At 48.0% G+C, this 286,423-nt stretch overlaps 6 protein-coding genes across 15 annotated transcripts; 3 read left to right on the top strand and 3 right to left on the bottom strand.

Annotated features, from left to right (window-relative positions):
• Positions 1-45,794: 45,794 nt before the first annotated feature.
• On the top strand, positions 45,795-80,230 carry SHISA8 (shisa family member 8). 2 transcript variants are annotated; one of them, XM_073327221.1, is made up of 4 exons: positions 45,795-47,241; positions 72,802-72,929; positions 75,949-76,119; positions 76,665-80,230. In XM_073327221.1, exons 1-4 carry the CDS (start codon positions 46,679-46,681, stop codon positions 77,045-77,047), a joined length of 1,245 nt encoding a protein of 414 aa, XP_073183322.1. In that variant the 5' UTR covers positions 45,795-46,678; the 3' UTR covers positions 77,048-80,230. The 2 variants fall into 2 exon arrangements, with proteins under 2 accessions (XP_073183322.1, XP_073183323.1); XM_073327222.1 differs by having other exon boundaries at positions 45,796-47,241; positions 75,970-76,119.
• A 14,307-nt stretch (positions 80,231-94,537) lies between these two features.
• SREBF2 (sterol regulatory element binding transcription factor 2) lies at positions 94,538-134,306 on the bottom strand. 2 transcript variants are annotated; one of them, XM_073327219.1, is made up of 19 exons: positions 134,075-134,306; positions 126,172-126,555; positions 124,864-125,045; positions 119,533-119,679; positions 118,369-118,590; positions 116,893-117,007; positions 116,513-116,694; positions 115,423-115,615; positions 114,110-114,291; positions 110,596-110,869; positions 108,887-109,056; positions 107,201-107,369; positions 106,460-106,586; positions 104,423-104,532; positions 103,248-103,380; positions 102,015-102,183; positions 99,994-100,179; positions 98,601-98,712; positions 94,538-97,729 (listed from the first exon to the last, which is right to left on the bottom strand). In XM_073327219.1, exons 1-19 carry the CDS (start codon positions 134,154-134,156, stop codon positions 97,509-97,511), a joined length of 3,360 nt encoding a protein of 1,119 aa, XP_073183320.1. In that variant the 5' UTR covers positions 134,157-134,306; the 3' UTR covers positions 94,538-97,508. The 2 variants fall into 2 exon arrangements, with proteins under 2 accessions (XP_073183320.1, XP_073183321.1); XM_073327220.1 differs by having other exon boundaries at positions 119,539-119,679; positions 134,075-134,304.
• Positions 134,307-141,397: 7,091 nt separating this feature from the next.
• On the bottom strand, positions 141,398-230,855 carry LOC140904886 (coiled-coil domain-containing protein 134-like). 4 transcript variants are annotated; one of them, XM_073327215.1, is made up of 30 exons: positions 230,695-230,855; positions 230,057-230,180; positions 224,098-224,148; positions 221,032-221,105; positions 220,272-220,377; positions 215,331-215,534; positions 213,089-213,219; positions 212,436-212,550; positions 208,722-208,838; positions 207,776-207,875; positions 204,613-204,747; positions 204,151-204,265; positions 202,291-202,382; positions 200,955-201,096; positions 199,417-199,528; positions 198,691-198,751; positions 196,572-196,669; positions 195,583-195,757; positions 195,338-195,485; positions 194,549-194,833; positions 190,696-190,861; positions 188,725-188,829; positions 185,748-185,858; positions 184,947-185,128; positions 178,480-178,561; positions 177,240-177,430; positions 176,708-176,789; positions 167,734-167,840; positions 166,854-166,985; positions 164,560-166,424 (listed from the first exon to the last, which is right to left on the bottom strand). In XM_073327215.1, the coding sequence occupies exons 1-30, from the start codon at positions 230,830-230,832 to the stop codon at positions 166,077-166,079; spliced, it is 4,029 nt and encodes a 1,342-aa protein (XP_073183316.1). In that variant the 5' UTR covers positions 230,833-230,855; the 3' UTR covers positions 164,560-166,076. The 4 variants fall into 4 exon arrangements, with proteins under 4 accessions (XP_073183318.1, XP_073183319.1, XP_073183317.1 ...); XM_073327216.1 differs by lacking the exons at positions 199,417-199,528; positions 200,955-201,096; positions 204,151-204,265 and adding exons at positions 147,536-147,621; positions 149,745-149,857 and having other exon boundaries at positions 166,287-166,424; XM_073327217.1 differs by lacking the exons at positions 164,560-166,424; positions 166,854-166,985; positions 167,734-167,840; ... (25 more) ...; positions 230,057-230,180; positions 230,695-230,855 and adding exons at positions 141,398-143,799; positions 144,845-144,916; positions 145,159-145,340; ... (2 more) ...; positions 149,745-149,857; positions 161,230-161,341.
• Positions 230,856-236,001: 5,146 nt separating this feature from the next.
• Positions 236,002-240,957, top strand: SNU13 (small nuclear ribonucleoprotein 13). The gene is made up of 3 exons (XM_073327214.1): positions 236,002-236,141; positions 238,594-238,714; positions 239,942-240,957. The coding sequence occupies exons 1-3, from the start codon at positions 236,139-236,141 to the stop codon at positions 240,202-240,204; spliced, it is 387 nt and encodes a 128-aa protein (XP_073183315.1). The 5' UTR covers positions 236,002-236,138; the 3' UTR covers positions 240,205-240,957.
• Positions 240,958-248,788: 7,831 nt separating this feature from the next.
• On the bottom strand, positions 248,789-269,140 carry XRCC6 (X-ray repair cross complementing 6). Of its 5 annotated transcripts, none has more exons than XM_073327209.1 (13): positions 269,072-269,140; positions 267,074-267,167; positions 265,852-265,967; positions 265,013-265,151; positions 262,786-263,040; positions 260,681-260,864; positions 258,595-258,781; positions 256,888-257,056; positions 254,453-254,614; positions 253,052-253,181; positions 251,575-251,675; positions 250,705-250,818; positions 248,789-249,318 (listed from the first exon to the last, which is right to left on the bottom strand). In XM_073327209.1, the coding sequence occupies exons 2-13, from the start codon at positions 267,150-267,152 to the stop codon at positions 249,119-249,121; spliced, it is 1,836 nt and encodes a 611-aa protein (XP_073183310.1). In that variant the 5' UTR covers positions 267,153-267,167; positions 269,072-269,140; the 3' UTR covers positions 248,789-249,118. The 5 variants fall into 5 exon arrangements, with proteins under 5 accessions (XP_073183310.1, XP_073183314.1, XP_073183312.1 ...); XM_073327213.1 differs by lacking the exon at positions 269,072-269,140 and adding an exon at positions 268,763-268,905; XM_073327211.1 differs by lacking the exon at positions 269,072-269,140 and adding an exon at positions 267,884-268,739.
• Positions 269,141-269,463: 323 nt separating this feature from the next.
• Positions 269,464-285,075, top strand: DESI1 (desumoylating isopeptidase 1). Its single transcript, XM_073327207.1, has 6 exons — positions 269,464-269,838; positions 276,740-276,761; positions 277,770-277,839; positions 279,296-279,405; positions 280,278-280,400; positions 281,908-285,075. Exons 1-6 carry the CDS (start codon positions 269,748-269,750, stop codon positions 281,999-282,001), a joined length of 510 nt encoding a protein of 169 aa, XP_073183308.1. The 5' UTR covers positions 269,464-269,747; the 3' UTR covers positions 282,002-285,075.
• Positions 285,076-286,423: the final 1,348 nt, after the last annotated feature.

The following is a 286,423-nucleotide window of genomic DNA, read 5'->3' as shown; positions in this document are numbered from 1 at the left end:
GAACAGAGAGGCCTGGAGAACAGTCGCAGGGGTAGGGGAGGCACTGTCTGGCCTGCTGGTTGGTGTGGGAGGAGTCACGCTGTCACCCCACAGCCATAATTAATGGGCTCCAGTATTTGACTCTGCTGGAACAAAGGGCTGTCTCTTACCTAGTTATTACCCGGGAAGTGGCTGTCGGGAGCGACGGCATATCGTGTAACTGAACCTGCCACATTGCTGCTGCTCTACAGGGCCCGAGAGGACAATGCACTGGAGAGGTGGTCGGGAGCAGGGTAAGCTGCAGACTGTGTGTGGGAAGAGCAGATCATTCAATACTCTGGCCACTCAGCCTTATGGACTTTGATCTATATTATAAACCCTGTAATTTAGGACCTCTTGGTTACTCTTGGCCATTTGTTTCGTGCTAGGAAGTGAGTTTGGGGAGTATCACTTTCTGGATCGCACAAGAGCACCAGGGGTAGCGGGGAGGCCTCTGGGATGTGTCCAGGCCTCTACCACGGAAAGGAGACCTCATGGTCACCTTTGTGCTCCCTGCCAGTGCCAACACAGCCCATCCTCTTGTGCCCAGTTTGCAGTTCATGGCATTGCAGCTAGGGCACTGCAATAACTCTCTTCCTTTCACCCGCATCTGTTCTCCATGCCTGTCTGCTCATCTCTCCTAGAACTCCCTCCACCACAGAGCCCTCTCCCGTTTTCCAAGACCATGCACCATCGTGGCACCCTCTCAGCCCCCTCCCACAAACCGAGGACCCCCTATCCTCAAGCTGCATCCTGCCCCATCCTGAGGAGGAACTAAACCACAACCAAGGACTGTGGTGAGCCCAGGTTGAGTTGAGTGGTTCTGCCTGGCCAGGGGGTTCCATGTTCCAGGAGGGAACGGGACAGCCCCATCACTTCCCCTGGCAGAGGTGGAAGTGTGTGTGTGTGTGGGGGGGGTGCCATTGTGAGTGAAAGCAGGAGTCCTAGCAGAACAGTCCTGGCTGCAGTTACTCCAGAACAAGAGAAATAATGAAACTATTTGCAAAGAAGCAGTAAGAGCTAGTTATTGGTCCTGGTGTGGTGGCTGGGGAGGAAACATGACAAGAACAGAGTGCTGGTGAGTGTGTAGCTGTGCCCAGGTGACATGATAACCAGGAGAGGCCACTGCCACTGCCTGTGAGTGTCTAACAGGGATGAACACTAAGGAGCGAGAGGAACTGTTCTGGGTGGCCCAAAGGGCTCTGGCTGGCAGTAACGGGCTGAAATTGAGCAAAGGGGAAGCGGGATGTCAGGAAAGATTTGCTGAGCAAGAGGACTATTGGACACTGGAATAGTCTCCCAAGAGAATTGGTGGAAGCTCCATCTGGCTTCTTGTTGAGACACAGGTGAAGGTATGAGGCTCTCTGCCTGCTGGGATGATGGGACTCTTCTGCTTCTCAAGGTATGAGGAGACTATATCCTAACTAGGCTAAATAAAGGTAAAAGGCTAGTCTGCTGTTCTTAGTCTAGACATACCCTCACCGAGTAGAGGAAGGATTCGGGAGATGGGTGGGTTACTGAGTGGGAGAGACAGAAGAGGCCTGGCAGAGCTCCTCCCTCAAATCAGAACCACAGCAGAAAGGCTGGTTTGAAGGCTCTACGCTGGGACCTGGCAGATCTGCACTCCGTTCCCTATACAGCCGCACAACTCCAGTGTGATACTTCGCCTTCCTGTACTCCGCTCCCCCTCTGTTGGTGGGTATGATACTTCACTGGGGTGTTGTGAGAGTGACTTCAGTCATGTCTGTGAGGTGCTCCAACGCTACCATGGCAGGGGCCTCAGAAGTCAGATAAAAGGCCAACTCTACTTGTCCTTTGAGTTTGAAGGATTAATTTAAAAAAACCCAACATGGGTCATTGTTTTCTGCTTGCTATGTCATCAGCCCACTTGGTAACTCTTCCTTTCCCCCCTCCACTCCCTGCGGAAGACTCATGGGCTGGTGTAGGAATGCAACAGGATGTGGGGTCCCTGTTGCAAGGGTTGGTGAGGGGAAGGCGTCCTGGAGTGACACAAATCCTTCCTGACTCCTGAAGTGAGCGAAGGCGACAGGCAGATTGTAAAGGGAGTGTGCCTGGCCTGGTGTCAGTGCGTTGTGTTGACAAGGGACTGACCCTTTCCCGCCTGGGGCATCTTGGATTGTCGCCCAGGAGCAATGCGCTTGGCTCCTGCTGTCCACTGTGGCTGGCAGTGAGCTAATTCTCCTTTCTCTTCTCATTAAGGGCAGAAGGGATTGATCTAGTTGTTGATGAATGACACATTCAGATTCAAATGGCTATGGGCATCTGGAATTGACCACTGCTGGAGACAGGATACTGGACTAGATGGACCAGAAGGCTTAATACTGGACTGTCCAGGCCATTGGTCTCTCACAGCATCGCAGTTTGTATGCTTATACAGCAAAGCAGAGTCTGGGGAGGTGGAAGAGGATATCAGGTATATTCGTGAGGTCACTGATAAACTCTCTTCTCTGTGCAGGCTGGGGCTGATCCTCAGAGAAGACCCAGGAATCCAGTTCAGGGTCCTCTCCTGCTAGGAGCTGACCCCAGGGCTTAGTCCATCTGGACCCAGGAATCCAGTTGAGGTTCTCCTCTTCGCAAATAATGCACCAGAGGCTTATTCTGAGGCAGCAGAGTTATGGCTCCAGTTCTCCTCAGCAGGGCTGCATGCAGAGTCCACTGCAGTTCAGTTAAAAAATACACTGCCGGGTCTTCTTTTTGGTCCAGGTTATGTACAGCCTGCTCTTCCCTCATGGCAAAATCCTATAGAGTTTAACTCTACCCTTTCTGGACCGCTTTGTGAAAACCATCCTGTAGAATTGAATTGAGAATCCTCTTCTTCTTATAGGATGGCTGAGAAAAAACATAGAAAGGATAGAACTGCCTGTGAAATACTGCAGGCCAGATCCTCAGCTGGCATAAATCCGCAGAGCTCCAAGAACATCAGTGGAGCAATGCCAATGTACACTAGCTAGAAATCTGGCTGGGTATGTTTTCTATGGTGTTTTCCATAGAACCCTATTGAATTCGGTAGTACTTTTCCATAAGGATCTGTACTTTATCTCAGTCCCAGCCTGCATCACCCCTTGCTGTTCAGTTCCTGGGACTCTTCACACAATTCTGCCAAGGTACTTCACTCTCAGCCTGCAGTACGCCCTGCTGAGCTACACAGAGAGCTCCACGAATGCCCCTCATTTCTGACCTGCAGATGTGTCGTATAACACAGCAAGGGAGCCTGCTGTAAACTGCAGTCAGTCACAGCTTGTTTCCCCCGTTGCCATTCAGAATCCACCTCCTAAGACAGAGGACAAACTTTGGTCTCTGCAGCCCCAGCTCAGATCTTCCCTCATGACAGCAGCTGCTCTATACACCCTCTTCCACTGCACTGCCAAGGTACATCAATTCTGACCTGCAAAGCCCCTGCAGGTCAAGCTGAGGCACAGGTCTGCCCATCCCCCAGATAAGTACACTCTTAAAACTGGTGCAATTTTGCGTTTAAAACACGGGCACTGCTCCGTTTAAGAGTGGTACGCTGCCGCCTCTCCTCATGCTTCTAGTTGAGTTTTGTTGCAGTCTTTTCTAGAACCTATATCGGTATACAGTACCTGCACAGGGGTTATCAAATTATACAGTGCTTAAATGTGTAGGGAACAGCATGCTGAGTCCCCAAGACTTGGCCTTTATTTGTATCCTGGGGTGTGAGGCAATGCAAGGGTGCAATGTGCCTGGGGGTTGACAGTAAAGGGAAGTGTGTGGGGGAGAAAGTGTGGCAAGGAATTTTGGGTCGACGGCAATAAGAGTTAGCTCTAAAGCATGAGATAATACTTTGTTCCCAAAAGATGAGTGACCACAAGTCTTACAGTGGACTCCTGAGCAATGGCATTGAGCAAGAGATGGACATCCTTGGTGGTGCGGAAGGTAGAGGACAGTTGGATAATGGCAGCTGGGAGAGGACAGCTAGCTAATGACAGGGGCCACGCTCTTGCCAGCCACATGTGCCAGGAGTGGTGAAGGATGGTAGCGCACCGAAGTCCTGTAGTGGGGCTATGAAAAATAGCTGGCCAGGAGAGCACTGGAGAGGCCTTTGCCCTGGAGTGGGACTGAGAGCAAACAGTGAGGCATACATGCATACGCATGCTTGTAAAAAAAATAAAAAGTCCTTTCTGCCAAGTGCCCATGAAAGCAGTGCATCCTGGGAAGTGGCAGACTGTGCCCTTCATGCTGGCAGTAGGCATGTCTTGCTGCTGTCGGCTCCAGTGTCTGACTGCAGCAGCTTGCTAGATATTCTCAAATCCTGGAGGCTATTTTAAGCACAGATCAATGGCCTAGTGCAGGGCCCGTTTTTCAGTAATGGGGGGGTCGGGGGCGGGAATAGGAAGCAGCAGGGACGCTCGGCTGTGTGAATTTGGAGAGAGGAATGAGAGCAGGAAGCTTGATCTGGTATTGGTCTTATAAAAACTATAACATGATCAAAGCAAGAGTGGAGCAAGGGAGAAGGAGATGAGGGCAGGGGAAGGCTAGGACAGCATTTTGATTCCATACTCCCTTGGGTTGTGATCTCATTAGATCCCCTGAGCCAAGCTGGGTCAGCCCTGGTCTGTACAGCGTTTGGATGCGAAACCCTAGGGAAAACCCAGAAGCCGCAGGAAGTAGTGTTGGTGTTTTAGCCTCATTCTTCTCAACACAGATCTGACACCTCAGTGTGGTGCAGATGGTACTGTGTTGCTGGAGGTACTGTCTTTCAGATGAGACCTAAAACCAAGATCCTGCCCACTCATGGTAATTAGCTGTCCCATGGGACTTTTCAGAAGGCAGAATGTTATAATCAAAGTGTCCTAGCCTAGTTCCAACGTGGATAAATGCATTGTGCCAACCTAAATTCTTGCATGAAGTGTCAATCACATGGATGTCTTCTTCACTTCCTTCCCTAAACTGTGGTGTTGTGTGGCTGTGTACTCTTAAACAGCTGCTGCTGTCGACACCATAGAAGTAACTTCTTTTCAGTGACAGGGAATCTAGAAAGGGCATTGGGACAAAAGGTGCTACAGCAAACTAAAGGGATATGATGGAGGGGCCAATTGTAGCTCCACAGGTAAGGTTGAGTTGCGTTTTGCACTTTATGCAGGGATTCAACCTGTCTGTTATGTATGAAGAATACCATGCCTCTGCCCCAAAGTTAGAGCACTTACTCTTCAAGAACAGAATGATTTTTTCTCTTTTGTTGGTGAGGACTGACAAGTAAATAAGCTAATTCATTTATTAATTAACATTAATTTTGAAATGCGTCTTTTAAGAAATTTACCATTGGATATCACCCATTTTTTTTTTCCTGAGTGATCCCAATAAAGGAATAACACAGACTCTTCAAACTTCTCATATAGTTAAAACTCACCAAAATCTTATATATAGGCTACACTTGAAGCCTTTTTTTTGTTAGGATTAAAGTTTATTTTTTGCTGCTATTCTTCATGACTGAAAGTTTCTCCTTCACCAGCTGATGTAGGTTAATGTTCTTCAGAGGATTCCACCACTAACTGCCCTCTTTCAAAATGGCTGCCATCTCCCATTGTTCTCAGCAGGACAAACTATCCATAGCAAAGATGGCCATCATCATTCACCTGCTCCTCACAGTGCTCCTCTTTGCCTTCTGACAACACAGAGGTCCCCAGTCTTCCCTGAGGGCATCTTGTGGTCTCAGTCCTACTGAAAAGAATGGGAGATGGTGGCCATTTTGAAAGAGGGCATGTTAACTGACGATAAACTGTGGCCCAGAACAGAGTTATCAGCTATTCCAAAAGCGGGAAATTGTTGGTAAGTTTTTCTGAAGGACAAGATGTTATTCATCAGCCTCTGCTAACAGAAAAATTTTCAGGTATGAAAAATAATGGCAAAAATTACCATTAGTACTAAGTATTTCGTTACAAAAACTACCTATTTACAGCAGATATACACACCAAAGAGGACAAGAGACGATAGTTGGTGCGGGGCGGGGGGACGGACTGGAAATTGTGTGTGTGTACATGTATCTGTGCATGCATGCATGTGTGAGGAGCACACAGGGGAATATGCGGAACAGAAAGGAGTGAGGAAGGCAAAACAACTGTAAAGTCAATGTAATTGGCCAGTATACTTTAGCTACTTTGTATTGCTCCAGAGTGGGATAAAACAACCAAAGCACATGAGTGAATCTGACCCTAAAAGTTAAAATTAAAAAAAGGGGAGAGCGATTTCAGATTGATACTACGTATCTTTAAATCGTTAGAAATATTCCATGGTAACATTCTCTTTGGGTTTCTTATTTACTGTTCATATATTAAGTGGTTAATAATTAATTTAAAAAACCCAAGGAAACAACCTGAACTCTGCCCTGTAGCGATACTATAAGGAGGAAAAAAATGGGGGGGAATCAATTTAATCTAATCTGAGACTTTATTATGCATTAATCACAATCAGATGGTTATTGCATGGTGTCACTAGAGAGCAGAGTTAAGGATATTTGGGAGCCCAAACTGTGTGTTTCTCATGTTAATGTGATTAGCTCGCTTTTAAGTGTACCCTTAACTCTGAATTTCCTGGGTTTATAACTTGGTTTGGGGATGATTACAAGACCCCGGTAAATGTGTTTTACCCTAAATCATGCATACATTCTCTCAACGTTCACCCCTCTTACTGCAGCATCTGCCTGGGAATAGCATTAAATGACAGGCACTGAAATGCTGACGATGGCGAGCACTGGGGGCTCCGGCCCTGACAGTAGGCAGGGCAGGAATGGTCATAGATGGTCATAGTTGTGTTTTGCTTTTTGAATCTCTGCTGTCAGGTGGATCCTACACTCCAGCTCTTCCAGAGCAGGAGGGGACTGATCTTGTCCATGCTGAGGGGCTGGAGCTTGTGCCTCTTTCCCCTGGGGTTCTGCTGGCTCCCTTGTGTGTGCTGCGAGACCTGCAGGATGCATAGTTAGTTTCTCAGCGGTGCCTGGTTGTTGTTTCTGGCTGGTTGGCTCGGACTGTGTGGCACTTTGCGTGCTCAGCATATGGGGGGGACGTGTTTATATATGTGCGGTTGTGTGTGTTCCTTTTGCCACAGGCGACATCAGAAACTGGCTCCAATGACTTGGAAAGAAGCATGACATTCTCCGGGAGGATTTGTTGAGCGCCAGGGGAAGGGAGCCCCTCTTCTGCCACCACCCCACGTCTCGAGCCCCTCCTCCCTGCTCTCCCCTGCCAGCCCAAGTTCCCATCCAAACACTAAGCAGGCTCCACACAAGATCCAAAATGGCAACTGGAACAACAGCAAAGAGAAGCCCCCCTCTCCAAAGCAGCAGGTCTCCGTGTGTGCATAACGGGTTCTGACAGCTCGCCAAGGAGAGAGATCCCGTTGCCTGGTAACGGCAACAGGGCTACAGCAGCCAGTGGGCCGACAGGAGCCATCGGCCTTCCCCCGTTGCTCTGTAGCGTCTCCCCCAGGGCGTGGGTGGCTTTACGTGGGGGTGCAGGAGGATTCCACTGTGGACAAGGCTCATCTCTGTGGTACACCCTCTCTTCCCCATCACAAGCACTCGGCGCCACACCTAGAACCTTCCACAATCCCCTCTGCACAACGGACCCAACTTCTCTGTGCCAGCTGGGGTCTGCTCACAACCTCTGCGGGGCACAGACCGCGCTTCCTGCGTTTGTGCAGCACCGAGCACATGGTGGCTGCTGCTGGAATACAAACAATAGCCCCCCCCTCCCCCAAGTATCTTGGCTTTCCAAGAACCCTTCTCACTTTATGACTCTATCTGCTACTGCCCCACCAGCGCCCATGCCTGACCCCTTCCTCGCTGTCTGAAACCTCCCAGAAATTCCCTCCAGCCAATGTCCCTGCTACAGCATCACTCACCACGTTCCCAACCACCCCTTTCAACTGCTGACCTGTCCTGCTACCCTCTGCCCCCCAGCCTCAGGCACCCAGTCACAACCCTGCCCTCCGTCCAGCTGTGGAATCTATGACGCCACTAACTTCGGAGTGCCAGACCTGGCTTTATAATGCACCGGTCTCCAGCTAAGAACTAGAGAGTATCCTAATGGTTCACTCCCCCTTCCAGATTCACCATCTGCTGATGCTCTCCCTGAGCTACTAGGGTAAGGGGAACACTTTGAATGGGTCGGGCACCATTTCCCTGTCAGAAGCAAAAGGTACCCTCCTTTGGAATGGCAGCAAATACCCCCTCTAGATCCTGGAATCAGGTGTCCAGACTCTTCTGGGCTGGGATAGGATGACAGTTTAATTTAGTTGAGCAGCTTCAATCTATACTGACAAAAAGCCTGGTCTACACGGGGACCCTAGGGCTGAGCACCAGGGACTCCAGAGATCTAACCCTGCAGCTGCCACTGATTCCATGTGACCCTGGGCAAGTCACTTAAATTCTCCGTGCCTCAGTTTCCTTATCTGCAGAATGGAGGTAACACGGCTGACCTCTGGGTGAATGTCTGTGACATGCTATTGAAATAGTGAGTATTATTGCTGCACCAGGGATGCTCTATTGACGAGAAACCACTGTCTAGCTGAGGTTTCTACACAGGGCCTAACCCCATGGTCCTTCAGCCCAAATCTCTAACCATGTGATCAGCTCCAGAGCAGCTATACACACATGCTACAAGAGGATACATTTCTGCCCGTGTAACAAGGTGCTGCTCTTCTGCTTTAACTTGGGGATTGGGGTGAGAGCACTGCTTTTGGAGAGTTCTCAGCTCCTCCAGTCCCAGCAGGAAGTGGTGGAAGGAAGGGAAGGTGGGGGGGGGAGGAGAGCACGGACGGACAGGTGCTGGCTGTTAGGGAGAGCTCCCTGCAAGAGGCACTGTCAGGAATGGCACAGGAGCACTAGATGCGGGAGCCGGGGGAGGGAGGGCCGGGGGGCAGGAGGTGAAGCTCATTGTAGGAGGCATTGGAAATAGGGCATGCGCACCAGAAGTGGGAGCTACCAGCCCCCTCCAGCCCCAGCTGGGCAAGTGATAGCACCCGCATTGCTCCCTGTGGCTTAGTTGGGAACAGGCTGTGGGAGGCATTTTCACACTACTGCTATCTCCCTCTGTCACTGATCCCTGCGTTAAATGGGTCAAGAGACAATAGAGAAGCTGCAGCTCTTGCTGTCTCTTGGAGCGCATTTACCCCGAGTGCTGACTTTCGCTCCTTCTCTCCTTTGTCACTGCTGATTTGCTCTAGCGTTGCCAGGGACCCAGACCGTTAGAGACACCAGAGCCATCTCCCCTGGATGGGCAGTGTCAGCAGCAATTAACTTCTAATTAAAAGGCCAGTCTCTGAGCAGCCACTGCAGAGCAGCCTGTCCCCTGCGAGCCCTGGCAAGGAACGTGGCATCCACTATGCAGAGAGCAGCTGCCAGCTGAGCTGGGCCCAGTGCCCCCTTCCCCCCAGCTTGGGCAGGTGGAGACACAGGTTCCGCTCCCCTGCTAAAGCCTCTGTCTGTGAACTTTGCATGAGCCCTAGGTTCAAATCTCAGGCATAGTAATGGGTGAGACACACCACACGGGCAGTGCCTGACTGGGAGGTGGGGGGAGAAAGGAGCCCACTAATAAACTGGTTATGTCTGCTATTCCGATGCATGGATTGGTGCACAAAGGAAAGACAGCACAATGAGTGTCCGCTTAAGGCGCTCGTGGGGATGGGTAAGAATGTGGCTACCCATCCACTTCGCAGCCTCCGTGAGCTGTGCCTGGATCCCATTAGAAATACATGCACCGTCTTAACTAGATGGCAGAGCACAGCAGAACCTATGTAAAACAATACAGCAGCATTTTACATTAACCAAAAGGTAATGATCTTACCGAATAGAATAGTTTCACTGATCAACAGGGATCCCCAAGCACTTTGCTCACTGACTGTGCCAACTCACTGGATCTATAAGGTTCACCTCACTCACTACTGAAAGGGGGAGGGATAGCTCAGTGGTTTGAGCATTGGCCTGCTAAACCCAGGGTTGTGAGTTCAATCCTTGAGGGGGCCATTTAGGGATCGGGGCAAAAAATGGGGATTGGTCCTGCTTTGAGCAGGGGGTTGGACTAGATGACCTCCTGAGGTCCCTTCCAACCCTGATATTCTATGATTGAAATGTAGCTTCTTCGAGGATGAAACACATGGGAACTGTTTCAACAGTGCACAACTCCACCCAGCTGTTTAGGACAGGAAGTGAAGAAGAATCCTAATGGCCCTACAGGGTGAATTTAAGAAGGCAGAAAATAATTACCCATGTGGGACTTGAATTTATCTAGAATGCCATGTGTTACGGCCCTACTCCTGCAAAGATTCCTGTGGGATTTTAATGCCCATGAGTGATCAAGTCTTCATTTTCACATCTTATCTTAGAAACAGCAACTCAGCTCCCCACCTCACATCACATGGGGGCATTGGTCCAATAATGCGTCAGAGGGAAAAGAGAACCACCTACTGAGTCATCAGCATTACCTTCTACAGCACCTGGTCTCCTATCTAAGTACTAAAGCTCTGCTAAGAAAAGGATGATTTGAGGACAGATGGACATGTGGCTCTCAACCTGTGGTCCACAGAGTTCTCCCAGGTGGTGCGCAGACCTGCTTTGGTGAAATAGGGGAGGAAGCACCTGTCAGTCTCTGAGCAGTGACAATAAGGGTGATCCACACCAGGACTTTTTGGCTTTGCCAGCTCAAAATAACAAACCTCTCTCTGCCCACTGAGTGAGAGCATCATCTCTCTCATGGTCTAGTGTTTCTTTGGTGTAAATTCAGTTGTGGTCACATTTGCAGATGACACCCAATTTGGAGGGGACAGAACCAAAGTGCAAAGCGACCTTAAGAGATTAGCACAATGGGAGCTGCAAGCATCAAGGGGAGATTTGGTCCTAATAAACGTGACATCTTATACCCAGGGAGAGGAAACAAACAGCACAGAGACAAACTGAGGGGGGAACATATCTAGGCAGCCGCTGCCCCCCTCACATTAAAAGGAGTTCATTTTCATCTTGTCTCCTTAAATCTGTCCTAATGCTACGTTTCCATGTAAGCAAGCAGTACAGTTGCCCCAGGGAAGATGTGAGGTTAGGATCGGATTGGCTGGTTGGAAGAGGTCCATAAGAGGAGCTCTAGCTTGAGAACCACGGTGCTGCGCACACACAAGCTGTATTTTGGAGATACAAACCTGTAAGCTGGTTCCCAGCCCTCTTGGAAACGCCATCGCTTAAAGCCTCTTTCCAATCACCCCAACAGGCCTGAAAGGGGAAGTATCCCGCAGCCACGAGCAAAGCAAGCAGCTGCTGGGGGCCCTACTGTTCTGGGGACCCTGCAGCAAATGAAAGCTCCGTAGCTAATGCACTGGGCAGATCTCCCTCTCTGGCAGCAGGAGCATCGGTTGGAGAAGAAACAATCAACTGGCAGCAGACCCTCCTCCAGCAGCAAAACAGTGGGGGTGGGGAGGAACTGGCTCATGGCCTCATCATCCTCTGGCAGTTTGCGGCCCCACAAATTGCGAGGCTGGGCTGCCTCTGGGCAGACGCTCAGGGCCCATTGCCCTGAGGGACAGTGGGGGAAAGGGATGGATTTGGGGATTTTAGCGAGCAGCCCAGGATGTCCCTTTTACCTCATGTGGCAGCACTTCCTTCACCCCGCCAATGCCCTTGTTAAAACCAAACCCAAGGGACCAGGCAGCGAGGGGAAGGAAGGTGAGTCTGGCATCTGCTGAGCAGCAACCCACATTCCCACTGTATTGTCTGTTTTCCTTTTTCCTGGCAGCAGGTGTCACGTGTTCGTCTCCCCAGTCACAGGTGGAGGATAACAAGCCCTGATGGCGCAGACAACCTGCCAAATCCCTCCAAGGAGGCATCTCTCTCTCTCTCTCACTCTTCTTGTTTGTGATGTGTGGGCTCAGGAATGCGAGCGTGAGCGTGAGGGGGGCAGGCAGAAGCTCACAACCGTCCCTGCTCCTCCTTTGCCCTTCACAGCTCTGACAGTGCACCTCGATCCTAAACTGCTCCCCTGCTATTCCAACGCTAGGCTTGCCACACCGTCCTGCATCTCCACTCTGCCCTACGGCAGCCTCCTGTTATCCTAGTCCTCCCCCGCAGCTCTGCCAATGCCCCTCATTTCTGGCCTGCAGCATCCCCCCTGCACTCCCCCCACTCAGTGCACAACCATCCTAAACCATCCCCTGTAACACCCCCTGCTCTTTTATTCCCGTCTTTCCCTACCCCCCTCGCAGCTCTGCCAATGCAGTTCAGTCCTGACCCCCCTGGCACCTTCTGCTACTGCAGGCCTGGGCTCCCCACACACAGCTCTACCAATGTGCCTCATTCCTGCTATTCTAGTCAGGAGGCCCCACCCGTTTCTAGGACAAAAATCTGCTCTCATTTCCACTGAGCTACTCAAGGGGGTCGCTGTCATGTAATTAAGATCAGAATCTGGTTCCCACTGTACTGCCAGGGACAGGGAGTTGTCAGGAGGTTGACACAGTGTAGCCCCCAGGACCATGTCTCTTTCCCCCTTAGTGTCTGCCTGTCCTCTGTACAGTGGGGAATAGCTTTGGGGAGGCGTGTTAATGTTAAAACCTGTGAAACACCCGGTGAAAAAACAACACATAAATCCCAAATCAGTTAAAGCACCACATCTTTGTCAGTTCATTTGCAGGTTTACACTCCTCTCCTCCCCTCCAACCCCGAGCTAAGGCTGCTGCTAAGTTCCAGTGCGGAAAAGGAGAGGCAAAGTGATTTTAAAGACCTCACAACTAATCAGAACATCCTCTCCTGCTGGGAGGGGCTGAGACAGGAGCAAGCTGTGAACTTCCTCCTGCACCACCTGCCCCAAGCATTCAAAAATCATGAGCCAGGCCCACAAAAATCAAGAGATTGGCTTAAAATCATGAGGTACTTTTAATATAAGAGGCTTGGGGCTCTTTTTATTTATCTTCTTGTTTCTGAGTTGGGGTACACTTGGGTCCCATTTTCAAGCTTTTCTCTGCAACTGTGAGGGCTAGAAACCTGCTTCCTTTGAATGAAAATGGAGATTCTCCTGCAATCTCTTGCTTCCAGCAGCTGGGGCTTTACGAAAAAACATCAAACACCATGATGAAATTGTGAGAGCTGGCAACTGCCCCTCACAGCTCTTGCACCTTTCCTTACAGGAACTTTTTCTAGGCCTGGTGCCGACTGGGCAGAACTCAAACCTGGTGGTGCACGCTAGATGGTTTCTTACATTGCCTCCTGTTGGGCGAGGCCTGGACTGCAGTACTGAGCTGTGAACTGCCCTGCACTGGCCTTGCTGGGAGAGGTACCCCTACAGCTAATGTCCCTGAAGCATTCCCTACAGCAGCGGGTACTGGAACTGGCAGAGCTGTGAAGTGCTCATAGCCAGTGCTGCCAGTGATTCTTGCTGAACACCCCGCATCCTTGTGCCATTCGCCCCCGCTCCATTTCCTGGTGGGAGCGGCTGGGATTGCAGTAGCTGGGAGCTCCCCTCAAGCCCAGCACTCCTGCACCATCCCCCATTTCGACTTTAAGTGCGTGTCACTTGTGCCATCTCAACATACTGGGAAACTCACGGTGGGTTTTTCTGCCTCAGCCAGTAACAAATTCCGCTCCCTCTCAGTGGAGTCTTTTTGTTTTCTCCTTTCAAAGGAGGGACCAAAAAACAAAAAAGTGTCTCAAAAGCCTCCAAACAGCTTCAGCCCATTAAGCCTCCCATTCAAAAGCCACTGAGGCTGTATTGTGTGTGTGGGGGGGGGGGGGGAACAGGCGGGAGGGGAAGCTGCATTAGACAGGGAGTGAGCTCACTGCAGCCTGCTGTGCCGTCTTGTCTCCCGGAGGTAAAAGAATCAGAAGAAAAACGCAATGAGAAAACGTCTCTTGCAATGATGTGGAAGACAGCGGAGGGGCCGGTCAGGTGTCGCTAATTTTTGTCTTTACCAAGGCAGCAAAGAAATGAATTTACCTTGTTCACCAAAGCGTGAGCCCTCCTCCCAGCCCCAGCCCAGCTCTCCTCACCTACCAAGCCCTGCCACGGGCTGACTGGGGGAACCTAAGCAGGCGTTTCCATAGGCAGGTGAGCTGGAAGGCTCCTGAGTTGTCTAGAAAAGAAATATGGAAAGACAGACTAGTTAAGAAAATACCCCACCAGTGCTACCTGTCAGAGGTAACCCCCAGGCACTCCTCACTTGGGTATCTCAGCATCACGGGGTAACAGCACTTTCCACTATTGTTGCCCCTTCCATCTCAGGATCGCAAATGATTGTACACAGATTAATTAAAGCCTGACAGCCCACACTGTGCAGTATTGTTATCACCATCTTACTGGGGAAACTGAAGCAAAACAAAGGCGAAGGCCCACATTTTCAAACGTATCTCCTTAATATAGGGTTCCTCCATTATTGGGTGCCCAATTTAAGGTATTCAGGGGCTTGACTTTTTGAGAGGTGCTGAGCTGTTGTATGTGTGCTCAGCACCTCTGAAAATTAGGTGTTAGGGAGCCTCAGGCTGGACACCCAAAAGCTAAGGCAATAGGCTTTTTTGGAAGTGTTGCCCTAAGTGATTTGCCTAAGTTGCCCCAGGAAGCCTGAGGCCAGACTAGAACGCTCATCTTCTTACAGTCAGCCCTGTGCTTTAGCCACTAAACATCACTCCCTTCCATGCACTAATATGTTCATGATTTGTGTCAGGGCGGGAGAGGGGGTGAGATCTAGTTTAGGCCCAACATTTGAGTTTTCTTTAAAAAAATGTTTTATGCACCTGTGAGGAATAAAAATATTTTCATTATGTTCTTGTTAGTAACAAATGTTTTCTTTCTGGTTTGGGTTTAAATGTTGCCCTCCAGTGTCAGACAGAAAAACACAACAGCATAGTTTGTGAAAATCAGAAAGGAAGCCATCCAGAAACTGAAACAAAGCTGTTTGCTTCCAGCATCCAAGCTGAGGCCTTGAGCCTACAATGAACTCAATGCAGATCCATCTCTGCACCCATGCCGAGCCGCACTGATGCCAATGAGCCCTACGCTGAACTCACTGCAGGATCAGTGTCTGCATGAAGCAGTGTAGCCAATTCTTGCTATTTTATCATGAAGGTCATAGTTATTGGGTGTTTTTCTTAAAGCCCCAGCGCCTGGAGTCAGGAGAATCTGAACTTTCATTTCACACTTCCTGCTGCTTGCCCTCTACCCTAAATTTCTAGACTTCATGCTTGCAAAGAAAAACTGGAAAATATCACCCAAGTGTAACCTAAAGGCTCAAAAACCCAAGGCAAAGAAAAAGAGTCAAAAATTAAAATTTTTAAAACAGCTTATGGTTTTAAGCCAGTCTCATGAGTTTTGAGCGTTTAGGGCTGAGGGCACTGATGAGGTACAATAAAAGAAACAAAAACCATCATTACTGAAAAGTAAATACATTTTTTAATTATTTCATTTTAAGAAGCTCTCTTTATAGTAAAACAAATCAGTGCATTTTAAAAGCGGGTAGCTACAGACCAGCAGCCATGCCCATGGGCTGCCACCGGCCTTAAGGCACCTGTATTCCAGCCCTCTGGCTCTGCCACTGATCAGGAAGGTGACCTTAGACAAATCGCTTCCCCTGTTTCCCAGTCCATTTTTGGTCTTGTAGACTTTAAATTCTTTGGGGCTGGGCCCATCTCTTACTATGTGTTTGGGCAGTGCCTTGCTCGATAGGATCAGACACAGCGGCAGCCTTTAGGCACTTCTGTAATGCCATTTTTTTTTAAAACTCAACAGCGTCACTGCAGCACGCTATACGACTGTGACAAAGTGGCAAGACCAAGCCAATGCACTTCATACTGTGCATCATGACGTTGGTTTGTGGGGCGAGGACGTGACAGTCTCTTTCCAAGTAGCACTGCTGAGACCCTCCCCAAACATATTGTACTCAACTCTGAGAAGCTCAGTACCGTTCTTTTTGTGGGGGGGGGAGCGGTGGTAGGGGAGAGGGAAATTCAGAGGAGAGTGAGGGTGAAGAGCAAAGGGGAAATTTGAGAGGACAACCAGGGAAATCTGAATACTGAGACTAGGACCCAGTGGAAGCCATATCAATTTAAATGAAACATCAGTGGAGAGTATGGGAATTGACCCTGCATTGGGTGGGGGATGGACCAGGTGATCTAACTGATCATTTCTGGCACTAACTATGACTGGCTGATCGCCACAGACTGTTTGCAACAGACTGCAATGTTGTTTTGGACTTTTTTTTTTTATTATAGTTTTGACGCTAATGGGGCAGATGCTCAACTGGTGTAAAGTGTCATCGCTCCATTGTGGTGTGGTGATAATTTATACCAGCTGAGTCTTTGCACTGGTGAAAGGTCTGGAGAGGGAAGTCTCCTGTTTATCTCCAGACCAGATGCAGCACAGGTCATTAAACAATTAACCACTGGAACAATTTACCAAGACTGGTTGTGGATCCTCCATCACGGGCAATTTTTAAGTCAAGATTGTATTTTGTTTTTAAGTTGTGCTCTGGTTCAAAAGGAACTATGGTGGGGAAGTTCTCTGGCCTGTGTTACACAGGAGGTCAGACTGGATCATCACAGTGACCCCTTCCGTACCACTGCTGTGCCCTGGAGAGGGCAGAATAGCATTCACCCTCCTGGGTCTATTCAATCCTCAGCTTCTTCATTGAGCTCGCCAATCAGGGGGCTAATTGGTGCCAGCTGGAGGGGGAACAGGGTGTTTGTTGGGTGCTGCAGATCAGACATTCCAGCTGCCTCTAAAATCTGCCTGCAGCTTTAGTTGGGAAGAGGCTCCTCACTTCCCCTCCCACACGCGGTTATGCCGAGTGGCTGGCGTGGAATGGCGGTTGTGCTCCTGCCACCCTGCAAGTGGCTCTTTGGCAGTGGTGAGTGAAGTGGTGAGTGACGCATATTTATGAGGCGTCTTGGGATGAAAGATGCCATGGAAATGGAAGTCAGCACTAGGAAGGCAGGAAGGATAGTGGGGTGAACGTGAAGGGGGAGAAGATTTATCCAGAATCTCACAGGCTCCCGTCTTTCCCCTCCTACAGTTCTATGGAGCTGGCAATGGTTCCCCGTGGCCATTTTGGAAGAAACAGAGTGGAGCTGCCTTTACTACGTTAACCAAAGTGTTTCTCAAACTACACTTCCATTAGTTCTATCCTCACCCAAATGATTTCTCCCTGCTCTGCATTCCCTCTCCTGGGGCCTGTTCCACAGAGCCTGAGTTTAAGGCAGCTGTGATGACTTGGGGACACTGTACAATTTATGAATTCTGTGTGAGATTATGAACTCTGTGTCAGACTACAGCCTCCATTTTGATTGTAAGATTGGTCTTTACCTTCCTATTGTCCTTTGACCCCCATCTTGAACTAAAATGCTAGAGGGGTGCTGGCACTGGGAGGGACAACTATTGAAATGGAGTAGCTCTAAACAATAGGGGCCCCTGCCCAAGAGAACTGGTTTAGCAGTGGGGAGAAGCTGCCTAGCAATGGAGTCACCTGGTAGAGGCGTCAGATCACTGAGGAGGCTGAGCACATCACCTGACAAAGTGGGCTAAAAGTTATAAAAGGACAGGCATCTCTTTATTGGGGGGAGGGGAGATTTTCCTCCAGCTCAAGAGGAGAAAGAAGCGACCCCTGATGAGGCAGGGGACCCTGCCTACCTTCCTGAACACAGATGGCTCCCAAGGGAAGGGTGAGCTAGTAAGGGGCATTGCATGTAGGATGCCTGTTGTTTTCTAAATGATCTGTACTCGCTTGTGCTTTCTCTGCTAAGTAAAAGAGCAATGCTGTTAGATCCCGTACAAGTATGTGTGTGTAACACTTCCCACGGGTCTCCTGAGAGAGTTAAACCGTAACCCAGGAGGCTCACTCCTTGGGGGTTGGAGGGGCTTCCTCGGAGAGGGAGTGTTTAAGTACAGGGGAGTCTTGAATGGTCAACACTGAGTCTAGGGGCAACTGGACAGCAGGTTCCCACCCTCATGAGGGGGTGTTAGCCAGAGATCCATGCTCCAAGATTGTGCCTCGGTACCCCAGACTGGGGCAGTGGCTGAGCTCCATTCAGGCTCCAGAGGGTCAAATCACCCAAGGACCCAGCATCGGGGTTCCGTCACAGCAGTCTATTGAGTGGCCAGGAGGGGGGCTCAGTTGGGATCTGTGACAGCAAGTTATTCCTTTTATACATCTCAAAAGCCAGTTCTGTAGCCAGCCTGCAGCTTCTCCACTAGCAGCTGACGTGTTCACCTTTGGAACAATAGCCAAGGATGTCATGGCGGGGGGGGGGGGGGAGGGGGAGGGGGAGGAAGAGGAATTGTTCAGGGTGGTCCAAGGGGGTACAATTATGAGATGAAACTTAGGCTGAATATCGGGGGACACTTCCTGCAAGGTCTATTAGATTGTGAAGTAATCTCCCATGACAAGTGATGGAAGGACATTTAAAGACTGTACTAAAAAAGGCCTTGGAGAATGTACTGGAGAGACCAATCCAGCTTTGGCTGGCGTGGCTGTCTTTCTCATCTCCAATTCCTGTGCTTCTAGTTCATTTTTAATAATCCTTTTATTAACACTAACATTATCCAGCATTATATAAGAGCATGCAGAGTAGGTTTAACATTCACATCCACATTCATCACATCAGTCCCACAGTGCGTAGGAGTTCCCAGAGCAGGGCATGTGCAGAAATGCACTACACTGGCACACATGAACAGCTGATCACAGGAGCTAGAGAGAGACCAGCCCTATCGCATCTTCCAATCCATGCCAGCCAAAGCAGGATTGTTCCCTATGGCACATTTCTATAGTGTTTTGCTCATTCTAGTTTGAGACTATTCCACAGCCAGACACATCTCACCATCAGGAAATGTTTACTGCCTTTCATCCTAACTTTTCCCTTTCATAATTTCATCCTCCTATTCCTAATTATATTTGTGTATCACATTAAATAATTCTTCCCCTCCTTCACGGTTACATCCGTCAGAGATTTGCAGACTGTTATCATAGCCCTTCTTAGTTCTCATGCTTAGCCCAGCTTTACACATTTAGCTCTTTTAATCACTTCTTGGAAGTCAAACCCTTCATCCTGGCTGACAATTTACGCTGCGCTTCTTTGAATTCCCTCCAGTTTGTCAATATCTTTCTGGTAACAAGATGCCCAAAATGGAATGAGACATTCCCCCAGACACACATTCCACCTTCCATGAAGTGGCACCTCTGCGTATGCAGTGAAGAACAGCATCTGCCTTAGTGGCTATAGGCTATTGAAAGCTTCCATCTAATTTGCTGTCCACACTGAAATGCCCTAGATTTCTCTGAGCATCCCCAGGTTTCTCCATTCCTCAGTCAATATGACCATTGGGCTATTTTTCCCCAGTGATATTAGCTTAATTTTTTTCTCGATGAATATTATTTTATTTTCTCCTTAGGTTCCTAAATTTCTCTGTTATTTATTTGAATTACAGTCGCACCAAGAGGCCCTAAGGAACTAAGGAACCCCACTACGTTGGGCCCTTTGTACTAGAGCTGAGTGAATAATTGGTTTTTCAGTTCAGTGGCGGAACTGAAAAATCTGAAGAAAAATTTGGTTAATTTTGAACCAAAACAGAAATGTTTCCATTTTTCTTGATAAAGCAAAAACAAAAGAGATTTGCTTGAGTCCAGCAAAACATTTCACATGTCACCGAAAGGGACATTTGCAAAACAAAACACTGACATTTTAAAAATGAAATATTTCGACATTTCCAATTATTTTTCCAGACAAAAGTATTCGTGGAATCTGATGTGAATTGATAAATAGTTTGGAGCCTTGAAAAATGCACTTTTTGGCAAAATTTCTATTCATGGAACCAATTTTGGAAGCTCTATTTTATACATACACAGTGAGACACAGCCTCTGCTCCAGAGCGCTTACAATCTGAAGAGACGAGAGAGAGGGGAAATAAGGAAGTGAAGGGGAAGATAGGGCAACAAATCACAGCCAGACACTGATTGAGCCAGGAATAGAACCTAGCTCTACTGATTCCACCTTTGTTTCCCTGCCCGCTAGACTACACTACCTTTTTAGCTCCGAGTTTTCTATTCTATATAGGTTTTTATACCATGCTCATCTCCGTAGTATCCAGTGGTGCATTAAGCACAGGGACTGCACATCTGTCATGTATTGTTTGTTCTCTCATCCTCTTCCCCAGCAGGAGACGTGCATGCAGAAGAGTGTTTTGTTTTGGTAGTGTGTGGGTTTTTTTAAATTGATTTATGTAAATATACCTGTGGCTGTGTGATGTTGGAGAAGGCGAAGTTAAAGCAACGTGCCCAGTATTTGGAGTGGAGGGAAGTGAGGTTTGTGATGGTCTTTAGTTTCTGAGGGAGTTCATTCCACAGTCTTGGATTAGCCCTGGAGAAAGTTCTTTCTTTCTCTCGCACAGAAGAGCGTTACTCCTATTGCTGAGAGTGCTCTTGTGCCAGAGGAGCAAAACTGTCAACCACGGTCTTTGTCCCGGAGCTTTAGACGATCTTCTAGACATCCTGGGCCCAGGCCATGGAGCACTTTGAACATAAGGACCAAGAACTTGAACTTGATTTGCTATTCTGTGGGAAGCCAGCGTAGAGAGCAGAGGACAGGTGTGATGTTCTCACAATAGCCTGTGTTGCTGAGGAGATGCGCTGCAGTGTTCAGTACTAGATGGAGTTTCCTAATTGCCCAAGGCTTCATATATTGCGTTGCTGTAATCCAGTCGGGAGGTGACAAAGGCATGAATAGCTGAGGCCAGGTCTTCATCCACCAACATGGGACAGAGTTTCCTAGCCAAGCAGAGGTGGTAGAAAGCGTTACTTGCAAATGCTGCTGTGTGACTGCTCAGTGTAGGCGAGGAATCCAAGAGCAGTCCTGGACTAGGGACTCTGTAGGCTCCAGTGTCTTATTTCTCTGAGGTGACTGGCATTTGAAACTCCTCTCAGTTCAGTGTCATCTATAAATGTAACTAATGTGCTCTTTAGCGCTGTGTTCCAGACAATTAACGAAGGTGTCAAGTGAGACCTGTGCTAAACCTGAGGCCTGCAGTACCCCGCTAGACACCATCCCCAGCTCAATACTGGCCATGAGTGGCCAGGAACTTGGTTTTACATCTTCTATGAAAGGCAGCACCTCCACAGCACAGCAAGCTGGGCCTGGCTAGACTAGCAGTAACTCAAAGGAGAGTCCTCTTACTGAATCACCACTTTGGTTTCCCTAATAGCTCTCCCAATCAAAGGCTGACCAGGCCTCAACTTGCTTAGCTTGAGAGCTGACACAGCCCAGTGGGAGGGTCTGTCTGTACCCAGCCCTCCTGTACTGAAGCTCTCTCCCTCCCCTGTGATTCATAAAGCCAAAGGAAAATAAGACACAAAACAGCAAATGCCTCCCCAGCTGGGAGTGGCCCTCCATGAGCCAAGGGCAAACAGAGCCTGGGCTGGGTAACAAAACAAAGGAGGAGGCAGCTCTGGGTGTGCCTGGCGCAGAGTGGGAGAGGCAAAGCATTGTGGGCCATATGCACGGCCGATTTAAACTGGGGCTAGTGGCAGGTTAAGGCACCAATGGAGGCATCTGTCACATTCCACCGTGCAGCCAGGCAGAAAAGTAACACATAACAGGCATCCAGGCCACTCAAGCTTTGTAAGAATCATTAAAAGAAAAGGAGTACAAGTGGCACCTTAGAGACTACCCAATTTATTTGAACATAAGCTTTCGTGAGCTACAGCTCACTTCATCGGATGCATTCAGTGGAAAATACAGTGAGGAGATTTATATACACACAGAACATGAAAAAATGGGTGTTATCATACACACTGTAAGGAGAGTGATCACTTAAGATGAGCTATTAACAGCAGGAAAGCCGGGGGGGGGGCATATTTTGTAGTGATAATCAAGGTGGGCCATTTCCAGCAGTTAACAGGAACGTCCAAGGAGCAGTGGGGGGTGGGGGAAATAAACATGAGGAAATAGTTTTACTTTGTGTAATGACACATCCACTCCCAGTCTCTATTCAAGCCTAAGTTAATTGTATCCAGTTTGCAAATTAATTCCAATTCAGCAGTCTCTCGTTGGAGTCTGTTGGGCCTGTCCTGTAGTAGGTGACTTCTGGGTACTCTTCTGGCTCTGTGTTCACCTGCACATCTACCAATGTGATATATGCCGTCATGTGCCAGCAATGCCCCTCTGCCATGTACATTGGTTAAACTGGACAGTCTCTACGTAAAAGAATAAATGGACACAAATCATGTCAAGAATTAGAACATTCAGAAACCAATCGGAGAACACTTCAATCTCTCTGGTCACTCGATTTCAGACGTAAAGATCGCAATATTAGAACAAAAAGACTTCAGAAACAGACTCCAACAAGCGACTGCTGAATTGGAATTAATTTACAAACTGGATACAATTAACTTAGGCTTGAATAGAGACTGGGAGTGGATGTGTCATTACACAAAGTAAATCTATTTCCCCATGTTTATTTCCCCCACCCCCCACAGCTCCTTGGACGTTCCTGTTAACTGCTGGAAATGGCCCACCTTGATTATCACTACAAAAGGTTTTCTCCCCCCGCCCCCCCAGTGCTCTCCTGCTGGTAATAACTCATCTTAAGTGATCACTCTCCTTACAATGTGTATGTCACACCCATTTTTTCATGTTCTGTGTGTATATAAATCTCCTCACTGTATTTTCCACTGAATGCATCCGATGAAGTGAGCTGTAGCTCACGAAAGCTTATGTTCAAATAAATTGGTTAGTCTCTAAGGTGCCACTAGTACTCCTTTTCTTTTTGCAAAAACAGACTAACACGGCTGCTACTCTGAAACCTGTAAGAACCATTGGGGCTGCAGAACAAAGGATTCCCCACCCAGAGCCCTTCACTGCCCCCGGCGGGCTCTTGCTCTCCTACAACACGGCAGGGGCAGCCAGTGTCACCCCATGTGCCATAGACACCTCTACCTGGTGTGCCACAGAGCTGGGGGCTCATCACACTCACTGGTTATGCTTCCTGGGAATCATATTTCCTCTGCAAAGAGGGGGTTTTTTTTTCAAAATCCTCAGGAAGTCAAGGGTTCCATCAGGATAATCTCTGGTCCCATGCAGCTCCTCTGTCTTCTGCCTCTGGTCCTTCTCCCCCATCGTGACTGGCATTGCGCAGCCCCTAGTTGGCACTGCCAGCAGAGAGGCCAAACACTGACTGGTCCATGGAGACTGAACACACCTCTCATCCCGGGCCCCTATTAGAACATCTACACCTTCCTCATCACCGCACGGAGGAGAGACGAGGCCGTACTGACCCCCAAACCGTTCCTAGCCCCTCCTACCATTCTGGAGTGAGCGCACACCCTCCCTGCACTGTCAGCTGCCCTCTAACCTCTTTCATCCTTCAACAGGGCCTGGGAAATGTCACACTGGAGCAGACCAATGGTCCCCTAACCTAGTATCCAAAGTCTCCCAGTAACTAAGGACAGACCAGTCAAAAGAGTGCAGGAACCCCATGCTGTGCTCCAGTTTATCAGATTTTGTTGTACAGTACCCTAGCGGTGAGATTTCTTTTTGAGCCCACCAGGGGATCAGCTTCTCTCCTGTAGTGGGAGGACTGCCCATCCTTTCCATTGTTCTCCTAAAAGCAGATGCTGTTTGTATTCCTAGAAGCGCATGGTTCTTTTTAGACTCTCCAGCAGCAGTGAGTTCCACGGCTTGATTATCTGCTGAGTACAACAGGATTTCCTGGTATCTGTGTTGTGGTGGGTTTTGTTTCCCAGCTGGGCGCTCGGTCCCCATGCTCTGCCATGTGAAAGAGGAAAAGGGAGGGACCGACTGGCCTTTTCTTCAAAATTCATGATTTTAGGAACCTCTGTTGTTTTACCTCTAATTCCTTCCCCTTCCAAACTCAGCAATTATCCCAGTTTTTAATCGCTCACTGCTCTGAGGGCCTCCAATTGCTTAGCTATTCACAGAGAGCAGCCTTTGTCTGCTTCACCCTTCTAAACTTCACCAGGAGAGGGAAACAGGCAGAGAGATGAGTGGGTGGGAAGGCTGGGTGCCTGTGGGGGAAGGCAGTGGACAGAAAATTGGGAGGGGGGGGGCAGCATCCCCGTATGCCTGCTGGGACAGCCAGACTCCTGGAATGAATAGCCTGTGAGAAGAGATGCCGCCACCTCATTGTCATGGCCCAGCTGAGTCACAGCCTTAAGAACCGGGGGAAAGGGAGGTTTGGGTTTGTCAGTCACAGACCAGGCCCCCATGAGTCACGGTCCCTGCCCCAAAGAGCTTACAATCTACATGTAAGACAAGAGACAACAGCTGGATACAGACAGACTGGGGAGCACAAGCAAACAATGCGCCAACACTGGTCAGCGTGACAGGCTGTGGTCTCAGCAAACACGCAGATCTTTCTATTTATACTGCACTCATTGCGGATACCCGAGTGCCTTATTGAGCTCCTAAGCACACATGGTTGCAAACATACTCACGCTCTGGCTCCAAATGAGCTTGGCACAGCCTCTCTTCCTGAAGAGAGGCTCTGCCTCCTGCTGCCGGTCTGCCACAGCGAAGGCACGCCACACACTGTTCCGGCCCATATGCTCTCATCCGAGCAACTCTGCCCCAGCCAGACACAAGCGCTCAGAAAATCATCACCCAGCAAATGCAAAATGTCTCTCCACTGCAGCTGTTTCCCCAGTCCCCAAGCCTGGCAAATCTCAGCATGGGGACCAGTCGTTTCTGTACCAGCGGGAACGCTGCTGGTTAACTGCCGTGACTCTCACGCACGTGAACAGGGTGTGATGTAGAGTCAGAAAAGAGTGCTCTTCTTCTTGTGGCAGTTCACCCCTCTTGTCAGGATCAGGTGAGCATAGCCCACATTGGCAATTCCCAGTGAGTGCAGGGGACATCAGACATTTGAGGGGCTCCGACCTTCCTGTCTTTGTATCTAATGACTTTCCTGACTGGTTTTATACTTATTTTTTATAGTCTCACTACTGCTGAGTGCCCTAAGATCAGGGCCCTGTTGTGCGAAGCACTGTAGAAACCTAGAGTAAGAGTTTCTGCCCCAAGAAAGCTTGCAGTCTAAATAGACAAGACAAAGGATGGGAGGGAAATCAAAGACCTTGCCCATAGCCGTAGCCAGGATCAGAACCCAGTGTCTGAAGTGCCTGGCCGGCACCCGCTCTGGGAACAAAGCCCTGCTATGCACTCTGGGGCAAATTCCTCTCTGTGCAAGCTGTTTCCTTCACTGGGTCTGTGTGCACTCAGTCAGGGCGAAACGCAGAGCTAGCTTTTGCCTTCTGGGTGTCCTTCAGCAGCCCCAGCTCACCTTGTTTTCATCCCACCAGCATCAGCTGTAGACTCTGGGGGAGAATGAGGCAGTCGGTTGTCACGAGGATTGCTATGCGCCCCCCTCCCCCCCTTGGTCTGAGGCCCCTGTACTAGAACACTTCAATCAGATCCAGCAGCTGTCTCTATGCTGGGCCCCTTGTGTCACTGCCAGCTCCCTCTCCATTGCATCCAGCTATGTAGCTGCAGCATCTTGCAGTACCACATGGCAGCCTTGGAGGTGGCCTGGCATCGGGTCCAGCACAGAGGCAGCTGCTGGGCCAGAGGGCAGCTCAAAAGAGGATGAGTAGAGGGGATATCCATCAGCTGGTTCTAGAGAAACTGGAGCAAATCCCTGTCTTCATGAGAACCAGCCAGACCATGGAGACTGTCCTGTTCTAAAAACAAAAACATACAGGCCGGTTCCACTAACCTGGTTCAACTCGTCTGGATATCCTGACACCACAGTGCTGTACTGAGGGGGTATACAAAGCACAGCCACCCCCATTCTGCACCACCAGTCCCACACAGTTCTCTGAGGGAAGGAGAGTGAAGAGTAACTTCTCCAAGTGAAAAGGCCTGGGGAATTGCATGTCTGCAGAACGTAGTGAAACAAGTGCTATTAATCCTCCCGCTTCAGGGCATAAACTAATCACCAGCTGGAGGCAGGAGGAAATGTCCCCCTGTGGTACCGTAGTGCACAATGAGGTGCAGAAGGAAGGGTTTTTGCCTCCCATCAAAGCTTCAAGAACGGACCGCTGAGAGATACAGAATACCAGAATAAATGGACCATTGGTCTCTTCTGCTGTTGCAGTCTCTGTTTCAATTACCTAACTGGAATTGGCCAGGACTCAAGGCACAGCAGTTGCATCCCTACACTGGCAGAACACACCCCGGGGTCTTTAATGGCCACAAGTGGTCAAGACCTTGGTTATAGGGCTCCTCTGAAAGATGTCCCTTCTAGCAGCACAGCGCTGGGGGACTGACTCACTATTGATGCAGAGAGGAGAACATCCCCTACCAGATCATCCTGCACTGTCCCGGGGGTCCTTGGGCCTAGCCTGGCCTGCTTCACCTGAGAGATGCACTGAGTGGCCACAGAGCCAGGGTCGGAAGGCAGGGAAATGGAAGGACTGCAGGAAACACAGGAGGCCTCCTTGGCTCTGTCTGAGAGCTTTCCCACCTGGGCAAGTACCAGATTCCACCATCCTGACTAGGCGTTGCACAGGTGCCCTGAGGGAGAGGCGAGGCTGGCCTGGCCTCTGCCTGACCCTCTCCAGTGTACCTGCAGCAGCCTTCCCCCAGTCCCCTGAGACTCGAGGTGGAGCACTGTTATTCTCTTCCTCCTTGTGCTCTCTCCTTTTGGAGGTCTCTTGCCCTGAATTATTCAGCATTTCTTAACTGCTCCAGCTGCCGACATTCACAGGAGTGTTTTAGCACTTTGGTCTTTTTCAGGAGCTCCGGTGCTTGGAGCTAGGATTTTTGTGTTGGGAGGGGAATGGGGAACAGACTCCTCCCCCCACCCCACCCCCAGCAAAGGTATCTTATTGGCGGAGCTCCAGCAACTGGCTTCCCACTGCCCAACAGCTCACGTGCCGCTGACAGATGCGGCCCGCAGTGGTGGGGGGACAGCAGCCCCTTGCACACCCAAATGCACGTGAGTCTTGCAGTGTCATTCTTGGGGCCCCAGGCTGTGGGTCAGGTGGGCAGCTGAGCAATGTCAACTCCTCTGCAGAAATGAGGGGGGCAGCGGTTTGACCGCCTGAGGTGTTCCGCCTACACGAGGAATGAGGACGCAATCCTATGAGGGGCTGAGTGGTCTCAGGTCCCATTGAAGGCCCCAGTTCTGCTCCCATTGACTTCAGTCCAGCCCTTCACCCCTGATGCTCAGCACCTCACCGGCTCAGTAAGAACCTCAGCATTTGGCCCTTTTACGCTCCTGGGGGATGTGAGAACATTGCACCACTCAGGAATGGGCCCAAAGTCTGTGGTGCATTGCTGTACAGGGCATCAGATGATGCAGGGACTAGCTGGGGACCTGGGTTCAGTGCCCTTCTCTGACACAGGCTTCCTGTGTGACCTCACCTTGGGCAAGTCATGCTGTACAGTGAGGTTTCTAGCACCCCATACCTCACAGGGGTGTTGTGAGGGGCTCGTATACCCCGATCAGTGCCTTCGATTAAGGCGGGTTGGATATTTGTGCAGGCAGTGTTGGGACATTACAGCAGCTGGAGGTGAGGTGATGGTCAGTCTAAGCCCCCTCCCGTCTCCACATTTTCTGAAAGCTAGTTCCATTGCGTGGGGACTGCAAAACCACTTGGCAATGTGCCCAGTGTGACATTTCCAGACCCTTTGACGTTAGGTGCTATCTCCTGACCAAAGGAATCACGTAAACGGGGCTAAACCCTGCTGTCAGCTACGCTGCTGTCTACTCCAGTCACTCCCCTGGCTTCTGTCAGGTCACTTGGGATCTACCTGTGTGACTGAGAGCACAGTTACCCCAGCAGTGCCTGGGTGAGCTGCGCAGGTGTGGCTTTGTGCTGCTATTGCACCATGGAGCCCACAATGGTGCTGCGGAAATAACTCCATATATTCCTGCCACACAAGTAGCCACACACACTCCCACCTCTCCCTGCTAGGTGCTCATATAGCACAGAACAAAAGGGGGCTTTTGTTGCTGTTTGTCGTTATAATTTGATCCAGAGTCTTCTTGGACTCTTCAACATAAGGGGATAAGTTTGGGACGCTGTTTCCTCCAGAAAAAGAATGATACCATCAAGACCTTCCCAGGACCTCTGCGGGGCACGGACTCCCTCAGCCAGGAGCACTCGTAAGGAATGCATGAGACCAGGAACCTGTCTGCTTGTGTCTGAGCACTGGGATACTTGCATGGTAAATGTGGGGGAGCAGCATAACTTAGCCATGCTGCGAGTCACCCCGAGGCGTTGTTATGCCACCGTCTGAGCATAAAGGTCAGTACCCAAGATCATGCACCTATTTGCATTTATCTCACTCCCATGTTCCGACTAGGCCACCCCTGCTTTCCCTCTAGTGACCAGAGGTGCGTCTGCCACACTTGCATTACCAGTGGCTTGTGACTGCATGCGAGGTATGCTCTCCCAGCACTCTCACCTGGCACGCTTAACATATGCTAGTGTAATCCTGGACACCACCAATGAAAATGGAGCCTTTGGAATATTTGGGATTATAAATAATACTGTGAAATGTAAACTTAATATGCCACAAGCCCAGTTGTGCCTCTGGTGATCTCACACAGCTCCGAATGACTTCAGCAGGAGCTGCACAGATGTATCTGCGGGCAAGACTGGGTTCCTGCATTTGCAGTGTGGATTTAAGGTTACTGGGCTAGATTCTGATCTCAGATCCAGCAGTGTAAACCAAAATAACTCCACTGGTTTGAGGGGATTTCTGTGGCTGTAACTAAGAGATCAGAATCTGGCCTCCTCTGGGAACCTTAAATCTTGCATTTCCTGACTTTGGGGTATTTAAAATTGTAATCTGACTGTTAAATGAACCTCAGTTTCTGTATTTCATCTCATTAATGTCTGGGTTTATAAATCCTACATCAGGGCACCTCGACAGCCAGAACACCAAACCCGGCCAGAGGAATAATGGCCTTGCAGGTAAGGCAATGGAGTGAGCCTTGGGAGACCTAGGCTTGATTCCTGCTTCTGCTGCAGACTTCCTGTGCGACCTTGGACAAGTCTGCTCTGCTCCTTGAGGTCTTCAAACTACAATTTGAGGACTTCAATAGCACAGATATAGGTGTGAGGTCTTTTTTAGGAGTGGTGGGTGAAATTCTGTGGCCTGCATTGTGCAGGAGGTCAGACTAGATGATCATAATGGTCCCTTCTGACCTAAATATCTATGAATCTATGAAAGTCACCTAACTTCTCTGGGCTGCAGCTGTCCAGTGGGACTGCTAATACTTCCTTCCTTTGTCTTGTCGACCTAGTTCATAAGTTCTTTACGACAAGGGCTCTCTCTTACCGCATGTTTGTACAGCACCTAGCACAGGGTGGCCAACCTGTGGCTCTGGAGCCACATGCGGCTCTTCAGAAGTTAATATGCGGCTCCTTATATAGGCACTGACTCCGGGGCTGTAGCGCCAACTTTCCAATGTGCTGCGGGGGGAAGGGGAGGGTGTACTCACTGCTCAACCCTTGGCTCTGCCACAGGCCTTGACCCTGGGCACTCCACCCCTTCCCAGCCCCTCCCCTCAGCCTGCGGTGCCCTTGCTCCCCGGCCCGAGCCTCCTGCATGCTACAAAACAGCTGATTGGGAGGTGCTGATCGGTGGGGCTACTGGTAGGTGGGAGACGCTGGGAGCAGGGTGGGAGAGCTGATGGGGGGGCTGCTGACGTATTACTGTGGCTCTTTGGCAATGTACATTACTAAATTCTGGCTCCTTCTCATGCTCAGTTTGGCCACCCCTGACCTAGCATAACGGGGCCCCTGATCTTGGCCTCAATGCACCACTGTGATACAAATAACAAGAATGGATCCTGGGTAACTAGGAAAAAGCTACATTTTTAAGTCTGACTTGGAAAATCATCACTAGTACAAAAGTCATTCCTCTGGTATGGAGCCAAAAGCAGGAAACACCTCTCCTTCTTTACACCAGTCTTACTCTGGTGCAACTCTGACTTGCACTTACATCACTGTAAGGAACATCAGGCATTCTGTGTGTATATAGAAACAGCACATGGCACAGATGTTCTCTTTGGCATGACCAGGAACGTAGACGTGGAGCGCAAATTGGAGAGGAAAAAAAATCCCGGTGCATCAGTTTCTAAAAAGAAGAGAGGGATGGGGGCAGCCTGCTTTTATGGACACCCAGCCATCCAGTTAGCTATAAATTCCTCTCAGTAGCTGTTCTCTACTTGCTTTACCTGTAAAGGGTTAAAAAGTATCACACTGATGCATAGGTAAAAGGAAGTGAGTGGGCACCTGGCCAAAAGAGCCAATGGGAAGGCTAGAACTCTTTAAAACTGAAACAAGACTCCCCTTTTGTCTGTCTGTATTGCTCTCCCAGAGAGCAGAGACAGGGCTGGACTAGGCTGTAAGAGCTAGCGCCAGGTATGAAAAATCATCAAATCATACCTAGAAACTACTCATTTGAAACCCCAGATATGTAAGTAGATCAGGAAATGTCTAGGAAGACGCATTTAGGTTTATCCCTTTTATTTCTTTATGGCTTGTGGACTCCTCTGTGCCAACCCCAGATGCTTTTGTTTTGCTTGTAACCTTTAAGCTGGACCTCGAGAGTGATCTTGATGCTTAATCCTTGTAATTGTTTGGGGGTTTTTTTATATAGAAAAAAGCCTAAGTTCCAGATGTATTTTTTCTTTTTGTTTTTAATAAAATTTACCTTTTTTTAAGAACCGAATTGGATTTTTGTGTCCTAAGAGGCTTGTGCACATGTTGTTTAATTAGCTGGTGGAAACAGCTGATTTCCTTTGTTTTCTTTCTGAGCTCTTCCCCGGCGGGGGGGGGGGGGGTGAGTGAAAGGGCTTGAGGGTACCACACAGGAAGGAATTCCCAACTGCGCCTTCCTGGGTTCTCAAAGGGTTTTTGCACTTGGGTGGTGGCAGCATCTACCCATCCAAGGTCAGAGAGAAGCTGTAACCTTGGAAGTTTAATAAAAGCCTGGAGTGATCAGTATTAATTTTTAGAATCCTTGCGGGTCCCCACCTTCTGCGCTCAAAGTGCCAGAGTGGGGAATCAGCCTTGACACTGTGCCATCATTAAATTGATCTTGTAAGACTGTAATAGTACCGTCTGATGACTCCTAATGCTACACACCCTTTTGAGAGAAGAAAAAGAAAATTTATCAAGTTTGCTATTATCATAGACTTCACCTTTGCTGAACATCACTTTTTAATATTTAAAAAAACATTGTACCCAAGTATAACTTCAGAACACTATTTGACTTCAAATTGTAATATTCAGAGGTTAACTCTGTTCCAAATGTTGATAGAGTTGGATGCTATACGACCATCACAGGTAAAATGATTGTCCAAACCTCAGGCACAGTCAGAGGTAGTGTGAAGTCGTCCTGGCGAACAAATCTGCCTTGTGGGCTGGACAGAGACCTTCTGGAATAAAAATTATAGCCAACTGGGTTAAAGTTTAAATTCCTCCATTGTCTGTTGTTACCAGATGGGCTTGCTATTTGTATAACTTGGCTTTGACAGTGCCGGCTGCCACTGACTATCAGGGTTCTGCACGTCCACCCCCTCTCTCCTTCCTGGAGAAGAGGTTTGGCTCTGAAGTTCCTAGTGTCATATCTGTCCAGCAGGCTTCTCTAGCCTTCAACATTTCCTGAGCTTTACCTGGGCTGATGACTTCTTGTTGTCACTGACAAAGCAGATTAGGAATTTGGCAGAGGATCCCATGCCATGAGCCGGTGTGCTCCGCGACTCCAGCGGAGCAAAGCATTGGGCTCCTCGGCTCTGTTTTATCTGTCCCAGTAAGCAGTTTGCAGTCTGTGCTGTTTCTGTTTGCCCATTGGATTGTGACTAATGGGAGTTTGCTATGATACTTATGTGATACTAATGGGGTAAGAGGGAAGATCCTTTCACTGATTGAGAACTGGTTAAAAGATAGGGAACAAAGGGTAGGAATAAATGGTAAATTTTCAGAATGGAGAGGGGTAACTAGTGGTGTTCCCCAAGAGTCAGTCCTAGGACCAATCCTATTCAACTTATTCATAAATGATCTGGAGAAAGGGGTAAATAGTGAGACGGCAAAGTCTGCAGATGATACTAAAATGCTCAAAATAGTTAAGACCAAAGCAGACTGTGAAGAACTTCAAAAAGATCTCACAAAACTAAGTGATTGGGCAACAAAATGGCAAATAAAATTTAATGCGGATAAATGTAAAGTAATGCACATTGGAAAAAATAACCCCAACTATACATACAATATGATGGGGGCTAATTTAGCTACAACTAATCAGGAGAAAGATCTTGGAGTCATTGTGGATAGTTCTCTGAAGACATCCATGCAGTGTGCAGTCAAAAAAGCAAACAGGATGTTAGGAATCATTAAAAAAGGATAGAGACTAAGACAGAGAATATCTTATTGCCCTTATATAAATCCATGGTACATCCACATCTTGAATACAGAGTACAGATGTGGTCCCCTCATCTCAAAAAAGATATACTGGCATTAGAAAAGGTTCAGAGAAGGGCAACTAAAATGATTAGGGATTTGGAACGGATCGCATATGAGGAGGCTAGGACTTTTCAGCTTGGAAAAGAGGAGACTCAGGGGGGATATGATAGAGGTACATAAAATCATGAGAAAGTGAATAAGGAAAAGTGATTCACTTGTTCCCATAATATAAGAACTAGGGGCCACCAAATGAAATTAATGGGTAGCAGGTTTAAAACAAATAAAAAGAAGTTCTTCTTCATGCAGCGCACAGTCAACCTGTGGAACTCCTTGCCTGAGGAGGTTGTGAAGGCTAGGAATATAACAAGGTTTAAAAGAGAACTGGATAAATTCATGGAGGTTAAGTCCATTAATGGCTATTAGCCAGGATGGGTAAGGAATGGTGTCCCTAGCCTCTGTTTGTCAGAGGGTGGAGATGGATGGCAGGAGACAGATCACTTCATCATTACCTGTTAGGTTCACTCCCTCTGGGGCACCTGGCATTGGCCACCATTGGTAGACAGGATACTGGGCTGGATGGACCTTTGGTCAGACCCAGTATGGCCTTTCTTATGTTGTTATGCTCTTATATTCTTTGACAAAAATCACAACTATGGGCAAGCTGTTGGAATTCTCATGAGTGGGGCAAGGCAGGGCTCATCTGATAGCAACTCCTCAGATATTCCTTGTCACACAAAGGGGCTTCTGTGCTTGGCAATCATTGGGGAGGGTTTTGTTTCTCGGTCGCTCTAGTTCAAAGTTAGAACTTCAATAGTTCATTACCACTACCTAGTTTTCACTATCCAGTGGGGAAAGGGATGCTGCCCCCTTTTGTCATGGTCAGGATGGTATGTCCTGGATTAGGAGCTCCTTCAATTTTGAAGTGTGATGCAGGAGGCAAACTGGCCAGCTTGAAAGCACTGTCTGATTTGTGCATTCATGCCACAATACATGTGGCTATGCACTTCTCCGCTCTCACGTGTCCCTATTGGATGGCCCAACTCCTGACACCACAAGTCTTTCACCTTTAGAGAGCCGCTCATCCTCAACCATTACCTTCCCATGCAATGTTTTAAATGCATTACCATTATTTGTAGTATCTTGCGGCCCCAACTGAGATCAGGGCCCCATTGTGCTAGGCACTGTACAAAGACAGTCCACAGCCTGAAGAACTTCCAGTCGCAAAAGACAAGATAAACAGAAACAGACGAAAGGTGGTAGAAAGACAAACAGAAGGCAACAGACAAACAACAAATCAGTGAACTTGGCGGAAGAAGTTCAGAGCGAGTTAGCTGCAATTTCTCCTTGCTTTACTCGCTCCCTCCCCCTCCACTGTAACGATGTCCCACTTTCCCATTTGCCCCGATGCCACAGCCGGTCTGACATGGCTCCCCACAGCACTGGCCTTCCTTCCAACCCAGCCCACAGGAACTGATGCAGCTTCAGTTGGGAAGAGCAGGGGAAGAAAGAAATGGAAATAAAAACCTCACAACCTGGCCCACAGTATCTGAAGGCTGCCTCCTACCAGTGTCTCCCTGCCAGGGGAGTGAGGAGGCGACACTGTGCTTATTCCTTGGAGAAGGGGGCGGATGGCCCCTGTGGCAGGTCCCTGCCCTCTCATGTGTCTGTTGACAGTGGTGGTTCCCAGCTGCTTTGCTTCATAATCTTATGCTGGTGCTGGCAACACACAGTTCTCTTTTGGCTGGTCAATGACAATTGTTTCCAGCAACGCAGATCACGGAGGCTCTTGCTTAGCTGCAGCCCTCAGTTCAGTTGATTTTTCTCGTCTGAGTCAGTTTAACCAGCTGTGACTAAAAGGACTAAGGCCTCGAATGATTCCTCCATATTGTCATGCCTGCCACAAAGGATCTGCTTACAATGTCAGTGATTGGTATATCTTCCTCTAGTCTGCATTTAACCACAGCATCGTATTTCCGCAGGTACAACATCACTCTTTTGTGGCCCTGGTGGTACAGCCACATATTGATTACGTTGTTTAGCAAGTTAGTTGACTATACTTGTGGTTTGTTATGAAAAATATTCAAGACCAAATAACTAATGTTAGTCAACTTCTTGTCTAAGACAAACTAGCGCAATATAAAAAGGAGACCTATATACCCCTCCTTTTGGGCAGCAATTCTCATCTCCCAGCATGTTCATCTTTACACAGTAGGTGTGCTTCGGAGATACGCCCCCAAAAACACGTGTATTTATAAGGCGATTGCTTATAGATGATGATGTATAAAGTGCTTTCTAAGATCCAACCCCTTAGTTTGGACCAGTTCCTTAACTTGTTCTGTACCATTCTTATTGTTTTCGATACTAGTGTTCTAGCTACTGGTCTCTGAAGGTACCTCCCCAGCTTGTACTGGGGCAGAATATTAATTTGATCTTTGACCGTTTTCCTATCCACTTATGCCAAATGCTGAGTTGTCCTGTTCCAAGGCATTGTGGGATATACTAGTGAACAAGAGTGAACATCATTGTGGGAAAAACAACACAATTCAGTCGGCAGAACTGCCCAATACCTACAATATTCACATCATATGCTTCACTTGTGATGCAAGTTATATGTATAATATATGCACTGGCTAACACACATGAGGAATTATTAGCATGCTGGCCTCTAAGGCTTACGGCCAGAGTCCACTGTAATGCCTCTCCTGTGCACCTATTCATGAAAGGACTCAAACAAGACAACTGCACACACTGCTTTTTCAGTCTGTGCACACTTTATTTCCCTGCACGTGAGAGTCTTGAATGCATGAACCACAGGCTTTCCTTCATGCGGTAGCACAGCCCCTCCAAGTTGGATGTATCAGCTAGAATGGATGCGTTTTGACTTATATCACAGTATGCCTGAACTGACAATTAGTTGCCTCATTCTGGTAAACACAGAACCTTGCTGGGCATCTCATTAGGGCACAGGCCAGATTCTGGTTGTGGTTCCCTGACTTTGGAGCTGGTTCTGTGCCGACACCAGCCTCAACCTACTTTAGAGTAGGGTTTCCAAACAGCGGCAATTCGGGAGCTTGTTGCAAGTGGGATGCCAAAAATGTAAACATCTTTCAATCTCAAACAAGAAATTGTCGCATGCACTGTGGCAGGGCAGAAAATGCCCCAGAATCAAAATGCATGTTCCTGGTTGCTTTCAGCCATAACAGTGGCTAACACTCACCAACTCTACTGGCATAAAGCGGTGTGCCGTGCATTGTGGCTGTGCAGATGAGCACTGTACTCTTCTCCAGCTTTCTGCTAGGTCTACCTTGAGCTTGCCAGAAGTCGTGCAGTTTGGGCAACTGAGGCGAACATGTACAATTCTGTGTAATGCTCCCAGAGGCCCCCCCACACACACACACACCTGAAAAAAACACACTGGTGCACTGATAAAAACCTGCAGTGTTTAAAAAGGACATTATAATCCAATGTTTTAGGGTTCCTCGGGCACTTACGTTGCTATAGAGTCCAGAAATACTTAAAATAAATGTACACAAGTAGAAGGTATTTTCATGTGGTATTTCAAACATCCATTTTTTTTTAAGAAGGTGGAATGTGAAGCAATAAGATTTAGCAACCACTGCTTCAGAGCATCCATGTCAGTGACTGCACAGTCTCCAGATAGCAACATTCATTCTGTGACACGCTCTTCTATGTGTCTACTTGGACCTTGTATTTGTATAACGTGCCAACAATTGGGTTAGCTTAGGCGAGACATATGAATCAAATATAGTGTGCTGTGCCCACAGGTCATTTTTCTCCTCTTCAGACTTCAGAGGGTTCTTGAAGACAAGTGCTTCCTGCTGCGTGAACTTCATCCAGCCCTCAGGAAGGTCCTTTCTTTCCCAGTTCCTCATGGGCAACGAGACTCCAGTAAGCTCCCTAACTTTGGTCACTTCCTTTCTTAGGCTGCTTCTGCACTCACAGGCCTTCTGAGCCCTGGATGGTTTTCTCTGCATGCATGACAGTGAGCAGCATCTCTGCACCTAAGAGATTATTCCAGTTGGCACTCAGGTAGGGAACAAACTTTACTGGTGACTAACTTCTAGAAAGTATTGTATCACAACTGCCCACAAGCTTGTCTCCACGGTCTAACTGCCTCTACATTCAGTTAAACAGAACTTGTAAGGCTATACACAATAGCGCCATCTGGTAACTGCTAATAATATTACATGTTTCAGAGTAGCAGCCGTGTTAGTCTGAATTCGCAAAAAGAAAAGGAGTACTTGTGGCACCTTAGAGACTAACCAATTTATTTGAGCCTAAGCTTTTGAAGTGAGCTGTAGCTCATGAAAGCTCATGCTCAAATAAATTTGTTAGTCTCTAAGGTGCCACAAGTACTCCTGTTCTTTTTGATAATATTACATGTAATTTTTTTGTCATTTTGTGACGGCGGAGGGAGTAGAGTTAATTTGCAAAACAGATCTCAGGCAGGGCTTCAGAGTGAGCTGGGTGATCTGACTGGTTAAAGGGTTTGACTGCTGCTGAGATTTGTAGTAACTTGGGCTGTAATCCTCTCAGTTCTAATAAGCAACGTTGGCCCTTGTCAGTACTTGGATGGGAGAACTAAGGGTGCTGCAGGAAGTGATGTGGGTGACTCAGTAAGGGGCACAATTCCTGCAGGGTCAGTCAGCCATGAACCAGTGCTCCTGTATAGCACTTGCAGGGGCTGCTAGAGGTGCCATCTTTTTCAGGAGTAAACAAAATTAGCCCCTGACCTCTTGTGATCTGGTTTCCCCCTCTCGCTAGACATTGCAGTGTCTTTCTCTAAAGCCCAATTGGACAGTAGGTAATCAGTTACAGGTGTGCTGGATCCTGCTCCCTCTTAAAGGGGCCACTCATCCTGTAACAAGGAGCCACCTTTAGGAGGGAGTTGAATCTCTATGACCCATTTAATCATTTGTTTCTCTGTTGTTGTTGGTTGTTGTTGTTGATATTATTATGTATATTACAGTAGTGCCTGGGGGCTCCATTGTGCTGGGCACCCTACAAACTTAGTAAGGACAATCCCTGCCCTGAGTAACTAATGCCATGTCTATACTACAAACTCTTGCCAATGCAAATTATGTCAGCATAAAGCCACCACAGTTAGTATTTCGCTTGTGAGCATGCATATTTGGCTCCTGGCATCAGTGCTGCGGGTACTCACCAGGAGTGCTTGTGTCAATGCATGGTGCACTGCATCATGGGTAGGGAGCCCAGTGTGCAACCCGCTACCGTCCAGCGCAGTGTCTTTTGGGAAGTTTTGGGAAGACCAAGTCAGCAGGGAACGTGGTGGTTTCAGGGAGAACAGGTGGCTGTGGGACATAGTGAGAACCAGTTCACGGTGGTTGGTGGTGTTCACGGAGCAGCTGCAGAGGGCGGAGCGCCACTTCTGGGCCTGAGAAATGAGCACCGACTGGTGGGATCACAGCATAATGCTGGCTTGGGATGATGAGCAGTGGTTACAGAACTCTGAATGTGCAAGGCCACATTCCTGGATCTATGTTCTGAGCTCGCCCGAGCCCTCCAGTGCAGGGACACCAAGCTGAGAGCTGCCCTGACAGTGGAGAAGCGAGTGTCGACTGCACTGTGGAAACTTGGGAAATCATTTTAGCGTGGGGAAAATCCACTGTGGGGATCATTGTCATGCAAGTGTCTAGGGCTATTAATTGTCTCCTGCTATGCAGGACTGCGACTCTCATCAATATGCAGGACACAGTGGCTGGATCTGAGGCAATGGAATTGCCAAACTGCGGTGGTACAACAGGCAGCATGCATATCCCTATTTTGGCACGAGACCACCTTGCCATAGGGTACGTCAACAGAAAGGTCTGCTTTTCTATGGTTATGCAAGCGTTGGTGGATCACCAGGGATGCTTCACTGACATCAGTGTTGGCTCATCAAGAAAGGTGCATAACACTCACATCTTTAAGAATGCAGGACTGTTCAGAATGCTACAAGCAGGGATCTTTCTCAACCAATGGATTACCATTGGCGATGCTGAAATGCCAGTAATGATCCTGAGGGACCCAGCCTACCCCTTGCTCCTTGGCTCATGAAGCCACCTCAACAGCACCAAACAAAAGTTCACCTACGAGCTCATCAGGTGTAGAATGACGGTTGAATGTGCTTTTGGTAGTCTAAAGGGATGCTGGCACTGTTTACTCACAAGATTGTATCTCAGTGGAAAAAAACATCCCAATGGCTATAGCTGCCTGCTGTGTCCTGCATCATATCTGTGAAGCAAAGTTGCCACCGGGGTGCAGATGGAGCGGCTGTCTGTTGTATTTGAACACAGGGCTATTAGAAGAGCTCAATGGCTCAAGGAGGCTTTGAAAGAGCACTTTAACAGTGGGCCACAGTGATGCATTGTGATGTACTGTGCTCTACTTGGCCCTGCTGTTTCAGGGCCTGTTAGAAATTGTGCAGTGCTTGGTGTACGTCTCTGAATATAACACTGTCAATGCACCTAGTAACTGTGCGGTGCTTGCTGTACGTTTATGATTATTACCCTGTTCGTCACTGATCCTACAAGTCATCACACTATACAATAACAAGTAAGCGGGTGCTTTCAGAACTGCTAGGCACTCTGCAGCATATGTTGTGAACTAATAAAGAGGAATTTATTTTCCAAATAATAGAATTTTATTGAGCAACAAAAACAGTGCAAATTAAAATCTGTGCAATTTAAAAGCAAATACACTAAAAACTTAGTAAAGGAATGGAAAAGAACTTAACTAGGGGAAAGAACGTGCCTGTCCATTTTAGCTACACAGACAGCAACCGTGGCTTTCACAGGTCAGTGCATGTAAAGCTGTGGTTGTCCTTTAATGTCCCCCCCGGGGTGGAGTGGGAGGGCTAAGGATGCAGCCCCTGATGCCATGTGGAATGTTGAGGGGGGCTCAGGAGGTGCTGTAATTAGGGTTGCCAAAATTGTATTTCAAAAATACACAGAACTGTTTTCTTACCACCCCTACGGGGGAGGAGTACCCTGTACCCAGTGGGGCTCCCGATATCACAAGGGTGGGGAGCACTAATCATGGGGCTGTTGAGGAAACTTTCCATTCCCTGCAGCAGTCTTGGCTGCCGGGACCCAGCTCTGGACGTGAACAGGGCAGCACTGCAGGGCCAGGGTCGGGAGGGGACTGGAAAGATGCACCCCTGAGTACTGGCCTTCTGCTGGACAGGGCCCCCTGCTGACTCCAGCTCTTGAGCAAGGCTCCATCTGCTTTCCCTGCACAGGCGCCATCTAGCAGGGCAAGTGGACGGGGCCGTGTGCCCTGGAACTGCACTGAAGGACCAGGGCCAGGAAGGGGCTCTGTCTGGCATGGGGGTCAGCACTCCTGAGATATAGCCTTCCATTCCCTGCTCACAGAGTCTCTGCCAACATCCCTAGCAGAGGAGCATAACTGTTGGTTTAGTGGCTGCTGCAGCAGTGGGGAAGTGAGGTGGGCAGGGAGCCAGGTGCTGGCAGCCGAGCCTACCTGCACAGAGCCCTGTGCACTTTCCCTGCCCGCTTTCCCTGCTGGACAGAGTCCCCCCTCCTGACTCCAGCCTTTCAGCGTGGCCTCATCAGGTCTTCATGCCCCCCTGATAACTATATTGTGCCTCCCCCCCTCGTGGGGCTGTGCCCCACAGTTTGGGAACCTTTTGCGCTAGAGGTACATTGGTTCAGCAAATCATGGGGCCAATTCTAAATTGTCTAATTTTACAAACTTTATTTAATTGGAAAGTGAGGTAATACTAAAACTGGCTTTGAATAATGAGAATATGTTTAACACGTTGAAATACGGGCTAAAAGGCATCCCGTATGACAGGCAATTTTCTATTTAAATAAGTGTAAGCAGGGTTTGAGTGAGCGCTCCCCTGATATCTAGTGGAAGACTTCAGGAGCCAACCTTGTTTGCATGGACACACCCACCCTGCCTAGGTGCTAAGCATGATGGGGAGGTTGGATCACAAGTCACTTTCTTATTGGGTGCAGGGGTAATAAAGGGTCATTATCCTTGTTGTGTGAATCAAGGGGTGGGCAGAACTGTGCTCAGCATGCCCTGACTGAGGAGTTCACCCTCAACTGAACTGCTCTCGCTAGTTAGGGGACAGGGGTACCACACGCCAGTGGAGTTGAGGAAGGGTGGGGATGAGTATGTGGATGATGGAGCAAGTAACCCTCACCCCTACCAGGGTGGGAGGTGAACTTGCACAGATGCACCTCTGAACTCTGGGTCTTCACTGACCAAGGACAACCACTTTAAGTGGGGCATGTGAAAGGAATTTTTGTTTGTTGGACTTAAGAACCTGAGGCAAAAGGACACTGTCCAACATGCTCTCCGGTGCAGGTTTTATTCATGGTTTTATGCTTATGAATCCTGCATGCAGCGTTTTCCCAAGTTAATATTGGGTTACTCTCCCCCTTTTTATTATGTGTCTTTTCTAAACTCAGACTCTGTGCTTGTGAGAGGGGAAGTGTTGCCTCTAGAGGCGCCCAAGGGGTGATGTGTGATTGTCCCAGGTTACGGGGGTGGGGCTTCCAGACAGTTCTGTGTTGCACTGTTGAAAATGAATTCCTAGATATTGAGCCCAGTCCTTGTTGCTGCTGACTTCAACTGGCGGAAGGGTTACATAAGGGACACCCCTTGTAATAGAGGACTGTTGGCAACCCTAGCTGTAATGGAGTTTTCCATGGACTGCAAAGGGAGGTGAGCCTATGCTGTTGAACCTGAAGGTCTACAAGAGTCTGCAGCATCTGCTGCTGAAGAAGCTCCATTACGTCCTGGTGCATCTCCCTCTCCTCTTCCTGCTGGAACTCCTGGGCCTTTCTCCAATGTGCTCTTTCTTTCTCCAAGCTGTCTTCAGTGTTCGCCCTCCAGGCCCTTTGCTCATGGCCTGACGCAGCACTAGCTTGCAGGATCTCAGTGAACACATCATCCTGAGTCCTCTTCTTTCTCCGCCTCTTCTTTCTCCGCCTCAGGCGTTCCATGGAGGGAGAACCCCTCAAGGCCGCAACAGTAGCAGTTGCAGATCCCACACCCAGAGGTACCATTGTCAGGACAGTCACAATGGAAAGTGAAAGTTAAGATTGAGAACTCCCTTTCCTCAGCCCCCTGATGTTTTAAAGAAGACGTGCTTATTGTTGTTCTGCTTCTGAGTGCTTGTGCATGGTGCCACTCACAACACCAGCCGTGGTGAGTATGGCCTGTCAGGGGTGAGGAAAATGAGGGAACTGCTCCGTTGCATGAAACTATATGAATATAGGGCCCTGGCACTGAATACGGGCACCATTTCCCGCAGGTGGTCATGGTTTTCGCTGGTATCTCACTCCTGAGGGTGACAAAAGCACAGAGAGCACAGCTGCTGCAGGCGTCCCAAAGCCTCCCGGGCCTGTATGCTGCTAGTCTGTGCTCTGCAATGGTGCCTGCCGAAGTGATCACTGACTGGTGTGGGAACATGTCCCACCGCAGAGGAAGAAATAAGGCCGCCATCCCTAGAAACCTTCGGGAAGGATTGCAGAGTAGCTCCACGGAAGTTTCATCGAGATCTCTCAGGAGGGTTCAAGGGACACCCCTGTGTGCATAAACTGCTCCGCATGCCCCCACCTCACTGTATAGGGGAATGACCAGCAGCTAATGCCACCTCTCTCAGTTGTTCCGCTTCCTCTCCTAGTACGAGTAAAGGCCTGAAAAGCCGATCGCTGTGTCCTATTAAGTCGGGGGCACCATCAGAACATCACTGCAATGGAAAATACATTTACACACTTACACGGGGCTCCTTCTCCTGCATCGGGCTCATCTATGCTCGACTACTGGGACTGACTGGCCCGCAGTGCAGTCTTAAAGAGGGCCTGGCAAGCAACGTAGCTGGATCACCACCCGCCGGTTGCGTGGCCCCCATTGTCCTCTTCCACCTCCTCCTCGTCTTTGCTGTTCACGCTGGGGTGTGTGACTTGGGCTCCTTGGAGGTATCCACGGTGGTGTGTGGGGTGGTTGTGGGGTGTCCACCAAGTCTGGCATGCGGCTCTTTGTAAAAGCAGCAGCTCTGCTGATACGCTTCCCTAGCCGTCTGGTGTGCCTGCCGCAGTTCCTTCACCCTCACGTGGCGCTGCTGCTGGTCCCTGTCAGACCCCTTCTCCCGCATGCCCCATGCAAGCTGCTCGGAGATGTCCCTGTTTCTACAGCTGCTCCAGCCTCTTCTCCCCACAGGCCCAGGAGATCCAATATCTCCTGCCTACTGCAAGCCGGAGCATGTCTGTGATGTGTTGCCAGCATGGTCACCTGGGCAGGGACACCCAGCAGTGGAGAGCGGCTAGCTGTGCACACCAAGCTGGACAATCAGGACAAGGCGTTTCAAAAATTCACAGGGCTTCAAAGCAGGTGGGAGGGAGGGGCTTCCAGTCTCTGTGACCCCAGGCAGTGGAGTTCACAGTTGTGACCAGAGCAGTCACTGTCGGGCATTGTGGGACAGCTGCTGGAGGACTGTTAGGTTCAGCATAGGTAACGCAGCGTCTACACCAGGGGTGGGCAAACTTTTTGGTCCTAGGGCCACATCGCGTACGGAAATTGTATGGAGGGCCGGGTAGGGAAGGCTGGGGGAGGCTATGCCTCCCCAAACAGCGAGGCGTGGCCTGGCCCCGGCCCCTATCCAGCCCCCCGGAACCTCCACCCCCATCCAACCCCCCTTGCTCCCCACCCCTGACTGCCCCCCAAGACTCCCACATCCTATCCAAACACCCCTCCTCTCTGCTCCCTGACCATCCCCCCGGGACCCCCGCCCCCTATCCAACCCTCCCTGCTCTCCCCGCCCCACGTTACCTGTGGTTTGGGGGAAAGGGGGCTCAGTCCTTTCCCTGTGCATTTCCCCTGCTTGTTTGTCAGCTCTTCCGGCAGTCGGGCAGGGCTCGTTCCCTGGCTGGGCTTGACTGCTGGGGACAGGGACCAAGCATACTGGGGTGGAGAGGGGCCCTGGCTTGCTCTGCCCCTGTCCCCGGCAGCAGGGCCCAGGCCCCTTGACTGCACCCCTGCAATCCTCCCTGCTCCTCGCCCCCCCCAGAACTCCCTCTACTCTTTGACCGTGCAGCCCTGGAGCACCAGGTCTGGCGGCGCTATAGCTGTGCCCCCCAGCCAGATCTGCAGCCACACTGCCCAGGCGCTGGGGGAACTGTGACTGCAAGGGAGGGAGGGGAGCAGAATGGGAGCGAGCCTCCGCCCCGCTCACCGTGCTGCCCCGCAGGGAGCTGGGCTGGCTCTTCAGCAAGCCTGTCCTGACCCCGCTCCCCGGCAGGAGCTCGGCGGCCAGAGGGAAGGGTTCTGCGGGCCGGATGTGGCCCGCGGGCCATACTTTGCCCCCCCTCTGGTCTACACTCACGCTGCATTAACCTCAGTACATCAACCATGGCTCAACGCTGCTCAGGGAGGTGGTGTCATAGCATCGCTGTAATGGGGCGTTTACATCGGTGGGAGGCAAATCTAAGTGTAGACACATACACAGCTAGCTCGACGCAAGGGGGCCTATGTCACCCTAACCTTATAGCACAGACTTGTCTCACTATGTAAACAGACAACACCCACAGGGGGAAAAGGAAGAGAGTGCTAACCTCACTTTGCAGATGGGGGATTTAGGCACAGAGAAGTGAAGTGATTTGCCCAGGGAGGGCTGTCACAGAGCGAGGAGTCAAATCCAGCTTTCCTGAGATGCAGTCCAGGGTGCTAAGACAACCACTACAAAAAGGATTGGATGGGGATGGATTGGATGGGGATGCCCATGGATTGGATGGGGCACGTCTCCCAGGGCAATAATAAACAAAGGAGCAAAACTGCCCAGTCAGAAGAGAGAGGCGATGGCTACCCAGCTGACTCTCCATAATACATCACCATCGCCATGCTGATTTATTTGTGCATTTCACTGTGGCCCATGGGTGCTCTGGTCACACGGATGCTGAGTCCCGCGCATTCTTGGGTATGCATGAAGCTATGCCGCTGCATTCTCAGCACTCTGTGGGGAAGAGAGGGGCACAAAGGCCTTTATTTTCTGGCTGGGAGAGGCTGCTCTGGGCTGAGACCTTTGCCACGTGTGGTGCAGATACCATGACTTGCCCATTGAGAACAGCACTCAGAGGCCTGGCCTTACCTTGGCGCACCCAGGGAACGGCACTGGGGGGAAGCCCATTTGTGCAGGACATTTCGCACTGGACCTCACATCTCGCTCCCGCAGAAACCAAGAGCTGCCCCTTCCTTCTGCCGGAGGAGGTACACGTCCAGCCCTGGCCTTCGCTAGAAAAAGATTTGTCTGAGAAAACTGAGCCCCACCCATCATCTGTCCTTCTGGGGAGAGGCCTGTGGAGAATCCACATTGCGCCAGAGGCTAATATCTTTGCTTTATGTGTTGCTGGAAGGCATTGGGCCCAGAGCGGTGGGCACCGTATAAGAGCTGGCAGAGTGCCCAATAAAGGGCATTTGGTCATCAGCCTCCTGAGTCTGGACTGGACCCACTTAGAGGTGGATGGCTCCATGTCATGTGCTTAACCTCTGGAGCCAGCGCAGCCCCCTTGGCCCATTAACTAGAGCCAAGATTTTCAGAAACAAGGGCCTCTACTCCAGTGACTCAGTGCGGACATAGATTCCGAAAGAAGGGACCTGGCTTTTGAAAGTGTTAAATGCCCAGCAACTCCTGCTGAACTCAGCACTTCACTGGGTGCGCAGAACTCCTGGCAAGCAGCCCATTTATCTGGGTGCCTACATCTGGACTTGGGAGTCTAATGTCACACACCCCTGTTTGATGGCTGGGTGTATGGGCAAGGCTGGGGGGATGTGTTGATCCTGCAATCCTCCCTCTGGCAAAACTCCACACTGAAGTCAATAGGGAGCTTTGCCTGAATTGGAGCTGCAAAAGCTTGCGCCAGAGGGTTATGCTTATAAACGGTGACATGTATAAGCCTTCAAAGCTCCTCAGAGGAGTGCCCTCCCCCCACACCCGCCCGTCTGGGTGGAAGGTTTAACTTCAGGTGGGTGGGGATAAGGGTGATGGTGACAACACTGTATGGGCGCTTTCTGACCCTTAGGAAATGCACTCCAGTAATGGTCCCAGACATGATGGCCTGAAACCGGGGTACTGCCCGGCTGGGGCTCTAACTGCAGTGGGCCCTTAAGGGGTGGTAGAGCTTTGCCAGAGGAGGGAGTGTCTGTGTCTGTGTGTGTGTAGGGGCGTAGCCCTGCAGTGGGGGGGGGTGGGGGGGTAGCCCTGCAGAGGTCCAGGCTTTTTCAATCCCTCCCTTGACCGGTGTGTTTTTGTGGATGTCTCTCTCATTCAAGCCACTTGTGCACCAGTGCCTGTGGCTACAGTCAATAAGGAGCCGCTGGTGTCCTCTTGTATCCCCTCTGGCCTGGTGACAGCCTGGCTCTGGCTGCCATCCAAGGCTCTGCACGGAGGACAGTGGATGTGCTAGAGGACTTGGCTAAGGTTCTTCCCTGGTTTCCTTTGGTAACTGTCAGACAATTGTGGCGCAGGAGCCCACTCGGTTTAGGAAGGAATAAGGACTATTTCTCCCTCTTTCCCTTTCCTTGGTCTCCCTCCCGCTCTCTCAGTTGCTCCCTCCCTCGCTCCCTCCCTCTCTGGTGTGAAGGTTGTGTGTGTGTGTTGTTTTTTTTTTTCAGAAAGCTCAGTGTCTCCGAGGAAGGGGGAGAGAGACAGAGCCACGCTGGCTGCCTCCAGGATCCTCTCCCAGCCTTGAGCAGCCGAAATGGGAACAGCCCTCGCTGTTTCCAGGGCAGCCTTTCGACTGACACTACAAAGATCCAAAATTCACTCCTAAAGGACGAGGAGCAGAGGGCGATCTGCATCTCCTGCCTCCTTGCACTTGGGCTCTTGCTAGGAATTTCAGGGGTTGCCCTGATGCAAGGCTGACACCCCCCATATTGTTGTTTTTATCTTTAGGATTTTCCTCTTCTCCTTTTTTCCTTCCCCTGCCCCCCAACCCACCCTGAGCCCTTGGCTGAGCGGGTGGCTTATTCTAGTTGTGGGGTTTGCTCGGGGGGAGCTGTTTAGTGAGGAGGGGGTGACTCGTCTTTTCCCACGGGCAGACGGAGTGATATAGCTTGTGTCCTAGCATCTGGCTGGAAATTTTTGAACACCCTTCTTGCTGCGTCTCCAGAGGAGAGGGGCTTTTCTCCCCTAAGGAGGCGGGCGAGGAGCTAACCAGTCTCCGTCCCCATTGACGAGGAGAGCGTGATGGCAAGCGGGAGTGGCGCATGGATGGAGCGAGGTTACGTCTTCGGATTCTGTTGCCTGGTTCTGTTGGACCCAGGGCGGGTTTGGACCAGGGCTCCGAGCACCCAGGATCCTGAGCTGGAGGGGCAGGTGGAGAGCCATGGTAACACCAGCTGGGCTCCCACCTTGGAGGACACTGTGGTGGCCCCCACTGAGGCTGTGCCAGGCAGCGACCGGTGCCGTGGTTACTACGATGTCATGGGGCAATGGGACCCTCCATTCAATTGCAACTCAGGGATCTACCAGTACTGCTGTGGGACCTGTGGGTACCGCTTCTGCTGCCAGTTCAAGCACGGGCGGCTGGACCAAAGTGGATGCTCCAATTATGACACCCCCAACTGGGTCAACACAGGCCAGCCACCAGCCCGGGTGGATGAGACCCCCGAGGATCCTACCCGAGACAAGACCAACCTGATTGTATATATCATCTGTGGTGTGGTGGCCATCATGGTGCTGGTGGGCATCTTCACCAAGCTGGGCCTGGAGAAATCACGGAGCCCCCCGACGGAGATGACCATGTCCAGGTAAAAGGGACCTCACTTCTTCCCTTCCGCTCTGTCTCTGTCCCTGCTCCCTCTGTCTCGCTCCACAACAGATAGACAATACTTCCAGACTTTCCCTCTCGGCTGCATTGTCATGTTCCCTTCCAGAGGGCAAGACCCAGTCCAACCCCAGATCCCCACAGTGACCTGCCACCCCTCAAACCCTCCTTAATTTTGGCTCTGGACCCTGATAAAACAATCTATGGGGGAGCTAGGTGTCTGAAACACTGAGGAGGGAGAGGAATGAGTCAAGGGGGTAGAAATCAGAGCTGTCGGGTTGAAGCTGAGCAACGGAAATTTAGGCTGGAGAGCAGGAACCCTTTCCTACCAGTGAGGCCTGCTGGGCTATGGAATAGTCCCCCAAAGGGAGGGGGGGATGGAAGCCGCATCACTTGGGTCATTTAACAATGTACTGGTCAGATCCTGAGAGGATATACCAAGGGGAACAGTCGTCAGAGAATGGACAAGGTGTGTCTACTCTAACCGGTCTTCTCCAGCCCTGATTTCTGTGATTCTGAGTGTAAGGCTCATAGTTTTGCCATCTGTTTGGGGGCATTTCAAAGTTCGATTCTATACAGGACAATTACTTACAATGAATGTCTTGGCTTTCCTGCAGCATCCTGCTTTGGGGAAGAGCTTGCTGAGCGGCTTCATTAGTTTCTGTCCTGTCAAAGTGTGGGTGTGTGTTTGCGTGCACATGGATGTCTGTATGTTTACCACATGACCCTCACACCCCCTTGCCAGCAGGTTGCCAGAGGACGGCAGCTGGGCTATGAGCATTGTCCGGGCTGGTTTTGATTGTGCTCTGGGCAGCAAGTTCAGCCAGGGCACCTCCTCTCTCCGGCAGGGTGGCTTTCCGTGTGGGTGCCAAGAGGGAGTAGGCAGCCAGCTGAAGGGATGGGTGGGAGTGAGGGATCAGGATGGCAGGTGGGACTGCAGCTGCAGCACCCGGACACTGCTGGGACTCTTCTCAACCTCTGTGTCTCCTCTCTTTTGTCCAGCAAGTCCGAGGGGCTGAACTTCCCAGCAGTGAGAGAGTAACAGGGATGGGGAGGGGTACAGAATTCCCCCCCCCGCACCACCCTCTTTCTCCCCTTTCCTTCTCTCTCACTCCCCTCATCTCTGTATTGCTGTCTGTCCCTCCCTCCCTGTGTTCCGCCTTCTCTCTCTTTTCTTCTCTGGCGTGCGCTCTCTTAATATGTCAGTTCTTGACTTCAGATAAATGTTCTTCTTGTCGTGTTCCCAGAAGCAGACTAAGCAATTGCTCAGGGCCCCAAGCAGCTCTGGGGAGGGAGGGATTCACTTTTTATTATGTGTGTTGTGGGCTCCTCCAAATATTCCTGCTTAGGGCCCCCAATGGGCTAGCATCACCTCTGCCTGCTCCCTCCACCCGTCCCCGCTACACACACACACACAGACACACACACACAGAGACACACACACACGTTCCCCCTCAGGGAACATCTCCCCCCCCCCCCCCAGGACTCTGGGCAGGTTCAGTCCCAGCTCGGGGCAGAGGTATGTCACCCCCAGCCACGCCATTCTGCTCCAGCGATGGCCCCCAGAGGCCCTACATCCTTTGATGCATGTTCAGTTGTTATCAGTTTTCTGTTGGGGTGGGGTGGGGGGTGATTCAGGGGCTTGTCCATGATGAAAGGCAGCGTGTGTGTGCGTAGGCAGGTGGTGAGGAGACGGGGGAAGGCAGTGGCACCTGAGATGCCAGCTCCTTAAAATGCCCATGCCTCCCCTTCCCGTTGCTTCCTTCTGTGGCAGGACGGGAGAACATGAGACCTCGCCTGACTCATGACACTAGTGGACCTGGGGGGGCGGGGGACAGTCAGCGAGGTGCCACGGTCCTTTGGTGGGGGACATATTTAAGGCGAGACTGTGTCGCTCACTGACAGACTCACTGGGGCTGCCAGAGAGTCCAGCTCGCATGGCCTGGGGGAACTCGCTCAGCCTTGTGCCTGCAACCAGCTGCTCCACTGACCCCTGTTGAGTGGCAGGCGGGGAGAGAGCCACTAACGAGCTGCAGCCAGGGAGAGCGACTCCAGAGCCAAACTCCTTAGGAAAGTCCTGACTTCCGTGCACCAGATCTCTTGGGCCGGCTGGCAGGTTGTGATGTCATAGACCAGGGCTATGCCAAGTGCCCCGCGCTGGGCACGGGGCGCCTGACACAAAGCGGGTGCGTTGTGCCATCCGGAGCGATCCCCTGACGCCGCACTCTGAACGGTCCCGCGCTCAGATCATGGAATCAGTGCCGTCTCTTGGAGGAAGCCTGCAAATGCTGCCTTGACCGCTCGTGGGGATTCTCCACTGGAGTCAATGTACACCATCCCGAGGGGCAGGCATGCGGTCTTTAAAAGCCCCACTGCACTTTTTGCAAGAGTATGGGGGTTAAAACTGGCATCTCAGTCAAATCCACCCTAGGTAACTGCACTGCACCTCCCAAATTCCTTCTCAGATTTCAGTGGAGGGGATTATCCTAATTTACCCAGCCTATGGCATGGCTGGATCGTTCTGCTGGGTGAGCATGGCTGTGGCATTCCACCGCAGAGATGGTTGCATTTCCTGGCAGTGTGAGTGATCCCCCAACATTCATTCTGTACAGCACTTTGCTATGAAAAGGAAATCAGGAATGTAGCCTCTTGCTATTCATAAGTCTCGGCTCTGGGTTTGGTCACCAGTGTGGTGAGTTTGGTTGGGTTTTCATCCTAGGTCCTAGTAGACAACGCCCTATGTGGTGACATTGTCTCCTAGAGGCTGGCACACAGCTGATGGGGACTGTCGCTTCAAGGGCAGCAGAGGATCCCCCAACTGGAACATCATGGGGTGGTGCAAGACAGAGCTGAGGCACACTGGCAAAGGGCCTGGAATAGCAGAGGTGCTGGGGGTCAGGATGGCGGGGCATTGGCAGTGCAGGGGGAGGGGAGGCTAGGACTGGAGTAGCCGGAGTGCCAGGGGTCAGGATGGCGGGGCATTGGCAGTGCTGTGGGTGGGGGAGGAAGGGCAGCAGCAGCAGCACAATTGACACCGGTTTGTCGGTTTTACTTTTTTGCAGCTTCTCTCTTCAGCTTGATTTTTTTTTTATAGCGAGTTTTATGCTCTTCACAGCGAGGTGCTAATAAGAGCAGCTGGCGCCAGGCAGGGTGCAAGGTTCCCAGGCAGAGCTCTGCCGCTGCGTCTCAGTCCTGACCCAGAGCTGCCCCTCCTCAGCCAGTCATGGAGGCTCCACATGTGGCCCGGCCAGTGCCCGTGGCTCCTGATTGCCAGCACCTCCTGTTAGCCCGGCCTTCCCCTACCCGGACCCGCACCAGCCACAGCTCTGCCTGGGCATCTCCCTCCCGATCAGCAGCGCCACTTCTGGTGGAACGCAAGGTCGCTTGTTCGCCGAGAACAGCTGTTGTGCAGAAGTAAGGAAGTTGTGTGCTATGAAACGAAGGGGGAGCGGATGATAGGGGCCCGAGGGATGGGGAAAGGCATAGACAGAAGGGAGCGGGAGAGGAAAGGGGGCAAAGAGGGTGGAACATGGACATGGATCCATCAAGCAACTGGGTGAGTTTCTAATCATGTTCTACTTTGCAGATTGTCGGCCAGGGGGTTAGCTCTGGTGACGAATCCATTGTATGGAGCCGGGTTAGGGGATCTAGTAAAAAGGCAGCGCCCGAGGAGATGACTGACCAGGACAGACAATGATCAGGAGAGCATCTCAAAATATCTCCATCCCCTGAAATGTCGGGGGCCTTAACACCCGTCCCCCTTGCTTTGTTATACAATTTTGTAGCCGCTAAATGCCCTGCGTTCGGTCTCCAAACCAGTAGCAGCCTCTGCTCCCCCATCACTGGCAGCCACTGAGTCAGCACAGACAGAAGCCCCACCTCCTGCCAGTCACTGACATGAAAGCTCCACCCCCCCAAGGGGGTGACTCAGCCGAGCAGCTGGGCGTGATGGGTGTAGAGGAGAAGGCTGGGGTGGGTGGCAGGGTGATTACAGAATCCCTTGAAAGGCAGCTGCCGCTCAGGGCTGGGAGGAGGAATAAGAGTGCTGAGGAGGCGATGACAGGGACAGATGAAGGCAAGATTCAGCCCCATGCTCAGAGGGGACACACTCATCCTCGAGAGTAACAAACAGCGGTGCCATGCACCAGTGATCGCTAGTAGCCAGCTGCCTGATGAGCTGGGGTCTGCCTGACTTTGGCCAAGTGTCCATCTGGGAGCATGCAGGATTAGGAGGCCCAACATTTTGGTGAATCCAGGTTCAATTAAGCCTCAGTCCATCTCTGAGATGAAGCCTCGTCCTCTATGTCTCTTTTTGTCTGCCCTCATCCCAGCCACCTCCTCCCTGTTCCTCGTTTGCCTGACAAAATGCTGGCAGGTCTACCGAATTGATACAAACTCCCCCCGCCTCCCTCCGCTCCAACTACTCTGCCCTTTGCCCACTGCCACTAGCCTGCTCCTGGGAAGGAGCTCTCTGCATTCTTGGGGTGTGCACGTGTCTGAGAGCGCGTGTGCGTGTTTGCGTGTGCTCATTTTCCTGGCTGGGATAACTGGAGGAAGAACACTCCATCCCCAGGGATGCTGCGATGACTTCTGTCATAACACATCTGTCTCTGCTCCGCTGGGGCGTGCCGAGAAGGTCTGTTGCCTTTTCTGCGATGGGAGGGTTTGGGGGGGCTGGAGTGGGGTATGAAGAATGTGTGCCTGAGCAAGGGGGGTATTCTAACCCTGCCCTCTCCAAGGGTAACCAAAGTGAGAAGAGGGGAGGGAAAGTACTGTCTGGTGGCCATTAGCTATAGTTGCGCTCTGGCCAGCCATGTGAACTCCCTCACAGCAGTGCCTACCTACACACTTGAACTAGAACTCAATCGGTGCCCTACCAGCTTCATCAGCGCGATCCCCAGGAGCTGTCCGTTGCCAGATCCAGCTGCTGGAATCTCAGAGACATGTGCTTTTCCGTCGCCTGGCCCTGTCCATGCCTGGGGCTGCATTTAGTCATACGATGTCGGGGGGGGAGGGGTAATTTCCCATTTCATGTGTGTGGATAACAGAAAGAAAGAGACTTTCCATGAAACTGGTAGCACCTAGCAGTGCTACGCAGATACACCAGTACCCTAAAAGCTTAGCCCACTGTTGGGAATCACATCTTCTTAGTCCAATAATGAGAACCATCAGATCTTTCTTCAGGACACGTGTGGTTGGGTTCCATTTATTCTCCTGCATTTCTTGCCATCAGCGGGTTAACGTGTGAGCTGTCCTCTTGGCAGATTGTGTTAACCAAAGGAAACTTGTTTTTTACTTGTAGTCTGGTTCCTGTGGTACCAGTGCTGAGCATTTGTTTTTTTTCCCTTCGCTAGCAGTCCCTGTTTGACTGAGCCGGTAATGTATTCTGATCCCCCTCAGGGTCTAGCTCCCCATAAACACACGTTCCAATCACATGGGATGGTACTTTGAAATATGTGGGTCATCACTGAACAGATCTCTTCCCCAGAAGCTGCGTATTTTTGGACAGGAGCATATGGAGTGGGAAAAGGCAGGTTTTTCTTGCATGTCTTTGCACTTCTTCCATGTGACAAAAGTAGGACCCCACACCAGCCCATCCTGCATATGCAGTATGGGAGCTAGTCTCTGGCCACCTACCAGAGCACCATAATGGCTGTTGCTGAGCTGAACACCATGGTCTTTCTGAACTTCACAGCAAAGCAGACGTAGAACTCGCATCCTCTGGCTTCTACCACATGAGCTAAAAGAATATCTCTGTTAGCAGCATAGGCTCTATGACACACACTTGAGGAGTTCTGACTCCCTCCAGCAGAGGGCAGTAGCACGGGTACACTCTAGCCAGTTTATTATGAAATATATTGTCTATGACCCTGATAGTTCCCTTTGACACAAAATGTCATGGAAAGGGGAGAGCTGCACCTATACTGTGCTGATAGCAGGGAGTAGATGTTATGCGCTGGCATTCTCCACTGAAATGCACTGGAGACTTACGTGCAGAGGCAGGAGTGGGGCATGTCTCACAACATATGCAAGCACACAGAAGCAGTAATGCAACCGTGACGAATCCAGGTGGCCTGATGATGCAGGCCAGCAACCCCAGCAGCAAGAGGTGTTGAAGCTGGTAACCTGTCCCCGGACAGATGGCCTCTAACAAGACCGCACTGGAGGGAGAAGATAACAGCGGCTGGGTAAGCTGCCTGGAGAGGATGCAGGAAGTAGCACAGGGTCTGCGCTGGTTTCAGAGATCCCTTGATGTGGAGGGAGCAGGCTTGCAATGGCCTCAGTGTCAGAGTCCTGACTCTGGTACAACGGGGTCTGCACCGCACAAGGAAAGCAGAGGACAGCCCCTGGGTCTGAAGAGATTCGAGAAGACACGGCGCCACTGACTGCGACAGCCATCACATGGCTCATGCTTGGCAGAGGCTGTGGGTAGCCTCTTCTGGAGTGGATGTTAGCCACAGCCACTGTAAAAACAGGCAGCATGCAATCGGCAACACACTCAGTATATCTGTGCACCGCGTTGTCTCCTGGCTCCCTCACCACAGCCCCTGCAGGCTATTGGTGGAGGCTCCCCATGGCTCCCTCTTTAACCCCACTCCATGGACACAGTGACCCTTTGCAGAAGGGAGCCCAATCTGCCTCCTACTCTTGTTTTACGGGGGTGCAGCTTCAGTGGAGTTCCACGTGATCGACACTCAGGTGCAAGGAGAATCAGGCGCCTGGCTGAAGAGCTGCAGCAGAAGTCTTGAAATCCCACATGCCGAAGAGGGAGCAGGCAGCGCAGACAGGCTTCCTGTTGGCCCTGTCTCAATTTGCATGCAGCAGGCCCAGGTTACAGTGGGCTGGGTCCATTGCTCGTGCTCACCACAAACACACAGGGTCACGGAATATCACTGCCTTCTTTGTGTAGCTGGTGCAAAGGTGGCTGGTAGCACCTTGTAGCCTTTACTGTACATGCTGTCCGTGTACCATGGCAGCCAGTCAGGCTGTCTTCATATTGACGCAATGGTTCCTGGAGCACTTCCAAGGTGGCCCTGTCACAATGGCAGAAATTCCACCTGTCATTAAGTGAATTGTGGCCTAGTCCCGATGTCTTAAGCTTCTAGAAGCTTTTTAGATCAACTGATGTTATAAAAGTCAGCCCCGCTCAGCGATCTGTGGGGCTGCTTTACGTCTGTCTGGGGCGGGTGTTTCTTTGGTGTGGATTCAGCTGCGATTGCACTTGCGGCTGAAAGCATGGTCAGAGGGGTGACAAAGCCCCAGGAGGCAGAACCAAACTGCAGAGAGAGCTGGAGAGATTAGAGCAGGGCAGGGGAGGTTTCAGGCAAGGAAGAAAGAGTTGGTCCTAGGATATGTGAAGTCCTAGATCTGGGGGGAGAGAACAAACTGACAGATAAGTACGGGGCGGGGGGGAGATGTATTATTTCCTTACTTGCATTATGGTAGTGCCCAGGGACCCCACTCAAGATCAGGATGGGCTTGGTGCTGTACAGAAACAGAGGGCCCGATTGTACTGCCTTTATTTGCCCTTGTACCTTCCTGAACTGTGGTGGCCTCCTGAAGCCAATGGAGCAAGATACTTGCTGGTGTGAGGAAGGGCATCACACCTGCCCTAGAAGTAAATACAGCCCTGGCCCCAAACAGCTTCCGATCTATATCCCCAAGCCTGCCACCCTGCCTCCTGTGGGCTAGTACCCTGTTCTGCTAGGAGCTATTAACGGCGGTGGTGTTACTCACTGAGAGTAAGGACAGCAGCATTGTAGCCTCCCACAAGCGCAGAAACCTAAGCAGCAGCCGCCCCACCACATTAAAGGGAGTTCATTTTCATCTTGCCTTCTTAAAACCGTCCTAATGTAACCAAGCAGTAGACGAGAAGGGTGGAAGTTGCGGGGAAGGGAGCCTGAATGGCTATTGGAGGATGTACATGACGAGATTGGAGTGAAGTATCAGAGGGGCAGCCGTGTTAGTCTGGATCTGTAAAAGCGGCAGAGTCCTGTGACACCTTATAGACAAACAGACGTATTGGAGCATAAGCTTTCGTGGGTGAATACCCGCTTCGTCGGATGCATGAGATTGGAGTGGTCACACCACAGACTAAAGTGCTGTATTAGAAGATCCTGTCCCTCTTGCATGTACCAGGCTGATGCTGCTGTGAACTCCACTGACCTCAATGGAGGAGTTTACTCCTGGGGAAATTTATGTCCCCCGCAGATTTCTTTGCTTCCCTACAGAAAAATGACTTTCTGACGGGGAAGCAAAGGGAAGCCACAAGAACTGTCATGCAACCCTCCACAGCAATATGTTTTGGGGGCCCAGGGCAGCTGGAAGAGAGGTAAATCACTGTAAAGCAGGAGGTGGCGCTGGGGAAGACCCAGCTGGTGGCTTCTACCCTGTGCCAGGCTCCTCTGCTAGTCCCAGCTGGGCTGGGGAGGACGGGACTCCCTCTTACCTTGCACAGCATCTGGGGCCAGGTCAGACCCACCCCGAGATTTCTCCCCCAGCTGAAGGAAACTCTGCAAACTCCCCTCCCATCGCTCCTCAGCTGCAGAGGGAGGGATCCCTGTACAGGAAGCTGCTCCCCCATCCACCCAAGCCCTGTGCATCCAGATCCCCTCATACCCAGACCTTCTTGCCGAGCCTCACCCCCGCTGCACTCACACCCCCCCCACCATGATCCCTACTCCCCCTGCACCTGGACCACCCCGATGAGCCACCCACACCCTGATCCCCACCCCACTGAGCCCCAACCAGCTGCAGCTGAACCCTCTGCTGAGCTCTATCTCCCCCACACCCAGAACCCCCTCACTGAGCCCCAAACCACCTTCACCTGGACCCCCCGTAGAGTCCCATTACCATTACACCCAGAACCCCCCAACAAGCCCCTGTGCATCCAGATTCCTCCCCACGCCCAGATCCTCCACTGAGCTGCCCACATCCACGATGCCCCAGACAGAACCCTCTCAACCCACACCTGGATCCCCCCACACTAAGCCCCTCCACACTTGGATCCTGCCTTGCTGAGCCTGTCTGCCCACACCTGGTGCACCTGGCACAGAGGGGCAGGGCCCTGGAGTGTTTCTGGGGCAGGCCTGGTCCTTGTGCTGTGTCAGGTTTGGGCGCAGCCTCACCGTGTCCTTGAGGGGCTGGGGGAGCTGCACTATGATCTCCCACCTCTGTGAACCCAATGGCCTGTGCTCCCCAATGCCATGCTGGAGCTTCCACATTTATTTGACAAAATTTCCAGAATTCTAAAATATAGTGCGCAGAATTTTTATATTTTTGGCACAGAATGCCCTCAGGAGTAGGAATTGTTCCTCACTGGCCCTGGTGTGAGAGCACGATCGGGCCCTTTCTCTTTATCTCTCTCCATCTCCCACTTCTGTCTATCCATCGCTTTCCATAAGTGTGGGTTGGGCGTGCTAAATGCTGCCCCTTTGCTCCTTTACAAAGGCCAAAAGGGGCAGCCTGCTATTTCCAGGTGTGAATTTAGCCCCTGGCATTTGCAGTGATAACATACCCATGGCAGCGGGGAGCTGGGTGAAGGGGGTAGAATTCTGCTCATTTGTTTGATTTGCCAAGCAAGGTCCCGGTGAGGAGGGACAAAAGTGAGCATTTGATCCTTTCTGGCTAAGTTGAACCCTGACCTGAATGAGCCGGTAGAGGAGTCAGGCCTCTGATACATTTTGACGCTGAGGCCGTGGCAACTTGCTGCCTCTGGATCAAGGGATCTCTGAAACCTGCCCAGAGTGTGAGCAGCCCCTACAGCCAGTGAAAAGAACAGAACTAGTGTTCTTTTGGGGCTAATGCATTCTGGTGTAACTGAAAGTCTTAGCAGGAATCCTAGTCACGCTGTTTCACAGCGGTTGCTGATCCATTGCCCCCATATGGGACAGCTTGAGAATGCTAGACAAAGTTATGGCTCTGTGGCATCCATCATGTCTCCTTAGATCTGCCCTAATAGCATGTTTCCTACCGTGCAGCAGTACCGTTGCCTCAGGGAAGGGACCTGTCTGATTGGCAGGGAGACGTTCACGTGAATTGGGAGGCAGTGAGTATGCGACTCAGGAGACCTGGGCCTGGCTCAGCCACTGATCAGGAATGTGGCCTGGGGTGAATCTGCTTCCCTTGCCAGTCCTTCAATTATAAACTCTTTGGAGCAGGGGCTCTCTCCGAGGGTACCTCCGCACTGTGGGCTGGAGGTGATATTTCCAGTCCGGTTAGACACGTGCACTAGCTTTGATCAAACTAGTACGCTGAAAATAGAAGTGTGGCCACGGGCGGCAGGACAGCACAGCTGCCTTAGGAAGTACCTAGGGTCCCAGGTGGGACTGTACTTGGGGCAGACAGCCCATGCCACTGCAGCTACATTTCTATTTTTAGCTTGCAAGCTCAATTGGACCTAGTGTGCTGTGTCTACACTGGGCTAGGCAAACTATGGCCCACGGCCCGCCAGCTGATTTAATCTGGTCCTTGAGCTCCCGCTGGGTAGTGGGGTCTGGGACTTGTCCCACTCCCACGCTCCAACCAGGGAGCAGGGTCAGCAGCCACTCCACACGCACGTGCCACAGCTCCGCGCAGCTCCCGGAAGCAGCGCCATGTCCCCCCATCCAGCTCCTATGTTTAGGGGCAGCCAGGGGGCTCCGCGTGCTACCCTCACCCCAAGCGCCACCCCCACAGCTCCCATTGGCTGGGAACTGCAGCCAATGGGAGCTGCAGGGGCAGGGCCTGTGGATGGGGCAGTGCGGAGAACCGCCTGGCAGCGCCTCCACATAGGAGCTGGAGAGGGGGACATGGCCACTGCTTTCGGGAGCTGCCTGAGGTAAGCACTGCCCACAGCCTGCACCCCGAGTCTCTCCTGTGCTCCAGCCCCCTGCCCCAGCCCTGATCTCCCTCCACGCTCCGAACCCCTCAGTCCTAGCGTGGAGCACCCTCCTGCACCCCCAACCCCTCATCCCCAGCACCACCCCAGAGCCCACACCTCCAGCCGGAGCCCTCACACACTCCCACGCTCCAACCCCCTGCCCCAGCCTGGAGCCCCCTCCTGCACCCTTAACTCCTCATTTCTGGCCCCACCCCAGATCCCCTACCCCTAGCCAGAGCCCTCAACCCCCCCTCATGCCCCAACTCCCTGCCCCAGCCCTGATCCCCTTCCCGCCCTCCAAACCCCTTGGTCCCAGCCTGGAGCACCCCCCTGCACCCCAAATCCCTCATTCCCAGCCCCACCCCAGAGCCCACACCTCCATCAAGAGCCCTCACCTCCCCGCACCCCAACCCCCTGCCCCAGCCCAGAGCCCCCTCCTGCACCCTGAACTCCTCATTTCTGTCCCCACCCCAGAACCTGCACCCCCAGACAGAGCCTTCACTCCCTCCTGGACCCCAACCCCCAATTTTGTGAGCATTCATGGCCCACCGTACAATTTCCATACGCAGATGTGGCTCTCAGTCCAAAAAATTTGCCCACCCCTGCTCTACACAATGGGGCCCTGATCAATCGGGACAAAAGCAGTGAAAGCACCTGAGATGTAAAGCATTAAGTGAGGCTTTCATTTTAACAGCATCCCTTGTTCCCTTTCTCTTCAGCTAGAGCAAGTTTTTAGAAGGAAACCCCCTCCCTTGTTTGACACTCTCTGAGGTGGTGTCAAAGACGGTAATAACTGTCCTTTTGGGGGAAAGAGAAGAAGTTAGCCGAGATGGGCTGGACCTGTCATTGTTGCTGGTGTCCGATCCCTTTTTATCCAGGTGGCATCTGGGATTCAGCTGGAGCAAGTAGAGGTGGTGATTGTCATCTGGGCCCCTCTCACTGGCCTGCTCCGGTCAGGACCATCTCTCAGGGTTCGGACGAAGAGGATCAAGGGTCTTACAGGACGATGGGGGTGGCAGCCATCATGGGGGCACTCACTCCAATAGCCTCAGTCTGTTTCTTTTTCTGTGTTTCCTGGCACAAAATCTTTCTTTAAGGACCCAAACAGGGAGTGATGGGTGGAATAGCCCATCCCCCTCTTACTTTGTTCACCATTTAGGCTGAATGTTTTACCCACCAGTTTTGGTTAACTGATTTCTGGACCCACACTTTCTTGCTTGCCAAGCATGATCATAACACAGTCCTCGAGTTATATCAGTAGGGCTTTTTGGTTGGACTAATTCCATAGCACTATTGTGTCTGCGTACACCCATCATTCTGTCTGCATTTCATCCCTTCCCCCCATCAGCATGTGTGGGGACAGGTTACTGTGACAACTTAGGGACTTGCACACATTTTTACCGTTGAGCTTACAATTAGGGTAAATTTGTAGGCCCAATTATCACAATAGGCCTCTATTTGCTGCCAGAATACAAATAATAGTGTAGAGGCAACAACGCATTCATAACGCTCCAATGTCATGATCCTGACCTACCCCATCCCCTATTCCAGTCCAAGGGCCCCATCCCATCCCCCGCTGCCCCACTGCTTTGCCAGGTCTCCTCAATCCTGACCATCAGCACCCCCTGCTATTCTAGGCCCAGTCTAGCCAATCCTTGATCTTGACCTAAAACCTCTCCTGCCACACCAGGAGTGGGCCTCTCTTCAGTGATTGATTGCCATTCTTGATTAATTTTGTGGTCCATATGTGGTGGTTGCTGCTTTATTATTTGTATTGGGACAGTGCCTAGGAGTCCCAGTTATGGACCACAATCCCAGTGTGCCAGGCCTTGTACAAACAGAGTAAGACAGTCCCTGCCCCAAAGAGCTTACAATCTAAGTAATGCTGACACAGTTCCACTGGAGACTAAGCTGAGACTCCCAAGCTTATCTCACGTGTTGCTTTAGCTAATGATTTGAACTTCAGTGGGGGAGGCCAGTGCAGTGACCCAACTCGGCTATGAGGTAGGTACCCTGCAGCACCCCCACTGAGCTGCCACATTTCTACTCACTCAATGATTCACTGGTTTCCCTCCCACACCTTCTTTCCCAGTCACCAGCCTGCGACCTTCAGCTTCTCTCTGAGTGTGGAGGTGAAGAATTCATCCTGGCTTTGGGCAATGTCACCCGTGACTGTCACTAATTTGCTGCTCCGCTCCTTGGATAGCCACACTGTCTCCTTCGCCCTCCTCTGGCTCCTCTTGCTGATGGGTTGGAAAAGAATTGCCAACGGTTCCTTCCAGAGATGGGCCTCAACTGCAGTCGGGGGTTGGATTCAAAGTATCCAAAAACTGGGGGTTAGTCAGACCTGAGGGCTTGGTTTGGATCTTCAGGCTCTGGCTCCCCAGCTTGACATCTCCATCTTTACTAACATGTTTCCGTCATTGCACATGCATGGCGATCATCTTAGGTTTGCTCAAGAACACTGGACAGTGTATGTTTTGTTGTCAGAGGGCTGGTTCTGAGTAATAGGCTGTGACACTTTTGTTACTGTAGGGTTTTTTCTGAGCACTGGTTTGTGCATATGGGTTTCTGATGGCTGGCTTGCTAACAACCACTGGGATACTCCCACCAGTCTGTCATTGGAGGGATTCTCATGAATGTTTGCATACGCTCATTGGTCGGTTGTTTGGTCTGTTCACAATGGCCTATTGTAGGGGTTTCTGCTAGTGTAAGACATGCCCACTCAGTGGTGGTTAGGCCACATAAAGGTTGATAGCCCCCTCCCCCCCCCCATAGCAAGCTTAACAGCCCTGGGTCTTAGCTCAAGCAGTAGAGGCTTGTGCATTAAGCTCCAGAGGTTCCAAACTCAAGCCCTGCTGCTAATGACCGCCTCAGTGTTACACTAGCCATGCGTGGCTGTCATAAATATAAAGGGAAGGGTAAACACCTTTAAATCCCTCCTGGCCAGAGGAAAAACCCTTTCACCTGTAAAGGGTTAAGAAGCTAATATAACCTCGCTGGCACCTGACCAAAATGACCACTGAGGAGACAAGATACTTTCAAAGCTGGGTGGGGGGAGAAACAAAGGGTCCGCTCTGTCTGTGTAATGGTTTTGCCGGGGCCAGAGCAGGAATGCAGGTCAGAACTCCTGTAAAGAGTTAGCCCTGGTCTACACTAGGACTTTAGGTCGAATTTAGCAGCGTTAAATCGATGTAAACCTGCACCCGTCCACACGATGAAGCCCTTTAGTTCGACTTAAAGAGCTCTTAAAATCGATTTCCTTACTCCACCCCTGACAAGTGGATTAGCGCTTAAATCGGCCTTGCCAGGTCAAATTTGGGGTACTGTGAACACAATTCGACGGTATTGGCCTCCGGGAGCTATCCCAGAGTGCTCCATTGTGACCGCTCTGGACAGCACTCTCAACTCAGATGCACTGGCCAGGTAGACAGGAAAAGAACTGCGAACTTTTGAATCTCATTTCCTGTTTGGCCAGCGTGGCAAGCTGCAGGTGACCATGCAGAGCTCATCAGCAGAGGTGACCATGATGGAGTCCCAGAATCGCAAAAGAGCTCCAGCATGGACTGAACGGGAGGTACGGGATCTGATCGCTGTATGGGGAGAGGAATCCGTGCTATCCGTGCTGGAACTCCGTTCCAGTTTTTGAAATGCCAAAACCTTTGTCAAAATCTCCCAGGGCATGAAGGACAGAGGCCCCTAACAGGGTCCCGAAGCAGTGCCGCGTGAAACTTAAGGAGCTGAGGCAAGCCTACCAGAAAACCAGAGAGGCGAATGGCCGCTCCAGGTCAGAGCCCCAAACATGCCGCTTCTATGATGAGCTGCATGCCATTTTAGGGGGTTCAGCCACCACTACCCCAGCCATGTTGTTTGACTCCTTCAATGGAGATGGAGGCAACACGGAAGCAGGTTTTGGGGACGAAGAAGATGAGGAGGAGGAGGAGGAGGAGGAGGAGGAGGAGGTTGTAGATAGCTCACAGCAAGCAAGCGGAGAAACCGCTTTTCCCGACAGCCAGGAACTGTTTCTCACCCTGGACCTGGAGCCAGTACCCCCCAAACCCACCCAAGGCTGCCTCCTGGACCCGGCAGGCGGAGAAGGGACCTCCGGTGAGTGTACCTTTTAAAATACTATACATGGTTTAAAAGCAAGCATGTGAAAGGATTAATTTGCCCTGGCATTCGCGGCTCTCCTGGATGTACTCCCAAAGCCTTTGCAAAAGGTTTCTGGGGAGGGCAGCCTTATTGCGTCCTTCATGGTAGGACACTTTACCACTCCAGGCCAGTAACACTGTACTCGGGAATCATTGTACAACAAAGCATGGCAGTGTATGTTTGCTGGTGTTCAAACAACATCCGTTCTTTATCTCTCTGTGTTATCCTCAGGAGAGTGAGATATCATTCATGGTCACCTGGTTGAAATAGGGTGCTTTTCTTCAGGGGACACTCAGAGGAGCTCGTTCCTGCTGGGCTGTTTGCCTGTGGCTGAACAGAAATGTTCCCCGCTGTTAGCCATGGGGAGGGAGGAGGGTTGAGGGGGTAGCCACGCTGTGGGGGGAGGCAAAATGCAACCTTGTAATGAAAGCACATGTGCTATGTATGTAATGTTAACAGCAAGGTTTACCCTGAAAGAGTGTAGCCACTATTTTATAAAATGTGTCTTTTTAAATACCGCTGTCCCTTTTTTTTTCTCCACCAGCTGCATGTGTTTCAATGATCACAGGATCTTCTCCTTCCCAGAGGCTAGTGAAGATCAGAAAGAAAAAAAAATGCACTCGTGATGAAATGTTCTCTGAGCTCATGCTATCCTCCCACACTGACAGAGCACAGACAAATGTGTGGAGGCAAATAATGTCAGAGTGCAGGAAAGCACAAAATGACTGGGAGGAGAGGTGGCAGGCTGAAGAAAGTAAGTGGCGGGCTGAAGAGAGTAAGTGGCGGGCTGAAGACAGGGCTGAAGCTCAAATGTGGCGGCAGCGTGATGAGAGGAGGCAGGATTCAATGCTGAGGCTGCTGGAGGATCAAACCAGTATGCTCCAGTGTATGGTTGAGCTGCAGCAAAGGCAGCTGGAGCACAGACTGCCACTACAGCCCCTGTGTAACCAACCGCCCTCCTCCCCAAGTTCCATAGCCTCCACACCCAGATGCTCAAGAACGCGGTGGGGGGGCCACCGGCCAACCAGCCACTCCGCCACAGAGGATTGCCCAAAAACCAGAAGGCTGTCATTCAATAAATTTTAAAGTTGTAAACTTTTGAAGTGCTGTGTGGCATTTTCCTTCCCTCCTCCACCACCCCTCCTGGGCTACCTTGGTAGTCATCCCCCTATTTGTGTGATGAATGAATAAAGAATGCATGAATGTGAAGCAGCAATGACTTTATTGCCTCTGCAAGTGGTGATCGAAGGGAAGAGGGGAGGGTGGTTAGCTTACAGGGAAGTAGAGTGAACCAAGGGGTGGGGGGTTTCATCAAGGAGAAACAAAGAGAACTTTCACACCGTAGCCTGGCCAGTCATGAAACTGGTTTTCAAAGCTTCTCTGATGCGTACCGCGCCCTCCTGTGCTCTTCTAACCGCCCTGGTGTCTGGCTGCGCGTAACCAGCAGCCAGGCAATTTGCCTCAACCTCTCACCCCACCATAAATGTCTCCCCCTTACTCTCACAGATATTGTGGAGCACACAGCAAGCAGTGATAACAGTGGGAATATTGGTTTTGCTGAGGTCTAAGTGAGTCAGTAAACTGCGCCAGCGCGCCTGTAAACGTCCAAATGCACATTCTACCACCATTCTGCACTTGCTCAGCCTGTAGTTGAACAGCTCCTGACTACTGTCCAGGCTGCCTGTGTACGGCTTCATGAGCCATGGCATTAAGGGGTAGGCTGGGTCCCCAAGGATAACTATAGGCATTTCAACATCCCCAACAGTTATTTTCTGGTCTGGGAATAAAGTCCCTTCCTGCAGCTTTTGAAACAGACCAGAGTTCCTGAAGATGCGAGCGTCATGTACCTTTCCCGGCCATCCCACATTGATGTTGGTGAAACGTCCCTTGTGATCCACCAGAGCTTGCAGCACTATTGAAAAGTACCCCTTGTGGTTTATGTACTCGCAGGCTTGGTGCTCTGGTGCCAAGATAGGGATATGGGTTCCGTCTATGGCCCCACCACAGTTAGGGAATCCCATTGCAGCAAAGCCATCCACTATGACCTGCACATTTCCCAGGGTCACTACCCTTGATATCAGCAGATATTTGATTGCGTGGGCTACTTGCATCACAGCAGCCCCCACAGTAGATTTGCCCACTCCAAATTGATTCCCAACTGATCGGTAGCTGTCTGGCGTTGCAAGCTTCCTCAGGGCTATCACCACTCGCTTCTCAACTGTGAGGGCTGCTCTCATCTTGGTATTCATGTGCTTCAGGGCAGGGGAAAACAAGTCACAAAGTTCCATGAAAGTGCCCTTACGCATGCGAAAGTTTCGCAGCCACTGGGAATTGTCCCAGACCTGCAACACTATGCAGTCCCACCAGTCTGTGCTTGTTTCCCGAGCCCAGAATCGGCGTTCCACAGCATGAACCTGCCCCATTAGCACCATGATGCATGCATTGCCAGGGCCCATGCTTTCAGAGAAATCTGTGTCCATGTCCTGATCACTCATGCGACCATGCTGACGTCGCCTATTCGCCCGGTATCGCTCTGCCAGGTTCTGGTGCTGCATATACTGCTGGATAATGCGTGTAGTGTTTAATGTGCTCCTAATTGCCAAAGTGAGCTGAGCGGCCTCCATGCTTGCCTTGGTATGGCGTCCGCACAGAAAAAAGGCGTGGAACAATTGTCTGCCATTGCTCTGACGGAGGGAGGGGCGACTGACGACACGGCTTACAGGGTTGGCTTCAGGGAGCTAAAAATCAACAAAGGGGGTGGCTTTACATCAAGGAGTATTTCAGGCAGGACTTCACGGAGGGTTCCAATAAGAAATGGTGCACCTAAGTTATTGTTCTTATTGGAACAAGGAGGTTAGTCTGGCCTCTGATTGATACATGGCTAGATTTACCTCGCTGCACCTTCTCTGTGAGTGACTGCAGTGTGACCTAGAGGAATGAGTCCCCTAGACGGGAGAGGGGGGGAAGGAAATGAGTACAAAACAAATCTGGTCTATTTCTTGTTTTGATCAACTCCATCTATCTTTTACATCTTTGGCTGGCAGCAGACGGTGCAGAAGGACTGCATGCCATCCACATCTCATGGCTGCCCGGCAGAAGATAATGCAATAGGACTGCTAGCAATCTGTATCGCCTGCCTGCTCACCATAAGATGGTTCAATAGGACTGACTGCAGGACTAAAGAGAATGACCTGGTCAAGTCACTCCAAATTTAGTCCCTGCGCCTATGTCTGCCCAGGCGCTCCTGGCCGACGTGGCCAGGAGCACCTCGGACATGACGATGACGGCTACCAGTCATATTGTACCGTCTGCTGCCACAAGGCAGTTGGTTGCTGCTACTGTGTAGCAATGCAGTACCATGTCTGCCAGCACCCAGGAGACATACGGTGACGGTTACCTGAGTGGACTCCATGCTTGCCGTGGTATGGTGTCTGCACAGGTAACTCAGGAAAAAAGGCGCGAAACGATTGTCTGCTTTCACGGACGGAGGGAGGGAACGGGGGCCTGACGATATGTACCCAGAACCACCCGCGACAATGTTTTAGCTCCATCAGGCATTGGGATCTCAACCCAGAATTCCAATGGGCAGCGGAGACTGTGGGAACTGTGGGATAGCTACCCTCAGTGCAACGCTCCGGAAGTCGACGCTTGCCTCAGTACTGTGGAAGCACTCTGCCAAGTTAATGCACTTAATGCACTTAGAGCATTTTCTGTGGGGACACACACACTCAAATATATAAAACCGATTTCTAAAAAACTGACTTCTATAAATTCAACCTAATTTCGTCGTGTAGACATACCCTTAGAAAGCAATCTAGTTAGATATGCGTTAGATTCTGTTTTGTTTAAATGGCTGATAAAATAAGTCGTGCTGAATGGAATGTATATTCCTGTTTTTGTGTCTTTTTGTAACTCAAGGTTTTGCCTAGAGGGATTCTCTATGTTTTGAATCTGATTACCCTGTAAGGTATTTACCATCCTGATTTTACAGAGGAGATTCTTTTACTTTTTCTTTAATTAAAAATCTCTTTTAAGAACCTGATTGCTTTTTCATTGTTCTTAAGATCCAAGGGTTTGGGTCTGTGTTCACCAATGCAAATTGGTAAGGATTTTTATCAAGCCTTCCCCAGGAAAGGGGGTGTAGTGCTTGGGGGGATATTTTTTTGAGGAGGAGACGTTTCCAAGTGGGCACTTCCCCTGTTCTTTGTATAACACTTTGGTGGTAGCAGCTTTTAAACTAAGCTGATAAGAATAAGCTTAGGGGGGGTCTTTCATGCAGGTCCCTATATCTGTACCCTAGAGTTCAGAGTGGGGAAGGAACCTTGACAGTGGCACACATAGGTTTGTTGTGGGGTTGCTCTAGTGCAGTGCTTCTCAACCTTTCCAGTCTACTGTGCCCCTTGCAGGAGTCTGATTTGTCTTGTGTACCCCAAGTTTCACCTCACTTAAAAACGACTTGCTTGCAAAATCAGATATAAGAATACAAAAGTCACAGCCACACTGTTACTGACAAATTGTTGACTTTCTCATTTTTACCATATAACTATAAAGTAAATCGACTGGAATATAAATATTGTACTTCCATTTCCATGTATAGTATATAGAGCAGTATAAACAAGTCATTGTCTGTATGAAATTTTAGTTTGTACTGACTTCGCTAGTGTTTCTTATGTAGCCTGTTGTAAAACTAGGCAAATATCTAGATAAGTTGAGGTACCTCCTGGAAGACCTCTGCGTACCCCCAGGGGCACATGTGCCCCTGGTTGAGAACCATTGCTCTAGACAGTGACAGTGGAGGTTGGTGAAATCTAATATTTTTGGATACTTTAACGTGCTTGTGACACCCTCCCTATTTAAGAACACTCTTGGCTATTGTAACAGTTCCTGGTATATTATTTGTGTTGGTTGGGAGTGGGGGAGGAGTTTGCTTGAGGCTGTGAGCTTTGTTTGTTGTTGTAGGGTTGCTTATGCGCATAGAGCTTTGCAAACTGTTTCATTGTGTTTAGAGGGTTGCTGCTTACTGTTGGGCTTCGCACTCTCTTTTTATTATAGCATAGACTCTTATTGACAGCTGTCTACACTGTTTTGATATTGTAAGGTTGCTTTGGGTTGCTGGGATTGATGTTCTTTTTATTTCAAGAGGAAAAGTCACAAAAAAAGAATGACCATAAAGAAGCCCAAGAAAATGTAGGTCAAATAACATTGAACTTGCTGATGCAACAGGCCCATTTGAGTGCTGATAAAAGAAGAACAAGCCAGTTGCCTCAGGTAGCATGGTCTTCAGTGACAGAGATGTCCTACCACTGCCAGAGACAAAAGATAAAAGCCTAGCCCACCAGTTTCCAGCCTGCTGGAACTGACTCATAGCTATGGTTATAAAAAGGTGGAAAAAATAGTATTTTTACTGGGGGACACAGAGTGGGGAGGAATGTGAATCAATTCCTATAAAAGAAAACCCAGTTCAAATCCTCACCCCAAAATACAAATCAAACCAAATCTCTGTGCCTTCAACATCCCTCTTGGGTTGGGTGGGGGGGGGAGGGTGAGTGGGGAGACCCAATGGCTAAGCTACTTCCTTTTGGGATTGCCTCAGCACCTGAGCTGTACTAATATGTCCTGTCCTAGATCTTCGAGGATCTGGATGGGGTGGAAATAATTACTGGTGATGGTCTGCTGATTTGGAACAAAAACAATCCACACCTCAATGACAGACTGCAGACTGCTCAGCAGCATGCCAGAGATCAAACAGGCACAAATGCCAGGTCAGGCTGAGTGAGGGCAGGTATGTAGGACACGGACTCAGTGACAAAGACTGGACCCAAGAAAAGTGGAGTCAATTGTGCAAATGGAAAGACCCAAAATCAAGGAGCACCTATGGAGATTCGTGGCCATGTTAGTCTACCTAAGCAAATTGTCCCTCATTTGTCACAGGCAGAGTGCTCTTGGAGACTAATACAGAATGATACAGCAATGGCTAGCAAAAGAAAAATGTTGAGGAATTAAACAAAGGTTGCCATCGAAAGACCAGCACTGAAATATTCTGAGATTAACAAAAAGCCCAAGATCTCAGTTGGTGCAAATTCTCAGAGACTGATGCAAGATGATCAACCAATGGCATGTGCTTTCTAAGCACTGTCTCCACTGGCTACTGTTAGAGTTAGCTTATGATGTTCACCAGTCGCTGACAGGAGCTGGAGTGAAGCATAACAGTCCTAGGAACAGCCCTTCCCCATTCCAGACTGGGATCTGGAACAACTGGCAAAGGGACTGTCCTCAGAGAATCCATCTCTAGTTTTACATTCAGCACTGGGAATGCTAGTCCAGGACTTTAGAAGTTTGGTGAAAGCTGTGGCAATTCCCTTGTAGTGCGGGAAAAACTAGTGTAAAGTTCATGGTTATGTACTTCAGTACTGAGTCTCAGTTCATTGTCCAGATGCCAAGACACAATTAAATGTGATACAGGAATGACCCATTTATAGAAGCTGTGACAAAGTAGGCTATGTCTGTATCAAAGTGCAAACTCCGTTTTGGATGGTAACCTTCATTTTGGATTAGGATATCCTTTTGTTTAGGAGCTGAACCCAGGACTCACCTTGTCCAGGGCCAGGTTAGTATGCTGCATCCCACATGCTGCCCTTCCCAGGAGCGGTGCGGAGGGCCTTGCTGAAAGACTGAATGAGAAGCCATCACAAAACAAACTAGAGTCATCAGCTCTGTCTCTCAACTATTGGCCATCCACATGGAACACAAGCTCTCTACACAGAAGGGGAAAGGGCTGGCTTTTCTTAGCCTGGGCACATGGGCACAAGGGGTCAGAGACTGTATTTAAGGGGGATGATCTCTGTGACGGGGGGCTGGCCACTGCCACATGCCAGGAGACCAGGCTGGAGAGAGAGAGAAGGCAGAAGGCACTCTGCCTGGCCTGAGATGCAGGCCTCACAGAAAGGATGAGAACAGACTTTGGAGGGGGATGTCTCAGAACTCTTATTTTGCAAAGCTCTGTAATGCTTTAGTGCTTTGCTTGCTTGCCTGCCTGCCATGTTGTCCCTGAAAGGGTTGATCAAGAAGCTCAGAGCACTCACAGCAAGGTGGAATGTTGGAAGAGTGTCTCTGAGCAATTGGGGCTCAGGAGGGTGGGGCCACTGGTTCTGGGGTCTAAGATGGCTGGGCCGCAGAGTCCACTTCACAAGGTAGGGTAGCAGTGTGACGCTGTGTGGAATTTGGGGGCGGGCACTTTAGGGTATTATAAATCCCAATATTGTAAAATGGCACTGAGTCGTGCCAGATATGCCGAGTGAGGTATCTGTGAAAATGTTGTAATTTGCCAAGTATGATCGTCCTGTTTATATGTTTGTCTCATCTTTGTATTATGAGGTATAGATATGTAGGGGATATATATATTTCCAAACTTGTGCTGTGCATCTGGATGACATCCCCAGACAGATTGGCATCAACACTGCCTAACATGCTTGATGGCCCATCAAGGGACATCAACTGTACAATGAACCCATTGAAAGGGTCAGGGATCCACCTTATGACTCAACAAGGCATGCAGGGACATGCCTATGGACAGAACTGTAATGCTTCCAGGCCATGTGCTGGGCAGCTTGCATTTGGAACAAAGGAAATACAAGCTGCATGGCAAAAGACTATAAAAGGCAGCTGCAGCTTCTCCATTTTGTCTTCATTCCTGCTTCTTACCTCTGGAATAACCTTCCTACAAACGAAGCTCTGAACAAAGGACTGAATGACCCATCCAAGCTGTGGATGCGTTCCAGAGGGACTTTCAAGCCAGCAAACTCACCAATACTGCTAAGCATAGGCACCAACTTCCCCTCTTTCCCCTGGATGCTCGACCCCACCTCTGTCCCCGGCCCCGCCCCCACTCCACCCCTTCCATGAGGCCCCTCCCCAACCAGTCTCTTCCCACCCCTTCCCCGCCCCCATTCCAGCCCCTTCCCCAAAGTCCCCACCCCAACTCCGCCCCTTCCCTGCCCCTATTTGAACCCCTTCCCCAAATCCCTGCCCCAGCCCCTCCTCTTCCCCGCCTCCCGCCCCCAGCACGCGGCTTCCCGCTCCTCTCCCTCCCTCCTGGAGCATGCAAACAGCTGTTTGGCGGTGGCCAGGCGGGAAACACTGGGAGGTAGGCGGAGGAGCGGGCACTCGGGGTGGGGGAGGAAAAGGAGGGGGAGAGGGGAGCTTGGCTGCCAGTGGGTGCAGAGCACCCACTAATTTTCCCCGTGGAAGCTCCAGCCCCAGAGCACCCACGGAGTCAGTACCTATGCTGCTAAGAACCTGATATATGGACTTTGAAGTTTTTGTATGTATGTGACTGTTTTCTCTCTTCTTGTTCTTTCTTTTTTCTTTATAATAAACTTTTAGTTTTAGATGCTTAAGGAATGGCTGGCAGCATGGTATTTTGTGTAAGATCCAAACTCATATTGACCTGGTAACGTGACTGACCCTTTGGGGTCAGAAGAACATTTTGTATATGTGAGCCAAGTTTAAAATAACTGCTCACTGTACTGGACCTAGGTGCTGACTGGGAGCCAGAGAACTGGAATGAACTAAAAGGGGGCTGTGTGGTTTCCTTTTATGCTTCTTGATAACCAGTGTGGGGGATCAGGAGCACAGTTTGTGACTGTTTGGGGAGCTTAACTTCAGTGTTACCCACCAGTCTCTCCCTTTTACAGCCTGCCCTGACCTTGGCATTTCCAGGGAAGGCTGCCCTAGGCACACAGGGTCACAAACGGATACCTGGGAGGAAGTCTGAGAAAGCCAGAGCTAGAACCAATGACCAGGCTCTGCCCAGACCTGACTGACTTAGGAGCATGTGGGATCCAGTGGTTGAGTCCACTCACAACAGACTGGTGTCTGTCCAGAGGCAGGGGACAGGGACAGGCTGTGACAGAAGCATCTGCAGTGGAATATGCAAGAAATACAGAGTAAAAGCAGCAAATCTGTGTTCAGAAGGAAAGTGGAGGCGAATGATCATACAGATTGGAGGCAGAAAAAACTATCTAGACACCCCTTGCGTGGTCTTTCCTTGCAGAACAGGCTTGTTTTTATGCTAATTTTCATGCAATAGCACCATGGGGATCTGATCCTGGAACTTGCTGTCCATGGCTGTTCTGGTTTCTGAGTGTATATGTTGCTCTGGGAGCTTCCATGCACCATGGAATTTCTGGGATGTCTTCACACATGAATGTTAAACAAATTACGCTTATGTAATGTTCTTTAATGTCATTATTCAGAAAGGGATGATTAAAAATGGATAGAATAGCCAAGAAAGGTCACATCTGGCTCATCCACATCCCTGCTGATGCCGGATCTTTCCCTACAGTCTCTTCTCCAGGGCTTTCTCCACTTCAGTTTGAAATGACTCAAGCGCTGGGGTTTCCATTGCTTCCCTTAGCAAACAATTCACATTCTGGTAGCTCTGTCCCTTGGGAAACCTCCCCTGTTATTCAGCCTGAGTTTTCCTCCTCTGTTTCATCCCATTACTCCTAGTTATACATCTTTGGTGCACTCGGAACAATTCCTCTCCCTCACTGCTTTTACACCCTTCAGGTATTGTGTCCCCAAGCCCGTAACCTTTGCCAAGCCTCATGTCTTTCTTTATTTTAATCTAGTCATGCAAATGGGTCTCTCCAGCTTCTGGGTGTGCAGGAAGGGAAAGAGGGCAGTGTGATGAACACAAAGGTTTCACTCTTTAATTCCCCTGCCCCCCACCCCACCCCTTTAACAGTAGCAACAACTGACCATTTACTAGGTGGCAAGGGCCTCCCTTGTAACATTGACAAAGTGCCCCACAGTGGTCGTGCTTTTCAAGAGGAAGTGGATCATGCTACAAGGCTGAGCGTGCTGGGAGGGTGTGGCTACGTGGGGCTTGGCCTTTCCTTCTATCCTTGGCTAGCACAGAGTTCAGATCCCACCTTGGTTGGCAGGTGAGTTTGGTGGTTGGCCACCATGACGTTTGGTTTGTTGGGTCATCGCTGCACAGGGCTGGAAAGCGGCTGTGTGAGAGGCACTGGGAGACCCATGTAGTGGCCCGGCACTGGAATAGCTGTGGGTTCTACAGGCCGGAGTGGAGGTGCATTGGCAGTGCTGTATTGAGCCCTAGGCTGGAATAACCAGGGTTTCTGTGGGGAGGTCTACACTACAGAATTACTTCAATATAACTATGTCCCTCGGGGATGTGACTCATCCACCCCCTGGGCGACGTAGTTACACGGACCTAAGTGCTGATGCAGACAGTGCTATCATGGCAGGAGAGCTTCTCCCGCCAACACCGCTCCTGCCTCTCAGGGAGGAGGATTCACTACGCTGCGGGGAGAGCATCTTCACTAAAGCGCTGCAGCAGTGCCGCATATGAAGCGTAGGCCTGCCCTGTGGGTCTAAACTGAGGTGCATTGGCTGAGTGGTCTTATGTCTGCACCAAGTGTCTGTATCGCACGCCCGTGAGGCGGAGAGTGTGGAGACTCCCCTCACGTGACGCTGGTTTGCTACTTTCCTTTCCGCCTTCTCCAGAACGCTCACAGACTTGCTGAAGCAGCCGGGCCACGGCCCCTCTGACCACATGACTGACAGCCACTTGGGCAGCATCCAGGTCCAGATGGGTGACGGGCTTGCCCGGAGCTCCCCCAGAAATGGCACAGGTAAGAGCATCACCTCCCGCCCTCCCCACGGTCCCATCTGTGCTGGGCAGGGACCGGTTTGTGGGCAGCAGAGGGCCTCCCGGTCTCCTTCCATTTCTGTGAATGGGACTCGAGGGGGGCAGGAGGGAAGCTGGGGGGGGTGGAGCAAACCAAGCAGGGCGGTTTGCACAGAGGCAGTAGAAGAACATGCATGGGAGGAAGTCTGTTCCCTTGTTTCTGTTGTTTTCTATTTAAAGTAGAGCTTTAAAGGCAGCCCTCCCGCAGTGGACTTCAGGGTGAGAGAGCGGCCCCCCACCAAAATGCTGGTCATGGGGAGGATTGCAGGCATTGAGCTCCTCTCCTAATGTCAACCCAGCGTAAGGGGGCGCTGGTCATGGGGAGTGCTGGGGGCACCATGCTGGCATCAGGGGTTCCCAGGGAGGAGGGGATACAGCCCCTGGAAATTCTTTCACCAGAACCCTACTCTCAAACGAGGAATTCCTTCCTCTTCAAGGGGCCTCTTTCTTCCCACTTGGGGCCCCGTCACTGCTCTTTGTCGACACTCCCCTGGGAAGCTGGGAGTGCCTCTCTCCACCCTCCCAGTATTTGCTGCTCTCATGGATGTTGCAGAGGCTGTGGGTGCGAGATATGTTGAGGCTCAGGAAGTTTGGGCTCCCTGTTGGTTCTGCTCCTGGTTCTGGGACAGTCATCACCAAGAACAGCTGGCACAGGTGAAACACAACACTGATTTGGATGCGTGGCGGCTGTGTCTGCCCCTGCTGTAGGGGGGCAGCTTTCGAGGCTTGCATAAGTTGCATTTGTGCCTTCTGCCCCTTCTCCAGTGCGCTCCCTGCTGCCTACCCATTCAGCCTCTGGGAGGAGGCTCCCCCTCCAGGCTGACAGTCCCCTGCTTGCTTCTCTGAAAGATTGGAAGTGACATTTGCCCTGGCAGCAGCCAGTGTGTGTTTGCAGCTCACAGGTCAAAGCGCAGTGCAGTCATCCGGCTAGGACAAGCTGCAGGAGCCCCCGAGGCTGGCGGGTTACTAGCTGCACCCGGGCTAGCAGGTGGGAGCATGGAGGAGGGAGGAAAACTGTCCTAGCCGTGAGGTGTGTTAGGAGGTGGAGCAGTCCCGTGGTGGGGCAGTGCTGGGGAAAGTCCCATCGCTTGGGTTCTTTAAAGCTAGGCTGAGCAAAGCACGCCAGAATACGCTTCAGGGCAGCGTCCGGCACTGGCCAGAGTGCACCTGGGGTGGGTGGGATCCATGCTGTATATCATCCTTCTAGAGCACAGGTGGCTGGGATTTCCCCCTCAGAGCTGGAGCTAGTCCCAGTGCTGGTGAATGGTAACCGGTGAGGTCATCCAGCATGTGGCCGGGGGATGTCCCCGCAGGGGATCTGCTTCCGAGGTGGGTGGGGGGGGGAATGTTTCTCCTCTGCTGAAGGATGGGCTGATCGCTATCCCATGCTGTCCCCTTGGGACTCCCCTGGGTGGTGACAATGGGAGGATTGGTGGAGCCAGGAGTCACTGGTACCACCATGGTCCCCAGCTGTGTAACACGGGGAAATCAGCTGCTAATCCAGTGGCCTCTTAGTTTAGTTCAACTCTGCTCGGGGAAGATGGGGAAGGCTCTGTTTTCTCTTTCATTTGCCAGTGATGCTTGTCCCGGGTTAAAGGGGGCAAGGGGAATTTGCATTGAAATGCTTTGATCTGAAGTTACCGCTGGTGAATGTCACCCGACTGAGAGCCCTGGAGCCTGAAGTCTGAACAGATACACGGGCACCCACTCTCCTAGCTTTGCACCCACATGGCCCACACCAAGCCTGGCACCAAGGGACTGCTGCTAGGAGTGACAGGAGGTCAGGTCCTTTGGCCCATTCAGCGTTGGTCTCTCTGCAGAGGAGGCCAGTTAGTGCTGACGGGAATGGCGGTGTCAGGGCTGTGGGTGTCCCATTGGAATGGGAATGCGCCCTTCATGCCAGTCACCAAACAGCTGTCGGTCACAAAGGGCTTTTGGCCTCTTCTGATCTGGGGACAGACTATCACCAGAGCCACAGCCATAGAAGGTTCCCTGATCAGTCCTCCAAGGTGTCCAGTCCCACTAGGCAGGTGGTGATGTTTGCTCTCAGCAAAGATGTCTGACTGCTCAGGGCAAAGCCAGGGGAGACTGTGGGGACGCATGGGGGGAGGGAGTATCCAAACCTGAGGCCAGGGTGGGGGAAGGGTGAGCTTGTTAACATTAAAATGCATTTTTATGCAGCTAAATACAAATATATATAATTAGGACCAAGGAAGGCAGGCCAGACACTCTAGCCTGGAAATCAGTGACTCGGAAAAAGAGCGAGGAGCCCTAGGGGACCAGCAACTCCACCTGAGCTCCCGGTGCGGTGCCGTGGCAAAAAGGGCTGTTAACTCTCCTTGAGTGTATAAACGGGAGGGTGGGGGGGGGTGATTTTACCTCTGTGTATGTCCCTGGTGAGACTGACCCTGGCATACCCATCCAGTTCTGGGGTCGGCAGTTTTAAAAGAATGTTTAAAAATTGGAGAAGGTGCAGAAAAGAGCAACAAACAAGGATTGGCAGGCGGGAGGAGATGCCTTGCAGGGAGCCACTTAACACGTGCCATCTGCGTAGCCTCTCAAAAAGAAGATGGAGAGGTAACTTGATTAATGCACAAGCACCTTCATGGAGAGAACACACGGGCTCTTTAATGTGGTGGCAAGAGGTGTAACAAGAACCAATGGCTGGACGCTGAAGCCAGATTAAAATTAAGGCACAGATTTTTATCAGTGCGGGAGGTGAAACCATTGGGACAAACTACCAAGGGAAGTGGTCGATTTTCAGGCTCTTGCTGCTGTCAGATCAAGGCTGGAGGCCTCTCTGGAAGATGTGCTGTAGCCACGCACAAATTCCTGGGCTCAGTACTGGGGTAAGCAGCCGAAATGGAATGACCTGTGGTGGACAGGGGGACAGGCTAGATGATCTAATGGTTCTTTCTGGCCTTAAATTCTGACTCTCTGACCCCTTAAACCTTCCCTCCCAGAATCTTTCTTTGCATTTCCAGACAATATGCACTTGAATAACGCTGTGGTCAGCCCCCCTATCGCCCCCCAGATGGGGCTGCCACATGCCCACAGCAACCGGCTGCAGATGATGAGCACCATGCCCCACCAAGCTCCGGACTACGCCAAGTACGCCACGCTCAAGGCCGTAGGTATGTGCTACCGCAGCCCAGGGACCGGACAGGGCTGCGTCACCAGCCTGTGCTTCCTCTGGCTTTGCTTCAGCTCTTCTCTCCCAGCATCCCGTGGTAGCAGTGACTGTGATTTCCCCAAGGCCAGAGGGAAGGAAACGGGACACCCTTGGTGCTGTCAGGGAGAGCAGTGCGGCCCCCCAGCTCTAGCGGTTCCGCAGGCCTGGAGAGAGAGGCAGGGACTGCAAGTGTCATGTGTGCTGAGTTCGAGCAAAGTTTAGCTCAGGGGTGGGGGCTCAGCACAGGCATCAGTGAAGGAAAGGGGCCTGGGACAAGGCTGCGCAAGGGAAGCTGCTGCATTCATGGAGCGGGGGCCAGAGTGTGAAATGGCTAAGGTTCTGTCCCTCGCAGCAGAATTGAAGCCCAGGTCCGGGGGAGGCGGGGACAGGCATGGAGGAGAGCCATCCTGGCAGGCAGAGAGGCGAAAGGCTCTTGTGCAGCCCAGGAAGGCGGGTGTGTTCCCTGGCTGTCTGACTTCCTGCCCTTTGCTTTGTTTTCCCCTGCAGAGAGTGCGCCCGAAGAATTCTACAAGCGGTTTCCCATGGTGGACATGCCTCCGCCTGGTCCTCTGTCCTTCCCACCCATGGGGCTGCATCAGAAAGACATGCCTTCCCTGCACGACAGCTGTGCCTTGGTTGGTTTGGCTACACCTGGGCAGAAGGCCAAAGTGGTGAAAACCAACGCCCACCCACTGGTGGCCAGTCCGGCCTTCAAGGGAAGCTGGGACCCCAACCATCACCACCCCCCTGATGTCCGCCGACAGATCTATGCCAACAAGCGCCAGTTCAGCGTCGAGAAGCTGCCGGAGGTCTTCAGCCAGACGCCCACCCACTATGTCCAGCCCCCGCGGCCCTTCTCCACTAATAGCAAGACTGAGGTCACTGTCTAAAAAGAACCTTCATCTTTTCGTTTTATGTCCCAGCAGCCTCTGGGGCTAACGGTCTTGTCAGCCCAGACCACCTGCTAGCGAAGTACCAGAGGTGCTTCCCCATTATAGCTGGTGGCACTAGGCTGGGTGTCAGGAGGGGCGAGGAAGGTGGGGGAATCCCCACCAGAACAGGTGCCCACAGCTCCTGAGAGTACGCGGATAACGTGCATGGTGAAACAGGCATGCATGTGCCCTGTGATTGATGCACGGCTGTTGTTTCCAGTTTACCTGTCCATCACATCACACTTGTACCAGAACGGTCAATGTTGACGGGAGCCGGGGGACTCCACTGCTCTGGCCAGGGGAGTCACGTCCAAGCCCAGCTGGCAATGGGGAAAGCACCACCCCCCACCCCCTCGAGGGGAAGGACAACTGGTGGGAGATGTGAGACAAGCAATTGCAATAGCCATTAAAGCCCATTGGGTTAGCACGTGCAGCCCGTCCCCTCCCTCTGCCCCTCCACGTGGGTTGTAAACAAGGGCACACAATCACCAGTATAAACGAACTGTACAAAAGGGCAGCTGGTAAGGGCTCACAAGGAGTTTTACTTTTCCCTTCTCTGCCAGCTCAGCTCGCTCCCCTTCACACGCTAGGCACCAGTGCCGAGTAGGGTTGGGGATTTGTCTTACACCGTTTTTGAATGTTTCGAATGATGGCCTAGCTGACCCTGCAGTTCTTGTTGCATTTAGCGCCCGCGGGCCAGGGCTGTGGGTCAGTAGGTGAACACAGGGCTGTCCCTTGCTAGCTGCAGAGTAGCAAAACATAGGTCCTACGTAAACAGTGACTGCTGGCTGAGGTTGGGGGCTGGTCATTATTTTTAGTTTCTGTGGGACATTTCTGCCAGCCGGGGCAAGGCTGAGCGCTGGCTTTGGCAGCTCAGGTGGGGGCTGATGGGGGCATGGTGGTTTAAAGGGGATGCAAAGCTGTCTCAGTGGGTAGGCTCTATGGCCTGGCTTCACCATGGAGCCTTTCTGGCTGCAGCTACTGCCCAGCAGCTGGCCCTGATGGTCGCTCCTGCCAGGTTACCGCCCAGCAGGGCGTGTGGGGCTTGGAGTGGCTCCAGACCAGGGCCTGAGCGCTCCCAGCGCGCTGGGTGTGTTGGCCATACGTGTCGTGCGCGTCACTGCTTCCCCCTCAACCTTGTATTGTTCTCTCACACACACCCCTGCCCCAGGCCCAGCCATGTTCCCCTCTCCACTCGTACAGGTTCCAGAGCAGGCAGCAGTGCCAAGCTGGCCGCTGGGCTTGCTGCTAGTGCTGGGCCTGCAGGGTGTCAGTCACTCCCCTACCACCGGTTATTGCATGCACCGGCTACCTATGGCACAGCCCCGCCCAGCAGTTGCGGCCCCACGGAACTGTAGCCACAGGCTCTCAGGCTGGGTCAGCCTGCGTCTCCCTGACCATGTTCAGCCACTCACCGTGGTCCACCATGGAGGTGGTCAAGCTCCTTTGTGCCCAAGCTGTTTCGACCCCCCGGCATGAGTTTGAAAAGCCACTGCTACTGTCAGCCTGGGGAAACGGCTCTCTTCCCTTCGTAGGGGCCGGGCTTTGCTAGTCACGTGCGTGTTTCACTCAGTTGCGGCCCTTGTCAATTTTTTGTTTCCTTAATTCTGCTTCAGTCCTTTTCAAAAGGGCTTTGTACTGCTGGCGCGTGTGTCTGTGGGTGGCTAATGGCTGCCAGGCGGAGTGCTAGCCCTGTAAGGGTGCCACGCCCCTGAGCAGTCCCTCTCTAGAGCTGTATTTCTACTGCGAGGGCAAGAAGCACATGCTTAGCTACTGGAAGGGCCAAGCCACAGATACAGCTTGCAGGGTTGGTACAGGTGATGCTGCTGAGGTCAGATTTGAACTGGGGACCTTCAGTCCCAGAATAATAAGCCATTAATGCTTGAGCTAGAGGACAGCTCCTCTAATGAGCAGCAACAGCCGCATAAACCTCTTAGCTGGACCAGCTACTAAAGGTAAACATGCCACACTGCGTTACCTTTTAATCCCCATCACTCCCCCACCCCCCCATTCATCTGTCCGCAGGGCAACAGTGAGCAGCAGAGAGACGTGCGGGGAGAAAAGTGGAACAAAAATGCTCCTTTAGGCCCGGCTTGCTTTTCCCCCCCTGCTGATCTGAAGTTCACACACAAACTTTAGGGCTCTGCAGGAGCTGACAAACAGCTGCCAGTTTTCCTTCCTACTGCGCTCTGGTTGCTGCATGGCGGCAAAGGCGTCGGTGGGGAGGACTCGGTGCATGCCCTTTGCATAATGCACTGAACAGCAGGCTTGGGCCTCTGCTCCATAGTGAGGGCAGGTTAGCACCATGGGATGCCTCCTCTGGCACAAGCCCATGCGGCGTGTCCGTCTTGTCCGCTCCTGGCTGAGGCGTGCACGCCCAGTGACAGCCAGTGCAGACCACCACCAAGGGCTCCCTACCCACTTCATGCTGAGGCCAGGCAGGGTGCCTACCTTCCTCCCCTTGTTGAACTAGGGCTTCCATCTGGTTTCTGATGCCTGGATATTAAGTGACTTTAGGCCTTGTACCAGCCCAAGCCCTGCAGTGGGAGAGGCTGGGCTTAGCCCTGCAGGGCAGGCTACCACACCCCCCCCCCGCCCCCGCCAGCCCAAACGGGCCTTTTTTGTAAACCAAGGGGCTTTGACTCAGCAAGGCCCATTTGGCTCTTGGCCTCTGCTGAGGCTGCGAACAAGGAGGCCAATCAGTGCCAATTGCCAGGTGTGTGAGACAGAGAGCGCTGGCCACCTGGCCCCTCCGGCGGATGCTGGAATAAAGCCATTAACGTGTTTCACATGGGCCACCAAGCAGCAATCAGCTGGCAAAGCCTCCCAGTGGGGGATGGGGGTTGGACTGGTGACCCAAAGGGGAAAGGTTCCTCTCCCTCCATTCACGTCATTCCAGCCCCTGGTCCTTTGAGCCGCTGCACCTCTTAGCAATAAATATCACCCCCACCCCCACCCCCAGGAGCCTGAGTGGTGCAACTGGCTGTGACAGGGGAACGTGAGCGGGCTGGGCACTAAAGCCTGGCCCATGGACAGACAAAGCAGAACCAGGGCTCAACCCTTGTGTCCTGCCGGCCTTGGGTCATTTTTATTGGTAAGTCCCCCCCGTCTCCTACAGAAATAAAAGTGCCCCTGTTGCCAGACTGAGTGTGTGTCCAGTGGCTGTTGTGCATGTGCAGACCCGGGCTCCCAGCTTGCCGGGGGGGGGTGTTCGCAGCATTTCGGAGGGTCCCTCTTTCAGAAATACACATCCAGCAGCCCCTTTGCTTCTGGCAGCTTTAGGCCCAAGGGTGTGGCCTTAGGCCCAGGAAGAGCTACACTGGCATTGAAGCCTTGTGGTCTTTAGTAAGGGGCAGAGCAGGACTTCTCTGCCCCACAAGGGCTTGTGCCACAGGGCCACACGGCCTCCCCTCGCCCCTACTGGCTCTGGGGGGGAAGCACATAAATTACAGCAGCCGTTCAGCCCAGCTGCGCTTCATTCAGTGCCCCTCAGCACGAGCCACCAGCCCCGTCCCAGCTACACATGAGCAGCCTGGGGCTGAGGCGTATTGGAGCTGAAGCAGGGGGTGGGGTTGGGACACTTCCCAGGTGCTGACTGCTGTGGGCCCCTCCCCATGACTAAGGGTAGAGCTGTCCCTGTTAAGAGCCTGTGGCCCCCCCCGGCCTCTCCCATTCTGTACAGGGGGGGGTGATGCATGCCCAGCCTATTAGGAAGGTCACAGCACGGGTCAAGGCGGAAACTTGCCCTCTGGTCTCTCCTGGGACCGCCACAGGGCAAGGGAGGTGTAGGCCTTTCCCAACAGCAGAAAGGTTGAAGAAGAAAGGGCTCATTTGGCCTTGATCTCAGTCCTGGGAAGGAAGAAGGCAAGTGGGCCAGCAAGCCCCCATCCCCAAGAGCCACGGCAATCAACGCCTGACTTCCCCAGCGCCGGCTGCTTTACACGCCCCAAAACTCTGCTCCCCCCGTGCAGCGCATGCTTGGCTGAGAGAGCTCCCACCCACTTGGGGCACCCAGGATTAATCATGGCCCCCAGGGGGTGGGTCTGTTCTTTCTCTGCTGGTGACAAATGGAGCAACACCCGCAGGGAAAGCATTCTGAATTTTAAACACACTCCTGCCAGCACCAACAGGCCTTGAACAGATGCCTTCAAAGTCCCCACCCCCACACCAGAGCCAGCCACGGCCCCATCATCCCTCTTCGGAAGGAGCTCTGGCCATGGGCAGGAGCCAGCGCTTGGTCAAGCTGCAGAGCTTTAAGCTCCAGCCATAGAGAAGGGCAAACACAGGTTTGCTGCTAATGGAAAAAGACGGATCAGTGCAGAGTTTGTATGTCCTGGTCTAGCCTTGGTGGTCAACATGGGTGCAACCACACTGATCACATAGCCCCACTTCACCCACTCGCGGAACTAGTCCGCCACGGCCCTGGGCCATGCCTGGCCCCTGGAGACTGTCAATCTGAGCAAGGGCTTTCCAGCTGATCATCTGGGGTCAGGTTCCACCTCCGAGGACCGGGCAGCAAGCAGGGATCAGGGGCCAGCTGGCTGCAAATAGTGTGATCAGCTACTCCGGTGCTGTATAAAACCCCGGGCGCTTTTCCTTGTCCATCTTCCGCTCCCAGTGGGGACGGCTGGCGGGAGCAGAGCGAGGTGGAGCGAGAGCAGCAACAGATTGGCTGGACTCAGGAGCCATCCGTAGCTCTGGGGTAGGATGCAGCCTCTGCTCGGGGCCATATGTAAAGCTACATTGGGAACAGCAACACGGGGGGCAGGTGGGAATGTTTATGTCAGGCCCAGCTCGCCCCCTCAGCCAGCACCAGCTTGGGGCCCACCCCCTGGCCATAATATCAGCTCCCACCCTGCCCCATTGCTGGCCCAGCACCTGCTTGTGCCCTGCCCTGCCACCCTGCAGGCCCCTTATCTGGGCCCCTTTAGATCACAGGCATTTAAGTCCCAGCCTCCTGCCTCTGCCAGGGCCAGCCTGAGCCCAACAGTGCTCCAAGCCTGGGTTAGGCCAGTGTCACCCCAGCCTGGTCCCATGATAGCTGGGGTACCTCACTCCTCACCCTCAGGTATTAACACACTGGTTCTCTGCGGAGGAGACAGCCACAGGGGCCCTTTGCATCACCACAGCTTCCTCATAAACCACTGCAGGTACAAAGCGCCAGAAGTGTGGGGGGCGGGGCGCCTGGGAGCTCTTCACCCACCCTGGCTGAGCCCTTCGCTGTGCTCTGCCCGGGACAGTCAGGCCCACGCCACGGAGGAGGAAATTGTGGCAGGCAAGAAGCGACGTGCTACGGTCACGCCTAGGCCAGGAATCGAACCCCTGCTCCTCCCACGAGGCTGGGGAGCCTTTGATGGAGAAAAAGGCGGCGGGGGGGGGGGATTCTTCAACCCCCCCCACCGCCAAGGTTTGTGAAAGGCGGCAGTATTGCACTACGCCATACAAAGCATGTCCCAGGAGCAAGGAGACATGGGGAAGGCACGTCATGCTCTAATCAGCCATTTCTCCCTCCTGCCTCATCCCCCTCCTATCTGTCCCCTGCCAATTAGTAGTGGCAGAAATCAAAAGCTGGCATTGGCACCGAGCCAGCACAGTCTTCAGGCCTCCCAGGAGCAGCTCAGTGCCCCTCACCCACACGTACCAGCTGCCAGGCAGCTGCTGCCGGCCCCGAGGGTGACAGCAGGACCCTGTCCTATCATCTCTATCAGGGCAGCTGCACCTTGCTGGTGGTTTCCTGCACAGCTGGGACTACAATGAATCACCCCCCGCCAAAAAAAATCCCAGCAAGAGAACCGAAGTCAGAGCGCTGCAAGGGCCCAGAGCAGCCTGTCCTCATTCTACCATCTTACGCCAGGGAAGCCCCCAGGAGTAGTAATCTTTAATAGCAGAACAGGTGCAGACCCTACGCATCAAGAGCGACACTCCGCCAACCTGCTTTCGCTTCCTGAGCGGGCGGGAGGGGAGGCTCTGGGTGGAATCCCACACAAAGGCCCCCGGCACTTTTAATGAGAACGGCTTACAGTTCAAAGGTGCTTTTCGTCCCACCGTGCAGAGTAGGCTGGTGTCCCGAGACGCAGCGACCTCTGGGGGAAGCAGGCTGCGGCCCTGCCCCGTGCTTGGACGCTGCACAGAGGTTTGGAGCAGGGCGTGAGGGCTCCAAGAGAGGCTAGCTGAGGGGCTTTAGGCAGACAATGGAATGCCCAGAGCGGGATGCCGGTGGCCAGTTCTGCAGGGCTAACACGCCAGCCTGGTGAAAGTGCCACAAAGTCTTTAATGGCAAGCCAAGGTCAGAGGCTGGGTCCCCTGACACAGCACCGCTGGTAGCAGTGCCCCTGAATGAGCAAGCTGCCTCAGTGCACCTGGCCATGGATTGCCACCACCTCTTAGGAAGCACTTGGGTTGCAGCACAGCTCTCCCAGCCAAGATCTAACCAGGCACCACCCTGCTTAACTTGACAGTCCACAATCAGAGCCCAGAGGGTAGGCCCTGGGCAGTCACTACTGTTTATTCTAACAGCTTCACACAGAAATCTGGTGACTGGGGCTCTCCTACCCTAATGATGAGCCCAACATCAAACTCAACCCGCACAGCTGAAGAGTTATTCTGCACCCAACAACAGAAGCCCCAGTTACAGCAGCCTCTTTGGAGACCACCTCCACTCCGTCCCAGGCCTTTGCTAGCGTCCTGATCGTTACTGCTACAAAAGCCCAAGGGAGACCGGACTTCCGGGCTGGGGCAGCTCCAACCCCAGCTGCGTGGATCATCACTGATCCATTGCAAATAAGTTGGCCACTGCTGCAGGGCATTCAGACATGCCTGTTACAACATACAGTGCTGCAGTAATCAGAAACAGTGAGATGGGCAGGGGCAAAAGCTCAGATTCTCTCAACTCATCAGCACACCGCTACCCAGGCAAAACTGCATTCTTATGTCCCTCAAAACCATCCCCAGAAAAACACATCAGATGTGGCACAAGCTCTTCCTTTCATGGTAGGAGCATTGGAAGTCTTTAGTGGACCTGGGTAGGAAGCTTTTCCCATTCCATCAAAAGCTGGGATATTTTTTGGGGGGAGGGAACTTTTCCACACTGAACCAGGACTAAAAAGTCAAGAGCTCAACCATTTTCCTGAACCAAAAAATAAAAATTGGTTTGGGTCAAAGTGTTTCGGTTTGATCTAATCACTTTTGTTTAGTGGTACTATAATTAGCTTAAATAGATACACAAAGAGGGGCGTGCATAGGGGGTGTGCCCACGCCCACCCTAATGTCGCCAAAAAAAAAAGTGGCTTTGCGCTTTAATTTAATCGCAGGATACACTCTTTTAGTTTTAAAGTATGGATTGTTGGCTTATGCAATAAGCGCTGAATTGCGTAATATGGATGTTGTGGAAATGTATAGAAAGCCCGCGTTCGCTCGCAGCATGCGTCCCCACTACTGCGGCGCCACATTACCGTTGGTCCTCCCCTCCCCCGCCGACTACTATTCTAGAAAATTCTTTGACCTATATAAGTGGCCGGGTCAGGCATGCCCAGTGCAGGGTCTACAGTGTTTGTAATCTTTGTCACGTGTCCTCCACTCAAATAGCATAAGAAGCCCGTGGCTTTATGTTTTAATTCAATCATATGATACCCCCTTTTAATTTTAAAATATGGATCGGTTCGTTGTTGATATAAGAAAAGGAGCAGACAAACTGAATTATAATGAATGTGCTGATGGTAGTGCAAATACCTCGGACTCCTCGGTTAAGAACTTACATGAAGATAATGCCACCACCAGTTCCAATGTGTGCAATAAACTGAGTAATGACCAACAGAAACAGACTTTGTCTCTTAGTTCAGGTCAGTGTAGTTCCTATTCAAAGCCATCAAATATTCCATCTGATGACTTGGTCTGTGATATTCCAAAAAATAGATTAGAACGCCAGTCTCGATTATCTAGAGGTCCTTATCAGCCTAGATTGAGTATGTTTCCTAGAAGTAAAATAGGGAACAAACAAAAGTTTTCAGTCCGATTGGCATGAAGAGTATAGGTGCTTAGAATATAGCCCATCAAAGGACGCAGTATTTTGCTTTTACGGCCGTTTCGTCTCCTTTAATGATGCAGCAAACAAAGGTCACACTGATCCAACATTTACTGATAAGGGATTCAGAAACTGGAAGAGGGCTAACAAATGTTTTAAAAACCACCAACTGTCAAAATCTCATGTGTCAAGCTGTTCTTCATGGTCAAGTTTTAATGAAGGGAAACCTATTGATGTATTGGTGGATGAGGGCAAGCAGGCTTATCTGTCTAAACAAGAAGAACAGTGCCATATCCGAAGTGTAATGGAACGACTGATTGACATTGCTCTGTGTTTGGCGAAAGGTGGGAAAGCATTCAGGGGTTACCATGAAAAAGCTGACCGTTTTGAGAAAGGCTTATTTCTAAATCTTGTCAATATGCTCCAAAAATATGATCCTGTAACGGCAAAGCACGTGCAACAATCTCCTCAAAACGCTACCTACCTGACAGGTTTCAGAGCAGCAGCCGTGTTAGTCTGTATTCGCAAAAAGAAAAGGAGGATTTGTGGCACCTTAGAGACTAACACATTTATTTGAGCGAAACTTTCGTAAGCTACAGCTCACGTCATCGGAAGCAAAGCTCATGCTCAAATAAATGTGTTAGTCTCTAAGGTGCCACAAGTCCTCCTGTTCTTTTTACCTATCTGAGTAATCGCATCCAAAATGATTTAATTGTGGCCTTGCACAACATTGTGCAACAAAAGATTGTGTCTTCACTAAATGGAAAAATGGTCTCAATTGCCAACGACACTACTGACTGTGGACACCATGAACAGATGTCCGTGGTGGTGCGGTATTTTGACAATGAAAAGCATATTCCAGCTGAACATTTTGTGTCTGTTCAGAGACTATTAACAGTTGATGTTCAGTCTATTTTTGACCTGTTAAATGACGTCCTTGGCATTCTTAAAATTGACTGGTCATCAGTGATGTCTGTCTGTCTTTTGATGGCGCATCTACTCAGGGGCGACAGGTTTGTAGAAATTTTGGTGGTGCCCAGAACACTCAGAAACTCCCCACACACACCTGCCTAAGGTTTGGGAGGGAGTTTGGGTCGGGGAGGGGGTCTGGGATTCAAGCGATTGGGGTGCACAAGGGGGTGGGGATGCAGGCTCTGGGCGGGAGTTTGGGTGCAGGGGATGTGAGGGGTCGGGCTCTGGGCTGGAGTTTGGCTGTAGGCTCTGGGCTGGGGCAGGGGTGCAGGCTCTGGAAGGGAATTTGAGTGCAGAAGGGGTGAGAGGTTGGACTCTGGGAGGGAGTTTGGGTGGGGGAGGGGGTCTGGAGTGCAGGCTCGGGGAACAAGTTTGGGTGCTGGGTGCAGGCTGTGGGCAGGGGGTGCAGGAGGCAATGGGTGTGTAGGCTCTGGGATGGAGTTTGGGGACAAAAGTAGGTGCAGGGGAGGGGTGGGAGTGCAAGAGGGAGTTAGGGGGTGGGGGTGTGGGCTTCAGGCTCTGGGAGGGAGTTTGGGGGCGAGAGGGGGTGCAGGAGGAAATTTGGAGGCTGAAGGGTGTGTTTGCAGAGAGGGTATGGGTGCAGGTTCTGGAAGTGGATGGTGGGGGTTCGATGCTTACCTGGGGCATGCACTCCGGCAGCGGCTCCTAGGCGAGGCAGGTTGTGGGGGGTCCTCCTCACGCTGCTGTCTCCAGGCACCGCCCCTGCAGCTTCCCATTGGCCACAGGGGCGTTTGGGGCGGGGGCAACGTGCAGCAGAACAACCCCCTCACACGGGCTGCAAGGACCTGCTGGCAGCCACATGGAACGAGCGTGCAGGAAGCCGCTCAGCCCCGCTGCGCTGCCGGGTGGTGGCAGGAGCCCCTGGGCTGTTTTAAATCACCCAGGGGCGGCAGGTGGGGCCAGGGGAAGTGGGAAACTTTGCTGGAGCCGGGCCCCTGGGACAGGAATATTCCTGGTGCCCGGGCCCCACAGGCCCATAGAACTCGCCGCCCCTACATCTACTATGTCCGGATGTCCTGCGGGAGTTCAAATGAACTGTAAAGAAAGAAACAGTGAAATACTCTATGTACACTGCTATGTGCATTGTTTGAACCTCGTCCTAGAAGCTGCATGCACTGCAAGTAAACAAAACAGAACTGTCTGAATAACACCAAAAAAAATCAGACTCTTTATGCCTTCATGGAGGGGAGTCCTGTGCGACATGCAGTAATGGAGAAGATTTCACAAGAAGTCGGATCCCAGTTGAAGACTTTGAAGTCCCTGTCAAACACAAGATGGGCATGCAGAGGAGAAGCTGTGGCTGCTGTAAAACAAAACTACTCCATCATTTTACAAGCTTTACAAGAGATTATCGAAACTCGCCTTGCTGACACTAAAATAAAAGCCAAGGGTCTTATCCATGAACTAAATTCATTCGAGTTCATCTTTGCACTTCACATGATGCACCCTATTCTCCAGATGGTGGTAAAAGTGAGTAAGGCTCTTCAAGCTCCAGATCTCAACTCATTTACTGCAATGACGGGGGTGAAAAACTTGCGTAACTCTTTGGCTGCGATGAGAAGTGGCCCAGAATATTTTCCAATCTATTTTCAATGACAGTGTGAAAATGTGTGTAGAGAATGATATATCGATTCCTCCAGTTAAGAAGAGAAAAATGTCCACTAGTATTGATGATGCATTTGAGTCCCAGCATCACTTTGATACAAAAGAGGAGCAGGAGAGAATAACTTCATTTTACCCACTCCTAGACTCAGTGATTACCGGCATTGACCAGCGATTTGAACAGGAGACTTGTAAAATTGTGACTGCAATGAGAAAACTGCAGAGCTTAGACATTGGCAGGGACAATAGGAGAATCATTGCCAACAAATTTATGTATCCGATGAAGTGAGCTGTAGCTCACGAAAGCTTATGCTCAAATAAATTGGTTAGTCTCTAAGGTGCCACTAGACTTCCTTTTCTTTTTGCGGATACAGACTAACACGGCTGCTACTCTGAAACCTGCTCCTAAAGGTAGCACTACGAACACCACCAGAGTGGCTTGATTGGCTAAAGGAATCGGATCAGTCTTCCATGTTCCAGGCCTTTTACAAATCTATTCAATGCTTTGCAGTCTTACCTGCTACAAGCTGTTCATGTGAAAGAGTCTTTTCGAAACTAGCACATGTAAAAAACAAAACTAAGAAGTACAATGTCCCAACAGCGCCTCGACTCACTCATGATTTTGTACATTGAACAAGAGTTGGCTTCATCAGTTAATTACAATGATGTGATTGAGGAATTTAAGTCCATAACACCCTGGTGAGCGACGTCTTATTCTCTAGGACAGGAAGATGAAGAAACCTTAATCTGTTTTGGTCAATTTGGGTTCACTCATTATCTGGTTAAAGACAAAGATCATGAAAATTGACTGTATCTTTGTATACGCCTGGTTATCACTACAGCAAAAATTTGCCATTTTGTGTCTCATTTTTTAAGTTTGTATTTTTTTAAGTAAAGTTTAGTTGTTAATTTAAAAAAAATTAAGTTCAGTTCCAGTTTCTTTAGTTTGTTTGATGAATAAAACTAATGTCCTTTATGATTGAGTATTCAATGAATGTTCGCCTTTAAAAAAAATAAATAAAATTCCCTGGGTGCACACCCTCAGGAAATGCACACAAAAAGTAGTTTTTAAAATAGAAAACTGGAACTTTTCATTTCAAAAGAGGTCAAAACTAAACAGGCAGTTCCAAAATGTTTTCCAGTGGAGAAATTCATCAAAACCAGCCCGGTCTAAGAAAGTTGCGATTTCAACAAATCAGGGTCACCTGACCAAAAAAAAAAAAATTGTTGAAAAAAATCCCCTGCTAGCTGTAGTCCTTCCTTTGCAGCGTTCACATGCTATTTCTTTCCTAGACCTCTACTGCCCTCTGGTGGATGCATCCAATGAAGTGAGCTGTACCTCCCAAAAGCTTATGCTCAAATAAATTTGCTAGTCTCTAAGGTGCCACAAGTCCTCCTTTTCTTTTTGTAATTAACTTTGATACTTCCCCCTTGCTGCGTTGGTCTTGTAAGGCGAGCGAGGCTCTTTCAGAGTGGCCCCTTTACCAGTACTCTGTGTTAGGGATGGTCTCTGCTGAACTAATGCCTGGTGGATTATATACTACAGCAGAGAGAAGTACTCTGTGTTGACCAATATATCCAGGGAGATTACTAATGGACCCAGGGAGCTAAGTAGCAAATACCATCATCTCAGCTGCCCTGGAAGCTGCACGGCAGGGCACATGAAAAGCTTCTTCTGACGAGAGTGAGAGGCAACCACATGTGAGGAGGGACAGGGCTTTTCCCAGGGCTGTTGCTGCAGCCAAAGGCTTTAGGAAGAAGAGAGCAAGGGGTGTCCTTGCCTGGTGGAGGCCATGGTGCGGTGTAAGCTGGCTGTAACTGCTCTGTAAGAGATCTGTGCAGCACAAAACCCCACTCTATCCCTTGTTAGTATAGTGGTGAGTATCCCTGCCTACCATGCAAGAGACACGGGTTCAATTCCCAACAGGGAGGATGTCACCTTTTGAATGGTTTCAGAGTGGTAGCCGCGTTAGTCTGTAACAGCAAAAACAATGAGGAGTCCTTGCGGCACCTTTGAGGCTAAAAAATTTATTTGGGCATAAGCTTTTGTGGGCTAAAACCCACTTCATCAGATGCATGGAGTGGAAAATACAGTAGGAAGAGATAGCAGTATATGAAAAGATAGGAGTTGCCTTACCCAGTGTAGGGGTCGAGACAAATCAATTAAAGGCTACCTGCACATCTACCAATGTGATATATGCCATCATGTGCCAGCAATGCTCCTCTGCCATGTACATTGGCCAAACCGGACAGCCTCTATGCAAAAGAATAAATGGACACAAATCAGACGTCAAGAATTGTAACATTCAAAAGTGTTCAGAGAACACTTCAACCTCCCTGGACACTCACTAACAGATTTTAAAATGGCAATTCCTCAACAAAAAAACTTCAAAAACAGACTTCAATGAGAAACTGAAGAACTGGAATTAATTTGCAAACTGGACACTGTCAAATTAGGCCTGAATAAAGACTGCAAGTGGATGAGCCACTACAAGAACTAAAAACCTAATTTCCCCATGCTAATTTGCCCCTACTGTTACTCACACCTTCTTAACTGTTTGAAATGAGCCACCCTGATTACAACTACAAAAGTGATATTTCATCCTGTTGATTATAGCCCACTTTAACTGATTTGTCTCCCCCCCACTGGGTAAGGCAACTCCCATCTTTTCATATATCACCCTACTATATTTTCCACTCCATACATCTGATGAAATGGGTTTTAGCCCATGAAAGCTTATGCCCAAATAAATTTGTTAGTCTATAAGGTGCCACAAGTACGCCTTGTTTTTACCTTTTGAATGGGGAGAATGAAATACCTGGCCAGGCCAACACATTCCTCACCACCTAGTTCTATGGCAACTTCTGTTCACACCTTCCAGTGTTGATTGTCACCTTGGGAGAGACAATTAGCCCACAAGGCCACCGCTGCCTCCTTGCCCTAGCAAAGGCCTCTATAGCGAAAGCCTCTACATTGCCTTCTGCCACTAGGCCCAGCTTCAAGACCTGCACATTGGGGCACGCTTCAGAGTCGCAAAGGGAAGTACTCTGGCCAAGGGCATGAGGACAATCGCCCAGCCTAAGGTGGTGGCAGCTGGTCAAGGGGCGAGGAAGAGAGTAAAGCGGACAGGCAGCAGGCTGGCCTCCTGTCTTTTTTCCTTTTGTTACAATTTTAACTGTGACAGTAATGGGGAGACTTGAGAAATAGCTGTGGTCATAGGTGAGGTCGGCAGCCACCCTGAGAGCAGAGAAAGGAGCAGTTCCCCATCAGCTGCTGTGTCACCTGGCGGCTGCCCAAGATCGTGTAGCGGTCAGTAGTCTGCATTGTGGCCACAGCAACCTGCCTTTGAATGCAAGTTGCAACTTTGCTTTTTCGTGGGGGATCTCCTGACGCACTCCCAGTGGCTCAGCCTGATTGCGTCCATTTGCAAAGAGAGCCAGCAGCTGGTGCCTAGTTTCCGCTTGGTAGAGGAACGTCACTGAAGTAAGTCCATCAGAAAAAGAGTAACGGGGATGAGTAACAGGAAGTTTCGCTGGGTGCTAACATCCGGAAGCAGCGTATTCCATCCTGGAAAGGGCTGAGTTTGGAAAGTCCAGCAACTGTATGTTGAAGGGAAGATTGTTTGGGCCTGAGAAGCTGCGGCCCTCAAGAGGGGCTTCTAAAGCCAAAGGGGACTTGGGTAAGTTTGTGAGTGTGAGTATGAGGAGCATCTGAAGTGTGGAACAGGGAGGGTAGAAAGAAAGGGTTGTCAGAGGAGAAGGTGCTGAGCAGCCTGTGGATGAGAGAGAGGTCCCAGGCAGGTGTGGTGAGAGGAGCTGCCTAGCCCCCACTGGCAGCCTACTGAGAGGCTTTTCCCTGCAGTGGCTTGGGGTCTGGGGAGGGGAGGCACAGCAAGGCCGCTGCTGGCCCAGGACTCCTCTGGCCCTCGGGGGGGCGGAGGGGGGGGAACACGACTCAGGCCTCCGGCCAGCGCTGACCTCCTCTGACCGAGGAGGGAAGTTGCTCGCGACTCGTGGCCCCAGCTGCAGGAGAGGGGCAGGGGTCTTGGGGCTGCAGCTACAAGGGTGGGCAGAAGCGGAAGAGCCAGCTGCTAGCCTCCCCTAAGGGAAGTGCCACTTGCTCCCACATGGCCTTCCTTCCTGTAGCATACCATTATTTACTTTTAGCAAGAAACCTGACTTAGATTGATTTGGTCTCTTGAATATATTTCATAGCAAACCAAAGCGAAGTCCGGCAACTAACTATACAATTTATCAGCATCTGTGTAGGTGAGGGAAGGCTTTGCCTGGGGCTTAAGTTACTAGCAAACGCTTTTGGGATGATTACTCATAGCTAAGTGTAAGTAGCAAAATATTTGTCAAAGCAATCCAGATTACTGGTGTTAGGAAAGAGATGAGCAGCCCTGGTCCTGCCTTGCAGCTGTGAGATTTCAGAGAGGAAGTCCTGAGTTACAAAGCAAGGCCTAGGCTGGAGATCATGTCACCAGAGAAGAGCCTGTGGAGAGCAAACGCTAATTGTTTCTGGGCCTGGCTGCAATTCAGAAACACACCTTTAGTGTGGAGCCTGTCCCACCACCCACACACCACCAGGGCAACTGACGTCAGGCCCAACTCAGGTAAACTCCTGACTGAGCAAGAGCTGGTTTCTGAAGGACAGAGGCACATGGACAGGCTGCACCTGAGGTATGTACACATCGAATCAGTCACCAGCTGCTGTAAAGCTGCAGAGCTAGCAAAGGACTCTAAAGATCCAACCCAAGCTTTCATCCAAAACCGAGACGAGCGCCTTCTTTGATGTTTGAACAACAAAGTGTGAGCTACTGTCCTAACGGCCCTCCCTCACTGACCCCCCACCACCTCATTTCCATTTGCACAGATCCTGAGAGGCCCCACCGCTTGGTGAAATAAGGTTCATGAGGGAGAGGAAACACTGTAGTATCTGCATGTACCAGGGTACAACTATACTATGAGGGTTATGCCACTACCTACTCAGGGAAAGGGCAGCAGGTGCACCATGTTAAGATTGATTGACAAGGGAACTCAGTCAAACATCACATAATGGGCAACTCCAGTCAGCTGCTCATAACTGGTCGAATCTCCCAGCCAGACAAGGGTTAGAGAAGCAATTTCCCAGCAGGTTCTGGAACAGCTAGTTCTAAAGCACCCAAGAGCAGAGGTTACTCTTGAGTGAATTGGTTTACACACAATAGCAGACCCATGGAGGAATAGTCACCACAAAGGCCCACACCCTCAAAAACATTCAGGCTCCTAGCTTTCATTGATTTCACTGGAAGTTAGGAAACTAAATTCCTTTGTGAATCTGGGCCTATTTAATTAAGTGCAACACTCTTAGGGAAGGAATTAGACAAACCATAGCACAGATACAGCTTTAGAAGTTTTTGGTTTTTTTTAAATGTGGAAGCTAGTCAAAAACAAAAAAAGGAAATTAAGACGCCTAGGGTCTGAATAGAGGCTAGGTCAGCAACTCTAACCAAGTCACAGAAGTTAGGCATACCCCTAAACAAACAAGGAAGTAGGAAGGCAAGGAGAATAAAACCAGTATGGCTAAATGGCAAGCTTCAAGAGGTTATTTGAGTCAAACAAGCATCTTTCAGAAAATGGAAATCCATCCCAAGTGAAGCCAATAACGAAACAATGGCAGGTAAAATGGGAATCAGGTGGGTTACAAGAGAATTTTGAAGAATAACCAAGGACATTAAAATGAGAAAAAAGTGTGTGACACATGTGTGTCTGAAGCAGGAAGCCTGGGGATCAATCTGCTTGACTCCCAAAACAAAGGGAGAAATGGAGAGTAAAGCATTCCGTTGCATCAGTCCTCATCACTTACAGGAGATGGGGGAGATGTCTATCCAAAACTGCTCTTCACGTGGTTAAGATGAAGCACTGTCAGAACAAGATATCCAAGGAGAAGCTGGAACAATGGCTAGATTCAAGACCACCAATTCATAAGCTCCAGAGGATACACACTGTATTTAAAGGTTTTTAAGACTGAAGTAGCTGAGTGCAAACAAAAATATCCACTTGTTAAGATCAGCTACTATAGCAAATGCTGTGCCTATCTTAAGCACTGAGCTGATCCTAGGAGTTTCAGACCACCAAGACAACTGGTTGAAAGCTATAATTACAAGTAAAATGAAGACAGATTTACGTGATGGGACAAGCCAGTAGGGCTTTCGAAAATGAAAGTCCAGCCCTCATCAACTAGGATTCTTTGAGCATGTGGACAAAATAGTGGATAAAGGAGAAGGCATTGTTCTAATTTGGATTTTTAAAAGCTTTTAGTCAGAAGCCCTTCACAAGGGTTATAAAAGAAACTAAGAGATCAAATAAAGAGCAGAAATAACAGGGGCTAAGCAAAAGTTTCCCCTATGAGCATGTTAATTCATAATTGTCCATTACAGGGTTTTACACCTATCCCTGAAGCATTTGATGATGACCACTGGCAGAGACAGGATCCTGGACTAGACAGACCACTAGTGCAATCTGGTGCACTGTACTGGCAGGTTCCACAAGAAACAGGAACCCCAAACTATCAAGAAATGCTGCTCTTGCTTTCATTCCTGGTGTGGTGAGCAGTAGGAAGTCCTTCCTGGCAAGACTACCAGCCTAGTTTAGCAGACAAGATGTCTAGAGAAGTACTGGGGCTTGTAGATACTTCTATGAAGTGACTCCCCTTTAAGAACTTTGGTGGTTTGGCCATTTCTAGTCCAGCCCCTTTCACTGCTGAGTTTAAAAGCTATTCAGTCTTACCACTGCCCAAAGGCAGTATGGATTGTGGCAGAGGCTATTAATAAATACACCATACACAGGGGCCAGGTGGTACCACCGGTCTTTATTAGGCAACAGTCGCTCTCTAGCACTGGGACAGGGTACATAACTGGGCACCTCTCAAAGAGAGCAGAAATGGTTCCCTAGAGCCATCACCAGCCATATCTTTTACAGTGAAGTGTCCCACTCCTAATATCAGTTGGATAAATAGACAGTTTTTCACATCATCCATAAACTCCCCCCCCCCCAATAAAAAATATTACAGTATACACGGAAAAAGATGAGGGGATACAGACAGCCAGTCCATAAATAACAGCACACAAACAGGCACAGAGAGGAACCTGACACCCGAAGAAGTGCCACAGGTGTAAAGAATGAACATCATACACGGACCATTTGCACAAGGGCGGCCTGCACTGAGCCTTAAGCTATCAGTACTGCCCTCAACATCTTCTCCGGGTCCATCCCAACTACCCTAGCTAATGCTCCAGCACTGTGTTCTGTTCACCTTCAGATGAAGTGACCAGGGGAGGAGGAGGTTCATCACTTCCCATGAGTGCTCAGTCTCTCTGACTGACTCTACTGGACAAACAGGGATGGGTGTGGAACTCCTCCCCTCCCTAGTACACTACTGTTGCCATTGCAGACCGGTCAGTGGAGGTTTGAATGACATGGAGGATGCCATGGGCAGATACATTCCGAAAAGATTAAAAAGCTTGGGGCTTTAGATCAGGAAGCCTTTATGGGAGTTGTTTGTTTGGAAACCAGAGTCTTAGTTTCATCCTGCCTTGGAGGGGTGGGTGGGCATTAGCCTCTCCACAAACAAGCAGTATCTCTGTCCCATCTGACAAGCCAAGAAGCTGTGGTGCTGAGCCATAAAAAACAGCATCTGTTCTTGGGCCAAACTACCAGGGTACGTGTATCACCACGTGATTGTACTCATGTGGGTTTAACGCAGAAGCAGCCAACACAATCTGCATTAGGACATCTCTCGTACACAGAGATATCAGGAGCCAGAAACCAGAGGTAAGAAAACCACTCCTGAGTGTCCCACTTAGCATGGGCTGCTGACGCCAATGTGAAGCAGGAGTTCTAAGTGAAGCCTTTGAATGCATCCACCCACACGCCGGGAAGAAACAAAGGACATTTTCATTTGAGAAAATTATGACTCTTCCATTAAATGCCCCCCAAAAGGGGTGAGAGAGATGCGGAGGCAGGGGGGAGGCATTTCACTGCAGCCTCCAGAATGCCCTGCAGTTCAATAATGGTGAGTATGGAACCACTGTGAACATGTGGTTTGATGGCAGGCAGAATTACGTCAGTAAGATTTACATCTTAGCAAAGCTGTGGTGGACAATATTCCCACGGGTGTTTACTTCTGTGGCATTTGAAAAACCTTCGCCAGGAACATGCTGCAAAACAGAGGCAGAAGGTCCCACGTGTATTGTAAAAGCCTTTTCTTTGCAGTAACTGAAGCTCCAACAGCAGTTGCTGCAGAAAACCGAATAAATCTAGACAAAAATCTAACAAAAATGTGAGTTCTGCTTCTACAGTGAGACACCATTCTGGGTAACAAAGAGCAACAGGCACCTGCTCGGGATAGGATTGTACCCAGTACCAGTGTCGTTCTAGCTATCCACATACACACAGCACACGCCATGGAGAGAAGCAGCAATGCGTTCCTGCCGAGCGCTAGCTTCCATATCGCAGGTGTGAACAGGAATGATTTCACACAGTCTTTGGATAGAGGTAATGTGAGCGGCGGAGCAAAAGGGAAAACTGGGTCACTCCCCAACCCTACCCCACCCTCTCTCAAAGTCACAGGACTGGGCATTAGTACACCGAGGATCCAGCCAGCTCCAGGATCCTCCAAACCATGGCAGACACCAGGTTTATGTAAGCTCCCTCCCCGGGGGCACATCCTGCCATTCAGACTCGGACTGAGGGGTGTGCAGGTGAAGACACACAAAGGGGCCTGGAGCGGGGGGGAACCACCGGATCTAGGATTTTGAGTAATGAAGTATCAAACCTTCTCTTTTTTAAAACCCATTTTAATCTGTGCCAACAAAGAGGGCCCAGCAGGGACCGTTCTCTCCCTTCGCCTCAGCCCAGGTCTCTGCACATCCTAGGTCACTCACCACATGAGCAGCCCAGAAAAAGGCACCCTTGTGCCCTCAATATGGATGCTGCTGATTTACACTAGAACTTCGCCACCAACAGAAGCAGCTCTGTGACCAGAGAGGGGAGAGGCACACGGGGCGGGGAGTGTGGAGAAGAGAAATCTACTGAAACCGTTCCCTACATTTTGTAAAGACACAGACAGCGCTATAAAAAACTGTATAAAAACCACAGGGAGATTCCTGGGTGGGGTGGGCTGGCCCCAAGCACCACCCCTCCTGAAGAGCTCCCCACAAACACCGAGTCTATAGAAAAAGGCTCCCATAAAAACAGCTTAGTGAGTCCCGCCTTGAAGAGAGTGCTAGTACTCTCCCCTCCCCATTTCCAGCCAGCCTGGAGCAGCCAGCCTGCAGGTAGAGAGTTGCCGGAGATGCTGGTTTTGCCTTGTGTGGGGCGGGGAGGAGGGGTGGCTCCCCTACCCACCCCCGGGGGGTCTGGCAGAGGAGGGAGGGGAGAGCAGCCCCCCGAACACAGGCCCACCCAGCACCAGGAAATGGCACTTTTCTGTCCTCAGGGCTTGCTGACACCCCTCCTCCTGAACCGGCATTGCCTCTCTTACCCCAGTGAGGGGCAAGGGAGTGGGGAAGCTGCTAGCAGCCGCTGGCCTGGTTACACAGACTAGAACAGCACCAGCCAGATTCCAGTCCTGCCAGCAGGCCTAAACACAGCCAATGGCTAGGAAAGCTAACCCTGGGCTAGTCCAGAGCCCTCTCTGGCCCAAGTGATTCCACTTGCATGGCCCTAATCTAGAACGGTCTGCTCTAAAGAGGGAGGATAATGGGGGGAGAGTCCAGTCTGACGGCTCACAAGGCTAGCTTTGGCCACACGTCCCCTGGGCTAGGAGGCAGCGATAGCGGTGCCCCCACTCAGTTTGACAATCATTTGCTGGCAGTCGTTGCAGGAGCGCTTGTCCCCCACTTTCTCCAAAGTGCGGGCTGCTTCTGCCAGCAGGACCGCTCGCTGGCCCGGGGACGAGAGGAAGGAGAGGGGAAGGTGGCGGCAGGCCAGGAGAATCGCCGTGGCTCGCTCTCTCTGTCCTGGCAGAATGTCCAGCTCACCTGTGCAGGAGAAGAAAAACCACTGCAACCAAGCCTTGCATAGCTCTAGCCCACCATAAAACACAGCCTTCTCCGGGCTGGCTGAACAGCCGTGGAGGTCAATACACCACGCCCGAGTATGACAGGATGAAACCTTCGGGGAGTTATTTTAAGGCAGCAAGGTGAGGTGGCCCAAGCTGCAGTTTGGCCAGGATTGCAGCGGTAACACCCTAATCCCAGGGAAAACACTGACTGGATCTATAACCAGGGGCCAGGCCCTCTGTTCCAAATTTAACTTGTGCCAGTATTAGTGACCTCGGCTGTTCACTGTAACCTGAGCAGACATTTGCTTATTAAAAGGATTTTTTTTTTAAGCGGATGGCTTTTCTTTAGGAGATCAGCACTTTAAACTTTACCCTGATCTGTGAATTCTCTGCTTCCTAAGGGCAGCTCATTAGGGTAGTTCACTCCCCTTAAATTCAGCTTAATGATGGTTTTTAAAAAACGTTTTAAGGTTTACCCTGTAACCCGAAGTCCCCAGGACTGGTTTCTGTTGCTAGAATATAGGAGTCTCCAGTGAGATGCCATCTTCTGCTGCAGGTCTGTGTAGGGATCCCAGGCTCTGCTGGGATCTATTTTCCTGAACCAGAGCGCCAAAGCCCCACAAAACCCCAGCAGCTCAGCTATGGACTTCAGGAAGATCTAACATATCCTGCACCCTGCCTCCAACTCCTGCATCGTTCAGCAAGGTCACTGCCAACACACACCATGCTGGGCAGCTCAGTTCCAGACACTAAGCCTTGCCAAATAACCCCCTGCTTGCCGAAGAGCCCACAGCACAAACGAATGCTACAGATCCCCCTCCCAACAGGGAGCCTGTGCCCACGCTGACCTTGTTTGCCGCTCTGGGCGGTGCATCGCCTCAAGCTGTGCTCCAGCAGCTGGTGGGTGCGGGTGGGGCTGGCGCCTGCCATCAAACGCACAGTAGCCTCATGCAGGAACACCTGGGGGGAATAGAGCAGAAGGCAACGACGGGCAGCCTCACGCTGGGACGATCCTACATCCATACTGCCACAACATGGGAGACCGCTCCCAGCTCACAAGCAGGGATACTGTTTCCCCTCCCGCCTCGCCTCTGGAGCTCCCTACTGAGTGGTCCCAAAACGGGGGCAAGAACGGAGTGAGAAGCAAAGCTGTTACATTGCCAGGGTACAGGAGGACAAGGAAGCGGCTGGGTGGAAGAGGGTGGCAGGAGCACATCAGCAACACAGGAACCAGGGCAGAAAATGGAAGAGGTGTGGCCCCAGCCCTAGATTTCCTTATCCCAGAAAATAGGTCTGATGCCCCAGGAACAGAGTTGGCCATGAGAACCAGGATAGTGGGGTTAGCTGTTTAACACACGCTGTTTACACACATTTAGAACTTGAGTGGGTAAAGCTCTGCAGGTTAGACCATAAGGAGTAACCCTGCACAGACAGGGACATGGAGTGGAAAGAGAGGGAGGACCCTGGATGAGACACGAGGGTTTGCCCCATACTTCTCAGCCACTGTTTAGGGCATGGTGAACGGAGTCCCACACTGCACAGAGACTTTTCCCCCACCTGACTCCCCAGTGCCCCAGCCTAAGCAGGAAGATCACAGGGATTAGGTATGAAAGAAACCCCAGGCCTTCACCTCCATCCCTTCCACAAGGCACACGCATCTCCTCAGGACATTACAGGACTGTGTTCACAGGATGCTCCCTGGTGCTTTGGCCAATCAGTGAAAAGCATCCAAATGACGGAACCCAAGTCCTCCATTTATCCACAGAGCAGGTGCAGCATGGACAGACAGGGCAAGGTTCCCTGCCCTACCCCCGGCCAACGGGCCTCAATCCTAACCTGCAGTCACCTCTAGGGATAGGAGGGGCAGTCTTTCATTGGCAATCGCAGCAGTCTATATCACAAAGGAGGCCAATTAACTAATACAGACACCCGCCCATTGGGAACAGGACTGATACTGCCAGCTCCCCACCCAGATGTCGGAGGGAGTGGCTCTCACTCACTAAGTGCCTGGGGAGAGACTGAATGCTGTTGGAGATTGTAAGAACTCCATGCACCGTCTCCAGCCCCTGGGCCATTCTGTCCTATTCTGCACTTCAGATTTACAAACTCAAGTGACGAAGCTTCTTTGGGGCGACTATTTGAAAGTGTACTGCTGTGCAGAGCAGGCTGAAAATGAACAGTGCTTGCTCTATGGGACTGAGGGGAAGGCAAATGGGAATCAGAAAAGAGGCAGGACTTTACCTTGCGATAAGCGGGCCTGAAGCCATGGGCCAGTTTGCGCAAGCTGCTGAGGTCTCGCTGGAAACCCGTCAGCTCAGAGGCCGAGGCATGGTAGGTCTCACCCAGGGCCTGGCTGGAGTTCGCCTGCTTCTGCCACAGCATGGTGCGGAGCGAGAGCAGTAAGTCACAAGTCAGCAGCTGGATCATCTGCAAGGAGCCCCCCCCAAGAGAGGACAGAGAAGGTAAGAAACCCAACAGCGGCCCACTGCAGAGTGGCCAGCATTATCCATAGCTGGGAGCAGCAGTGCCCTCTAGCTGCAGGCAGGCAGAGTGACCAGCCCACCTGAGCAGAACCACTTTGCTGTGCCTAGAGTTATTTTGAAGGGGAATTTAGTGCTGCAGGTGCGCCCAATCAATGGCTCTGGGGACCAAAGTCTGCTCCCTTCATCTCAGAACAGGGACGGTGGGGCAGGCCCTGCCAAGAAGGGACCATTTCTAAAGGGTGAGTGCTGCTGACGTGGGGTTATGGCTCTGAGATGTGGTGCCGGCTCAGCAGGAAGTGGCCGGAGAGCTCCAAACACACTGGAGACCAGCCACCAAAAATCCAAAACAACCTTCAGTCAATACCAAGCTGAGCTGGATTCAAACCACCAGCCTCAAGGCAAAAGGCTGCACATTTGACCAGTCACCTGGAGCCATCCTGCCCCAGAGAGCTAGTGACCCCCAAGGCAGGCTTGGGTAACCAGAGACCCTTAAAGCTAAAGGCTGCAGGACAGTATGCCTAAAGCAAGCAAACACTTGGTGCACCCTCCTTCAGCACACCACAGCCTGCTCCGTATTGTTACATTAAACCACAGAAAGGAAAAGTTGATGAGCACATTTGGCTTGAGCCATTAACCAAATGAAAACGAAGTGCCTTCCACAGCCGCACAGTGACAGGCAGACCCACCTGGAGATGGCTATGGCAGAGCCACCAACCCCACCTCAGAGCTCCATGGTGTCACCCAGGGCGACCCCACCCTTAAACACACACTCTAGGTACACACCAAGAGGGAGTTCCAAATGGAATCAGCAGCACCACAGTCTTCCTTGGCGGTCTTCCCATCCAAGTACTGACCAGGCCCCAGCTTACTGAGATCTACCAAGATCCTCACCGGAGGTACAAAGCTACAGGCCACAGAGAGCTGTACCACATGCAGAAAAGGGAGGCCTTGTCCCCACTCAAGCTCCCCGAATCCCACCCGTTGCTGCTCCCAGGCAGGGGGGATGGGGTGTTAGCCTAGCCATCCTTCGGAGAGCCTACCTGGGCTGCAGAAATGGAGAGTGCCTCTGTACTGCACTGCAGAAACATTGCACAAGTACTGCCCGAACATGCAATGCAACTACAATGCACTACAGCTGCCCCCCAGGAAAACAGAGCGGGCCAGAGCTCAGCATCCCACATGTCCTGCAGGGAAGCTCGAGCTTTGTGGTGCTCTGAAAAGTAAAGATACGAGAGATGCACCGATGCAGAGAAATGGCTTAGTACAGTCTTACTCCTGTTGAGGAGAGGAGCTGACAGTTCAAATGATGTCAAGTGCCCCAAGCCAGACCAGAGTGGATGTAAGCAGTCCCTACTTTACACAGTTATCAGTGACCTCCCCCACAGCAGACCAGAGATGGGGGCTGCTATGGGAACAACTTAATACGGAGAAGTGACTAAGGGAACAAGGAAGGGGTGGCAACAGGCAAGATGACACAGCCAAGCACCAAGCTGTGACCACATGCCCCCAGTACAACAGAGAGCCACCTCCACACCAAGCAGGAGGGGAGGGAAGCTGGATGAGGAGTCCATCTCTCCCCTCTTCTTCAGCCATAAGCATGGGGTACTGGGTGGAGGGAAATCTGCCCCCTTCTGCTCTGCTCCAGGCGGGAGAGGAAGTGTGACGCACCTTGAACTCCTCCACAAGGGGAGACCAGAGCAACGTTCCAGCCTTAGTGAACACTACAGGAATCAGAAAGGAAACACAAGCTAGCAGAGGGCACCCTCCCTGGACCCTTACATTGTTGAGGCCAGTGTTAGACACACCACTGCTCATGTTAAGGCTGTTCCACAGGTGGCTGCTGGCCCTCTCGCAGTGACCAAAGGAGCTCTGCTGCCCATCTGCCTTCCCCGACAGAGAGGCCTGCATGGCTTTGCATACATGGAAGATCGCTTTCACCAGGGCGTTCCTGAAAGACAGAGACAGGGCAACACTTTCAAACAGTGCTGTGTCCAGGCCTTTCCAGCAGCTGTTCTAAAGCACCTTCCAGTTCTAATCAAACAAGACTTTGGCCTCCAGGGACCTTTACTGAACTGACCTTAAGTCCTAAGGGAAAGGAGTTCAGTGGTCTCAGTCTTCTCCCCACCCCAATGGGTTCAGATCACAAAAGACACCACATAGTCCGACATCAGAGGGCTGCCAACCCGGAGAAGCGGCAGGCTGGTATAGAAACACATGCAGCACTGGCATGGGGGGCAGCCCTCACAAAGCCTGTGTCTGTACATGTGACAGTAGCTCTAGGACCACTAAGGGCTTGTCTACACTTACAGCAGAGCAGCTGGGCTGCTGTAGCCTTAGCGAAGACACTATTGACACTGACAGGACAGCTTCTCCCATCGGCGTAGGTGATCCACCTCCCTGCGATGCGGTACCTATCTCGACGGGAGAAGCTCTCCATAGCACTGTCTACACCTGAGCAACGTAGTTATACCAACATACATTTGTAGTGTAGACCAAGCCTGAGTTTCCATATATAGGAGCCTACATGCAGCTGGACGAAGGAGCTTTCATCAGTGATGGGCACTGCTGCTGCTTTCAGTGTTATTAGGAAAGGTTTACATGCTTTCCCCTCACACAGGGCATCAGCCTAGGGAACTTCGAGAGAAAGGCCCCAGATGAGGATAACGTTCACCCACAATTTTGTTTAGATAGCAAGTACAGGGGCGTTACATTGCCACGGGACTTTCCCCAACCCACTGCCCGGAGATCTGTAACACAGGCGCTGATCAACATGACAACGCACACTCCTACATGCTGGATGTTTCCACATCATGCCATTACATCAGCAGGTACTGAAGCAATCTCACAGCATGACACTGCAACCACCTTTGGTTGCAAGCACTAATAGGGTTAGCCCACAGGACAAGCGTCAACATGTGCCTGCCCCACAGAACATCTGCTTTCAATCGGGCCATTGATATATTCATTTCTGGAAAGATTTGGTGGTTTGAAGAAGGTAAAAGGCCCACGCACTCTGACATCTCCAGAGATTTGGGCATGCGCTCCACTTCTGTGAAACGTGACCTCACGCCTGCATCGTCCCCTCTGAGCCAACTGATTGCCATGCCGATTGCCGCTGACCACCATCTGCACACCAAATCAGGGCCTGTGGAAACAGTAAGACAACACTGCAGGCAGGGAAAGCACAAAAAGCGGTGCCAAGATCAGACAAGCAAAAGGATAATGCTTAATATTTCCAGTGCCTTCCACCTTGATGAATCCAGAAGAGCTTTAGGAAATGCATGGACAGAAATTCTTTCACCCAGCACTGAAATGCAGCTGTCTCTAGAACGAAATACTGCAACTTCGACGGCACACAGCAATGCTACACATCAGGCTAGGACAAGAAGTGAAGAACACTGTACTCACTCAAAACTGCAAGGGGAATTTTAGGCCTTCAGAACATAGTCAGCCTAGCCAGACTCTCTCCCTTACTCGAATGAAGGGGCCATGGGCTCTTCAGATGATAAGCTGTCAAGATCTCGGTTTTCCTCTCTCATCCAAAGAGCAGCTTCTCCAGCAGCACATAGAATGCTCATGCACTGGTTCCCGCTGACTGAGAGGAGTTTATTGAGTCACCTAACCTTGCCTTGAAGGTCTCCCATCCAAGTACAGACCAGACCCAACTTTGTTAGGGTAAGGGTGTTTGCTTCCACTAGCCTGACCTATTTCCAGCTTCAGTAACTATCGTTAGCCAATCCTATTCCTGGGGGGCAAGAGGCCTTCCCCTTGTGAGATCAGAGAGTCCTGCCCACTGCACTTCTGTCTGTGTGTTGCACCCCCTTGCCCAGTGTCCGCCTGCTCTTTGACAGCTGGAAGCTCTCTAGGGCAGAAGTGCTCCAACCGGTGTTTGGAAAGTGCCTAACACATTTTGGGCATTGCTGCAACATAAACAGCCACCACAATCCACTCCGTCCACCTGAAGTTACCAGTGGTGTTTCTATTCCATGGAGCTTTCTTCACGTCCTGTCCTGAACTGCCGTACGTGGTATGCTGCTGAATAGCTCTGTCCCACCTCAGAAGGGGCTGCACATCAGCAGAGGCTGATTCCCCTGTAGTTAGTAAACCCCCAAGATGAAGCGTGCTTCAGAAACTGGGCTATCATTCAGAGTCCCAGAGATGGAGAGGCTTTGAACCACAACACTCACCCAGGGCCAACTTCAGGACCGAACTGCTATTGAAAGGTGGAGTCCCGCTTCCCATGGAGTCCACAAAGGAGTTGACTAATTTCAGGTACTCCAAAGCACTAGAGAATTCGCTGGAAGCAGAGGCAAGACAAAGACATTCACTAGGCAGCAAGGCATGAGATGCCACATTTACAGCGTGTCACAATATAATCTGTATGAGTCGCATTTATAAGCGCCACCGACCCACTAGGTTAGTGAGTTAGGGGACAGGTACAAGAGTTCAAGCTCTGAGTAGCGCTGCTTTACTACAAGCAACCTTCCCAGGCCTGGAAGAATATGACTGGGTCAAGAGGAAGCCCTGCTGGGTATGTCTACACTGCAACTGGGCGAGTGCCTCCCCACACGGGTAAACAGACTCATGCTACCTCGAGCAGTGTGGACATCGCAGCTCCAGGGGAGATTGAGGCTAGCCACCCGAGCTCAGACCCAAGGGTTGCACGGGCTTGGATTCAGGTGGCTAACCTGAGTGTTCACCGGCTCTGCATCCGCCACACTTCTTTTTAGTGCACTAGCTCAAGTGAAGCTACCTTGTGTCTGTCTACCCATGCTGAGATGCACCCTCCCAGCCGCAGTGTAGATGGATCCTCAGTCCCCAGGGGGCAGCGTTAGCTAGTGCTTCACTGTCAGCATAATCAGGGCTAGGAGTACACTCCGTACCAGCCCCAAGGTCACAACACACATGTGCTACTTGCTCTTTTAGTCCGTTGATAGGTGGGAAAACACAAACTGTAAAACAGGCTATTTATTATGGGAAGGACTAGTTGGAACGAACAGAGGAGAATTAGTGTGTGTAACAAGTGACGTTTATGGGAAAGCGAACATTCGCTCTAACATTTTAATTAGCACTTTAAATTTTACAGATGCTGTCTGGAAGCTGCCACCCTTCTCTCCAGTATCTGACACCTGCTGACATTAGGTGTGACAGTATCACGAGTCCTTTATAGGCTCCTTTCCATGCGTAGCTTCCAAGGCAATCTGAACTACATTTCAGCAAGTCACAAAAGCTATCAAATGTTCTCGACCTTGGCCAAAGACAACAGCACATGTTGTACTTATCCAGTTCCTTTGGGTCTGTCAGAGGATTTTGGGATGCTGTCCATGGAAAATTTATTAGTGTTAAAGATATCCCTGCCAATTAGAGACCTAGGGCTACCTTCTCACAGCAGGCCACGCACAGTGTAGAACACCTTGCAACCTTTCCACCACATTAACAATAGCAGTGGCTTGTCATACATCGATTTCAATGAGCTGGATCAAGTTGTTTGTCACCCACTGGGACTATACCAGTACTTAGATGTACAAACAAAAATGTAACTAAACCTGCACTATAATAAAAACTATACTTTTTCCTAACTGATCGGGGGGTGGGGAGGGGAGAAGTGCAGTGTCCTCTTGGCTCTCACTCCTCTTTTGTGGGGGGCAGATCACTACACAACTTCAGAGATTTATGAGAGACAATTAGGACTGGTCTAGGACAAGGCATGACCATAGTTCAGTCCCAAACTAGACATGGCTTGGAGTATAAAAAGCAGTTCTTTCCTTTCCCTCCATTTCACTCAGATATGGAGACAGAGACCAACAACAAAGACCGCAGCCGAAGCCTGCTCTGCCCCTCACACATCTATATATCTTGGTTTGGTTTACACTGCTGGTAAATGCAAGCTAACATTTTGTATTTAGCTATCAAGATACTGACAAGCAAATGTTAGGCATGGAGCCAGTGTATGTCACCAGGTCTCCCCCACCACCAAGTGCCTGGGCCCAAAATGGTTACACTTGAATTTGAAGGAGAAATCTTAGCTGTGGTGGGGGAAAGCTTGGCAGGTCCTGAGTTCAAACCCCGCTGATGATCACAGTGGCCCCTATCAGTTTGATTGAAAAGATGTAAGTTAGTCATTGGCCTCAGAGCTCCTAGTAAATTATGAATGCAGCCCTTGATGCCTCAGAGTATTGGGTTCCACTCATCTAGACAGTAATAATCTACGCATTGAAACTTACCAGGGCTCCGGCTCCTCCTCCTCCTGTCCCACAGCCCCTTTCCTGGCCTGAGGCTTCACAAGGGAATCCACAGCTCTCTCCAACAGATTCTCACAGAATGCCTGGTGAACCTGGGCTATGGGATCAGCTGGAAAGAAGAGAACAAGAGTCTTGCTCTTCTCTTATTCACAAACCCAAGCATCTCCAGACACAATAAGACCAGCTGGAGGAAGGAAGCAGACTCCAAGACAGAAACAGCAGGAGCCAGCAAGAGGGATGTTCTTGAGGGACTGGTGCAGGGAACTAAAAGATACCAAAAACTTTTGACATATTCAAAGTAACCCTCCATACCTCCGTTGATTTGTTCATTATTAGTGATCTAGCTCTGCACAGCCAGCCCACAGATCCCAATCAGAAATGCCACTTCACCCGTGCAAAAGAATGGGTAGGATACTGTTCTAAAGAGAAAAGACCATGGTTTTACCCCTCTTAGTCACTCAGCCCCACACCTTGAGGGAATGCTGCTCTGTTATGTGATTGGAGGATAGAGGCAGGACTATGTGTAGAAACAGCACACAACAGGAAACGAAGGGATTAAACTTCGTGTGTGTGTGTGGGGGGGGGGGTGATTTTGCAGGAATTAGAGAATCTTCTGGGATCGGGTACTGCAAGCTGTCCCAGATATTGGAGTGTAGAAAAGAATCCCTGTGCAAGAGGTTGGAAGGTCATGCATTCGAGGGTGTCAGACACAGTGGTGCTTACCTGGGTTCCTCGGGGCACAGTATAGACTCTCCTTTGTAGCAGATTTCACAGTCCAGCTCCGTTCCACAAAAAACCTCTGTCCCAGTGGGTGACACAGCCAGCGCAGGGAGTCGGGAATGGCGCTCCGCTCTGAGCTACACAGGCTCTGGGCCTTATTTAAGAAATAACCCTGGGAAGAAAGGAGAATGGTGCCAAGAAGAAGGAGACACACATGCAAACATCATGCATATGACTCAGTGACAGTAAGCAGGGGCAAGGTTCATTACAGGCCAGCTCAAAGTAATTCCAATTAAGTGGAATTGTTGGGCACCACTGTGAGAATCAAGGTCAGACATACCATGGGGAAAATAGAAGGGTCTAAACTCCAACGAACAAGCAATTGAATCAGCTGACTGTATACAGTATTACTGTACTATAAAAGCATACAGTAACATTTTATGAAAGCAGGTCACACTGGTGATTAATATCATTATGCAATGTGTATATTAACACTATGAAGAATTATGGATACTCGCTGATATTATGCTTTGAAGTCCATGACCAAACAGAGAAATAGGTTAAATACCTGTCTCCAGTGTAATTTAAGTAGTGTGGAATCAAAACAATGGAAGCCCCATTGACATACAAATCAGCAGGGGGATGGGAAGTGCGCAGGAAGGAAGCACAGCAGGAAGCCTTACCGGCTTTTGATAACAGAGACCATGAACATTGGGGGGGTGGGGGGTGGGGCCGCAAAAAGGCATTTGAGTTATCCATCCCTTGGGAATCAAAGGTCTTGAAAACACAGAACATTGGATCCTTCAAGCAAAGGGGTTGAAGTCTTTGGGAATTGAGTTTAGGTGAGAAACCTGCTTAGGTAAGGATCGTAACTTGCTGCAGTTAAGTTTTAGTCTTAGAAGCGTATTTTTACTTTTGTTTGCTTGTAACCCTCTCTCTCTTTGTGCTGTATACTCGGTAACACTTAAACATGTGTCCTTTTGGTAAATAAACTTCAATTTACTTTCACTCTAACCCTTTCCAGTGCACTGACTGAAATAAGAGTGTTTGTCAAACCTCAGTTAAACTCATGAGCTGCAGTGTATTGTCTCGCTAAAGGAGCAACGAACTGAACTTCTGAGTGTGTTCAGTAAAGGGAGAGATGCCTCTGGGGAACTCAGGAGTTGGGGTTCACGGTTATCTGCAAGGCAAGGTTTGGACTGGCAGAGTCCTGAAGAGTCTGCTGGCAAGGCAGACAAGCTGGTGCATCAGGGAGCTGTCTCACAGCTTAGCTGTAGCAAAGCTCTCACTTGCTGAGGCTGAGAGGGGAACATAGTAACTCTCAGTTCTGGGAACCCTAGTAGATTGTCACAGGGAGACGGTTTTGGGGAAATTCGGGACTGGGAGAGTGTTGGGGTCACTCTGCAAAAAGTAACCGGGTGGTAGAAGACAGGGTGTGACCTGCATGCTTGTAGGCTGGCTGTTGTTTCAGGGCTGTGAGCCATGGCAGCATAGCATTGAAGGCACCCAGAGCAGCAAGGCAGGTGGTGACAACCCCTCACTGGTCTGGGTTGAACCCAAAGCATCACAACCACCAACACCTAACTATGCCCCCTTTGGCTAAACAGCAACTGACTGGAGATACGCAGGCCTCCTCTGCTCAGAGCTCTGCTGGGAGGCTCTGTGGGGAGAACAGCGGGACTCACTCACCGCCAAGAAGCCCAGCTTGCCTCCGCAGCGGGTTTTCAGGCCGACAGCAGCAGTCAGGTGGATTTCTGCCATCATGCTGGGTGGGATCTTCTCCTCTGCACACTCAGCCAGATTCACAGCGCACAGGGCCATGTGCAAACCTGAGTAGGCCGAGCTGGATGGAAGCTTACCTGTGCCGGCAAGAGAGACGAATTCACCTCTCCTATACAGTCACCATGCAAAACCGATCCGAGTGCAACTAATACAATTACCATGCATCTCAAAGCCTGCACCGTACATGAACTGGACCATCTTGGCGGAAAAAGTCTATAGTGCCATAGGCATCATGACCCAGAGCTCTGTGTATCCTGCACACGTCATCACTGGACTAGCCAGCTTCCTTCGGGGCCCAGAACTGTACAGCTATTTGAACAGCATGATCAAGAAGGGTGGAGAATTGCTCAGGGTGGTCCAAGGTGGCCTAACTAGCATTAAGGGGATAAAATTGGCAAAGGGCAGCTTAGGCTACACATCAGGATGCGTCAGTGGTTTGTTAGACCGTGAACTATTCTACCAAATGAAGTGGTGAAAGCTCCACTCATCACATAACGATCCCCAAAAGCTCATCAGTGCGTACATACATGTAAACAGAGCTTCAGAAGCGAACCACACCTATTGGCTGATGCAAGCCTGAGAGTGTTGGTGGTGGTCTCTGCTAATCTACTCCTCCCCCCCAATCTCTGATTTTAGGTGGTTCTTCCAGTGATTAGCCTGGTACCAGCTTCCACTTCCCCTGCTTAAACGACATGAGTGAATTTGACCCTCACGGTCCCCGCTAGCAGCAGTGAACACTGACAAGACTCAGGTCCATTCTCAATCTGCTGCTGCATGGGAAAGCTCCGAGCAGCAGCAAAATGGCTCCAAGCCGTCTTTCAGCAGACGCCACGGCATCCGTCCCTGCTGTTCATGTCTGGAAGATTATCTCCACAGCCGTAAGGGCTAGAAACAATGTTTATAATTTCAATGAAAGCTTGGATTCTATAGCAGTTAATGGCAGCCACCTGGGAAAGCCTCTTGCTCCCCAGGGACAAGCTGATTTTTCAAGCCCAATGTACATGGATCACTTACCACGGAAACCTGCCAGGTGGACTACATCAGCTGTGTGACAGCATCCAGTAATGCCACCCGGCAGTTCAGTGGAGGAGAGTCAGAGAAACCCAAGGTTTTATTGAAAAAAACATTAATTTTAGGCTGGCATAACCAATCTGGAATATGCCCAGGGCACCTGCTAAGAGCTTACCCTTGCAAAATGTGCCACGGGGCATTCTGGAGCCCATCCATGGTACAATTACAACTGAGTAGGGCTATCGGGTTACTACGTGGTTAACCCCCCACCCAGTTCGACACACTTCCATTTTGTGGTGTAGACAGGCCCTTATAAGAGTGTTCCATCATGCCAACTAAAGCCCTGGAGGTGCCTTACAGATCACAGCACCCCAGAGGTGACACTATTGCCCCAGGAAAGGTGACGCTTACTGAGCTGTTCTTCTGAATGGCATTGTTCCCTTGTGACATTTCAAGTCAGTCTGTGTGTAACTTGTCCTTTGAGCTAGTAGCAGATTTGGGAAGAGCAGGACAAGGAGCCCTTCCAAGGACCCCATGAGAAGGGTAGCTACGAGCACCCTCACTCTGTCAGGGGAAGACAGTCCCACTTCAACCTCTGCCCTTACCTGTGATGTGGAGCTGATGGAGCTTGTGATATGCCAGAGCTGCATCCCGAGCACTGGTCTTGGCCTCATCCTCAAAGCCAGCAGCAGCCTCTCTTGCTCGCTGTCGCCGTGACGTCCTCTTCAGTAGCCAGCGAACCAGCCCCAGCTTCTGCAGACTGTAGCGGATCACGTTCCAGGACAAGCTGCAGGCCAAGTCCAAGCGGGACGCAGGCAGCGCTCGGCCCAGAACTGACAGGCAGATCTGCAGATTTGATGCAGCTGCTGCAAAATCCCCCTGCAAACGCAATGGTGAATGGTTAAACAGAGATCATTTAAGCTGGTGAATGGGGCTGCACTGACAGTCCTTGAGACCAGAGGGCTCTATTTGCCCCCAGAACACGTACAATCTAAGCAGAGGCAGTGCAAGCTTCTTCCATGCACCTCCACACCCATTTTCACCCCCTTCCCCTCCCAAGCCCTGAAGCTCCACCTCCAGGAACCAGGAGAGTTAAGTCTCCATGGCCCATGTAATCTGACAACTCTCAGCTGAGTGCCAGTGAAAACTCATGGCGATCGGGGGAAGTCCCGGACAACTGGAAAAAGGCTAATGTAGTGCCCATCTTTAAAAAAGGGAAGGAGGAGGATCCTGGGAACTACAGGCCAGTCAGCCTCACCTCAGTCCCTGGAAAAATCATGGAGCAGGTCCTCAAGGAATCAATTCTGAAGCACTTAGAGGAGAGGAAAGTGATCAGGAACAGTCAGCGTGGATTCACCAAGGCCAAGTCATGCTGACTAATCTAATTGCCTTCTAAGACGAGATAACTGGCTGTGGATGAGGGGAAAGCGGTGAACGTGTTGTTCCCTGACTTTACCAAAGCTTTTGACACAGTCTCCCACAGTATTCTTGCCAGCAAGTTAAAGTAGTATGGGCTGAATCTGATGATGAAATCTGATGAGGTTCAACAAGGACAAGTTCAGAGTCCTGCACTTAGGACGGAAAAATCCCATGCACCGCTACAGACTAGGGACCGAATGGCTCGGCAGCAGTTCTGCAGAAAAGGACCTAGGGGTTACAGCGGACGAGAAGCTGGATATGAGTCAACAGTGTGCCCTTGTTGCCAAGAAGGGCAGTGGTATTTTTGGCTGTATAAGTAGGGGCATTGCCAGCAGATCGAGGGATGTGAACGTTCCCCTCTATTCGACATTGGTGAGGCCACTTCTGGAGTACAGTGTCCAGTTTTGGGCCCCACACTACAAAAAGGATGTGGAAAAATTGGAAAGAGTCCAGCAGAGGACAACAAAAATTATTAGGGGACTGGAACACATGAGTTATGAGGAGAGGCTGAGGGAACTGGGATTGTTTAGTCTGCAGAAGAGAAGAATGAGGGGGGATTTGATAGCTGCTTTCAACTACCTGAAAGCGGGTTCCAAAGAGGATGGATGTAGATTGTTCTCAGTGGTAGCAGATGACAGAATAAGGAGTAATGGTCTCAAGTTGCAGTGGGGGAGGTTTAGGTTGGATATTAGGAAAACCTTTTTCACTAGGAGGGTGGTGAAGCACTGGAATGGGTTCCCTAGGGAGGTGGTGGAATCTCCTTCCTTAGAGGTTTTTAAGGTCAGGCTTGACAAAGCCCTGGCTGGGATGATTTAGTTGGGGATTGATCCTGCTTTGAGCAGGGGGTTGGACTAGATGACCATCTGAGGTCCCTTCCAACCCTGATATTCTATGATTCAGTGTAGGGACTTGTCTACACCAAATTTTGTCAGCAAAAGTTATGCCACTTTAATTAAAATTGCTGCTGCATGTCCACACTAGCTCCTTATGTCAGCAGAGTGCATCCACACTAGCAGTTCTAGCATCGAAACAGAGCAGTGCACTGTGGGTAGCTATCCCACTGTGCAACTGGCGACAGCATGCTTTGGGAAGGGTTTGCAATGCCTCATGGGGCAGGTACAGCCTCACATGATGCAGGTTTCTCAATCCCATGGTTCAGGGAGATCCTAGTAGATTGTCAGCTGCTTTTCCAGCTGAGGTATTTGGGGGGGGAGGGAGAGGAGAGTGGTGTGTCTGGGGCAGGGGAGAGAGCAGGCTGACCGACCTATCCTGAGGAAGGGGGAGGGGGACACCCTCACCCGCCGCCGCCCCCCCCCCCCCCCCACATCAGCCCCCAGCTCTACTCTACTCGGCACAGCAGTTTCTCCTGAAGCAGTCCGTTCTGCTTGCCTGCTTATGGTTCTGTGATCCCCGCAGGGAGCGGCATCCTGAGCAGCTCTGGGAGCTCTCTGTGCTGAGGAATGTCAAAGCAGCACAAGCAGGCCACTGTGTTCCTGCTGCACATCAGAAAAGCAGCATTCCACGTTAATGATTTGATCTTTGACAGCTGAGCATGACAGATACTTCCCAGAGCTTTGACAGGGGCGGGGCGCAAGCCTGCAGGGCAGCAGAGATCAAAACAGTGAGCAGCGCGGTCACGGTTGCATTGTGAGATACTGGTGGACGTCGACAAAACAAACAGCAGTGTCTACACTGATGCTTTGTCACTTTAACTTTGCGGCAATAGGCTTTGTGCCTCTCGTCGAGGTGGTTTTATTTTGTCGGCAAAACAGAATAGTTTTGCTGCCAAAAGTAGCTTTGTAGTATGTACCCCTCCCGTTTTGTCGGCAAAAGGCAGCTTTTGCTGACAAAACTTTGTAGTGTAGCCAAGGCCTAGGCTTTTTGAGGACTCCTGTCCATTACGAATTGAACAGACTAAGTACTCAATGTTAGCACCAGCTGGGATCAATCAGCATATCTCCACCAACTTCAATGCTGATTGACAACAGCTGACGATCTGAGCCCACAGATCTGAACCCACAGATCGAATACCTGGACATGCTGAAGGCTGAAAAAGCAACTGTGAGAAACAGAGAAGCTTGGGGGAGAGGCAGGGTTCAGTTGTGGCAAAAGAGGTGGAAGCACTGAGCCCCCACTATCAAAGACAGCACATTGCTTCAGTGCCAGAGAGCAGTACAGAAAGCTCTCCTGGGGGGCTGGAGGGCAGGGGAACTGTGATGGTCATAAAATAGGGGGCCTTTCGCAACGAGGGTGCAACCACAGGAAAGCTGTTCAGTGGCCTGTGGGCAGCAAGTTGGTGGATTCAGTCTAGTTCTTAATGAGACAAGCGCCTACGCTAAAAATCCCCAAGCAGTGCAGCTGACCCTTTGCTGGCCAAGTACGAGCAGGAATGAAGACTGAACTCCCCTCACTCCCCCAGAGGCTGCCCTGCAAGGCAGGAGTGAGGCAGAGATGCAGGGGCTGTAGATCGGAGGCTTACAGCGCTGCTGTCTGTGCTATACACATTTAGTAGTTTGATGTTTCGCGCAGACTGGTGTCCTTTATCTGGCACCAATTCTCTCCATGTTTTCCACTTCAAACTGCACAGGAAGGTTAACCCTAGAAGTGCTGGCATTCTCCCAAGTGCCAGCCATCGGCACCTCCAAAGGGTTTACTGGGGGAAGGGCAGGATTTGCTCTGTATAGTGAGGGGTTGCTTTACCCTTGCCAAATCCAGGTCAGCCTGCTTGCGATGCCGCCAGAACATTACAGACGAGCGGGAGTGCAGCCGCGTCACCGGCTCCCCATGCACAAGGAGCTTTATAAACACACTCAGGACAATTACACCATTCACCAGCCACAACAGCAAAGTGGGCATCATCCAGCCAAACCAGCCGCCAGCACCTGGCAGAAAAAGAGAAATACAGAGAAGTCAGCCTGGATAGCACAAGTTCAGCAGGCAACAGGTGACAAATCTGTCCAGCCCTATCAACATACCACTGTGACTTCGTTTCACATGTCCTGAATCTTGGGAAGATTTGATTTTCTTCAACTGACTGTAGTTATTGATTTCTCTCCATCTGAACACTGACTCAGATGCTTGCAACATTAAAAAAAATCTCATTTCACAAAGTTAATTTAAAAAAAACTAAACTTCCTCTTGAGGGGAGGACTGCGCAAGTGGCTCTAGTGAAGCACTGGGCATCCCAGGATGCTTGATGCCTGAAAGGGACACAGTATGATATTAATTAAATGCACAAAGGTAAGCTAGTGCAACAAGAAGGCTGCATAGTCAGGGAACTGCAGACGTCCCTACAGGGTTCCTGGTCCTTGTTAAAAGTGTAATTTAACACATCTGTGTAGGCTGTTAAACACACCATAAACCAAACAGTCTGGGAAGCACAGCCAAGTTAATATTGTGCCAGGAGCCATGATTTCTGCATTGATTTTCACAAATGACTTGATTTGTAAATTATGAAAAATGACTAGAGATATAGAAAGTTCACCCTTATGGAAATAGAAAAAAGTGACCTAGTTCAAAACTCCACGACATCTGTCCAACCAGGGTAGCTTGTGGTGATGGACTACAGATAGGTACTTTCTGGTAGCTCACTGGACTGTTTGATTTTACCACTCCTAGTTTTTTTCTAGTAAGTACTAATCATGCCAAAGCACTCACTAGTCTATTCAGGTTTCTGACCTCCCACTTTGCCAGGGTTCTAGCTCACTGCTACAATACTTGGTAAACAAAGGAGGCTTGATGCTCTCTGAAAGTCTGTTTTCAAATGACAGGTTTCAGAGTCGCAGCCGTGTTAGTCTGTATCTGCAAAAAGAACAGGAGGACTTGTGGCACCTTAGAGACTAACAAATTTATTTGAGCATAAGCTTTCGTGAGCTACAGCTAACTTCATCGGATGCATTCAGTGGAAAATGCATCCAATGAAGTGAGCTGTAGCTCACGAAAGCTCATGCTCAAATAAATCTATTAGTCTCTAAGGTGCCACAAGTCCTCCTGTTCTGTTTTCAAATGGTTACCTGACTCGAAGGCCAGCACATTCCTTCCAGAGCCATGGTGTATAGGGCTGTCTGATTCGGGCATCCCTCGGCCCTCCAGGAGGGATGTCAGAGGGTTGAAGGAGAGGCAGAGGAATGTGAGGGCACAGAGAAGTATTCGAGAGCGATCCACCATGCCAAGAGCCACAGGGGGAGAGTCGGGTTCGTCTTTAACCTTTACAAAGGGCAGGGATGGAGAGAAAGAGCAAGAAGAGAAATAACTTTAAACACACTGTAAAACAGCAAGTGTGTGTGTGTGTGTGCGTACACATGTGCATGTGGGGGAGAACATGAGTTTCAACATATTTGACTAATGTCACCAAGAACTCTGGGGCAGCCTTTCCTGGCTCAGTAAGAGGGGCCCCCATCATTTCAGTTTCTTTGATTCCTTATTTTAGGCCAGCACTAAGCTTCCATCAAAGTCACATGCAGCCACCTTGCCCTCCTGCAGATCCTGCATAAGACTCATCTTGGTTGTGATGCCTACAAAATCCTTTTATCGGATAATACCTAGGCAGGTGGTGAGTTAATATTGCAACTACTCATGGGCTTATTGCCTGTAGAAGTTAGGCACATAGCTAGTTTGTGTAAATACATGCTGTTACTATTAACCCATCCTCCCTTCCTTCATCTCCTATTTCATCTATGTCATGTGTCTTGTCTTCAAGACTAAAAGCTCTTTGAGGCAGGGTTTTTTACTACATATATATCTGCACAGAGCTTAGCATGATGCAGCCTGGCTTGGTTGGAACCTGTATGTGCCATTGTAATACAAACAAACAAGAGCGAACATATGGCTCTCCCCCTGAAGTAGAGTCCTTTTAGACGAGAGTCATGTCTTGTCCAGAGAGAGTATCTTGCACCCTTTACAACAATCTGCTTTTCCTCCCACACCATCTCTTGCCCTACAGATCCTCTCCATTCCCTGCAGCCTTATCCTTCAGAGCTCTGTCAGCGCTGCTCCTGAATGACAAGCAGCTCGCACTGTTGAGACTCTCAAGGATCTAAAGTCCTGGCCATGACGTACCCTTGGAGAGGCTAGCTGCCTTGCTCTCCTGTTAACTACCATTACCTTTGCATCATCCAGGAGCGGGCTTCCCGGCTCAGAGTCAATGGAATAGGGGGAGAAGCCCTCCTGAGACCCCGAGTCAGAGGCCGGGGGAGACATCAAGAGAACATTTTGGTTGAAGTCATCCATCTTCAGGTCCACATCGTTGTCCACGAGACTGCTCAGGTCAATGCCCTTCAGCAGCTCTGCAAAGATCAGAGATTCCACTTACTACACACCTCTCGACCACGCCTTGTGCCATGCCCACTCTGCTCAGCTGGCCACAGAGATAGGGGCCAACACTGATCTGATTTCACATGCAATCTTTCATCATTGGTGCAAATGGGCAGGAGGAAGCACATGCTCCTGCTTCCTGGCCCGCTCCTGCCTGACTGACAACTTACTGTTTTTCTGGTTAGCCAGCTTCAGAACCATGTTCTCCTGTCTCAGCTTATGGTTGACCTGCTGTAGGTATTTAATGTAATCAATGGCCTTCCTCAGTACTCCAGATTTGTGCATCTGCATGGAAGCAACACGTACAGAAAGCAGTTTATAAGAGCCCTAAGCAGTGCCACCCTCTTCGCCATGTGATATACAGAGAGAGTCGAAAAATGACCATCCAGTAACACCAACACAGTCACTGAAAATGTCAGCGCTGAGGTCAGGAAAGATTACACTTCGAAAGATGCAGAATGGCTTGCTAACTAGAGCAGGAGTTACTGTGTCTGGGAACCATATGGGTGAACTAACATTTATTGGAAACAAACATTAAAAACAGTTTAAGAACCCCAGAGTAACAGAATTCAAGTCCAGCCTTAACCACAAAAGATACAAGTGCATAGCTAGAAAGTAAAGGGGCTCTTTTTAGGAGGAGCATGCTCTTATGGGTTAACGCTAGGACCATTTCTCACTCTTCCATTGGCTCACTAGGAGATCCTGAGCCAGTCCCATAACTTCTACATGCCTCAGACTTCCTAACCCACCTTCATCTGCAGAGTGAAAATATCTTACCCCTTAGGGGACACTGCTAGGTTTAGCTTGTAAAGCACATGGAGCTGCTCAGACACAAACAGCTATGGAAGCACAGTGTATCACCTGGATTTTCAAAACTCAAGTTTCCCATTTCCCCAGGCAATAGCTGATGACCTCACTAACACCAGAAGCAATGTTAAGAATTGCAGCTCCCTGATCTGCAAGAGTGATGTCAGCAAATAGTGCGAATGAAAGGGCACGACCATGAACTCAGGTCTTGAATGGTGGCAAAGCCTTTCACAGTGCACATTTTGCATTTGAACCAATAGTAGTTCTCACAAACCAAAGCAACAAGGAATCAAATTGCCCAGTTCCATGTAAAAAAATTGTTTTATATTGCTACAAATTTCAGTCCAAAGCTCTTTTGAGACAGTTTATAGGATTCATCTACCCATCAGGGAAACGCAGCCACTTCCAGGAAGCTACTTAATAGCACAGTACATTAAGAAAGGAAGCAAAGAATAACCTATTGAAACTACTGGGGAAAGGTGTAACAATGTAGTTAGCCAGGTTGGAATTTGGCCAGAGAGTTATTTAACACAGCTAACTCTTACAAAGGGCCCAGGGGATCCTTAACCTCCAAGACAGGTTAGGTTATGTGTTTTGTTACCTCAGTTTCCAGCAACATCATGGAACACTGAGCCAGTAGTATTCTTATTCATGGGTTTTCCTTGACAGTCTACTATCCCAATAAAATTATTATTATTAAAACCAACTATTACTAATAGCTTGCACCAGCTAAGGTCTCACCAGCGAAGCAGTCAAGCAGGATTCTTCTTATCTAACATCTGGAGGTGAGGGGGCTGCAGACCACACAAGCTTAATGACAGCAGCTTTCATCTCTTTACCTTGGCATCTGTTCCCATGACCAGGTCCTTCAGCTCAATGATCTTGTCATTTATAGATGACCGGTAGCGCTTCTCAATTATGTTATGGGTCGTCCTCCTCTCTCCTTCTTTGGGCGGTTCCAGCTGCTTGACCCCACCAGGCACCTGTTTGATGGGCATCTTTTCCTGTCCCATCATCATGGGCATCGTGGTCAAAATGGTCCCATTGCTGCCAACCAAGGTCTAAAAAGGCAGCGAACAAACAGCATTACTAGGAACAGCCAAGTTACACACGATATATGTGCCACATTAGAAAAACGAGTCTGAAAAATGAAGTGTGGAACCAGGAAATAAAAGGGTTACAAAGACCAAGGAAATACACCCCCCTCCCCAAGTCGAGGATAAGACACATTAGTAGAGCAATGCCATCGGCCGTGCCAATATTTGTATGGAGAGAAAGTACTTCATTCTCCAGGATTGCTGACCTAAGACTTTTCACCAGTGTTGAGTGACTTTCATTTGAAGATGTGAAAAACAAACCCAGGATCCTGCTGGATCCCAGAATCCTTTGTACTAACCAATGGATCTCCAAAGCTACCTTCATACAATGAGAAATAAAGCTCTTTGAGAATCCCTTTGTGGGAGAAGAGAAAAAACACACAATTCCACCAGCTAACAAGTATGGCCCAAGGCTTCTGTTCCATGAAGCATGCCTGACAGTTCCTGCAATCGCTATTACAGTTAAGTGTCACTGAGGATGCTGTTCACAGAGACATCTGTTTTTGAAATTTACCATGCCATTTGCCTCAACAATATCCAGTAGTAGCAAGTTTCAGAGTGTTCATTAAGGTTTCTTTGAGCTATTTTAAGTTTGCTACCTTGTAATTATGAGTGCTCTCCTGTTCCACTGAGCTTTAAAATGGCAGTAGATTATTTGGTCATGTTCCTCTCCAGCTAATGCAGGAAAAAGGTAAACAGGAGTCTACCCTTGGTCTTTGCTCTCTGGTCAGCAGACACTGCCAAAAATGCACAAACTGCATATGTAGCCTTGGTGGAAGAGAGGCTATTCCTCATCTTGGGCATGACCAGGGTAACACTCCAACTCCCTCCCATTGTCACTCATGGAGAGCACTAACAAACACTTAACAAAAGAGAGAGGCAACAACTTAGAGGAAAGGTTCATACCGGTACCTGCAGTGCCGTTGTCTGAATAGGGGTGGTCAGTGTAGTGAGGGCCGGATTATGAACTGCAGCCATAACTGGATTGCCATCTGCCTTCAAAGTTGTCAAGACAAGAGAATCTGTCTTTATGATCTGAGGCTGGACCAGGACCTAGGGGTTACAGAATATGGGAACACAGCAGGTGAGCATCAGGAAATACATCTCCATCTCCAGTAACCACAAACCTGTCACATAACAGACCTATCCGACTGCATGAAGAGTTGGTAGGTAGCAAAAGCCCGGGGTCTGTAAACCCTATTTCCCTCACCCCACATCACCAGGACTTTCTCCAAACGTCAGAAGTCAACACAAACTCCACAATGAGACAACCTGTACGCAAACCTGGAAGATGGGAAAGGGAGGAACAAGATGGCCACTGGTTTTCAAGTCATGTCAATTTCTATGGGGAAATTAACATGCAAAAGTAAAAGGGTGGGGTAAGTCTCCTCTCTGAGTGGTTGCACCTATAACTGGCTCCCCTGAGAACATACCTGATTTTACTGGGGGGAGCACTCAGTACCTAACAGGGCTAGACAGCCTCTGGCAGCCACCTGGCTTGAACACATCAGTTCTGGTGGTATTACAGACCACCAAGTCAGGAGGATGTGGTGGTGGTGGTGAACAAACAAATATCCAAAACACAAGCCTGATAGTAGTGGAGGTCTTTTCCAACAAATGTCTGAGTAGCTAAAGTAATACAGCAACACACAAAATCTCTAGTAAGTTCCTGGAACGTACTAGAGATAACTTTTTATTTCAGAAAGTGGAGGACATAAGAGGGGCAGCCATTTTAGATTTGATTCTCATCAACAGGGAGGGTTTCATTGTGGAGTTAAAGGTGGAAGGTAATTTGGGTGAAAAGTGATCATGAAATGAGAGATTCATGAGTCTAAGGAAAGGAAGGAATGACCGCAGGAGAACAAGGACAATGGACTTGAAAGAAGCAGATTTTAACGAACTCAGAACTGGTAGGTAAGGTCCCATGGGAAGACAATCTAAAGGAGTTCAAGTGATATGGCAGTTTCTCAAGGAGAGAATGTTAAAGTCACAACTGAAAACTATCCCAATGCAAAGAAAAGATAGGAAGAATAGTGAGAGAGCCCAATACAGCCCACCAGGACCTCTTTAATTACCTGAAAAATCAAAAAGGAATCCTGAAAAAAAAAAAGATGGAAACATGGACAAATTGCTAGGGAAGAGTACAACAAAGAAAGTACAGGCACATAGAGACAAAATCAGAACAGTCAAGGCACAGAATGAATTCCACTAGCAAGGAACATAAAAGGCAGTAAGAAGAGGTTCTTCAGACACAGTAGGAGCAAGAGACAGACAAAGGAAAATGTAGGTCCTCTTCTTAGCAGGGAAGGAGAGCTAATAAGTGGGGACATCAAGAAAGCTGAGAAGTTTAATGCTTATTTTGCTCCAGTCTTCACTAAAAAGTTAATGGTGACCAGATACTCAACATAATACTGACAACAAGGGGGAAGGAATGCAAGCCAAAATAGGGAAAGAACAGGTTCAAGAATATTTAGATAAGTTAGATGTATTCAAGTCAGCAGGGCCTGATGAAATTCACTCTAAGGTCCTTAAGGAACTAGTTGAATCAATTTCTGAACAGTTGCCAGTCATATGCTCCAAGAATTCTTGGAGCATGAGTGAGATCCCAGTGGACTGGAGAAGGGCAAACAGTACCTATCTTTAAAAAGAGGAACTAAGAGGTCTTGGGGAATTATAGACCAGTCAGCCTAACTGATACCTGGCAAGCCCCCAGGAACCCCTGCCCCATCCAACCCCCCACTTTGTCCCCTGACCGCCCCCAGACCCCCCAGCCCCTGCCTCCCCCCCGGCTGCCCCATCCAACCCCCTCTCCTTCCTGACTGCCCCCCCCGGGACCCATGCCCCCACTCCCCACCCTCTGACTGCCCCAACCCCTATCCACGCCCCCAGCTCCTGACTATCCCCCGAACTCCCCTGCCCTCTATCCAACCCCCCCCCCCACCTCCTTACCACGCTACCTGGAGCGCCAGCGGCTGGTGGCGCAGCTGCACCAGGATAGGCAGCCGCGCAGCACAGAGCACCAGATCAGGCCGGACTCTGCAGCTACGCTGCCCCAGGAGCTCGCAGCCCCGCTGCCCAGAGCATTACACCACTGGCACAGTGAGCTGAGGCTGCAAGGGAGGGGGAGGGGTGAGCCTCCAGGGCCAGGAGCTCAGGGGCCAGGTAGGATGGTCCCGCAGGGCAGATGTGGCCCATGGGCTGTAGTTTGCCCACCTCTGATCTAAAGGATAATGGGTTATACGTATACCCAGCATGGAATTTGTGAAGAACCATGCCATTTGTCAAGAACATGCCAAACCAACCTGATTTCCTTCTTTGACAGGGTTACTGGACTAAGAGATAGGGGAAAGCTGTAGATATGGAATAGCTTGATTTTAGTAAGGCATTTGACACAGTCCAACGTTACATTCTCATGAGCAAACTAGGCAAAATTACTCTAATGTGGGTGCACAATTGGTTGCAAGACTGTACTCAGAGAGTAGTTATCAACCATTTGGTGTCAAAATAAAGAGGTGTACCTAGTGTGGTCCCACAGGGGTCAGTCCTGAGTCCAATACAACTCAATATTTTCATTAATGACTTGTTTAATGGTGTAGAAAGTACACTTATAAAAATCTGCAGATGACACCAAGCTAGGAGTGGCTGCAAGCGCTTTTGGCATACAGGATTAGAATTCAAAACAACCTTGACAAATTAGAGAATTGTTTTGAAATCAACAAGATGAAATTCAATAAAGACAAATGCAAATTACTACACTGAGGAAAGAAAAATCAAACGCACAACTTCAGAATAGGGCATAACTAGCTGAGTGATCGTACTTCTGACAAGGATCTGGACGGTATAATGGATGACAAATGGAAGAGGAGTCAACAATGTGGTGCAATTGTGAAAAAGTCTAATAGCATTTGGTAACTGTTCTGCTCTATTTGGCAGTGGTGAGGTCTCAGCTGGAGTACTGCATCCAGCTCTGGGTGCCATACTTTAAGAAAGATGTGGACAAAGTCCAGAGGAGAGCAACAAAAATGATAAAAGTCTTAGAAAACTTGACCTACGAGGAAAGGTTCAAAAACTGGGCATGTTTAGTCTTGAGAAAAGATGACTGAGGAGATCCTGATAACAGCTTTCAAATAGGTTAAGGGCTGTTATAAAGAGGATGGTGGTCAACTGTTCTCCATGTCCTCTGAAAGTAGGACAAGAAGTAATGGGCTTAATCTGCAGCAAGGGAGATTTACATTAGATACCCTTATAGTTAAAAAGTTTTTCTTAGTAATGAAGCTTTGTAATAGGCTTCCAAGGGAGGCTGTGGAATCCCCATCATTGGAGATTTTTAAGAACAGGTTATACAAACACCTGTCTGGGATGGTCTAGGTGTACGTGGTCCTGCAGGGTGCTAGACTCAATGACCTCTCGAGGTCTCTTCTAGGATTCCATTATTCTCACCTATCGCCTGAGGATTACAATCAGGTTTTACCTCTATCAAGGTTCCTTCCCCACTCTGAACTCTAGGGTACAGATGTGGGGACCTGCATGAAAACCTCCTAAGCTTACTTTAACCTAAGCTGGTAAAAACTTCCCCAAGGTACAAACTATTTTACCCTTTGCTCTTGGACTTCCACTGCCACCACCAAACATTTATCTGGGTTTATTTATTAGGAAAGCGTTGTTTGGAAACATCTTTCCCCCAAAAATCTTCCCAACCCTTGCAGCCCACTTCCTGGGGAAGGTTTGGTAAAAATCCTCACCAATTTGCATAGGTGACCACAAACCCAAACCCTTGAATCTTAAGAACAATGAAAAAGCATTCAGTTTCTGAAAAGGATTTTAATAGAAGTAAAAAGTAAAAAAGAATCACCTCTGAAAATCAGGATGGTAAATACCTTACAGGGTAATTAAATTCAAAACATAAAGAATCCCCTTAGGCAAAACCTTAAGTTACAAAAAGACACAGACAGGAATATCCATTCTATTCAGCACAGCTTAATTTCTCAGCCATTTAAAGAAATCAATCTAACGCATATCTAGCTAGATTACTTACTAAATTCTAAGACTCCATTCCTGTTCTGTCCCCAGCAAAAGCATCACACAGACAGACACAGACCCTTTGTTTTTCCTCCCTCCTCCCAGTATTTTGAAAGTATCTTGTCTCCTCATTGGTCATTTTGGTCAGGTGCCAGCGAGGTTATCCTAGCTTCTTAACCCTTTACAGGTGAAAGGATTTTTCCTCTGGCCAGGAGGGATTTTAAAGGTGTTTACCCTTCCCTTTATATTTATGACAACCTCATTTGGCTGAAATAACCAGTTAACCCAAACTTCACTCAAATTGAAGCCAACAGTAAAGGGTGGTTACCCTTCATCCTAAATATTCTTCTTTGCTTTTCCATTTTTGCAGCTGTTTCACCATTCCTGATCCTGGGTGGGACAAGAAGTGGCATGATACAGTTTTGCTTAACCTCAGTAATCTCTTTCATACAGAGTGTATACCCTACGGTGAAGCACTTCACATAATAGCAAAGGGAGAAAACAGATCCCTTTACTTTTGTGGGTATATTTTCAAAAGATTTGATAGGAGATGAAGTAGCAGAGAAATACAGGAAGATGTTCCATATAGCAGAAGTCCACAGTGGAAAAGGCTCTAATAGCTGCATCGGTGAAATTTTAACAAGAATAGAAGAAGCAGATGTGTTATTGGCAGCCTAACCAGAAGTAGGAAGAATTAGAAATCTACCATAAAAGACTGCTAGCATGAGATTTCCAGTCTGGTTTGGCTGACCAAAGCAACTTAGACACACAGGATAACATAACTATGCAGCCAGACTTTTAGATGTTTAGTCAAACAGAACCTTGTGAAGTTTGCCCAGTGCTACATCTAATCGTGCTATGTGACAGGACAGATATTCCAAGTGGTATGTTCACAATACGGAGCTCCTTTGTCTGGGTTAAATAAAGCAAGATGTTTTTTTGTTTTTTTTGAAACAGAAAGATTTGTTAGAATCACTTTCCACACCCAACAACTCAGGATCCCAGAGTAAGCCCAGCACCAATCAAGCAACTAAGCCTCAGCTAGCCCCATGCGCCACACCCCATCCTTGGATCAGTCAAGCAACCAAGCCTGCTCCTGCACTATCCTCCTCGATGGATCCTGGGGATCCCTAAAGTTCTGCAAATTGTGCCCTCCACACTGCATTTGCTGAGGGCACTAGACACTCCCTTCTTTGTGTATTCCATATTTTTACTTACTGGAACTTGCTGGACCTGAGGAGCAGCTACTGTCTGGACTGTGGCAGGGGTTAGCGTTTGGATGGTGCCATTGGCAGCCTGCGTGAACACCCTCTGAGCCTGCACAGTCTGCACCTGCTGCTGGATGGTCACTGGCTGAACTTGGGAGGACGTCACCAGGCTCTGAACTTGAGGCTGAAGCACTGAAAAGGAGAAAAAGATGTGAGGGATAGCACAGCAGAGAGGCTCTCAGTCTGCAGGTTGTGACACCCAAGAAGTCTGTAAATGGCTTAGTGGGTAACTCATAGCACCTCCATTACCTTGTGAACTTTCACACAATTCCCTTAATGGCACTGGACCTAGCACAACAGAACCTGGGATGCACTGGGACCAGTTGGGAGCAGCTGAATGGCAAGAGCATGGGAGGAAGAGGTTGGGCACCCTTTTGTCTGCTGAACGCTTTAGTTATAACAGAGTCTCTGGCCCGGCCTTCCCTACAATGCTGCCATTAGTACTCCACGTGACTTATCCTTGCATAAGCTCTTAGCACCTGAAATGAAAACAGAATCCAATGCCTATGCAATAGAGAACTATGATGACTGACCTTAATGAGAGCTCATTATTATTTTTATTTTAGCCCCCCGGGGCAGGAGCTTTTTGTTCTGTGTTTGTCCAGCACCTAGCTCGGGGGGTCCTGGTCCATGATTAGGGCTCCCAGGCACTAAGGTCAGATGTGTTCCAATTAAACCTTCTGGGAAGTGCCCCTACTCACCAAAAGCATTACTCTGAGTACCTGAACTCTCATACCACACGTCTTAGTCCCTTATTTTATTGCCCTGGATACAGTCACAGAGGGAAGACAGCTCAACCTTCTAGTGGCAAAACATACTGCCATACGGGAGAGAATGAGAGTTCAGGTCCTGGGTTTATCCTTTGCTCCCACAGCTAGGAGCAGTACAAAAGTAAACTATGACATAATTCCTAAAGCAGCATCTACAAAGCCCCCTAAGAAGCCAATGCAAAGGATTGTGGGGCCACGTTTGAGGTGAGCAAGTGGAGCTGCGTCACAAGTAGATCATATGAAAAGAGTTAGAAACCCATACACTAGAGTTTTCCTGTCTTGCCCATTGAATCTGAGTGAAAGTACACTTCATTTAGATTGAAACTCTTCATGCAATACAAGTGATTTCCCAAAGACCAGGTCATAAATTAGAATTACTGGGCAAACAGCATCCTCTAGAGCCATCATGCCTAAGTTTTCTTTGAAAGGTAGCTCTTTTTCATGACTACAAAATAAAAAATACAGTGTTTTGAGCCCCCAGGCACTACCTTGAAAACTCGTGGCTGCATTCTGGTATATTAGCGGTTGCTGAATGAACCTGGTCTGGGGAGCAGAGCTGAAAGTTGGAGTAATCATCACAGTCTGCTGTTGGAGCTGGGGCTGGAGCTGGGGACGAGGCTGAAGGAGGGGTGCAGATCGCTGAGGGGCAGGTGCTGCTGCCTGGGGCACTTTGACTTGCACAGGCTGGAGTTGGGGAGAGGCAGCGGTGGATGGGAAGGACTGCAGCTGTGCCTGGCTGTATGAGCTCTGCAGTGGATGGTCCAAGGTTCCACCAGCGCTACCTTCACCACTGCTCTGGAAGGTGCCACATAACTGCTCTGAAAACAGATCCGGAAACTCCCCGACCTGGTTGCTGACAAACTGCAGCATCTCTGAAAAGAATAAGAAAACATTTTAAGTGCTATCCTCATACTGCTCCATTACTCCACCATCATTAGGTCAGGTTCAGAAGCTTATGTGAGCGTGGGAGGGAGGGGACAGAGGTTCAGGGTGATCCAGAACTGCAATAGGAGAGGCTACATGACACAAACACACAGTAGTATTTGCAGACAGCAAGGGGTCACATCTAGAACAGTGGTGGGGAGGAGGTTGCTACAGTCAGGAGTGAGACGCAGAAGAGCTGCATAAGAAGAGTCTGCAACAGCACCTACCCATGCGGAGTCTGACTGCAGCCTGTTCCGCAACTCCCACGCCAATAAGAATTAATAAAGCCATCTCCAAAATGAGCGCAGACATTACAAAAACCCACATTTTAACACAGCAGCCTTCTGAGGCAATCAGATGTGATATAGGAACAAAACAATTGCAGAGCGCCACACAACAGTTACTCTCCCACCAAGCTTTTAGGGGAGCGTAAGGGAATAAATAAGCACCTCAGAAGTGGGGAAATTTGAACAAGAATTAGGCTTAAGTTAAAGTTTAAACCTAAGGGAAAGACAAAAACATAGCGGAACCATCATCCTACAGGGCTTTGGTGAGAGGAAGCAATGCCCACATTTAGTTCTTAGATTTTTTTTTTAAAAGGTGTTTATTTTAAAAATAAACATGCCTCATGATCTCCTGCAATACATATCCCTTCTAAACAGGCTAGAGTTCTACAGCAATCATTAAATCTAATGCAAGCATTGATCCATTAACAATGGAAACAAAGAAAAAGACATTAGAAATGAAAGCATCACTGCTCCCTAAAAGGATCTAACCTAGAGATCCTTACATTTTATCCTGCAGAGTGCAACAAGTCCATAAGGCTGCCTTGGTGGCTAGGTAGGGGTGTAGGGGAAAAGAGAGCTCTTCATAAGATGTTGGCTCAGTTTGTACAGACACAGCAGAAGAGCTCTTAATACTCTGCATTTATATAGGACTTCACTCCTCCAAAATGCCACATACATATTAACTAATTAATTTTCACAGCCTCCATGGCAGAAAAGTAAATATTATCCAGCACCTTTGCATCCTCTATGCTTTTTACCATATTAATCTGTCTCACTTCTACCCAATGGGCATATCAGTAAATTGATGGGATAAATCCCCAAGAGTGAGGATAAACTATTTTAAAGAAAAAAAACTGTCAAGTCTGGGAGACCCAAACGGATTCCCCCAGCCTAGTTATACATCAAGAATAAGTTGATGTTACTTCGGCTACAAGAGGTCCAATAATTTACTTTTCATCTGCACATCAGCTATCTGAGGGAAACAGCTACCAGATGGGGCAAAAGACTTATCAAACTAACTGTGGTTTTGGCCAAATGAATGAAGGACATACGTTTTTATGTAGCGTACAATGAACCTGTCACAAAATACTATTGAAGGATGTAGGAAAATGTCAAGAAAATTAAACATTTGTAAATAAGGATAACATCTACATTGGTGCTAACATGGATAAAATGACAAAAGATATTTATCCTCATAAGCTGTCAAACTGATGACCAGCTGGGGTCAGGAATAAAATACCCACCATGCTTATCACTGTAGTCTTACACAACAAGGCTTTTCAGTTTCCTCTGAAAAATCCATCAGCGGCTATTATTGGAGGCAGGAAAGAGGTCTAAATTGGACAAGGTTTTGTTCCGGCATGGTAGTTCCTATTTAGGAGCTGATTTTCAACTGTTTTGTATTAAAGAGCATTTATTCACAATTTCTGAAGTTACTGACTTGGAATCTTAGGAGTTTTTTGTTTACAAATATATTGCTTCATCACAAGTCAAATCCCACTTTTATCAGTAACCAAGTGCTGCCTAAAGTGAATTTGACCAAAAAGTCAAAAACAAAAAAACCCCAAAGGATGAATTTCAGGAAATTTGGCTGCATATGGAACAAAAACATTTTCCAAAAACTATATAGCTTTGCTAGTAGTAGTACAATAAGGAGAATAAAATACAAAGAATTGTAAGAAACACACAGCCAGATGACAACGCTCCCTCCTAAAACTTAATTGCCAAAGCAAAGAAGGAGAGAGGAAACCTGCAAAATAACCACGCAAACCGCATAAGCCAGAAAATAAGATTTCAGGAATATGGAAGGCTGCCAACAGCTAGCAATTAAATGATGAACCTCTTATTTTGCAAAGATTATATATGCCCTTAAGTGTTTGAAAGGAGTGAACCACTAAAGAGGAACAAGACAAGTTACTGCAGAACACAGTTCTAGGCAACCCTGTACCAATAAAATGTCAACAAAATGTTGTGACATTGAGTCCACCTATGATTTAATACCACAATCACATCAGTAAAGAAGCTGAGCTCTTTACCAATTAAACAAATGCAAAGAACTAGTCCAACACTTGAATTATGTTTCTCTCTCCTCCTTGGATGGTGACCAGAATTTTGTTTTTTTAATTAAATAAATACAGGTTTATTTTTAAAAATATATCAGTCAATTTCAAATTTAATTTTAAATAATCTATTCAAATCATTTCTATTAAATACAAAAAATTAACATTAAACATCACCTTTGCTGCCAAGTTTTAAAGAAAGTCAAACCACTGAGCTGGTGGAAATCAGTGGCTAGGCACACAGAACTACAATTTGTTGAAGGAAGAAAGGCTCCTGGGCTTCCCTTCCCTCCCTGATAAGCTTCTCCTTTGCTTTGAACTGAACATAAACATGAGTGCAACCAGAACACTGACTGCAGACTGATTAGAATTTGCCTCTTGCCTCAGTGTCCAAGCTGTAAGTAGCATCCCATGCAGCTCCTCAGGGAGAGCATTATTTATTTATACTCGCATGGAGTAACTCAATCTTCAGTTTTCAGAGTAACAGCCATGTTAGTCTGTATTCGCAAAAAGAAAAGGAGTACTTGTGGCACCTTAGAGACTAACCAATTTATTTGAGCATAAGCTTTCGTGAGCTACAGCTCACTTCATCGGATGCATACCGTGGAAACTGCAGCAGACTTTATATATACACAGAGAATATGAAACAATACCTCCTCCCACCCCACTGTCCTGCTGGTAATAGCTTATCTAAAGTGATCATCAGGTGGGCCATTTCCAGCACAAATCCAGGTTTTCTCACCCTCCGCCCCCCCCACACAAATTCACTCTCCTGCTGGTGATAGCCCATCCAAAGTGACAACTCTCTACACAATGTGCATGACAATCAAGTTGGGCTATTTCCTGCACAAATCCAGGTTTTCTCACATCCCCCCCACCCCCATACACACACAAACTCACTCTCCTGCTGGTAATAGCTCATCCAAACTGACCACTCTCCAAGTTTAAATCCAAGTTAAACCAGAACATCGGGGGGGGGGGGTAGGAAAAAACAAGAGGACACAGGCTACCTTGCATAATGACTTAGCCACTCCCAGTCTCTATTTAAGCCTAAATTAATAGTATCCAATTTGCAAATGAATTCCAATTCAGCAGTTTCTCGCTGGAGTCTGGATTTGAAGTTTTTTTGTTTTAAGATAGCGACCTTTATAGAATCATAGAATCATAGAATATCAGGGTTGGAAGGGACCCCAGAAGGTCATCTAGTCCAACCCCCCGCTCAAAGCAGGACCAATTCCCAGTTAAATCATCCCAGCCAGGGCTTTGTCAAGCCTGACCTTAAAAACCTCTAAGGAAGGAGATTCTACCACCTCCCTAGGTAACGCATTCCAGTGTTTCACCACCCTCTTAGTGAAAAAGTTTTTCCTAATATCCAATCTAAACCTCCCCCACTGCAACTTGAGACCATTACTCCTTGTTCTGTCATCTGCTACCATTGAGAACAGTCTAGAGCCATCCTCTTTGGAACCCCCTTTCAGGTAGTTGAAAGCAGCTATCAAATCCCCCCTCATTCTTCTCTTCTGCAGGCTAAACAATCCCAGCTCCCTCAGCCTCTCCTCATAACTCATGTGTTCCAGTCCCCTAATCATTTTTGTTGCCCTTCGCTGGACTCTCTCCAATTTATCCACATCCTTCTTGAAGTGTGGGGCCCAAAACTGGACACAGTACTCCAGAAGTGGCCTCACCAATGTCGAATAGAGGGGAACGATCACGTCCCTCGATCTGCTCGCTATGCCCCTACTTATACATCCCAAAATGCCATTGGCCTTCTTGGCAACAAGGGCACACTGCTGACTCATATCCAGCTTCTCGTCCACTGTCACCCCTAGGTCCTTTTCTGCAGAACTGCTGCCTAGCCATTCGGTCCCTAGTCTGTAGCTGTGCATTGGGTTCTTCCGTCCTAAGTGCAGGACCCTGCACTTATCCTTATTGAACCTCATCAGATTCCTTTTGGCCCAATCTTCCAATTGGTCTAGGTCCTTCTGTATCCTATCCCTCCCCTCCAGCGTATCTACCACTCCTCCCAGTTTAGTATGTTTATGTTTATGTTTAGACAGTTTATGTCTGTGATTGCGTGACCAGAGAGATTGAAGTGTTCTCCGACTGGTTTATGAATGTTATAATTCTTGACATCTGATTTGTGTCCATTTATTCTTTTACGTAGAGACTGTCCAGTTTGACCAATGTACATGGCAGAGGGGCATTGCTGGCACATGACGGCATATATCACATTGGTGGATGTGCAGGTGAACGAGCCTCTGATAGTGTGGCTGATGTTATTAGGCCCTGTGATGGTGTCCCCTGAATAGATATGTGGACACAGTCACTTGTCACTTTGGATGGGCTATCACCAGCAGGAGAGTGAATTTGTGTGGGGGGGTGGAGGGTGAGAAAACCTGGATTTGTGCTGGAAATGGCCCACCTGATGATCACTTTAGATAAGCTATTACCAGCAGGACAGTGGGGTGGGAGGAGGTATTGTTTCATATTCTCTGTGTATATATAAAGTCTGCTGCAGTTTCCACGTATGCATCCGATGAAGTGAGCTGTAGCTCACGAAAGCTTATGCTCAAATAAATTGGTTAGTCTCTAAGGTGCCACAAGTACTCCTCTTCAATCTTCAGTGTACATCATAACCATTAATTACTGTAATTAAGCCTTACCACAATCTTGTAAGATAAGAATATGACCCTCATTTTACAGACTGGGAAGCAGAGAGAAACAACAACTGATTTGCCCAAGGCTACACTGCAAATTAGTTGCAGTTATTACTCAAGGACATCTGACTCAATCCTGTGTTGCACCCATTAGACACCCACTGCCTCAGCCCCATGCACCCAAGGGCACAACTGGTGAGCAAAGCAAGGAAAGGCAGTTAGCCCAATATCAGGCCAAGTTGGCAAATCTCCACTGTCTTTTGCAGGTCAGTTTTCATTTTCAGCCCCTGGGGAATCAACAAGAGCTGTCTGTCAAGCAGTAAGTAAGTAGCTCATTTGTTGAAGCTTTTTGGTTGCCCCAGGTTGCTGGAAAGTAGATTCCCATCCTCTCCAGCACTGCCCCACCATCTGAGTTCTCTAAAAACATGAAGAGTATAAACAGTAAGGAAGAGGTAGAAATGTTTAGAGTGATCCAAAGAGATGTAACAAGGAGCAACAAGATGAAACTGAACAAAGGGAAAACTTTTCTAACAGTAAGGTACATGATCTGTAGAATAACCTCTCATAGCAACTAGTGGAAGCCAAATCACTTGAGTCATTTGAAACTGACTTTGAAAAAGCCCTGGGGAATATGCTGTTGGAAACAGCCAAGCCTTGACTTCAGCAAGGGTGGTGCTGGGAGAAAAGATGTGATTTAATTGGGCTCTTCCATCTCTAATTTCTTTGATTCTAAGAAAGATATTTGTAATCCCTATTACTGCTGGGTAGTACTGGCAAGAAGCTAAAAACAAGAACTAGAAAAAAGGGACAGGACCTACTAGACCTGGGACAGAGCACCTGTCCCAGAACGAAAGGGCACTATTCTAATATGTTCCATATAGGTTCCTATACCACACTCACCACCCGGGTATCTAAACACCACCCACAGTGAGTCAATCCCTTGAAAAACATTTAAAAGAACAGCGGGTACAAGTTAAACAAGATTGTTCATCAAGTGACAGGACTGCTCCCACACATCAAAGTAGAAGCATTTTTAGATACAGAGTTCCACATTGTAAACTCTTAAATAAGTGACTTAAACTGACAGACTGGTATACATGCTGCTCTGAGAGACATTCTACACACCCATAACACAACAAGGTAGTCAGTAGGGATACAGGAAGAAAGCAAGCAGGCACACCTCTATCCCCTAAGGAAGTCCCCTGACACTAACGGAAAGCAGGTTTCTAGGGTGCAGCTACCATGCTAGCTGAGCTGTAGCTCACGAAAGCTAATGTTCAAATAAATTGGTTAGTCTCTAAGGTGCCACAAGTCCTCCTGTTCTTCATGTCGGCACTGTTTCACATGGAGGCACACAGGTTGCTGCAGGCACATCATGGGAAGACCAATGAATAGGACACACACATTGCATGCCTGCCTGGGGGTGGGATGGGGACAGTTTCACCACACATGACTCATATCTATAACAGGCAGACACTCCTAGGCGGGTACATAAATGTTGTCTAGGCAGGCACATGTATCCAGGACTGCAGGGGTGGCCTCACAATGTACATCATATACATATGATAAGAGGACGTGACATATCTAAAGGAGCAAGTTTTACCACACACCCTGCAAGTCTACTGAATGATTTTGCCCCACTAGATACTGTGCAGGTGATCACAGGCTTGCCACATGTACGTCACACCTATGCTACACATCCCAGAGTGGATGGCCACAGAATGGCCACATGTGCGTTAGTGAACCCCACACATTTCATTCCCCTGCCAGCTACTCTGTGGAGAAAGACACAGGCTTAAGCTGCCACACACATCACTCTCCCCATCAGAGAAAGGGCGGGGGGGGGGGGCACAAGCTGGCCATACACCCACTACATACCTTAGAAACGAGTGGGCAAAACTTGAAATCACACATGCTGAGGCCACCACCAGAAGCAACCACAGCCCAGTTACACATCAGTACCTCTCTCCACACACATGGTAGTGCCCCTTGGTGTACCCCCCAGGGAGGTGGGCAGAGCCCTGGCATATGTCAGTGCCCCCCCCATACACCTACCACATAAGAACATAAGAGATAGCATGCTGGGTCAGACCAATGATCCATCTAGCCCAGTAGCCGGTCTTCTGACAGTGGCCGGTACCAGAGCACCAAGAGACACAGAGAACAAGGCAATTATGGAGTGATCAACCCCTGTTATCCAGTCCCAGCTTCTGGCAATCAGAGGTTTAGGGTCCCCCAATGCATGGGGTTACATCCCTGCCTAATAGCCCTTGATGGACCTATCCTTCATGAACTTATCTAGTTCTTCCTTTTAACCCCCTTACACTTTTGGCCTCCACAACATCCCCTGGCAAGGAGTTCCACAGGTGATTTATGCAGCGTGCGCACCACCTCCAGACACCCCCCTCCCGAGAGGGGCGGGCACAGCCCGGGCTCCCTGCCCTGCGGACTCCCCGCTCTCACCGTCGATGTCTCCCAGCGTGAGCTCGTCCCCCAGCTCCGTCAGGGTCTCCATGGCTTCCATACCCAGCTCGCGGGTCTCCATCCCGGCTCCGCGCACGAGCCCGCCCCCGCCCGGGCACCGCCTCAGCCCAGGTTCCCAGCACCCGCCGCTGCCGCCTCCATCTTGGGCCAGCCCCGCCCCCACCTGCGTGCCAGGCGCCGGGGCCGCGCGCTTCCTCGGTTTGTTGTCAATGAGACCAGGTCTCCTCCGGCCAATCAGCGGGCGAGGCGGCTCGTGGTGTGATTGCACGTCAGCGATCAGCAGCTGCGATTAGCATACGGGGCCGAGCCCTGCCTCCTTTCCAGGTGGAATATTCATGAGGGGGCGGGGACAGAACGCTGATTAGTTATTAGTCCGAAGTAGGATTTAAAGAGACAGGACGAATCTGGGACAAGGGTGAAGCGGCCTGGAGGGTAGCGGGTGTGGTGAGGGAGGGGGAACAGTGGGTGTGGTGACGGTGGGGGGGCTGGAGGTGTGGTGACAGGGAGGGGGAGGTGGGCAGCGGGTGTGGTGAGGGAAGGGGAACAGTGGGTGTGGTGACAGGGAGGGGGAGGGGGAGGGGGAACAGTGGGTGTGGTGAGGGAGGGGGAACAGTGGGTGTGGTGACGGTGGGGGGACTGGGGGTGTGGTGACAGGGAGGGGGAGGTGGGCAGCGGGTGTGGTGACGAGGGGGGTGGGCAGTGGGTGTGGTGAGGGAGGGGGAACAGTGGGTGTGGTGACGGTGGGGGGCAGCTGGTGTGGTGACGGGGGGGGGGAGGGAGTGGGAGAGGGACGGGGCACAGCGGGTGTGGTGATGGCGAGGGGGGGCGCGGGTGTGGTGAGGGCGAGGGATGGGGAAGGTGAAGGGGTGGGCGAGGGACGGGGGAATGGCAAGGCAGGCGAGAGGCACAGATGTATTGTCAATCTGAAGCATTCAAAAATCTCAAGTCAGGCCCGCAATATAATGCCAACAGGGTAATTTTGGCCCAGTAACATGCCCTCCTGGCAAGAGGTACCACAGTGCAGCACCAGTAAAGACACAATAGCTTGGCTATGGTTTTTCAGCATGGCTGCTCTTGCCCAGGCTAGGCTAATTCGGGTGCCAATCACCCAAGTTAATGCTGCAGTGAAAACTACCCGAAACGAAGAATAATTCCAGTGCAGTCAGAGGTCGTCTTGTTGCCCATTTACTCGATTTTTATTATGAATCTTGTAATATTTGGTGTTTTACTTACTGCCCCAGATCCTGGAGGCAAGTGATTGTGAGAATTTCAGCTTTCATATAAAAAGGGTAAGTTTATAGCCCTCCTGGTAGCAGAGAAAATATTGCAAATGTGACTTGAGTGCATAGATGCTGACTCCATGGGTACTCGGGCTGGAGAACCTATGGGGAAAAATAGCGGGTGCTCAGCACCCACCGGCGGCCAATCAGCTCCTCCCCTGCCTCCCGAACAGTGGGGTGCAGGAGACGCTGGAGGGGAGGGGATGGAGCGGGGGCAGGAAAAGGTGGGGGAGGCAGGGGTGGGGCCTTGGGGTTAGAGGTGGAGTCGGGCGGGGCCTGGGGCAGAGCAAAGATCTAGCAACCACTGGGGGAAATGAGGAAGCTGGCGCCTGTGCCTGAGTGCTCCTAAAGACTCAGAAACCAGAAGTCAATTTTAATTATTATTTTTTTAATTCTCATGATTTTAAAGCCAATCTCTGTAATTTTTTGAGACCTGACTCATGATCTTGAATGTCTGGGGCTGGCAATAGTACATTGGAGTTTCACTAGAGTAGAAGAAGAAGAAGATTAGGCCCCCTACCCGGTTAAGGTTAAACCAGTGTCATGCAGCTGCCTGTGCCTCACCTGGTCATGATGCATTCCACACGGGCCTCCCATAGGTCCTGAAATACACATATTCTCTATATAGTTAAAAACCTCTTTCCAGGCTCCTTTACCTCACTGCAGCCTTTGTATTATGAATCACTCCATTCTCCTGGCTCTCCTCCCTAGCTCTCCCTTCTGTCACAGCTCCTCTTCTATCTAATTCAGCGCTTTCATGCTGGATCGTCTTCTTCGCTAAGACCCCTTTTTCTATGGAGTCTAACCACATTCAGTTCACTGCCTCTGATCTTTTCTAATCTGCCTTTTCCCTCATGTTCCCAGGAACACACCCACCACTTAGGCTCTCGCTAAGTCCTGTCGCTTCTTCCTCTTAATTATCACCAGAATCCTCCTTTTCCTTTCTGTTCCCACCATTAAAATCATGGTCAGTTCTTGCCCTTATTGTTCTAACCTTCTCCTCTTCAGCGTGTCCAAAATACCACTAGTAATGTCATCTTTGTCTGCTTCTGCTCCATAGTGATGCCTTCTTTTTCTTGTGGCTTCCTGCCTCAACACATCCAATTCAAGCTCATGTTAATATGCAAGGCCTTATGTAATTCCCCACCTACACCTCTGCTCTCACTTTCCCTTAGCAACTCCCCACCCACCATCTAAACTCTTCCCAGTCCTCTCAGTTTACTGTTCCTTTTTCTGTATTCTCTCCTTCTCCCCGCACAGTTCTATATCCTTCTTTCCTACTATATCCCTGTCGTCATCGTCAGGCATCTCTCCTCCCTCTTCCTCATTAATAATCACCACACTCTCCCCATCCTGAATCGTTGCCTGTGCGTTGTGTTGGTCATAGTTTGAGAGTCAGTTCTGTGGGTAGAAAACATTGATCTAGAAGTAAAGTACTGCATAAGCTTATAGCACTATATGAAGAAAATAGTAACAATAATTAATAGTGAAATAGAGCAGGCATTTAATAGCAGCTTTACACAACAATGCAGGACAAGGAGTGAAGACAATAGCATCCAATTGAAATTGTCAGGAGAGTTTTGATCAGCAGAATGCAACTTCCCAAATAAAATTTAGCCAGACCATTGGGGCTACCACCCCTACTTTTATGGAAAGTGCCATGGGGTCTGTTTAGAGTTCTGATGCTCATTAGAACTTAGAGCCTCTCTGTTTGTGTGCCATCTGAAAGACAACCGCAACACTGCTCTTCTAGCACTATTCTGGGGCACTGGTTTAGAATAGACTCTAAAGGATGACCACCATCAATTACAAATAGTACTTCCTGCAACACCGTGGATTTTCCTGAGAAGTCTCCCATCCAACTACTTTCCAAACCAGACTCAACTCTGCTTAGTATAATATAAGATGTGAGGTTTCAGAGTAACAGCCGTGTTAGTCTGTCTTTGCAAAAAGAAAAGGAGTACTTGTGGCACCTTAGAGACTAACCAATTTATCTGAGCATGAGCTTTCGTGAGCTACAGCTCACTTCATCATACTGTCTACTGCAGTTTCCACAGTATGCATCCGATGAAGTGAGCTGTAGCTCACGAAAGCTCATGCTCAAATTAATTGGTTAGTCTCTAAGGTGCCATAAGATGTGAGGTGATCATACCACCAGGTGGCATAGCCACCCCATTCCCTGTATAGGACACAGCTGAAATTTAACCCTGCAAAACCAGCTGTTAGCACAAGACGTGTGAATGGAGACATTTCCAAAATGAATTCCTACCCATGGATTCTCAGCACTGCAGATGGACCATGTTTGACCAGAGCCAGGAGACAGAAATCTTACCAGGCAAACCTCTTCCGTTGCAGAGTGGAGCAACCAATCTGTAACATGAGTAGCTATGCAAAAATGAGACCCTCTAAGACAAAGGGACTGAATGTTTTTCAAAAGGTAATCCTATATTCAGTCATTTGCAACTGCTCCTTCTCATCTGTCTTCCCAACTCCTCTGCATCGTGTCCCAGGAGGCAAAAAGAACATAAGAACAGCCATACTGGGTCAAACCAAAGGTCCATCTAGCCCAGTATCCTGTCTTCCGGCAGTGGCCAATGCCAGGTGCCCCAGAGGGAATGAACAGGTAATCATCAAAAAAGAAAAGGAGTACTTGTGGCACCTTAGAGACTAACCAATTTATTTGAGCATGAGCTTTCGTGAGCTACAGCTCACTTCCATCCCCTGTCGCCCATTCCCAGCTCCTGGCAAAGAGAGGCTAGGGACACCATTCCTGCCCATCCTGCCTTATAGCCATTGATGAACCTATGCTTCATGAATTTATCTAGTTCTTTTCTGAACCCTGTTATAGTCTTGACCTTCACAACATCCTCCAGCAAGGAGTTCCACAGGTTGACTGTGCGTTGTGTGAAAAAAAAATACTTCCTTTTGTTTTAAACCTGCTGCCTATTAATTTCATTTGGTGACCCCCTAGTTCTTGTGTTATAAGAAGGAGTAAATAACACTTACTTATTTACTTTCTCCACACCAGTCATAATTTTATAGACCTCTATCATATCCCCCCTTAGTCTTCTCTTTTCCAAGCTGAAAAGTCCCAGTCTTATTAATCGCTCCTCATATGGCAGATGCTTCATACCACTAATAATTTTTGTTGCCCTTTTCTGAACCTCTTCCAATTCCAATATATCTTTTTTGAGATGGGGTGACCACATCTCACGCAGTATTCAAGATGTGGCCATACCATGGATTTATAAAGAGGCAATACGATATTTTCGGTCTTATTTTCTATCCCTTAATGATTCCCAACATTCTGTTTGCTTTTTTGACTGTCGCTGCACATTGAGTGGATGTTTCCACAATGACTCCATAATCTTTCTTGAGTGGTGGTAACTAATTTAGACCCCATCATTTGATATGTATAGTTGGGATTATGTTTTCCAATGTGCATTACTTTGCATTTATCAACACTGAATTTCATCTGCCATTTTGTTGCTGAGTCACCCAGTTTTGTGAGATCCTTTTGTAGCTCTTCGCCATCTGCCTGGGACTTAACTCTCTTGGGTACTTTTGTATCATCTACAAATTTTGTCACCTCACTGTTTACCCCTTTTTCCAGATCATTTATGAATATGGTGAATAGGACTGGTCCCAGTACAGACCCCAGGAGGACACCACTATTTACCTCTCTCCATTCTGAAAACTGACCGTTTATTCCTACCCTTTGTTTCCTATCTTTTAACCAGTTACCAACCCATAAGAGATTGGATTCCAATGAGGGAATTTGTGGAGTGGTGCTCGTGGCATCCTCTGAGCAAACGCATGTTGGTGGAAAGTCAGATACAGAGAATTGGAATGGGCTTCCGCCTCCCCAGCGCTTCCAAGTTTTCTATCAACATGCCACCAGCAGAAGAGGATCACAACTGAACAGCCGAGATTCAAGAACGGAGGGCTGTGCCATTGCTGCTGACTGTTGGTCCTGCTCATTGCTTTGTAGCCTGTATACCTTCTTAGTAAGCAAATACTCTGTCAGGCCTTCCTGTCCCCTTCCATCTCCAACTATGACAGTAGTAGAAGCAAGGAACAGAACTAGCTGGCCATATGCTTGGCTGTTGGAAGAGCTGTCATTCAGAGGACTGGCACACATGAAGCTGTCTGTTGTATCAAATCGTGCATCTTTGCCGCAGTACAGATTTTGGAGGGGGCTGCAAGCGGTGGCCCACCTCACAAGGAGAGTCTTCCTCCATCCCCCTTGCACCCAGGCTCTGAAGGATCTGGCCACCTGTATCCCGCTCAGATGCCAGGAGTGGCTTGAGAGGCAAAGGTAAATTAGCCCAAACTGAAATTTGACCAGGGATTTGTATCCCTGCTTTTGCAAGAGTGTCATCAGATCTTCAGTGACCCCACACACTCAGGTCTCCATTTCATTATCCAGTCAAAAGATGGTGCCTCCAGGAGCACAACCAAAGCACCATGCTGGGACATAAGGTCAGTACCAGGCGTGGGAAGGAGAGCACCACTTCCAGCAGCTGCTTTATTTGCCTTGGTCCCCACCATTGGGGACCTGGATTTCAGAGGTGCTGAGCTCCTGTAGATTCCATTGAATCCGTGCCAGTTGTGGGTATTCAACACCTCTGACAAATCAGGCTAGTAGTGATCAGGCATAGTCTTATTTCACCTGTGGGCTCAGAGGCAATCATAACCCAAGTTGCTACAGCAGCTGGGCACCATCATCAGATACCTTTATAGCCTATCCCCACCCTCGCTATTGTCTCTCATTCACTATAAGATGTCAACTTCTGCTTCCATTCTTCCGGCCTTCATTGTCCACGTGTTTCATTTTCAATCACCTCCTTGCTCTCACCTGTACTGTACGTGGAATGAGAGCCCCATAAACATCTGCAAGGTCACCTCACTGTCCACCTCCAGCTCCCTCTTGGAAACTCTTTTGCTGTGATGCCTACAAAAAACTTGCCAACAGGCTGGTGGTGAGCTGAGAACACTTCCTGTCATGCTGATCAATATTGTCTTGTTTCCTGGTATTCCCCTCCCTCTCTCTCTACCCATCATCTCTTGTCTTATACTTAGACTGTAAGCTCTTTGGGGTAGGGACCATCTTTTTTTCTTCTGTTTGTACAACGCCTAGCACAATGGGGTCCTAGTCCCCAACTCAGGCTCCTGGATGCTATTGCAGGACAAAATAATACCTGAATGTTGGTTCCTGGAGCCCCATCCTTTCTTTGGGAGAGGGAGCAAAGGTATACATACGAGGGAGAAGAGAACAAGGAGAGATGCAAGCAACAAATCTCTCCCCCACTGCATGCGGAGCCAGCAAGGAGCAAGGGTAAGTGCAGGCCCTGTGGGTTGCATGTCTTCCCCACGAGGTCTGATGGTGCAGAACAGGAGATGGGATAGCCATAGGGGATAGACCACTAGTCTGATCCAGCACGGCAGCTGCAAGGGGCCAGATTTTAGAATGTATTTAGTGCTTAAAGATGCAGGCAGTAGACACTAATGGGATTTTCAAAAGCACCTAAGCAGGTTAGGCCCCTGACTTCCACTGAAACCAATGGGAGTTAGGTGACTAGCCTGCTTGGGCATTTTGAAAATCCCACTAGGCCCCTAAATACCTTTGAAAATCTGGCCCTAGATGCCAAGGAAGGTTGGTGGAGTATGGGGAAAGAGTACCATTAAAAAGCTCAAAGCTATAGTACTGCGTATGGAGACCCCCCAGGGGTATTTGTGTCAGTCTGAAGGTGGCAGTTGGTGGTTGTGGGACAGGATTTTTGGAATATAGACACACAGTATATTTTAGAGGAAGATTCATCTTTAAAGTGCTACAGTAACTAATTTAGCAGGTAACCAGATAGGATCAAGGGAACTCTTCCAATTGTATCTCAGCACCAATCCAGCCTCTAAAATATATGAGGTTCTCAACAGCCCCAATACCCATTCCCACCCCAGAGACACCCCCAGGCATGCCACGGTTCAAAACAGCTCCCACTGAAACACTAACAAGGTACAATGGTTTGATTTTAAAAATTCTGATTTATTCAAGAAAAAAAAAAAAGGCTTCCTCTTTCAATGCATGTCCAAGGAACAAAACACATGTAACTGGCTCTTCATTTAAACATGAACAACATTTCCCATCTCTGGCCATGTAAAATAGCCTGAAGGCAGCAAGTCAGACTACAGCGTCCCCCGATAGAGTCCCTTATTCCCCACAGAAGGATAATCCCTCAGCAAGAACAAGCTAGGGGTGTGTGATTTGATCAGCGACTGAAAATACATCAAAAACAAATCTTGAGAGAGTAAATTTCAGTTCTCGTATTCAAGACAGCGAGGGGCTGATAGCGCCAGCTGGAGCCAGGCGAATGCTGCACAAGCTTTGCATGCACAGCTCTGCCAACGGCCATCAATCCCGACCTGCAGCATCCCCCACAGTTCCAGTCGTGAGCCCCTGTGCAGTGAGTACCACTTGATACAAAGCCTCCACACATTTGGCTTCCGCGCAAACATCCACTGGGGACTTGGATGAGATCTATCAAATTCATTTAACTGGCAACCAGCTCTGGATCTGGACTAGGACGTTAGTTGCACTGAGCCCAAGCCTGGATCACTAACCTTTACCTTACTGATGACAGTTAAAATGAACATCAGTCAGAAACCACGCTTATTTCTAGTACACTTACAAGAACATGTCTGTATGGAATAGCTGCACATGCAAAAGAGAAGGCTTGTTACTCTGAGCCAGTAAGGCAGCAGGTCAGTAATAGTGCACTCGCAATAACTCTGACTGGACAATTAAATCTACAATCGGTTGCTTGGTCCAATGGAAAGAATCCATTTTGGACAGAACACATGATCATCACCTCTCTTTCTTCCTACTGTTTATGTAGTGGAAGATCATCCTGCCACGGTGATCTAGTAGGTGGGTAGCTTTTCATTTTAACACAGCAAAATAAAGGTCATTAAAAAAATCCACAACCCAAAGCACTAAATGTGAATTTAGTGAGACTGAAAGTGCCCAACTGGCACCCACGGAGTCTGAGGTCCCCTCTTTAGCCCCAAAACAACTACAGTAAAGGTAGTCACAGCATGGGCTTCACATCCCCCCAGCAACGTGCCTCTAATCCGGAGCAAGTGAGATTCTCTAGGGGGAAGGTGGGGAAGAGGAGTTCTGCCTCCATAGCTTATTCAATCCTTGGTCTTTTTGTCGAGGCTCCCACTGAGTGACAGTGGCCATGGTGGTTGTCATGTGGGCACCTGTTTGCCAGGAACTGAGCCGAGACCAGAAACCACAAGTTCAGCTCATGCAAGTCACCGGCATAAGGAGTCTTTTTTTTTTTTGGCAGTTCAAGCTGAGTCTTTACTCCAGAACCTTTGCTGGGAGGCCTTACGGTGACGTTAGACTCTCTGGAGCCTGCTCAGTCTGTCCTGGCATGCACAGCAGCCCCCCCTCCCCAAAAAACCCTTTCCTCCTGCAGCCCTGAAAATGTGGGCTGCCTCCCACTACATAAGTGGGGGTTCACCCGGTTGGCTCTCTCCAATCCAGATCAGCCAATGGTCTGTTTAGATGTTTTAAAATTGTGTTTCTTTAATAAAACAGCCATCTAGAAAGGAGAGATCTGATTTGTGGATGGAGGTTCCAACAATGCAGGATTTGGTATAAGTGGCAGGGGAGGGACTAGCTGGCTAACTGAACCATATAAAAGCACCATCCCCTTTGGAGCCGCTAAGTTACACCGCCTACCCCCCATTTCCAGGGGGAAGGGAGCATGTTTAATACATGATACATTGTATTTCTCCAGTAACTGAAGGTTCCCAAGGCCTGTGGGTATCTGCTCTAACCACACACCCTACCATGCTTTCCCTCTGACCAGTATAATTATGCAGCTCGAAACATAGTCCTGCCCAGTATAACTATGCCCTGTATCCTGCATTGTGGTTCCAGGGGGATGGGTACCACTCTAATCCCTCCCTGCCTCCATGCAGTCTCGTTGTTAGTATCAGGAAAGCCCTACAGTGCATGCACCCAATGGATGTTCTCTGCTGGACCCTCCGTATGCCAATAGCTATGGAGAGCTTTCCCACGGGGGGTTGTATCCAGGATCTGCGTCCAGTCCCTTCTCAGGATTCAATCCAGTCCTTGTCCGATACACCACAGAAAAAAGGAAAACAAAAACCATTAAACAAATTAAAGGTGACCCGCCCGGCCTTCTCCCGAGGCTGCTGAGGGAGTAGGACACTCTGCTTCCAGCCGTGGCATCTCCCGCCAGCAGGGGTCTCAGCAACAAGGCAGCACTATAACTCCGACTGCGAGCGCGAGATGCGGGGCCCCTTGCGGATCTCCTTCCGTTTCTCTTCTTTCTTTCTCCGTTTCTCCTCCTCTCGCAGGGCCTTCTGGAACGTGTCTGCACTGGGGAAAAACTGAAAGCGCAAGGAGGAGCTCAGCTCCTCAGGCTGCACAGGTGGAGACAGGAAAAGCAATCCCAGTGCCTCAGCGGTCTCGGGAAGCCTTACAGTATTAATTCATTAAGCCTTTTAATCCGTAAAGAGGGGAGAGTCTCCACTCCCTTCTGCCAGTTGTAGCCTTACTGATGTCAGTGGAGAAAGCAGGTGATCCAAAGCCCATGGACAGACTCCTGATGACTCCCATGGGCTTTAGATCAGACGCTAAGCAAGAGGCAAATCAGGCCCAATTCATTCTGAGAGGCAGGTACGACTGCCCCCATCTTACCAATAGGGACATTCAGGAATAGAGAGATTAAGCAATTTGCCCAATGCACTCCCATAAGATCAGCGTCCCAACTTTCCTAGCCACGCTGACCGCGGAAGGGGCCCCCAACTCTGAGGCTATGGTGGAGCCAAATGTGGACCATCAGAGAGAAGGGAGAGAGGTGGGTTTGTGAGGGCAGCAGGGCCTGTAGGCAGCAGGGATGGCTCCTTGCCTTACTGCCACGAGATCATTCTCTGCCAAATGCTATGGAGAGTTTTCCACGGAGGGACGGTGTTGAAAGACCAGGACTCAGCAGTCAAACTGGACACAGCACCAGGCTCCGGGAAGAGCTGTGTCCGACAGGACAGACAGGCCCGAACGCAGCCCTTTGAGGGCAAACGGCAGAGTGCATGGACCTGCCTTTCCCATACTGCCGTCCATCTCACGCATTCAGCAGCAAAAGGAATTCACTCTCTGGAGCTGGAGCATTGAGAGCCTGTAGGGAGGAGTCGCTGGCACTGCTCCATGGGTTGGGAGGGAGGAGAAGGGAAGGGCAGGATCAGACTGCTCATCAAATGGTGCCACCATCATGGACAACACAAATGGCTTGGCGTAAGCTTAGAATCCTCCCCCACCCCAGGCATCAACAGCCCCAAACATTTGGCCTTTCCATTCCCAAACCAGCTGCCTTCAGCACGGGATAAAGGTGGAGGAGGAAACGTGCACAGGGACTGACTCGTAGCTTTGCTATCTTACCTCGGAATGGTCGGTTTTAAAGGGATTCCGGTAACCCGGAGACTTCTCACTAATTCCCAGCTCCTGAGCCATCTGTGGATTAAAAGAAAGTCAGTACTAGAGAGCAGCATCTCTCACCCTACTGCTCCATGCCTTGCCCTACCTCTCTTATTCCTCCCTCTCCCCCAACGCCATCTCTCCCCCTCTCGACTCACTTCTCTCCCCATTTCTCTAGTCCAATAACCGCAGTCATCTCCCCCTCCATTTGGCCTGTCCCCTAGCTCCAGGGGGGCTGGCCATGCCGGGAGTCAAGATGATTAAGCGCAGAGCCATACCAGTCCGAGCACTTGGGAGTGAGGTCCCTGATCGAACACGCCCGTCTGGTTGCAGAAGCTGATGCCCCAGCGGACCAGGTTGTTCCAGTTGGAGTTGCGGTCAAAGTAATGGTGGACGATTTTGGGGAAGCGCAGAACCACGTCTCCAAAGAAAGCCGTGTTCTCCACCACGTGGGAATAGGCTAGGGAGCAGAGTCACAGGGACAGTCAGCAGAGGGTCTTGCTTCACTGCCCACTTCCTACTGCATGTAAGCCAGCAGAGATCGCCTTCCAGCCAAGAAACTCTCAGCGTGGCCCCTACTTGCGTGGCCTGGCCAGGGGGAAAGCCCTCCTCTCAAGTTGCCAGAAAGATTCCATGGCAGTCCCAGTTTAAGTGGTGACATGCAGGATGTGCCCTCAAACACAGCAAGCCTGGGTGACTGGAGGTTTCTAATGGTCTACGTCTGCTCCAGTCAGACATCCCAACGAGTGGGCACTCCGGCTGTGTCTGGCTCAGCAGGGTGCTAATAAGCACAGCACAAGACTGCGCACTTTCCTACTGACAGAGACGAGGGATGGAAGAGCCCCAACAGGCAAGATCTTCTCTGCCCTCCTCAGACCTGGCCAATGCAGGATTATTCCTTACGCTACCAACTCCAGGGGCCTCGTCTAGTCTAGTTTTAAATAACTCAAGTGACGTGGCCTCCAGCACTCGTTCCCCTTGGGAGAGTGCTCTCCTGTATAATAGACCTAGGTGTTAGCAAATGGGTTTTTATACTCAGCCCAACTTTTCTCTTGGTTAATTTCTTGCTTTTAAGTCAGAGTTATAAACCCCGTTGGTTCATTTTCTCTCTTGCTTGCTATTTACAGCCTACAGGTACTATAGAAGGTTTGCATAGTCCCCCCCACTCCCTTTGCCATCATTTAGCCAAATTCTTAGACAATTTAGTCATCCCACAGGGCTGAATTCATCCCTCAGATACCAATCTGTGCATCTCTCTCTGGGTGGGAGTTGTCTGATGGTCTTTGTTTCCTGCATAAGTCAACCCTCCAGCCATCACAGATACTGGCCCATAGGCTGGGGACAGGGTAAAATACAACTCTCCCTAGCCTCCATCCTTGGAGTGATTTTCTCTTCTGAAACCATTACTGGCCAGCAACTGCTTAAAGAGAGGGTAATTGACAGAGGTTCTTGTGTTCCTCTACAATGTAAGGGCTCTCAGTGCTCATGCTTCAGGTCATAAACTAATCATTGGCTGGGGTCAGGAAGAAATTTCTTCCTCCACGTTCTGTATAGCATTGCACAAAGAGTTGCATTATGGGAGGTTTTACACCTCCCTCTGAAGCATTCAGCATTGAAGACAGGATACCAGACGAGGTGGTCCAATCAATTGTTTTGGTCTCCAGTGTCCTCCCTTTTCAGCACACTGGACAGAACCCCAAGTGCTTACTTTTCATCAGCCATGCAGAAGAAACACCCAGATTCTGTTCTGCTTCACAGATCACTGGCAGAGTTCCCTGGCTCCATTCCCATCCTAGGGTCTTCTAGATGCTGGCAACAACAATGCAGGAAGCAGGACAAAGAGCCAAGTCGATGAGAAAGGGTTCCGAACGTGGACTGACCAGGGAGGCGGTAATGGTTTCATAGATTTTTAAGGCCAGCAGGGACCATTAGATCATCTAGTCAAACCTCCTGCACAACACAGGCCATCGAATTTCCCTCATTACCCCTGCACTGAGCCCATTTGAAATGGCAAATGAGAGGGAGAGAGAAGTATGAAAGAGCATTGGAAGCGGAAACTGGGATTAAAAAGAGAGGAAGTCCTACCATCCTTTAGCTTCTCATCCTGAGGGAAGGGCCCATCTGGAGGCACATCCGCGGCTATAAGGACCGCCCGGGAGTCCTCCAGCACCTGAACATTCAGAAAATGAACTCAGTGAATCCATCTGCTTCCCAGATCTCATCTTTCTCCTGCCTGCCCCAGGCATCCTGCCAGCTCCAGCCTCGTCTCACACCCCCTCCTCCTTTTTGCTGCTACAGCAGCTCGGTGGTGCAGTCTGCCCCAACTCTCCCACCCTGTTTTAAAACATAGCCCCGCACTCTTATGCCCATAGTGACCTTGGGTCCAGTTCCCAACCCCACTGCTCACTCTTATCAACCCCCTTCTTCTCCTCCCCCCATTGTCATGTTCCCATGGTGGTGCTCTGGGCTGGGACACACCCTCAGGAACATGGGATAAAGGTAAGTTGTACTGTGAGCCTTCCCTGCTCAGCCATTGGTGGGAGGGCTCCCAAAGAGCACCCAGCAGCACCCAAAGCCCTGGAGGAGGGATGGGGGCGGGAGTTAGTGGGTGACGCTCACTTTGAAGAGTCCCTTGAGCATGATGTCGATGATTTTATATTGTTGGTTCACATCATTGAGCTCAATCAGGTTCTTCAGTGCGTTCATCTGGTCCTTGCGCTTCACCTCAAATAGCTTCTTATCTGCAGCTCTGTCAAGGATCATGCCCACTGCCCAGACTTCACTGCTGGACCAGGTCCTGCCTCCTGATGGCACTGCAGCATCCAACATTGGGGCCTCTGAGGTTATGTCTACACTGCATCTGGCTGGGATCGAGCCTCCCAGCCCGGGCGCACACACTTGTGTTGGCAGGGCTCGCGTTATTGTCCTCAAAATAGCTGGGCAGAACCTCCCCGTCCCCCTAGGCTCGAGAGCCTGAGCTGCAACATCACCGTAGCATCTACGCAGCTATGTTTAGTGCACTAGCATGAGCCCTGCCAGCACACATTTGTGGACCTGGGATGGGAGGTTTGCTCCCAAAGGTAGTGTAGATACACCCTTAGAAACCCCTCACCCTGAAGTCTCCACAGACAGGCCACCTCCCTCTTTCCCAGAGCTGGGCTCGGCCCCACGATCTCATTTTACGGGCTTGTAACAGTTTTTCCCCTCCCACAACTCCAAACTCAAACATTTCCAGCTGAGATGCACTGACCCATGCAGTGCTCCAGAAGAGAGACCACCCAGGCCAGTACAACCAATCAGTTATGGGGCCTCCCTGGTGTCTGAGTGCAGGGTGTAAGTGACTGAGCCTATCCGCTCCAGCGGTTCATAGATGGGAAACAGGAGCAGGCTTTTAACAACCCTGCAACACAGACATCTGCCAACAGTCCCCTTGGGGCATTTAATAAATACTAAGCACTTATATCGAGCTTAACATTTACAACCCACACTGGCAGTCTGGGAACAGCCACTCTGAACTCATGTCAATTCCCAACCTCTCCTGTTATACACTGGGAGGCTTTGAGCATCCTGCAATGCCAATCTGATTAACCCTTCACCAGGGGAGGCTGGCACAGATAGGAAGGATTCATGTCAGCTGCGGATGCCCAGTAAGAATGATAAACACAGAAGAGACATAGACCAGGCTGAGTGAAACCATGTACAAAGCAGCCCCTCGCCAATAGCAGGAGTGTCAGGCAATCACGGTGAGATAGCCCCATGCATTCTTAGTGTAACTTGATTAAAGTTTTAAGCTAAAAGTCACTTCAACTAGGCAACTATTTTTACTGGTTCCTTGAGGGTTCACTTAAAGGACAGCACTCCAGATTGTCACACTCCAGTGTGATTCCCCCAAGTTACGAAGAGAGAAGTAAAGTCCAGGTCCTCAGCTGGTGTATGCTGGCATAGCTCCAGGGAAGTCAATGGAGCAGCACCAAGCTACACCAATGCATGATCTGGCTGAAAAGTTCAGTCACTTTCCCAGCTGAAGAAGCCATCGATCACGACTGCGTGGTGCATGCTGATTGGTACCCGGCTGATCTCTACGACCTGGAAGGAATAGAACTTTTTGGCTTTGATCCCAGACATTTGGGAGATTTTGGATTATTTTTGGAGAATGCATATGGACTAAGACAGGACAAACCCTGACGATTCCTGCAAGAATCTCACTGAGGAATTTGGAAGCAGGGAGAGAAAGCGTATTACAGGTCACTCTGCTTTTCTTCCTGGGGGCACAGGACAGGTCACCACACTGTGGCTCAAACCCTTGCCTAGAATACAATCTGTACCTACTCCATGCCAAGCTGAGAATCTGCCTCTATGCTCACCAATGATAAAAGAATGAAGCGAAATGGGTCTTATATAAGCAAACTACGGAGCCTAGATAAATCCTCCCTACAGAAGAGCAAAGATGTGCCAGCTCAGCAGTTCTGATGCTATCACATAATCAGAGAAAACAGAGTCAGAAAGGAGCCAGAAGGTCATGAAGTTCTTCACCTATCGCCTGGCTAACACAGGATTGGTCTTTGCAATTCCTTTTCTCAGTCCAGCTCTATCTGACTCAGTTAATGGCGTTCCCATCATTGCCCCTGGGGACTGCTCCCCAGTGTGTTAGATCTCACTGTGAGGAAACAGTTCCCAATATTCTGTCTGCATTTTCCTTAGTTCACTTTTACGTCATTGTCCGTAATTATAACCCTGAGGCCCACTCAATAACTCCTCTCCCTCTTCAGTGTTTAATCCTTCTAATACCTGTCAACTGCTCTTGCAGTTCTTCCCCGGCCCGCCCTCACTCACAGCCCAAGTGCAGGCCTGGAGAGAAGGATACAGATTTCCAACCCAGAGTCTATGCTCTGTTTCTCTGGGTCTGAAGAGCTGCCCCTGGACAACATCAGCGTGAAGACAAAGGTGCAGACCCGGAACAGATCCATGTTTGAAGTCCTGGATCAGAACAAAACAACAACAAAGACTTCATGAGCTGGATAAGATGTACAAACCGCCCCACACATCCCAGCGCCACATGCCACACAACCCTTTGACATCCAGGGCCAAAGAGCATCCCCAGGACAGACGCCAGGGGTTCTCGTTGAAGAGGCTCCTTTCCAAACAGTCTTCTATCCATTTCCCTGTCGTCTCCCCACTGCACAACAGGTGCATTAATAGGGGGAGGCAGGGCTGCCACTTCCTCTTATATTTCATCCAATAGTCACTGGCAGAAGCAGGATGGTGGCCAAGATCCATCAGGAGCCTAAGACTGCCCAGCACAAGAGACAGGGATATCAGACTAGATGGGACCAGGCTCTGACCCCCTTCAGCAAATCCGATTATTCCCACTGAAGTCTGAACTCAGTTCAACCTACTCTTCAAACTTGCCTTTAGCAACCATATTCTATGCTACTGCCTAAAATCACTCTCTTACAAACTTCTTCCGAACTTCCAGCCCAAACAGTTCTATATTTCACTGCAGGCTCACTCCCGTTCCTGCCTTGGCATTAGCTCCTTGGGGGTATTATCTATGCAGTCCTGTTAGGATCCTCCCCACTTCATCGCCTGAGCAGGGCTGGGGGGTAGGGAGGCACAACCAACAATTATAATTCAAAGCAGGGGGGACTCAGCTCAAAAAGTTTGAAAACTGCTCAGGGTGCAGGGAGAGGGGTAGCTAGGAGCTGTGCGCAGGCGGGGGGTAGCTCAGAGAGCAGTACAGCTCAGAGCTGTGTGCAGGCAGGGGGTAGCTAGGAGCTGTGTGCAGCGAGGGGTAGCTCAGAGAGCAGTACAGCTCAGAGCTGTGTGGAGGCGGGGGGTAGCTAGGAGCTGTGCGCAGCGAGGGAGGGTGCAGGGAGGGGGGTAGCTAGGAGCTGTGTGCAGGCGGGGGGTAGCTAGGAGCTGTGTGCAGGCGGGGGGTAGCTAGGAGCTGTGCGCAGCGAGGGAGGGTGCAGGGAGAGGGGTAGCTGGAGCTGTGTGCAGGCAGGGGGTAGCTCAGAGAGCAGTACAGCTCAGAGCTGTGTGCAGGCGGGGGGTAGCTAGGAGCTGTGTGCAGCGAGGGAGGGTGCAGGGAGAGGGGTAGCTGGAGCTGTGTGCAGGCAGGGGGTAGCTAGGAGCTGTGCGCAGCGAGGGAGGGTGCAGGGAGAGGAGTAGCTAGGAGCTGTGCGCAGGCGGGGGGTAGCTAGGAGCTGTGCGCAGGCGGGGGGTAGCTAGGAGCTGTGCGCAGGCGGGGGGTAGCTAGGAGCTGTGCGCAGCGAGGGAGGGTGCAGGGAGAGGGGTAGCTGGAGCTGTGTGCAGGCAGGGGGTAGCTAGGAGCTGTGTGCAGGCAGGGGGTAGCTAGGAGCTGTGCGCAGCGAGGGAGGGTGCAGGGAGAGGGGTAGCTCAGAGCTGTGTGCAGGCGGGGGGTAGCTCAGAGCTGTGCGCAGCGAGGGAGGGTGCAGGGAGAGGAGTAGCTGGAGCTGTGTGCAGGCGGGGGGTAGCTAGGAGCTGTGCGCAGCGAGGGAGGGTGCAGGGAGAGGAGTAGCTAGGAGCTGTGCGCAGGCGGGGGGTAGCTAGGAGCTGTGCGCAGGCGGGGGGTAGCTAGGAGCTGTGCGCAGGCGGGGGGTAGCTAGGAGCTGTGCGCAGCAAGGGAGGGTGCAGGGAGAGGGGTAGCTGGAGCTGTGTGCAGGCAGGGGGTAGCTCAGAGAGCAGTACAGCTCAGAGCTGTGTGCAGGCGGGGGGTAGCTAGGAGCTGTGTGCAGCGAGGGAGGGTGCAGGGAGAGGGGTAGCTGGAGCTGTGTGCAGGCAGGGGGTAGCTAGGAGCTGTGCGCAGCGAGGGAGGGTGCAGGGAGAGGAGTAGCTAGGAGCTGTGTGCAGGCGGGGGGTAGCTAGGAGCTGTGCGCAGGCGGGGGGTAGCTAGGAGCTGTGCGCAGGCGGGGGGTAGCTAGGAGCTGTGCGCAGCGAGGGAGGGTGCAGGGAGAGGGGTAGCTGGAGCTGTGTGCAGGCAGGGGGTAGCTAGGAGCTGTGTGCAGGCAGGGGGTAGCTCAGAGCTGTGTGCAGCGAGGGAGGGTGCAGGGAGAGGGGTAGCGGGAGCTGTGTGCTGGGGCGGGCACGCTTTGTTGCAGTTGCTGCTCCCCGAGGGCTCTGCTGGCCCTGGAGCCAGGACCCCCACCCAGGCGGGTCTTACCAGCAGCCCAAGAAGTCAAAGGGGGCTGGGAGCCGAGGAGCAGCCACAACTCAGGTGACCAGCAGCAGCAAGAGATGGGGAATGCTGCAGCTTCCCGCTCCGTGGCACCAGCCAAAGCAGCAGCTGCCCCGCACTACCCAACTCAAGCCTCCAACGTGGCCAGGGGACAGAGAGTAGGGGGACTGCAGGAGAGGAGATGTGTGTGTGTAGGGGACAGGGGGACGGACACTGCCGCACTCTGGATAAGTTTGGAGTGGGGGGTGACGCCCCCCAAGACACACCCCCCTTGCAACTCTGCCCATGGTCTTCCGGCTTCAGCCCTACAGGGAGTGCCATGGCTCCTGGCTTCAGCCCCGTGGGGGGCGCCGGGACTTGTGGCTTTAGCCCTTCAGGGGGTGCTGGGGCTCAGTTTAAGACCTGCAGCTCCTGGCTTCAGCCCTGTGGGGGATGCTGGGGCTCATGGCTCCGGGCTTCCTCCCCGCGGCTCCCGGGTTTAGCCTCACAGGGGGCAACAGGACTCCAGGCTTCAGCCATGGCCCCTGCAGCCCCTCTGAAAACAACTTGCGGATGAGCAGGGGGCCACAGACCCCTGGTTGAGAACCACTGCACTAGTGTATGTGATAAGTAAAGACAGGCACTGTAGGAGCTGCGTAACAGAACTTGTTCTGCCTGGGGGATCCAGTCCTTGAACAAGAAAAGAGAACGCCACCATATCAGGTATAAGTGGTCCTGCCTGGAGTGCCAGATTTACAGTAATCCCTCAGGTGGTGAATGAGAGAGACATCAAGGAGGGTCAGAGAGGTCCACATATAAGTCAGCAAGAGCCTTCTCTCCAGGCACAGATTTCTTGGCACATATCAGGATAGCTAAGGCATACAAAGAAAAACAGTCCCTGGTTATTCAGGTGCTGGGATTGAGAGCACTCTCAAGAGTGTATTCTGCTTACCCAAGGGAAAAGAACACGGGTAGGAACATTACTTTTTATTGCAATGTAACAAACACTGCAAGTCAATTCTTTCTGAATAGGTAATTTATCCAACTGAGACGGGGGATCTGCACTGGTAGCTGCAAATCCCAGAACATGAATCATTAGGTAAACCTCTCTCCCTTAGGAGTCGGAGTCCCACCACACCAGACTACCAGGTTTAGAGACGCTGAGTGCTGCATGAGGGAGAGTTACAGAGCCGACAAACTGAAGGCTGCAATCAAATACAGGCTTTTTGCTATATTTCCGAGACCTCTATGGCCAAGGGCAGCACTTGCAGGAGTTAAAGTATCAATGTGATCACATCAAGTATTATAAAATGTAAGGTGCTTTCTCCACAAATCCTGAGAATGTCCTGGGCCCTCTCCAATTTAGGAGCTGAGCAAAGGCTGCAAGGAGATATGTTCTGGTCTCAGTGAAAAGTAGATGTACTGCTTTAGGCACAATACTGCGCAACACTCAACAAAGAGGCTAGTCCTTGTGAAAAATTTACAATGGAGATCATAGAATGTCAGGGTTGGAAGGGACCTCAGGAGGTCATCTAGTCCAACCCCCTGCTCAAAGCAGAACCAATCCCCAATTTTTGCCCCATATCCCTAAATGGCCCCCTCAAGGATTGAACTCACAACCCTGGGTTTAGCAGGCCAACGCTCAAACCACTGAGCTATGGGCTCAAACAGAGTGTTTGCAGAGCCTCCTGCAAATGAGAGCAAGGGCCAAAGCAGAGCTGGGATAAGTAGACGCAACTTCCACCAAGCCAGAGGCAGCTGCTCAGTCTCTGATTCTCCTTAAAGGTTTTGGATTGGAGGAAAAGGAACAGCCTGTGGACTGAAAGATCATCAGCTGTCATTGGGATCCAGACACCCGTTTGTGTGCAACTCTGTATGTGTCCTTAGCCAACATCCTTGTCTGGTCCCATGTGATGCTACAACCATAAGGAGCAGACTGACCACGGCTGAGATGTCAGAGAGATCTGGGGGGAAAAGGTCTGTGGCAGCTGGAGTCAGCTAGTCAGTCCATTAGGAGCTCCCGGCCCAGACAGTACAGGGAACGACCAGGCTGCCAGCAGCTCTCTGGAAAGGGGATGGGAAGAATTCCTGCCTGGAACTACTCTGTTCTGCTGCCCAACGTGGCTCTGCTGCGCCCTCCTCCTCCTGCTGCTGAGAAGTCTTGGGCAGAGCCTGTGGTGACTGTTTCCTCACAAGGGTCTCCAAAACCACAGACTCCTTTTACGTGGGGCAGAGTCCGAAGAGGCACTGGCTGGCTGAAGGGAGGACAGGGAAGGAGAGAGTGTGCAGCAGCCCCCTCTGGGGCAGGGGAGAGCCATCTGTGCTGAACCAACAGCACTGCCGGGGAGAGATGTAAGCAGATGCAGACATAGGTAACAGAGGAGTTGATGGGGACTGGGAGCAACTCATCAGCTGAGGGGAGAAACAACGCGGGGGAGAGAAGCAGGGAGCCAGAGGCCGAATTGCCCAGCCTCATCACACTGGTCCGGTGAAATAGGAGGCTGCTATGACATTCACGGACCCGGGGCTGAACTTGTCTACATGCCCTCAGCCCCAGGTCGGCTAACAAGCCTGCCAACAGCTGCACTGAGACATGGCTACATTTCATAGCAGGGACCAGCCTGCAGAGAAGCTGACGAAAGCTGGAGCTGCTCACTGCCCTTAACAAGAGTGTGAGCAGTGCTGCCATTGCCAGCAGGCCTTCTTGCTCCTGAACACTCCCAATGGACTTCTGACCTTTAACCCTACTACGTAAAGAATTGTTGTTTAAAGAACACCAGTCCCATAAGTTTGATGGCTTAAGTCTTTGCGTTTCCAGCCTAATAAACCCCATTAAATCTGTCTGAGTGACATATGCACACGTGTCTGTTCTATGCTGGGGAATTTACCGCCCCCCCAATTCTAACAGGTTCTAAAATTGGCTCACTAAATCCGTGTTAAAAGTGGCCAGTTTCACAAAGCTGAAAACTTTGTCATGAGCCAAATCAGCTGAGAGGAAGAATTTAAATCAGAAAAATATGAATGATAATTGGGAATTGTTTAAGTATACTTTACTAGATGCCCAAAAAGCCACAACTGAGGAAGAAGGCCGTATTAGTTTAAAAATCGACCTAGTTTAGAGGGGAAGCAAAGGCAGCTATAAAAAATTTAAAAAATAAGAGATCACAAATGGAAGAAAAAGGAAGTTGAATAGTAATTAATATAAATCAAAAGCTAAGAATTGTAGAAAATTGATAAGGGAAGCAAGGAGAACTCTATGTAGAGTTCAGTACAATAAGGAGTTTTTAAAGTATATTAGGAACAAAAAGAATCCTAATAATGCTATTGGTCCATTCCTAGATAGAACTGGTAGAATTATCAATAACACTACAGAAAAGGCAGAAGTCTTCAATAAATATTTCTGTTCTGTATTTGGGAAAAAAAAGCAGATGATATAATCTCACCATGGTGATAACACTCTTTCCTTTCCACTAGTATCTCAGGAGGATGTTAAACAGCAGGTATTAAAGTTAAACTTTTTTATATCAGCAGGTCTGGATAACTTGCATCCAACAGTTTTAAAAGAGCTGGCTGAGGACCTCACTGGACTGTTAATGTTGATTTTTCCAATAAGGCTTGGAATACTGGGGAAGTTTCAGAAGACTGAAAGAAAGCTAATGTGCCAATATTTTAAAAGGGTAAACAGGATGACCCAAGTAAGGTCTTTCTGACATCGATCCAGGCAAGATAGTGGAGCAGCTGATTCAGGACTCAAAGAATTAAAGGAGGGCAATATTATTAATGACAATCAACACAGATTTATGGAAAATATGTCCTGTCAAACAAACTTGATATATTTTTTGATGAGATTACAAGTTTGGTTGATAAAGGTTCAAATAGTGTTGATATAATATACTTAGACTTTTATAAAGTTTTTGACTTGATACCGTGTGGCATTCTAAAGAAAAACTAGAACAATATAAAATTAACATGGCAAACATTCAATGGATTAAAATCTGGATAATTAATGAGTCTCAAAATATAACTGTAAATGGGGAATCATCAATGAGAAGGTGTGTTTCTAGTAGGGTTTTGCAGAGATCAGTTCTTGGCTCTATGCTATTTAACATTTGTATAAGTGACCTGCAAGAAAACATAAAATCATCACTGACAAATTTGCAGATAACACAAAAATCGAGGGAGTGGTGAATAATGAAGAGGACAGGTCACTGATACAGAGCAATCTGGATTGCTTGGTAAACTGGCCACAAGCAAACAATAAGTATTTTTATATGGCTAAATGTAAATGTACACATCTAGAAACAAAGAATGTAGGCTATAGCGACATGATGGGGGACTTTATCCTAGGAAGCAGTGACTCTGAAAAAGTTTTGGGGATCATGGTGGATAATCAACTGGGTATCACCTCCCAGTATGATGCAGTGGCCAAAAGAGGTAATGCGATCCCAGGATGCATAAACGGGAATCTCGATTTGGAGTAGAATACTGTGTACAGTTTTGGTGTTCACAATTCAAGGAGGATGTTGATAAATTGGAGAGGGTTCTGAGAAGAGCTACGAGAATTGTTAAAGGATTAGAAAACATCTTATATAGTGATAGACTCACTCACAGATAGACTCAATCTATTTATCTTAAGAAAGAGAAGGTTAAGGGATGACTTAAGTGCCATCTATAAGTACCTACATGGGGAAAAAATATTTAATAACAGGCTCTTCTGTCTAACAGAGAAAAGTATAACACAATCCAATGGCTGGAAGCTGAAGTGAGACAAATTCAGGCTGTAAATAAGCTGTAAATTTTTAACAGTGAGAGTAATTAACCATTGGAACAATCTACCAAGATGTGACGGGATAGACCAGGCTGGAGGCCTCATGGTCTTGCCACACTCATCCCAGGTCCTCGAAGCAGGCTAGAGTGCCTGCAGGGGAAGCAGCCAATCAGGGCCCAGGAGGGTCCTATAAAAAGGAGCTACAGAGCAGCCACAGACAGAGTAGTTCCTGGCTAGAGTTGGAGGAGTGTGGATGGCTGAGGGAACTACAGCACAATGGACAGCCCAGTGCTAGTAGGGTCCGGGGAAGCAAGGAAGAGCTCCTGGCTGGCTACTGGTCCTGAGCTTAGAAATGCTCTGAGCTAAGGGTAAGGCATGGGTGAAGGCTGCCCACCCCCTCCCCCTCCCCAGACCACTGGGGAAGGGCCTACAATTGGATATCAGTAAACCACCAGAAGGGGACTGAACTCTCAGGAGGCCCAGCTGAAGACTAGGGACAAAACAGACTAAGAAGGCAAAACCATTACTTCCAGGGAGGTAGCCCTGGGGGTATGGCCTACCCAGAGCTGGGATTGGTTTAAAAAATGTGGATACAGCCAACCAGAGGGGGTGCTCATGACAGGTAGGTGCTGACCCCATTACACAAGGGTTGTGATGGAGTCTTCACCACTGGTCATCTTAAATCAAGATTTTATGCTTTTCTAAAAAATCTGCTCTAGAAATTGTTTTGGAGAATTTTTATGGCCTGTCTTATACATGAGGTCAGACTAGATGATCACCATGGTCCCTTCTGGCCTTGGAATCTATGGAGCTGTATTGTAGACCAGGCTCCAGGTGATCTGGACCATTTGTACTGAGCCACTATCTTCAGCAGGCTCTGAAAATGGTTTAGGCCACCTGTAGCATGATTCACCCTGCAGTTCCAAGGGGCTTTAAAATCACATTAGCTGACCTGCGTTTCAAGACGGTTAGAATTCTGTGGACACGTTTCCCACCCAGACCAGGCCACTGGTTTACAGGGCTTGGGGTGGAAATTTTCAGGTGATGCTCCTTTGTGTTTTGTCTAGGGAAAAAAACTCCCCTTGGAAGCTGGAATCCCTGCCTCAGTCTTCACCATCTTAGGGATCAGATGAGAGGGAGAAATTTGAAATACACATTCCCCACCTCCCACTGAAACAATCTTTGCTGAAGCAGAGCTGTTGCCGCAGCCTCAGGCAGAGAGAAGGTTGGGAAGCAAAGGCCTGTGATGTGGCAGATGGGAAGCAGTTGCCACGAATATTCTCTGCCAGCTCTGTCCAGCAGAAAATCCATTTGTCTGAACTGGACGCTTGAATCTCCCAATTTAGATTGTGTTTAAAAAGCCAGTATGAATAGTCTGGCTTTGTGAATGGTTACCATTTTCAATTCAATTGGGGGGGGGGGGAGGGCAGTAAACTTTAAATATTCTCCTGCAGTAACTCAAAATCTAGAGCATCTGGCTAGTGCATGAGAAAAGTCTGTAATCTACCTACATCTTCCAGACTTCTTGTCACCTTGGTATCTGAGCTCCTCACAAGCAGTTAGGGATTTATTCTCACAACAACCCCAGGAGGTAGAGATGTATCATTATCTCCATTTGAATTTAAAACACGCACACACACACACACACACACACAGAGAACTGGGCAGAGAAATTAAGTCACTCGCCCCAGAGAGTCTGTGGCAAAGCAGTGCCTGGAATCGTCAGAAGTCTCTGGCTAGCTCTCTGCTTTAACCACAAGCCTCTTTAGCTAAATGGATCCATTTAGGTGCCTCGTCCGAGCTGAACGAAATGTAAAAAACAAACAGCATCAGTGGTGGAAACAACAAGATATTCCCACTTCTTTACATCTGAACAGCATAAGAGAGCAGGGGGTTGGACTAGATGATCTCCTGAGGTCCCTTCCAACCCTGATATTCTATGATTATTAGTAATGCAGGTATGAAATATTTAAATACAATTACCTCAGTGATCCCTTAAAAATGCAGATTAGATAGATTAAATATTCTGGAGCAGATCATCACATGGTGTTAATTGGCATCACTCCTATTGAAGTCACTGGAGCCACAATGATTTACACCAGCTACGGATCCGATCCCAGCATAATTAATTGTGTTCACTTGAGGGAAATCAGCAGCACCTTAAAAGGCTCATGTGTGGTACGGTTGAACCATAGAGCTTCCCTTTAAGCACTGCGGGATCCAGTCTTTATCACACAGGGTGGTAATAGTGTGGAAATTGGATTAGCTCTCATTGCCCCAGCAGCATTCTGAAAAACCCAACCGTCTGATTGTCATCCACACATCAATTACAGAACAGCAAGCATCACACAAGTAGGACATAATTCTGTCACAATGCAGGCTGTGAAAAATCATAGAATATCAGGGTTGGAAGGGACCTCAGGAGGTCATTTAGTCCAACCCCCTGCTCAAAGCAGGGCCAATCCCCAATGTTTGCCCCAGATCCCTAAATGTCCCCCTCAATGATTGAACTCACAACCCTGGGTTTAGCAGGCCAATGCTCAAACCACTGAGCTATCCCTCCCTTTCTCCCTCCCATCTTGAAAGGTATCTCTGTCCTTTTTAGGGACTGCTTTTTATTGACTAGAACAAGAGCATAAGAGCAGAGGGGGAGGAGGGGAATGAGACCATGATGTGAAATAGGAGAGAGTGCCTTTAGGGAATGCGCATACTCCCTGTAATTGTTGTCCAGCACATAGATGATATGAGGATAGGTGCCCTGTGTGGGTGTGAAGGAGAGATTCAACTACAGAAAATTTCAGTGTTTGACAGCAACAGAGCCTTTTATAAAAGTGACATGCTTCCAACACTGGAAAAAGGGGAAAGAAAATTACCTCTCCTAAGCATGTCAGAGGGATTATCTATTGGGATACATCGAAGAGTAACTGCAGGAAAGATCAAAGTGATTTACAGACATGAATTAAAGCATCACAAACAATCCATGTGAATTCCACCTTTCTATGGAGCATTCAGCAGAGATCATCTGTTGGAGTTGGGGGATGGGGGAGGGCGGGGGGGGGGAGGAGATCTGGTGGCCTTTGGTCCCTCAAGTCTTTTTCTTTCACTACTCTACTCCTGAGAGATACCCAGAAGCAGACCTTCAGAGGCGGGTGTATGAGGTCAGAAACAAGCTTCCTCCTTTGTAATAATGCAAAGTCAGAGGCATTATGGAGAGTTTAAGCCTTCCTCTGAAACATCTAGATTTGGCCGCTATCAGAGACACAGGATAATAGATCAGCAAGGTCATTGGGCTGATCCAATATCACAATCTTTTCCATAGTTATAAATAGGACACCATTTTTTGTACACAACATATCAGACTAACATCTAGTCAGAAAATTACCCTCTTAGGCAGAAACAAAACTGTACCAGGTACGGGCCAGACTGCTCAATTAAGTATTGTGAGCAAGGAACTGAAGAACAATGGGGATCTAGGCAGTGCTTAATTTGCGCCAGGGCTGAGCTCCAGTGCCTCTAGGCTTGGCAGTTCATAGACCTGGCACCTCTGGGTTTGCCCTGTCAGTTATGAAAGTAAAAAAATTTCTTGAGCCTTGGCACCTAATTGCTTGAGTCAGAAACCTCTTTCATTTCAAAATTAAGCACTAGGTCTATGCCTAGCTCTGCCTACGACTCATGGCCTGCAGGACCTTGGGTGGGAGGAGGGGAAGAGGCAAGGGGGCACTCAATTTACCTGTGCTGCAGTTTACCTAGCTGTAAAATGGGTATAACAACATAGCTGCCACACCGGGTACTGTGAGGCTGGTTTATGAAGCACTCTGAGATACTTCAATGAAAGATGCTCGAAGCGACATAGAGAAGACCATCTAGCCCAGTTATTTGCTTACATTTGAATAGCTTGATCCCAAAATAGTTCCCTGCACACCACACTTCCTCTTGCATTATCTAGTTTAGTGGGGGGGGGGGGGGGTATTGCCTTGTGGCCAGCCTGAGTTCGGCTAGCACCACTCGCCAGCCATCCACCCCCTCCTCTCCTTTAACCCCCTCCGTGCCTAGCCATGAAGCACAAGCCAGGGATGACCCACCACGGGAACTTGCGGTGGGTGCCCCCTGCAAGGAACAGGTGGCTTGTGAAGCAGGCGATTTCTGTCGGAGAAGCGCGGCGGGGCTGGCGCAGGAGAGCGGGCGACGGCGGAAAGCCACGTTCCCGCCTCCCCGCCCCTGCCCACGAGAGCGCAACGAGCCCCCCCGGGGCTGGTGCCGCTGCGCCCTGCGGGGCCGGCCGCGGGGCCGCGCCGGCCTCTCGCCCCGCCCCGGCCGGTGCTGAGCAGCCGGCCCCGCGCCCGGCACGTGCGGGCAGCGCTCAGCCCCGCGCTCCCCCGGGACCGGGCTCCGCCGCGATCGCACCTGCCGCCGCCGCCGGGGAGGCTCCAGCCTGCGGGGCCGCCGCCGCCGCCGCCGCTCACTGGCACCGGGCTGCCATGCCGCCGCCGCCGCCGCGCTTCTTCTGCAGCCCCCGGGGGCGGGCTGTGCGGAGACCGGTCCAGCATGCACCGCTCGGCGATGTCACTTCCTGAGCCCGCCGCCGCCGCCGGCCCCGGGAGCCGGGTCGGTGCGGGCCCCGCGGGCTGCGCCGGCCCCCGCTGTCTCTGCACCGCTTGGGCCGAGCAGAACGTGAGCCCAGCCGCCGCCTGGGCTTCAGCCTGGGGGCCACGCCGGCCGCGGGATCCGGGCCGCGCTTGGGCGTCGCGCACACCCAGAGACGGGCCAGATCTCCCGCTTTGAAAAGGATCATCCGGATTATAGGGGCTTTGGTTTATACAGGATCGGTGCTTCATGTGTAATGAAAGCGGGGCTGGGGCTCAAGCAAGTTTTTTACTTTCATACCTGACTGGGCAAACCCAGAGGTGCTTGGGCCCTGAGCTGCAAAGCCTAGAGGTGCCAGGGCTGCCCCAGCACAAATTAAGCCCTGTGTAGGACCCGATTACCCTCCCCTCCCGATTTTTCATACTTGTTGTCTGCTCACCCTAGCACACACATACACGGTAATCTCACCAACACAAACGTGCGATAGGATGCCAGCGCAGCAAGGGCTGCATTTCCGGGGCAGAGGAGTATTTGCTGTATATTCAAAGGTTTCAGAGTAACAGCCGTGTTAGTCTGTATTCACAAAAAGAAAAGGAGGACTTGCGGCACCTTAGAGACTAACCAATTGATTTGAGCATGAGCTTTCGTGAGCTGCAGCTCACTTCATCGGATGCATGTAGCTCACGAAAGCTTATGCTCAAATCAATTGGTTAGTCTCTAAGGTGCCACAAGTCCTCCTTTTCTTTTTTTGTATATTCAAACTGTAAAATCTTTTGGATCCTTCAGGCTGAAAGACCCTGGAAATGTAAAGTGATGACTATGAGGGTTTTTTAAAAACAAAATGTCTTTGAACCATACAGAACAGAGAGTGAAAATGGATCAAAAATAAATGATGACAATGAAAAGAAAGCCTTCAAAATAAAATGTGTAGATTTAAAGTGTTAAATACGCACAGGCAAAAGTCTAACTCAGGCCAGGGCTTGCATATGTGCCTTTGCTCATTCCAGTCTTCCCACTGAGGTCAATAAGACTGCTCATATGGATAAAGTTGGGTCACCTCACCTGCATAAACGTTTGCAGGTTTAAGTCCTTAAAGTGTGAATGCCTGCAGCCATAGCACCAAGTGCTGTGATCCATCGGCTAAGCAGGGCCAGTACTTAGATGGGAGACCTCAAAAAAACATCCACCATGGGGCAACTGTCTGTATTTCCCACTGTTGCATTGGTCCTACTGTTAGCAACGTTGGGAGTCCCACTGTGGATAGGCAGCTATAGGCACTTGTAATACCATGTTATTTAGATCTGTTCCCCTCACCAACGGGCTGCTCAGCACCTTCTTCCTCACACAACCCTTTCTTTCTACCCTTCCACTTCCATAATTCACACGCTCTTCAAAGTCACGCCCTCACAAACTCACCCAAGCTCCCTTTGGCTTTAGAAGCCCCTCTTGAGGGCCGTAGCTTCCCAGGCCCGAACAACCTTCCCTTCAACGCACAGTGGCCAGACGTTCCAAACTCATCCCTTTCCAGGATGGAATACGCTGCTTCCGGACACTGGTGCCCAGGAAAACTTCCTGTTACTCATCCCCGTTACTCTTTTTCTGATGGATTTATCTCATTGACGTTCCTCTACCAAGCGGAAACTAGACACCAGCTGCTGGCTCTCTTTACAAATGGATGCAATCAGGCTAAGCCACTGGGTGTGCGTCAGGAGATTCCCCCACCAAAAAGCAAAGGCATGATTCGGATTCGAAGGCAGCTTGCTGCGGCCACAGTGCAGACTACTGACCACTATACGATCACAGCCAGCCGCTGGGTGACACAGCAGCTGAGTGGGAACTGCTCCCTTCTGCGCTCTCGGGGCGGCCGCTGACCTCACCTATGGCCACAACTATTTCTCAAGTCTCCCCATTACTGTCACAGTTAAAATCGTAACAAAAGGAAAAAAAGACAGGAGGCCAGCCTGCTGCCTGTCCGCTTTTCTCTCTTCCTCGCCCCTTGACCAGTTGCCACTACGTTAGGTTGGGCGATTGTCCTCATGCCCTTGGCCAGAGTATTCCCCTTTGCGACTCTGAAGTGTGCCCTGACATGCAGGTCTTGAAGCTGGGCCCAGTGGTGGAAGGCGATGTGGAGGCTTTCACTAGGGCTGTGGTGGCCTTGCAGGCTAATTATCTCTCTGGAGATGAAAATCCACACTGCGGGGGTGTGTGAAGGGAAGTCGCCATTGAAGGAGATGAGGAATGTGCTGGATGGGCAATGCATCTCTTTCTCCCCATTCAAAAGGACTCTCCCCATCGGGGAATCGAACCCCGGTCTCCCACGTGACTGGTGGGGATACTCACCACTATACTAACGAGCAAAGGGGCAGGGCTGTGCACTGCATGGCTCTGTGGGACATGAGCTATGGCCAGTTGACAGCACACCAGGGGCCCTAGCAGGCAACAACACTGCTTGCTCTCTTCTCCTTCCTAAAGGCTTTGGTTGGCTGCAGCAAGAGGCCTGGGAAACGCCCTCTGCCTCCTTACATCCGGTTGCCCAACACCTGCCTGGGACCTTTCCCTCACCGACAGTTGTGATGGTGTTTGAGGATGAGAAGAGGGCATTTGAATGGGAAAGAAAATGGATGGTAAGCCAACAGAGTTTTTTCAGGAAGAAGCAATTAACATAAAAGCTTTGGCTGTGGTCAGCAGTAGTAGCTGGAGGCTTGTGATGATATGAGTTATGATCCATGACACATTCAGATGCTACCACAGCTTTGGAGAAGAAGTGACTCTTTTATAGACAAGTAGGGAATTGATTTCATGGCATCTACAAGTCTGTCAGGTGGAAGCAAGGGGCTCTGAGAGGAGGCTGTGGAGCCAGAGTTAATGTAAATGTGTCTTTTTATGGCCCAAGTCCCCCCTCTCTACTATAAGCAGAGAGGAGCTGCCATGCTCTGGCTGAGGTAAGCAGCGCTCATCCTCCTTGCTGGTTAGTGTGGTGAGAGCTCCCCCTTCTGTTTCAATCTATTTAACTGCTGCTACAGGCTGAGACACTGCCTCCCCCCACACATACCACCTGGGAAGTGCTGTGGTGTGCTCCCCATGAATGCAAGTCTGACCTGAAGGGCAGGTTTCAACCAAGCCATCTCTAACAAATGAATGGAAAAAAGAGGGAATGCAAGATTTTATTCTGTGATTGCTTTTCAACAACAGTAAACATAACTTTTGAAAACCAGCTACCAACCATTTCTGTTATTGTTTCTCTCTAAGCCACTGTCTGGGAAAAAGGGCAGGAATGGTCTTTCTCCGTACATTTCTTATTTCTCTGCTCCATGTGCTCCCTCCTCTTGTTTCAGTCTGCAATGTGCAAGAGAGACACCGCCACTCCTCCCAGGCATCTGATGTTGATGGCATGAATGGAAAACTAAAGGGAAGGACAAGCCAGGAAAACCCAACTTGCTGTGGTAATTTCCTGTTTGGGCAGTGCTCAACAAATGTTGCTGAGAAGCTACTACACCTGTCCTTTCCCTAAACCTGGATTCTGGCTGTGGGGGAGGGAACAGCTTTCCAGACAATGTTAAACTTAAAAACCTGGCTTTCAACTAGAGGATTCTTGCTCTTCCATACAGTGACCCTCACATTCCTATTCAGATGCATCCCAAATACTTTGTAAAAAACAGTGCAAGGACCTTTGGGCCCCCTAGCATCGGAAGACCAGTTGCAACAGTCCAGAGGCAAGGAATAAGGGAGATGGCTCAGGGCGCTACCCCCTCTACCTGCAAAAAAGACAATTGCAGGGACTCTCATGTGGAATGGGATCAATGTGTGCAGGTTGAGAATTTTTATTCTGGAGCAAACCTCAGCACCCAACATGGGATAATGGTGGAACCACTCTAGCAGGAATCCTGAAGGTGGTGCCAGCCTCCCAGTGGGGACTGATCACTAACCAGACAGGGTTTTACTTAGAAGATGGATCCTTAAGGGGCGACTCCCATGTGATTGTCAAATGCAACAGAGATGCTTCACAGACACTGCACTACAGGTGGCTCACAACAGCATTAGCTTCAGCAGCACTTTGGACAGAACAGAGACAGTATCCGGGGCATTAGCTGGCGGAGACAATGCAGCGTGAAGAAGCCAGGCAGGCTAAAGCAGCTAATTTGAGAGAGAAGTAGCCACTTAATTAGGCATATACTCTAGGCTCCCTCATTTATTTCCCAACCCCCAACAAAGGCAATTTTGGGCTAACTGACCCTTCTGGTTGAGAAGAGCTAGTTGCAATTGCTAGCAGTGCCCATCAACTCTGCTTCTAGCTCAGGCTGAGTGGGGGAGATGCTTGACAATGCCACAAGACATGCCTGCCCTTTTAACAAGGGCTAACAATAATACCTAGTCCTTGCATAACGGTGGTTGTTTTCAAAGTGCTTTACAAGCGTCCAGTTAGCTTCATGTCACCCCTGTGAGGAAGGAAAAATGAGTAGCAGCACAGGTTAACAGATAGAAAAACTGAGGCAGACAGAGAAGTTAAATGAATCACTCGTCCTAGGGAGGAGTCAGTGACGGGGCCATGATCAGATATCCCTGGCTCCCAGTCCTGTGCTCACTCCTCAAGCTGTCTCTGTCAGATAGACAAGCATCGTCCCATCAAGACACTGTTCCCAGCACAGGTAGCGAGGAGCTAGGTATCATTAATCCCTTTTCTGCACAATTAGGATTTTTTTCACCACACGATGCCCCTGGCCAGTTCTTAGCATGAGGGTCTTGGCATCTGCAACAAGTGGAGATGTACTGAATACATTCTTACTCTCATTCAATCTGAGCTGGATGATGGCATGGAGCAAGAGATTAAATATCACCCCTCGCCGAACTGCTGTGCCTTGCTTAGCAATGTCATTTACCAAGGATGTGTGTCTTGCAAAAGGATACACCATGTCCTGTGCGCTTAGATGGGTCCTGGTCCTGGCTGGGAGGCTCTCCAGCAAGGTCTGAATGGTCCCTTCTTGGGCTGGCTCCATCTCACAACTCCCACTCTGAAGCTGAATACCAAAGGAAAGGGATGATTTCCAGACCAAAGGGCAACTAACTGGTTTGTTCCTTCACATCTCCATCCCTTACTTCCCCCACTCCCTCATCCATGGCAAAGATAGATGCTCTTCTTATTACAAAGGGTGAGATTCAATAGGCAGAGGGACTCATAGCAACATAAACAATACAATCTGGGCACTGCTTGAAATGTTTTGCTTTCCCGTTCCACAGTTCCTCCCTGACTGTACCAGATACAAACAGCCAAGCTGATCATCTGCAGGATCCTCCCCATCCCATTACCTTCTACCTCACAGAACCCGACGCGTTTCCGAAGTCTCATAGCAAAAACAGAAGAGATTGTTTGCAGGATCCCCTTCTCATAACCTCTTCCCACATTCCCCCATTTCTCTTTTCCTCCTGGGCCTTGCCAGCACTCTTACCTGAAGCAGAAAGAGGCGTAGAGCCTGGGATGTGGCACCAGGAAGCTCTGCTAACTTGGCTTTTGCTGCCTCTTGGAGTATCTGGCTAATTTCACTTTGAGAAATAATACCGCTGCTCTGATATCTCACAAACTTGACAAAGAGGAAAAAGGGACATTTAATAACAGAAGTCATACGGATTCCAGCAGTGACTCATCTACAGCTACACAAGGAAACTGCACTTAACCAAAGGGGAGATTTCAAATCAATTTAGTTAAACCAATGCAAAAGGCTGTGCAACCACTCTACTTATGGTTTAAATCAGGCTTAATTCAGTTTAGCATTAGTTAATTAAGAATCAGTTGAAGCCAAACCAAAATAAGCCATTCCTAAATGGAAATAAGAGTATCCACACAGGAGTTTGCACTGGTTTAACTAAACCTGTTGAAACATCTGTGCAGGCAAGAGCTCAGCTAGGGAAGGGCAGCGTCTTAGATCATTAGCTGCCATCATCTTTCTTTCAACAATATCTTCACATATATTTGACATGTGAGATCAGTGCTTCAACAATGCAGTAAAGCAAAGAAAACCACATATTCCCTGTTCCTCTTTTGTCTCCCCGCCCCCACGTATGATGGGAATGTTACACAGAGGAAGAACAGGTCAAAATGTATAGGTGACTTCCCTTCTGCACTTCAAGAATATTAGTTTGTTGTCCAATTATGGGCCAAGAATACAGGTACAGACTGAAAGCAATGGAAGTGTGTGAGTTGGGAGGTAAACCTATGATGATGTACTGTCCAATAACTATGTACTATGATGTACTGTCCAATAACTTACACACCTGCATTGCACTAATACACAATCGATTCACAGAACTGTCTATTCCTCCCCTGCTCACCAAAGTCATCAGCCTGAGAATTTCTGGACGAAGGAAGGAGTTCTCGCCACCATCCAGTAGTGTGAAGAGCAGGAATCGATTCCAGGGCTGTGAGATGACATGGAGCGCTGGAGGAGCAAGAGAAACTCATCACAGGTGGTTTTAAAAACTGCAGTGGCAGGGTGCTCTTAGCTAAGAGCACTCCTTCATACCAAATCCAAATCCTTCTGTTCTTCCGCGAGACACCAAGCCGCTGGAGACAAAAGTGGTATTTGTTTTATATCCCTTCATCAGGGGAGGGTTTATCAGCTAGGAGGCCAAAGGCTTAGCATCTTCAACCACTACTTTCTGGTTTGGGGCCTCACCCCATGACTTGAGCTCATAGCTAATTCAGACACTACAGTGAAGTACTGGGTGTGGGGGCTGCAGTATCAGATGAGCCAATCATCTGAGATAGTAAACCCAGTTGCCTTCTCCCCATTTCTGGCATTTGTACAAGTGATAATTAAACTGATCTCCTGGGGCACTTTTCAGACAGAGTAGCGGGCTATCCCTAGCCCAGAACGACAAGGGATGCACAGAATTAATCTGTCTTGCATAATTTTGTACTTTCTCGCATAAAAAACATTTTGCCTAAGAAGTGCTGCAGTTCTGCCTTTTGCCCACCAGAGGCTGCTGTGGCACCAGAAGAGACAGCTGTGTCCATGCCAGCTGTACTAGCACCACAGCGGCCTCTGGTGGGCACAAGGCAGAACTGCAGCACTTAGGCAAAATGTATTTTATGGGGGGGAAATACAAAATCCTATGCCCAATTCTGCAGAATTCCCCCAGGGGTAGAGTTCATCACAGGACCCTGCCCGCAGAACTAGGTTTGGACAGAGCAAGGCACACAGGGCTGTTGGGGGGGGGTCACAGACTGGGGTTCAGAATGGCTAGTGGGCAGGACAGAATGGAGCATGGGCTCAGGAGTGTGGGGCTGCAGAGACCCATGGGGATGAGGGGTGTGGGGACAGGGGCAGACGTGCCTGACTGAATGGGAGAGGCTTGGCGTCAGCCAGGGTCTGCATGGAGGAGGCTTCCCAACACCCTAACAATTCCCACCCCCCAAAAGAAAAACCTTTCATCCACACTCAACAGCCTCCAGGTTCACTCCTAGGCTCCTTCCCTCTTCCTCAGTTCCTCCATTACCCCTGACTTCCCCAAGCCTTTGCACTGCTTCTGACAGGTGCAGGAAATACAGTTCTGTATTGTAATTTAAATGAATTACACAATGTTCTGTATTAATATGCCCTGTAAGGAACTGATTTGTCAAAAAAAAAAAAAAATTACCAGAATCTTTTTTTTTTTTTGGGTCTGCATTGTTGCAGACACACCTGCGGACAGATATTTTGAAATAAATTACCAAAATAATTGTAACTGGCGTGATTATATTGTGTTATTTTGACAAACAAAATATGCAGATTTTTGCAGAATTTTCAAATAGTGTGTGCAGAATTTTTTTTTTTGGTGCAGAATTCCCCCAGGAGTAGACCCTGTCCACACAAAAGTTTATAATGGTTTAATAAAACTAGTTTAGTTAAATTGACTAAAACCCCTGTGGACACTCCCATTTCAGTTTTGCTTAAGCATCTTCCTAATCTATTTAAGCTAAATAAGCCTGGTTCAGACCAAAAGGAGCATCCACATAGCCTTCTGTATCCACATAGCTAACGTTTTAGCTAAATCAGTTTAAAATCATACCTTAAATCAAACTGGTGCAACTGGGTGTGTAAACAAGCTCAGGGCCTCAGAAAAGCTGTACCCCTTTGGTTGTCTTCCCACCATTTGTAGGTCATTCACCTTCTTACGTTGTAAGCTCTTACACAGGTAGGGAGCATATCTTCCTGTGTATTTCTATAGCACCCGGCACAATGGGACCCCAATCCTAACCTGGGGCTCTGGGCACTACAGCCATAAAAACAGATCCATACTGTTTTCCCCTTTCTTAGAATTCCAAACGAGAATACTCCAAACTCCACAGTTTGTGATACTAGACTGTTGTTAAAATGCTGAAATAGCATGTGATCTGTTTAATATTGAATCAGTGGAACCTCCTACTAATCTGCTCTCTCTTTCTGTTCTACTGGGACTTTTATCAGAGACACACTTGGACTACTGAGTAGCATTCATCTGTAACATCACATTTTCATTTACGAGTTTCCTCCCTGCCAACAATGGCCCTTTTGTTTAGTGCTCATTCATTCTTTGGTGTTCTCTCTCTGGGTATGTTTACACAGCCCACAGAAGCAGAACTAAATCACAGAACTAAAAACTAATGGTAGCTTAATTAATTAATTGCATTTATAATGGGAAAGCAGAATTAAGTCCAGACCAGTAATATATATATACTTGGTGCTTTAATAGGGCAAATTTCACAAAGCACTTATGAGCCAAACCAACTGGGAGGAAGAATTTAAAATGAAAAATGTGAATGATAATTGGGAATCATTTAAGAACACCTTACTATAGATCCCCAAAAAGCCACAATCGAGGAAGAAGCCAGTACTGATTAAAAATGAACCTGGTTTAGAGGGGAAGTTGAAAGCAGCTATAAAAAATAATAAAATATATATATATATATATATAACAAATGGAAAAAGGGGGAACTTGATAGCAATGAATATAAGTCAGAAGTTAGGAACTGCAGAAAATTGATAAGGGAAACAAAGGGACACAAGGAGAAATTTGTAGCCACCAGAGAGAAGGTCAATAAGAAGGAGTTTTTTTAACTATATTAGGAACAAAAAGAATCCTGACAGTGGTATTAAGTACATCAGAAGCATGAAGCCTGCTAAATAACCAGTGGGGCCCCTGGACGATTGAGATTCAAAAGGAACACTTAAAGACAATAAAGTCATCGCAGAGAAACTAAATGAATTCTTTGCTTCAGTCTTCATGGCTGAGGAGGCTAGGGAGATTCCCAAACCTGAGCCGTCTTTCGTAGGTGACAAATCTGAGGAACTGTCACAGATTGAAGTGTCACTAGAGGAGGTTTTGGAATTGAGAAACTTAACAGTAACAAGACACCAGGACCAGATGGCATTCACCCAAGAGTTCTGAAAGAACTCAAATGTGAAATTGTGGAACTATTAACTATGGTTTGTAATCTGTCCTTTAAATCAGCTACTGTACCCAATGACTGGAAGACAGCCAATGTAACACCAGTATTTAAAAAGGGCTCTAGAGGTGATCCCGGCAATTACAGACCGGTAAGTCTAACGTCAGTACCGGGCAAATTAGTTGAAACAATAGTAAAGAATAAAATTGTCAGACACATAGAAGAACATAAATTGTTGGGCAAAAGTCAACATGGTTTCTGTAAAGGGAGATCATGTCTTACTTATCTATTAGAGTTCTCCGAAGGGGTCAAACAAACATGTGGACAAGGGGGATCAAGTGGACATTGTGTACTTAGATTTCCAGAAAGCCTTTGACAAGGTCCCTCACCAAAGGCTCTTACGTAAAATAAGTTGTCATGGGATAAGAGGGAAGATCCTTTCATGGCTTGAGAACTGGTTAAAAGACAGGGAACAAAGGGTAGGAATAAATGGTAAATTTTCAGAATGGAGAGGGGTAACTAGTGGTGTTCCCCAAGGGTCAGTCTCAGGACCAATCCTATTCAACTTATTCATAAATTATCTGGAAGAAGGTGTAAACAGTGAGGTGGCAAAGTTTGCAAACGATACTAAACTGCTCAAGATAGTTAAGACCAAAGCAGACTATGAAGAACTTCAAAAAGATCTCACAAAACTAAGTGATTGGGCCACAAAATGGCAAATGAAATTTAATGCGGATAAATGTAAAGTAATGCACACTGGAAAAAATAACCCCAACTATACATACAATATGATGGGGGCTAATTTAGCTACAACTAATCAGGAGAAAGATCTTGGAGTCATCGTGGATAGTTCTCTGAAGATGTCCACGCAGTGTGCAGCGGCAGTCAAAAAAGCAAACGGGATGTTAGGAATCATTAAAAAAGGATAGAGAATTAGACGGAGAGTATCTTATTGCCCTTATATAAATCCATGGTACACCCACATCTTGAATACTGCGTACAGATGTGGTCCCCTCATCTCAAAAAAGATATACTGGCATTGGAAAAGGTTCAGAAAAGGGTAACTAAAAGAATTAGGAGTTTGGAATGGGTCCCATATGAGGGGAGATTAAAGAGGCTAGGACTTTTCAGCTTGGAAAAGAGGAGACTCAGGAGAATATGATAGAGGCATATAAAATCATGAGTGGTGTGGAGAAAGTGAATAAGGAGAACTTATTTACTTGTTCCCATCATATAAGAACTAGGGGCCACCAAATAAAATTAATGGGCAGCAGGTTTAAAACAAATCAAAGGAAGTTCTTCTTCACCCAGCGCAGAGTCAACCTGTGGAACTCCTTGCCTGAGGAGGTTGTGAAGGCTAGGACTATAACAGGGTTTAAAAGAGAACTGGATAAATCCATGGAGGTTAAGTCCATTCATGACTATTAGCCAGGATGGGTAAGGAATGGTGTCCCTAGCCTCTGTTTGTCAGAGGGTGGAGATGGTTGGCAGGAGAGAGATCACTTGATTTACCTGTTAGGTTCACTCCTCTGGGGCACCTGGCATTGGCCACTGTCGGCAGATGGGATACTGGGCTGGTTGGACCTTTGGCTAACCCAGTATGGCCATTCTTATGTTCTTATTGGTCTATTACTAGATAAAACTGGTGGAATTATCAATAATAATGAAGAAAAGGTGAGGTCTTCAATAAATATATCTGTTCTGTATTTGGGGCAAAAAACAGATGAAATAGTCTCATTAGATAATAACAATCCATTCCACTAGTATCTCAGGAGCATGTTAAACAGAAACTACTAAAGTTGGACATTTTTAAAACACCAGCTTCAGATAACCAGCATCCAAAAGTTTTAAAAGAGCTGGCTGAGAAGTTCGCTGGACCATTAATATTGATTTTCAGTAAGTCTTGGAGTATGGGGAAGTTCCAGAAGACTAGAAGGGTAAACAGAATCACCAGGATAATCGTATGCCAGTAAGCCACATTGATCTCAGGCAAGATAATGGAACAGCTGATATGGGACTTGATTAATAAAGGATTAAGGGAGGGTAATGTAATTAATGCAAATCAACCTTTTTCTTTTTCTGATGAGGTTCTAAGTTTGGTTGATAAAGATCATAGCATTGACATATTATTCTTAGACTTCTTAAAGGCATTTGATTTGGTACCACACAGCATTTTGATTAAAAAACTAGAACAATATAAAATGAATATAACAAGCATTAAATAGATTATAAATGGGCTGTGTGATGGTCTACGCCCCTAGTGTAGGGCAGCATGGCCTAGCAGCCACATTCTATAGCGCAGCCCTTAGGTGCAGGGCAGTGTGGCCTAGCAGCCAGAGTCTATGGAGGTGGGGTGCCCACCAAGGGGTGTGACGGCCCCGGTAGGGAGTCCCGGGCCCACCAGACTCCACTGGGCCCCAACCCAGGGCCCTAACAGTGGTGTAGCAACTTGTCACTGACTTAGCAGGGGGGTCCTACCGAAACATGCTGAGATTTCCCGGGTGGGAGGTACCACTCCGTCACCCTTCCTGGGTCACTTCCTGTGGTTAGCTGGGCCTGTCACCTCCGGCAGCTCCTCCAGTCGCCGGGGTTCAGGAGATCCCAAGGAGGCTCTGATTCCCAGCGTAGTCAGGTGCCGTGACTGGCCCTCCGCAGGAGCTTCCCAGACAGGTCCTTCCCCTGCAGCCTCCAGCCCAGAATGAGCTAGGCTTCCTCCCTTTATACTGCTAGAGCATTTGGAGCATGCCTAGTCCTGCCAGGGAGGTGGGACTTCCTCTGTCAATAATATGGGCCTAACCCTGTCTGGGCTAGTGCGGGGTAAGCAGACCCCGTCACAGGCTGACAGGTCTCAAAATGTAACTGTAAATGGGGAATCATCATCAAGTAGATGTGTTTCCAGCAGGGTTCTGTAGGGATGGTTTCTTGGCCCTAGGCTATTTAATATTTTTATCAATGACCTGGAAGAAAATATAAACTCATCACTGATAAAGTTTGCAGATGACATAAAAACTGGGGGAGTGATAAATAATGAAGAGGACAGGTCACTGATTCAGAGTGATCTGGATTGCTTGGTAAACTGGATGCAAGCAAACCATTTTAATATGGCTAAATGTAAATGTATACATCTAGGAACAAAAAATGTAGGCTACATCGACATGATGCGGGTCTCTATTCTGAGAAGCAGTGACTCTGAAAAAGATTTGGGGGTTGTGGTGGTTAATCACCTGAATGTCAGTTCCCAGTACTGTGGCCAAAAGGGCCAATGTGATTCTTGGATGCTTAAACAGGTGAATCTTGAGTTGGAGTAGAGAGTTTTTTCTATTTGGCACTGCTGCAACTGCTGCTGGAATACTATGTCCAGTTCTGGTGCCCACGATTCAAGAAGGATGTTGATAAATTGGAGAAAGTGCAGAGAAAAGACAAGAGAATGATTAAAGGATTAGAAGACATACCTTATGGTGACAGACTCAAGAAGTTCAATCTGTTTAGTTTAACAAAGAGAAGATTAAGGGGTGACGTGATCATAGTCTGCAACTATCTACATGGGGGAACAAATAGTTAATAATGGGCTCTTCAATCTAGCAGAGAAATGTGTAATATGATCCAATGGCTAGAAGCTGAAGCTAGACAAATTCAGACTGGAAATTAGGTGTAAATTTTTAACAGTGAGGGTAATTAACCATTGGAACAATTTAGCAAGGGTCATGGTCAATTCTCCATCATTGATAATTTGTAAATCAAGATTGGTATTTTTCAAAAATATCTGCTCTAAGAACATCCCCAAAATAATTCCGTGGCCTGGGTTACACAGGAGGTCAGATTAGATGATCACAAAGGTCCCTTTTGCCTTTGGAATCTATGAATGGATCTAAGCAAGCCTCCCAGACATGGGTTAGTGCTCTAAAAATAGTTGTGTAGCCTGCTTTGAAGTTGAGCTTGGGCTCTGAAACCTAGGGACGGCAGTGGGCTTCAGATTCTGAGCTCCAGCCTGAAGCCTAGTGTCTATTTTTAGTGCTGTGGTGCAAGCCCCGCAAGTCGAAGTCTTTAGATTCAGGGGAGACCCTAACAGCCCTTAATGCCCACTGACATAGAGTACATGGTCTCTCATCAGACCCAGCCAACTCACTACACCCAACACTGTCGTCATGATATTTATCCAAAAGATATTGTGTAAGGCATCATATGAAAGCTAGTAACATGCTGGTTATTAATATCACTGTAAAATGCATGCATTAATGTTATATGTGAAGTTATGAATTCTCTCTAACATGATTGAGACCAGACAGCCTATCCTAGGGAAAGGTAATAAATAGGTCTGTCCTAGACAAAGGAATGTGGGTTTACCTCAATTTAGATATTAGCAATAAACAAAGCTATCAAGTTAAACCAATGGGGGTTATCTTGATCCTGAACTCAAGAGACAGAGAATTATGATGGCTCCTGCATCCTACAGAAAGACAGGAGACTGAACCACCAAGAGGCCTTCCTGACTTGTAAGACAAACACGGTCCCCTTGGGGCTACAGCGAACAGAGAGGATTTCATATCCTTCACCTTAGGAAACAAAGGAACCAAGCAATTTGATCATTGCAATGGATCCTGCCAGAAAAAGCTGGAAAGACAACTGTGGGGGAAAGAGACTATCTTGAACAAAGACTGTATCTTGCTAGATTAAGTTTTAGTCTTTTAGATGCCTGTTTTCACTTGTATTTGCTTGTAACCATTTCTACCTTTATCCCTTTTACTTGATATCACTTAACCATAACTTTTGTTTAATAAACTTGTTTTACCTTTACTATAAGCCCATTCAGTGCTGTGGTTGAAGAGAAGATGTTTTTACCTCAGTTAAATTAAGATGTAATGTACTGACCATTCAACAGAGAAGCAAACTTAATATCCTCAGTGAATGCACAGATAGGTGCTGTGCACTGCAGAGAAACATCACTTTGAGGAGCTGGGTGGCTGGAGTTCACTGATCGTTATCCGCTAGGCAAGGTTTGGGCTGGGAGAGCCTTGAGGAGTTTGCTGGTCAGGAAGACAGATTGGTGGGGCAGGGAGCTGACATAATCTAACCTCCAGCAAAGCTCACTTTTGTTGAGGCAGAGAGGTAACACAGTGACTCTCAGCTCTGGGTGTCCCCAGCAGTGTGTTACACCAAGGTCTGAGATTTGCTGCCTTGGGCTCCTCCTTGCTGGGTGGATATACCCTTTGTGACTGATTCGAATGGGTCATGGAGCAGGGAACTTTTCTGTTTCAAGACTGAAGACAGAGCCCACTGCCCTGTATCAGAAGGCTGAAACTAAGGGAAACCTTCTATTCCACTGGCTCAGCTGTAAAAAAAACCTTCTGCATGCCAGCAGAGCGCACTGTGACATGGGGTTCTTGAGTTCAAATTCTGTGTTGAACTCTTGGTCTCTGGGAATACCACCATTATCCCATTTCCCTGTGCCCCTAACCTGGGACCAAAGTGCAACTGGCAACCTACAGGTAAAAGGCTCCATATCCACTCTTGGGCCCCTCAGTCACTTAGCTGTTCTGGCCTCAAGGACTGGAACAAATGCCCTGCAGGTGAAAGGTTCTGAATCCCATTCCCAAGCTATCTAGTCTTTTCAATCATAGCAGACATGAGGATGGGGAACATGATTTTTGTTCTTCTGAAAACCAACCATGGGATGGGTCCGTGACCACAGCAAGGGCTTGATTCTGCAGGGGCCTGGGTATTCTGGCCTCAATCCAACAATGCACTGAAGCATGTGATTAACTTTAGGCACACAGGTAGTTCCTTTGACTTCAATGGGACTATAGCCACAGGCTTGACGTCAGACATGTGCTTGTTGGATCAGGGCCAGCATGCTCAGTAGGACTGAGGCCCAAATGAACAAGGACTGGGCAGGTTTACCGATGCCCTGGTTCTTCCTATGCAGGTACTCCATCAAGACCTCCAGGCAGGCAACAACACTCTGAGACAGCAATAGGTCTTTCTGAAAACACAGAGAAAAGAACAAAGGTGATGGTTGTTGAGAGAGGAAAATTCAAGGGACAGGAGGTGCAAAAGGTGTAGCATAGGCAAATTACACTTTTCATCGTCCTCAGGGTATGCAACGTACAATGCACTTACAAAGCCAGCTCTGCTCTCAGTTACACCATAAAGTCATATGAGGCCAGAATTTGCTTCAGAAATTATAAGACAGAGGAACAGTGTCCCAAGGGAAACAGTGAAAGCATGCTGGTCTGGGCAAAGGCCTAGAGGATATACCGTATATAACAGCCCTGCACTGGCTGTGGTGGGAGAATGTGGTCTAATGCTTCCTTACAGATCAAATTTCTATCATTCTGTAAGGGGTGAAGAAGGGGAGAAATTCCCTTGGGCCATGTTATTTGAGGTGTTTTTCCTCAGACTAATCTGTGTTTAGTTATGTCCGTAAATGTACCTGGACCAGAAGGTTCTGCAGACTGACGACAAGCGAGAGCACCTGCCAAGTGGCCAGTGGATACAGGGAGGCATCATCCTCTGACGACGATGGCTCTATCCTGCTTTGAGCTGTGGGCTGGACTATGAGCACCAGCAGGGCGGAAGAGAAGTTCTGTCTGAGGATGGCTCGCAGGAACTGAAGGATACTGACTGCACACACAACTGCTTGTTATTACAGCACAACATTTCCCTCCCCCACCCCAACCCCATGAAACCAAAACCATTCCGCACCAAGGAACCCAACCCTGCACATGAATGCCCAGAGCAAAGCCTGGCAGAGGAGAGAAGGAAAAGTTGGATGGATTTATTTTCAGGACCCACTAAAGAGAGATTGCACTGGCTAGCGTCTGCAGACATGAATGCCGCTAAATTAAGTCCCCACACATCCTGCCCTGCAGCACCACCTCGGTTGTTATTCCAACTCTTGCTCAGTTTCAAGCCCTGTTACCTAACTCTATGGTGGTTTTAAGAAATGAAAAAATATCCACCAGGGATGAACATCACCAAACTCATTTTACCTTTGCCCCAAGTACCCCAAATCTGTAGTGGACAAACATGGGCGGCACGTGAACTGTCGACTGGGAGAGGCTAGCCCCCAGCCCTGCCCCTTCGACCTGAGGCCCCGCCCCTTCTGCAGCCCCATCCCCCGCAAGAGCCCAGAGCCCCTCCCACCACAGCCGTCAGCCCCTGCCCCAAGCTAGTGCCCTCAGGCCTGGAGAGCCAGGAGGGTGGGCAGCGCAGCCCCGGTCCCCCCAGCCCCGGAGTGCCGGGAGGGCGGGCGGCACAGGGGGAGCTGCAAGGCGGGAAGCAGGAGGAGGGGGTCTGGGGGTGGAGCGTGGCTGGGGCCATGACTGGCTGTCTGCGGAGGCACAGCCTCCCCCAGCCTATGATACCCACCGCCCATGTGGACAAAGATAAATGCACCAAAGGTGCCAGGCTCCCACCTGCATGTTCACCTCCAGTATGTCAGAAGTGAGCTGTAGCTCACGAAAGCTTATGCTCTAATAAATTGGTTAGTCTCTAAGGTGCCACAAGTCCTCCTTTTCTTTTTACTCTTATTTCTGTTCTTTTCGCCTTCCAATAGTCTCAACTTCCCTCCCAACATTCTCTCTATCTACTTTAAACAGCCTTGGAACTAAGCAAGTGCCAGTTATTGTTCCCAGGCAACAGAAACATGACCCTAGACAGCCTCTGCATACCTAAGAGCAGCGCAGGCTTCTTCCTTCTGAGGATGACTGCATTCAGGACCTGTTCTACATCCAGAGAGATCGTCTGGTGAACCTAGGAGAATGAAACACCAGGGGAAAGAAGAATGAATAAAAGCCTACCTCTGGTGTTGAGTCAACAGGTTATCAGGTGGAAGACTGTCCCCTTAATTGCTCTTAATTCTCATAGATTCCAAGGCCAGAAGGGACCATTTTGTTCATCTAGCCTGACCTCCTGCATAACGCAGGCCATAGAACTTCCCCAAAATAATTCCTACAGCAGATCTTTTAGAAAAACAGCCAGTCTTGATTTAAAAATCACCAGTGGAGAATCCACCACAACCCTTGATAAGTGGTTCCAATGGTTAATTACACTCATGGTTAAAAATGTATGCCTTATTTCCAGTCTCAATTTGTCTAGCTTCAACTTCCAGCCACTGGATCATAGAAGACCATTCCCTGATAGACTGAAGAGTCCATTATCAAAATATTTGTTCCCCACAAAGATACCTATAGACTGCAATCACTTCTTTCCCTGCTGTCCTCTGCCTTTCTTTTGCCAATGTCCATAAATGACCATTTGGAAATATGTGACTAGGTAAAGATGACAAGATTTCTGGGGTCAGACTGGGTAAGGAATGACTGGGGCCCAAGCTCCACTTGTTATCCTGCACTCTGCCTGCCTTCCCCAAACAGTTAGTTGTTTCTACTAAAATGATCAGCAGTAAAAGAGACACTGACCAAACCTGTTGCTGGCAGATAAACTGAACTCATTAACACCCCTCAGAGGGCAGTTCACACTTTTCTGCAGGCTCAGGGAGACAGCATGGCATCAGCTCTCATTCACAACAATAAAGGCAAAAAGCTCTGGGCCAGATCTGGCTGCTTTGCGTGACTCCAGCAGTACTGCATGAGCAGCAACGGAACAGCGGAAAGCAGCCAGAGAACAACAGTGGCTCTACCCCTCCCCCCCATTTTAAGGAAAGCTTAAATTCTTCAGAAACTGAGGGGACTTCCAGAGAAATACCACTGAAGTGTCTCACTGCTCAGCCTGATCCCCGAGCCATTCCTAAGTGCCCACCACCTATCCTGCATCCATGGGTACTTTAATTACCTCTGACTGATACTGGAGAGCTCTCTGCGGCAGTACCCGTGTAAGCTGTCATGCCTATCAAGTGCTGTGGAATTTAAGAGATAGGCTTACAAGACAGTAAATGCTCACATCCCAGTGATCAATATGGGCTGGGAAAACCAAACCTGGGTCTCCCAAAAGACACAGCACAGCATTGGCCACTAGGATAAAACAAGCCCTGGAACCTTCACAACATCACAGTCTTGAAGAGTGTGTTCCGGAGGAGAAAGTGTAAGTGAAATGACAAACTGTGACTGATTTGTCTCAGGGTCTCTATTCCTCACCTGCTATCTCATGATGTTAGGTTTGTAAGCCCTGAGAAGCTGAGCCTTTTGCAGGTTACAGATATATCCGATGGACAGGTTAGAAACACATCAATCCTTCTATGGAAAAGTCCAGTGCTGCAAGGGATTACAAGGGGCTACACACCCATCAAGGGGCCCAAAACCTGTGCACCCTTTCCTGGCCATGTAGACTTAGTCCCCAATCCTGCACAAGTTTACACACTTGGGTAACTTCACTGACTATGGCCTGGTCTACGCAACGAGTTTATGTCGGATTTAGCAGCGTTAAATCAAATTGACTCTGCACCCGTCCACACAATGAAGCAATTTTTTTTGACATAAAGGGCTCTTAAAACCGATTTCTGTACTCCTCCCCAACGAGGGGATGAGCGCTGAAATAGACACCGCCATTTCGAATTAGGGTTAGTGTGGATGCAATTCGAAGGTATTGGCCTCTGGGAGCTATCCCACAGTGCACCATTGTGACCGCTCTGGACAGCACTCTGAACTCGGATGCACTGGCCAGGTGTACAGGAAAAGCCCCGGGAACTTTTGAATCTCATTTCCTGTTTGGCCAGGCGAGCTCATCAGCACAGGTGACCATGCAGTCCCAGAATTGAAAAAGAGCTCTAGTATGGACTGAACAGGAGGTACTGGATCTGATCGCTGTATGGGGAGAGGAATCCGTGCTATCAGAACTATATTCCAAAAGACAAAACGCCAAAACATTTCAAAAAATCTCTGAGGCCATGAGGGACAGAGGCTACAGCAGGGACGCAACACAGTGCCACGTGAAACTTAAGGAGCTCAGACAAGCGTACCAGAAAACCAAAGAATCAAACGGACACTCCGGGACAGAGCCCCAGACATGCTGCTTCTACGCTGAGCTGCATGCAATTCTAGGGGGATCCACCACCACTACCCCACCCCTGTCCGTGGACTCCAATGATGGGGTACTCTCCGCCAAGGCAGAGGATTTTGCGAATGAGGAATAGGAGGAGGAGGAGGACGAGCTTGAGGAGAGCACACTGTTCTCCCCGACAGCCAGGATCTTTTTATCATCCTGACTGAAATACCCTCCCAACCCAACCAAGCTGGAGAAGAGACCTCTGGTGAGTGTACTTTTTTAAATATAATACGTTATAAAAGCAAGCGTTTTTTAATGATTAAGTAGTCCTGAGGACTTGGGATGCATTCGTGGTCAGTACAGCTACTGGAAAAGTCTGTTAACGTGTCTGGGGATGGAGCGGAAATCCTCCAGGGACATCTCCATGAAGCTCTCCTGGAGGTACTCTAAAAGCCTTTGCAGAAGTTTTCTGGGGAGAGCAGCCTTATTCCGTCCTCCATGGTAGGACACTTTACCACGCCATGCTAGTAGCAAGTAATCTGGTATCACTGCATGACAAAGCCCAGCAGCATATGGTCCCAGTGTTTGCTGGCATTCAAGCAACATCCGTTCTTTATCTCTCTGTGTTATCCTCAGGAGAGTGATATTGTTCATAGTAACCTGGTTGAAATAGGGGAATTTAATTAAGGCAACATTCAGAGGTGGCCATTCCTACTGGGCTGTTTGCCTGTGGCTGAAAAGAAATCCTCCCCGCAGTTAGCCACATGGTGGGGGGGGAGGGGGACACTGGCGCTGAACTGTTCGCGTTTGGCTAGCAGAGATCTTCCCTGATACCAGCCATGGAGTGGGGTGAAGGGTAAAGCGATCATCCCAGAGAATTGGATGCGGGGGCATTAGTTTGGTTTCTGCTGCTGCACGTTAACAGGACAACCGCAGCACTAAATGGCCAACTCAACGTGCTTTGCTTGGTATGGGAGAGGAGGGCACTGCTGTTATGAAGGTTGCAGAAGCCTAAAGACTATGGCTTACCATGGCCGCCTGCAAGCCGAATTCTGTTGCCCGGCATTGCGTGTGTGATCTCTAACACCAAAGCCACAGGCACTCAATATAAGATGCAAAATGCGACCTTGTACCAAAATCACATGTGCTATGTAATGTGAATAGTGTTGCTCACCGTGAAAGAATATAGCCATTGTTCTGTAAAATGTATCTTTTTTAAATACTTCACTCCCTTTTTTTCCTCCAGCAGCTGCAAATGTTTCAAGCCTCCCTCTTCCGTCCCAAAGACTATCTCAGATAAGGCGGCGAAAAAAACACACGCGCGATGAAATGTTCTCTGAGCTCATGCAGTCGTCTGGCACTGACATTGCTCAGCAGAACGTGTGGAGGGACACAATAGCAGAGTACAGGAAAGCGGCCGATGAAAGTGAGGAGAGGTGGCGGCAGGAAGATCAGAGGAAGAATGATGCAATGCTGGGGCTACTGCGGGATCAAACGGACATGCTCCGGCGTCTGGTGGACGTTCATGAACGGCAGCAGGATCAGAGACTGCTGCTGCAGCCTCTGTTTAACTGCCCCCCCTCCTCCCCAAGTTCCATAGCCTCCTCACCCAGATGCCCAAGAATGCTGGGGGGAGGGGGCGCGCTCCGGGCACCCAACCACTCCACCACAGTGGACAGCCCAAGCAACAGAAGGCTGTCATTCAACAAGTTTTGAAGTGGCTTTTTCCTTCCCTCCTACCTTCCTCCCACACCCCACCCAGACTACCTTGTGAGTTATCTCCCTATTTTTATAATCAATTAATAAAGAATATAAGTTTTTTAAACGATAGTGACTTTATTTCCTTTGCAAGCAAGCTGTGATCGAAGAGGGGAGGGCGGGTGGCCTACAGAGAATTTAGAGGCAACCAAGGGGGCGGGTTTTCATCAAGGAGAAACAAACAGAAGTGTCACACAGTACCCTGGCCAGTCATGAAACTGGTTTTCAAAGCTTCTCTGATGCACAGCGCTTCCTGCTGTGCTCTTCTAATTGCTCTGGTGTCTGGCTGCACGTATTCAGCGGCCAGGCAATTTGCCTCAACCTCCCACCCCGCCATAAACGTCTCCCCCTTATTCTCACAGAGATTGTGGAGCACACAGCAAGCAGCAATAACAGTGGGAATACTGGTTTCACTGAGGTCTGAGTGAGTCAGTAAACTGCGCCAGCAACCCTTTAAATGTCCAAATGCACATTCTACCACCATTCTGCACTTGCTCAGCCTATAGTTGAACAACTCCTTACTACTATCCAGGGTGCCTGTGTAAGGCTTCATGAGCCATCGCATTAAGGGGTAAGCTGGGTCCCCAAGGATAACTATAGGCATTTCAACATTCCCAACAGTTATTTTCTGGTCTGGAAGTAAATCCCATCCTGCAGCCATTTAAACAGACCAGAGTTCCTGAACACGCGAGCGTCATGAACCTTTCCCGGCCATCCCACGCTGATGTTGGTGAAACATTCCTTGTGATCCACCAGTGCTTGCAGCACCATTGAAAAGTACCCCTTGCGGTTTATGTACTGGCTTTTCTGGTGGTCTGGTCCCATGATAGGGATATGGGTTCCGTCTATAGCCCCACCACAGTTAGGGAATCCCATTCCAGCAAAGCCATCCACTATGACCTGCACATTTCCCAGAGTCGCTACCTTTGATAGCAGCAGCTCAATGATTGCGTTGGCTACTTGCAACACAGCAACCCCCACAGTAGATTTGCCCACTCCAAATTGATTACCGACTGACCGGTAGTTGTCTGGCGTTGCAAGCTTCCACAGGGCTATTGCCACTCGCTTGTGAACTGTGAGGGCTGCTCTCATCTTGGTATTCTTGCGCTTCAGGGCAGGGGAACGTAAGTCACAAAGTTCCATGAAAGTGCCCTTACTCATGCAAAAGTTTCGGAGCCACTGGGAATCATCCCAAACTTGCAACACTATGCGGTCCCACCACTCTGTGCTTGTTTCCCAGGCACAGAATCAGCGTTCCACAGCATGAGCCTGCCCCAGTAACACCATGATCTCCAAAATGCCGGGGACTACGGTTTTAAAGAAATCTGTGTTCATGTCCTCATCACCGCACTGCCGTCACCTCCTCGCCTGGTTTTTCAGGTGCTGGTTCTGCATAAACGTGCAAGGTGTTTACAATGGTCATAACTGCTCCGGTGAGCTGAACGGGCTCCATGCTTGCTATGCTATGGCGTCTGCTCGGGCAATCCAGGGAAAAGGGTGCGTAATTATTGTCTGCCGTTGCTTTCACGGAGGGAGGAAGGGTTGACTGACGACATTTACCCATAACCACCCGCAAAAAAATGTTGGTCCCATCAGGCATTGGGAGCTCAGCCCAGAATTCCAATGGGCAGCGGGGACTGCGGGAACTGTGGGATAGCTACCCACAGTGCACCGCTTGGAATGTCGACGCTTGCCACGGTACTGTGGACGCACACCGCTGAATTAATGTGCTTAGTGTGGACGCATGCACTCAACTTTATACAATATGTTCCCAGAAATCGACTTCTGTAAAATCGGAGTACTTTCGTAGTGTAGACATGGCCTATGAGTAGCCCAGCTAACTTCAGTAGGACTACTCACGAGTCAATTTCAGCATTTGCGTAAATGTTTTCAGGATCAGAGCCTAAGTTCACCCCATTGAGGCTTTAACTCCATTTTATCACAAAGGAATGGTATGAGGCACCGGCATATATATTTAGAGGGGAAGGTCACCCCCTTGCATTGGTGTTAGAATATACTCCATTCACAGTTACCTGTAATTCCAATAGAGAGCACCAACAAAATGGTTTATAAATTTACAGAATGGTTGTTAGCCTCCTGAAAAGCACCTTTAAAATGTGTCACTCTCTCACAGAGAGTTTAGCTTTTTGAGAGGAAAGGGGAGTTTGGAGATTTTTCTCCAGGATCACCACCCGTCTCCTGAGCCCTCAAATGGTCTACATCATAGCTAGCCACTGGATAGGATTCCTAGCCCCCTGCCAGGCTGGGACAGCAGGAGACCAGAACTAGGAATCCCCTGAACAGAATAGTGCAGTAACTGCAAGGGCCAGCAGAGTCCAGGCCAATGTGAATCATTTCTGCCTGTGAACAGGGATTTTATTTTAGCATGATGATGTCTGTTCCCTCACAGCTCGAGTTCTGGCTTGACAGCAGTTCTAACCTCAGAGTTGAAACGGTGCTGATGAGCTAAGAGGGAAGCAGTCAGCAGCCAAGCAGAGCAGAGAAGCGCCTCTTCTGATGAAGATAAAGTGGGTCCAGAGCGACAGGGCCACATCCAGGTGAGTTCCAAAACCTTCTGGAGCAACTCCAGCAAAGGCACACTAGAGAGCAGCACAGCCACCACTATGCAGGAGAAAAGGGTACAACAGGCTTCAAGAGTCTGCTGGAATGGCATAGAAGGAATCAGCATGTATGTGACACAAGTGATTTAAGCAAGCCACTACAATCAAGAGGCAACCAAAAAAACCCACAGGGCACAGCTCCTCAGACCAGTGGTCAGTTTAGTCTGGCATTCCACCTTGTGCCACACAGGTGTGATCCCTGATACAGCTAATAGAATAAACAGCATTCAAATAATTTAGTACGGTGGCCATCTTAATTTTTCTCTCTATATTATTATTTAATTGGGGGTAGAGCCTGAAAGCCCCAGTCAGGCATCAGGGCCCCACCGTGCTAGCTAGCTATTGTACGAACGAGTAAAACAAAGCTAGTCCCATGCTCCACAGTGGCCAATATCTGAACCCTGAAGCAAAAAATAAAAACCACACCCCAACCCCATAATGCACCTGGCCAACTGCATAATGCTGTAAATAGAAGGAAAAAACGCCTTCTTGACTTCCACATGGAGGTGATCAGTTGTCACTGATTGCCCTTATTACCTTTGTTAGCCCAGCTACAACCCAATGAGACTAAGTCAGTGAAATCATCCAACCCCACATCATTTGACACAATTCCACTTCACCTCTCTGTTGACTACATGTTGTTGTCTGGTGAAGGCTCCAATATAGGAAGTTCAAGGAAGGCTGCAGCAGCTCAACATCTCCTGGTCTGCATTTCCCACAAAGGTCACTGACTAGAAGACAGAACGCTATATATCAGTACACAGCACCCTCAGAAATATCTGATATAAAGACAATTCTGAGCAGCTCACTACAAGAAAGATGCCATTTAACTGGAGAGAATTCAGATAAGAACAACAAAATGATGGATGGGCTGGAGGGATTGAGGAAAATTAACAAAACTAACAGAATACTTTGGCTAAACAAAGAGTACAAATTAATGCAGCACCCCAGGTGTGCATGGTGCATAGCACATACAGACTGACAGGCCCCTGCAACAAAGAGACTATGTTCTATACTAGACAGACTGCAGCAACGGATAACAACAGCAAAACAAAGGGTTGGGGCAGAGAGCATGGGAGGATGAGGGGCCCAACAGTGATGGACTGGGAGATAAACTGATTGTTACATGTGTATATTGTTTGTTCATAACATCAAACATTTGGGGATGATGTCTAGCAAGAAGGCCTGGGAGGAGGTTAAGGACTGAAAGGCTAAGCATAGAACTGCCATATCAGACCAGCACCATGGTCCATCCAGTCCTGTATTCCGTCTCATAGAAAGGCCAGCACCAGATACTTTAGAGGAAAGTGCAAGAAACACCATGATGAATTGCCTGCCCGTTTATTATTTGTGTTGCAGTACAGCCTGGAGGCTCCAACCCCAGTATGCTAGGTTAGTACAAACATAACAAAAAGACAGTGCCCTACTCAGAAAAGCTGACAGTCTAAAAGGAGATACTTCTTCCTAACCCTGACCTCTTTAGTTAGCTCAGTGGTTCCCAAACTGAGGTTCGTGAATGTTACAGGGGGTTCTCGGGAAAAAATCCCTAAGGGCAGACAGAGCTGTCCATATGGACCCCGGGCAGCCCGGGGCCAGCAGCCCGGAGCCTTGAGCACTTCCAAGAGCTAATTAGATCAAAGCAAGCATATCTATCACAGCAAGGAGATTTAAACTTCAAGACTCCTTATACTAAATAGAAAGGGAGGTGGATATTTTTGCTGTTTTTAAAATTAAATAGGCTGCTAGTGTTGTTTTTAAATTATTATGAAGAACAAGTTTGAGCTTTGTTGTAACGTGCATTGTTTGCCTGGACTGCTCAAGACCTGACTGCTTGTGTAGGAGGAACTCTTGAGTTGGCTTCTTAAATACCTTCATACTGTTTCACATCTGATACTCCTTGATGAAACATAGGAGCCAGAGGCACCAGTACAGGGGGGACGACGAGGGTCATGTGTCGCCCCCATGTCAGCACGCCCCCCTGGCGGATCCCTCCCCTTTTTCCCTGGCAGCCCCCCCAGGCCCCCCACTTTTCCAGCAGTGCCCCCCCAGGCCCTGGGGTGCATATGGGCTTCGCCCCAGCACCGTCTTTTTCTACTGGCACCTCTGATAGGAGCCTTGTCTTATAACAGGTTTAATCAAAAGTGATACAAGCTACAAAAGTGAGATCTTGGAGGAGTGTTGCTGTTTTCATCATGTAACAAAAATACTGTAATGATAAATAATAATGAATAGTGTGAAATAAGCATCTCATAAAAACAAATTTTATATTTCCAAGATCACTGCTTTTATAATTTATGCTGAGGTAAGGGAGAAAATCCTTGGAAATATTAATTTTTAGGAGGGGGTTCACGAGACTTGACATTTTAGTGAAAGGGGTTCGCAGGTTGTTGAAGTTTGGGAACCACTGAGTTAGTTGCTACATGAGAATCTGTGGAATAGTCACAAGGAAAGTAATGGAAGCACCAAAGTGTTGATCTTTCAATGGAATAGCGTCCCCGCACCCCACCCCGGGCGGCGCTATTCTATTGAAAGGATAGCACCTGAAGAACACTGTAAAGAATATCCCTGCATTGGCCATGGTGGGAAATAGGAGAGGAGGGAGCAGATGATCTAGTAACCTCTTTTCCATCTCTCATGTCTATGATAACTGAGAAGCTTGCATGACACGTCCATCTGCTGTCCCCATATTCACAGAGAGGTGAAAGGGTATGTTCCAGCAGCCCAAAGCACATCTTTGAGGCCTGCCATGAAAAGGCCCATCTGATTTCATTTTCCTACACGCATTTTCCCCTTCTCTGCCTTCTCTGCAGAGGGAGAACTGGAATAAACTGAGAAAGGAGGAGGGAGATTTTCTGCTCCTGAGGAATGGAGACAGATACAGAAGTACACAGATGGGTTTCAGAAGGGAAAGAGAGATGTGACATAACTACGTAGGCAAAAAGGAGCAACAGAGGTTCAAAATCTTGTCTGAAGGAGTCTGGAGTAATTTTCATCTGCCTAAAGCCCTGGCTATTGCATTTCCCTCCAGCTACATGTGAAAGCTAAGCACAATACCCAGACTCATTCTCTGGTTCCCTTTGGCTGCTGGACGCTAGAAGTATCCTCCACTGCTATGTTGGAAACCCAGTTCAAACCTCATTCCCAGGACTATGAGTAAGGCAGAGACCATCTGCTCAGCCACTGGTGCGGGACGCCTGCAGGCAATGAATTGCACATCAGCAACCCACTCCAGCCACCTAAGGGGCACCAGTGATGGACTCCATTCTCACCCAGTCCAGTCCCACCCAAAGGGAAAAAACTGTGGCCTTGATGTGAGGTCTCAGGCAACAAAGGTGCTTTAAAGGCAGGAAGCAGAGGAAACACTCTCACAGCTTGAGCCTCATTTATTGTACAGATGCTTTGCACCACACTCTGATGGTGGAAAAGGACCTTTAAGTGACTGTAAATGTGATGTAACTTACTGCCACGGCAGTGTAATGGGACCTGAGCTCCAATAAGAACCAGGCCCTTGGACTCAGTACAGAACTGCTGGGTTAGAGCACCCTGGGGAATGCAGAATCACATCCCAACAGGAAAACAATGGATGCAGAGGCTCACCATGGTGAAGCAGCTTGAAGTCTGTGCTGTCCAGCTCTCTCTCAGCCTCATTCCTCAGCTGCACCAGGAAGAGAAGGCTCAGCAACAGAGGCAGGTGCTTGCTAGCTAAGAAAGGATATGAAGAGTTGGTCAATGCATGCCATCCTCCTGCTGTCTGATAGGTACTGCACATTTTGGAGCTGGGGGGAGGAGGAGTTGTAAACTAACTGCCACAATCTCTGCCATCCCAAACCCCTTGTTCACTCTAGATCAGGGCTGAGCTTCCTTCCCTTCAACAGCTGGGTCCCACCAACACTGTTCTAGATTAGCTAGAGAAGAGCAAAAAGGATGGGATATGGGGTAATACTTCCTCTCCCAGGAGGCCAGAGCCCCTTCAGCACAGAACTTGGGTTTCACTTTCTTAGTGAGCCATTTAAGAGACTCTCTCACCTACATTTTTACAAAAGGGTCCAAAACCCTCTGAGAAGCTGGAAAGCATTTCTTTCCATTCTGATGCTTCTTGTCCCAAATGTTTATCCATCTTAGGTAATTATGTGGCACCTCACACTCTAATGTATTGATCCTCACAACACCCCTGGGATGTAAGGGAGCATTAGTATCTTCATTTTGCAGATGGGAAACTGAGGCACGTGGTGACTGAACAACTTACACAGGATCACAAAGGATGGCTGCGGCAGAGCAGGGAATTGAAGCTGTGTCTCCAGAGCTTCAGTCCTCAATCTTAACCACAAAGCCATCTTTCCTCCCCTGCCTCTACCTGAGCTTCTATCTGCTGGGCAGCACACAGGTGAATAGTTACATATGTGTGTGTGTTTGTACATGTGTCTGAGTGATATATGCAGGATGAATTACCATAGGCTTAGAAAAACTTTTCCAAATGCTGCTCAGGGGATTTTCCTTTTGGGAGGGGAGGTTTAACTGTTTTTTAAAATCCACTTGGGGTTCAGAGAACTTGAGCCCAAAGCCCTCTGGTTATTTATACAAGTTTTCCAGATACACTGCCCCTTCCCCTGACCTGTCACAGACCTTGTCAAAGGGGCCACCTCCAGTGGGAGGCAAGAATTCAAGTCTCCGAGGCTCATTCAGTCGTTGGCTTCCCAGATGAGACTATGAATAAATGGGCCACAGCTAGCATAAACCGCAACACAAGCAGTGCCTGTGATGTTAGGAATACAGGAACTGCAATGGTAGATCAGACCTCAGATCTATCTTGCCTAGTACTCTGTCTCTGACAGTGGCCAGCACCAGATGCTTCAGAGGAAGGTGTAAGAACCCTGACAGTAGGCAGAGGTGGGATAATCTGCACCCATGTTGTTACCTATGCACTAGGAACTGTACTGAGCTCCACCAACTCATGCTGCATAGAGAGCTGAACAGAAAAGAGACAGGAATGACTTTCAGTCACTAGCTACCTGAGGGTGTGTCTACATGGGACATATACTGGCAGAACTCTACAGCTATAGTTATACTGATATAACTTTCTGTGGGTACATTCTTTTACCCCAGAATCAGAATGCCTTTTTAAAATTTAATTCAGACCATTTTCAAAGTGACATAAGCAAACCAGAAAAGGCACTTGGATTCTGGAATAAAAGTGTGTCCACATGGGGAGTTATATCAGTGTAACTATAGTGGTACAGTACTGCCGCTAAATGTCCCCATGTAGACAAGCCCTGTCATTAGGGCCTGGTCTACATTTAAATCTCATGCCAGCAAAGCTATGTCAGGTAGGGGTGTGATTTTTTTGACTAGCATAGCTATGCCAGTACAAGCCCTAATGTATATGCTGTGTATTTCGGGAAATTGGTATAATCCATATCTCCACTTGCAGGGTTTCCTATGTAGGCAAGGCCTAGATTAGAACCAGTAACTCAGAAATCAAAGGCTTTTTATCCTAGATTTAGCCCCTTGAGCTATCCAGTCCTTTCATAAACTTTATCATGTGTGTCCCTAATTACACGTGGGATTCACCTCGTAAAGTGGTGGAGCTGCTCTCCACTAGAAGCTGCTGCAGGATCTGTAGAAACTGACTCCGAAGGAGGTCACAAACAACAACATCCTCGTTTCTTTTCAGAAACATACTCAAGGTCATCAAAACCTTGTGAGCCACTTCTGTGGTGCTCAGGCAGACCAGGTCCTGAAAGGGAAGAAGTGCAGACATTACCTTTCGGTCTTCATTAAGCAGAAGTCATTGTTGTTCACTATCATTATGCTACATTGGTTCCTTGGGAGACACCCTAGTGATGTGGATGTTCAAACTAAGTATGGCCATTAAGCAGAGTGTATTGTATAACATAGGTAGGCTCTCCTCTTTGATAGCCAAACACCTTCTGTAAGTGGGCTGTTAGAATTAATATATTGATATGTGGCTATCAAGTGCATAGGCATAGGAAGTAATACAAGCTGAAGGCCAAGAATTTTAAAAACAAGTGCCTGAAGATAGGCACCCAAATCAGTGGACTGAGTTTCAAGAGTGTTGAGCAGCCTGCCACTCTCATGGGGAACTACTGCTTTGAAAAATCAGGCCACTTATGGTAAGTGCCTAAATATGGATTTATGAGCCTAACTTTAGGTACTTTGTTTTAAAGTTCTTGACCTAGAAGCCTAGCACATATAGAAGCAACATAACTGATAAAAGTGATCAACTATGTGATACATAAACCAAATATTCCTAGAATCACTGAAATTAGAAATGGAAAAGACTTGTATAGATCACCTAGTCCATCCCCGCCCCGAGCATAGTCCTTCCTGGAGTCTCATAGCTAAATTTCCACTAGCTCTGGACAAGATTCAGCACAGCACTTAAGCACGTGCTTTACTTTATGCATGTGCTTCAGTGTTTGTTGAACAGGAAAGGACTTAAGTACGTGCTTAAAGTTAAGCTTATGTTTAAGTGCTTTGGTGAATTGGGACCTATGAAGACTGGGGTAGAAAATACTGAGACTATTATAATGCCATCCTATAAATCAGCAATATTCCCTCACCTGGAATAACAGACTGAGCTCTGGCTGCGGCATCTCAAAAAAGTATAACCAAAACAGAAAGGATTCAGAGAGAGGCCACAAAAATACTCTGAAGGATAGAGAGATTTCCATATGAAGAGAGACTGAAAATATGGGGACTGTTCAGAGAGGAGTACTAGGAGACATTATGGAAGTATAAATGTAATGAATGCTTCAGAGAAGGTAAATTGAGCACTCCTATTTACCCTTGTTTGTAATACAAGAACAGGGGGACATTCAGTAAAGCAGAAAGACAACACATTTAAGAGTGATAAAAGGAAATCCTTCATGCAATTATGTATAATTGCCCTGTAGAACTCACTGCAATGAGATATAAAGATTTGAATTCTATTAAGCAAGGATTAGATATCTATATGGATAATGAGAACATCCACAGTTATATTAACAGGATAAAATATTTCCAAGAGATAGAAACCCTTAGGCTTATATGCATGAGCTGACCACTTATTTCCCAGGGTTAGGAAAAAACTTCCCTTATGAGCAAGTTTTTTCATCATCATCCATTATGGGGTTTCTTGCATCTTCCTGTGAGATACAGGGTACTGATCACCACAAGAAATAGACCAGTGGTCTGACCCAAAAAGTCCTTTGTTCTTAACACAATACAACACTGTTCCTACGAGCTACTGCTTATATTTAGTATTGAATTCACTCCAGGGTGGCCTTCATCTGTACAGGTCAGGAATATAATCAAAAATTGGCAGAATGTCTTCACTGTGTACATTTTTTTCTTTTTTTTACTCAGGAGCTAACGGTCCCAAATGAAGCCACGCACCATCTGTCCTATCTAATCCAGAATTTTAATAAGAACAGCTAAGCAAATAAAACATTTTGGGAAGGATATTCATTTTTGTCTTCCTGTGACAAGTCTTCCATTTTACAAGAGTTTTAACTTGCCCTAACAGATGGTGGTTATTTTTCTCATAAATTTGGTTTATAACTGATGGAATATTTATACCAAGACACTGGACTGTTTGATTAGCTCATCTAAATTCAAACTGATCATGCTGTACCCCTGCAGAGAGGTGAATTGCCAATATCTGTGATTTACTGTAGTTTACTTTAAAACCTGAAACAGAGCTAAATTAATTTCTTTCTGTAGGAGTGCATGGCAAAGAGAAAATGGGAACATAATATCATTCACAAATGATGCAATTTGTTTTTCTTTTACCTGTTTATACCTGTAATATTTAACCTGATTTTAGTTTGCTGAATGAAGGGTTTCAAAATTATTGTGAAAGATAATGGGGTAGATAAGTCATCCTGGGGCATCCCTCCTTTTAATTCACATTGATTTGTCAGCTCATCCTTCACTTTCACTGATTCTCTGGAAATGTCAGTTGCCTGAATACTGTTTCGTATTCTGGAATCTAGTCTCAAATGGTGAAGGATTTCTCTAAGAAATGTCCATTCTGTCTGTTGGCCCTTTCAGGAACTGGAGAGAAAAAAATACTTTGCAACCTCTTAGACCAGGCCAGATGTACCAACACCCCAAGCCCTGTGTATGCTGCCTTGTATGTGCCTATTCATAATAAAACCTACCTTGTTTCTTAATTATTTTGGGAGGCTGTTTATCCAAGAGCATGCTATTACTTTATCTAAAAGCTTAGCCGTTTTAGTAATGAAATAGGTCTCTATTCTGATATATAGTATCCTTATCAGGTTTGGGAAGAAATAACAACACAATTGTTATGCTTCCCTTACAGATTCAGGCCATACAGATTTGCCTGAAGAGATGTTAAATACATTTGCTATGTGAAAAGCTAACTTATCTTAGTCTTATCAAAGAACTCTCCTTTACAGCCACCAAGGGCTTGATACTTTCATAATGACATTGTGTCACTGACTTCAGTGGAGCTACACTGATTTACATCAGCTGAGGATCTGGCTCATTATTCCAACTGCTGGGAGAACCTTGCCTCGTTGATCCCAAAGGCTTCAGATTTCAGTTTTTGTAAGAGCAGCACAGGGTGCTATTTACAGTCCTGGGAATCCTGGGAATAGCACAAAGAAACACTTCCCAGTTAATAAATAGACTCCCTCAGTTCCAGTCTTTACATGCCATTTTGGAAGCTCTTTATTTCTCCCTTTCTTTCCTATCCTATTCTATCCTTAGCCTATCACAGTCCCCACATTAACAGAGCAACTTCTTGCAAAGCTACCACAGAAGAGATTACCAGCTGTGTGCAAGGAGCTCACAGTACGTGTGAAATGAATTTTTTTGTACTGTGTATAAACAAGTGCCAGTTAAGCAGCACCTTTCTGATGGGCTTCACTACCTATCTGGGTTGCTGAAGGCCCTCCAGGCAGGTTGGGCGGGTTGCCCAGGTACAGCCAAAGGCCCACAATCCCATTTTCCATGTCAGGTATGCATGTCTGGTTTGTGACCAGAGCTTAATTTGTGCCAGGGCACAGCCCTGACCCCTCTCCTGTCAGTGGCGGGCTGTGACATTTACAGTAAAGCATGTAATTCCACACTTGTACGCAAGGCATGGCCTTGCACGTACGGTGTGTGCAGAGGGCACTCTGTGAGGAGGACACCATGTTGTTCTGCAAAATGGCCTCCTCCACGCAGCATGACCTTGCCTGAATGGTGCCATTTTGTTCTAGGAACAGTATTATCTCTATTGCTTGAGCCCCAGCACCTCTTTCTTTACAAATCAGACACTGTCTGTGACTGCATATGAACATGTGAGACTGCTCGCTTAAGCCCAGATTCAAAAAAGCACTTATCCATGTGCTTAAGTGCTCTCCTGAATTGGGGCCACAGATGGCAAACTGTCCTTATGAAAGTCACATACCAGCAAAATGAGTAAAACACTGGAATTCTCCTTCAGGATGTGAAGCAAAGTGGTAAAGCTGTTTGGATAATCAGGCAAGCTAGAGGAGAGCCCAGAGACAGCATCTTCAGACTCAATCTGACTGTAGTCTTCCCAGGAAAACCAGAGCTGGAGGATCCGGTGACCGAATTTGCCCACAAGCTCAGAGTAATGCAGGAAAAATTTAAGCAGAAGAGGATGATGAATGTAGACCAAGCTCAGATCTGATGTATTCTCCAGGACCCTCCTTATGGCACACAGTGGACTCTGGCAAGAGTGGAGAGATGGAGAGAGAGATATAACCATTAGATGAAGCTGATGTAATGAGATCCCATTGTGAGAAGTGCAATTATGTGCCCTGTTTATGCAGTCTATCAATATCAATTAAATACAGTCTTGTGAAAGCCTTTGAATCACAAAGTCTAAAAAACTCTTGCAAGCTCTGTTCAGTGTTCTAAACCAGCAAAAGCCAAACGGAAGCATTAGAAAGCCTACTGCCGAGGTTGCTGCTGCTCTCAGGAGACTGAAGCTATGGAATTTATAACAGCATTCACGTGCACTCCCAGGACTACCCATCATGCAAACACCTTCCCACATGTATACAACTTTATTCAATACAATCTGTATCCCGAAGTGTTTGTCACAGTTAAATAACCTGAGAGTATACATGGCGTGAGCTCCCCGAGTCTATTCACTGACCATCACACACAGTCACTTTTCTGGGGTGGAGGGGAGAAGGTAAAAAGTGGTGGTGATGAAATCAGCTTTTACCAAGTCTAAGGCTTCGCCTTTGTCTTGACAGACTGCCAGAAGGTAAAGAACGGCTCTGAAGACATAAGGAGGGGGACAGTCTCCCTGGTCCTGCACTGACAGAAGGAAATTTCTTATGGCTGAAAATAATTCTGCCTCTGGAACAAACCTGCAAACAAGGAAGGGAAATAGTAATGATGACAGGCTGAACCCTCTGGTATCTGTGTACAGTACTGCCCCCTCCTCAATCACACCACTCGGCTCACCTGTCTTCCAGGGCATAGGCACAGTACAAGAGGAGCAGCAGGCAATATTGGTGGCTACGAAGAGCTTCATCTAAACAGAAGGGATCTGGGGTTTCTGACAGGAGGGTGAGGCTTTCAGGCACGTTGCAGTTTAACTGGGGCAGACTCCTCTGCAGGAGCTCAGACATCTCTCGCTCTAGAAACAAAACCAGCATAAGAAGGGCAGGAAGGACTCGGGAATACCAGAGCAAAGGCAGAGAGGTCTGGAGCGAGAGGTGCATAGTTACCCGACCCAAAGTCAGGAATATAAAATCAGGGAGGGATCTGGCTGAGAAATACTGAAGTCCTTCGTTTATCCCCAGAGCAGCTATAGCACAAGCAACAGCAAAGCATGATTCTCTGGTGCAGATCTGCTGTACATGCCTCAACCCTACCAAGTGAGACCATATCTAAAGATGAGAAGGGAGTTCTACTTTCACAGCCCATTCAGTCCTTGGCTCTCTGCTGAGGCCATCAACAGAGATACTAATTAGTGCCAACTGTGTGGTTTTTGTGGTGTAGAAATCTGCACCCACCCAGAACTGGAGTCAGAGACCGACACACTCATTTCACTTAGGGCTTGAAATTATCGGTGCAACTAAATTGGAAAAAAGCACTCTTATTCCAGGAGAATGGGGTCCCCACTGAGAGTTATATCAGGATAACTATCACAGTATCTCTAATATCCTGGCACTGACATGGCTGCAACTGCATGCACATCATGGTATAATTATACCAGCAGTATTGTGGCAGTAAATTTTGCGTGCAGCCAAGCCCCAGAGATTGCTGAAAGAGGGATGGATTTTTAAATGGCTCAAGGCTTGGTTTTGAGTATGGAGTATCTATGTTTAGAAAAGCCCCATTCGCCTCCCTGTCAGACAAGCTAAACCAGCTGAAAAACCTTTAAATCAGGGGCAGACTGGGTCCACCCAATCTGAACCAGATTAAATTGTCTCCTTCATCAAACTTACCCTCCTGGGAAGAGTCCTCCATCTTCTCTGCAGCTGAATGAAGGCTGAGGCACATGCTGTAGAGGAAGCTGGAACAGGCTTGATTCAAAGCAGGGTTACTTGAAGGGAGAACAAAAAGATATTATGAGAATGGAGATCTAGCCTGATGCATCCTCTCCAGGCTCAGGATTCCTTGTGTTTATTTGACAGGAGAGCATCAACCTAAGGGCAACAACTAACTGCACACAACATCTCCTCTGTCAAGACATGACACCCAGAGCTTGGGGCTCCAGGAGACACAGGGGAACCTCACACATTTCGGGATGAATAGCAAACTGCAGTGAAGAGCTATCAGAGCAGTGGCATTCCAGGGGTTAACACTGAAGAGTGGCAAAAAAATTACCTAAAAGGGTGAGAATAACACAATCCCAGGCACTTCCCTCCCTGGCTGTGAGGACTTCTCACGAAGACCCCTATAGCACAGGACCATCACAGAGCCCAGTGTTTCATGGGCCGCCTGCCCATCTATTCCCAGTCGCAGACCACCTCCCTGCCCAATCGCAATCACAAAACATCCCCATTTTAACTATCACACCTGCTCACATGGACAAGTGATACTAGGATCATAGCAGAAGTATTTTTAGCTACTCTTGTAATGAGATGTAGCAGCTGGATACAAGGAGAGCCAATACCACGCAACTAGCCTGCTTGCTGCAGACTATTAGCAAGTGCTCCATAAGTAGAACCCTACAAATCTGCGATATCCGCTTTATATCCACAGATATCAGTGGACCATGCTTGCGGATCGGATACGGATACAAATTTTGTATCGGTGCAGGCACAGACGACTTGTGCCTCTGGATACTGGGGGAGAGGGCACATGAGGAGGACACATGACTAAAGGGGAGGACACATGACTGCCCCATGTGCCTCTTCTGTCCAGCGACTGCCTGCACCCAGCCCGGGGCCGCCATGCTCTCCCCGCCCCACTAGAATTACCTGGCAGGGGGAACAGGTAGGGGGCTCTGTCCTTCTTCCACTCTACTTCCCCTCAACGTTCAACCGCTCTCCCTGACAGCTGGACCTCGGCGGGGAGCAGGAGGGAGCCACTTCTCATGCTGGCTGAAGTTGGCCACTCTGGGTTGCCTACTCTGTGCTGCGCAGCAGCTGCCTGAGAGAGAGTCTGGCTGGGGTGGTGGCCTGCCCTGCCCCACCCCTCTGCTCCCCATCCAAGCCGGCTGCTGGGAGCAGGGGCTGAGCGAGCCAGAGTCCCTCCTCCTCCCCAGCAAGTTTCCAGCTCACTCGGCCCCTGTCCCTAGCAGCTGGGCCCAGGCAGGGAGCAGAGGGAGCGGGGAGGACAGTCACCCAAGCCAGGCTCTCTCTCAGACAGCCGCTGCGCTGCCAGAGCAGCGACCTGGAGCAGCTGGTGTGAGAAGTAGTTGATCCCGCCCCTTCCGTTCCACACCTGAGCCTAGTTGCTAGGGACAGGGGCTAAGCGTTCCAGGGGGCAAATGCAGTGAGAGTAGGGAGCCCCTCTCCTTCCCCACTCCCCGGCAGGCCACAGAGAAATATGGGGGGAGGGGGGCACTTGACCCCACACATCCCCCTATGTGTCGCCTATGCAAGCAGGGCTCTATCCATAAGCTTTCAAGCTCTGCTTGAAATGACCCAGCATAATGTATTTTGTTAGCGTTCTTACCCTCCCCATCCCGTCTAATCAGTGAACCAGTATTTCTACAGATGGTATGTTCTGTTCCTGGAATGCCAGAGCTCCAGTGAGATGGAACCTGCTGTAACTTCTCCTCTCCGTGGCATCCAGTGTCATCACTCCATCACAGCAGCACCATTCTACTGAATCTGAACAGCATGTTCCTTACTGGGCATCTTTTAAACCAGTTCTGGAGAAGTTTGTAGTTCACTTTGCCACTACATGATCAGTTTCCCATCCCACCTCCATCAATCTCATTTTTCCTTTCCAATTACTATTTAGGTCTTTCAACTGATGAAGGAAAATGGTGCTGGCCTAACTGAGCAGAGGGTATTTCAGATACATTCACATTTAATTCTGCTGCAAGAATAGGACATTTCCTCTTTTCTCAAATGGAAACTCTTGGTTTGGTTTCAATATAGAGGACAGTACCTTTGTCCAGTGCAGAATTTGGCCTTCAGCTCCAGTGCCAGTCGAATGAAAGAAGAGGATGCTAGAGAGAAGGCAGAGTAGGAGAGAAGATAAACACATCATGAGAGCACAGAACGCAGGCAGGACCCCATGTCACGAACAACCATCCATGGCTTTTCAAAGCAACAGCTGGCAAACAACACAGGTCACCCCAGACAGAATGCATCTGCCAGGCTCATTCTCTTTTAGGTTCCATGGGCAAATTATTTTTCCAGATTTTGGAGAGAAGAGTGGGTCACTGGGTCTACAGGCTCAGAAGAGTTAAGCACTGCCAGATGTACTAGCTCAGGGTGAGAGTGAATTCCTCTTCATCTCTGATCGAGAAGGCAGTAAAGAAAACAGACAATATAGAGGAAATAAAACACTTTGTCTGATCTCCTGACTCCAAAAGTAGCCAATTCTGGAGGCTTCAGAGGAAAAGTACAAAGCTCCCATAACGGACCTAACTGAAGTGCTATGCTATGGGGTAAACTCCTTCCAGCACCCAGCAGATCTTGTTTTTAATCCTGGGTTTTATCCTAGTTAACATAAGTGCAGATACTAGTCTTACTCAAATAAATGGCTCTATGTGAAATCTTGCTAAGCTCTTTTTTTCAATCATATCCAGCAGCAGCAAGTTCCCTGGGTTAATCAGGTTATTCACTGTGTAAAGAAGCACAGTGAATACAATGTCAGAATTCTGCATACCCAGCTTCCTAGAGAATTTCTCTTGCATGCTCGGCACAACAGCAAACAGAGTGCTGAGGGCGGATATGAAAACCTCCATCAGAGCTGGGCTGGAAGTCCTTTCTGAGTGCTTCTGTGGGGAGAGGAAATGGTCAGCAAGCAAATGCCATATCCCTTTGTGCACAGGCACTGACTTTCATTATTCCAGATGGGTGCTCCACTCCTGCTTTGCACCATCCCCACTCCGTCCCTTCTCCAGTGCCCCACCCTTGCTCTACCTCTTCCCCTAAGGCCCCACCCTCACTCCGCCTCTTCCCACCCACACTCCATCCCCTCCTCCGAGCACCTCCTGCCAGTCACTGAACAGCTCATCAGCAGGGCCGGCCGAACAGCTGTGGTTGGTGGGTGCTGAGCACCTGCTATTTTTTTCTATAGGTGCTCCAGCCCCAGAGCACCTATGGAGTCAGCGCCCATGCCTTTGTGATGAGAAACATGCAAGCACACACCGGAGGAATCAGTGATCTTCCAGTGAGTCTCATATGGTTACAAAGCCAGGCAAATGCGACTGAAGTCAAACAGCCCTTGTTCCAACAAGACGGCTGACAGCAAGTATCCTACCTCAGACGGTGGCCTATGCCAGGTGTTTCAGAGACAGATTTAATAACTTCCCCCTCTGAACAATTGTTCCTAACTGTGCAAGACTCTACACCAAGGAGAAAAAATCTTCCTGGTTGCAGTTGTTATGCCCTGAAGCATCAGACTGATATTGTCATTTTTACTCTACACAGAATCACAGTAAATGGTATTCCTGTTCAGATACTGAGGCCTCAATTCTCCAAAGCACTTAAGCATGTGCTTTGATATCAATAGGACTTAAGCATGTGCTTAAGCACTTTGCTGAATAGAGACGGAAATAAGCACTAAAGTGCTTTGCTCATTATTGCCCTAAGTCTGTAGGGGGTGTAGTGATAGATTTGTAAGAAACAAAGTACAAAGCTATGTGCACCTGCTCCTTCTTTTACCTTTATTCTTTGCCTTTTGGAGCTATGTGCTTCAATAATGCCCTGTGGCTCCAAGTTCCACAGGTTAATCAATATACTGCATAAGCCTATATGAAAAGGAACTTGCAAGTTCTGTTGCTTGCCAGGCTAGTGGCAGGCCTTGAGAGAGGAGAAGAGGGACAGTAGTTCATACATACATCACCTCCAGCAGTGGCAAAACCTGTCATTTATTATATAATTTAGGTGGGATGCTATTTCAGAGACTTCATGGTCTGGAGACATTTGCTGTCCTCTCTATGGAGTGCAGGCAGGGCTTTGAGTTCGTACACACTCCCTCTAGACTTCTCTCTTCCGTTTCCCATAAGCCAAATAATTTGAGGATTGCTCAGCGTGAGACAGAATATGCCACAACTACACTTGTATGAGCTTGATGCACTGGTTTATCCCTAATTCTCCTCTTTCCCACACAAATTCTTCTCAACAATCTCCCATAAGCATCTCCACTGCTTGGGTGCCCCTTATGCCTGAGGGACAGTGTGGGTTCTGAACTAACCCTACCAGGACTACGGGGATGCAAAGGCTGTCGCAAATCCTCAGCAGAAACTCAGAGTAGCTGCCCAGAGTATTCTCGCTCTCCAAGCCAGGAGCAGTGAAAGCGTTCTCCTGAGCCAAGGGGTCGCTTTGACATTCCACAGCTAACCTAAAAACATACACATGGACTTCAGAGAATGCACTCTCCTGCTCTCTGCAGAACCTACAGTGTGTTACACCTCTAGAACCTGACGGAGCCCAGAGCACATCACATGCTGTATGTACAGGGATCAGTCAATGAAATGAGCTGTCTCGAGTCAAACCTGACAGCCATTTTAAGCCAGTGACACTACACAATAGTATCACAAGAGGGGAAAGAATTAAATGAAATTCCTGCTGCAGTGAAAGGAGACAATATTGTTTGGTTAAATGTACTTAGCCAGTTTGGAATTTGGCCTGAACACCAAGGCTAACGCCTCAAATCTTATAAAAATGCCGTAGGGTATTTAATGATCATGAGTGGCCATGAACCCAGTTTTGCATCTCATCCACAAAACAGTATTATATAAGCATAGCACCCCCTAACACTGTACCAAGGCATTGTTTCAGCACCTACTAAAACGAGGGGACTGGAAATGGAATACAGTCTTCCACTAGTTCAAGTTTAGCCACCAAATTTGGTTAGTGACCAGAAGTTATTTTCTAATAGCTGTTCAGGGAATGAGCTGGTGGGTGTTAGGCAAGTTTCTAATGGGACTGGTTTGCGTCACAAAACCATCAAAACTGGTACTGGGTCCTCCTTCTTTTGGAATGTCAGTGAAGCCACCAAGGATTAAATAGGCCACAGGAGATTCTTCTCTCACTCTTAGAAGTGAGTCCCTCCACATCTGGGCAGAGTCATCATGAGGGGGACTGTACTTTGCAACTTCCTGTGGTTTACGTGTTATGTGGCTAAACAGACAACTTGAATCTCCAGTTTCAAGAGCACCACATTGACCAATACATTTAATTTAAAAAAATCGTCTCTAGCCTCTGGCCAGCAGGTCCAGCAGCTGGATCGCAGATGCATGGGGAGAACTCCACTGACTGGATACATCCACTCTAGTGGCTTGAAGGGCACAGAGAATGATTCCTCTAAGTAGTTCAGTCTGCTCTAGCATCTGGCTAACAACTGGCAGACTCACCAAAGAGCAGCCCTTCCACAAGTTGTGCTGACAGACCATATACTGTACTTTCACCTCATGCTGAAGAGAGACTGTAAGGAATGTTAGCTGGGCACAGGGTGTGTGTGTGGGAGGGGGAAACTCGCTCACCAATGGACTAGACAGAGTCAGAACCAACAGAAATCCCCTTATCTCCTCACCTACAAGCATTTCTGAAGCCTTCCACAGTGCTGAGCAGGAACTGCCCCTGTCGCAAAACCGCTTTGTTCTGAGTGCTGTGCCCCGGGTGACTCTGAGAGATTGAGGAGAGAAGATCACTCCGTTAAAGGACAGAAGCAGGGACATGTTCTCAAGAGCTTGTGTTTATATGTGAAACAAATTAACGTTCTCCCCCAAAACCATCTAACCAACCAGGGGTGGGATAGGGGAAAAAACCTGTAGCTAAACTCATTTCATCCACAGATGGGTTCCTTTCTGTTCAATATTATTACCCATCTGCACATCCCTCATCAAGATTAGAGATGGAACAGGTCTATTAGATAATACCTTGCCCATTGCACAATGCAATATATTGCCAAGGGTCTGTCTGGTCCAGTTTTAAATGGCTCAGGTAATGAGGCTTCCACCACTGCTCTGGGCAGACTATTCAGCTTTAATTTTCTCTTAATTCAGTTTCATCTCATTACCTCTTGGACAACCCTGAACAATTCCTCTTCCTCCTCAGTGTTTACATCATGCAAGTTGCTTGTAGATTGTTATATCCCTCCTTAGACCCCAATCCTGCAGCTGACTGAATGGGCAGACCCCAGCTCCCACAGAGTCCCATGACTTCAATGTGGCTTCAAGGGACCACAGGAGTCTGCCTGCATCTCCCTAATTGTAGGACCAGGGTGTTAGTCATTTGGTGAGCAAGGACATACATGGCTCTTTTAATCTTTCTTCATAAGTCAAACCCACCAGCTCCTTAATCATCTGAGTTGTTCTTCTCTGAATTCCCTCCAAATGGACAACATTTAAGAACAGTTACAGATTGATGCCTGAGCAGTCTGAGAACTGCATGTCCATGAGCCCCTTTCCCATTTGATGCTGAAACAACTTCCACCTTATAATAAGCATTTTCTGCTTTCCCTGAGTCAAAAGAAGTCAACACCTGGTTTCTTTTCCACAGCCCAGTTCCCCCTCTATTAGAGATTCACTAGTGCTAATGGAGCTCATAGCTCATGAAAAGCAAATAGACTGACATCTAAGGTCTAACCAAGCAGCATGAAACAACTTCATAGTCCCCCATCAGATAAGACAAAAACAACAGATGCTACATTACTCAGACCATGCACAATTCTTTTAGAGAAAATTCAGCACCTACCTGCACAACCCTACGTTTCAGCCAGGTGCTCCTTCCATTACAGACACACCTGTGACATAAACCCATGTGCATATAGATCTAAAACAAGGGTTCTTAACCTTTGTGCTTGTGTTCAGCCACCTGTAATTGCTCCTCCTCCTCAAATACACCTCTGGATCTTTGCCCAATTCCACTTCATGAGAAGAGGACCAGATTTGCAATCCAAATGATTGCTGGTAGCTCTCTTGGTGAGAGGGGGGTCACAGCCCAAGGAATGTGACCCCCTGAGTTTAAGTCAGAGTGAGGAACATCACCAGTTATAAACATGAAAGAGGAAGCACGCTGTGAAGGAGCCTGAAGGTGGGGAGCTTGAACTCTCTTGGAGCTGAGGACACCACATGAAGGGAGTAAACTCAGCCCTGACGGAAGGAATCCTTGCACCACTTCTTAGCAAACCTCCCCACATTTCCATTGATCTGGCAGAAGCAAGAATGGCCTCCAAAGGGACCCATACCCAGCCTGCCTCAACTAGAGAGGAACTGAGACCTTTCCAGAGGAGGAGGAATAAAGAGAAACTGCAGGGATCCCTAAGGGCTACCCACCACCCATGGAAAAAGGGGGAAGTATGAGTTTATGCGGCATCTATATGCCCAGCTATATACAAAGGCCATCATCCGCCACCCCTGTTGAGGAGCAGCAGTGGTCCTCCCTGACTTACTGCAGACCTCCTGTTAATGGGTGGCAGTGAGAGGTCAGCGCACCGCTTCAGCATAGTCTCAATCAGTCTCTGCAACTCTACATACTGCACTGGGGGACAGCTCAAGTGGTCCTTCCTGTGGAGACGGGGAGAAAGAAGGACAGCAGCTGGGAGTTGGAAGAAGCCTCTGAACTTTCCCCATTGGAGACAGAACTCCCTAGAAGATCACATGTCGTGGCAAGATCAGCATGAAGAAAGACTTGATGGACAATAGCACACCTTCACCAACTCGCTCCAGCCAAAACCTGGTGCAGCCACATTATACAGAATCAAAGCCTTCAGCCTGTAACTGGGTTGAAGGCAACTGTGATGGATTTGGACAGACAGGAGTAGATCTGAAGAGGCCAATATGGATAAGACAGATGTGTCACATCCAAAATACATCTCTCCTGAAAGAAGCCTATCAGACCCCTTCCTGCTTACCTCATAATAGCTGCCACCGCTTTCACAGCCTCTGCTGCTACCTCCAGCACCGGACATTTTACTGCCTCCACAAGAACACCAATGGCATCTTTACACATGGCTAGATTTGTGAATAACTTGATTTCCACTGGCTGCCTGAGAAGGGGAAACAAGGAGCAAATGAGTAAAGCTTTGTGACAACCCCTGCTTGAAAAGAGAGTATCGAAAAATAAGACCATCTTGGTGTTTATTCCCCAAAAGACGCTAAGTCTTGCAGCTTCAGGCCATGCTACCAGATGTCACACAGCAAAGTCCTAGCATTGTACTGAGATAGTGACTCTCCATGGGTTTCATGTAGTCTCCAGGCAAAACATTCATGCTGTCTATGAGTCTGTTATGGCTGGATCCCAGCACCACTCATGACAGGCAAATTAGTTCCTGGGCGATGCTCTGGAACTGCTCCCTACGAAGCCAGTCAGGACTTTGGTGAAGTCTCCTTTCTGTGAGCAGACTGTCTTCAGGGCAAGAAGCTCACATGGCTTCCATGTTCCTGGGTCTGACCTTGGAGCATTCAGCATCCTCTGCCCCTCCGTGCGCTTCCCACAGCGAGTCCACCCAGGCGGGGTCCTGGGGAAGCCAGAGGGTCCTGCACCCCAACTTTGCAGTCAGACGTGACTCTTAGCCAGCCAGTAAAACAGAGGTTTATTAGATGACAGGAACATGGTCTAAAACAGAGCTTGTAGGTACAGGGAACAGGACCCCTCAGCTGGGTCCATTTTGGGGGGCAGTGAGCCAGACAACCACATCTGTACTTCACGTCCCCAGCCAGCCCAAACTGACTCACTCTCCAGCAGTCTCCCCCAGCTTCCCCCCCCCCCCGCCACTCCTCCTTCAGTCTTTGTCTCTTTCCGGGGCCAGGAGGTCACCTGATCTTTTTGTTCTCCAACACCTTCAGTTGGCACCTTTGCAGAGGAGAGGGGCCCAGGCCATCAGTTGCCAGGAGACAGGGGGTCAGCCATTCTCTGTGCGGCCCCTCTAGGTATCTGCAACAATCACACACCCTTATCCCACCACCTAGATACTTAAGAACTGCATAGGGGAAACTGAGGCACCCACACAGTATTCAGAGAAAACATCAAGAACATTCCCACTTCGTCACATCAAATAAATGTCAGAAGATTTGGAGAAAAACCTAAGTATGTGATTGGATCAGCAAACACTGGTCTGAAAACTTCAGGACAAACAGCCTCCCTACAAGAGAAAGAACTCACCTCCCTAGGATTTCACACCATGCTCAACACTCTGGTACCTGAATGCCTACCTGAACACAGACATTTCTAAATAAGGAAACAAATACCCTGCTTCCAGAGAGGCTGGAAATGCCATGAAAAGAGCTTCTCTTGCAGTATTGTGGCACTTCTAATGCCGAATGGGGCCAGGAAGCATGGATGATGCCATGAACTTGAAAAGTAATCTTGAAAAGAGCACCACATTGACCAATATATTTAATTTAAAAATATCACCTCTAGCCATCAGGCCAGCAGTCCAGCAGCTGGATCGCAAAGGCATGGGGAGAACTACACTGACTGGATACATCCCCTTTTTAAGCCTCAGAAAAGGTTCTGGTTCTTGAAAAATGAGAGCTTTGGTGACTTGACCTTCTCATTGCAGAACACATTAGAACTTTCAGTGCCACAGCGTTCAGCCCTCAGGGGCCTTTACCAATGGGGAAAGGCCAGGAGTAAGCGTGACTGAGTGCAGTAGCAGTATTTGGTCACTCAGTGAAGAAAGGATTAAATCCAGCTCAGCACCCCACCCCTATCCCATGCACGGGTGCTTCAGGCAAGAACTGAAAGAATAGCTGGAACAGCTGCTTGGGAGACAGGGTAAGGAGAATGCTGTTGGGAAGGATGGTCTCCATGCATCAAACCCCACCTTCTTCTGTTTACTTTCTTATTTTGTTAATTAACTTTACTTTCTTGTTTGAAACACGAATCCTTGAGAAACGCTTCCCTACTGGGGGCAGAAACATCACTGCAGTAGGGTACTTTATGATGTAATCTTGTATTGGAGGAAAGGTCTAAATGGCAGCATCTCTGTTTGGGTCCCAAACTCTGCCTGCTGCTCCTCCTGTGCTGACTCTCCTGCAAGTCACCTGACCCTTTCAAAAAGCAAATAGATTCCTAAGGGAGGGATTCCTGTATTCAGCCACCCCTTTGGCCAGTGACTGTGGTGGTTTGGGGGAGAGGAGGTGTTACTGCAATGCAGCAACCCTCAGTTAGAGAGCAAGCAGAAGGGGAAAAATTAGAGGATCATTGATGGGATCCCTTTCCCCAGCACAAAACAGATCATCTGAAAGAAACACTGTACTTCAAAGCACAGCAAAGAACACCACATACTAAAAATGCCATGAGCTTGGCAAGATGCAGTATTATCCTCTCTTCCATTTGCAACGATTAATGCAGAGATGTGTGCTTTGAGCAAGAACTTTTCTCTTCCCATGTCCTGGTTTCTCTCCTTCTGACGGACCCTGCTCCCGCCACCACCATCCTGTGCCAACAGCATCACATTATTTTTTATTGCTACAGAAATGACTGTAATGTCACGCCGCAGAAATCCAGCTTGGGGAACGGAGTGAAAAAGAAAAAGGATGAGATACTGGGGTGATGGAAAGGCAAAGAAATAAAGGGGGGTGGGGTAAAAACAGACACTACATGAATTCTCCTATTTTGCAGAAAAGAAGAGTGATGGGAAACAAATTTGTATTTCAGCCTAATGTTTCTTTTCTGTGTAAAATTTAACCCAGGTGACAGGTGTCGGACTGAAAGCCCTGGAGGCTGTGTTCTCCATTTAGCCGTAGAGCAGCACAAGCCGTGCAGAGCTGCTCGCATACACTGACCCAATCCCCTGGCTCCCCCCTCCTCTTCCCCACCAACGTGCCTCTGTCCTACCCTGGAAATGTTCTGCCCAAGGCGGAGAGGACTGCTTACTCAGTCCGCTGCTGACACTGCGACGGGAGCTACTGAGGGGCAGTTGTTTTGGTAGGTGGTGCACGAGATGTGGCTGAGTCAGTTTTATCTGAAACTTGCTCTCGGGCCCTTCTTTGGTGAACAGGTGCTCTCCCTTGCCTTCGCAATGTCCTCCAACTCAGTGACGTGTGAGCGAGCGTGAGTGAGTCCCTTACCGTTTCAGTATTTCAGTGAACAGCAAGAGTCCCTGCTTGTGCAGCTCCACATTATTCAGCTGCAGGATCTCTTTCAGGCTCCTCACCACAGACTCGATGCCTGCAGAGGGGCATGCATTCACAAGATGTCATCAGGGAGATTTTAACACACCCGCCAAAAGCCCAAGAAGAGTTATGATGGGGGTGGGAGATGAGTTTTCAAAGGGGGACGGGGGTTGGAGGATCTGCTGACCTTGGCAGGACTTAGGCAATGGCAGCAAAAAGTTCCCCATACACTCTGCTCTCTGCCAACATGCATCAGCTTCCGCTTGTAAAGGCCACCTACATTTGAGCTGGAAGGCATGATTCCCAGCTCACGCAGACATACCTGCACTAGCTCTGCTTGAGCTAGCACCTAAAACCAGTAGCGTAGCTGTGGTGGCCCAGATGGCTGCTTGGGGTTGCTACCCCAAGTACAATGCCACCTAATCCTCTGGGTTCACACTCAGCTGGCTACCCCAAGCCACCACCTCTGCCAGTGCAGACACGGTGCTATTTTTAGGTGCTGACTCAAGCAGAGCTAGGGTGGGTACATCTACACAAGCCAGGAATCATGTTCCCAGCTCAAATATAGACACACCCTAATGGTGAATTCAGCTTCTGTCTTCCTATGTCCTTGGCCTCTTCTAGAGACTGCCACCAAGACATCAGTTAATGTCAACAGTGCTGGTGGCTTCTGCAATGTGAACATGTGCCCATCAGGAACTGGACTCAGGCACCATAAACCTATGTCATGGAAGTCTCCAGACAAGCATCATATGGGAATAATCTTCAGTTACTACCAACTTGGGGCCTGACTGGGACCAGTGACTTTGCAGTAAAAGGCTCTGAAATCCCAACCCCATCTTCAGTGTCCGTGTGATATTACTCTAGCAATTTTGACAGGCTAGGAAAGACTGGGACCTACCATAGACTGTGTGACACTTGGAAAAGAAAAGCCGCTCCTCAGTTAGGAGCAACAGGCAGCAATAAACCGACCAGAGGAGAATTTCACTGGTGCAGGAGAGACGCTCAAACAGGAATTCTGCAAACAAACAAAAAAATCCATCGTAGTAAAACAGCATCTCCGCCATGCATGGCACAACTGCCCCTAGTGTAAGGGAAAGGGGGCCAGGGAGAACGACAGGGGCTTTAACTGGGAGCAACGTCTTCTTTTTTCCACCCTACTGCCATACTAATTTAACAGTAACACTCAGTAATAGTCCCTAGGGAAGAGGAGACAACCACCCACCACCTCTGGATGGTGTCCAGCAGCACTGATGAGTCCTGAAGGAAAAAGGGATTCCAGCTCTGCTCAGCCAAAGTGAGGATTACTGTGGAATAGGACTCTTAAAGGAGGTAGGGAGAATGCAGAGGAAAATGATGGTACATTATCATAGAATCATAGAATAACAGAGTTGGAAGGGACCTCTGGAGGCCATCTAGTCCAACCCCCTGCCCAGAGCAGGACCAATCCCAACTAAATCATCCCAGCCAGGGCTTTGTCAAGCCTGACCTTAAAAACTTCTAAGGAAGGGGATTCCACCACCTCCCTAGATAACGCATTCCAGTGTTTCACCACCCTCCTAGTGAAAATTTTTTTCCTAATATCCAACCTAAACCTCCCCCACTGCAACTTGAGACCATTACTCCTTGTCCTGTCATCTGCTATCACTGAGAATAGTCTAGATCTATCCTCTTTGGATCCACCTTTCAGGTAGTTAAAAGCAGCTATCAAATCCCCCCTCATTCTTCTCTTCCGTAGACTAAACAATCCCAGTTCCCTCAGCCTCTCCTCATAACTCATGTGTTCCAGTCCTCTAATCATTTTTGTTGCCCTTCGCTGGACTCTCTCCAATTTTTCCACATCCTTCTTGTAGTGTGGGGCCCAAAACTGGACACAGTACTCCAGATGAGACCTCACCAATGTCAAATAGAGGGGAACGATCACATCCCTCGATCTGCTGGCAATGCCCCTACTTATACACCCCAAAATGCCATTGGCCTTGTTGGCAACAAGGGCACACTGTCGACTCATATCCAGCTTCTCGTCCACTGTCACCCCTAGGTCCTTCTCTGCAGAACTGCTGCCTAGCCATTCGGTCCCTAATCTGTAGCGGTGCATTGGATTCTTCCGTCCTAAGTGCAGGACTCTGCACTTGTCCTTGTTGAACCTCATCATATTTCTTTTGGCCCAATCCTCCAATTTGTCTAGGTCCCTCTGTATCCTATCCCTACCCTCCAGCGTATCTACCACTCCTCCCAGTTTAGTATCATCCGCAAACTTGCTGAGGGTGCAATCCACACCATCCTCCAGATCATTAATAAAGATATTGAACAAAACCGGCCCCAGGACCGACCCTTGGGGCACTCTGCTAGATACCGGCTGCCAACTAGACATGGAGCCATTGATCACTACCTGTTGAGCCCGACAATCTAGCCAATTTTCTACCCACCTTGTAGTGCATCCATCTAACCCATACTTCTTTAACTTGCTGACAAGAATACTGTGCGAGACAGTGTCAAAAGCTTTGCTAAAGTAGAGGAATAACACGTCCATTGCTTTCCCTTCATCCACAGAACCAGTTATCTCATCATAGAAGGCAATTAGATCAGTCAGGCATGACTTTCCCTTGGTGAATCCATGCTGACTATTCCTGATCACTTTCCTCTCATCTAAGTGCTTCAGAATTGATTTCTTGAGGACATGCTCCATGATTTTTCAGGGGACTGAGGTGAGGCTGACCGGCCTGTAGTTCCCAGGATCATCCTTCTTCCCTTTTTTAAAGATGGGCACTACATTAGCCTTTTTCCAATCTTCTGGGACTTCCCCCGATCGCCATGAGTTTTCAAAGATAATGGCCAATGGCTCTGCAATCACATCCACCAATTCCTTTAGCACTCTCGGATGCAACGCATCCGGCCCCATGGACTTGTGTACGTCCAGTTTTTCTAAATAGTCCCAAACCACTTCTTCCTTCACAGAGGGCTGGCCACCTCCTCCCCATGCTGTGCTGCCCAGTACAGTAGTCTGGAAGCTGACCTTGTTCGTGAAGACAGAGGCAAAGAAAGCATTGAGTACATTAGCTTTTTCCACATCCTCTGTCACTAGGTTGCCTCCCTCATTTAGTAAGGGGCCACACTTTCCTTGGCTTTCTTCTTATTGCCAACATACCTGAAGAAACCCTTCTTGTTACTCTTAACATCACTCGCTAGCTGCAACTCCAGGTGTGATTTAGCCTTCCTGATTCCATTCCTACATGCCCAAGCAATATTTATATACTTATCCCTGGTCATTTGTCCAATCTTCCACTTCTTGTAAGCCTCTTTTTTGTGTTTAAGATCAGCAAGGATTTCACTGTTAAGCCAAGCTGGTCGCCTGCAATATTCACTATTCTTTCTACACATCTACAGGTTTGTCCCTGTAACCTCAATAAGGATGCTTTAAAATACAGCCAGCTCTCCTGGACTCCTTTCCCTCTCATGTTATTCTCCCAGGGGATCCTGCCCATCAGTTCCCTGAGGGAGTCAAAGTCTGCTTTTCTGAAGTCCAGGGTCCGTATTCTGCTGCTTTCCTTTCTTCCTTGTGTCAGGATCCTGAACTCGACCATCTCATGGTCACTGCCTCCCAGGTTCCCATCCACTTTTGCTTCCCCTACTAATTCTTCCTGGTTTGTGAGCAGCAGGTCAAGAAGAGCTCCGCCCCTAGTTGGTTCCTCCAGCACTTGCACCAGGAAATTGTCCTCAAAATAAAGTGACTAAAGAGCAGCAGGGTCCTGAAGGCAGGTGGGCTGCTATCCTTCCAGTACAGAGCTAGCAAGCAGCTGAAATATGGCTATAGACTTTGATCTGATTTAAGGGATATAAAGCCAGCTTTGTCACAGCAGCTGTGACCCCTCCTCTCAAACTCTTACACATCCAAAGAAGGGGATGCACAAAACCAAAGTGATTAATTCCTCTGCGGACGGGAAATTAAAGTTTAACATCTCCCTGGGTTGGCATACTGGGCCAAAGTCTGAGCTGAATAACATCCTGTGCAACGCCACTGAAGTCAAGGGGACAACATAGGGTTAATTCAGGACAGAAGTTAGCTTGTTTGGGTTCTGCAGTTATATTGCCATGGGCTGTGGTCTCATGAGAATGCATAATCTAAGCAGGGTTGGGCCTAGTCAATTCTTAGATGGGAGACTTCAAAGGAAAATTCAAATGCTGCAGGAAGTAATTAGTAATTTGGTAAAGGATGGTCTATGCTCTGAATCACTACTGCACCAATGCCTCCTAGCCGTGCCGTGCATTTGGAAGTGCAGTTTTTACACCAATTATGGTTAATAAGTATCCTCATCGGCACTTTTTGCAAGAGGCGTCTTAGACTTGATGACCTGCCCAAATTCCAACTCAGAACATTACATTCTGCCTACATAAAACTCCCCCTACAATTTCAACTAGGAGCTTATTTTCACTTCGCTTCCCAAAATACTGTTGGTGGCTTTTGTTGATGCAGAATGGCTGTTGTGACTACCCCAGAGGTGGATGCATTACACGGATTGAGGCTGATTACCTATGTGCACAAACTGTACACTGTTAAGGTGCCCCCAGAGGGAAAGACACTGTAGAACTACAAGGTATTATTGTATTTCTTCACCTGGGATGTCTGCATGAATGAAGGCAGGAGCATACTTGATGGGAGAATGCACAAGCACAGCAGTCATACATTGAACACTTGCCACCTGTAGCATCTCATCTCTGGACAGCAACAGCTGTGTGGAAACAAAAATGAAGAAAAAAATCAAAACCACAGACTTGATTATGAAAGAATTCCTAGAGGGGGCTTGAAAAAGACCAATTTAAAACAGGCAAAAAGAAGACTCTTTAAGCAACATATAATTCCCTAGGGTAACTTGCTATGGCAAGATAATACCAAGGCAAGTAACTTAGCAAGATTAAGAAAAACATTAAAGAAGCCTATGACTAAGAATAGCTCTGCAATCGCACTAGCCAGGCGAATGCTTACAAGAGCTATGTCAATCCTCATGCTTCGGGCTAAACATAGCTGAGATCAGGAAGAAATTCCATTCACTACCTGTGCACTATTGAACAACTGGTGCATTATGGGGGATTTCCACCTTCCTAGGCTGCATCTGACATTGATCAGTATGGAGGACATAATATGAGGCTACTTGAACCAGTGCAGCAAATAACTGCTCCTATTGATAACTCGCCTCACAGAAACGGATAATTTGACTGGCCCCTTGTACAAGGCATGTTGACAGATGTGGTAACCCCTTCAGCAATTACCTTTTTGAGCATGAGCGGCAGTGGGTTCTCTTTCTCCAGCAACTCAGCATTCTCGGAATCTGCCCCTCTTCTTGAATTGTTCATAATAACTGATACAAAATGGTCAGAATTCAGCAGCTCCTTTAGCAAACCTACAAAGGGAGAGAAAGAACAAGCAGCAAACTGGGAGTGGGGAGGATTGGGAGCTTCACAACATTCTGCCCTGAAACATATCACTGACTCCTTAACCACTTCTGTATTCTTGACAAAACCCTTCTGCTTACATTCAGGGCCTTCTCTGGGCATGCCCCCATGTATCTCCACCGTCCATCAATGCTTTACACCCCACCCCATCCCCAATTCTCCTCTTTGCCATTTCTGATTCTCTCCATTCCCCATTCCCTCTTCTATCGGTGGATCCTTTAATTGCCATTGCACCAGCTCTCTGCTCAACCTGATCCACTCCTTCTGCCTTTCTGATTCCTCACCTCCAAACTCTTTTTAAAAAGCGCAGCTCAAAACCCACCACTTCTCTGCTGCTTGCAGCCAGGGACCCAACCACCAGTTTCTCCCTCAGGTACTTTACTAGTGCCAACCATTCACACCTCTTGCTATCCATTCTCTCAACCTGCTCTCACACCTTCCCATTTAATAATCCCATTTCTGTAACTGCTGCAAGTTTAAAGATACTGCCACAAGCAGCACATTATAAACATACAGTGTACGTTGTTACATGCACTGATGCAAATCATAAACAAGAGATTTTGTAGGCGACGCTCCAGTGTAAGTTCAGAAGTGATGTAGCATGGCTGTTGGAGTGAACTTTTGAAAAGAGTCCTCCGTTACAAATGGCTGACTGCTGGATGTGAAAAGCAAGCAGACGACTGTTCCCCTTCTACAGTAAAGAGAGAGATTGCTGTGTGGTGGGCATTTGAGCTGTGTGAGTGAAGACGAAACCATCCTGTGTACTGCATGACATTGCTGCTCTATGCAAAGCGATGGTTCTGACCCAGAAGCGTAGAGAAAACATAGGCACCGACTCCGTGGGTACTCCAGGGCTGGAGCACCCATGGAGAAAAAAATGGTGGATGCTAAGCACCCACTGGCAGCCCCCATAACAGCCCCCCTTCTTCCCCCAGTGCCTCCCACCTGCCGGTGGGCCCCACCAATCAGTGCCTCCCCCTTCAATCCTGTGCCTCCCACCCACCGTGATCAGCTGTTTTGTGGCGTGCAGGAGGATCTCGGTGGGAAGCGGGAGGAGTGAGGATGCGGTGTGCTCAGGGGAGGGGTGGAAAGAGGCAGGGCAGGGGTGGGCCAGGCGTGGGAAGAGGTGAGCATATTGGAAAGTCAGCACCTGTGACAGAAAGCCAGTTTCCATTTTAGTTTTTCAGCCTCAACTACGAGACACTTCATATCTCCAAGTTGTATTTCTCAGAATCAATCCAGCTACTTTACAAAACCAATCTATCTGATTGTATGTAGAGGTTAGAATCAGTCACTTTAACCTTAGGGGATTACTTGATTTCCAGGAAGATGACATAGTCAAATTGGGATAGGTCAAGCCATGGTGCAAGCTGGAGGCCTTCAGAGACAGTTACAGCAGGTACCACTGGGGTTCCAGCAACAAGGTGGGACAGGGTGTGTTGCTTCCCTGGTTATACCAGGAGGGTTTGGCAATGGGGCTAGGATGAACAATTGTTGTGCAGTAACAGAAGGGATCAGCAGCTGTGGACAAGTATGCTCACCACCTCCGGAACAGTCCAACCAGCTGAGAGTTTGCAAGTTCAGAGTTCTGAGGAACAATTCAGAATCCAGCACACATTAGGACTCCCAAACTAACAAAGACAACCCCCCACCTTTTCAAAAAAAGAAAAGGAGTACTTGTGGCACCTTAGAGACTAACCAATTTATTTGAGCATGAGCTTTCGTGAGCTACAGCTCACTTCATCGGATGCATGCCGTGGAAACTGCAGCAGACTTTATTTATACACAGAGAATATGAAAAAATACCTCCTCCCACCCCACTGTCCTGCTGGCAATAGCTTATCTAAAGTGATCATCAGGTGGGCCATTTCCAGCACAAATCCAGGTTTTCTCACCCTCCACCCCCCCACACAAATTCACTCTCCTGCTGGTGATAGCCCATCCAAAGTGACAACTCTTTACACAATGTGCATGATAATAAAGTTGGGCCATTTCCTGCACAAATCCAGGTTCTCTCACCCCCTCAACCCCCACCTTTTGTTTCTCTGAGGTGTCTTACCCATGCAGTTAACCTGCAGTTCCTTTGTTTGTGCATTCCCTAGGGTAGCCAGGAAGAGGTCACACAGCCTCTCTGTGAAGTGCACTGACAGCCTTTCTGAACTGATGGGGGAAGAATACAGCTTGCCGTAAAGATAGCAGACAGTAGCCTTTATACCCTCGTTGGGGTACATCAAGCCTGCCAGCAGGTGTTCCATTAAGTTACCTAGAGTGGTGAACGACAATGACCGCTGTTGAGAGAAAACACTGGTAACAGACATTTCTAAGTCATCCGGCAGAGGCACATTCCCTGCAAAAGCTTCCACAAACACTTTACAGACCTGTCCATGCAGGCTAGGAAAAGAGGTCGAGATTAGCTAAGGCATGTTAATTGACCTTTCCCTATTTCCCTAATCAAACCTTATATTTAGAGATGTGGGGCCAACTGCTGTGATTCTCTGAGGACTGAGTGATGCTGTAACAATTGAGGGGCTCACAGTTAAACTACATAACAATACACGCCCCCCGACTCCTCTACTCAGGGGCTGAGCATGCTCACACCGACACTCCTACCTTGGGGAAGGGAGACCTGGGGAAGTGCAACCACATGCATGTCTCCCAAGAGGCAAACAGAGCTCCAAATTCCACTAAGGCTGGTGACATAAATATAAAGGGAAGGGTAAACACCTTTAAAATCCCTCCTGGCCAGAGGAAAAACCCTTTCACCTGTAAAGGGTTAAGAAGCTAGGATAACCTCGCTGGCACCTGACCAAAATGACCAATGAGGAGAGAAGATACTTTCAAAAGCTGGGGGGAGGGAGAAACAAAGCCTCTCTCTCTGTCTGTGTAATGCCTTTGCCGGGGACAGAACAGGAATGGAGTCTTAGAACTTAGTAAGTAATCTAGCTAGATATGCGTTAGATTCTGTTTGTTTAAATGGCTGAGAAAATAAGATGTGCTGAATGGAATGGATATTCCTGTTTTTGTGTCTTTTTGTAACTTAAGGTTTTGCCTAGATGAATTCTCTATGTTTTGAATTTAATTACCCTGTAAGGTATTTACCATCCTGATTTTACAGAGGTGATTCTTTTTACTTTTTCTTCTATTTAAATTCTTCTTTTAAGAACCTGATTGCTTTTTCATTGTTCTTAAGATCCAAGGGTTTGGGTCTGTGGTCACCTATGCAAATTGGTGAGGATTTTTATCAAACCTTCCCCAGGAAAGGGGGTGTAAGATTTGGGAGGATTTGGGGGGGGAAGACGTTTCCAAACGGACTCGTTCCCAGTAATCGGTGTTAGACGTTTGGTGGTGGCAGCGAAAGTCCAAGGGCAAAAGGTAAAATAGTTTGTACCCTGGGGAAGTTTTAACCTAAGCTGGTAAAAGTAAGCTTAGGAGGTTTTCATGCAGGTCCCCACATCTGTACCCTAGAGTTCAGAGTGGGGAAGGAACCCTGACAGCTGGTCTTCAACAGGCTGAACTGGCCAGGAGAGGTAGAGCAGTCTTGTGGCTAAGCACTGGACAGGGACTCAAGAAATCCAATATCTAGTTCTGCCACAGATTCGCTTTGTGACCTTGGGAAAGTGACTGACTGTATCAGAGGGGCAGCTGTGTTAGTCTGTATCCACAAAAACAACGAGGAGTCCGGTGGCACCTTAAAGACTAACAGATTTATTTGGGCATAAGCTTTCATGGGTAAAAAACCTCACTTCTTCAGATGCATGGAGTGAAAATTACAGATACAAGCATATATATACAGGCACATGAAAAGAAGGGAGTTACCTTACAAGTGAAGAACCAGTGCTGACAAGGCAGATGTGCACAGGCTGAAATTGTGAACAAAGAGCATCACTTGCCCCATAACCTCAGCCGTATAAAACGCAACGCCACCTACAGCTTCAGAAACAACTCTGACATTATAATCAAAGGGGCTGACAAAGGAGGTGCTGTAGTCTTAATGAACAGGTCGAACTATGAACAGGAGACTGCCAGGCAACCCTCCAACACCACATTCTACAGGCCACTATCCTCTGATCCCACTTAGGAGTATCAAAAGAAACTACACCATCTGCTCAAGAAACTCCCTGCTACAGCATGGGAACAAATCTACACAGACACACCCCCAGAGCCCCGACCAGGGGTATTCTATCTGCTACCCAAGATCCATAAACCTGGAAACCATGGATGCCCCATCATCTCAGGCATCGGCACTCTTAAGGCAGGATTATCTGGCTATTTGGACTCTCTCCTCAGACTCTACGCTACCAGCACTCCTAGCTATCTTTGAGACACCACCGACTTCCTGAGGAAACTACCATGCATTGGTGATCTTCCTGAAAACACCATCCTGACCACCATGGATGTAGAAGCTCTTTACACCAATATTCCACAGGAGGATGGATTACAAGCTGTCAAGAATGATATCCCTGATGAGGCCACAGCACACCTGGTGGCTGAGCTTTGTGACTTTGTCCTCACCCACAACCATTTCAGATTTGGGGACAACTTATACCTTCAAGTCAGTGGCACTGCTATGGGTACCTGCATGGCTCCACAGTATGCCAACATTTTTATGGCTGACTTAGCACAATGCTTCCTCAGCTCTCGTCCCCTAGCACCCCTCCTCTACTTGCGCTACACTGATGACATCATCATCATATGGACCCCCGGGAAGGAGGCCCTTGAAGAATTCCACCTGGATTTCAACAATTTCCACCCCACCATCAACCTCAGCCTGGACCACTCCACACAAGAGATCCACTTACTGGACACGAAAGTGCAAATAAGTGATGGTCACATAAACACCACCCTATACCAGAAATCTACTGACCACTATACTTACCTACATGCCTCCACCTTCCATCCAGGTCACACCAAACGATCCATTGTCTACAGCCAAGCCCCAAGATACAACCAAATTTGCTCCAATCCCTCAGACAGAGACAAACACCTACAAGATCTTTATCAAGCATTCTTAAAACTACAATACCCACCTGGGGAAATGAGGAAAAAGATTGACAGTGAGACAGGTACCCAGAAATCACCCTACTATAGGACAGGCCCAACAAGGAAAATAACAGAACACCACTAGCCATCACGTACAGCCCATTATCAACGAGGCAGGTATTATATACTGACACATGAAGAGAAGGGAGTTACCTCACAAGTGGAGAACCAGTGTTGACAGGGCCAATTCAATCAGGGTGGATGTAGTCCACTCCCAATAATTGATGAGGAGATGTCAATTCCAGGAGACGCAAAGCTGCTTTTATAATGAGCCAGCCACTCCCAGTCCCTATTCAAGCCCAAATTAATGGTGATAATTTGCAAATGAATTTTAGTTCTGCAGTTTCTCTTTGAAGTCTGTTTTCTGAAGTTTTTTGTTCAAGTATAGCTACTTTTAAATCTGTTATTGAATGTCCAGGGAGACGGAAGTGTTCTCCTACTGGCTTTTGTGTCTTAGCATGCCTGATGTCTGATTTGTGTCCATTTATTCTTTTACATAGGGACTGTCCAGTTTGGCCAATGTACATGGCAGAGGGACATTGCAGGCACATATGACATTAGTAGGTGTGCAGATGAATGAGCCCCTGATGGTGTGGCTGATGTGGTTGGGTCCTCTGATGATGTCGCTAGAGTAGATATGGGGACAGAACAGGCAAAGGGGTTTGTTACAGGGATTGGTTCCTGGGTTAGTGTTTCTGTGGTGTGGTGTGTAGTTGTTGGTGAGTATTTGCTTCAGGTTGGGGGGCTGTCTGTAAACGAGGACTGGCCTGCCTCCCAAAGTCTGTGAGAGTGAGGGATAGGTTGTAGATCGTTGATGACATGCTGGAGAGGTTTTAGCTGGGGGCTGTACGTGATGGCCAGTGGTGTTCTGTTGTTTTCCCTGTTGGACCTGTCCATTAGTAGGTGACTTCTGGGTACCCGTCATGTTCTGTCAATCTGTTTCCTCACTTCCCCAGGTGGTACTGTAGTTTTAAGAATTGATAAAGATTCTTGTAGGTGTTTTTTTCTGTCTGAGGGATAGGAGCAAATGCGGGTTGTATCTTAGGGCTTGGCTGTAGACAATGGATTGTGTGATGTGTCCTGGATGGAAGGTGGAGGCATGTAGGTAAGTATAGTGGTCAGTAGATTTCTGGTATAGGGTGGTGTTTATGTGACCATCACTTATTTGCACTTTCGTGTCCAGTAAGTGAATCTCTTGTGTGGAGTGGTCCAGGCTGAGGTTGATGGTGGGGTGGAAATTGTTGAAATCCAGGTGGAATTCTTCAAGGGCCTCCTTCCTGGGGGTCCATATCATGAAGATGTCATCAGTGTAGTGCAAGTAGAGGAGGGGTGCTAGGGGACGAGAGCTGAGGAAGCGTTGTTTTAAGTTAGCCATAAAAATGTTGGCATGCGGGTATCCATAGCAGTGTCGCTGACTTAAAGATATATGTTGTCCCCAAATCTGAAATGGTTGCGGGTGAGGGCAAAGTCACAAAGCTCAGCCACCAGGTGTGCTGTGGCATCATCAGGGAGACTGTTCTTGACAGCTTGTTATCCATCCTCATGTGGAATATTGGTATAAAGAGCTTCTACATCCATGGTGGCCAGGATGGCGTTTTCAGGAAGATCACTGGAAGTGGCTGGCTCACTACAAAAGCCATTTTCCCTCTTGGCATTGACACCTCCTCATCAATTACTGAGAGTGGACCACATCCACCCTGACTGAATTTGCCTTGTCAACACTGGTTCTTCACTTGTAAGGTAACTCCCTTCTCTTCATGTGCCAGTATATATATGCCCGTATCTGTAATTTTCACTCCATGCATCTGAAGAAGTGGGTTTTTTTACCCACAAAAGCGGATGCCCAAATAAATCTGTTAGTCTTTAAGCTGCCACCGGACTCCTCTTTGTTTTAGTGTCTGTCTCACTCTTTCAGTTAGTGCCACTAGATGCTACCATGATATAATGAAGCATGACTCACCGTGTTCAATCACCAATATATCAGCTAACCCCGGGATGGCATCTGCCAGTTTGCCCAGGAGATTTAACGTAGGCAGGCTCCCTCTCATGGTGGCTGCCTTAGATAACTGGGGAGGGAAGAAAACGAACCACCTATAAGGATGTGGCCCAAAATGGGAAACACACACAAAATGGTGAACTCCCCTCATGGTGCAATGAACCCCTTGGAATGGGACCTTCTAAACCAGTGGAACCCCCTTAACTGTTCAGGATAAATCAGCGGAAGATATGTGTTTGTCCAGCCAATTGTCCCTAACACATCCACCAAATCTCCCAGCTGTAATCTCCTCCTGGTTTTTGCCCTGCTGCTGCACCCCCAAAGCTGATGTGAGGTGGATGGGGGAGCTGGCGAACTCTCTCCCAACCTCTGCTGTCTCCCAAGTGTCTGTGCTCTGGGGAAGCCTGACATTTTGTGATGAACCTGGCAATGAAGAGAGCACAAGCGAAGGGAGCAGGCCTGCCAAGCAGCTTCAGGTCTAAAAAGCTGCCCATATTATTGCCGCAGTAATGGAGGGAAAAGAGAAACCACAAAGGATGCTATGTTGCCACGGTGGAGGGGATATGATGGCAAAAATTCCAGGGCAGATGTCAACATTGCCAAAGTCACGAAGGCAGCGGCAGCATTTAGGACATTCCACAAGAGCCCATTCACAATACTGTGTAACTTTCCATATTTTCAAATTTGGGGGACCAAAGGGAGCAAGGAAATAATCTTTACTGACCTCTTTCTGGCTTTCATCCAACACACAGTGTACATACTGTTCCAACTTCAGATCCGCCACAAGTCGCACCAGAACTGAGCAGAAGAAACAGGATCAGTAACAATAACACATACCAGAGTTTACTCATAATACATCTTCCACACAGCTTTACCAGGCAAATGAGCAGGTGGAGTATGTGTTTAATGCATATATGAGTGCTTATAAAGCAGGGTAACATCTGCATTCCCTTTGCTGTTATGTGATATCCCTCCTGCCCCAGCTTGATCTTTCTGCAGTGAAGTCATAATAAACCCTGCATTAGTGACTGCCGTCTGTTTACAAGGAAATTAACTTCAAGTCACCAATTCAGCATTTCGATATCAAGTTAAGGAAGAGATATCAGGCTGGAAAAGAATTAGCCCCTTATTTCAAGCACAAATACACACCTAAGTAGTGCACAGGGCAAGTTTCCCACACTTCCTTTCCAAGATTAGATAAGAACACAGTTGATGACCAGATATAATTTGAGGGGCCCTCATCTAGTACCAGACTCTTCAATAGTACCTGTGGTCTTGTTACAGACCAGACTGTAATAACCTAGTGGACAGGGGGCTGAATTAGGACTCTGGAGACCTGTGTTTGAGTCCCAGCTCTGCTGCTGCGTGAGTGCTACTAAACCACTTTTCTCCCTCAGTTTCCCCAAATATAGGATGACGATACTGATCTCTTCTGTAAAGTGCTTTGAGGTCTACTGATGATAACAGCTAGGTGTTATTTACACCAATTGTGATTATTCTGCGTATCAAGTCCTATATCTTCAGCTGGGTGTCCCAATTGTATCTTTCCACCTCCTCAGCACCAATTAAGACCTCTTATTTTTGGCTCACAGTAACTGCAAGGAAGCCTTATTCCATCTGCCCTAGTGACGAGGAGGAGGTGGAATAATGGAAATCAACAAGAAACTAGGTTCACTAGATACCATTTGCACATCATTTTTGGCTTTACTAACAAAACAACTGGTGAGTTGCATGAAGCAAGACAACTGCTTTCCCAGTTAAAAAAAAAAACTGTATAACCTCCTGTGCCCATTGGTCACCTCTTGCTTGACATGAAGAACCAAAACAATTTCTGACATGTTTAGATCACAGGCTTTACATGGGTATAAGGAACATTCAGTCTGACTTAAGAATAAAAGTTTTCCAGCAGAAAACCAAACAGACAAGAAAGCTATTATGAGGGTAATACACAGAGGATGGAGTCAGGGTGCAGTAACTCCTCACTTAAAAGTCGTCCCGGTTAATGTTGTTTCGTTGTTACATTGCTGATCAATTAGAGAACATGCTCGTTTAAAGTTGTGCAAGACTCCCTTATAACTCTGTTTGGCAGCTGCCTGCTTTGTTCACTGCTTGCAGAAGGAACAGCCCGTTGGAGCTTGCTGGTGGGGGCTTGGAAATAGGGGGGACCAGAAGCCCCCCAATCAGCTCCCCTAAGTTCCCTGTGCAGCAGCCGCCCAGCAGGCTGTCAATTGCCGGGCAGTTCAGCTGTCCCTGCCCCCACTGCCGTGTGCTGCTCCTGCCCTCTGCCTTGGAGCTGCTCCTGGAAGCCTCCTGCTTGCTGTGCGGGTGGGAGGGAGAGGGGTGCTAATGTCAGGGTGTCCTCCTCCCCCCCACTCCTTTACCCCATCTCCACAGAGCGGGGAGACACACGACAGGGCTCAGGACAGAGGGAGCTTGCTGGCAGCAGCAGCTGTCTCAACTTGCTGATCTACTTTAAAGGCAGTGTACTGTATTTAGAGTGGGGTCAGCGTACTTAAAGGGGCAATGCGCGTCTCTCTCTCACACACAGTATGTGTCTCTGTCTCTCTCTGACATGCTATCTCCCCTCCCTCCATTCCTGCTACCTTGTAGAATGTGAGGCTACATTAACAAAAATGTGTTAACCTTTGAGGGCTAAGCCAAGTGCTAGCTCATCATTTAGCAGTAATGCATTCCCTGGGAAATATGCCACCCTCTTCTACTCTCTGACTTCACCACCTCAACCAAGCTTCTCAATCGTCATTGCTGTGTACAGTATTAAATTGTTTGTTTAAAACTTATACTGTGTATATGTGTGTGTGTATATATATAAAATATAGTCTTTTGTCTGGCGAAAAAAATTTCCCTGGAACCTAACCCCCCCATTTACATTAATTCTTTTGGGGAAATTGGATTCACTTACCATCGTTTCGCTTAAAGTAGCATTTTTCAGGAACATAACTACAATGTTAAGCGACAAGTTACTGTATATTGTTTGACATTATATGAAGGGTTGTTGTGGGTTTTTCTTGCTTCCATTGTGTGGTTTGTTCTGGGCATTATATGCTTTTATGGAACATACTTTTTTCCGTTTATATTGTTAGAGTATTCAGTGACATGTTAACAGTGAAGTGTGGTTAACCCTTTGAATAAGTTACCAGGGAACTTGGTGGATTCTCCATCTCTTCATGGTTTCAAATCAAGACTCTGGGCCTTTCTGGAAGATGCGCTTTAGCCAAACACAAATTACTGGCTCAATACAGATGTAACAGGGTAAAATTTTAAGGCCTTCGTTATGCAGAAGACTAGATGATCTAACGGTCCCTTCTGGCCTTAAAATCTATGAAAACCTTCAGGTATGAGGCACCAATAAGTTAAATGGTTTTACGGTTTGGGAGTGTGCACATCTCAGAGGATAAGTAATGTGACACAGACACTTTACCTCTGTGTCACCACGTCAAGTCCAGCCCACATTCCTACTGACTGAAAATTGTTACCCTCCCTGAAGAGAGCTGGTTACTTCTCAGTTCAGCTCTTCAAGATTTTTGTGAGAAAGACACCAGTGGCAGCAGAAATGCCAAAGATTAGATGAGCTGTGGGTGTGCTTCCCCCAAAAACAACTCTTAGGAGACTATTCCCCTCTCACTGTGCATGCAAAGCACCCCGGCAACGAGAGGGAACAGCTGCTCTCTTCAATTTGTGAAGTTGCTGAGACTCTCAATATCAGCATCAGACCAGATACAGTAGATTCCTCTTCCCAACCTGCCAGTGAGACCCAGAACCTCCTTCTCACCTTCAGTGGGTAGATCCAGTGCACTGCTGTCTTCTGCTGTATGCAACATCCCTGAAAGATCAATTCACATATAAACCACAATTACGTAATATCTCGTCCATATGAGATCATCAGTGTTGGGGCTTGTAATCTCTGATTTTGAAAGGACCGTTCAGGACTCTCGCATTTTACCCATTTATTAGCCCTGCTTCACATGTGACCAACCTATCTTTCTGGTCAAGAATGAGAGGACATTGCTCTATGGGAGCAGGATACAAGGTGCTCCCTGTATCCAGTTCACAAGAGGCTGAAACATACAGCCTAACTTGTAATATTTTAACTTGCTTGCTGTGTTTTTATTTTTAGGGGGTATAGTGAGAGTTTTTTTTATTTTTGCTAAAATAATTGTTTCCACCCACCTAGGTACATACCCAACCCCCATCACCAGAGCATCTGAGTGTCTGCGGCTGGTATTATTAAATCCAACTCACACAAAAGTCTGTTTCTAGAAACATACAGCACACCACCCAGAATCCCAGAAGTTACAGACTGTCTGTCAGATCAGCCTCTTATGTTCTACTAACTCCTGCCTTGAACAGTTTTGTTCCTGTTCCCTTACAGCAGTGAACACTGCCAAACAGATTATCTAGCCTAAAATTAAACACCATGAGTATTAGAAATTCACTTTCCCATGGAGACTATTCCAGAGGTAAACTGAATCTATTGTTACAGAAATCAGAGTAGCAGCTGTGTTCGTCTGTATTCGCAAAAAAAAAAAAAGGAGTACTTGTGGCACCTTAGAGACTAACCAATTTATTTGAGTATAAACTTTCGAGCTTTGAGCTGTAGCTCATGAAAGCTTACGCTCAAATAAATTGGTTAGTCTCTAAGGTGCCACAAGTACTCCTTTTTTTTGTTACAGAACTGTTCATCATAATCTTTTATTTTCACAACCAGAAAATAAGATTTGGCCATCATCCCACCTCCTGCTGCACCAGATGAGCCTTCTAATCCAGTATCCCACCTCCTTCCACATTAGATTAGAGCACTGGTCCACCACAATCCCTTCTTCTGCCATACCGGGCCTGTTCCACCAACAGTATTTCTAGTTCTAGTTTTGTCCTTTTGCTTCTGATGCTTCAAAAGGACAAAAACCCTCCACATAAAACAGCTGACCAACTGAACAATACTGAGACACTGGATCTGGAGAAAGCAGTTTTATTTCCTGCCTCATCCCACCCCCTCTACATCATAGGATCAATTACCTTTATTACTGAATATTGTAGAGTTATCTTCCTTTCACTTTCCACATTAAATTCAGGCTATTCATGCCCACCATCATGGTCCTTCACAATACCCGAGCCTGCATCTCTTCCCTCCTTCACTTTTAACCTCCCTTTCTTCTGCCTATGTTCCTCCCAAAACGCCCTCCTTTTTTATCCTTTTCCAATGTAGTATTGATTTAGATTAAATAAAGGGGCGAAAGGTGTTAACATAACCCAGTCACTGTCCAACATTAAACAGTATTAAACCAGGTCTGGAGTTTGATATACAGAGACTTCAGCCTGCTTAGTACCATGGCAAACATACCACTACATTTTTTTAAAACTTTTAAATTAAAGATAAAGCAAAGAAAGGAAAACAGTTAAAGGATTTGAAAGGTAAAGTATTAAACAAGGTTTTTATTTTAAACAACTTTTTGGGGGGGTGGGGAATTAGCTGGAGCGAGCTTTTAGAAGGAAAAAAACCGTTGTTTGACAGTTTTTAAATGGTAATAACTATCCTTTTAGTGACAAGAGAAGAAATTGGTTGAGAGAGGCTTGAGCTGTTGGTGTTACTGTTGTTGTTAACATTTGATTTTGTTTTATTTTAGGTGGTGTTTGGGATTTAGTTGAAACCAATAGAGGTGGAAATGTCATTTGGGTCTTTTTTTTGGCCTGGTTTGGTCAGGACATTTTTTAGAATATGGATGATGAAAGCCTGGGGTCCCTGTAGATCATCGGAATGGCAGCCATGATGGTGACGCTTCATTCAGTAGCCAATTTTTCTTCCAAAGTTTTTTAATTTAAGGACCACATAAGGAGTGTGTGACATTCTGTACCTCGTGGAAACACCCTACACCCCCATGTTCATCCTTATAATATGATTGTGTGGTATCTAATGCAAAGTTTGTCATGTTGGGTGTCTTTGGAAGGCTCATGATGCACTGAGCATTGTTATTGTGATGTTATAGTAATTATTGGCAAAGAGTCCTGTAGCACCTTATAGACTAACAGACGTATTGGAGCATAAGCTTTCGTGGGTGAATACCCACTTTGTCGGATGCATCTGATGAACTGGGTATTCACACACAAAAGCTTATGCTCCAATACGTCTGTTAGTCTATAAGGTGCCACAGGACTCTTTGCCACTTTTACAGATCCAGACTAACACGGCTACCCCTCTGATACTTGACAAAGTAATTATTGTTATAGTAATGTTATAGGTTGTAATTTCATGTATATAATTATGAGGCTGAAAATGTGTCCTCATGGCTTAAAAAAAAAGCCCAGACAAAAACTCTCCAAAAGCAGAGGGGCAGTTCACACCTCATCAGGGCATGTATGGGACAAACCCAGCCCAGCCTCACAGGAACAAAGGACACTGGCCTAGACAACAACAGAGGATCTGTTGGACTCTAGAGTGAGTCATCCCCCTTCCTTTGGTCGGTTTGGGACTGTGATGAGGTAATGCTCACCTGACTCTGAAGGAGGGAGGGGGGGCAAAGCCAAGGGGGAAGAAAGAACATGATAAAACGGAGAGATGTTTGCTATGCTCTTCCTCTCTCTTCAACCTATATCTATAGACACCACACCAAGCAACTGAAGCACTGATCAAAGAGGAGAACCTGGCTGAAGAGCAACCAGCCAGCCTGGGGTAAGAAGCATCTAAGTTTGTAAGGGCATTGAAAGTGTTAAGATCAGCTTAGAATGCATTTTACTTTTATTTCATTTGACCAAATCTGATTTGTTGTGCTTTGACTTATAATCACTTAAAATGTGGCTTTGTAGTTAATAAATCTATCTGTTTATTCTACCTGAAGCAGCGTGTTTGGTTTGAAGCATGTCAGAGACTCCCTTTGGGATAACAAGCCTGGTACATATCAATTTCTTTGTTAAATTGTTGAACTCCTATAAGCTTGCAGCGTCTAGCAGGCATAACTGGACACTTCAAGACAGCGGTTCCTAGAGTTGTGTCTGGGACCAGAGATATTGGCTAGTGTCATTCGGTTGCAGAATCCAAGGAGCAGCTTACATATCAGAAGTTGTGTGTGAATAGCCCAGGAGTTGGGGTTCTCACAACACAGCAGGGTAAAGCTGGTTCCCAGAGTAAAGGATTGGAGTGATCTAGCAAATCAGCAGCCCGGATAACACCAGGAGAACGTCACTTTATTTTGTCTACCAATTGGGCCTAGAATTTGATACATCAATTTTGTTTTTCTGGTGTGATAAATGAAGTGGGGGGGAGGAGTAGCTCCCTTTGATGGACACCCAGCCAGCCAGTTAGCTGTAAAATCCCTCTTGGTAGCTGTTTTCTACTTGCTTTACCTGTAAAGGGTTAAAAAGTCCCCCAGGTAAAGAAAAAAAAAAAGCAGCCACCTGACCAAAAGAGCCAATGGGAAGCTGGAACTTTTTAAAATTGGGAAAGAAACTTTCCCTTTGTCTCCAGAGAACAAGACACGGAGCAGCAATGCTATAAGCAGGAATTCATCTTCCACACCTAGAAGAAATCACTGGACAGGGCATGTTTAAATAGACACTATTAGTTTTATTTCTTTATTTTGGCTTGTGGATCTAACCCTAGATGCTTTTGTTTTGCTTGTAACCTTTAAGCTGAACCTCAAGAGAGCTATCTTGATGCTTATTTTTTGTAACTGTTTCTTTTAAGATCTAGCAAAAAGCCTAAGTTCCAAATGTATTTCCTTTCTTTTTGTTTTTAATAAATTTTACCTTTTTTAAGAACAGGATGGGATTTTTGGTGTCCTAAGAGGTTTGTGAGTGATGTTTGATTAGCTGGTAGCAACAGCTAATTTCCTTTGTTTTCTTTCTCAGCTGTTCCCCGGGGGGGATGGGGTGAAAGGGTTTGAGGGTATCGCACAGGGAGGAATTCCCAAGTGCTCCTTCCTGGGTCCAAGGGTTTTTTTTTGCATTTGGGTGGTGGCAGCGTTTACCACGCCAAGGTCAGAGAAAAGCTGTAACCTTGGGAGTTTAATACAAGCCTGGAGTGGCAAGTATTAATTTTTAAAATCCTTACGGGCCCCCACCTTCTGCACTCAAAGTGACAGAGTGGGGATTCAGCCTTGACAACTGGTTTTACACTTTAAAAAACAAACAAACACCATCCTTGAGTTACGTCCGTAGCCTTTTTGTTTAGACTAATTCAGTTTTTCTGTCTCCCTTTCATATCTTTTCCCATTAACATTTATTCTTGATAAGTTACTTTGACATTTTAGGAACTTTCACATACTTTTTACAGTTGAGTTCTTAATTATGTACATTTGTAGGGCCAATTATTACACCACCACACTGGTCGTTTTGCCTTCCCCATGCTGCTGCCCTTGCCCTTGGACCTCCCTCCCACAGCTAGTGTACCAAAAAAACCAAAATCAGCTCATTCCAATCCCACTTTAATACTTATTATTATTGATTATATGTATTACAGTGACACCCAAAGGCCCCAGTTAGGACCCTATTGGGCCAGGCACTGTACACACATACAGTAAAAGACAGTTCCTACCCCAAAAACCTCTCTACAGGAAGCCTTCCAAAATATAGAGAAGAGGTATTTTTTATGCTATTGCCTGTCTTTAAAGCACGCATTGGCCTCCTAAGTTATTGGATCCATGTGTGTTTAGCATTATAACTATAGTATCTAGGTCTGAATTGTCTGTAAACTCCTCAGGGCCTCTCTGCTCCCTTCACGTTTGTACTGGGCCAAATGCACAGACTGTGCTCGGTATAACCTCTGTGAATAAAATTATTAAAATCTACAAAGCTGTGTTCCTAACAATGAACAGCATCATATATACAAACAAAATAGGAAAACACCACTGAAATTATTCAATGTGCCAGAATAGAAGAACAAGAGGGAGGGATCTTGAGATGTATTTTCCCTTAAAGAGCAAGAAAAATCTCAAGCGTAAAGGAGATCTGGGGAGTAACAAGGCAGAAACAGAGAATCCAATATTTGTTCACTGAAACAACCAGCTTTTGGGACCTCTATGCACCCCACCACCTTCCCCTTCCCTTACTATTCCTTCGCTCAATGGGCCAACATTCCATAGCAACTCTTCCTGCAAGGGCTGTGATGCAAACAAAAACTGATCGTGCATATGCTCTGGCCAGCAAAGATCATTCTTGGAAAGACACCTCTCCTAATCCCTGCTCTACTGTGATGCTGGTTGGAAAGGAGCAGGTGAATGGCCCTAAAGCTTCAATGAGAATTTCTACAAATTCCAAGATGTGGGTTGAAAAGGTATCATGTAGATTAGTGTTTTGGATATTGTACTATTAAACCACACAATGTGTTCCTTCCACCCAAACACCTTTGGTTTTCTACCACTTCATCCCAAAGCTGCAGTCCCACCTATTCTATACCTCTGACAGTGCTGTGGAAGAACAGCAGTGCATTCTGGGAAGAGACATAACCCCCAAAAAGCTCTCTGTTTGTAGCAAGAGACAAAAAAAGAAGAGGAGCATGATCCACACAGACATGCTGGTTCTGCCTCCAGCTGAATGAGAAAAAACTCACATGTTCTGTATGAACTGGCACAAGCATAGTGTTTCTCCGGGAGTGTAGTATTCATGACACAGAGCTTTGAAAGTCAAGATGGGGCAGATAGAAACAGGGAACACTGAGGCAGAGGGATCCCAGAAAAGTAAAGATCAGCACTGCCTTCCCCCATTAGCGGTATTAGTTAACATAAAGGGGGTGCTCTTACCAAAGAGGGTTCCTATGAAATGAACACACACCCTTTCGTCCTGTGCTAGCAGCTGGAGGACTGGCACAGCATGCCAGGCCAGGACATCCCGGAAGCAAGACAGCACGTGTTTCTTGCGCACCAGCTGAAGGTTAAAGATGGAATGAAAAGTATCACTGGAGAGCTCCCTCATGACATGCAAAGGGGCTGAAAAAGACACGGGGACGAAAGCCCAGCGTGCCTAGGTGCCCGAGAGACCCATGCTGGAGCCCAGAAACGCAGCAGGGCACTAGCCCTATTCCCACATCAGAGACCAGGGCTCAAGTCACAGAGGCCATCCCATATGAAAGTGACCTGGGAGGAATGGGCCGGCAGGGGGCGGGAAGGAGCCGGGCCAGGCAAGGCCCTGGGCGAGACCGGACCGGCTCGGGGCCGGACCGGCGGGAACCGAGCCAAGCCTGGCTGGGCAGAGGGCGGGATTGGCGGGGGGCGGGGCGCCGAGGCGGACTGGGCAGGGGCGGGGCGGGACCGGCTCGGGGAGACGTGTGGGGACGCGCTGGGGGCGGGTGTGGAACCCGAGCCCCCTCCGCCCTCAGCGGCCGGCCCCGACAGGCGGGGCGGGGCGCGCTGGCGCGGGGGGGCCTGGCCGGGCTCCGTACCGAGGCGCCGCTGTCCCCCAGCGTCTCGATGACGCAGGCCAGGCAAAGCGCCGGGGGCAGCTGCAGGAGCCAGCGCGGGTCGTGGCGCGCGTGGAGCCGCTCGCAGACCAGCAGCCCCGCCCCCGCGGCCGCTTCCATCGCGCGCCGCCTGGGCCTCGCCGCGAGCAGGCGTCACGTGGTTGGGGGGGGGAAGCGGAGCACTGACAGGGAAAGTCCTGCGCATGCGTAACTGGAGGGGCGGGGTTTCGTTTTGACGCATGGGGAGAAGCCCCGTGCGTACCCAGCACGTGCATCCTGGAGGTGAGGGCGGGGCCCAGGCGAGGGAGGCTATTGATTCCTCTCGGGCTCCCTCTGTCGTTAAAGGGCCACACACCTCACCCTCCGCACCTTTCTTTCCATCCCCGGCCTGAGCCCGCCCCCTAGGGGAGCCACTGACCATGCAACGCGCCTGATGCCTGCCTAGCGATGTGTGTATATTGATCTTTTAGCCAACACTCTCTCTCTTTTCTTTTTAAATAGATTTTAGTTTCGTTAACAAGAAAAAAAATGGCACCATGGGCAGCTGGGAGGGCCAAGAGGGGAGGAGAAGGGATCTGCTGGGAGAAGAAGAGAGTTCGTGGAGCAGCGCTGCATGGGGGAGTGGGGGGGGTAGCCTTAGAGCAGAAACCCCGCTCTCGGGGCGGGGGGGGGGGTGAGAGGTGAGGAAGGGAAAGCTGACATAGGTCCCGGGGGGGGGGCGGGGGGGTAACATGGGGAAATGAGAACCCTGGGCAGAGAACCAGGTGGAAGGACCAGAAACAGTGAGGGAGAGATTGGCGAGGGAGGGACAGAGAAGATGAGAGAGCAGGGAAATGTGTGGGGAAAGACACAGGGGACTCCAAATGAGGAAGGGGAAATAATGTGCAGAAAGGAAAGAGAAAATTGAGGGATGACAAAATAAGCGAGGCCGAAGGAGAAAACCCAGAACCTTACATTTTATTAATTGCAACCTATGTTTTGGGTGGTTTCAGAGTAACAGCCGTGTTAGTCTGTCTTCACAAAAAGAAAAGGAGTACTTGTGGCACCTTAGAGACTAACCAATTTATTTGAGCATGAGCTTTCGTGTGGGGTGACATAAAAGCCAAGCCAGCCTTTTCCTTCTTGTACTTGGAATGTGGAGGAGTGATCAGTCCTTGACCGAGGATACTGCTGCACGTAAGCCCTATAGTTGATGGTTATTTGGTGACCTATGTGAAATAATTTTTGGCTCAGTCCAGTTCCTACTGGGATCAGCAACACAAAAGCCACAATTACAGCTGGTACTAATGTTCTTCCCAATACCAGCCCCTTATCAGCCTCAGAGAAGTCAAAGACTAAATTAGCTATAGGGACTAAATCTCTTTTCTTACTCTAGAGATGGGCCCTTCAAGTCAGAATTCATCAGCTGTGTGTGTTTGAGATGCCTGAACTGCTGCAGCAGTGCAGTATCTGCATTGTAGAACACCTAAGAGATGGTAGTTTCCGGAACTATAATTACAGCAGCTTCTCCCAGCATAGATTCACTTAGAATGTAGAACGGTTAGCGCTTCCACCCAGCAGCATGCACCTTTACTTTACCCTTACAGCAGCATTCAGTGGGCACAGAGATGCCTTTAATCCATCCAGAACTGCAGAACAGATCCGGTGTTCATAGTCCCATGTTTCGCATCAGTAAGGATGTCTTGGAAATTCATAATCCAACACTAAGTGTGTATGTGTTTTGTTTGGAGTAGGGAAGGGAACAAGGATGAATGACATTATCAGGCACAATATTTGCTTATGTCTTTCCAAGTCCAGAAAATTATCATGATGGTTTTATTGCATTTGGAACTAGGAAGATTTTAAAAATGAGTTAAACATTTGCATCCCTTTCTGAATAGGAAAGATGGAACAAAGACTAAAAAAGAATGAAATATGGAAAGACAAAAGAGAACAAAGATGGAGCTACAGCAAAAGGAATATAATTGTATGCTCCTGAATATCCTGGAAATATAATGTGATCTCTATGTCTCAATTTTTTACATGTGGAAATCCAGGGTAATATAGATGAAAGTCAGTAAGTAACGATCAAGATAGGCAATCAACGGATACAGAATTTAGGGCCTGGTTTTCCGAAGTGCAACAGCTCTTAGAGCCTTCAACTAGAATTGTGAATTATCAGCTGTTCTGAAAAGCAAGTCCTTAGAGTCTAGAGCAACAGAAATTAAAATTCTAATGACATATACTTTTCAGTCACATCTTGTTCATTCTCCATACCCTGCCTAGTAGGGAATTGTATCCTTCAGTATATTGTCAACAAAGGGTCCACCTCTTTCTTTGGGAGAGGATTCAGTCATCTGAAAGATTGCACTGTTAGAAAAATATGTTGATGCCCAGTTAAAATCTCACCCTGTTACTCCAAACTGTACCCCAGGGGTCGGCAACCTTTCAGAAGTGGTTTGCCAAGTCTTCATTTATTCACTCTAATTTAAGGTTTCACGGGTCAGTAATACATTTTAACGTTTTTAGAAGGTCTCTTTCTATAAGTCTATAATATATTATTAAACTATTGTTGTATGTAAAGTAAATAAGGTTTTTAAAATGTTTAAGAAGCTTCATTTAAAATTAAATTAAAATGCAGAGCCCCCCAGACCAGTGGCCAGGACCCGGTCGGCATGACTGCCACTGAAAATCAGCTTGCGTGCCCCCTCCTGTACCCTGAATAATTTCAGAGTAACAGCCATGTTAGTCTGTATTCACAAAAAGAAAAGGAGTACTTGTGGCACCTTAGAGACTAACCAATTTATTTGAGCATGAGCTTTTGTGAGCTACAGCTCACTTCATCGGATGCATACTGTGGACAGTACAGAAGATCTTTTTATACACACAAACCATGAAAAAATGGGTGTTTACTACTACAAAAGGTTTTCTCTCCCCCCACCCCACTCTCCTGCTGGTAATAGCTTATCTAAAGTGATCACTCTCCTTAAAATGTGTATGATAATCAAGGTGGGCCATTTCCAGCACAAATCCAGGGTTTAACAAGAACATCTGGGGGGGTAGGAAAAAACAAGGGGAAATAGGTTACCTTGCATAATGACTTAGCCACTCCCAGTCTCTATTCAAGCCTAAGTTAATAGTATCCAATTTACAAATGAATTCCAATTCAACAATCTCTCGCTGGAGTCTGGTTCTGAAGTTTTTCTGTTGTAATATTGCAACTTTCATGTCTGTAATCACGTGACCAGAGAGATTGAAGTGTTCTCCGACTGGTTTCTGAATGTTATAATTCTTGACGTCTGATTTGTGTCCATTTATTCTTTTACGTAGAGACTGTCCAGTTTGACCAATGTACATGGCAGAAGGGCATTGCTGGCACATGATGGCATATATCACATTGGTGGATGTGCAGGTGAACGAGCCTCTGATAGTGTGGCTGATGTTATTAGGCCCTGTGATGGTGTCTCCTGAATAGATATGTGGGCACAGTTGGCAACGGGCTTTGTTGAAAGGATAGGTTCCTGGGTTAGTGGTTCTGTTGTGTGGTGTGTGGTTGCTGGTGAGTATTTGCTTCAGGTTGGGGGGCTGTCTGTAAGCAAGGACTGGCCTGTCTCCCAAGATTTGTGAGAGTGTTGGGTCATCCTTCAGGATAGATTGTAGATCCTTAATAATGCGTTGGAGGGGTTTTAGTTGGGGGCTGAAGGTGACAGCTAGTGGCGTTCTGTTATTTTCTTTGTTAGGCCTGTCCTGTAGTAGGTGACTTCTGAGAACTCTTCTCGCTCTATCAATCTGTTTCTTCACTTCAGCAGGTGGGTATTGTAGTTGTAAGAATGCTTGATAGAGATCTTGTAGGTGTTTGTCTCTGTCTGAGGGGTTGGAGCAAATGTGGTTGTATCGCAGAGCTTGGCTGTAGACAATGGATCGTGTGGTGTGGTCAGGGTGAAAGCTGGAGGCATGTAGGTAGGAATAGCGGTCAGTAGGTTTCCGGTATAGGGTGGTGTTTATGTGACCATCGTTTATTAGCACTGTAGTGTCCAGGAAGTGGATCTCTTGTGTGGACTGGACCAGGCTGAGGTTGATGGTGGGATGGAAATTGTTGAAATCATGGTGGAATTCCTCAAGGGCTTCTTTTCCATGGGTCCAGATGATGAAGATGTCATCAATATAGCGCAAGTAGAGTAGGGGCATTAGGGGACAAGAGCAGAGGAAGCGTTGTTCTAAGTCAGCCATAAAAATGTTGGCATACTGTGGGGCCATGCGGGTACCCATAGCAGTGCCGCTGATTTGAAGGTATACATTGTCCATAAATGTAAAATAGTTATGGGTAAGGACAAAGTCACAAAGTTCAGCCACCAGGTTAGCCGTGACATTATCGGGGATAGTGTTCTTGACGGCTTGTAGTCCATCTTTGTGTATAACATTCATAAACCAGTAGGAGAACGCTTCAATCTCTCTGGTCATGCGATTACAGACATGAAAGTTGCTATATTACAACAAAAAAAACTTCAAATCCAGACTCCAGCGAGAAACTGTTGAATCGGAATTCATTTGCAAATTGGATACAATTAACTTAGGCTTGAATAGAGACTGGGAGTGGCTAAGTCATTATGCAGGGTAACCTATTTCCCCTTGTTTTTTCCTAACCTCCCCCCCCCCCAGATGTTCTTGTTAAACCCTGGATTTGTGCTGGAAATGGCCCAACTTGATTATCATACACATTGTAAGGAGAGTGATCACTTTAGATAAGCTATTACCAGCAGGAGAGTGGGGTGGGGGGAGAGAAAACCTTTTGTAGTGGTAAACACCCATTTTTTCATGGTTTGTGTGTATAAAAAGATCTTTTGTACTTTCCACAGTATGCATCCCATGAAGTGAGTTGTAGCTCACGAAAGCTTATGCTCAAATAAATTGGTTAGTCTCTAAGCTGCCACAAGTCCTCCTTTTCTTTTCCTGAATAATTTATGTGCCTTGTATAGTGTGAGTAGGTTTATCTTTCTATTCAGAATGCATTTGAAATCAGAATTCAGCTCCGCCTCTAAGCTTCAGCATAACAATCTCTACCTGGAAATCCCAGACTGAGCAGGATACTGAATATTGTTTCCGCCAAAAATCCCTTTCAGCTGCAAGCAAAGCTGGTCTCTGGTTCCTGAATTGTTGCTTCTGTCTTGGGACCCGATCACGCGCAGGGGACGCAATGCACAACACAACCCACCTACATCCAGGAGCTTAGACCCGGCCGGTTTTTAGAAAGAGCAGCGCTGGCCCTTTAAGGTGAGAGTCTCCCCTGGCTCCCCGCCCCGGCCGGGCTCAGCTAAACCTCATTTCCGGGCGCGACGCACTTAGAGCAGTTTAGCTTTTTTTCCTCCGTGAAGCTTTCGGGCCGAGAGGATCGCTCCGCTCCGCTCCGCTCCGCACAGGGAAGGGCTCGGTTCGCCTACAGCGCAGCCATGGTGAGCGGCGCCCAGGCCGGGGTGGCCCACGTGGGCTGGTGGCAGAGCACGCGGGGGCGGGCGGAACGCTGGGGCACTCCGCGTTCTGCGAGCAGCGTGCGCGGGGCGGGAGATCGGCGGCCGGGGGCCCTGCCTGGGCCGGGGCACGTGGAGCGCGGGCGCCGCCATGTGGGCGGGGGAAGAGGCCGCTGGGGCGGGGGGGCGTATGTCTCAGCGCCCCTCCACGGTTCCCGCTGCCGCGCACAGGGCAGCTGGCCGGTCCCAGCAACTGCGGCCATGTCCTGTGGCTTTTGTGTGGGCGACTGCTGGCCCTCCTCTGAGCGCTGTGTCCCGGTTCCCCCTGATCCCCTTTGCCGCCTACCTGCGCCTCCGCTGGGTGGGGTGGGAGCTTGCGAAGACCAGCAGGATGCTATGCTGCCTCCCCACCTCTCGGGGTGTGTGGGGGGGGGGAGCACATGAAGGTTATGCTTCCCCCTCCCCTGCCTTGTATGAGACTAGTACGGGATGGGACCGCTTATTTCACAGCATGAGTCTACGTTTATTGACTGTAAATTGACCATAATAAGAGGGGGTTATTTAAAGGGGTAACTTACAGCGAAAGTTCGTGTAGCAATAGCCATATTTAGTTCTTATAGTGCTTTTTATCTGTAGATTTCAAACCACTTTACAGAGGAGAAACAGAGAGAAAGAGAGGTGACAGACTTGCCAAAGCTCACCCAGCCCTCCCTTGGCACCTGATCCTGGTCTCCCAAGTTGCACTCCCTGTTCTGGTTTCAGAGTAGCAGCCGTGTTAGTCTGTATTCGCAAAAAGAAAAGGAGGACTTGTGGCACCTTAGAGACTAACCAATTTATTTGAGCGTGAGCTTTCGTGAGCTACAGCTCACTTCATCGGATGCATTCAGTGGAAAGTGTAGAAGATCTTTTTATATACACACAAAGCATGAAAAAATACCTCCTCCCACCCCACTCTCCTGCTGGTAATAGCTTATCTAAAGTGATCACTCTCCTTACAATGTGTATGATAATCAAGGTGGGCCATTTCCAGCACAAATCCAGGGTTTAACAAGAATGTCTTTGAGGGGGTTAGGAAAAAAACAAGGGGAAATAGGTTACCTTGCATAATGACTTAGCCACTCCCAGTCTCTATTCAAGCCTAAATTAATTGTATCCAATTTGCAAATGAATTCCGATTCAACAGTTTCTCGCTGGAGTCTGGATTTGAAGTTTTTTTTGTTGTAATATAGCAACTTTCATGTCTGTGATTGCGTGACCAGAGAGATTGAAGTGTTCTCCGACTGGTTTATGAATGTTATAATTCTTGACATCTGATTTGCATCCATTTATTCTTTTACGTAGAGACTGTCCAGTTATGCTTATGCTCAAATAAATTGGTTAGTCGCTAAGGTGCCACAAGTCCTCCTTTTCTTACTCCGTGTTCTAGCCACTAGATCACACACACTCCTTTAGGAGGTATCCTGTTGTGCCTTTCTTAGGCACAAGAACATCTCAAACTGGAGAAGCAGAGCTGTCTCTGTCTAGACAAACCTGTCATCTCCTTTCAGTTCCATAATCCCCTATCTGAATATTTACTGTTTATCTGGCTACCTATGTAGTAGAGCTGACCCTGAGCAGAAGCATGTCTGTTACAGAAGGGCCTCAAAAATCCTGTCACTTGTTTGTGCAGATCTAGAACAGTTTAATTGTTAACATAAGGTTTTAGAAAAGCCTTAGTTAAAACAGAAAAGAATTCTAACTCTTCCCCTATTGATGCTGTTTGTTTGTTTTTCACTTATCATGGGCACAAACTAGCATGGTTGATTTTAATTCCTGCTTTTAATTCCTGTTTGTTATGCGCTAGCACAGAATTGTTCCAGCACTTGCGGGGGGGCAGAAGGGAGAAGTGTTAAGTAGAAAATTTCCTTTTGAATTGTTCTCAGAACGTTCCCTGCTTAATATTTAAAACATGCCTTTGCAAAATAAACCTGGTGCCTGACTCTCTTGACAGGATTATTCTTTTAAGTTCAGATCTAAAAATGTGCAATTGCTCTCCCTATGTTGGCAGATAAACATTTTATATTAACATCACACATGAAATTACAAAGGGCTCACTGTTGAACTACGTCTGGGCTGGAATTAGTATGGTATATGTGAAACAACAGCATGTAGAGGGTAACTTTGGTTTAGGACTGAGAACAAACCTGTGTGTGTATGTAACTTTGGGATGCCATGCAATCTTTAGTGTCCATGCAGAGCAGATGAGACCTCAGTGTTTCCTGTCTCATCTGCAGATACAGTTTGTGTAGGTCTTTCAGAAGAATCAGGGACTGAGTTGATCCTGGCAGGATGTGAACCTGTGGTTCTAGAGAGTTTGGATGTGTTTGACTCAGTACCTGCCTGTAAATGTTCCAAGTGAAGCTTTCCTCTGCTTCTTGTAATTCTTGCCTTTTTCTAGACTGAGGCAGACGTGAACCCCAAAGCTTACCCACTGGCTGATGCACAACTCACCAAAACCCTGCTGGACCTTGTACAACAGTCCTGCAACTACAAACAGCTACGCAAGGGTGCCAATGAAGGTGAGGTCTGTTTGTTATAAAACATGCTGTGTTGGCTGAAAGTAAAGAAAGTGTTTCATAGATTGAGGCCAGAAGGGATCACTGTGATCATCTAAGTCTGACCTCTGAGGCAAGAGAACTTCCCCCAGATAATTCCTAGAGTATCTAGTTTACCATACTCGATGTTACAGATGATGGTTGGCTTCCCCTGTCTACAACTGTGGGTTTAGGATGTTTGGTAATTCACCCTTCCAAATCCACATTGTTTTATACAGTTTCTGGCTTGTGAAAATGTTTGGGTCTGCCCCCCCCCCCCAGAATATTCTAACAGGAACAAAACTGTGCAGCTCTCACCTGCCTCTCTGTTAACTGCATAAAATAGGGTTGTTGGTATAACAGTTCCTGTGTGTGTTTTGGGTAGGGGTATCAGGGGAGAGTGTTATGGAAGATGGCTGGTTGGTGGTAAGACTAATTTGTCAGGATTACATCCTTAATATTTGTCTGTAGTGCCCATTGATGTGCTGCATAAGAACGGATAGTGTTTAGGGCAGTGGTCCCAAACTGGGGTGTGTGGAGGAATGTCCAGGGGAGTAGTGGGGCCCAGTCCAGCCCCCATGGGGGGAGAGGGCATCCAGCCCTAGCTCCCCTCCCGGATGTTGGCCGCAGCCCTGCTCCTTGCCACAGCTCGACCACCTGCCCCCAGCCCAGCTGTGACTGTACTCCTAGCCCAGGGGGCTGCAGACATATTCCATTACTGGTAAGGCAATGCGTCAGGAGAAAAGTTTGGACACTATTGGCTTTGGGGAAGGATCCAGACAAATAGGACTCCTATGTCCTAATTATAAAACGTAGAATGAAAACAGTTGTTGGATCAGTTTTATCTATACAATCGCTTACATCACCTTCCTTCACTCCCTCCCTGTCACACAATAGGTTTGATTCCTAGAATATGTTCCTTACAGCCTTGTCCAATCTGCATGTTTGTTTTTTTATGACACCAAATCTACCACTTTCCTCGGGAGATTTTTCACAAGCTCTTTGGGGCGGGACTGTCTCTGTTCTGGTTGTACAACACCCAGCTCAGTGGGGTCCTGGCCCTTGACTAGGGCTCCTAATAGCATTACCATGGCATCTACCAATAATAGATTCACTGTTACTAAATAGATTTCTGTGTTTCGTAACATTCTCTTGTGTTAATATGCTCCACCGCAAGACCTCCACCTAATCCTCTTCCTTTTCTCTCTACAGCTACAAAAACACTGAACAGAGGAATAGCAGAATTCATTGTGATGGCTGCAGATGCTGAGCCCCTGGAGATCATCCTGCACCTCCCTCTCTTGTGCGAGGACAAGAACGTGCCCTATGTCTTTGTGCGCTCCAAGCAGGCCCTGGGCCGGGCATGTGGTGTCTCCCGGCCTGTCATTGCCTGCTCAATTACCATCAAGGAAGGGTCACAACTGAAGCCTCAGATTCAATCGGTCCAGCAAGCCATAGAGAGACTGTTGGTCTAAATCTGCCTAAAACCCAATAGCTGAAATCTAAAATTAAAAAAACAGTTGGGGAGGGAATTAATGATAGTTAGACAATACAATAGTTTGATACCAAACTCTTGTTTCAAAATGCCAGTTGTTTGTTTTCCAGTGGCTTGTTCCTATTATATATTTCCACTCTCCACTGTGGGTCAGTCTAGATTTTTCTCCTCCCTCTCTCCCTCGCTGGCTTTTCAGAAGACATTCTTGCTATATTAGTTCTCAAAACCCTGTTGCTCAACAGAGTGAGAGTAGCTCCTCCTGTGTGATATGCAAAATAACGTATTGCCCCACTAGGGCATGATTAACCTATACTCTTTCTCCCCCAGTAAAGGATTAGCTTCCTTCATTTTGCCACACATTCTTCTGTGATAAGTTTGACTTGTAACAGACATGAATCATTTAATGTGTGTTGTAGATGGTATGGTCCAATGAGGAAAATTAAGGTGGATCTGCAGTGTAATGGTGTATGTTCAGCAATTGCTGCTTTAAGGGAGAGGCAAATTGCTGCTTTAAGGGAGAGAGGGAAAATAAAGACAGTGGGAGATATGTAATGTAGGATACAGGCCAAGATCAGGTCAGCAGACATGGTGAAACTGGACAAGCGGCCGCTATGAGAGGTGTAGAGGGAGGAGAAATCCTACTACAATGCTATGGGTGATAGTTCTAACCTTGCTTGTTCGTGTTTTTTTTTTTTTAACCAGTATTTTTTTTAAATAAATCCATTTACTCCCAGGTTTGTCAACTCATGTACATGACTTCTCTCAGCCTGTCTTGGATAGGAATGTGCTGCTAACTGCCTCTTACTAGTTAAAATGAATTGGAGACCACCCCAGGGCTAATGCTGTGCATTATAATACAGCATATTAGAGCTGCTCCCTATAATTTTCTTTAGTAGTGATGTCTGCCTGGAGCATTGCTGTGATCTACAAAAAGCTAGTTCTCAAGGGTGTTCTCCCTCCTCCTCCTTCCCCCCCACCCCCCCAAAAAAAAAACCCACCAAAAAACCGAACAACAACTAAACCAACCACACACACACAGGAAGAAAATAAGCTTGCTACTCCTGGTAGGAAGTAGCTTATCAAGGCCCACATGTTGTGCAAGGGAAATAAGGATAGCAAGGAGCAGTGTAAGTATTCACATACTCTTCCCAAAGGTGTATTGTTACTGTCAGCAAAGGCCTAACTTTAGAACTGAACATGAAAACAGAAAGTCTATTATTCTTTTCACTTTAAAGGTGAAATGAGGCATGGCCTTTCCTCATTGGAATGCTGTTTTTAGGTCTAAGCTAGTGTGGCCAATTTGCCTACCACCCACACCAGCACTTGCTTTTTTTAAAAAAATTGTTAATCTTCTGTTTTGTCCAAGAGTTAAAATAGGTGCCACCCCTACGACACCATATTAACTGCAATCCTGGAGCTGGCATTACCACTGGTAGGGGAGTGGGGGAGCGTGCCATAAGTGGACATGAATAAATTTTCCATTGGCTGGGTTCTGCTAATCTAGATGCACTCTGGTTGTGTTAACTGTTAGGTGTAGCTGTACTGAATGGTAAGATCAGTTGGAGCAGGTAGGAAGGGCTCTTGCTGTGAACAGAGATGCACGTGTATTTTGAGGGATAAGTATATGCTGTTTCAGCAGTGAGTTCTGGAGACTGTCAGAGGTATACCAGGCTGTCTTCTAGTCTATATAGATTTTTATACCATACTCATCATATCTCTTGGCACCTTCTAATAGTATATTAAGTAACATGACTACACTGTCATGTTCTCCTACCCTCTTCCCCACAAGGGGAAGCATAGGCAATGGAGTGTCTTTGGAAAGGTGTTTGTTGCCTTGTTTATAGTGAAGAAAGCAAGATCAAAGAAATGCCTTACACTTGGAAAAGAAAGTGGTGGCTTGTAACGGTTGCTGGGCAGTGTTGGTTCCACCGTCTCCAACAGCCTCTAGAACGAGTTCTGTCTACACCAGAGATTAGCTTTACTCGTACTGTTCGACAGTTCCACTGTGCAAGTGGAGCAAAGCTGTCAATCACACTTTGTCCTGAAACTTTAGATAGTCTCCTGGGTCTGGGCCCTTGAGTACTTTGAAGATAAAGACTAAGACCTTGATTCGATATTCTGTAGAGAGCAGAGGACAGGTGTGGTGTGCTCACAGTTGCATGTATTGCTGAGAGGTGCTGCAGGTATCATACCTAGGTATATCTCCTTGCTGTAGTCCAACTGAGAGGTGACAAAGGCATGAATACATAAGTTCAGGTCTTTGATGGTAGAAAGCATTAGTCATGGCCATTATGATGGGAGAGCCCAGTGTCAGCAAGGAATCCAAGAGTAGTACTATAGAGTAGACTATGCTGACCAGGTTTGTTTTTGGCAGTGTAGGAACATTATCTCCTGCCATCAAGCATTCTCCCATCAACATTGCTGCATTTACACTGTTAGGCTGGCATAGTAATGTAGGTCAGGGGTGTGGATTTTCACAACCTGACCACCTTAGCTATGTTGACCAGGCCTCAGAGAGCAAATGTCCTCTTGGATGATAACATCTCTGTAGATGTGGCAGTATTGATACCTACAGTTAATCAGGGAAGTGTTACTACACTACTGGAAAAAAAACCCTTCTGTGACTGTAGGAAGTGTCTACGCTATAGTACACAGCTGTGATGCCATTCAGAGCAGTACATTATGGGCAGCTATCCCACAGAGCAGTGGTTCCCCAACCTTTTTTGTGGGAATAGTATATTGCTATTACCAGAAGACGGTGGTGGGCACCAGATACCCGGCAGCTGAAATGCCGCCACCGAAAAGCAGCAGCGGGAAGAAGCGTCGCTGCCAAGAAACGGCAACTCCTCTTGGCATTTTGGCGGGTGTCCTGTGGGCACACAAATGCACCAGTGGGCACCACAGAGTGTCTCTTCCCATTCTGGCACTGAGGCTCGTGGGGTGGGGGCGCAGGGCATCCTGGGTCCTGTCCCCATGCCCTATGAGGCATTATTTCGCATCCCAGCAATCCCTATTCTTCTGTCCACATTCGGTGCTATCTCAACTGTTTTTGTACTGCGTGCTCTGTCTTCCCTTTCGGTCTGTGGGAATGGATCCTGAACTGCTGAGGAATATGTGGATGAGTCTCGCCAGCACGTCGCAAATTGCAGTCGAGTTACTCCTTAGGCTACAAAGTGACAGTAAGGAGTCTGCTGATGTTGACATGCATAATGCATATGACACAAGATCGCTTGTGGCATTCACGAGCATGGAACGCTGCTTTTGGACTTGGGAAACAAGCACTGAGTGGTGGGATCACATCGTCATGCAAGTCTGGGATGACGAGCAGTGGCTGCAGAACTTTCGGATGAGAAAAGCCACTTTTATGGGACTGTGCTGAGCTCGCCCCCATCCCATAGCGCAAGGACACGAGATTGAGAGCTGCCCTGCTGGTGGAGAAGCACGTGGTGATTGCAATCTGGAAGCTGGCTACTCCAAACAGCTATCAATTGGTCGCTAACCAGTTTGGCATGGGCAAATCTACAATTGGAATTGTGTTGATGCAAGTGTGCAGGGCCCTTAATTGCATCCTGCTCAGAAGAACCGTGACTCTGGGCAATGTGCGTGACATTGTAGATGGCTTTGCACAAATGGGTTTCCTTAAACTGCGATGGGGTAATGACATGCATATTCCAATTCTGGCACCAGACCACCGAGCCTCTGGGTACATAAATCGGAAGGGGTGTATTTCGATGGTTCTCCAGGTGCTTGTGGATCACTGTGGGCATTTCATGGACATTTAACGCAGACTGATCTGGAAAGGTGCATGACGCACGCATCTTTTGGAACACATGCCTGTTTAGGAAGCTGCAAGCTGAGACTTTCTTCCTGGACCAGAAGATCACCATAAAGGAAGCTGAAATGGCCATTGTGATCCTTGGAGACCCCACCTCCCTTTAATGCCATTGCTCATGAAACCCTCCACAGTGAGCCTTGACAGCAGCAAAGAGTGATTCAACAACAGGCTGAGTCGGTGCAGAATGACTGTGTGTGCTTTTGGCCATTTAAAGGCCTGCTAGCACTGTCTGTACGGGAAACCGGACCTGGCTGATGACAACATCCCTATGGTTATAGCCACGTGCTATACCCTCCATAACATTTGTGAAGGGAAGAGTGAAAGCTTCACTTAGGCATGGATCACTGAGGTTCAATGCCTGGAGGCTGAATTTGAACAGCCAGAGACCAGGACTATTAGAGGGGCCTACTGTGGGGACATAAGGATTAGGGATGCCTTGAGAAGTAATTTAGTGCTGAAAGCCACCAGTAATGTTTGGTGCCCTGCATGAGAGTGAAGTGCAGTTGTTCCACTGCTAGTAGGCATCTGACTATGATGCACTGACTAGCAGTGCCTAATACTTTTCTGGGCTATGCTCTCTTTTACTTAATGCAATAAAGAACGTTTCCAAAACCAAAAAATCGATGTATTGAAAAGAAACAACTGCTGGAGAGAAACACATAGCATGACCCATCCGTGCTGTGGAGGAGGAGGGAACAGGACGGTAAGATTTGCATGTCCTGTTTTCATATTCAGCCTTTCTCCCTGGAGTACTGTGCAATGAGTGCTGCACTTCAGGCTGGCTAAAATGCATGTGATGGGGGTTGAGTGAAGGGGTCATAGTTTGCAGGGCTGGGTAGTGAAGGTGTTGGAGGCACCTGCTGGCGATAAACTGGCTGTGACATGGGGGTGCAAGGGAAAGAGGTGTGAATCTGCTCCCTATGCAGTGCTATGAGTGCCTGCATCGAGTCTGCTTAGGTGTCAGTAAGGGACTGCTGCATGACTTCCTGCAGAAGGTTCTCCTTGCTTCTTCACGGCCACTTCCTGAGTTTGTGCAGCCTTTTGGCCATTGATAACAAGGATGGCTGGGATCTCAAGGTTGCATCTATAAAGCCAAAATTCAACATTTAACAGAGGCAGCATTGTTAACACTAGCCAGAGCAATGATTCTGATGAACTTAAAGACAAGCCCCGTACACACAATAGTACAAACTGCCTGTCCCAAGATGAGCGCACACAACCCACAAGAGCCCCAAAATGGTGAGTAACCAGAGGGGCAGGGGGGGACTGATTGTTCTGAGGCCATACTGTCCTCTGGGGTCCTATGCCTTGGGGAGAGCCAAAAGTTGCAGGGGGCCCCTATACTCAACACTTGTCCCCAAAGTTTCCACAGGATGGGTTCATCCTGGAAGATATCTTGCTGCTGAGGGTGACCTGGGAAGCAAGGGAGGGTCTTCTGCAACAATGCAGCTTCCACTCTGGCCCTTATGCCTGTGTGCAGCAATAGTCCCCCCTGCCCCCTCATTGCAAAGTGGTGCGGACATGTTAGCCTGACTGGGACAAGGAGCACAGTAGCTCTGCCAAGGAACCTGTGCAGGCGGATTGCTTAGCTTCTGCATGAGACCTTTGATGAGATCACTGAGGCCGATTATCACGATGTGAGAGAGAGCACATCAACGCCCTATTCCGCATCAAGGCATGCATGCAGCCCTAACCCTTCTTTCTGCAACCCTCCTCATCCCAACAACTCCCTTCTCAAAATAAAAGCCGCTTACTAGGCACCTCTGCTGTTTGTTCTTCCCCAAGCACCCTCTGCTGTGACTGGCTACCTTCCTCCTTGCTTGAAAACAGCTCCTGCCTCCATGCATCTAGGGATTTCGGGCCATCCCCTGTCTCTGGGGCCCCCCCTCCTCCTCAGCACCCTCGCTCTCGCTTTCCTCTTCCTGCCTTGTTGCACTCTGGGCTGCCACAGCCTCTCGAGTGTCCATGGTGCTGTTTGGAGTGGAGGTGGGGTCACCCCCAAGTATCTCATTCAGCTCTTTGTAGAACCAGCAGGTCATGGGGGCAGCACTGGAGCAGCGGTTTGTGGTAGGCGTTCTGCAGCTCCTTCACTTTAACCCTGCACTGGATCCTGGTCATGGCTCTTGATATCTGCCCGTAGGTATCGTGATTCCTAAGGCTGGAGCATAGTTGGGAATGGACAGCTTCTCACCCGAAACACTGATGAGATCCAGCACCTCGCCATTGCTCCATACTGGGGATCACTTGGCGCATGGAGGCATGGTCACAGGGAAAGATGCACTGAGAGCACTCCACGCCTTGCTGGGCAAACAGGAAGGGGACTTTCAAAATTCCCAGAGAATTTAAAGGGCGATCTGACAGTTGGTCACCTGAGGGCAGGGTGGTAGACTTCAAAGTGATGACCAGAGTGGCTAGAACAGGTATTGTGGGACATTTCTTGGAGGCCGATCAGAGCACATTAATAGACCAGGGCATCCACACTGGCACTGTGGCACTCCAGCTCGGGTGCAGAAAGCTCTATACTTCTCGTGAAGCTGGATTACCAGGGGCACTCCAGCCATGGAGTCTGGGCACTCTCCCTTGCCTGGCCAGTGAGGACACCTCAGGAGTTAGGGCACCCAGGGCTGATTTAATGTTCTCCAACTTGCAAGTGTAGACAAGGCCACCGTCTCTGAAAACTGCCAAGAGTAGGGCCCAAATTTACACTGGGCATAGTCAGATTCACTGACCACAGCATGTCACCTTGAGTCACCCAGTTACTGTGGCAAGAGATGGCATACAAGCCCTACAGCTGTTAGCAAAGCCCTACTCTAGCTGCATGCACATTTCATTTGCTTTGGCTCAAGCTGATGATGCACCACCCTGGAATTGTAAGCTTGCCATAGGTAAGATTGATCTCAGCCGTTTGGGATTTGCCTGAGCCCCAGCTGTACACAAGAACACATTAAAAGCCATTTGTAAATGGCTGATTTTTAGGGATACTGGATCTGAGGCTCAAATGATCCCAAATTTGGACTACTAACCCTATCCCACACTACTACAAGGCAATTGTGTTACCAGGGGGATTTTAGAGCCCTTTGAATAGTTCTCTTTTAAACAGTAAACCTCTCAACCTTAACTACAGTAGAACTGTCATTTCCTTATAAGGGAGTTTATCTCAACTATGATAGCTGAACATATTCAAAACCACAACTATGTAAAGGACCTAGACAATTCACAACATGCCAAGACAATTGTCTCCTTTAACACACTGCACAAGAGCACCAGGAATAAAGGATTCTTGAGTGAAGGGAGAGTTTGCTAGTTAACAATGCAAGCAGAGGCAACTAAACTAACCCAATTTTCACTGCCTATTTGCTAAATTCTTACACAAGAAAAGGGTCTGTTAAAAAACAGGACTGAGGAAAGGCTAAAAGTGAAATAGCCCATGAAGTCCACTTGAGTGCTATGAAGATGTTACTTACCTAATCAGCACCTACAAACTAGAACAGGGGTGGCCAACCTGTGGCTCCAGAGCCACATGCGGCTCCTCAGAAGTTAACATGCGGCTCCTTGTATAAACACCAACTCCGGGGCTGGAGTTACAGGCGCCAACTTTCCAATGTGCCGGGGAATACTCACTGCTCAACCCCTGGCTCTGCCACAGGCCCTGCATGGGCCACTAGGAACTGGGGGGGAGGAAGGGGCAATGCCTGCAGGTTAGAGTCACGCTGAGCCACTTGTGCGCCTCCCCCTAGGAAGCGGACCGGCTGCTGGCCGTTTCCAGGGCACAGCGCGGTCTGCGAGGCACGCCGGCTGCGTCACTGAGCCACCGGAGGTAAGTCCGTGCCTGTGCCCCAACCCTGAGCCCACCCCCCCAACCTGGAGCTCTTCCTACACCCCAAAGCCCCCAGCCCTGAGCCTCCCAAACCCAGAGTCCCTCCTGTACCCCAAACCCCTCATCCCCAGCCCAGAGCCTTGATACCCTCCTGCACACCAAGCCCCATCCCTGAGCCCCCCACCAAATCCAGAGCTCCTCCTGTACCCCAAACCCCTCAGCCCCAGCCCAGAGCCCTGACCCCCTCCTGCACCCCAACCCCAGCCCAGAGCCCCCTCCCACACCCTGAACCCCTCATTCCCAGCCCCACCCTGCAACCCTCACTCCCACACCCCAAACCTCTGCCCCAGCCCTGAGCCCCTCCCACACCCCTCATCCCCAGCTCCGTTGGGTCAGGGGCACCAACAATTTTCTTCAACTGGGTCCCCAGAAAAAAAGTTTGAAAACCACTAGCCTAATGGGATGATGTTATCCCTCTTCTCTCCTCAAAGAGAATACACGACCTGATATTTAGTGTTTAAGAAGAAACTAGTTATCCTTAACCTTTTTTTCCTTTGGCAATTTAGCTTTCAAAAGGGAAAAGATTTTTTTTTTTTTTTAACAACTGCTATTACTCAGCACTAAATAGCTTTCTGCCTATGCCATTATCAGCATATGCTGACAACTTTGATTATGCTTAAGGCAGAATAGAATCCAGCTCGTCTTGCATAATGATTTTGGTTCTGATAAGTTTAATGTGTTAATCAGTACAGTAAGATGCCACTTTTATAGTTCTTGGAAGTCTGATAGCAATATAGCACTATTTCATCCGCCACCATACATTATTCCACTTCCTTATTTAAAATGAGCAAGTTTCGTTGTACATGACAACATCTCTTTTATGCCATTCCTGCTGTTCCAAAGAAGTAAGGGTTCCAAAACTAACTTGCATTTATTCAGACATCAACAAGGCACAACAGTGTTCATTTGAATTGTAGGACCAGAGTTGGGATGGGGTTTATTTTGCCCTCTGCTACCACCAGCAGAAGACAGATTTGCTAAGAGGATCTATTGTCACCAAAAGGAAGAAATAAGTTTCCTCCCGACTGGAGTCTGCAGTGTTGGATGTAGAGAAGGGATCCTTTCCCCACCCCCTCTTCCACCAGCATCAAAACAGAACTCAGACCCAACACCCAGGTGAGTAGACTGAAGTTTTAAGCGGAAGGGAGATAACCCTTTGTCATCAAAGTCCTCAGCTCCTGGTTAGAACTTGCTGAAATACTCAGTCAGTACATCTAGAAGTTCTTGCTTCTTCCCACCGCCTTTCAGCCCATAAACCCTGCATGCTTCCTTCAGAACAGGCACAGTGAATTTGCCCAGAGTGCCCTTCTGTACATGGCTCCTAAGCTCATCCTTGGAGACTTCCATCTTGGGCTTCTTCTCTGTTTGGCCAGCACCTTCTCCTATTAGAAAAATAAATTTGGACCACGACATTAAAAGAACTGTAAGTATAGGGAAAACACTGCTACACTTAATATGCCAGTCTAGTAACCGATAAGTAAGAAGTGGATTAATAGCTATGTATGGATACATGGCAAATTTCTAGATTCTGCATTTCATCTCAGAAGCAGCTGTATTTAATTGGTGAGTGATCATAGGAGATCAAATAACCAATGTCAGTTAGGTTTATTGATATGGTGCAGGAAAAAAGATTCCATAAAATACCAGTCTCTGAAGAGCAGTCCCATGGAGCGATATTATATTCACCTTACACACTTCTTATATTCAAGTTACACATTTCAGCTGGTATTATTTATATGATTTTACAAGTTACACATTTCTTTATATGTCACTAAAATCCAACCTATCAGTTTGTTTCAGGTCCCTATCTTGCTTTTCTGTTCTTCCCTTACCTTTGTTTTGGATACTAGCATTCCAAGTACTGATCTGTGAAGGTACTTCCCTAGTTTGTACTAAGACATAGAACAAATTTCCTATCTGATTGTGCCAAATGGTTACTTCAGCAAATTCAAGGAGATATAGGATACTTAGCATAAGTGAACAGGATTAGGGCATCAGCCAGTTTAGGCTACATCACTGTTACAATATTTGTGCTTAATATTACTGGTGCTTAATGCATATTAATATATACATATTTATATGCTGGCTAGAACAGTTTGTGGCTTAATGGGAAAGATTCCATAACCAAATGACACTATGGAGGATTTTCACAGGGACAGCACAGCAGAATGTAAAGTCCCAACATGGAATTTGGCTAGGACACCCTTGTTAACACCCCACTTTTATGAGAAGTCCCATGGAATCTTAATTACAACTGCGGTGTACAGCTAATTCAAGACAAGTTCATAGCGGAACACTGCATCGTTACTTTGAGGGAAGAAATCTCCTACTACAGCCTTACAAAAAAAATTTAGCAGCCCAGGGTATGGGTAAATAAAAAAAATAATAATAATTTTGCTGGCCTGTCCCCCCCCCTGCAAAAAAATCACCTCAAGCCAAATGAGCAAAAACATTTAAAGGTTGCTCTATTTATTGACCCACATTACTTCCTGCTGCAAGCTGGGTTTTCCTTAAGAGATCTCCCATTCAAGAAACGATCCAATCTGACCAAACGCTATTTCAGCTTGAGAGTTCTAATCAGGCCACAATCCAAGGTGGATCATCATCATTTTGTCATGAAGCCAACCGACAGTCTATCAGTGAGAGTGGTTTCATAATAGGTTTCTTTAAATCATGAGATAAACTGAGAAATGCAGACCTCTCAGCAACAGCTGATACGGACAGAATGCTGCATGTCACAATAGTGCAGGCTCCTCACCGCCACTCACCCTGTTTCCGCTTCACAGCCTTCCCCTCAGGATTGTAGTCCGGAGGGTAAACCAGCTGCTTAAACTGCTCCACCAGATCACCCAGTCTGTGGTTCATCGCCTCAACCTTGGGCTCTGGCAGAAGAGAAATTCATACTCACAAAAACATAACCAAGCACAGGGAAACCTGTATGACTTGAAAATGTCACCACCATATTCCAGTGTACAGCGAGAGAGGATTGTCTTCAGAATAACTATCATTCCAAAAGGCTTTGCAAACATGAGAAATTAAATGCAAAAAAGTATGTTAATGCAATGGTAGTTACAAATTTTGAATGCACAAGAGCCAGGAAGGCTCTCGATGATACCATTAGCTTATATTGCCCATGTGTAATGTCTTATTACTAATTAGACTTGTACGTATACCTAAATAGGAAGGACAGACATGCTTATGCACAGACCAAACAGAAGAAAAAATATAACAGCATGCTAGAGAAATAGGTATGCTGCAGCTTTTAATTCATCTCACTGTTATGTTGGGCTATCCCTATCTGTTTTTTATAGTCACCTGTTGTCTCTCATGTTAGACTACAAGCACTTTGGCACAAAAATAATTTTTGCCATGTGTACTGAAAAGGGACATTTTATCAAGTACTTATTAGGGAGGAAAGGGTGTGTGTGAGGAAGAGAACAGAACCAGAATTACAACTTTAAAGAGACTGAAGTGTTACTACCACCACACGCTCTGAATTAAGTCCTAGCATTGCACAACACTAACTGGTTTAAAAGCACAAGAAGTCCATTTGTGTTTTCTAGAAACACACCACCACCTAGAGTGAAAATCAAGAGGCCTCTACCCCCACCCTCTTTGCATCCACTCATCATTCTCACGTGTCAGATCCTCAGCTTGTTCAGGCTCTATCAAGTCCAGTGCCAAGGCCTCCAAGTTCCTAAAATGCTGCTGCAGAACTGGATTCTCAAAGCTGTCATTCCTGCCAACAAAACCCAGAAATATTCAACACACACGTCAGGAGTAAGCTGAGCCCATAAATAGGGCTACTGAGCCCCCAGTTCAGCCCACCCTCCCCTGCACAGTTAAGCATCTCCATCACCAGTGGTGCTTCATGGAACACTGGTTTTCTCTCAGGTTTATTGCCTGCAGAAGTAGTGATCATGTCACTAGCTTACTAAGCTCCCAGCTTATTAATAAGCAGGATGTGTATATGTGAAAAAAATGAAGATGGCATCAGCCCACACTTCAAAACCAGCTTTGCCCCTTTCCACACAGCCACTATCTGAATACACATGCCCTTTAATGTGAGCACTATGAAGTTGATCCTCCTCAAGATGGAGAGGCATAACTCCCTTTAACAAGTATTCTGTGGTACTTTTCATTTTAAACATCCTAAAATACTTGACTTACAGATAGATCAGACATGGGTTCTCTCATTGCCACTGAAACATACTGCCTCTGGAATATGGTGTAATGGCCCTGCTCTGTGGGACATGTGTTAAAGGAGTCCCAGAATGTACTGGTACAACTGTTGTAAGGCATGCTGTGTGTGGGTGGTGTCAAAATGGCTCTGTCGGTAAGTGTTGCTACACATGTTATATTAAGAAACTAAAAACTATGTCTTAGCCATAGCCCACTGCATGTGAATGTATGCAGTAAACTGTTACAAGGACAAACAATGTAACAAACTAGTTCAGGCAATCAATCTCCCTGCAACAGTCTCCTAGCTTAGTGCAAACAGACCTACACCTATATATATGGAGACCTATACCACAGCTAATTTTCCATTATTAGCTCAATTTTGGCCCCTAGAAGTAGGAGCTTTGGGGTAATTTCCAAATGTGAGACATTGGAGTTAGGACTAATTAATCTTATCTAGACTTACACTGTACCCATCATTATGGTATCTGAACCAGTACAGCTATACATGTATCGGAGGTTTGACCACAGTGGGGCAGACATCACAGTGGATTGCACCAGATCAACCAGACGTGGCCTAAAGCTCTGCTCTCAAGGTTTGCGGCCAACTATTATAATCAATACCTGGAAGCTGCCTGGCTTAGCGGTTGTATGTGGACAACATATTGTAAAAGCATTGCACGACCAAAGCATTTTAAACAATGGTTTTATACAATGTTTAGAGTGGACATGTCCTTGGATCACCAGACAGCCTAACAGATTCATTCAGAGTCAAGAAAAAGCACCCAAGTTGCATTACAAATTGCACAGTTTCAGCCACCTAGTGCTTTGAAATCTATGATTCTGTGTGCATACCACAGCTGCCGCGGAACACTGTACAACACAGCAGGTGATAGCTTTGCGTTTTCAAGCCCCATGTCTCTGGCCTCCATTCACCTGTACTTGAACCGGAGCTTCTGGATTATTTCCTTCATTTTGTCCACCTGTTCTTGATTAGCTGGGACCTTTTCTGTGAAGTCAATTTTCCGTTTGTCATCTGCATAAGGCAGGAAAATGAGGTGGAAACCTAGACCAGAGAGAGACCAGAGAGCAGTTATCTGAAAGCCTGACCTCAGAACAGCATGTCAAGGGCAAGCCCAAAATGCTCAGAAGTTGGGTTGGCACGAAAATCTATCTATCTATCTATCTATCTATCTATGCTAGCCAGACACTTACTGTATACAATCTGTCAATTATGCACAATTAACTAGCATCTCTTCCCTTTTCAGACATTTCTTAGGCAGTCTCTTTTCTGAAGAGCCAACAATATCTTCAGGTGTATTCAAACAGCACATATCACAGCGAAGCCCCAATCCTGACTGGAGCCTCTGAGCACTACCATAATATAAGTCAGTATCAATAATAATTAATGCTGCTGACTTTTGAGAGAAACGATCTAAGTATGTGAGCAGGAACTAGGGATTATTGAGCTGTAATTCCATCGGACACTGATTCTCAGTGGAATTGGGCAAGTCACCTGTCTTTTCAGTATCACCCCATCTTTTAATCAGGAGAACACTCATCCATCTCACAGTGGTGTTGTGACAATGGAATTAATGCTTATGAAGAGATTTGGATGGAATCACACACTACATGCAAGGAGCATTATTTTTCTAGACAAACCTCTCAATCCAAGGCTCTCCAATTATAAAAGTGAGGAAAAGCAGAAGGAAAATAATTTACCACTGCTCTTTCATAACACCCCACTCAACTGGTACACGGTGATGATCAAATGAAAATCATCACTACACAAAACCTTCAGAAGAGCCCAGGGACAGAACAAAATTCAAGGAGGCATAAGAGCTCTAGGTAACCAATAGAGAAAGAGGTTTTTCCATTCTGATGTTGGCTACCTGAAGCAGTTAGCAAAGATGTGGGAGGGGAGGGAAACTGTTGCAGCCACAATGGACTTGAATGTTATTTTATGCAGGGCAAGAACTGACACAAATGGAGGCTTTTAAAATGTTTAGCAGGGCACACTACACAGGCACAGGTAAACAAGGCCAATACCAGCCCTGCATCAGAAATCCATAGTAGCAGGCATTCATTTTAAATTGCCTCAATCGAAAAACTATGGCAAACCTGTGCAAAGTAAATATTTCAGGTGAGCAACTGTGGCTAGAGACCAATAAGCACCTTGTTCTGTGTCAGATTCCTGACATGCCTCTTTCTGCACGTCATTTTCTCCCCAATCTTTATACTAGGCAGCACGCAGTATCTGGCAGGGATAGTGCATGTTCTCTAGCTGGCAGCTTTTTTCATGCTGCAAGATGGAAAAAATGCAGTCTCCTCACATACCTGGAGGGGCTGTCTGCACTTTCTGTTCATCCAGCTCCTCTTCCTGTGGAACCAGGGCCACAAAACGGGGGGGAGTGTTCCGGCGGGGGGTGTACCGGCACAATGCCATCACCTCCTTGTCCAGGCACTTGGTCAGTAAGGCATTAAACAGAGTTGTACTCCCTGTGCAACAAAAGCCATATATCTGTCAGACTAAGAACTCCTGCGCCCTCCTGGAACACAGACACTTGACCCAAAGCGTTATAGAACTTCGCATCTGCCACTTTTTGAATATACCTGCAATACTCCAGATGGAGGCCAGAACAGAAGGCAGAAAAATAATGTTAACAGGGCAAAACTCTGAGATGACAACATTGTCTCAATTGAACAGAAGAGCAAGAGAATGCTGGTGAAATTGCTGGACTCGCCAACATTTGCAACAGGAGATGGGGGAGAGAATGGAAGGAGACATCTGGAAAAGCCCCCCTTCAATTTGGATATATACAGTGACACCCTCTTGGAGGCCTAGCACTGGTGAACCCAAGCCCTCACTGCAGAGGCAGGGTACTAAGAATCTAGGTTGTAAAAACTGCATCCTCTTTCCAGACCAAACATGAGCTTTTATTTTCACCAGACACCTAACTCAGACTATGTAGTCAAGAGTCATGCAGGTGCTGTTCTGCTGGACCTAAATGGACTGTAAGGTAGTAAAGGAGTCAGCTAAATATCCACCTCAACAGTGCAACACTCTAGGGAGTAATGCCTTATTCCCCATACCAGGAGCATCATCTCAGACGTTGAGGGAGAAGGGCACCCTGTCCTAACAGAGCCCTTTTTAGTTCATGGCCTACTGTCTGTGTGAGAGAAGTATTAATTATTTAATCTTAAGCACTCTTAACTTACAAATTACAGTATTACTTCCCCACCCCAAATACACACATAACATGGTGACAGAAGAGAAAAAAGGCCCCAGTTCCACCCCTTATAGTTACATCTGCTTATAAAACAATCCAGAACCCCCAAATGCTGCTAACGTATACATCCCTCCTTGGATGCCTTTGTCCTGCTTAGCTGATATAACGGTCACCTTTGAATCTAGGTTTCCTACCCATGACCCTAGAGCTCTCTATTCTGGTCCCTGTCTTCCAATATACTTCAGGTTTCAAATACAGACATTGCTGTGAATGACAAAAGCAAACCTTTTGGGGTCACATTTGAGCAGCTGCTTGTAGATTGGAAACAGAAGACAGAACAGGTTCAGAAGCATAGTGTGGAAGGAAGAGAACATTAGCTGTGACTTGGAGCAGAGAGTGGCAGTTAAACCCACATTATTGCTCTTAAGATTTTGTACAGTAACTCCTCATTTAATGTTGCCCTGGTTAACGTTGTTTCGTTGCTGATCAATTAGAGAACATGCTTGTTTAAAGTTGCGCAAGGCTCCCTTATAACGTTGTTTGGCAGCTGCCTGCTTTGTCCACTGTTTGCAGAAAGAGCAGCCCGTTGGAGCTAGCTGGTGGGGGCTTGGCACCAGGGTGGACCGGCAGCCCCCCAATCAGCTCCCCTAAGTTCCCTGTGCGGCAGCCGGCCAGCAGGCTGTCAATTGCCGGGCAGTTCAGCTGTCCCTCCTCCCACTGCAGTGTGCTGCTCCTGCCCTCTACCTTGGAGCTGCTCCCGGGAGTCTCCTGCTTGCTGTGCGGGGGGGAGGGAGACACGAGATCGGTGATAATGTCAGGGTGCCCCCTCCCCCCACTCCTGTATCTCATCTCCACTGGCAGCAGCTGCTGTCTCAACTTGCAGATCTACTTAAAAAGGCAATGTACTTAGAGTGCGGTCAGCATACTTAAAGGGGCAATGCGCGCATCTCTCTCTCGCACACAGTGTCTCTCTCTGTCTCTTCCTCTCTCTCTCTCTCACACACACAGTGTGTGTCTGTGTCTCTCTTTGCCATGCTGTCTCCTCCCTCCATTCGTGCTGTCTTGTAGAGTGTGAGGCTACATTACCAACGTGTTAACCTCTGAGCGCTCAGCCAATTGCTAGTTCATCATTTAGCATCAAGGCATGCCCTGGGAACTATCCCACCCTCTTCGACCCTCTGACTCCACCACCTCAACCAAGCTTCACCATCATCATGCTGTGTACAGGATTAAACTGTTTGTTTAAAACGTATTGTGTGTGTGTGTGTGTGTGTAATCTTTTGTCTGGCAAAAAAAAATTTCCCTGGAACTTAACCCCCCCCTTATTTACATTAATTCTTATGGGGAAATTGGATTCGCTTAAAGTAGCATTTTTCAGGAACATAACGACTACATTAAGCAAGGAGTTACTGTACTGGGCAAGGGAGCAAACTAAACTCTGTATGTCCCGTGTCCCTCTTAAATGATAGCTCTGTTCCACTCTTCTGTCAATTAGTTTGCTGTTGCACTGCCAGGTGGTCAATCTCTCCCAGTTTTGTTTACCATTAATGAAAGACTCTTCAGGATAGAGGAACTGGGAGGGCTTGATGTAATGGTGCTGTTTCAGCATCACCAGTGGTTTAAAGCCAATCAGGACCAAACCTGGGGAATCAAATCTCTTCACTTCTTCTGCCTCCTCTTTCTCCAACACAATCTGACGGTTCCCATAGGTCTAACAAATAGAAAAAAAAAAAAAAGACAATTATGAGAATGGACAGGTCACTCACTCAGCAGAGAGGGCATAAGGGACAATGGAATCAATTCTGCTATGATGAAACATATCGGGGAGTGGCAAAAAGAGGACTATGGGGAAGATGAGTAGATTACCCACTGAAGATATTTTCCAGCTCAAAGGAAAGATCTGTGAGATGTTTCTCCTCATGCCAGCATGGAACTACCAACTCACTGCTGGTTAAAGCAAAATCCAAATCGGTTTCACACACAGGATTGAACAAATCCAATACATTCAACGTTGACAAAGCCAGCAGTTTAAAAGGACTGATAGCCAGTCTATGTGAAGAGCAGACCTGCTACTGCCCATAATGGAGCATCTCTCATGTGCCTTTCGATTTCTCTAATCCCAGGTTTTTATCAGCCATTCAGACAATAGTTTAATTTTTATCTATTCATCACCAGTCTCTCTCAGACACACTTTGGATCCCTTTGCACTAGTTTCCATGGTACTCCATGGCATTCAGTGTAGGACTTGGCAGGATGGTTTATGGAGGAAGTTTGGGCGTGAATGACTAAGAAAATCTGCTTCAGCAAATTCCCAGTAATGGGAGTGTGCTCACAACCCTCTCTTCTAAGCAGACATTTGCTATCAACCTGGTGATTGAAAGTACTGCTATGTTTCACAGAGCTGATCAGAACAGTGTTTAATCTCCGTACTTTCATCCAGTCTACAAAAGGTCAGACAGGAGAGAGATGTTTGGATTTCAGCCTTGTGCTTCTTCCAGACACCTTCTGCTTTGAGCAATCAGTGTCGAATGACAATAAAACCCAGCATCTTCAGCTAAAAGGATGGACACAAAATAATTGTATAGGCCTATAACTCCTTCCATCCCAGAGCCTCGAAGTATTTTGCAAACTGTGTATATAGGAATCACTTATCCTGCCCTGAAATACAGCTACACCTGAGCATGGCAATCATTCTGTACCAGCAATACTACATGGCAACAGGGGGAGTGAAGAATAAAGAGGGAATTTTAGGGATGCAGAGTGCAATTACCCAGGTTGGAAGTTAACTTAGATATTGGGATTCATACCCCCTGACCTTATGGTAATTAATGATTCCATGATATTCGTCATAAGTGGTCAAAACCTCTGTGATTAGATCATCAAGAAACAGCACCAGCAACAGAACAAGGGCTGCTAGTGTCATGTTTTCAGGATGATACAGTTCTGACTCCAGAAGAAGGGTACACCCTATAAAGCCCCAGCCTCACTTCCACTAGTAGCTGTTTTCTCCCTTGAAAGCCTCACCCAAGCAATGACCCACTCAAATTCTGCTTAACCTATGAATGTGACAAAGACCAAAGATCCCTAAGAGGACAGAGATGCAAACAGTATGAACAACTGGTACTGTGCCTTTCTGCAGATCATCTTAAAAGTCCAACACAAAAATAAGCAGCAGGTTTATTTAGATGTTTAATGTCCATGCAGGTCCCGCAGCAACAGGAAAAACAAAGTGTGTACGGAGTGTGTTACCTGAGCCTTCTTGGTATCACTAGGTAGAAGCAAGCTGCCTGTCTCTCGGTTAAATGTCCGTGTCTTTATTTTCACAGGCTCATTGGTTTCCCGATAAAGTTTCACTGGAGATGGTTTGAAAGCTTTCTGGACCAGGTTGTAAACACCTACAGTGAGGGACAAGTCTTTACCCAGATGGAGGTTTAACCTGTGTGGAAATAACAGACAGACTTCAAATTTCTAAAGGGACACTTTTCATAAAGTGGGTCTCTCACATGACAGTCTACTCCCTCAAGCTCGCCTTTATTCACTTCCCAACACCACCTGCATCTCTGAAATGAAAATATTACTTACCTTGCAATTCTGCTTCTCTGAAGATATTGTGCAGGATTCTCAGTCCTGGGTCATAGCTCTTTAATACAAACCACTTAGCTGAACTCACAGCTTTTCTGTGCTTTTTATCCTTGAGGGCAGCTACAGTGAGGTAGAGCACAAGGCACACCCACTACTGACAACTCTGCACCGCGCCCAGGCTGAATGTAAATGCTGCCCTTTAAACTCTTAGCCAGCTCCTTTGAGTGAGCAGGAGGCAAAGCTCCCAGAAAAAGCCAATGCAATAGCAAAAACATACCTCTGGGAGAAAAAGAAACAAGGCTTGAGAGAGAAGGAAACCTACCAACTTATGAGTAGAAAATCAAGAGAGTGAGGCAAGGCATTTCCCTTCCTCTAAAGATAACGTCAGTATAGGATTCTCACTCCACAAGAGTTAAAGAGCAACTGGCAACCTGAAAATCTGGGATGACATCCTGAGAAGGGACTCTCTCCTGTCGCTGAACTCAAGCAATAATGCTCTATAAATGCATGGAAAGATGACCATTTGTTTGCTTTGCAGACATCTGTGACTGAACCTTGAGGCTGGTTATGGCTGGAACCTTCCCTCAAAAATCAAAACCTTCCCTCTGAGTGAGAGCCTTGACAGAGACTTCTAGTTTCAACCCAGCCAGGTCATGAAATGCAGACATCCATTTAGACATGGTCTTTTCAAGTACAACACTGCTGATCAAACAAACAAACAAACAAAAAACAAAACCAAACACACACACACACACACACACAAGAAGCTGGGTAAAATTTCTAAGGGTTTCAATCTGCTCCATACAGAACTTCCAGGGATGTTTTGACATCTAGCATAGGGTGAAAGGCCTCCCCAGACAGGCACACGGCCTGGGGAAACATGTTGGCAGAAGGACAGGTAGAAGTCTACCACCACCTTGAAGAGGAAGCTCAGATGAATCTGCAGCATTAACTTATCCTTATAAAACATGGCATAAGAGGAATCAATCACTAGGCCCTTGAACTCACTCTGAGCTGAAATCATTGCCACCACGAAAATGAACTTCCTGTAAAAAACAAACTCACACAAACTGGATGGTTCAGAAGGAATTTTCAGCAGCTTTGTCAAGAGCACATTAATATCCCATAACACTTTTTAAATGTGAATTTTCAGATTCCCCATAAGAACCAAAAAACAAGGGCTTGCAAAGACACTGGCCCACATATGACTAATGCAGGTGCGACAAGCTGAAACAGCTACCAAACATGCTGGAATGCAGTAAGCTAAACTCAGACAAGTGAAGGCAGTCAAGAAGTTTTTGTGCAAAAGCTGACTTAAGCCTGACTTTACCACAAACACAAACATTTTCTGGTTTGAGTTGTAGATTTTTTTCCAGTAGATGATTTCTGAGATGCCTGGAGGACATGAACCCCATACTCAGACTACCATGTCAAGAAAAGGGCTCCGGGGTCAGGATAGAGCAAGGATCATTTCAGGCCAACCTCTCAGAATAGGAGGAGGCATGTGATAGCCAGAAGGGGCCTAGTTCACATTCTATTTTCCACTACTGCAATCCTCACGGGTCTAAGAGCTAGAAGAGTTCCATTAGTCTCATGCAAGAGAGTTAAGGCCCAGGAGTGAAAATACTGCTCAAATGGTGTCTTTATAGAACAATCCTTCCACATGAAGAAGGCTGGACATAGAATCGGCAGCCTCTGGAAGGGGTTATTTCAAAATGGTGACGTGTTCAAAATGTTGACATGTGGTACACACCTGGCCAAAGCCCGCTTCTTTGTCTCCTTTGCTCGCACTTTCTTCATGAGATCTTCCAGCTTGCCTGAGGTTTCAGTATGGACCCCTAGGTCTTCGTCCTCTGCTGTGTTAACGATGTCCCTGTAGAACAAGGAGATATCGAACCCCCCAAGCTTCTTCAGGTGCATCAAGTCAAGGATGATACCTGGGGGCAAGGTACAAATGTGGGGAGGATCATACAAATTGATTTCTACTTATTTTGGCATGTTCATACAATACTCAGATATTCCTTTATATGGAAAAGGAAGTCAAAATGGACAGTCGTCCAAGAACAAAGAGGTGTCCTTTTGTTTAGTATTTTTCTTTTTTGTAAGTGTTGGTTCTTGAAAGAAAGTAATTAAAGAGAATTGGCCTGGTAGTTCTTTGCATCTAGTCAAGCAATGCAGCAGAGGGACCATGCTCAGCCCCTACCTGGGAGGAAATGACCCACTGTGGCCAATGCTCAAAGCAGCACTGACAGGCTCCAGAAGAATTAGCATCCACCCCACTCTTGTCCATAGGGAGAGAAAAGGAAGAGAAGATGGAAGATTATAGAGAATCCCCCACAAAAACTCTCTTTTGCCAGGTATAAGGGACAATGTCTTAAAAATGCTTGACTACCCTTAAGCTCTAGCACACCAACTGAATTCTGAAGGAATTGGCTCTAAGCCACTTGCTATGACTACTAAAACATCCTCCTTCCTGGCCTCCAAACATAATGCTTTCCTTCAATTCATATAAAATACAGCTGTGACCGAAGGCAATTTCTGCAATATCCTTGAAAAACCTTAGTGAACTAAGTTAAAGTATCTCTGGAGTCCATCGTATTAAATACGAAGGTGATGTGTTATTATTGGCTTAGATTGTATGTAACCTTTCTGGAGAGGGAAGGGAAGAGATATGATGTGAACCCTGGAAAGTGCTGTGAATGTCAAAAGACTATATTCAACAATGTGCCAGACAAGAATGGACTTGGGAGACTAAATGTCAAGTGATTTGCCAGGGGAAATCTCTAGAGGGGAGGTGAATGCAAATTCCTATTTCCAGTTATGCAAAAACCCAGCTTTTTCAAGCTATGGCTTGAGGAGGGGACCACTGTCTACTGATTACCTCTTCCCAGAATCTCAAGATCAAAGGCCCAAGCATTATAAAGGAAAGACTGCACTATTCATGGGTGTGTTAGCTCTGAGCTAAGTCTGCTATGAACCTGTAACCACAGAAAAACCCCTTTGCAGAGTTTGAAAGACTGATTCTTATCAGAGTTCTAGCTGGAGTTGGGGGGGTGATCTCTTGTAAACTTATTAGAATGCATGTAAATTATTTTATTATTTTTCATATAAATTTTCTCTGTAATGCTTTCACCTTAAGAATAAATATGTTTACTTAGAAAAAGCTGTGTGCTAACTTGTGACTGCTGGCAACTACAGCTGTTCATTGCCTCTGGTGAGAAAGCAAAGCACAGACACTGGCCTGTTTAGGCACTCTAGCTTGCTGGGGATATTTCAGTATAAGCAGGGAACTGTGCAGGCTGAAAAAACCCCAGTCAGAAGGGAGAGAGATGTGGGTCTTCACCAAAGAGAGGTGATGGCTGAGGACCCGGGAGCCTAGAATGTACGCTGTTGTTGAACCACGGACAGGGAAACAGATGTAGTTGCCCTGCAGTGTGACAACAGACACTAAAGTAATCCTCTTTGCCTGTCACTCTGATCATGTCACTCCATTCCTGGAAGAGGGGGAAAACAAGGAAGTATGAGGGGGGTTTAATTTCTATGGCCCATTCAATCCCTGACTACAAGCCAAGACAAACAAAAGGTGCTTAATTAGTGCCTATTAACCACAAAAAAATGGACTGAGCACCTCTAATTTAGAAAGGGTTTTTATGTTTTGATTCAAATATTTTGAAGAATTGTCTCCAGAAATGTAGTAGCCCAAAATCCTGTTTACTTCTAGCAATTCCCCAAGTCCGATCACATCATTCACTTTCCTCCAAGATTGTACAAAGCAGTTACTTGGCGTCTGCTGCAGGGAAGCAACACTTTTACTCTTCATTAAGGCTCAATTTCTAAATTAAAAGTGAAAATGCTCACCTGTGTCTCGAAGGTCAGCAGCTTTGGTCCTGGCCAGCTTAGCTTTAGTGCTGTCATGCCCATGAGGGTTGTCTTCATTGGTGAACAGCATGATTCTCTTGTGGCTCATCTTGAGCCGGACATCACTGAAAAGATTACAGCAGGCCCAAAGTGCCTCACCCAGTGAGTAGTCAGCATTATGGCCAAACGACTCACGAAAGAGTGCTTTTCCCTGATCTCCCTTGTACTTATCCAACTCTAGCACTCGTTTGGCACCTAAATGGAAGGACAGCAAGGGCATTACTGGTTCTAATTCGCACATAAAAGCCAAAACCTGTTGACCATTTTTCCAGCTAGAGAAAACACATAGCTCCCTACAGCTGATATTTGACTAACATTTCACAGCATGGCCCTTCCAGCAGTTGGGTAGGAAAAGTGTTCAGTGTCTTAGGGTATGTCTACATAGCAACTGAAAGGCATGCTTCCCAACATGAGTAGACATATACACGTTAGCACTACTCAAGTTAGTGCCTAAAAATAGCAGCGTGGCCACAGCAGCACAGGCGGTGGCTTGAGATAGCCACCCATGTACGTACGCAGAGAATCGGGCAGGATTGTAAATGGGCAGCTAGCCATGTAGCTAGCCCAAGCTGCTACAGACATACTGCTATTTTTGGGCATTAACTTAAGCACAGCTGGCACATATATGTCTATATGTGCTGGGAATTACACCTCAGACCTACTGTGTACACACATCCTTAGGTGTATGGACCCATCGATAACTATCCTCTTTTTTCAAACTATTGACTTGCTCAAGTTGACCAATGGCTCCCCTTCCGCTTCTCTCTCTCTCTTCAAAACCTTGCAAGTGATAGTGGAAGAACCTTTTACTCTGCAACCACTGCTATCTGATCAGCTTTTTCGTATCTTGCTCCCTCACTGGATTCTCCATCTCTTAAGATCTCACCTGAAAAGGGATCCTATTCATTATTTAATTTCCTGCCCCATCTGTTGTTATTTAACTAACTGCATATAGTTTTAGAATTAGTGTTCTGACAGAAGATGCTATACAAGAAGAATCAGATTACATAAACCCTTCCCCCTCCAGGGTACATCCTCCAGCAGGAAGGAGTCTTTCCCCAACTCTTTTCCCCATTAATGGCCTGCACCTTTGGGCCAAGAGAACAATAGCCCCCTCTGTCTCTGGAGGTGTGATATATTAGAGGTTGATAGGCAGAACTTCCACCATGATGCACTTTGCTTATAAGAGGTGCTGCAAAGTAGTAGTTTGAGAATCAGACTTCATTCACACTCCTACCCTGCCAGTACAGTAGCTAAAACAGAGCTGCCCTTCTTTCTCCATACAACATCCCACTCTCCTAAAAGTACTTCAGCACGAGGGCTAAGAAGTCTCAATGAGCAAGAACAGTCCAAGTCCTCTGGAGAAACATCTGCTTGTTCTCCCACTCCTATTTACTGAATATTCCCACTAGAGACAAAGCAATAGCTTTTAGATAAAATGCTGCTTTGCCATGACAGATATGGGCGCTTAGTTCCATTAAGTCACTCTGGCTGGAAGCACTCACCTTCTATTTCCTGCCCCTCCCTCAAACAAGAAAATTACATCATCATCTTATCTCTCTCTCTACAGAGCCTCCCACATCTCACTCTGCTTCCTACACTGTGTCACATTAACCTTACTCCTGCTGTTGGTTCTCAACCAGAGTTACTGTGCTGCTAACATTATTATTATTACGGAAGTCTGAGACAGAATACCACTAGCAGGTCATCCTGTCCATCTCCTATTGCAATCAAAAGGTATGGCAGCACATACATGGTACATTCAACAGTACAGCAGGTGCCTGACAAGCTTTCAAGAGCCGGGATGGGATTCTCTTGAAAGCCTGTCAGGCACCTGCTGTACTGCTAAATGTATCATGTATGTGTTAGAAGTCCTCTTTAATGAAAGAGGGCAGTGGCCATAAAATGGGGCCTTGTGTTAAAGTACAGAAAAATATGGAACCCCACACAAAGGAAATAAAACACGGATAGTGTGTATTCTTTATCTGATTCAACAAGGAAACTCTAAGCAGGGAAATTGTTACACCTATCAAAAATCCCAGCACAGAAAAAGAAATTAAAATGCTACAGTAACAGGTCTCTCTCCCCAAAGGGGACAAATGGTGATAAAAACATTTTACAAACTTGCCCATTTCCTCTTAAGCCTTATATTCCTATTCTCTCTTACCTGGATTGTCCAGCTCCTGAAGAACATACACATGTTTGAAATCCACAGAATTCTTGTGTTTCTCAGTGCCATAAAACACAACACTCAAGAGGTCCCGGTTACTACTAATGATCTTGCTGGTGTATACATTCCGGATGCACTGGAAACAGAAACAGCAGAATTAGGGAAAACAGAAGGAGAAAGTTAGCTGAAAAAATGGTGCTAGAGTTCTATCCTTGGCAATCAGCCCTTCAAAATGGCAATTGCAAGGGCTACCACAATGTTTTGAGCCACATTTCATAACAAGTTAGGTACAAGATGTTTATGATTACATTTGAACATTAAGTACTTTTCATTATAACACATTTTCTACAGAAGAGGACAAGAGAAAGACTTCCTAGAGATACTACTCTAATACAAATTTATTCCTCATTTTGTAATCACAATCATCACCAAAATTTCTGGGTTTGACTACAGATTAGGGATGTAAATATAGTTTAAAAAGTTAACTGTTTAAACTAACTATTTTTTAATAATTTAAATGATTAACCAAATAAAGGGCTGCCCCAGCCAGGGCTAAGACTAATGCTCACCGGTTAACATTTTACATCCCTACTACAGATCAGACCTCTCCAGCCCACCACTGCTGTTGCTGCAGAATGATTTCTGATTTTCACACCAGAGATATGGTGCTCTGATAGCATGGTGATGAGAAATACATAAACAGGTAAGGCAGTCAACTAGCTACATTAGCTATATTACAGTGGATAAGAAATCTGTATATAGGCAACCCATAAAGCACATTGAGATCTTTCAGTCTACAAGACAGGTCATTATTAATCTCTAACACATGATCTTACCTGAATTGTCATATCAAAAGGAGTCCACTCATCATCATCATCATAATATTCAAACATGGCCTTGGAAGCATCAACTAAAAAAATCAGGCTGTCTCGACCTGAATATTTATATTCCCCTGAAGAAAAAAAAAAAGAAGTATAGTCTTATAATTGACTGTATCTTTTTCCCCCACTTAAAGTACCCACCCATGTTATTTGTGCTTCAAAAAAATATAAGCTGTCATAAATATAAAGGGAAGGGTAAACACCTTTAAAATCCCTCTTGGCCAGAGGAAAAATCCTCTCACCTGTAAAGGGTTGAGAAGCTAGGATAACCTCGCTGGCACCTGACCAAAATGATCAATGAGGAGACAAGATACTTTCAAAAGCTGGGAGGAGGGAGAAAAACAAGGGGTCTGTGTCTGTCTGTGTGATGCTTTTGCCGGGGACAGAACAGGAATGGAGTCTTAGAACTTAGTAAGTAATCTAGCTAGAAATGTGTTAGATTATGATTTCTTTAAATGGCTGAGAAATTGGGTTGTGCTAAATAGAATGAATATTCCTGTGTGTGTGTCTTTTTGTAACTTAAGGTTTTGCCTAGAGGGATTCTCTGTGTTTTGAATCTAATTACCCTGTAAGGTATTTACCATCCTGATTTTACAGAGGTGATTCTTTTTACTATTTCTTCTATTAAAATGTTTCTTTTCAAGAACTGAATGGTTTTTTCATTGTTCTAAGATCCAAGGGTTTGGGTCTGTGCTCACCTATGCAAATTGGTGAGGATTTTTACCAAACCTTCCCCAGAAAGTGAGGTGCAAGGGTTGGGAGGATTTTGGGGGGGGGGAAGACTTTTCCAAACAACGTTTTCCCAAAAAACCCAGACAAATGTTTGGTGGTGGCAGTGGAAGTCCAAGGGTAAAATAGTTTGTACCTTGGGGAAGTTTTAACCTAAGCTGGTAAAAGTAAGCTTAGGAGGTTTTCATGCAGGTCCCCCTTCTCTACCCTAGAGTTCAGAGTAGGGAAGGAACCTTGACAGAAGCACCTGTGAGGAGTGGTTTGAGTAGCCAAAATTCATCCACAGAAGATTCTTTTATTTTTGCTCTTTCAAGCCCCTGTATCATGAATAATCTATGGAGATCCTCAGAAATATGTCTGAAGCAGAGGACCCCATGCTAAGGGGAAGAAAGCAGGCACTCAAGATCACATTCACAGAACGCTTTTTGGTTAAAGGTCAAATTCTTACCACCAGTTTCAGCTTCTTCAGGATATTCTTCCTCTTCCTCATCCTCCTCCTTTTTGTAGTAAGACATCCACTCTGACATGGCTGCCACTGTTTGCTAAAAAGAACAGAAAAGGCAGGTGTTTGTACTGACCTTCAGTCTGAAGACCATCCAAATAACTGGTCACATGGTTTGGGCGCTCATTTTCAGTTGCTAAGGTCTGGTCCACACTTAAAAATTAGATTGACCTAGCTATACTGCTGGGAAAAATGTAATACCCTAAGCACGTTAGTCAGGGCATTACCCCTGAAGTAGATACAGTTAAGGCTTGATCTACACTACAGAGTTAGGCAGCTTACATCCACCTAACTAAGGGTATGTCTACACTTACAGAGTTTTTGTGCTTTAAGTTTCACCTGTGCTAGGGAACTGGTGAAAGTAAAGAGCTGGTTTGTTTACTCACTCAATTCCTCAGGCTTCAGAGAGTGTTTATACTACCAGCACTTCCATTGTCCATGAGAGCAGCGCTGTAGAGCAGCTATCCCACAGTGCAGCTCTCTCTATAGGTCTTGTGGGAAGGGGAGGCGGGGGGGGGTGAGTGGGAAGGGGAGGCGGGGGGGGGGGGTGAGTGGAAGGCATTTTGGGTCCCTGCTCAGTGCCCCCTGCTGCACTGCTTCATGTCCCAACAGCCCCATTACTTCCTTGTTTCTTTCATGGCTTTTTTTTAAAAACCCCTGCTGTCTGGCTGCTTTCCCCACCATATCTACAAGCAAAGGGAAAGGGAGTTTCAAACTCCCTGGGGCTTACAGGGGGAGGGGTGGACATTCGTTTACTTGGAGTCAGAGCAGCAGAGATGCTGGCCAGAGCGCTCATTTTTGGAACTGTGGGATATCCTCCGGAGGCCAAAAGGTGTTTAAGCTGGTAGAATGTGTCTTCACTTTCACAACAGCGCAAAAAGAACAGCGGTAAGAGCTATACACCTCTCGTGAAGGTGGTTTTCTTTCTGCAGTGAAACTTCTGAGTCTCACTGCAAAAAGTCATTAACAAGTATAGGTTTCAGAGTGGTAGCCATGTTAGTCTGTATCAGCAGAAAGAACGAGGACTACTTGTGGCACCTTAGAGACCTGTGGCAACCCCCATTTTTTCATGTTCTGTGTACATCTATCTGTATCTATCTTCCTACTGTATTTTCCACTACATGCATCTGATGAAGTGGGCTTTAGCCCATGAAAGTTTATGATCAAACAAATTTGTTAGTCTCTAAGGTGCCACAAGTACTCCTCCTTCTTTCTATTAACGAGCGTAGACGCTCCTGCGGTGTTAGCACAAAGAAGGGGCTTTTGGCGCTTTAAATGGTAAGCGCAGACATAGCCTAAGTGTCTACACTACAACGTTGCTCCCCTCAATGTAAGTCACCCATTTACACTGAGTCACCGACCTCATAACTCCACCTCCCTGAGAGGCACAGCGCTGTCGATCGTTAGGGTGACGCAGTGTCCGCGTAGACATGCCTGTCAGGCCCGCGTAGGGCTCACAACGCCCCACCCGGTGAAGTCAGTACAGGGGCACCGCCGACACAGCCCGGCGTAGCCCGGACACGAACCCCCACAGGCATGACTGCGGCGGCTCCACCTTGACCTAACTTCGGTCGACTTAACGGTGTCGCGTGGGAAGCGCCTACGCTACAGCCGCGCGGCCACCGCCTCACCCACCAGAGACGCGGGGCTGAGCCGGGAGCGGCCTGCGGGGGGGCTGAGCCCCACGCCCCCTCCGCCAGCAGGGGAAGGCGCGCGAAGTAGCGCGGGCGGGATAACGGCCTGGAACTGCAGCGGCAGCAGCCCGGACAGGACACGCGCCCCGGGGACGTGGGGCGAGAGGCGACGGGAACAGCCGCTCCCGCTGCCAGCCGTAGCTCAGCGCCGCCCTGGCAATGGGAGGCCGGGACCCGGGGGAGGGGGAGAGAAAGGGGGAAATCATGGGCGTGGGGGGCTCGGTAGAGAATAAACGCCTCCCGCCATTACCTGAGCCCGTAGCAGCTCATCGAAACCGGAAACCCGCCCCCGGAAACAATCCCACCCAATCCTGCGAAAGTGGGTGTGGCCCGAGGGAAACCACGCCCCCGCGCGATTTTGCCGGCGAGGAGGCCACGCCCCTTACATTCGACCTCCTCTCCAGAGCCGGCACCTCAGCTCCAGGTTACAGCCCCGCCCACTCACCGCCCAGAAAGAGCTCAATTCACAGGGCATCACCGCGTTCCAGCCAATAACTGGGGCCCATCCGTAACCCCGCCCACAAAATGGAGACCCGCGCAGTTACCTCATGTACCCCCTCCGGATGAAATAACCCCTCCCCCCCGCAGAAGCCACGCATCCTAACGGCATAGCCCCACCCCGCCCTGCCTCTAGCCCCGCCTCAGCAGCGGCGCCGGGTTCCATAAGCGGCGCAGGGACAAGCCGCCCGGCCGGTCTATGGCTGTGGCACATGCGCAGAGGGAGCATTCCCCATTCCGCCCCCTCTGTCACGTCACAGTTGGTGCCGGTACCGCCGCCGCCGTAGACCCAGGAGTAGCGGGGCTGGCCCGGGCTCTCCCTCCCCCCTCTTCCCTCTGCTCGGCCGGCACCCGCCCGCCGTCCCCCGGGCAAGGAGTCTCCTAGTCCTTCTCAGGGCCCTTCTCCCCCCCCACGGACCCCGTCCCCCATGGAGCTGCCGCCCACCCTGCACCCGGTGAAGCTCTATGTCTACGACCTGTCCAAGGGCATGGCCCGGCGCCTCAGCCCCCTCATGCTGGGTAAGGGGGCTGGCCCGGGGGCAGGGTCGGTGGGGTCGGGACGGGGGGCCTGCGAGGCCGTGGGATGGGGCCGGGCCGTTGCGAGGAGGATTGTCCTGGGTCCTGCCCCCGGTGGCCCTTTGGTGTCCCCCCCCACCCCAGTTTGCCGCTCTGGAGGCCAGTCGCTCCTGGGAGTCGGACGCTGGGACGGCTTCCCAAGCTGCAAAGTAACGTGTGTCCCGCCAGAGCGCTGGCACCTGCAGAGCCCCCCAGCACACACAGACACACACACACACACACTGACACTGCTCCCCGAGGGGACAAAGGCTCGCTCGCAGAAATTGCGCCGTGGTGGAGTGGAGCTGTGGCCCTTTATCTAAAAGAAAAGAGATTTTCAGGGCAGCAAGGATACGTTTTCCCGTTTGACACGATAGGGTAGGGTTCACAGATCAGTGCAACCCTGCTGATGAAATCACATTAGGGTGGGACTCACCCAGTTTTGAAATGTGCTAGAATATATACGTGTTTCAAGCAGTTTATACATATCTGTGGTAGCAGTCCTGAATCCTAATGTGGGCAGTGTTCCAGTGTCAAGTGCTACACTGTATGACACTGGTGCATCTAAAGAGATCATCTTGGTAAGAGAATTGATAGTGATATGCATAAACTATGGTAACCCAATTGGTATGATACATGGCCTAGTCTACACCACAGACAGTCCAGGGTGTATGGCCTTATCATGAGTCAGAGTACAGCATTAACAATTAGTTAGGGCCTGCACCTCCTTTACTCATGAAGTTCACCCATTGAGATCCTGGAAGTGTATGAATTTATTACCACTTTACAGATTTTTCACAAGAGATATTATAATCTTTCTGCCCAGGATCTCAATGGGTGAACTTTATGAGTAAAGGAGGTGCAGGCCCTAACTAATTGTTAATGCTGTACTCTGACTCATGATAAGGCCATACACCCTGGACTGTCTGTGGTGTAGACTAGGCCATGTATCATACCAATTGGGTTACAATAGTTTATGCATATCACTATCAATTCTCTTACCAAGAACTTGTCCTTAGTCATCAAACTATTGGTCAGTTGACATTGAGGAATTGTCTCTCTCCTGTATGGTTTCTGAAGTGTGAAGTGGCCTTGTCGGAAGAGGAGGACCTGTAAATGTCTCTTACAGAGTCTACCCCATGTCAGGCTAACAATGTATATCAGCCTTCCTAGCCACTTCAGTATCTGAATAGATGGCCCTATGGACTGTGTGAACTGCTGGCAGTAACTTCATCTGCCTGTCCTGAGAGAAAGATGTTGTCCTTTCCAACATCTTTTAAAAGTGAAAATGAAAGCCTGAATTATACTCCACATGAAGGTCCATATATGCTAACAGTGAGTTTGAGAAGAAAACATTCCTGTTGAGACCCTAAGTGATCAATTCTGTGTATGACAGATAGACAGAAACAGCAGCTTTGAGAGGAGTGCATTTCACTATCCCACCCCATGCTGGATAATTTCAAAATAATTATAGATACTTATTTCTCCCTTCAGACTCTTTTCCATTGTACTGGCAAGGATGTAACTTTCTCTTGTAATGGTTTTAGTGACTACGTTTTATCTTGGGCTGGAGGGGAAAGCCTGGTTTACACACACATTTGCAATTATTTAACTAAATGTGAGAAAGTTTAGCTAAATCAACCTTAGCCATGCTTCTTCTGGAATAAGTGTCCACCCACAGGCTTGTACTGAAAACTAAACTGATGTTCATTCACATCTTTTGTTATTACAATGCAAATTCATATGCAGACCAAGCCAAAGCATTCTAGCTCTGGTATGACATAAGATGCCAGTCTTAGTATTTTGCTGCTTTATAAGTTCCTGCATGAAACACTTAGCACTTATTCTTTATTTACTTTTTTTCTGAATGGTAATAAGTATGCTATGATTTTTATTATACCAATAATTGCAAAATAATGTGTTTGAAAAGCAGTACACAGGTCTAAGTTTGTAGGAGTCTGCAGAAAGAAAGAGAAAATTACAAATTGGATCAGAGTCCACAGTTGTGTGGGAAATACTGATTGCTAGTGATAGTTAATAACCAGCTGAGATTGGGCAAGTTGTCATGAGTTCTGGGAATAATGCCCACTAGGCTTGTTTAGTCACAGTGACAAGGAAACTTCAGAATATTTGGGATCATATGAATTTGGTGATTGGATTGTCCCAAAGATAGATCTTGGATTTTATTCTTTGAGTGATAGTAAATCTCTAGTGTGGGCTCCCCATTGCCAAAACTGACCTTAGTGGTTTTCCACAGATCCCCTCAAAGTAGGCAGATGGGAAAAGTACCTTCTTTCTCGAAATACATCCAATCCCCTTTTTAAGTGGCCACAAAAGCGGTTTGTCACTACTCCATAGATGGACTTTATATGAGGATATCATGCAGCCAATAGCTTTTATTCCTTTGGAGCCCAGAGCAGTTCAGCTGTGAGACTCTTAAGCTTCATGGAATACAAAAATTAGACAGGGAAATAACGTATTAGATGATTTAGTTCTAAACCCTCGTCATCCCTAGCCAGTCCAGGATTACTCCTAATAGTATCTTCTTCTTTGTTAGAGCTAAACTGGATAAAGCAATGTGACTCTTTCTTTGGTGGGATAATTCCTCATAATGCCACCTTCTTAAAATACAAATGCATTTAAAATAAAGATTGGAAAGGAAGGTGACAAATATAGAACCAAAAGGTTCTTAAGGTGTTTTAGAGGAGGGGAAGAATGGAATGAGATGTGTATCAAAGGGAAGCAGATTCCACATCATAGGACCCACCACAGCAAAGGCATTATTGCCTGGCAATTTCAGATAGGCTAGAGGAATCCTGAAGTAGTAATGGGTATTGTGTTAATATGTGTCAGTACAAAGCTCAAGGATTAGTCCTCTCATCCCTCAAATACTTGTAGAAAGTTCTGTAAGGTAACTTTATAATGATCATCACCACAGTAGCTGAATGCTGAACTTGGACAATTCTAGATTTCCATAGCATTGTTGAAACAGATATTATAGTGACTTAATTATGTCCTTTGGCCACATATAGTTTTCCTTCCATCCCCCTAATCCATTTTCTGGTGTTACTCTTCCCTGAATTTCCTTCCAGTGTACCAGACATCTTTCTGATATTGAGGTATGCACTGTTGAACACTGTAGTCTCTACTGCATTTAGGGACTGTCAGCTTCCTTGTCTGTGACGTCATATGTGCAAGCCAAAACTATAATGCCATTTATCTGACTTGCTCTACCCTTTGGGATGTGCTTTGACTAATTTAGCATGTCCAACTAAACTGGCTTTAAAACAGTAAAATAGTATTCACCAATGGGAAAGCAGTGAAAGTTCCATTCTTAGAATGTTTGGTTTTATTCTTCCAGGAGGGGGTGGGGGCAAATGAGAACTGGAAGCTGAGCTGTTCTAACACCCTGATTGTGGACAAGCTACCCTAATATTAAGAGAGATCCATGGTGAGGATTAATGTACTGCCACTTCAGTGCTGGCACAAGTTTTTCAGGGTGATATGCAAATGAAATGTTCAGGGCCTTTTCTAACTTGCTCCCCTCATGTACCTGAGCCAATGGCACTGACTCATGGGTCAGATGTGTGTAAGTGGGATCCCTGTGTGAGTGGAACCCTAGACTGCAGTGTAAGGCAAAAGCTGCCACTGTGAGAATCAGTCAATCAATTAAGAATACATTAGTTAGAACAGTTCTTGATGGAATATTCAGCCAGCACTACCATCCTTCCCACTCCACTAGCCCGTAAAGACTCTGAGAGCAGGGGATAATTGTTACTTGAGTTATCTCCTGCCTTTTTCCTTCTATGCGCGATCCAGCTCCTCATGATTTAAATAAGAGGACAGGATGGTTCCAGAGCAAGACTGAATCAGCTTTGTCCCAAAGCATTTGCTAAAGAGGATTGCTTGAAAATTAAACCGTCTACGCTTTCCCCCATACACCCTATCTCCGCACACTCCAAGCCACCTTTGGGAATGAGGGACTGAGACTCAGATGCAGACTCCTCTTCACTCCCTCCGTTGGCATTGTGCTGCAGTTTCACTAAGTAGGGCAATATTCTTTCAGAAATGAGGTGGCATCCTAAGTGACTATAACACGCTAAATTTGATAGCACCTTATTTCCCTGCTACCCAGCTGACGGAATAGGTGTTGCTCTCACTTTTGTGCCAGTATAGGCACCAGTTTTGCATCCCAGTCAGGGTATTTGGTATCCTGAGTAGTAGCTGTCTCCTTATATAATCCGTGCATCACTAGTACACTGTTCTTGGATTTGATTAATCCAAATCCATCTACAAACTCCACTTTTATTTGGGGTTAAAAACCTGCACATGCCATACGCTCCATCCCCTAACCCTCAAGATTAATAAATTAACTGTACCAACAAGATAGATGATTCACAGCCATCTAATCTTCCCAGTACGTGGCCTTCTGGATAAACCCAGGCATGGGAGTAATCTGGTTTGATTGGATTCTAAAATTATACAGGCTCAGTTTCTAGTCTAAAAGTGACCTTGTATCCTAACTATGAACCTGTGTCCTTTAGTCACAGAACAAGTAAATAAAGTCTAGTAATTCTTCAAATTCCCACAATTAATTTGAGGGCAGTGGAATTGTTTCCCATGAGCTTTAACCTATTTTCTTGCCCCCATAAATAGTGTTTAGGTTGGCAAGATAGCTATTTGAAACAGAAACCTTTTTAAAAAATAAAGTATCCAAAAAAACCCTTATGTAGGCTCCCAAATCACTTAGGTGCTGATTCAGCACAGTATATAAATATGTGATTAATGGGACTACTTGCATGCTTAAAGATATGCATATGCTTAACTATCTTGATGAATCAAGGCTTAAAGGCTATCAAATAGCTTACTCCTAAATTTTAGTAAATTTTGTAAAAAGCAACTTAAAATGTCTTGATCTTAATTTTGTTATTCCCCTGTAGCATTGGGAATCCAAACACAACTTCTCTTTACTAATAAATTATAATCAGTAAGTGGAACTATCCAGTAGAGCTTCACTGTCTATGACGAATGAAGTACAAAATCTAACTACAGAAATAGTGAAGAGACCTTGATTTTAAAAACATTTCCAATTTAGGAATCTTAATCATTGGCACAAGTAAAGGAATGCTTTAAAACACAGTTTATCTTGACATCTTCTCTGTTTAATAGAATATGTTTTTAGAGAGAATTACCATAGAAAATCACATTTTAGAAAACTAGTTCCTTCCTCTTTCCAACCTGCTGCCAGAATTCTGTCTCTATAAACTAGCTGCTGAAGTTTATTTTATCTGTACTGCTTAGACAGAGTCATCACCTATTGCCAGAGAAAACACTGAGTTCTGAACTATGTTCTTGACATGATGAGTGAAGGAGGAAGCTATTTTCACATTTAGTTTCCAGATGTAAATTATTGTAACTTTTTAATCTACTCCAATCCTGTTTTAAAAATGCCCTATAGGTTATCTTTGAAAGGGAGACACTATTGGGTTCTCTTTCAAATAAATTATTATTTATATTCTAATAGTGCATATAGGGATCCAGTTATGTTAGGTGATGTACAAATACATAAGAATAGACACTGTATGTATAATTCTCCATTGTCCATTCTCCAATTCCTCTTCCACTGATCAAGTCACTTTCCATGTATTGGTTTTTAGTCACTTTCTAATTAGTTTAGTGTCATGAGGCAGATTTCCATGTTTCTAAATGAGCTGAAACCAAAGTGGCTTTTTTTGTTTCATCTTCTGAATTCAGTGATCTTCGCAACAAGTCTTTAACTGTTGCTGCTGGCCGAAGTCACAAAACTGGATAAGGTGGTAAATTTAAAAACAACAACTCAGATTTGGTAGGTTATAATTTTAAAACCTATTTAAATTTCAGCCCCATACTTTATTTTTAAGAAGAGATACTGAGAATGAGCTACAGAGCCTTCACTTGTAGGTCACCAGTTCCAATCTAGCCCTTTATCAGTAGTGACTGAAAAGGAAATTCATTATTATATGATGGCTCTATAATGGACTATGTGAAATTAGTATGAAACTAGTACACTTGGTACTGACTGAGCATCTTTGTTGGTGAGCTTAGAGGCCAAGGACTTACTGAGCCACTGAAATGGTGTTCTCGTCTTCTCCCTAGAAGTGGGCCCATTCAAGGTTAGGAGGATGTATGTTGGCAGAAAAGTCTGGCACTGCCAATTCCTCATGCAAGTAAACAGAGAAATTAAGTCACCAGTGCAGACAGTGTGGCACCATTCACTAGCGCTACAGTTCATTACTAAATGAAAAAAAGCTATTTTTCCTGATCCTTTAGAACAATGGCTCTCAACCTCTCCAGACTACTGTACCCCTTTCAGGAGTCTCATTTGTCTTGCAGAGTTTCACCTCACTTGAACTACTTGTTTACAAAACCAGACATAAAAGTGTCACAGCACACTATTACTGAAAAATTGTTTACTTTCCCATTTTTACCATATAATTATAAAATAAATCAATTGGAATATAAATCTTGTACTCACATTTCTATGTATAGTATATCGAGCAGTATAAACAGGTCGTTGTCTGTTTAAAATTTTTAAATTTTACTTTTACTGATCTTGCTAGTGCTTGTTATGTAGCCTGTTATAAAACATGGCAAATATCTAGATGAGTTGATGTACCCCCTGGAAGACCTGTGCGTATCCCCAGGGGTACACGTAGCCCGTGTTGAGAACCACTGCTTTAGAAAGATGCAACTTTGGCATTAAGGTTGCAGCTTGGGTTTAAGGCAGGATGTGGTAATAGGTGAAGATGCATAGGTGAGTGACAGCAAGTAGACTGAACTGTGTAAAGGAAGTTGCCGATGACTCTCTCCTTCTCTCTACATACAGGAAAACAGCTGGATGGGATCTGGTAAGTGACTAGATTTAACTTGCATAATGTGTATTAGACATTAGATAGCATTTCCAATATAGCATGTTCTTAGAGTTACTAGAAGAAAGATTGATTGCATTGAATTAGGCACTGTGCAAATCTCCTTTCAGTTCTTGTCAATAGATCTTCATACCAACAATAATTATTATTACATATTTTATTGCAGTAGCACCCCAAATGTACTAGTCATTTTTCAAACATAGGATACTGTCTGTGTCCAAAACAACTTAGCTTCTGATTGCAGACATGACTTAACATGAGAGCACCAACAGCAGGTGAAAATAGGAGGATTGCTGACAAAGGTTACAAAAATAACACCACATGGTTACTTAGTAGCTATATGCATATTTTGTTAGGAAATATGTTCTCCAATAGATAAAGCACCATCATGCCCAACTTGCCAAAGTCTCCATCCAGGATTACGGACCCCTTGACCAATGTCTTCCATCCTCCCTCACCAATCAACCACCCTGTCATCCCTCATCCAACTATCCCACTCACTGTCCAACTCTTTTCCAGTCCCCATATCCAGCCACCCTCTGTCCATATGGTGACCCTGGGTAATTCATGCCCCAAACTTTCCCAAATTTCTAACTGCCTGTGAGAGAAGTTTTGTCCTTCACTACATATGGCTGGAGAAGGGAAGCTATTGGGTTTCTTCTCCCACCTTTTCTGGTGTCTTGGATACCCATGGTGGTCCTGACTGAGCCATTCGCTCCCACCTGCAGTATAGCATGAGGCTTGATAACCAATGTGACCATTTTTCTTCTGGGTAGTGTACCAGCAGACATTATTCCTACTCATAGAAGGGTCTCAATCTTTTCTTGCCTCTTACTAAGTTATTTGCCTCAGTAATATCTTAGGCAACATGTACTACAGTTCTAGCCTTTCATCCACTCATATGAGTGGTTTATAAGCTGTCTTAAACATTTCCTCCTCTTCTTTCATATGGCTTCCTTTTCATGTCTCCTTGCTCTCCCTCAACAGGCACACCTCCATAATTGTCCATAAGGATGAGTTCTTCTATGGCAGTGGTGGGATTTCCAGCTGTGCACCTGTGAGTTCAGCCTTCTTGGGACTTTTTCCTAGCTCTACTCTTTTCTCTTCCCATATGGTTTCTTGATGATGATTAATTTCTCTTATCAGGAGTGCCCTGTGTTTGCCCTTTAGGAAAAGTGTACAAGTGTATTTAGTCTTAAGAGATTGCATGATGCAGCCAGGTGAGGTGCTAAGGGTCATGATGGCTGGTCAACTGGGGAAAAGGGAACCTGCACAATGGGTTTGGTCCCAACCACAAGTTAGAACATCAGCGAGGGTTCAAAACAAACTATGGGGTTTCCTGTGCTCAGCATTCTGAGAAGGAAGAAGCTTCCTGTAGCTCAGCCACCCCTTGGCTGCCTTGGTTGGCTGTAAATCAGAGGTGGGCAAACTACAGGCCACATCCAGCCCACAGGACAGTCCTGCCCGGCCCTTGAGCTCCCAGCCGGGGAGGCTCACCCCCGGCCCCTCCCCTGCTGTCTCCCCTCCCCCACCGCCTCAGCTTGCTGTGCTGCCAGCGCTCTGAGCGATGGGGCTGCAAGCTCCCGCTGGGAAGCACGGCTGTGAGAGCCGCCGGTCTGCTCTGGTGTTCTAGACTGTGCGGCGACGTGGCTGGCTCTAGCCGGGCGGCACGGCTGCCAGTCCTGGTGCTTTGAGCGGCATGGTAAGGGGGCAGGGAGCAGAGGGGTTGGATAAGGGGCAGCGGGTCCCAGGGGGCAGTCAAGGGACAGGGAGCAGGAGGCGGTTGGATAGGCATGGGAGTCCAGGGGGCCTGTCAGGGGGCGGGGGTATGGATAGGGGTCAGGGCAGACAAGGAGCACGGGGGGCTGGATAGGGGGTGGGGTCACGATGGGGCGGTTAGGGGCGGGGGGTTCCCAGGAGTGGGTAGTCAGGGGACAAGGAGCGGGGGGGAGGGTTGGATGGGTCGGTGGTTCTAAGGGGGTGGGAAGGGGCGGGGGCCAGGCTGTTTGGGGAGGCACAGCCTTCCCTACCCAACTCTCCATACAGTTTCAGAACCCCGATGGGGCCCTCACGCCAAAAAGTTTGCCCACCCCTGCTCTAAATGGAGGATTTTTATACTTAGACCTTGGTGATTCATGGTATTTAAAATGCACACACACTGACTACCTTGATATCCTCTCCAGTTCTTGGGGTGGTCTTAGCCCAAAGTTCACCCTCCGAAAGCACCTTAAAACACAGGTCTGCCACACAGTTCTGGAACAGCATGGAGAACACAGCAGCAAGTTGCAGAATAAGCCACATGAAGTGTCTTGTACCTCTTGTTCTCTAACTGGGGAGAGCTGGGGACAGAATAGTTTGCTCTGAATCTGATACTGTAAGCCCCTTTCCCTGCTCCTGGGCAAACCATGTTAGTTTGTTTATGTCAGCAGCATTCTGGACTGCAGGAATCCCCACCCCTTGGAGTGCTCCATCAGAATCCATTCAGCATCTTCTTTTGCTTGTGCATTTCACAGGGAGGGACATTGCTTGGGCCCCCAGACTCAGTTGTAGACCTGGGGAGCACGGAAGTTACAGAAGAAATTTTCCTGGAATACTTGTCCTCGCTGGGAGAATCCATGTTCCGGTGAGTTATGGCTTTTATTTGATTTTTTAACATATTTGCCAAAAAAAGAAAATTGGGGTGGGGGTCCCAGGGCCTGTCTCACTAACACAAAGTTTCATCTGCCTAGTATGCTGTTTAGTATCATCCAGATAATAAGTAATAATGGGGCTAGAGCTGGCACAGGATCAACTGCAAGCTACGTAACACTTGGGCAGACCCAGGCCTTGATCAAGGGCGGAAAAGCATTCTGTCAGGATGCCTGCAACACTGGATCTTGAGCTTTGGATTTGACAGCAAACAGGGTTTTGCCTGGTCTGTATTGGATGAGAGACCTTCATGGAAGACCGAAGTGATGGAGGAAATGGTGTTCGTTCAACAGGGGCACTTTACCATGAGAGCCAGTACTGAAACACTGTGCTAGAGCTTCTTGCAAATACAGACTAACACGGCTGTTACTCTGAAACCTGTGCTAAAGCTGCCCTCTTTCAGATGATATGTAAAACCAAGCTTCTGACTTCCTGTGTTCATTAGAAAGCCCTGGGCACTTCTTACCAAAGTAATTAACAATAATACTTAGTGTCCTTGTGAAATTCCAACCTCAGCAATTACTTGGATCTACTTTTTCTTCTGTAATTTCAAGTGAACAAGTTGGTCCTCGTTTCTCCTTCAAAAGGCTGTTGAGTAGTGTCAGTAGTACAGAATGGTTGCCATGTTCCACCCCCAACTCAGCTGAGTTTTGGAGAGAGAATGGACTTGTGTGGTATCTAAATCGTGTTAGGGCCCATTAGGATGAAGGGTGCTGATGTAATTGATTATTGCTTTGAGTTCCTTTTCTTGTGGTATTTATTGCTGACTCTCACTTTTCTGTGTTTGAACTCCTCTCCTGGGCACAGAGGAGAGTCTTATAACCTCTTTGAACATAACTGCAACACCTTTAGTAACGAAGTGGCGCAGTTCCTGACAGGAAGAAAGATACCTTCCTACATCACTGACCTTCCGTCCGAAGTCCTTTCCACGTGAGTACAATCTTCTCTGCTTCTATCTGTAGGATGTTGCTTCATGCTGATGCCTGGATGTTTGCTGCCACATCTGATAAGCCCTAGGTGGGGACTGGTACCTGTTGTACCTCGTGAGATCAGGGAGAGGATGCCGCTTCATTTATTTGGGCCTTTATGTGCAATGACAGTCTCCACACCATGACTGGCCCTGTCATGATGTGGGAAGGGTGAAAGATTCTTTTCTTCTACCATCAATGAACGTAAACTAAATGCTTCCCTATAGCTTTTTTTAATCACGTGACCAGATGTATATAAGAGGTTAGAGAGCCGTATAAAAGCCAGTGGCTAAGGTTACTAATACCTCTTTGAAATTAAAATAAGCAATGTCTACATCTCAGGGCAGGATGTGGGCATCGCTAAAGAGTCACCTTTCCTGCCCTGGAGGGCCATCATTGTGTTGAGGCTTGCCATGTTGCCTTATGGGGGTAAAGCTTTAAAGTTGCTTTTAAGATACTTAAAAGCAGGGACTGGATGGGAGGAGAGGATGCAGAAGGGAGGAAATAAGTGAAAGTTCTAGAACATCCCTTCTCATCACAACTGAGATTTGTAGATCTCACTTCCTCAGATTCTAGCTCAGCCTCCTTCGGTATGCACTTTCAGTTGAGTCAATAAGGAGAGCTGCACCATCCAGTTCTCCTCTTATCACAAACAGCACTGTACCTGACTATGACACACAAGGTCAGTTGGTAGAAAAGTTTCTCCTATACCAGGCTGTAAGCTCAAGCTAAGCAAAGTCAGATGCAGTGTATACTTGAATAGGAGACCTTCAAGGAAAACTCAGATGCTGCAGGATTCAGTAGGGATTATTCAGTGAATACTGATCCAGCGTTGCACAGAAGTGCCAGAGGTTGTTCTGCTGTCAGAGATGCCACCTTTCAGAAGAGATATTAAACTAAGGTTTGGACACTTGTGACCATTAGCGATCTCATAGCCCTTTTCCCAGGGTTACTGATGATAGTCACTATGTTTCTGGCCACGTTTGAATTTAGCTCAAATTTGACATTCTGCCTCCCTAACTTTCTCTTAGGAGTTTCAGTTGGATAGCTACTACTCCACTATTTAATGATGTTTGACACTTAATGGAAAACTGCTTTGCAAAATTATATTCTGATCACTTCAGGTAACTAGATAAATTACTAAAAGTTAGTATCAGACAGGGTACTGCTATCTTGACACTACTTTGTTAGGATTCAAGGAACTGGCTCATGAAAACCAATGTTTGAACAAACATTTAAAGTTGCTGCTGTAGCAAGTTTTATTTAACCGGTTAAATTAAACCATATAAAGCAACTCACTGAAGAGCAGGACTTTACTAAGTTGCCTTTATAAAGGCCACCTCATTCTATTTCAGAGGTGGCTGTATTTCAAGGGTGCATGAGAAATCCTTGTATATATGTAGCATGATCACTTTGAGATCTATAAATATCCCTTTTTCTTTTCTTTTTTAATTTCATTGCCACCTCAGACCCTTTGGACAAGCTTTGAGGCCTCTCCTGGACTCCATCCAGATACAGCCACCTGGTGGGAATACCTTCCGCAGACATAATGGACAGAGCTAACACGAGTGGATGGATGTGCCCAGCCTCACCAGGCTTTTCCTTTTTAAACACACAAATCTACCAGATTTCTATTTTATAATTTCACATCAGCATTGTCTTCAAGGAAATGACAAGATGTTTTTTCAGATTTCCCAGGGAGATGACTTATTGGGTTGCATGTAGGACAATGCTACCAAAAAGATTGCCATAATTTCCAATAGCATTATTCTAACTTGTTAAGGCTGTCTTGTCTGTGTACACTGACACTTTCTAAATAGCCCCCATGCTGGAGATGTGGAATTCATTCTATGGAGACTAGAGAGCCCATTACTCAATTTGGGGTACCCAAGGGGAGGCACTGGGTTAAGAGTCCTAGCAATCCCTTGCCAGACTTGCATCTTTTTTCTTTTTCACTGCCCATATTACGGGATATTTGCTGCAGTCTGTAACAGAAGGATACAGTGAGTTTTGTAATACTGCAGTGGGTCCCCCAATATTAAAACCTTCTCACTATTCCATTAATGTTGTGTTGTTTGCTCAAGTGGAGAAGTTAACCTAACCTAGTCAGAACATTCACAGTGGGATACTTACAGGGGAAAGGTGTCCTAGCTCAATAAAACCTGCTAGCCTCTCAGTGTTACAGACTTCAGTGACATTAGGGATGAGTTGGATGTTGGCTGCAGCAGAGTGTCACTACCAGCCTCATAATGCTAGATCCAAGAATTAAGGGATGGAGGATAGGACATCTCCAAAAGATCAGTATCCCTTTCAGTCAGGAAAATAAGGGTCAAGTAAAAGCAAAATTAAGTAAAACTTTTCCTTCTCCCTGTAGCAAGCAAGCTCATAGGCCCCTGTGCAGAACCCTTGGAAACTTACTCCCTTTGTATGGGGCCTGTTCTTGCTCTGCTGAGCCAGTGTTGCATGCACAGTGAGGAAAGAATAGCATGGCAGCTGCACATTAATCTAAGGTTTGCAAACAGTCTGCTGCATCTGTCTGCAGTCACAACATAAGCACTAAGGTCCCAGCCTTCTTCAACACCATAATCCTTTCCATGGAAGTTGAGTGTGATGTCACAGATGAGTCTGATTAAATGTGTGAAGAAAACAGCGGGTCAGCATTGTAGGAGCTCCTATCTGGTTTCCATGTAAATTTCCCCAAATTAAAGAAGAAGAGGGACGAGCAAGAGAAAAGCAGAACAGCCTCTAAATAGAATTTCTCCACCTTTCCATGGGGCATCAGGGACACTTCAAGGGATACATGTGCCTATCATTGGAAGTGGGTAAGGCTGAACAACAGGCAAAGGGTTGGGTCAGAACTGCATCCTCCCCTGATTTAAGATTACTGAGTCCTCTCCATTTAACTCTCTTGTGGGTAGGAGATTAGGGAAAGGAAAGAAGGGGTACTTTGTGCTATCTTTCCTTCAAGTATAGATATCCTCCCCCCACTGATTCTCCAACAACTGTATTTAGGAGAGACAATGCAAGAAAGATAGTCACGGGACACTGGAAACTTTCCCTATGGTCACTAGTGTTGCTGATACTCTCTAATGGGGAGTACTTGGCCCAGATCCTGCCAACAGGAACACCTTGTGTGTACAGAACCCTTTGCCCAGTGTCTTGTTGTGCAAAGAACTGCTCCAAGCTTAGTCCAGACCTGCCTCAACTTCTAATCACACAGGTGCACAGGACACTTCCTAGGATCCTAAAGCTGTTGTGTCCTTGCTCTCTTAGGCTTCTACCCTTGATAATAGTTCCAAAAGGATATCCTTTGGAGAGCAATTTCTGTTGCACTTATTCAGTAACAACAATAAGTGGTGCACACTGTTTGGGAGGAAGAGGAGGATTTTAGTTTGCTGTTGCCCTGCATGTTGTGTAGTCCTTTACACAAGTACATAGTGGGTATAAAATGTGTTATCAAGTCAGACTGATAAAGTGTATATAACTACGCAAGGTGCAGGGCAATGGTCAATGCAACCCAGAATGTGTTTCATTGTGTCATCTTCTCCCTGTAACATAACAGTTCTTTTCCTCAGCCCTTCATTGTGATGAATCTGGACTCCATTTGGGATAGAATATGACCAGTGGGAGCAGATGCCCTTTAGAAACAGCTCCTGGTTTGCATAAACATTGCCAGAACCCAGAAAATGCATAGTCTGCAGAAACTGTTCTAAAGTGAGTGGTTTTCAGGGCCCTTCTTTCCCTGCTCCTCCAGAAGCACCAACAAACAGGTCTTTGCATTCCTCTGCTTTCCTATCCTCTACATGTCTTCCTGTCCTTCCTCATCTCCTGTTGTATAAATGGAGACCAGCATACACCCTAGCAATGTATCCCACTAATTAGGCCTGAGCCTGGATCTTACTTGACTGCCCAGCAAACTTCTGGACCTTTTACATCTTTTCTGGGAGGGAAGAGAGAAGGGGAACAGATTCACCTTGTGTATTTTGGAATCTGCTATCCCTCCACCCATTAATCCCAGTACATCTAGTGCTGCTACTTTTTAAAAAAAGTTACTGGACAAAATTTTACTGAGCAGCGGCTTCTGTTAGCAGTCACCGTGGCACAGTCCCACTGTAGGGGGGAACCCAGAAAGGGGCCTGAGTTCAACACTAACACTGGGATCCTTGATAAACGAATTACATAAAAGGGGGCCCCCTCTGCCCCAACCAATTAACATGGTTGTGTAGTGAGCCCACCCGATGCTCTGTAGGCTTATTAGTAGCCCACTCCCTCAGATGGGTTATGTATAAATTGCAGATACATATACCCAGCATTCCACCCACCCACACTTATTTATAGGTATATAAGATGAAATGAGAAATAAATATGTAAATGTATGTAAGTAAAGCACTTCCAGTGAGTTGACTAACAAAGGGGCAGGGAAACTGAACCTTTTCTCTTGGAAGAGAGCAGAACCCCTTTGCCCCAACTCTTGTTTTCTGTCTTGTATTTCTGGGGTTCTCCTCAGTGCTGCTGAACAATGCCTGGACATAGGGGATGCATTTTTACATTAAAATAATGTCATCTGTAGGCAGAAAGTGGTGTTTGGTTTATTCTGTTTTTTTTCCCTATTGCAATAAACAGAACTATAGTATGTTGTTCTGTGTTACTTCGTGTGTCGACACAGCTCCTGAACACAAGCAAGTGACTAGAGCCCCATCAGGGCCTATCTGTCAATACCAAGATGTGGGCTGGGAAACTGCCCCAGCAGCTCATGCCATTTGGTGATATTGAAGGGAGTACTAGCTGCCTCACTCTGGTAGAGCTGGTCACAAGCAGCATCAAGTCTGGGGACAGTGGTTCCATGCACACCCTGCTCCTGCATCAGGTCTACTTTCCTTGATGCTTGACAGAGCTCTGAAGAGCCTGTCAGTGCTGCGGAACAATGGCTGGATGGAGGGGGGGTGCTATTCGGCCCTCACTTGAGTAAGATGCCTTCATAACATTGAATGGATGGGGAAGAATAGAACCTCCTAATCTTTGCTGCTAGAGGAGGTAAACTGAGTTAAAAGACAGAGGAAGAGGGGCTGGGCAGCGAGGGAGCCTAGGCTGGAACCTCCCTGAACCCACTCTAGTTATCTTCCATTCAAAATGTTGAGATATCAGCCAAGTATTTTGTTTTTTTTAAATAACAGGGAGGCCCAATGCCTGGCTTTCCTTGCAGAAGCAGAGGAGAGATTGCATAGAATACCCACCTCATCCTAACACATTCATTGCTTTATAGGAATCCCTGTGCTCCCATCAACACGGCTCTGGGGAAAAAGGAAAAATTCCTTCTCAATTTTAGTTAGTGATCAGTTCAGCCCTCCGAATGCAGGCAAGTTATCATGCTTCAGCTTCTCTCCACATAAATTCAGAGCACATTAATGACAGAGTAATTATGTCCACCTCTCCCACTTAATGCTAAGAAGCTGGGTTCTGCTGATATTTTAAAGGGCAAAGAATTTCAAACAGTGGTCAGAGTCAGGATTGCAGTTGCATCGGTGGCTACGTAGTTACCAAATGTAGATTCATGCCTGGGAAAGCTGGTCTTAGACGTTAGCTATCAGCAGTGGCCTCAGGCAGAGCGGACACCTATTCCAAAGGGGGAATTCCAGCAGATAGTCCCGGCTGATTATTACAGTGCACTGATTTTTATGCCAGCAGCAGCTGCTGTAGAGGGAATGTATCAAGGGATCTCTAGCATATAGTCAGAACAGGTGGTTTGGTTAGGGCTTCAAAGTGTTCAGTAACTATGGAATGACAGACAGTTTGCCCAGGGCAAGTGCAGTCTTACAGCAAGCCCAGATGAATGATTAAACATATTGCTGCTGCCCAAAGGGCAAATTCCTGTTGTCCAAGGGAAGAGGGATGTGAGCATTCCTCCTAGCCAGCTGGTACTAAACAGTACACAGGGTGGTCAGAGAGTGGTTTGGACTCTCCATACACTCTTGCAAAGAGACAGGT

The sequence above is a fragment of the Lepidochelys kempii genome, chromosome 1, assembly GCF_965140265.1.
Source record: "Lepidochelys kempii isolate rLepKem1 chromosome 1, rLepKem1.hap2, whole genome shotgun sequence".
Classification (NCBI taxonomy): Eukaryota; Metazoa; Chordata; order Testudines; family Cheloniidae; genus Lepidochelys; species Lepidochelys kempii.
The sequence above is the reverse complement of the archived record's forward strand: the minus strand, read 5'-3'. Positions and strand labels throughout refer to the sequence as shown.

Coding starts and splice junctions, on each gene's coding strand:
- DESI1 (XM_073327207.1), top strand. CDS start 269,748: ATGGAGCTGCCGCCCACCCTGCACCCGGTGAAGCTCTATGTCTACGAC. Junction 276,762..277,769: donor AAACAGCTGGATGGGATCTG/GTAAGTGACTAG, acceptor CTCCCTCAACAG/GCACACCTCCATAATTGTCC. Junction 279,406..280,277: donor CTGGGAGAATCCATGTTCCG/GTGAGTTATGGC, acceptor TCCTGGGCACAG/AGGAGAGTCTTATAACCTCT.
- XRCC6 (XM_073327209.1), bottom strand. CDS start 267,152: ATGTCAGAGTGGATGTCTTACTACAAAAAGGAGGAGGATGAGGAAGAG. Junction 263,041..265,012: donor TCAGGAGCTGGACAATCCAG/GTAAGAGAGAAT, acceptor CCTTCCATTTAG/GTGCCAAACGAGTGCTAGAG. Junction 260,865..262,785: donor TGCTGACCTTCGAGACACAG/GTGAGCATTTTC, acceptor CCTTGCCCCCAG/GTATCATCCTTGACTTGATG.
- LOC140904886 (XM_073327215.1), bottom strand. CDS start 230,832: ATGGAAGCGGCCGCGGGGGCGGGGCTGCTGGTCTGCGAGCGGCTCCAC. Junction 207,876..208,721: donor CAAGTGTCACACAGTCTATG/GTAGGTCCCAGT, acceptor GCCCCTCTGCAG/GCATCGAGTCTGTGGTGAGG. Junction 188,830..190,695: donor CAGCTCCACCACTTTACGAG/GTGAATCCCACG, acceptor ATCCTTTCTTAG/CTAGCAAGCACCTGCCTCTG.
- SNU13 (XM_073327214.1), top strand. Junction 238,715..239,941: donor ACGCAAGGGTGCCAATGAAG/GTGAGGTCTGTT, acceptor TTCTCTCTACAG/CTACAAAAACACTGAACAGA.
- SHISA8 (XM_073327221.1), top strand. CDS start 46,679: ATGGCAAGCGGGAGTGGCGCATGGATGGAGCGAGGTTACGTCTTCGGA. Junction 47,242..72,801: donor ACGGAGATGACCATGTCCAG/GTAAAAGGGACC, acceptor CGCCTTCTCCAG/AACGCTCACAGACTTGCTGA. Junction 76,120..76,664: donor CGCCACGCTCAAGGCCGTAG/GTATGTGCTACC, acceptor TTTCCCCTGCAG/AGAGTGCGCCCGAAGAATTC.
- SREBF2 (XM_073327219.1), bottom strand. CDS start 134,156: ATGGAGACCCGCGAGCTGGGTATGGAAGCCATGGAGACCCTGACGGAG. Junction 106,587..107,200: donor CTGTGCCCCGAGGAACCCAG/GTAAGCACCACT, acceptor TCTTCTTTCCAG/CTGATCCCATAGCCCAGGTT. Junction 103,381..104,422: donor GGTCCTGAAGTTGGCCCTGG/GTGAGTGTTGTG, acceptor CTGTTTCCACAG/GCCCTGATTTGGTGTGCAGA.